Source organism: Pantherophis guttatus, chromosome 1 (genome assembly GCF_059756535.1).
Source record: "Pantherophis guttatus breed Tessera chromosome 1, ASM5975653v1, whole genome shotgun sequence".
Lineage (NCBI taxonomy): Eukaryota > Metazoa > Chordata > Lepidosauria > Squamata > Colubridae > Pantherophis > Pantherophis guttatus.
The window spans coordinates 293,310,700-293,551,979 of record NC_142063.1 but is presented as its reverse complement, the minus strand read 5'-3'; the positions used below and the strand labels follow the sequence as shown (position 1 = coordinate 293,551,979).

The 241,280-nt window shown below is 37.2% G+C and overlaps 2 protein-coding genes and 1 long non-coding RNA gene across 13 annotated transcripts; 1 reads left to right on the top strand and 2 right to left on the bottom strand.

Annotated features, from left to right (window-relative positions):
* Positions 1-20,401: 20,401 nt before the first annotated feature.
* LOC148116889 (uncharacterized) lies at positions 20,402-23,861 on the bottom strand. Its single transcript, XR_015731496.1, has 3 exons — positions 23,756-23,861; positions 22,861-22,945; positions 20,402-20,533 (listed from the first exon to the last, which is right to left on the bottom strand). It is a non-coding gene; the product is annotated as an uncharacterized LOC148116889 (long non-coding RNA).
* Positions 23,843-85,937, top strand: COQ8A (coenzyme Q8A). Of its 4 annotated transcripts, none has more exons than XM_087883127.1 (15): positions 23,843-24,065; positions 51,979-52,173; positions 52,994-53,404; positions 55,611-55,677; positions 61,466-61,540; positions 68,397-68,519; positions 72,656-72,741; positions 73,104-73,244; positions 76,024-76,105; positions 77,417-77,510; positions 77,767-77,908; positions 79,840-79,947; positions 81,673-81,738; positions 83,088-83,174; positions 84,612-85,937. In XM_087883127.1, exons 2-15 carry the CDS (start codon positions 51,997-51,999, stop codon positions 84,897-84,899), a joined length of 1,947 nt encoding a protein of 648 aa, XP_087739253.1. In that variant the 5' UTR covers positions 23,843-24,065; positions 51,979-51,996; the 3' UTR covers positions 84,900-85,937. The 4 variants fall into 4 exon arrangements, with proteins under 4 accessions (XP_087739253.1, XP_034283850.2, XP_087739255.1 ...); XM_034427959.2 differs by having other exon boundaries at positions 23,989-24,234; XM_087883129.1 differs by lacking the exon at positions 23,843-24,065 and adding an exon at positions 24,201-24,496.
* A 3,453-nt stretch (positions 85,938-89,390) lies between these two features.
* Positions 89,391-233,300, bottom strand: CDC42BPA (CDC42 binding protein kinase alpha). Of its 8 annotated transcripts, none has more exons than XM_034427949.3 (39): positions 231,752-233,300; positions 196,552-196,643; positions 187,717-187,800; positions 186,345-186,440; positions 185,293-185,441; positions 169,051-169,144; positions 165,606-165,806; positions 163,852-164,100; positions 163,207-163,286; positions 160,721-160,887; positions 158,853-158,975; positions 152,060-152,193; positions 149,515-149,757; positions 149,089-149,199; positions 148,300-148,547; positions 142,230-142,335; positions 140,915-141,039; positions 137,123-137,228; positions 135,660-135,808; positions 133,849-133,940; positions 130,583-130,659; positions 128,995-129,045; positions 125,163-125,201; positions 121,482-121,601; positions 115,830-115,910; positions 114,285-114,390; positions 112,981-113,117; positions 111,634-111,773; positions 108,341-108,422; positions 106,368-106,584; positions 104,273-104,335; positions 102,164-102,757; positions 100,942-101,039; positions 100,197-100,281; positions 98,243-98,366; positions 96,856-96,973; positions 96,071-96,188; positions 94,649-94,806; positions 89,391-93,598 (listed from the first exon to the last, which is right to left on the bottom strand). In XM_034427949.3, the coding sequence occupies exons 1-39, from the start codon at positions 231,927-231,929 to the stop codon at positions 93,467-93,469; spliced, it is 5,367 nt and encodes a 1,788-aa protein (XP_034283840.1). In that variant the 5' UTR covers positions 231,930-233,300; the 3' UTR covers positions 89,391-93,466. The 8 variants fall into 8 exon arrangements, with proteins under 8 accessions (XP_034283840.1, XP_034283841.1, XP_034283844.1 ...); XM_034427950.3 differs by having other exon boundaries at positions 148,300-148,544; XM_034427953.3 differs by lacking the exon at positions 121,482-121,601.
* Between the last annotated feature and the right edge of the window lie 7,980 nt (positions 233,301-241,280).

Genomic DNA, 241,280 nt, shown 5'->3' with positions numbered 1-241,280 from the left:
TGAAGATATAAAGTCAAAATTCCAAAGTCATTCCACTTTTTCCAGATGCTAACATTTTCCTCTACATTGGATTTTATATGTTATTTCCACAACCAAAGTTCAGGAAACTAAATAGCATTGTTCGTATAATATGCCAATTTTAACAATGGAGGCTAAATCAATTTCTGTACTTAGTGTTAACTTCCAAAATTGAATATTGTCTAAAAGAAACTACACTAAATTACTACACTAAATACACATTACTAAATTAAAGTACAATAAATTAGCCAATCTCTAGCCATCTGTTCTCAGCATATGATAATACGAAATGTTTCACGTGATACTATGGCCCCCAACCTTTTGGGTACCAGGGCCTGGTTCTGTAGAGAAAGATTTTTCTGTGGACCGGAGGGGGCGTGGTTTCTCATGCCTACATCCTATGGATGGCGCTTTGCTTGTTTTCACGGCCCGGTTTCTGGCATGCCATGGCCTAGTGCTGGTCCACAGACTGGCTGTTGGGGACCCCAGATGTAATGGATACCTCCACTTTAGGACACAGTGGCTACTTTCATATTTTTTTTTTAGAAATGCCCTTTGTTAGAAAAAAATCAACAAAATGAAGTATTGTGAAACATTGTGCATTTTGTCTGTTGTTGAGGGCTAGAGAATGCTAATTTAGTGCAGTTTTATTTTTAACAAATACATTTTTTAAAATTTATTTAGAACATTTATATGGCCACCCATCTTATAACCAACTATTTTTTCCTGCTCTTTAGAAAGTTCCATCTACCACTAGGGAGCAGTGTGGCAACAGAGTAACTTTTCTCTTTTAAGAAGATTCCAACTCTGTCTTCCCAGTTGTATGAGATCTCTAAAACCTTTACTTTTTTTAGTTAAGTTGCTATTGTTTTCATATCGGTAGCAAAATAAAGCATAGGAGTGATGGAAGATAACAGTTCAAACAGAATGATGGGGAAAAGTACTATTCATGTTCTGTTCAGGAAGCATTTTTAAGATAGACTGCTGAAAAAACATTCCAGCCTTGTGCATATGCTAACAAATGAAGCAGAACAGACGCAGCATTGTAAGAGGAAAGCACAACAAATAACAGCTCCTCTCATTATGTAGAAAGTGCAAGTTTTCACTGTTGATCAAGCACTGCCTAAACAAGCTGATTGCTCTTCCAGTCCATGTCTAGAGGACATGGTGTCCTTGAGATATGTTGGACTGTAACCCCATTATCCTCAGATTGGGAGGATTGTATTAAACCTGTAAAAAATAATAATGTCCTTCCCAAACACAAAGTGGTTTTAATATAGGCAGTTTCAAGTTACGGTCCGCTCTTAAGCAGTGAAACATGTCAAGCCCAGGAGGAGGGTGTGAAAAGAGCAAAATATGCTCCTGCAGTAGAAGCCTGCAGTTCCTTTTATAGAGCGACCATAGTATTTTGTTTATGACATTTCGGTTCTGTGCTCGGAACCTAATGCACAAAGCCATGCTCAGCCTCTGACCTAAGGTCATAAATGATCTCACTGGCTAATTATGGGTTCAGTTTCAGTGAACAAAGACTTGCAGCAAAGTTCTTGCCTATGTTTAAAAAGGTAACAAGCAGGATAAAAGTGGCGGATGACTGAAGACACTGACACACTTACTGAAAAGGGATTGTGCCTTATCAGCTGATACTGGCAGAAAGAAGGACTTTGGGTTAAAATAAGAAAAGACAATCTGGTGCCCTTTGGTTGTTTTGGGAAGATTGGCTTAAGGGGGTTTATATGGTAATTAATCCAATGTATCTCTGGCACCATGTTGCCTATCCCTGCATTAACAGATCAACAATAACTTTAGGAAAGTAACTATTGCGATGGGGAGAATAGTATTTAACATCTCCCCTAGCAAATGGCTTGCTCATTTACTTTATAATTTATCTATTTATTCATTTATCTGAAAAGCTATAGGATTCCTGCTTGAGCATGGAGTTGGACTGGAAGAACTCCAAGGTCCCTTTGTTATTCTGGTATTTACCAAGTTATTTTTATAATGCCTGTATATCTGATCTTTTTGCCGAGTCAGTTGAGAATTTCAAAACAAGATTCACAAGAGGGGAAGAAAAATCACACTTGTATTCTGTGTGGCCATATAATGTTCCCTTCAAGCATGTCTCTCTGAAAAGCCCCACCACCCAGAGAAGGTAAGTCCTTGTACATAATTTGACAAAAACCAGCCTCATATGAAAGCTGCTTTTCTTCCCCCCTCTCTCCAGTATGCACATAATTCTGGTTACCAAAGTTATTTGGGGTCATCTGTTGTATCTTTTCCCCAGAGTCGGGGAGGCAGCTGCAACTGAAATAACCCTCAGCACCACATCACTGGGTGGACTTATCTCCTACTACATACCAATCTTGCTGATAACAACAATTAAAGCTAGCACAAATGAGAGGCAGGGTGCCGACCTTTCCAGGAGTATCAATACCCTGCACTATTTCTGGAATTATGTAAAGAGAGATATAAATAACCAGAGGCTCTGAAGTGATGGCAACTGGGGACATTTGTATTCCAGCTTGGGAGGCAGTTGCGCTGGCATTTTCTTGGAGCTTATAGGTTTTAGAGTAAGGAACAAAATGGATCCTCTCATGAACAATTCAAGTTGAGAAGAAATCAGCCAGAAAATAAGTGAGTTCATAGGAAGTGCTCTGAGCTTCTATGTATGACAATAGGGGACCCACCACCAGGAGACAATACATACATTTGTCATTGTGACTCTTCAAATCCTCTACTGGGAACTGAATACAGACCATCACACTTTAGATTATTATATACAGTATATTAGCTTTTCTAGATGCCCCTTCCTGCGTTTGCTAAGCATCAGGGTATGTAAAGCTCTAAAAACTAACAGGCTATATAGCCTTGTACATTGCCTTGCCCAGAGTGCTAGGAATAAAAGGCGCAGCTTGGAAAGAATATGCAATTGGCAGTGCATCCCCACACTGAGAAATTACAATTTGGATAGCAATCCCCCAAAATTAACCATTTCCTATATACTCAGTGTATCCTTGCCAGGAACTTATCAACCGTAATGTTGACCTAATGGAAGCTCTTCCACAAGCTTGATATTCCTGAATAAGCACATAAAAAATAAACACTTGCTGGCCAACTTTCTGGTCTCTCCAGCAGCCAAACCAAAAATTACCATCCAAGACCCAGAGGCCAGCAGCTAGATGGAAAGGGATGGTTCTGCAACAGGCCAACGGGGCCCCTAAAGCTCAAAGATTCCACTTCCATGCACTTTAGAATGTTCATATAGGTTTTTTTCCTTTTTACCATAGAAAACACCCAATTTTCTGCCAGTATGTTTGGTCCAGTCTTTATCTGCATCAATCATATGCTAGTCAAAATGGATGGTCAGTTATGACGGTACATCCTCCTCAAATGTAAATGGAATGTCTTCAAGCCAGTGCAAGGAAGGTGTATGAATGCATCCACAAATAAGCTACACTAAAAAGCAGAAGAAAGTAATTACATTTTTTCACTCTGAGATATTTTTCTGCCTGGGGCGAAGAAGAATTAGATGCTACCCCACCTAACTCCACTCAACGCAGGTACCAATTGGATTTGTAATTGGCAGGGGAAGGCACTTCCATTTGTACTCAGCTTAGCTATAAATACACTACATAAAATTACTACAACTACTCTTTCTTTGTACTGCTCCAGAATTACCTCCAGATCTGTATTCTTATGCTGTCTGTCTTCAGCAGTTGAGTTGATTTATTTCTGAGCTACTTATGTTATATCTAAAAGGTCAATACAATTTTGCATAGCTTCTGGAGCCAGACTCCTGCTTCAGCCCATCTTGTGGCTCTAGGACTTCAGCAGATACTGCATTTAATTCACGTTATTGAAAATGACAGATGACTTGAGAGGTGTCCACACAGCTTGTACTAAGCTCATCATTGCGAATCTTAACTTATAACATTGTTTGTATTGAGCTGGATTGTATTACCACATCATAGATCCTTGCAATGGTTACCTGTATTGTACAGTAGCACAGTGCCAGAGAGCTGAGTGAAACTAACAAACACTTCTGCTTCCCTCTTTTCTTTACTGGGAGGAGCAAAAATGCAAAGCACCAGTGTGCGAGTTATTGTTTTTCCTTGTTTTGTGGAAGGGGAGGTGTGGTTGCAAAATAACTGCCATACTATTTTGCTAGCTGTTGCAATTTGTCACAGGAATATAACCCCCCCCCACCCCCACCCCCCAAAAAGAATGGCTATGCAGTTTGCTTTGCAATCCCTCCTTTACAGAAGTTGCATTGGGGGAGGGGGTTGTTGCAAACAACCTGGAAATCCATATTGAGGAATGAAAAACTTATTCCCTTGACAGGACTGGCAGAAGTCTGAGGCAAGGTATTGACTGAATTATATTTTTTGCACTCTGATCAGCTGGAGGGAGAGCACTGACTGGTTTGAGGTGTTCCCTGTCAAATCTATATTCCAAAGTCAAGAGAAATAAAAAGAACCATGTGGGCAGCTTCAAAACAGTTTGGAGGAACTGGGGAAAACCAATGCTACTGTATGGAAAAGCCATGAATCTTATTTCAATACTAGTGATGAGATGACATCTTCCACTGCACTAGAGGGCAGTGAAATAATTTATGGGGAATAAGGCAGTTTATCTGATACACATCACTTAGTCTTTCAACACTTCCCTACTGTGTGCTCACTGGTCTGCCTGGCACCTGCTTTCAACCCACTCAAAATGTTGCAATGCAGTAGTGACAGTTTTAATAGACATTACATGAACAGAATGAAGCAGGTACACAGCTTGTTTTTAGTGATTAGGTGCAGTTGCTTCTTCAGTCACTGGACTTTCCCAATGGATTGAAACAAGCAAAGGAATCTAGGTTGGTTGAGTCAAGTAAGCATCAAACAAATATTTTTGCTTGTTGCTGACTTGATTCAACCTGCAATAGAATGACCGGTGTTTATGGAGGGGTGGGGGAAGAGAAAGAAGATTGTCACCACAATTTCCCCCTTTCTATATTATCCACTTCCTGAAAGCTTTGGTAGATAAGACAGAGCCCAATTGTTATCTTTTTAGACAAAGAAAATGCCAGGCTAATGTCTCTGCAGACTGTTTTCTGTAGAGTGCTTCCGAAAAGTCCCATTTTTCCTGGTCATCATCCCCTTATCTAAGAGGACTTGTCTAAATAAGGATTTTATTTTTGGAGGCAGCAGATTTTTTTTTTTTTTACTCAGTCCTTGTATTGCAGACAAGATTTTCTTCTGGCACAAACTGTGTGATTCTCCCTAATTTGTTTGTGTCTGTACACGTGTGTGTATGCAGTGTAAATACCACTGTCCAAATATTAGAAATGAGTAAGCTTGGAACAAAGTCAGAATAAGAAGTAAGAAGCCGACACATTAATCAGCTTTTGGGTTATAACTCCCTCCTCCCAGGACAGCTAAACTTTCTTCCTTCTCAGAAAGTTGGTGGGTCAGACTCTCTGGGCTTAAGTCCACCTAGTATTTAGTTGATGTTGGGTAAAAGATCAGGCAAATCATTAACTTATCTATAAAACATACTGAGAAGGTACCTCCCTAGGAAAGTACCAAGTGCATCCTGCACAGGCTTTTTTTATTTATTTATTAAGAGGACCAGGCAGAGAGAAGGAGCTGTAAAAGAGATCCTGAAAACAGGTTGGAAGAGCATCTGCACTCAAAAGGGGTTAGCACATTCCAGAAAAATGGAATGTCTCTGTAGCTATTCTTCTCTTTTTTCATAACAATTGCTGGCACTTATTTTTCTCAACTAATGTCAACTGCCTTAATGTAATCCTTCTATGGGTTCTTATCTCTCTATCACATTATTATTGGCAAGGCAAAGAATCTTTAACTGCCCAAATATTTTCATCAGTAACTCTAGGTTTTTATAATGTTCAATGCTTGAAACCAAAATCCTCTTGCAGTAAAGGTTACATTATTTTTTCCTACATTCTCCCCCACCTCCGCAATTGAAATGGTGGCATACAGACATCCCGAAGCAAAAAGAAAGAGCAGATGCCATTGTACTGTTTGCTTTGATCTACTGAAATTTAGTTTATTATATGAATGGACTTCAGCACTTGCAACCTTCATAGCTGTATGAAAGAGAGATAGTACAGAGCAGATAGGAAACATTTTAAATGAAAGGTGACTGGAACATAATGTCAAATGGGACATGGGGAATTCTGGGAGTTGAAAGCCACATGGCTTAAAGTTCCAACACTGAGAAATACTGGTATAAAACAAGACTTATCTGAATGGATCAGTTTGTGGGGTTGATTGGCTTAAGTTGTCTACTGCAGCTTTCTTCAGTCTAGTACCCTTGTTGAAAATCTGAGCAAAATATTCTCCTGAAGTCACATTTCATGCACAACATAAGTGAACTGCCTGTAGGTAATAATTCAGGAAGCAGGGGTGAAGATGTGAGCATCAAAGTCATTTACTGTTTTTTTTCCCTTGTTCCTTCCTTTCTTCTTTTACATTTCATCTTCTCTTGCTGTGTATATTTAATTATTGTTTCTAGCTGAGGAAAAATTCTGATCACAGTCTGAAAGTTAGAGCTTCATTAACAAATACCTTCTTAGCTCCGGTCAAATGTTTTATTTTGTCATTTATGACAAAGCTATCTTCCAGTTTGAACAGGTGCATTGATTCAGCCTCAAGGCTACTTTTGTTTTGCACATAACTTACTATATACACAATGCCCCTCAATGTTTCTAAGGGAGGAGTAGCACCAGGCTTATCTGAGCTCTGCAGAACAATGTTGACTGCCTCCCTCAAACTTGTCAATATGCACAGTTAAGAGATGCTTGTAAGAATTCCCATGCACAAACTGGAAAAATACGAGTATTAATAAAGCCTCATCTTAGAATGTGGTGTTTTTTAAATCACAGGTTATAGTTGCCTAGAGCTTCTGCAAAGCAAATGAGGCAAGGAAAACATTTCAACTAGGAAGTAATAAATTTTCTTTGTTGTCTCCAGTTATTGTTATGAGATAAAGGAGAAGAGTTATTACTATATTTTTAAAAAACAGTCAGAGCTCTACAGCTCTCCCCAAAAAGTCTCCCAAAACAGAGTTGATTTGCAATCAATAATTGCAATCAATAACAAAAATAGTTTCTGATTTGCAATCAATAACAAAAATAGTTTCTGTCAGCAGGCTTCAAAACAAAATGAGATGCCATAGAATATTTACTTGAAATCCTGCCTGGCCTCCAAGAACCTTAAGTAGCTTTGAAGCACTACCCTTTCCCCCATGTTCACAATAACAACCCAGTGAGGTAGTTTAAGCTGAGAGAGAATGATTGGCCCAAAGGTCAGCAGCAAGCTCTATGGCTGACTGGAGATTTGAACAAATGCCATTAAAAAAAAAAAATCTCCAGCTTTCTTTATCCGTTCACTTTCATTTTGCTGAATAAAAAATTGTTTTCAGCTTTTTTTTTCCAGAAGGGAATGTTGATAAATGTTTGTAAGTGAAATGTGGTATTTTTATGCACAATTTAATTAGAAGATAACCAAAAGGATGCTCTATTTTTCATTTTGCAATCATTTCTCCAGCTTTCTGCAGCATATGTGGCTTCTCAGTTCTCCTCCTACAGGGGGGAATTCTTTCCATTGGATTTTTCAGATTGGGAAATGTAAACAGCCAGGAAGAATTTAGCATGATGGAAAGACTTAGCCCTTTTCACACAAACCTTAGCATTTAACAATGCTAACACATTCCAATATCTTCAGCACTGGGCTAATGTAAATGCATTGCCTTATTATTACCAACAATAGCCATTGGGTACAAAAGTAGGGATGCAGTGGCTCAGTGGCTAAGACGCTGAGCTTGTCGATTGAAAGGTTGGCAATTCAGCGGTTCGAATCCCTAGTGCTGCGTAATGGGGCGAGCTCCCATTACTTGTCCCAGTTTCTGCCAACCTAGCAGTTCGAAAGCACGTAAAAAATGCAAGTAGAAAAATAGGGACCATCTTTGGTGGGAAGGTAACAGCGTTCTGTGCGCATTTGGCATTTAATCCAGTGGTGGGTTGCTACCGGTTTGCAATGGTTCGTGTGTACTGTTGGCGGAAATTTAGCCAAGGTCACTGAACTGGTAGCGATGGCCAGCTGGCCACACCCCCAAACCAGTCCCCCAGTTGCCGCTCACTTGCCCCGGCTGCCATGTTTGCACACACGCATCTCATTGCCTTACAAGTCCAATGGGATGTGCATGCGCGAAGAACATGGCGATGAAGGGAGCAGTTTTTTCCGCTGGTACTTTTACTCTCGGCTTCTCAGCGCTCTTAAAGTCAATCTTGAAGAGCTGGAAGATGTTTCCTTAAATCGCCGCCAAACTCATTGTTGGAAGCATCAGGCTAGCCCATGAATATACGAGAAGTCTTGGGCAAAGTTCTTCCAAAGTTCAGCCAAGTCTTCTCCTTCTTCTTGGCCTTAACATGTGTGAGCAAACACGCACACCATGAGGTGTGCGCGCCATGAAGTGTGTGCAACTGTGCATGTTTGCTCTGTGATATGGGGCCGAGAAAGTTTTGCTCTTGGCTTCTTGGCGGTCTTAAAGTCGATCTTGAAGAGCTGGAAGACGTTTCCTTAGATTGCTGCCAAACTCATTGTTGGGAGCATCAGGCTAGCCCCTGAACATACGAGAAGTCTTGGGCAAAGCTCTTCCAAAGTTCAGCCAAGTCTTCTCCTCCTTCTCGGCCTTGTATCACAGAGCAAACATGCACAGTCACACACACTTCATGGTGTGCATGTTTGGTCACACACGTTAAACCGAGAAGGAGAAGAAGACTTGGCCAAACTTTGGAAGAACTTTGCCCAAGACTTCTTGTATATTCAGGGGCTAGCCTAATGCTCCCAACAATGAGTTTGGCTGTGATCTAAGGAATGTCTTCCAGCTCTTCAAGATCAACTTTAAGAGTGCCGAGAAGCCGAGAGCAAAAGTAGCGGCAGCGGGGGCGATGGGCATGTGTGTGTGTCCCTCCGCAAGGACTTGGAAGCAGACACCACACCTCTGAGGAAAAGAGGAGGCGGTGAAGCCCTGGGTGTCACCCAGGAGGGGACTGCGGAGGGACATGTCACATGCCCCTGTTGCCCTCACCGCCACTACTTTTGCTCTTGGCTTCTTGGCGTGATGTCTGCCTCCCTTCACACTCCTTGCGCACACTGAGAATGCTGAACCGGAGCGGGAAAGGACGCCCAGGAGCAAGAGCTCATGAAGTTGGCCACTGTGGGGTGAACGCCTTGGCTTCCCCTCTTGCTCCTCACAGTCGCCCTGAGCTGAGCCAGTGCGGTTCTTTACTTGAGCAGCCCCGACGACCACAGCAGCAACAAGCAGCGCCGCAACAGCAAGGTACAGTAAGATTTGGGAGCACAGAAATTGTTCAGTAAAAAATAGTGCATCTCCAAGGGGTTTCTGGCAAAAAACAAAAAAGCCACCCCAAAACAAAACCCAGGCTTGCAGCAACAGTTTGGAGCTTGTTAAACGTTCCTCCGCCCCAGCCATGCATTTTCCAGTCCAGGCTGCTCGGCAGGCAGGTTCAGCAGGCATCCTCGGCAGGCAGGCTTTTATTTTGTCAGGGGGGGAGGTACATAGGAAATCACCCTGTCTCTGCAGTATCAGTCATGGGACTGAGTGGACATGGCCAACTCAATGTTACTCACAGCAAAGTGCCGCCTCATCTTGCCGTGAGTGATGTTGACTTGGCCACGCCCACTCAGTCACATCACCACCAAGCTATTCCAACTCAGTCATATGACCACCAAGCCATGCCCACCAAAAAGGCATGTCCACAGAACCGGTAGTAACAAATTTTGGAACCCACCCCTGGTTTAGTCATGCCGGCCACATGACCACGGAGACGTCTTCGGACAGCGCTGGCTCTTCAGCTTTGAAATGGAGATGAGCACCATCCCTAGAGTCGGGAACGACTAGCATATATGTGCAAGGGAAACCTTTACCTTTACAAACTATGATTTCTTGAAAATTATTAATTGTGTGCCATGATATCATGATGCAAACTGCAGATTATCCTACTTGCATCCTAATGTCACATTCCAACATCTTTGTCCACATAAAGATTCAAGTTTAATTATTTGGACCCCATGTGTAGCACCTTAATGCTGATTGGTGGCTTCTCTTATTAAATGTGTTTAGTGAAAGTGGATCGACTGTTTTTTCTATTTAATAAGTGGAATTTTAAATCCTCTGTATTCACTGAATTTGAATTCTGATTAGTATTAACCAGAAACAGAAGTAATTTTCCATTCCTATATTACACTTAATTAAAGGAGTGACTGAATAGAAGAAGTCTGGAACAGGGAACCAAATATACCAGTATGTTCTCACATTAATTAGATTGAATGCTTTAAAGTGTTGTGTAAACAGACTCATAGAATATTACAAAATAATATATCATCATGGTGCGCACAGTACTACAATGAAGATCATATCATTAACATAGTAATTATGATTATCAAATATTTTTTCACAATCCTTTGTAAATAGTCTGTGTCTGCTCTGAACTTAATCTGCTATCATCTACAAGGGCTCCTAGTATTAACAACATAGGATGCACACACAATTAAAATGTTCATACCACACAAAATTAAAATATCCATTCATGTTATAAAATATGAATGTATTTAAATTGTGTGGTAATTTTTTAAAAATTAAAATCAATTAACAGATAAGTGAAACCATCGTACAATCATACAACAGCACCACTACATAAATATCCATGGGAAAGATGATAGAGTCTGGCTATTTATTTATTTTTTTCCTATCCTCTCTTTCAAATATCTCCAGAGCATCTTCTGAGAATTAGAACACTTTCCAGGTCCCCTTGCCTTTTTCAAATCTCTTTTAAACGTTAATTTTCAGTATGTCAGTTTATTACTATCTTTTTAGTGTTGTTTGCTTTTGGAAAACAAAATCTCATTGCATTGACCAAAAAACCCATATTTTCTTAGGTCTGGAGTATTTCTTTAAAAGCTTTCTAAGATTATACATTTTGGAGGGAAATGATGTGTACTGAGTCTTACCGTTATATTTATCACCTGTAGCCTTTTCTGGGCAAGACATGCCTTATTTCAGTGACTCTGGCAATGTTTTTATCTAGAATGGAATTTATTTATTTCTTAAATGTATTTGCCGCTTACTTTGCCATGGGGCTACTCTGGGAAGCTTACAACAATAAAAAGGAAGAAATTAAAAGAGTGTAAGCAAAACTGAAGTAAAGTGACAGAACAATAAACAATGAAAAAGAAAGCAAGAATACATCAGTATGATAAAATGGGTAACATGGATGTCTGTAATGTTCTCTCGGAACTACCTTTGAGGATACATGTAGACTGGAATAATATTAGTGCTTATAGGATTTTTACATATTACACCTAAACTATGCCTGTTGGGAGGGATGCGGTAGCTCAGTGGCTAAGACGCTGAACTTGTCAATCGAAAGGTCGGCAATTCAGCGTTTTGAATCCCTAGTGCTGCGTAACGGGGTGAGCTCCCATTACTCTTCCCAGCTTCTGCCAACCTAGCAGTTTGAAAGCATGTAAAAAATGCAAGTAGAAAAATAGGGACCACCTTTGGTTGGAAGGTAACAGCTTTCCTGCGCCTTTGGCGTTTAGTCATGCCGGCCATATGACCACGGAGATGTCTTCGGACAGCGCTGGATCTTCGGCTTTGAAACGGAGATGAGCACTGCCCCCTAGAGTTGGGAACGACTAGCATATTTGTGCGAGGGGAACCTTTATCTTTATGCCTGTTGTACAGAGTACACGATTAAACTTCCAAAGAAATGAAACCAAGAAAAAGGTACTGTTCAGTGGGCTTGCCCAGGCAAAAGAAAAAGAAACTGACAGTTTTAATAGCTAAATCAGCCCTCAGATCATCTGAAAAAAACTGATTCATTTCTGTCCTCACATGGCTGCTGGTTTTCAGCAGAAAGAGGAATATGTTGTGACTAAGCTCATGTTCTTCTCTCCTTCCAGGTCCATGCAACCTTATTTTCTGGAATATTTTTGTCACGTGTCTAGACTGCCTGCACTGGAGGGCAAAACTAGGAGATACTGTAAACCAAACTGGGGCCATTTCCTGCCTAATTTATATTGCTGATATTGGACTGGTCCCAAACCATTGTGGGTTTTGAAAACTGAAAACTCCACACTGGGAGCCATACTGCCCATGAATGACAGCCACCAGATGCGTACAAAGCTTGTGCTGCAATGGCCCTCCCTCTGTTGAATATTCTTCTCAGAGCAATTATCTGTGGGTTTATAAAATAATCCTGTATTTTTAAAAAATAAAATTCCTCTTAGCTTTTGAATGTGTTCTACGCACTGTATAGAGCACTTTTAGCTTCTGCTCTTGTTTTAATTTCTTGGTTTCGTTGATTTATTAAACACCATGGCAGAAGTCAGAGATACACTCTGGCACCAACTATGGTATGTATATCATAGAGCTTAAAATCCCAAATCAGAGAAGGACCTTTACCCAATTAGTAAAATTCTTCTTTCAGCATTTTTGGCTGGAACATAGAACTCCCCACCCCCAACTCATTACCAGTATATCCTTGCAACTCTGTAGATACTACAGAAACTATTACCAGTTTCTTACGGAACCTTGAAACACACTAATTATCCCATTCCAAAACAGGATACAGCAATCAACAATATAAGCAATTTCTACTTTCTGACATCAGCCCTGAGATAACACACACGGTTGCCAGGTTTTGTGTGGCAGCATGCAAAATCAGGTAAAGAATAATTAAGAGCAATTGAACCTGTCTGAGTAATGGATACAGTAGTCAGAAGTGGCTTAAGCTGAGCATTAACAATTGCCTTGGGGTATATGTGCCATGTTAGCTATTATACTATATTTTTCTTAGATATAACAGGGATCTGTAAGAAATTATAATTCTTAAATCCCTTTTGGATAATTTTAGTTTTTATTTTTGAATACATGTATTTGAAATGTATGTATGTATGTATGTATTTGTATTTTATACCATTTCAAAGTTTATATTAGCCAAATAGCTAATTTTAATTTGTTTCCTCCTTCCTGCATATAAGTAGCCTGAGCAAACCCTTTAGCATATTTTGATTTAATGTTCTCTTTTACCTAATTTTTTTAATTGTACTTTTCTTAACTATCCTGACACTATCAATTTACTTTTGGATATTATTTTGGATACCAATTCTCTTATGATGGTTAATGACTGCAATAAAGTTAAGTAATAAAGATTTATTAAATAATATTGCATCACTTTAATATAAGTTGATTAAAAAAAAACTACTAGCTATATCCCCATCTCTCTTTTGGGTGGTGAAGGTTGCATTCACATAACTCTTCTAATTTATCTCAATAACTTTCCTGTAATAAATAGGCTGAGAGATAGTATTACTTCCTGATCCTAATCCCAGAGTCACTTTAGTTGATCATGTTGTTATTTAGCTGTTTTATTAGTTAGCTTGCAGACCATATTGGAAGGATGAAAAGGTGAAACTTAAGTAAACAGAAATTATCATAATACATATTGGTAGTTGTTATATAATATCTCTCTTGCAAAATGGTCTTTACAACATATAGATCAGATCCAGCAGAAGGCAAGAACAAGTTTATTGCCTCTTGCTCTGTTTGAGTCAACAGACTCAGTGATGGGAGTGAGGTTGGGGGAAAGAACTGCAACTTTCTGTTTCTTTGATCATCTTTTGACTGGCTAATGCAGTATAAATCTACTTTGGTATTCTACTTATGAACTAGGTGCACAATCACACATAGGGACGTATGGCCCCCTATCATATAAAGAAATGGAGTTTAAAAATCTCTGTCTGTTTCTACAAACATGTTATGTCTGTATATGGCTACTTCTGTTCCAATCTTTGGGTGAGGGAGAGGGGACAGTACAGAGAGGTAATAGTCATCAGGCATTTGTGGCTAATTTCACATCAAATGTGTAACCACTCAAGGAAACAACTGCCAGTCACACAGCATGTTAAATGAGGTTTTAAGTCTTGCTTTTAGTACTAAACATAGACTATTTAGTTTATTTAGGCTTTAGGGCATTGTACAAACTAAAAAATGGATTGATTCAACAGTCATGTGCACGGCCGGATTTTCCTATAGGCTAACTAGGCTTCAGCCTAGGGCCTCAAGATCAAGAGGGGCCTACATTCAAATTGTTAGCAAAATTAAAATTACACTTTCACTATAGGTGAAAGGGCCTCATAAGTGGAATAGCCTAGGGCCTCTTTTCATCTAAATCCGGCCCTGGTCATGTGAATGCAGCCACAGTGTTCCTTACATCTAGGACATTACCCAACAGAATTTGAAGTATTCTCTTCTTGCTGATTCAGAATAGAAGCCTTTTCCAACTTAGTTTTTTGAAGATGTTTCATGTGACTGTCCTTTCTGTATACAAATATAAAAGCACAACTAGCCCAAGGCATAAACAATCCTGAGATATCAATGTATGTTTCTTAGAAGCAAGTCTTATTTAATTTTATGAGTCATAAAGCTTATTCATCTGTACCTCTAATTAGAACTTGAAGAATTGTTATTTAAAGATTGTACACGATTATATTTTCCCCCTTTCCCAGGATATAATTGAGGACCCCTAACTTTGTGTTCATTTGATCTGATGTTAAAATGATGTTTTCCAACTCCTCTTGACACAAGCTTTCTCTGGTGTGATTCTAGGGGCTTCATTAGTAGTATGGTGCGCAGGGGCTCCAATTTGCCCAGCTTCTATTGACTGCTTCTGGCTACAGTGTACACATGTTGGTTTAAGCTGCTGGACAGATGTACCACCAGGAATGGTGTAGCAGAAGCAAAATCCCTGGAGAGACTAATAAAGTAACAAATATAGAGATAGATAGATAGATAAATAGATAGATAGATAGTTGGGTGGATGGATGAATAGATGATTGATAGATAGATGATAGATAGCTAGATAGCTAGATAGAGAGATAGTTGGGTGGATGAATGGATGGATGGATGGATGAATAGATGATAGATAGATAGATAGATAGATAGATAGATAGATAGATAGATAGATAGAGGAAGCTCTTTAAAAATGGGAGAGATTCCTACAGTTACCTAAAAGGTGACAATTATGATGATCACGCAGTCAACATGAGATTCACTGGCAATGGAGAAAGAGTGCCAGGTCCGTGATTTGCAGTCTCCCATAATTCAGGACCAGCCCACCATACCATAAGGAGAGCAGTTGCTGGCTCTTTTTCTTGCCCCGATGGCAGAACTGCTCGTGGGAGGGTGATGCGTGCAATTACTGTTCCATAACTTGCCGCACATGCTCTGGCTTATTGTTGAAGCTAAATAGAAACTGACTATAGAGTGAGAGAACACTCTGTTGTTTTTATATTTGTGTATATCTCAGGGAAGGAAAACACATTCAACTGGTTGTCTGGATCAGCTCATAATCTCCCCCCAGCCTATGCTAAACTATTATTTAGTTTTTTATACAAGATTCTTATAGTATTCCCCACGTGATTAGTTTGACATAATAAAATCCCATTACTGTCAAGCGCTGAACATTATTTGCTATCATAAATTGTGAAGGCAGATTAAATGAAATAATTTGTGGGGTTAAAACAGGGTCGGCATAACTTGTGCCTCTCACTAGACCTCAGACGTAGCACCCAGAATACTTCCAAAATTGTTTCAAATTATAATTTCTTGCAAGTGAACAGAATATTAGGAAATAATTATATAAAAATGGTTGTAACTCTATTTGTATGTCAGCAGGATAATGTTCCAAAACTTGAAAGAACAGGATCAAGTTTGGTATCGGGAAATAAGCCAGAAAAAGAAAGGTTGAAAATGGCTCAGATCAAGGAAGTGCTGGAGAACATCATTTCAAGAAAATTCTCCCTGCAATGCTTCTCCATGCAAGAGCCAGCTGGGCAGCAGCTGAGAACAATACAGGCTGTTCCATTCCAAGCCTCTCCCTCTTGATCACATAACCCTTACTGAAGCATACTCAGCCCACCTTGTGTTCTTAGTGAACACATGCATACAAATATGCAACATGAGTTGTGGTGGCGCAGTGGTTAGAATGCAGTATTGCAGGCTACTTCTGCTAACTGCTGGCTGCCAGCAGTTTGGCAGTTTGGGTCTCACTGCCTCAAGGTTGACTCAGCCTTCCATCCTTCCGAGGTTGGTAAAATGAGGACCCAGATTGCTGGGGGCAATATGCTGACTCTGTAAACCGCTTAGAGAGGGCTGTAAAGCACTGTGAAGTGGTATATAAGTCTAAGTGCTATTGCTATGAGGCAAGAGCAGAAAGACACTCATGCAAATATGCAATCTGTTATATCATTCAATATACTCAACAATGAACTAAAGGGCCACCATCAGTGAGTTGTTGGACAGTATTACTTGGTCTGTTGTGTGGTCTGTTTGGGTGGTTTGGGGAATTGTGGCGGGTGGGAGTGTGTTTGGGGATTGTTATGTGTGTTGGACCTGGTCTTCGGGTGTTAAGTGAATTTTGTTGTATGGGTATACTGTGTATACATGTACAATGACAATAAAATTATTATTATTATCATTACAATATAAGCACCTTCTTTGTGGGGGTTTTGCAGCCCACGTGGTATCCTAGTCATCTTATTCTAAACTAGGGGTGCCAAACTCAATTTCATTGAGGGCTGCATCAGGATTGTGTTTGACCTTGGAGGGCCGGGGTGTTGGTGGGCGTGCCTGGGGGTGTGGGCATGGGCGTGGTTGGGGTAATGGCCAGGATGGGCATGATAGCACTTTGCCAGCCAAAACGGGGTGCGTTTACAAAATGAGGGCTTTGCTTTGTGACATCCAGATCCAGCAAGCAAGGGGTGTGAACTGCACAGAAAATACACTTTTGTTTGGTTATGAAGAAATATCCTCAAAGTCAGATGTAAACTAAATTCACAGCAAACAGCAAATGTATACAATGTATACAATGTATGCTCCAGGTAAAGACGATTTATTTTAGGATGAGTAACCACAGTTTGCATGTTGGAGGTTCCTAAAGGAGTGCTGGGAAACTCTGTATTTTAAATAACATTTGAGGAAGAGGTGCAGAATAGCTCTTCTCTGCCTGAGGCTGTAGAGACCCAGCACCAATCAAAACACTTTTTGTGAAGCAACTGATCAACACTGACAGGGTAAGCCACTAGTATAGAAAAATAAGAGCAAACTCCCCTCCCTTCAAGTACTGATGATGTTACCTAGTTTGGTAATGAAACATCTGCAAGAAAACCATCAAGCTCAGAGAGCACCAAGGACCCCACAGTTCAACCTTGACCTACAAATATTCTCTTCTATTGATAAACATTTTTGGTTAGAGGGACTCAGAGTCTGCCTTATATAAGATGGCTCCCACTTTTGATATATCTAAATTTTGATATGATTTCTGTAAATAAGGAATGTAGAATTATAATGGCTGAGTCTTTGATCCTTCATACATCAAAAAAATACAAAGCTAAGGGATAAACAAATAAAAACAGATTTGAAAAAAGAAAAGGCTCAGGAAAGAAGAAGAGTGAAAGTGTAAGAAAGAGGAAAAGAAGGAAAACTGAAAAAGAATGACTTCCAACTTTCTTTGGTATAGATATAAGTAAAAAAAATATCACTCTTATTCTAAGATTAACATTTGTCTACCTTATTTCCATAAACCCATATCCAATCATCAAAGCTCCAGATCAACTTTTAATTTCAGTTTCTCATAAAAAGTCCAGTAATGGTTCATATTGCTTTAATCACTATTTATTAAGGAAACCACAGCTGATTTTTTAAATTTATTTTGTCGAGTACATATTAGATAATATATATAAGCATGAATTGCATACATAAAATGAATACAATTAAAGGGAACATTAGGACAGGGACGGTAGGCACACTGGTGCTCTTATGCACGCCTGCCTTGCGGGCTGGAACTAAGCACCCCGCAGGATGGATATGGCCCACAGGCCTTGAGTTTGACACCTGTTCTAAACAGAATGAAAAACTTATTTTTGTTCAGAAATGATAATAATGGACTACATAATTTAGCTAGATTTTCTTCAGTCATTTTCTTCCATTGCCATTATTTATATTAACCAGTTGTCTTTTTATCTGGTGTACTTAGATTCATTCTCCCGATTTTTTTCTTGTGACCTGCTTTGGAACATTCCTAGTATTGAGTTCATGTTAGAAAATTGTTATTTTTTGTAAAAGCAAAAGCTTTGTGAAATGGTATGACTATTTTTCAAAAAATATGTATGAAGGCTGTATTTTTCAAAGTACATATTGTCGATTAACCATGAAAAAGAATGGTTTTACTTTAACAATCTCAAGTTCATGTATATTAGTAATATATGGCTATATTAAAAAGTCACTCTGTGTGAGTTGGGTGACTATATAAATCTGTTAATACCTTAATTAATTAAAAAGGAAGCTGCATCAAATGTTATTTATTCAGGGAGATTCTTTTCCACCTCTACCTACATCCTTTCAAAATCTGTGACAAAAAGCCTTCAAAAGTGCTAAGTTAAGTCTGGGAGAAAAGCACCAAAAAGAAAATAGAGAAATTGACAGTATGGTAATAGAGTTATTTTATTGGACAGAAGCCATTCAGTGTAGGCCAAAGATCCCATCATTAAAACATCATTGTCAGTGTAAATTATCTTAGGCCATACAAAGCTGAAGGCCAGTTCAAACAAATCAGAAGGCTAATAAAAATACTGATGTAAAAGAAGATATCTGAATAATATTTATTCCAAGGGGAGGAAAAGGAAACTTTGTTATAGAAAATACTGAAATCCACTTCAAATTAAAATTATATAAATTTACACATAATGTAACATAATGAAATTTAATATTTTTAATGACACTTTTTATTAGTGACCTTGTTATCTACAAATATGTTATACATATTGTGGTCTAGCAAGAATCCTAAAAAATTCCTTTTTAAATTCAAAACCTCTCTCTTTTTGTATGTGCATATAAATACAAAAGGGTAATATTTCTGCACTGTCCCCTCTATTGAGAGACTTTGACCCCTTCTTGTGGATGACCCCGACACTAAAGAGAGATAGCTCCTGGGACTGACATTATTTCTATACCAATTTATTACTTGGGATACTTTGCATGCTACAAACTCCAAGTTTAATCAGAACTTAGGAAATAATCTTAGCTCTCTCTTTCCCTTTCCCATCTTTATTTGTCTCCTGCCAGAGAATGGTCCAGTGTTTGCCAAGAGAAAAAAAAATCCCTCTACAGAATCAGCAAGTGTATGAGATTCTTAATTTGTACTAAAGTAAGGATCCCTCTTCAGAAATATCTTGCCTGAGATAAGAGGATGTATACAGCAGCTGTCAGTCTTGTAAATGCCAGGTGGCATCACAATACATGCATGTAACAGAGATAACTTTTACAGCTTCATAACTGAGGTTGTTTTATTTTAACACGACATCTCTAATTATGATTTATTGGACCACATCTAAAAATGATAGTTGTAAAACACACTTTTCAGAATGAGCTCTTTTAAAATAACAGGATTATATTATATGAGTATTTGGGAGTAAACATCCTTGAATCTCATATTATTGGTATAATTGCACATTATTTACAAGTTCCTAATATAATGACATTCCATTATTGATCTTTTCCAAATGAATTTTTAGATATATTTGATAATTTTCATTATTACCAGTTGCTTTTATCTCATATATTTGTAAAAAAATAAAATAAATTTGAACAAAAGATATTTGGAGAAGATGACGTGAATGAAATAAAGTTGTATTTAGATGTCATCTTATACCTTTCCAGTGCCACTATCACAATCATTTTACTTTCATTAGCTTGAAATCTTAATATTACAAACATTTCTCAACCAGAGAGGAAAGTACAGTAGTGATTTTCAAACTTTTTCAGTATATGGAACTTGTTAGTTAATAAAGGAAAAAATCCCAGAAGCCTTGATCAACAGGCTCCACAATAGAAAAGTTCCACAATAGAAATTTGATTTGTGTCTATGTGAAGAGGTGTGAGTGTGCATTGCTTTTAGTCTCTCATGGAATTCCATTAAGTTTTCATAATAGTTTGAAACACAATCCACTCAAGCAGTCATTTAGGAGAAGCACAGATTTTTATTTATGCTATGCAAATGAGACATACTGTTGTTTCTTTAGAAGAAACAGCTGAGTACCAGTAATTTTAATATATGCATAATAAGAAATAGTAAATGGTTCCTAACTATCACTAATCTATGGTATAAAAATTGCTTCTCGAGGACATTATCCATAAAAATATATACTATTTGGTTATGTATTCTTTATCTGACACTTTATTAGGCTAATGGCCCAACATACCCAAGGTATAATCTAAGAACATATAATCCCAGCAGAGTCATCCAAATATATAATCCCAGCAGGGTCATCCAAGGCATGAAGGTCATCCCAGCTGTCTAGCTAAAGCAAGCACACATCTATATTGGCAGCAGTGATATAGGAAGATGCTGGAGGTGAGAGATCTGTTTAATAACAACAGTAATGGATAATTTCATGTTCTGCAGGAAAAGTCAGTGGTAAACCAGTCTGTATTTTATCAAGAAAATCATATGGATGAACAATATACTGTAAAAATGGCACATAATTAATCAGTCAATTTAAGAAGGCAGTTGGATAAAAAGGACTGTATGTCATATCAAGTTTAAATTATTTGCATCCTCTTGGCACATAGGAACAGATGGGTTCCTTGACAACCAATTGTCATTCAAAACTCAGAGAATTTAATACAAACTATAACAATAGTAAGATAAAATCTAATTAACTGCAGTTAGGTTGTAAAACAGTTTTATTTTAATAATAGAATGTATGCAATCTACTGAAAAGACAAAAGATTATCAATATCAGAATTTGTTTTTTTTTTACTTCTGTTCTTGATGAGACTGGGACCCTAGGTGTGAGGTTGAGCACATACCCTAATTGTGCTAAATGTGCTGACTGGTTTTATTTCAGCTGCTTTATTTGTTATTTAGTGTTTTTGTTAATGGTGTTTTGGCTCGCAATCTGGGTGTCCTCCTGGATGCGCGGCTGTCTTTAGAAGAGCATATGACGGCTGTGGCCAGGGGGGCCTTTTATCAGGTTCGCCTGATTCGCCAGTTGCAGCCCTTTCTGGATCGGGACGCCCTGCGCACGGTCACTCATGCCCTTGTTACTTCCCGGTTGGACTATTGTAATGCTCTCTACATGGGGCTCCCCTTGAAGAGCACTCGGAGGCTCCAACTGGTCCAGAATGCGGCCGCGCGAGTGGTTATGGGCGCAACCCGTTGTGCCCATGTGACACCCCTCCTGCGCGAGCTGCACTGGCTCCCAGTGGTCTTCCGGGTGCGATTCAAGGTGTTGGTTACCACCTTTAAAGCGCTCCATGGCATAGGACCCGGGTACCTCTGAGACCGTCTCCTGCCACCAATAGCCTCCCACCGACCAGTTCGCTCCCACGGAGAGGGTCTCCTCAGGGTGCCATCGGCCAAGTTATGTCGGCTGGCGACACCCAGGGGGAGGGCCTTCTCTGTGGGAGCCCCAGCCCTGTGGAACGAACTGCCCCCGGAAATTCGTAAGATCTCCGACCTCCGGGTGTTTCGCTGCGCACTGAAGACCCTGTTGTTCCGCCAGGCCGGACTATCAACACAATAGTTTTAAATTGGGGTATTTAAATTTTTGGGGGTTTTAAATCTGAGCCAATTTATTTAATTATTTTAAATTTTACATTGTTGTTTTGTTTGTGTTTTTAAATAGGCTGTACACCGCCCTGAGTCCTTCGGGAGAAGGGCGGTATAGAAATAAAATTATTATTATTATTATTATTATTATTATTATTATTATTATTATTATTATTATCCATATATATGAGATGGATATAAACTGAATAAATAAATGCTGTCTACATAGCTCTGTCCTTGAAGAACATTTGGAAGCTAATTCAGAATATGGCAGCATGCTCAATATATTCAGCACACCACAGTATACCCACGTAATGCTGCAAGCCGTCCCTAGCCATTTCAAAAAGAAATGGATGGCAAGTAAATTTAATAAATAAATACAAATGACATTGCTCTACATGAGTGGACTTAGTGGGCTTCCAGAAGCAATTCAAGGCACTGGCAGTCATCCTGAAAGTCCTACATGGCACACGGGACTGCCTATCTTTGGTGTCTGTCCCACCAGATCTGACAGGATGAACATATTTGGGGTCTCCTCAATATAACAGCATCACCTGATGGGGCAGAGAAAGCATGCCTTCTCTATCATGGCGTCTGCCTTATGAAACAAACTCCAGCCCCAAGGCTTTTTGAAAGGCCTTGGTTTTCCCCTAGGGCTGAGATGTTAATGGAGACTGTTAATGTGGTTAGAATGACTTTTTTATTAGGGCCTCTACTAAATTCTGTTAACTGATTTAGTTCATTTATTGTGTTTTTATCTTTTGTTTACTCCCTAGAGTTTTCATTGACTGGATGGGCAGCTCTATAAATTTGGTTAATAATAAATAAACACAGTAACTTAAACCAAAGTTCATATCAAAAGTACATTAGTGTTCAAGATGATACAATTTTTTCTGCTACATTTTTTCCTCCTACAATTTAATTGCAGCTCAAAATAATTTAATCTGAACTATGACTGTATAAATTGGATGACTACAATCCTATACAACTTTACCTAAACTAATCACTGAGTTCAATGGGGCTAACTGTCAGGTAAATGGGTACAAGAGTACAGTCAACAGCAGCAATCTTATCAGAAATATATCTTGAATAGAGTATCAAATAAGTGCACATAGAACTGCATCTTAATTATATACCGTAGTCCATAGGACAAATTCCTGTCTTCCCCAATCTTGTCTCCTCCCGATATATTGGATCACAATATCAAATATTCCCAGCCACCTGAAAAGATATAAAAATGGAAAGGATGTTCATGCTAAAATTTAAAACAAAACAAAATTACTCTTTGTTCTCCAAGTTCCCTAGGAAAATTGTTACAATATAAATAAAAATTATTTACATTTTTACTTAAATGTTGCAATAGGAAGTCACATATTTTTGTTTTAAATATAGTTTCAAAGGCAGGAGTTTTTCAAGTACCAATGTTAAATATCTAGTTTAATTTATATTGGCTTTTCTTCAGATGTGGGTAAATAATCATGTTACAAGAGAACAGGGAATTCTAGGTCAAGGGAACAAGCCACAATAATGCAACGTGCTCAGTGACAACTGGCTGCTAGAGCTCGGAAATGTGAGGTTTTTAAAGTTGATATAACAGCAAGGCTGTTGAATGAAATGAAATATTTTATATAATTTATGTACTTCCAAGTGATTAGTGGTGACTTTTAGAAAAATCCCGTTTGAATTTCAAAAGGAACAAAGAGATCTGAAAAAAAAAATTGCACTATATAAATTGCGAATTGAATTTACAAGATTACAGTACTGCCCTCCATAACTTTCCTTCCCAGTTTAACCACCATTTTTTAATTCAATCAATAAGAAGGAAGGACGTGTTCATCGGAAAGAGTCTAAGCATCCCTGTTCCCCCTAGCAACATAAGCATCGCCCCTTATGCCCACCGAGTTGCTGCAGTATATGTGCAGGAAGGCACGTAGCTCAGATTCTGCAGCCCACCTTCTGGGAAGGCGGCCTTTGAAAGAGAAAATCCCAGCTTTGCCTAATCATCCAAAGGGAGGGCTGAGCGCAACCCACCGTAGAGCCCTCGGGCTTTGTGAGGAAGCCTGAACGTGCCCTCCCGCACATGCACCAGGCCTGCTGCTTTCCCCGCCCCCAAAGGCTAGTCTACGTCCATTTCCACCCAGGGGCCTCCTGTCACCATGCGAAAAAGCTCAGCAGCTAACAGCTCAACATGGACGGGTGAAGGCAACCCCGCCTTCTTATTGGCCGAAACTTTTTCCGCCTCGGCTTTTCATTGGACGGAACGCGAACTCCACGAGTCGAGCACGCTCTCCCCGGACTGACACCTCTGTTCTCGCTCTAATCTCTGGGCGACGGAAAAGAGGTGGCTTTTGAGGAGCCAATGAAAGCGGGAGGGGGCGGAGCCTGGGGCCGGGCTTCAAACCAAGAGGGCAGGGGCGAGTTGGTAAACAAGCTCCGCGCCTCGTGGTGCCACGGGGCGGGTGTCGGGGGAACTGGCAGTCGGGGTTGGGAGCGGCGCCGTGCGGGCCGAGGTGAGCTAAGCGTTGGAGACATACGGCGCGGCCTGGCACCCATATGGAGGAGCTGGGAAGGCCTCTAATCTCTGCCCGCCTCCCGTTAGCCTCTACAGCGCATCGGTCCTGTAGCGGCCTGAGGGATTCGGCCAAGGGGAAAATGGTGTCCCCATAAGCGGGGGAAGAGGGATTTTGGCCGCGGTCTCGCGCTGCGAAGACGTTGTGCCACGTGCCGGCACTCGCAAAGAGGGTCTTCAGCTGTTCCTTGCTGGGGAGGCGGGTGAGGGGAAAAACAACCGAATTGCTGCTCCTGTGGCGCTGTGCGTGAGAAGAGGGGAGTGGGGGTGGGTGGGTGGGTGTCTGGGAAATAAAAATCGGGCTGAGCGTGCTGAGACCATCGCTTGAAAGCAAGCTTAGGTTGGGGGCGAACCTTTTACGGCCCTTGAGATGCGTTGGATTCTTAAATTCCATCCGACTTGAGCCTGCTGGGAAAGTTCTAGCATAATCCGTCTGGGTGGGTAGGGCTCCACACTGGCCCGTAAGAGTTGCCTTAAGACGCAGTGTTAATCACAGGATCGGATTGACAAGCTTTCCACCTAGTCCACGTTTGAGTCAAGAACGTGATTATTCGTGGTTAATTACCACGAGACGGCACAGCCGGAGCTAGTTCTGCGTTGAGAAGCTACAGCAGGAGGGGGAGGCGTGATAAACGTTGTGTGTATTTGTGTTTGCCTGGGCGGCAATTGCGCCTCTGTTTTCGCTCCCTGCCTTATATTTCATTCATGCCCACTACCCCAAGCTCGCTTGCTCACTCCCTCTGCTGAATTTTAATGTGAAACGTTTGATATTGGTATATTTTGCTTCCTTAGGAAATAAAAAGGATTGGTAGGAAATCCTGATTCAGCATTTTATGGTTGATTCAGAATGTATCTTTTCTTTTATGTATACTGAGAGCGTATGCACCAAGGCTAATTCCTTGTGTGTCTAATCACACTTGGCCAGTAAAAAATTCTATTCTATTCTATTATGCTAATAAGTGAACTCTTTAAGTATTGGCAGAGGTTAAAAAAAAAAGCCAGAGTCTGAGCAGTTTTAAATTAGGTTGGTGAGAAATATTTACTGGGAAACTGTCTTGAAAATAAGATTTTTTAAGCCCCACACTATAGGGCAAATTATCTAAATGGAAAACAAAATGTGTCCCATATGTATGTGTATTTCCCATTTTCAGTTGATCTTTCCACATTTTATTTTTGATATTCAAATTAATTTTAATCTTTTTTTCCCCTTCTGATCCTGTGAACATTATTTAAAGACATTTTGCATGAAATGATTTTGTGTGGAATCTGCCTCGATGTGCTTAGAATAGTGTAAGATGTGCTGTTTGTGCCATTGTAATAATTCCCTTTTTGGTCTACCTCATTGGTCATGTTCTTCTGATGAGGCTATGTAGCTTCAAAAAGAGCAACATCCCAGAAAATTACTGGTCTGTCAAAAAAGTAAAATCAATTCTAAAAAAATGAAATAGCATTTAGATTTCTGCCATGAATTTAGTCTAAAAAAAAAAACTTTTTAAAAGAGATAAATTGTCATTTAAGATCAATGGGCGATATTTGAATTTAAAACTTTGTTTTGTGGCATGGAAGCACAAATGTGGCAGGGCACATGTCCAGTGGCTACTTTGCAGAGATTGATTTTCTATTTTGTAGAAGGTTGGAATTTTTACATTTAAAATAATTAATAATAATCTTATTGCTCAATTATTCACACCCAACTGCTGAATGATGGGTGAAATCAGTGCTCCAAATTCTTAATCTTTCCATTCAATGCTCATAAATTTAACTCTTTAACAGAAAAAGTGTTGCAATTCTGTTGTAGAATGTTGTTGCTTTGATCACAGAGGAGTTCTAGGATTGCAGGCTGGTCATTCCTGGATTAAATCACTGTATTGAATTGTATTCATAAAAGCTAGCAGTGAAAGATAAAATTAAATATTTTAAATGAGAGTTACTATAATTGGTTTAACACTGGGTGACTGTTTATTAGAAACAATTCCAGATTCCAGTTATGCAAAGAAACATAAATTATTAAAAGTTCCAGCATAGATTTAAATGCCTGAGTAACTTTGTTGGTCAGGCTAAAATATTGTAAGTGCTTCTTACATCCAAAATGGTAGCCTATAGAGACCTGCCTGGTTAGAGTCCTGGAAGATTTCTGTTTATTTATGCAATTTGAGATTTGGAATGAAGGTAACTCCTCCTCATCTTTATCAGTGGCTAACCCAGTTATTCACTTGCTTTGACTTAACAGTCTCTGGAACAAGATCTCTACTTTTAGTCAGGTGGGCAGATTTAGAATTGTAGGAGCATGCTGTGAATATTCTTTTAGAAAGGCCAATGGTATGCCCAAGTGTTTCATTCACAAAATGAATATCACAAAGAACATGACAAACTAGTTACAAAACACTCATTTACCAGAAGGACAGGCTGGTGAGGATGCTCTTTGGGATCCCTGTAGCCTTGTATGACATGTTCAGTCACCCAGCTTATATTTGCTTTTTCCCTTGAAGGTGGATAATTTACAAAATAAAGCACTGGGCCGTAGAACACCATCACTTTTATTTTCTAACAATATTTTTTGGAAGTAAATATGTTGAAGGTTTTATTTTTCTTGGTAGTGTGCTAGCTTTTGATTTAATATATTAGTGGAAAAAATAAAGTCACCTGGAAAAAGGAGATTGGTTACTGTTTTCTAGGAAGAGACACCTCCCTGACATAGGTACCAATTTTCAGAAATACATGGCATCCTTAATCTTAAATATAAGAGGCACACATACTCTTACGACTAGCTATGTAAGTTTTTAGTTTTCATTAAAACTAAAAAAAAGTTTTTTAGTCTTGTTGAACACTTAACAGCTGACCTTAAAAAATCAAATTCAAGGATTCAAACTTTTGTTGTTTCTTACTTAGATATTAATCCATTAGCTAAGATAGCCAAATAACACCCCTTATGTTCATCATAGACTTATATCTAAATACTACATGTTGGGACAAATGTTCATTTTGTATTGTTATTTTCCCCAGCAAGTTATTGGCTAGCTGCCATTGAAGATGGAACACTGATAGAAGTGTTTTAATACAGCAAAATAATTCAAAAAGTATAGGGGAATCAAAAATGTTTGTGTCAGTGCAAGAAAAAGATATAATGGCCTTGACATGCATGGCTTTAATGCCGAAATTTGTATTTATTTACAAATTAGCAAAGGATGAATGTAATGAAGACTTAATCGGTACAAACATGGACCATCTTCATTTGACTCACCAGCATTGAGAGCAATGATCCTTGTAACTTTGAAAACTAAAATAAATCATACCTGCCAAACTTTATCTTAACACTGATATTATACATGAATTAAGAAAAACATGACCTTGGAAAGCTCTTAAAAACAAAACTACTGGTATTTGGGGGAGGGAAGACTTCTCCTTTCCAAGAACAGTTGTATACATGCAGGTAGTGATGGAATATATTTTCATATATTGGTGGCACAACGGACTAAAGTGCTGTTAAGTAGCACTTAGCTGCCAGCTGCCTGCAATTACTGCGAGTTCAAATGTCACCAGGCTCAAGGTTGACTCAGCCTTCCATCCTTCCGAGGTAGGTAAAATGAGGACCCGGATTGTGGGGGCAATAAACTGACTTTGTATAAAAAAGAACACTGCTTGGGGGGGGGGGGGCGAAAGCCCTACTAAGCAGGTATATACAAAAGTATGAAGGCTATTGCTTAACACATTGTAAGCCGCCCTGAGTCTCCGGAGAAAGGCAGCATATAAATCGAACCAATAAATAAACAAATAAATAAATAAATAAATAAATAAATAAACAAATGAATAAATAAATAAATAAATAAATAATAAGACAGTATAAAGAGGTGGAATCTTCATTTTTTTAACTTTGTTAAGAATTTTAAAAAATAAAAATAGCAAAATATGGAAGTGTTTTTTAAAATAATTTCCTGTTCTCTTTCCTGAGTTTTGCTGACTAATAAACTTATTCTATAAATCTGTTTATGCTTTGACTAGCTGTAGAAAATAGCTAATAATAGCAATATGTAAGCACTTTCATGTTATCTCTTACCAGTGATTAACTGTAATTAATATGTTTATACTGATAAAAATCCCTATGTTAACTTTATTTGCAAAACTTTGAAGAGATCATTATTTATTTAAATCTTCATAGCCTTCCCAATATCAGTGTATCCAAGGCTGGGATGTTTCAGAAACAAAGCAATAATATAAATATTTAGGTAAACCAAAAATACAGACCAGACTACTTACACTGACATCCAGTAACTTGTCATCCTGAAACAAAGTTAATGTCACCCTTGCCTGTAATGTAAGGACATTCTGTAATCTGTGTGCCATAGCTGAGAAGGCTTTCTGTCACGTCTCACATAATCTACAGCTTTCAGTAGAGGGAGTGAAGCGCCCCCTTGGCATTTCCTCATATTTGGGGTAGATATATTTATAGAAAAGCTTTCCTTCAAATACTAAGTTTCAAAGTAGTTGAGAAGAACTTCACATAGAGAGAGAGAAAAGGATGTTTAGGTGCAGTTGAGAGAATATTATTTTAGTGGGCTCTAAGAATCCAATTTAACTTGCCTCCTTCTTCATGCAGTTATAACAGAAAAAAATAAATATCCCACTTTGGCTCTTGAACATAAAAGCGAGTAGAGGGACCTTGATAATTAAATCACAGAAGACAATTTAATGCGATTGATTCATGTGAAATTGGAATTAAGAGCATTCCAGTCCAGATTCTATATAACACACATGCATTTTCAATTATTTATCAGTTTTCCCGTGACACAACAATATGTTTGATAGAGTGGTTATAATGAAAGTTAAAGGGCAATTTATGTTGGTTAAACTTGTAGCTGGTTAAATTATGTATCTGTCTTAACTCTAGGAGAGTCCCTTGCTTCTGCCACCGAAATGCAGAGAAATTATTTGGGAGCTGATTATAAAGTTAGAAAAAGGATAGGCAGTTTTTGGGAGATATACAGAAGTTTACTAGTTCTCCAGAAGTCCCCTAATTCTTGCTTTTACACCTGGCCATTTATCTCCTGTTAATTTTCCTGATTCCCTGCTCCGACAATCCTACTCATGGGTTCTTCTCTTCTGATTGGTTCTTCTGAGTGCTCTTTATTTTTCTTTCTGCAGTCCTGGTCCCGCCCATTCTGCCTCAGACCGTCAGTCTTTTTCACTCAGTGGATTGGATCAGACCTGAGTGCTTTTTCGCCTAGCTAATTCTACGATTTCGTTGGTTATCTTGTCTAAAAAAATGGATTTCTGGCTTATTGACTTTAATTAGGTTATTTTTGCTATCGGAGAGCTGCGCAACGAGCTCCGGCTTCGAGCCGCTGAGCCGCCATTTTAAAGCTCCGACAGACAGCTGAGAGGCGCAATTGTTAATTTTCGCCCAGCTGAGAGGCGCGACCCCTCTGATCGCCTTTGTGGTGTTGCGGGTGGCGGAGCTGGTTTCCCGGCTTGCCAGTATAACCGCCCCCACCCTCGCAGCTTCTCTTGACAGTTTGCGGCTCCAGGGTCCCTGCCCATCAGAGGCATACCCTGACGTTGGGAGACGGCTTCGCAGCAGTTGAGGGTTCCCGCCATTTCAAAGTGACAGCCTTTTTAGGCTGCTGGTGAGCAAGCACAGCTTTTGATCCCTTCTTATTTGCCGGTTGCCTTTAGCATTAACTTTGACGGCCTTTTAACCGACGCCTGTGCTTCCTTTGAAGCGGTTGTGTGGCGCCGCCATTTTCTGCCGCCCTTTTGCTCTGGTCGCCATTTTGCTACGGAGGTTTCCACTGACAGCTCGAGAGTGCAGCGAAGCGTGGGGTGCTGACAGAGTTCTTGCAGCCATCTGTCTCCCTCTCTCCTATTGCCTGGCTGGTGGCTAACTAAGGGAAGTGTTTTACTATTTTCTACCTTTTGTTGCTATATATATATATATATTTAAAAAAGAGAGAGATTATATACCCTCAATATTCCCGGTTATGGCGGACTCTCCTCTGTCTTCTGATATTGAGCAGGATGTCTCCCCACTTAGGGCCCCATCACCCAAATCCGCTGGGAAGAGAAAGGCTAAGACCAGGGGCATAGTTAAGGCAGCTTCCAAATCCTCACATTGTGAAGGGACAATGGATAAAGAGGCTGTCAGATGCCATAACGCCTTGGAAAGGCAGTTTACAAGGTTAAGGCTGCTATGCAAAATGAGTGTCTCCCCGCCTTACTTTATTTTATTTTATTTTATTTCAAATTTATTTTGAACAACAAATTTACTTGTTGAGGATGATGCGGCCCTCCCGCCTGCTCCTGTTTCTAACCCTCAAGGGCCCAATATTGTGGCTTGGCCACAGGGCGATATTATACTTGTCCCTCAGGGCCACGATCTAGGCTGCATTCAAGGGACAACACACCTCAAGGTGCTGTACCTCCCCAGGCCTCAAATGTTGCTCCACAGCCTTTATTGGCTCCAGCTGTGATGGCCTTAAGAACGGGGGAGTTCTGGCTTCCAGTCAGACCCTGGATCTTCAATTCATTCTGTCCCAGGCCTTTACCAGTATTTTCCAGGCCGGGCTGCAACAACAGGCCCTCTTAAATGCTACAGGAGGTACATCCAGTACGCTTCCTGCTGCACCAAGGGTTCAATCTTCCTCCTCCGGTCACTCATACAACCTGTCTGAGGGTTCTCCTCAAGACGAGGATTATCTCGAGGACTTTGAACTGTCTGAAGATGAGGAGAATGTGCCAGACAAACCGGCCTTTCCTGGTCTCTTCAGACCTGCCCTCTTTAAATCTCTCCTGCACAAGGCGAAGGTGGCTACCAACATGGGCAAAATACTTGACCCTGCTTCGTCGTCACAGGAGCAGCCCAACCCCAATGAGTCCTTATTCAAGTTGCCTCAACCTGACATTGACTTTGTGTCGTGTCCAGATTTATTTTCGCAGGTGATTCAACGGCCATGGGAACGCCTGGGTCTCTTTCTGGACCGACCGGACATGACAAAAGGATGTATTGCGCTGCCCCAGAACTAGACACTTTTTTTACAATTGCCTCCTCTGGATAAGCCTGTCTCTGGTCTCATTTCCCCTTCTGTTCTTGCAGGGGATGTAGGAGATGGTCTTAAGATGGAGGATAAGAGAGCAGAGATGTCCTTTAGAAAAACTCACCAGGCAGCTGCTTGGGCCATCCGTGCCGCAACCTCTGCCTCGTTTTTTAATAGGGCGTCGCTTATCTGGCTTTGCCAGCTTCGAGACAGATTGCCTCCAGAAGAGGCTCGTATTCATCAGGATGTGACTAAGCTGATAGTAGCAGCCGAATACTCAGCCGATGCCTCGTTAGATGCTGCTAAGTTTGCATCCAGAGCCCTTGCTGCCACGGTGGTTTCTCGTCGCCTTCTATGGCTTCGTCATTGGAGGGCCGACTTGAAGTCTAAATGGCGACTTACTATGGCACCTTATAAAGGATCAGCTCTGTTTGGACTGGCCTTGGAGCCAGTTTTGGTGGAGGGTTGTGATTAAAGGAAAGTACTTTCTACATCATATAGATGACCGGATCGCCGATACACCCCTTATACCCGGCCGCCCTTTCGTGTTGACCCAGGACCCAGCGGGTCCTATTTTCAAAGATCTTCCACCCAGGGTCAGTACTCTTCATCGGACTGTTCCTCCTTCCGAGACCGAGGCAGATGCCAAACCGGTTTTAAGTGTCCATTCCGGGGCTCCAGATTCCACTCCTTCCGTCGGGGCAAGTGACTCACCGTCTCCTCTCTCTGTCGGCGGAAGGCTCCAGTTATTTTACCACCAGTGGGACACCGCTTCTACGGACGCCTGGCTTCTCCGCACTATCACCACAGGCCTTACACTGGAATTCACCTCCACCCCTCCGAACAGTTTCATTCAGTGCCCCTTGTCGGGCTCTCCTCAGAAGAGGCACCTCATGGATCTAGAGATCCAACACCTGTTGGACATAGAGGCCATCGAGCCGGTTCCGGAAGATCAAGTACGGACCGGCTTTTATTCAATATTGTTTCTTGTTCCCAAGAGTTCGGGGGGTTGGAGGGGAATTCTGAACCTCAAACAACTCAACCTGTATCGGCATTTCAAAATGCATTCGCTCCGCTCCATTCTCGGCTGCATCCGGTGTGGGGATCTTATGCAATCAATCGACATCAAAGAAGCCTATCTCCACGTACCGATACATCCATTTCACAGACGCTTCCTCCGCTTTGCTTACGACGGGCGGCATTTTCAATACAAGGCCATGCCGTTTGGACTATTGGCGCACGGACGTTCACAAAGCTTCCGGCGGGCTTGGTGGCTTCGTTGCGGGAGCCCTCTGTCCGCATAATTTGTTACCTGGAAGATATTCTGCTTCTATCGGCCTCCCTGCCCCAGGCACATCGGGACAGACAGACGGTACTTCACAGAGTACCGGTTTCGTTCTCAATCTAAACAAGAGCCATCTTTCTCCAACAACGAATATTCTGCACCTGGGGGTGATAATAGATTCGCTACACGGCCGTGTTTTTCTCTCTCTGGACCACCAATCCAGTATCAGGGACCTTGTAAACCAAGTGCTATCAAAGAACTTTGTACCGCTTCTACTGTTATCCCAACTCTTGGGGAAGTTCATACCTTGCATTCAGATCGTGCTGTGGGCACGCCGCCATTCCCGTCAACTGCAGTGGTTCTTGCTCCCTTTTCAACGGACAGGACAGGCAGAGGCAATTACCAAAGTTGTGGTTCCTCGTCGGGTGCGGGAGTCTCTTCGCTGGTGGGTCTCTCCCGCTCTTCAATCCGGAACTATTTTTCTCGAGCCTCAGCGGGTCACGATTATCATGGATGCCAGCCTATATGGCTGGGGCGCCCACCTGGATTTGCTTCTTGCGCAAGGAATTTGGTCCCCTCTGGAACGACAACACAGTATCAACTGGTTGGAGCTCCGTGCAGTGCGGTTGGCATTGACTCAGTTTCTGTCTCAGATACGGAACAAACACGTTCTCATTTTAACAGACAATATGGCCACAAAGGCTCATCTGAGTCGACAAGGGGGCACGCGGTCAAAGGAGATGATGACGGAGACGGAGAGACTGATGTCTTGGGCGGAACAGCATATCCTCTCCCTGAAAGCGGAATACATTTCAGGCAAGTCCAATCTCCAAGCAGACTACCTCAGCAGGGGTCGCTTGGATCTATCAGAGTGGTGCCTGAGCCCTCAACTGTTTCAAGAGATTTCAGTCAGATTTGGGATGCCAACCGTTGATCTGTTTGCGACATCTCAAAAGGCGCATTTTCCTCGGTACTTCACCCGTTTTCCTTCACCAGGCGCAGAAGGACACGACGCTGTCCGCTCACAGTGGCCCAAAGGTCTCCTCTACGCGTTTCCCCCGGTTCCGGTAATTCCGAGATTGATCAGGAAGCTGCTTCTGGAACAGGCAGACCTTCTACTAGTGGCGCCTCATTGGCCACAGAGAGCGTGGTTCGCCGATTTGATGGACCTATCTGTGGAAGCACCATGGCGCATTCCTCACGATCGCATGTCTCTGAGCCAAGGCGTTGTTCTCCATCTGGATCCAGGATGGCTCCAGTTAACCGTCTGGCGCTTGAAAGGATCATCTTAAGTAAGGATAACATCCCTTCTGAAGTCATCTCTACCATTCAAGCTGCCAGGCGGTCATCCACCATACACATTTACAACGGTCCTGGAGAATATTTGCACAGTGGTGTGCTTCCAACCTTGTGGACCCTACTTCGGCTTCCGTTTCAGACGTTCTCCAATTTCTACAGACTGGATTTGATAAAGGATTGGCTCTGTCTACTCTTCGACGGCAAGTGGCAGCATTAGCTACAGTCTTGACTGGTGAGGGTCAGCAGTTGCTCTCTCACGATCGGAGGATTCGATCCTTTCTACAAGGGGCTTCCAACTTACGTCCCACATTCATATACCATTATCCTACCTGGGATCTTCATCTGGTTTTACAAGCTCTCACTTCGGCTCCTTTTGAACTCCTGGGTTCGACTTCCTTACGTTATTTGTCCTTGAAGGTGACCTTCCTCCTGGCGGTAACATTGGCTCGCAGAATCTCTGAGATAGCAGCCTTTTCTATCCGTGAAAGATCTTTGTATCTTTTTTTCCAGATTGTGTGGTTCTTAGGCTAGACCAGCCTTTATGCCCAAAGTCAATTCTAGATTCCACCGGGCACAAGAAATTGTTTTCCCAAATTTTTGTCTGGATCCACGCCATCCACTTGAAAAGAAATGGCATACTTTAGACGTCCGCAGGGCTCTGCGGCGCTATATCCGACGTACCTCTTCGTTTCGGAAAACTGAGGCTTTGCTGGTGTCCTTTTTGCCTTCCTCAATGGGACAGAAGGTCTCCTCCGCTACTGTGGGGTGATGGCTTAAAGCCTGTATCTCCAAAGCTTATGAGTTGCAAGGGGCTCCCATACCGGGTGGGATCTTACCTCATTCAACACGAAGTCCTGCAACTTCTGCGGCCTGAGCTACTCAGGCCTCTATAGATGACATCTGTCGAGCGGCCACTTGGTCCTCCATTTCCTCCTTTGTTTGTCATTATTGTTTGGATGTTTTTGCTTCTGCCGACGCTTCCTTCGGCAGGCGTGTTTTACAATCCGTAATTTCCCCCCATATTCAGGGGATGGCTCCGAGTCCCTCCCAGGAGTCGTAAGCTTGGGCATGTCCCATGAGTAGGATTGTCGGAGCAGCGAGTCAGGAAAATGGACGTTGTCCTACCTGAACGTCCCTTTTATGCTCGCTGAGATGACAATCCGGCCCGTCCATCGGTCAGCCATCCCCTGCCATGGTTAGGGGTTTTTCTTTCTTTCCTTTGCAGTCTGTGTTGGAGTTTGGACGTGTTATTCACCTACTTCAGTTGGTCTTCGCCTGTTGGATACTTCGTGAAAAAGACTGACGGTCTGAGGCAGAGTGGGCGGGACCAGGACTGCAGAAAGAAAAATAAAGAGTATTCAGTAGAACCAATCAGAAGAGAAGAACCCATGAGTAGGATTGTCGTCGCAGCGAGCATAAAAGGGATGTTCAGGTAGGACAACGTCCATTTTGCTTTACTGACTTAGCTGTGATCACCGGAGCAGCCATCTCCTTTTATAAAACATCAGTTGAAATGGTTAAAATGAACATTGTTCATAGTACTAAATTCATAGAAATTCATAGTACTAAAACTATTTAAAAAGTACAGTTGAAGCAATGATTAATAATCCAATAATTTTTTTGTAGCAAAGATATAAAAATTCTAATTTATAATTTTAAATATAGCTTTAAGACTAATTGACAGCCCAAATTCTCACCATTCCATCTATTTCAGTGTCTAGTCTGGGCATTCCTATCATTTCACATTTTTCTCCATTTGTAAATTTTAGGTGAATTCACAAACTCAATTTGATTTTTCTGGAGGAGGAGGAGGACATCCTTATCTAGATGTAACTCTCCAGCCAGAGAAGCAGTTTCTTTACCTGTTTTGTCTCATCTGGATTATTTTACAGCTTGTTCCAGTCCCTCCCCTCATGTCTCCCTGAGCTCAAAAATTTCACATTCTCCCTGGGAAAAGTAAATGGATGGTAAAATTGAATGTCACAGGCATAACTAGAACATTTGTGCCCAAAGTTCTGAATTATTTCCATTAGCCTTTGCATGAAGACATTTACAGCCTGAAAGAGAAAACAAAACATTGTGATATATCTTGCTACTGAACATGAAGCACCTTTTCTGTTACTGGTTCCCTAGAAGGGACTGAAGCTGTGGTCACAAAGTTAACTTATGTGGCATATTTGGTGCAGGCTGCCTAAATTAGGAAGGAAGCAAAATACGCTCAGGGATTGAATACATAGCTTTGACAAAAGCTGCGAAAGGAGAAGAGTAGATGTAGCATTTTGCTTTATGACATATCAGTGGTAAATTAACATACATCCTTGAAGTATAAAATATATTAATGTATTTTTCTGTTAGATTGTGAAAAGATGCTGACTGTCCCTAAAGTTGACTATGTATCTCCTTAGCTGTTTAGGAAGAACAGTAATAAGTTCTGTATCTTCTGCCAGTTAATTGTGTTTAAATCAAGATTAAGTAGGATGCTGAATTAGTTCAGGAAATGTTCAAGTTCAGTTTGTCTTGTTCTCTGGCTTCTGTTTTGCTTTGTTTTCTGCAAATGTGGATTTATGTATTCAACCTGGAATACAGCAGAAAGTAAAATCTTTTCTTCCTAAGTGTTTAGTAGGAACTAACTCCTGCTTAACATCTAGATGACTTCTGTTGATGAGTTTAGATATATAGTGTTTTATGTCATCTCACAGTATTGCCATTAGACAAATGTAACAAATTCCACCGAGGGCTTATTCATTGTTTGTGTAGAAGCAGATAATTTTTCCTGATACGTATACATTAAAATAACCCATGTTTGAGGAGCCAGTGAGAAAATATAAAAGATATTGCTGAATATGGAATTGCTTTATCTGTAATCAAGCTTCAGCAAAAAACCCACCAAACCATCTTCTGGAATATACAGTACATTTCAGAGTAACAAATACTTAAGTAATGAAAATAGGCCTAAGTACTATGTTATTCCCACTTTCCTCATTCCTGTGGTATAATGATGTTATATAAATGTCATTTTAACTGGGCATTTATTCTTGTGTTTCTCATAGCCCAAAAGAGAAATACATATAGCCCCAATAGCACAGTTCCTCTTCTCCTAACAAAAATAGAATGTTACTTTTTTAAGAGATGCCAGTAGTCCCTGTCATAATGATAAAAGCAGCTGCCACAATGCTGTTGCATTACTTTAACCAGAAAATAGATCAGTGCTTTGGCAACTGCCCACATATACCTTCTTCAGTCATTAACGTCAGAAAAGTGGACAGAGGGAGCACATGAAAACAGCTGACATAGTATTGAATCATTTTCATGTCTTGAGATATGCCCATTGCACTATGGCAGGTGCACTTGTGATTTCCATCTGTCTTTCAAAGGATTGAAGTCATGACTTGATAAATGAAGTGACTCACACAAAGTAATTTGCTTAAAGTTTTGCAAAATGACCTTGAAATCTTGCAAAATGGCTGTTAATTATATAAGGGAGCAAACAATTTTTGAGAATGAAGCAGAATTTAAAGTATATCTGATTTTACAATCCTCTGTACATCTACAGTTATTACTGTGTTTCCCCCAAAATAAGACCCTGTCTTATATTTTTTTGAACCCTGAAATAAGTGCTTGGCCTTATTGCCATGTGCTCAAAAGCCCGATTGGGCTTATTATCAGGGGATGTCTTATTTTGGGGGAAACAGGGTAGCAGCCAAAAACTTTGGGATAGCTGAACATAAAGTATTGTTGGATTAGACTAAAAATTTCATAGAACCACTTCCTGCAGGCAGATAATTATTTTAGTCTATGGTAGCCAAATAGGAGTCTGGCAGGTTTTTTTTTCAGACTTACTTTTAATAAAAAGCATAAGGTTTCATAAATAGCAGCTCATTTCATCAGATGTATGGAATTTTGGTTGCTAATAACTGGATTTGACATGGTTTGTTTTGATGATTAAATATTTGGTGATATTGGTCTCAAGAGTTATACATTTTATTATTTGTCTAGAGATACTAGTGTATATGAGCAAATATTGTTATGTACCAGGTTTTAGAATATATTGTAATGGTTTCAGTTATGACATTGCCTGTGAGAACTTTAAAAAAATCCTAAAGCACCCACCCTCTCACAATATGAAACAATTGTGGAGTTTTAACGCATAGTTTGGCTGTGTTAAATATTCTCCCTGGGCTTTAACCCTATGGCCACAACCCTAACCATACTATAGTGAGAGTAGAAAAATGTATGTTGCCTATTTTTATAAAACTCTTGCGTTTCTAGTCTGTAAAAAATAAAATGCTCTGTAATGAGTGTTATCTACTGTATAGTGTGCACATTTTCTGCAAATAATTGAGCTTTATTTGATATTGAGGGAGAACTGAAATCTTACATGAATTAATTATTTGCAGATTTGTGGAACAAAATATATTAAAACTATTAAGCATTTGTGGTTTTGAAAGTAATTTGTTGTTAGTCTCCTATAATTTATTAGATGAATAACTTAAGCTTATCTTAAAATATATTTTAGTTACATATACCTAGTCTGTAGAAATGATTTTTTTCTTCAGCAATTGACAGATTATGATCTATGCAAACTGTAAACCTAGGTATTTATTTCTAACTCCAAATTTACAAAAACAGTTGGGTACCATAGAAAATAGATAAATAAACAGTAAAAGCTAAGTCCTTATTTAACCTTAAGTGATTGATAATAAGTAATTTAGATCAGTCTAGCTCAAGTTGCCATCCTTTAATGGGTTGGGGGTACAATTTATGGTATCTAGTTATCCTGAAGTTGCAGATCTAATTATCTGGACATCTCCCATGTAAATTTCCAACGTTTTAGATGTAACAGGAAGTGCAAGATAAAAGGGCTTTGAATCTAGATTACTATATGTAAAGCTGCTAACCTAGTCTATTTCCCCATTGGCTGCAGGATATTGCAACTCAGCACCAGTCCGATGAAAGGAGGAGTAACTGATTTATAGATCTGTTATCCTACACTCAATTTTTAGATTAAATTCTAACTGCCCATTCCTGTCTCCTAATAGTGTTCCAAAATGTCAGTTTTTGGACCACAAATGTTTTTATGTTAGTTTGCCATTCATATCAAAATACAACCAATGTTTTGGAGAAACACTGTATGGTGTAAGTAGCACATAATTAATACTTTTAACAGTTTTTTATAATAATGCATTTAATTGAATAAGTTCTAGTGAGATGGGCGGCATACAAGTTAAATAAATAAATATGAATTATTTTAAATCCTGACCATCATAAATAAAGGTTCATTAATTCCAGAGATGCAATTGATGGCTAGAATTTTTCATGTCCCCAGACTAGTCAGACAGACGTAAATAGAATTGTTAGGCTAAAACTTCTATAGTTAATTTGCTGCTATATCTTTGCTTAAAATAAAAGAGCTGTTAGACTTGATCAAAATTGGAATGTTACCCTTGATTTTTGCTTCTTGAAGTTTTTTTTAAGGTGCAAGTGGTGCAGCCCTTCTAGCCTGTCATTTTAGCAGTTGAAAAATATTTGTCATTTAAGCAGCTTCAATACGAAGTTACACTGTAGTATTTTATGTATGAAAGGATTGAAGTAGGGTATGGGATTCATCATTTTAGTTTGGAGTGATCTAGTCAAGCATTTACAGTTGTGATAACTTCCTTACTCCCTGGTGCAGAATTTCCCTGTGTTTCATTTAACAAATATGTTTCTCAGGCTTGCTTGACTTACTCATGGATTTTCTTGTATCCCAAAATACTGTACAGTATAATATCCCTCCACAACTTGATGCTGTATAAGTATATTGACTAAAACTCACATCATAATAATTAATTATAGTAGGAATAACACATATTTCCAGTTTTTTTCTGAAAGAGAAGGAAATATATGGTTCTCCTGAGTGATAGTGGGAGGGTCCAAGAATGGGTATTGACAATGTCCTTTCTGCCCAGAGACTGAGTCATTAAACTGAAGCCACGCCCTGCTTCCTCTCTTCTGGATCCAGTTTTCGATGCAGTCTAGCCCAATAGAGACGTTTAAACTTGCTGGTCAACAGATTGGACATTGTTAATCTTTCTTGGACTCTCCGGACAGGAAAAACATTGGATATCTTCAAAGCAGTATTTAAAGCGCTTCGGGAGATCGTGGCAGAATCCCGTGTTCCGGACTTCTTCTGACAGAATGTGCTGGCTAATCCAGGGCTCTGGCACAGCCACCGTCTGCCTTAGGGCTCCAGGCTACCCCGCCTTGGCTGGCACCCCTGGTTTCGTCCCAGCATTGCTGCCTGAGCCGCGACCTTCGGGCAGAACGTGCTGGCTAATACAGGGCTCTGGCACAGCCGCCGACTGCCTTAGGGCTCCAGGCTACCCCGCCTTGGCTGGCACCCCTGGGTTCACCCCAGCATTGTCGCCTGAGCCATGAGCTTCTTTGAAGCCGCCGGTGTATGCGCTGGCTCACCTGGCTCGCCGGCGCAGCTACCACTGCCTCCAGCCCTGATTGTCAGTAAAGCGGTGAGAGTCCCTGCCTTGGGGGTCCTAGGCATATTCCTGAAACTGCAGCAGCAGCAGCAGTATTTCCCTGAGAATCAAGCTGCCTGGGAGGGCTGCAACAAGGGAACAAAATGGACGAGTGTTCCAAGCCTCCTAATAAAAAAATCTGACAAGGCAAAAACGGCTAGAGCAGCTGCTGCCTGGAAATGAGGATCAAAAGCCCCTTCTACCAAAAAGCCTTTGAAGGCTGACGAAAAGGATGACAGAAGGCAAAAAGCCCTTGAAAAACAAATCTCCAGGGCTGAGGCAGAGCGAATGAAGCTATCAGATCACTCTTTGACAGCTCCTACAGCTTCCCGCCCTTTATTGCCTGCACCATTGGTGCACACTAGCGATGCAGTTCCCCGGGGTTGGTCACCAGAGGGCGCTGGTGAGTCATTCCCTCAAGCAAACCTGCCTAGCAACAAGGAGAAAATTGGTGATCCCTTTTCCTGTATGGCTTCAACAAGCTGTCAGCAGCCTACCATCAACTGGGAATCAGGTGCCTGAAGCCACAATTACACCTACGGCCGCTGGTTTAGGCCCTAGTAAGAGCCTGGAGGACAATTTACCAGAAAGCTTAAAGCTTATTATTGCCCAGACCATCTCTCAGGGCATTTCTGCTGGGTTACAGCAAAGGCAATATCCTGCTTCCTGGTCTTCTCACTCATCCATGCCTTTACATAGGCAGTCCCAGTTTCCTGCAGACCTAACATCGCTGTAGGATCAATGTTCTCACACTCAATCTTCTGGAAGTGATGAATCCTTCCTGGGAGAAGACACCCAGAGAGAGTTAGACTTCTCTGAGGATGAAGGCCTGGTTCCGGGCCCACCAGCCTTTACAGGCCTATTTCCTCCCATTTTGCTTAAGTCTCTGCTTCATAAAGCAAAGTCACGGCTCAGTTGGGAGCAGAGTCAACCCCACCTGAAGCTTCTTTGGTGCCTCTGGACCCGGACACAGGGCTCTTCTCTGAGCCACTGGCAGAGCAAGAGGAAATTTCAACTTCCAAGCCTTGGAACAGGTCCTTGTTGAAAGCAAGGACAGGAAGAAGGTTTTGCCTTACCCACTGCTGCCCATCGCCCTATTACCGAAAGCCTACCTTTCAGTCTCATGAATTGATTTTCCCAGCAGCAGAGGTACTTTCCTCAGAGATCTGACCACCAGCTGGACAGGCCCAGATTTCACAACCGGCCCAGGCAGCAGCTTCCCACCCGGCAGCCCTTTCGTGGAGCAGGAGGTCGGCCTTTCTGTAGAGCTGAATGACTGTCAGCCCAACCCTCTCATTGGTGGCTGATTGGCTCTCTTTGCAACCCAATGGGAGGAGACCACGAGGGACAATTGGGTACTCAGTACGGTAAGGCTGGGCCTCACTCTGGAGTTCCTCTCCACACCCCCGAACTACTTCGTTTGTTGCCCTGTCTCAAAAAACAATGAAACATTAAGCCTGATGGAAATGGCTATCTGACACTGGTTGGATATCCAGGCTATAGGGCCAGTCCCACAGGACCAAAGAAGACAGAAATTTTATTCCAAAGCTTTCGGGACAGTGGAGAGCAATGCTGGATCTAAAAAATCTCAACACCATTTAGTCTACCAGAAATTCAAAATGAACTCCCTTCAGTCCATCCTGGAGGGCATACGGGAGGGTGACTTCCTGGCCTCCATCGATCTAATGGAGGCATTCTTCCATGTGCCGATCCTGTCAGCCATTGCTGGTTCCTGAGGTTTATCTGCGAAAGGTCACAACCAATACGGGGCCATGCCCTTCGGTCTAGCCTCGGCACCCAGGTGTTTCACCAAGGTGCTTGTGGCACTGGCAGCTCACCTCAACACCGTCTCAGTGAGGCTCCAGTGCTACCTGGACGACCTCCTCATCCAGGCCTCTTCTCCATCTCCAGTGGCAGAGGATGTCCGAATGACAATTCGAGTTTTGCAGGATCATGGCTTTTCCGTGAACTTCAAAAAAAGCCACCTAGTGCCCACCATTCAAATTCTGCACTTGGGCCCAGTGATCGACACTCAGCTGAGTGAGGTATATCTGTCCCAGGACAGAAGATACCCATAGCTCTCCTGTCTCAGCTACTGGGAACGATGGCTTCATGCGTTTCCATAGTTCCCTGATCTTGGTTGCACGCCAGGCTCCTGCAATGGCTTCTGCTCCCAGTCCAGTGATCATGCAGCAGCAACTCTCAGGCCAAGGTTCGGGTCATCTCATCTGTCCACTACTATGGTGGACATCTCCGGCTCTGTCCAAAGGCCACCTATTCCAGGAGCCCAGCAGAATGGTAATTACAACAGATGCCAGCCTCTACGGCTGGGGCACCCACCTGTAGTCTCACATGACTCAGAGTCGTTGGACACAGGTGGAGCTTGCCAACTACATAGATTGGCTGGAGCTCAGGGCAGTGCACCTGGCCCTGGGCCAGGTTCAGGACATCACAAGAACATTGTGTCCTCATTTTGACTGACAATGTGGCCACCAAGGCCCACATCAATCATCAGGGGGGCACCCACTCACGGTCCCTTATGAGCGAAGTGAGAAACTTGGATACTGGGTGGAAGCACACCTCCTTTCTCTAAAGGCAGGGCATATCGCCGGGTCAGCCAATGCGCAGGCGGGCTCTTTAAGCACAATCGACCGCTCCGAATGGAAGTTTCATCCAGACATCTTCAGGGAGCTGACCCTGAGGTTCGGCCACCTGATTGTGGACCTGTTTGCCTCCCCGGCAAATGCTCAAGTGCCACGGTTTTTTCACCAGGTTTCCGACACTGGGAGTGGAAGGAACGAATGACCTTCACAGCCCTTGGCCTAGCGGCCTGTTGTATGCCTTTCCTCCTCTTCCCCTCATCCTGGGGGCTGTCCAGAAAGTGCTAGTAGAAAGGGCGGAGGTACTCCTGGTACTCTCCACTGGCCCAGGCATCCATGGTACGCGGACCTGGTGAGTCTGTTGGTCTCCCGGCCCTAGAGGATTCCTCGGGAGAGGATTTCTCTTAGCCGGGGGTCCTGGCCCATCTGGAGCCTCAATGGCTCCGTTGACCGTCTGGCACTTGAGAGGATTCTCTTGAGGGAGGACAAGTATTCCTCCAGGGTCATGTATGTATACATAGTCTGTATGACCAGACTATGGATAATGCCACCTGGAAGGCTTTTGCCACTTGGTGTTCGAAATGGCCCATTGACCCCATTGCGGCTTCGGTGCCAAAAGTCCTCAACTTCCTTCAGGACGGTCTGGATAGGGGTCTTTCACTCACCACCCGCAGGCAAGTAGCAGCCCTCTCCACAATATTGAATTGTGGGGAAGGGGACCTTCTCTCTCATTATCTGGTGATAAGACGATTTATCAGAGGTGCTGTTAACTTACATCTGTGGTCCATTGATATCCCAATTGGGATTTGTCCACAGTACTGCAGGCGCTTACGTCGGCACTGTTCGAGCCGCTGAGGACAACTACTCTCCACTATCTGACCTTTAAAATTGTATGTCTAGTGGCCATAACATTGGCCAGACGTATTTCGGAGTTGGCTGCTCTGTCGGTCAGGGAAGACTTCTGCACATTTCATTCGAATAGAGTAGTTCTCAGACTGGATCCCTCCTTCATTCCCAAAGTAAACTCCTGGTTCCATCGGGCCCAGGGGATTGTCCTGCCTAACTTCTGTCCAGGGCCTTCCCATGCTCTGGAGAGACAATGGCATAATTTAGATGTATAGAGGGCTCTCCGGATTTATATTAGGAGAACAGCGAAATCTAGAAAAACAGAGGCTCTTTTGCATCGTTCCAACCATCGAATCAATGGGCTCTAGAGTAACCCCATTAACAGTTGGCAGATGGTTGAGAACTTGTATGGCCAAGGCCTACCAATCTAAGGTCCTGCCATTACCTGGATGGGCAGCGGCTCACTCGACTAGGAGTGCAGCCACAACGGCAGTTTGGGCAACACAGCCTTCCATTGAAGAGAGTTGCAGGGCGGTGACCTGGGCTTCCCCATCGCCATTTATTAGGCACTATAAGTTAAGACTCCTTTGCATCAGCTGACGCGTCCTTCAGGAGGAGGTGCATTCCTCAGGGGGGACTCCGGACCAGATGGTTTCGCGCCCTTAGGGCAGTAGGCTTTGGTAAATCCAGGGGTGAAATCCAGCAGGTTTTAACAGGTTCTGGAGAACCGGTAGTGGAAATTTTGAGTAGTTCGGAGAACTCGCAATACCATCTCTGGCTGGCCCCAAAGTAGGGTGGGAATGATGATTTTGCAGTATCCTTCCCCTGGAGTGGGGAAGCCCAGGGGCAACTCATGGCACGTGGAGACTTTTATTCACAGCTACGCCATCGTCGAAAACTGGAGCCAGAAGAGAGGCAATGGGGTGTAGCTTCAGTTTGATGACTCAGTCTCTGGGCAGAAAGGACATTGTTAATACCCATTCTTGGACCCTCCCACTATTCATCAGAGAAGGAGCATATCAGGTAAGACCAACGCCCCTTTTAATGCAGTGCTATCATAGTCTTGTGTCAAATGATTACTTAATCACAGAAAACAATGAAAATCTGTAGTTAGAAAACATGCAGCTATGTATCTAACTCTTTTTTGGCTTGTATATCTTTTCATCTCAGTTTGTAGCTAAATGTATATATAATGAGTGTGAAGAAGTAGAACTTGATAAAACTGTACCGGAAAGGGTTTCTGCTCCTGAGCTCTTTAGTTTAGCTATAGGAATTTGCCTTTGCAGCTTGAACCTTTAGGTTTTTTGCTGAGGTTTTTAGACATTTTATGTTCAAACTTTTTTAAAGCAACCACTGTGCTTTTATTTTATAAAATAGTAGGAATTCCTTCTATAATTTATGTTCAGTGATTTTCCTCCCTTAGAGACTTGCATATTCAACCTTTTAAAAAAAATATGTTGAAGATCATGTTATCCTTACGATTCCCAGTCTGAATAATTCCTTCTTCCTCTGTCTCTTTGTGCTATGTCTTGCTTCTTTAGTGGGTCTTCATTCTGTTATCTTTATTGCTTTTGTGCATGATTTTTTATTTTTCATTCATTCCATTATTCTCATCCTTGGCATGTTTCTTGTGTAAAGCCTTTGGATACATACCGTATTTTTCCCTAGATTTTCTTACATTTCTTAATCTATCTTTGATGTACACTCCCTCTAAAGATCTGATTATTGGGAAAATAATGACTGAACATATCTATTTGTGCAGAAACTCTTCCCTTATTTTGTTTTTAATTAAATTATTTGTATTAAATACTTAGATATGAAAGTAAATTAAGAATGAAATAGTGATTCTCCAGTATGCTGAGCAGAGAATCCAAGGAATGGGTTAACTCTGCTCTTCTGCTCCGAGACTGAGTCAATCAATCTTTTGGTCATGCCTCCTTTGCCTGCGCATGCTCAGTTTTGACTCCGTCTTTGCTCAGAGGAGATGTGCAGAAGAGTGCTCTTAGAACAAAGAACAGAGTTATTCCTTGGATTCTGGAAATTTTACAGTAAGGTGTCAGCTCCACATAAGCCTTCGCAAGACAGCGAATGGCTACGCTGGCTCCCCCGGACTGTCCGGCATAGCTGCCTCACCCTTTCTAATTGGCTAACTCCCCCAGTCTGCCCGGCATAGTCACCCTCATCACGGCTAGCTTTCCCGGTCCGTCTGGCAGAGCCATTTTCATTCTGGCTGGCTCCCTGGTCTGTCCAGCATAGCTGCCGTTGTTCCCGCTCCAGGATAAAGCCGAGGCTCTATCCTGGACAGAGGTGGAACTTTGGTTTTGAAGCTACCAATACTTCGGGGATGAAAAAGCAGATAATCACCTTGGCTTTCAATAGAGTAAACTTAAAAGGTTGCAACATACTTCCCTGCTCAATGGCTTCTAGAGTCAAAGCCATTCCTTCTGTATTGCTTGATCTTGCCCACATTGGTTCAATCAGCCTTGAAATAGAAGATAGCTCTAGGAGGATAAAATTGCTGCTTCTCTGGTTTTAATATTTTTAAAACCAAAAATAAATGCTTTGTTCAGAACTTGGTGCCAGTTCAAATCTGCCCCTTGTAATCTCCATTCACTTAAACTGAGATAAGGGAAGCATTTTTAGAATTGCTTTAAAATGTGAAATGTACATTGCCCACATAAGTGTGGGCAGAGAAAAGGTCAGCCCTATGCTTGAAAAGAAAACCTGCTATTGAGTTCAAATGGGGCGGGAAGGGGCACAGTCTTCCCACTAGTATAAATATGATCAGTTGTCAGATTCAACAATATTAGTTATTTCCTATTCCTACCCACATAAAGATTGAATTACCAAAACAACTTTGTGAGCCAAGGGGATATTTTTAAAACTACTAGCTGCAGATTTAGTGTATATATTTCTTTTAAGGCATGCTGTCAAACTCGGATCGCGTCACGTGACGTATCGTGACTTTTTTGCCTTTGTGGAGCCAGGTGGGCGTGACCTGTGCGTGACGCATCTGGCTGTGACCCACTAGTTTGACACCCCTGCTTTAAGGAGTAAAATTCTAGTATATAGCATTTGTAGACTTGATCCCTATACAGTAGCAGGGAAAGGGATGGTATTCTAAGAATTCAGGTACATTGTTGCTGCTTTGAAGTTGAAGCTCTCATTGTACAATTTTTCACTGCAGCCTGAAAGTTTAGCTTTTCTTTAAAACAAATTTGAATTCTCATGTGTGCACACACACACAAACACATACATACCAATAGTAAAATCTTGTGACTGCTATAAATCTTGCCATTTAAAAAAAATGTTCTGTTGGCAGTCATTTAACACTGATTGCTAGTTTTCTCAGAAGGTATAAGATTGCCAGTTCATTTTACTGTATTTGTTTAGGCAAAGTTTTTAAAATGTCTTGCTTTAAAATATCTAAAAAATTCTTAGTGTGTTGGTTATACCTCCTTTTAGTATTTTAGTTTAGTACAGTTCTTTTATTTTTCAATATTACCATTTGTTCTTCTGATAATGAGAATCATATGTACACAAACTGACACACTTCCATAAGAAGAGAAGAATCTGGAAGAGTAGAAACAAAATGAATATTTTAAAAAAGTTAGGTGTCACCATCATTCATTGATTACAAGGTGCTGACTTCTGGACAGATCCAAATTGTTCTTCAACCTACACACAGCCATTTTGTATCATAAGCAATCAGTAACCATCAGAAAGCCATTCAACATTAGCTTATAAGACCCAGACCAAGTCCAATGCTTCCAAGGTGTGTTTAATGAAAAACTTTGCTGGCAAGATACCACCAGAGAGTTCTTCAGTGCCATAAAGCTAGTGTATGGTTCTTCTAAATCAGGGTGCTCCCCCTTGCTGTAATCTGATGGGTTGAGCTTGATCAGAGACCAAGAAGGACCGAAACCCGCTAGGCTGAACAATTCTCAAACCTACTCAATTGGCTCAATTGATCATGATGTCTTACAAAAGATTCCTCAGCTGCCAATCTTGGATGCCAGTTTGGTGTAATGGTTAAGATAGGCTAAAAACCAGGGGACTGCGAGATCTAGTTCTGCTTTAGGCACAAAGTCAGCTGGGTGATCTTTTGAAAAACTTGCCAACAAAACTGCAGGAACTTGTTCAGGCAACCTCTGAGAATCGGACACGATGAAGAAAATAAATAAATAGATCATCTAGTCTAAATTCACATATTAAAAGCTTGACTTACACTAACTTTTCTTTCATTCTAGTATTAAATGTTCTGATTGAACTGTCTCATAATGACAACATTTTGTAGTTAAGTCGATTTAAAACATGGCTGTGTTCATTGGCCTTTTCATTTGAAGCCAGTTTGAAGCATAAATAGATTGGGAGTTTCAGTGGAACACTGCTAATAACAAGTATGATCCAATTAATTTGCTTATTCATGTAAAACTAGCAAAAGGGAACTGCTCTTATTTCTTCATGCAATATGTTTAGCTTTTTTAAAACTTTGTGGATGTTGAGCAATATAAATGTGCCAGTAGTTTCCTTTATAGCTTACCGTTAACTTTATTTTGGAAAAATGTTGTAAAGAGGCTGTTCCACCATGACTGACTCTTTCCTTTTGCTGCTTGGCTCCTTAACTTGTTTTCTCTTTCCTGACTTTGTTATGCCGAACAGAGCATTCTGGCACAAGGTCTTGGATAAAGGAGCTTTAGAGTTTGTTAGATCATTCATCAACCTTCTCTAGTGTTTTCTGTTCTGAGCGTTGGCGCTCCCTGGTTTCAAGCAGAAAGAGCATTCCTAGCTCTGCTTCATGGCTAATTATTTAAAATATCTTTGTCCAGATCTTATAAGTAAAACAAAAAGCAGAGTAGCTTACGAATATCACTAGTCAGATGGTCCCTTTCAGTAGATTTACAATTTCAAAGATATAAAACACAACAAAGTTATGGGAAAGGTCAACAGTATAACCACTAGCGTTTAAAGTTACAGTTCTGTGATCAGCTTGAATGCAAACAATTCAAGTAGTATGTTGAAATGTTGCTAGATGATACTAAGTGTTGGCTATGGGAAAGTCTGCATGAATAATATATACTTTATCATTGTGTAGAGGCACGTTTCCAATATTCTTGGTATGCAGAGATGTGAAATCTGCTATTTATGTGTGTTATTCAGATTGAAGATATTTTTTTTTCCTCCTTTAGCATTTGAATATTGGAATGTGGACATTGGATTAGCACATTCTCCATTGTGTCGGGAAAGATCATCCAGGAATGGGTAGTACTCTGCTTCTCTGCTTGGAGCCCGAGTCAATTTTTCTTGGCCGTGCCTCCCCTTGCCTGGGAGCTCTGCAGTTCGACTCGACCTTCCATGAGTTGAGACTGAGAAAAGAGACTCACCCGTTCCTGGATTTCTTCACAATGTAAGACAAATGCAATTTGGATGGCCTTACTGAGCGAGGCTCGGCGATCTCTGGCAAGCGATCCGAGGGGTTACCAGTCCAAATATAATCTGCAAATCCAAACTATCTTTTAGGGGATGGTTAACTTCTTATGTCATACCTGTCATAATTACTAAGTTCTGTTGAGCAAAACATTTATTTATTTAATTGAGTGCTTTTGTACCGGAGACAAATTCCTTGTGTGTCTAATCACACTTGGCCAAATAGAGAATTCAATTCAATTTTGTGGCTGCCCATCTCAAACAAGTGATTCTGGGTGGCTTACAATAATCGTCCCCAACAAACTGAAGAAAAACAGTTATAAGTAAATAGTCAGCAGTTGAGATAAAACATCATCATAAATACAATACAAGTAATTTTGGTTTCAGTAGCCATTCTTCTACAGGTAGTCCTTGGCATATGACCATAGTCCTCTAAGACTATGTCTAGTCCTAAAATCAGACTAAGTCCTTAGTCTGCTGTTGGTTCACCCTATTGACCCATGACTGTTGTGCTAGGTTTACCACCAACCATATTGTGAAGTATGCGGACGATACAACAGTAGTGAGCCTTATTCAAGATGACAACAAGGATGCTTACCGCAAGTAGGTAGAGGATTTAGTGAACTGGTGTAACAAAAACAGCCTCATTTTAAATGTAGGCAAAACTAAAGTGATTATTTTCAATTTCAGAAAAGGTAAGCACAGCCACACACCTCTACGTAGTAATACCTGTGGAGGTGGTTAGCAGCATCAAGTTTCTGGGTGTGCAGCTAATGAGTAGGCTAGCTTGGTCGCTTAACAGTGAGACACTGGTGAAGCGGACCCAGCAGTGCCTACATTTTCTGTGTCGCATGAGAAAAGTTCATCTTTCTTCCCCTGTCCTTACCACTTTCTATAGAGGGACAATCGAGAGCATCCTGTCATATTGCATTACTGTCTAGTTTGGAAGCATTACTGCTTCAGACAGGAAGGCAGTGCAGAGAGTAGTGAGGATGGCAGAAATGATCATGGGTAGTTCACTTTCTTCTATCCAGGACAGCACATAAGCGATGCTTGAGCAGAGTCCGCGGGATTGTCTGGGACACTACATATCCCCTTCATGACCTGTTTTCCTTGTTATTTTCTGGGAGGAGGCTTTGTGATATCCAAAGCAGAACATCTAGATTTAGTCACAGTTTTATTCCATATAAGCATACACACACACACACAATTTCATTTTTAATGTGGGCCAGTGCTGTGCTCACAGTAAAAAAAAGAAAAAACAAAGTTATTTTTATCTTATCTTATATTTGGGACCAGTATTGCTGTTGCTAAACAAGGTGATTGTTAAGTGAGTCATGTCCATTATTTGACCTTTTTGCCACAGTTGCTGTGTTTAACTAGGTGAATCACTGCTTAACTTGACCTTAATGTACTTGTCTTTCCTTTTGAGGAAAGATCTCCTTTTCAGTGCATGGCATATGGGTTTACTGCTTTGAAAACAGAAGTCATTCAGAAGAAGAAATTTACTACATGTTTCTTCGACTGTTGGCCAGGATGTTGAGTGAAATAACTGCGGTATTTAAACAAAATATTAAGATAGAAATAGCAAATAAGCATTGTTTTGACAAAATTATTTATTTGTTAAACTTCTACACTACCCATCTCACCTATGTGACTCTGGCCAGTTTACAGTTAGGGATTTTATTGTAGTGTTTTTATGTGTTAGTTGTTAGTCAAAAGGAAAGGTTCCTCAGAATTAATTCGATTCTCAAATATAGTTAGATGACTTTGGTGCAGATGAAATTTATATTAACCCTTTTATAACATGTCGCTGAAGTCAAGAAAAAAGTGTGCTGAAGGTATGGCAGCAAGCAAGGCAGAAAAAAGTACTTATGGGACTATGTCATAGAAGGAGGTGAGATTAGAATCTTGTCCTTTTTGGGTTTATTTTTTGTAGTTTGAGAATGGCATTTTTAAAGTTAATAAATTTTTACAGTGTGTACTTTCCTTTCCCACCAAAATCATGCCTTTCTATAGTTATAATTTCTGCTGTATTTCAGCAATAACTCCTTAAGGAGCTCTAAAAACTTTTTAAAAAGCAGCTCAGGAGCTGAAAGTGTGCTGTGGGTTTCCCAGTGCTTAGAACATACAGGCAATAGACAAGGTTCAGAAGAATATTGCCACTAGTTTCTTTAGTTTCTTAGCCAAAAAATGTATAGCATCACTTTCAGCCCAGATATACATGTACGGATCTTGTATAGACAAATAGGATCATTAGCATGTGTAGATATAGCATAGGCAGGAATCCATGTACACCAATGATGAGTTTTTTGTTTACCTGAGAAGGGAACTTTTCCTTTAGCTCTGTAAATGTTTTAAGTAGGTAACTATCAGCCCTCCTGGGTAAATAAGATAGGAAGCAAAACTAGGTGAATTAAATCTACTTTATTGTAAAGCTACATTAACAGAATCTCATAAGTCTGAAAGTACAAAATTTCTCACCCCCACTTTTAACTGTTTGATCCATTAGGATGGGTTCTCTCTTTTCTGATTGTTTACTAGGCAACATCTTTTCCCTGATATTCCGAAGGTCATTCCCATGTTCCATTACAATCACCCTGCAATAAGCAATCAATAGAATGTGTGTGTGTATTCATGGACTCTCATAATTTGGGTTTTACCTGACTGTTATCTTATGTCTTCCAGTGCTGGAGGTGATCAGTCATGGCAAGTGATGCCATCATGATGGTGCGAGGGCTGACAAAGCTCAGTATGGCAGTCCTAGAGACACAGGCAGGACAGCTACGACAAGTACTCCTTGGTGGGGATACATTAACCATAGCTCGAAGCTTTCAGGCAGTTGCTGAGGAACAGTTCAGTGCTGCTATGGGGAAAATGCAGGTAAAAATATTGCTATGTGTTTGATTTCACTTGTCTCTTTCCCCTTTAATTGACAAATACTTGCTATTCTTCCCCCCCCCTTAATGTCTTGCATGTAAAAAGCATAAGAATTTTTTATTCAGTACTACTTGGGTTTTTTAATATATGCTGAATTTTTTTAAAAAAATGTATTTGAAAATAATATAGCTACATTGCACTAATCTGGGAATTATTATAATCTTGCATTGACAAATTTTCCACAAAGATAATAATATTCAGTGAAATATTTCACTTGATGAAATATTTTACTCTAAAATTTAAGGATATATTTTTGGTTTGGGGGAGAAGATGAACTTTGCCCATTAACTGAATGGCTGGAGTGGTTATGTAACCAGTGATAAAACAAAAGAAAAAGTCAGATGGGGCAGAAAACCTTAAGGGCATCAAGAGAAGTGACTTTGGGCACACTTATAAGAAAGTTCTAGCATGCTATTGGCAGAGTTCACTTGGGCTGAGACATTTCCTTAGGCAGTAAGTCTGAAGGCAGCATAAATATCAGAGACAGAAGTACAACTTTGCCTCTTTGAAAAAGCACTGATAACTCAGTATATTTGTTTTCATATTATTTTTGTGTTTTCAGTTGGTGTGAGGACTTGATTTTGTTGTTGTTCAGTGTTGTCCAACTCACTGTGATCCCATGGATCATAGCACACCAGGCCGCCATGTGCTCCACTGTCTCCCAGATTTGCCCATATTCATATTCATTGTATAATGTTTATTGTTTTCTTTTGATAGCCAACCATGTTTTCCTGGAGAATTAATTTCAATGCTTTGTTTGCAGGAACTGGGGAAACGACAGGAAAACTTGAAAGATATTGGTGAAGACTTTGGGAAAGAATATAACTTTTCAGAATCAGAGCTGGGAGGCATTACAAAGGACTTCTCTTCTCCTCAAGACCAGCCTCACAAGCACAGTGGTACCGAGGGCCCATCTTATTCTTATGATGTCAAAGGACCTGTTCAAAGTGGTGGGAGTGGAGATGCTACTGCAAGTCAAAATCCCATTTCTGCCAAAATAAATACAAAGCTATTTGAAGGCTTTAGGGACCCTGGGAATTCTTTTGCTCTTGTCTTTGGCCAAATCCGGCCTTTTCACCAAGACCATTCCCCTGTTGGTGGATTAACAGCTGAAGACATTGACAAAGCCAGGCAAGCTAAAGCAGATCCACAGCAAAAGCCTCACAAACAGATGGTAAGTATGCTATTTCATGGAAGTGGACAAGCTTCTGATACAGCAACCTTTATATGTGACCAGTGTCCTTGTTAAGCTCCTAGACACTTGGTGTCCAGGTTGTGTTGGGAGATATATGGTAGTTCCTATTGTTTTTAATTAACCAAACTTTTGGCCTATCTTATAGACCAGTACATACAGTGTGAAACATACTGAGGAAAGCTAACCCCTTTATTATATTCATGTAGTATAAGTAGGCAATCTTGCTATTTATTTAAGTCTTGCTATTAATAGCAATAGCACTTAGATTTATATACTGCTTCATAGTGCTTTACCAGCCCTCTAAGCGGTTTACAGAGTCAGCATATTGCCCCCAACAATCTGGGTCCTCATTTTACGGACCTTGGAAGGATAGAAGGCTGAGTCAAGCTTGAGCCTGGTGAGATTCGATCTGCCAAACTGCTGGCAGTTGGTGATCAGCAGAAGTAGCCTACAGTACTGCACTCTAACCACTGCGCCACCATGGCTCTTAACCTATTAGATCTTAATTAACCTATTAGATCTTGCTATTAACCTATTAGTTTATTTGACAAGTTCCTAGCTGGCTTACATCCTGGAACTCTAGTGTATCCTGCCCTTTTTAGGGAAATAACATAATGTGTGAATCTGCCTTTTGCTTATTTATATGAAGTTGTTTTCTTTCTGATTGCACGTTCCATTTCATGGCAGAGAGTTTTTATGTTCAGATAAATGTGCACAGATTTGTTCTCTTCTTAACTTTTTTACTTATGAATCATGCACATGTCTAAGCTTCTTCTTAATAATGTTTTTTTAATTAAAAAGCCCTCTAAAAAGCTAATTTTTTAATTTTTTAAAATTAAATTTAATAATTTTAAATTAAATTTAATGATTTTTAAATTAAGTTTAATGATTTTTTAAAACATATTTTTTCATTGATGTTTTTGTGGTATGCTATCTTTGAAGTCTTGGCAATCAAACCTCAGAATAGGGAGAACTTAAAATAATTTAGTATTTTATTTAGTTTTGCTTTTCTAAGATAGATGTACTGTATGTGGGTGTCTTCTCAAAATTAGTTCAACTTTCCTAACAACCAGACATTTGTTTAGAAAGGTCATGATATTCCCTAGAAATAGACTTCTTCTTTTTAACAGTTAACAGGTGTTCATCTTTCCTTTGCTGGACATTTGATATTTTGCTAAATTGTTGGAATGGTTAAGAAGCTAAGATTTGTTAGTTGTTTTTTCTTCTGTCCATGAAATTAAAAGTCAGACAGGTGCAGCAAAATTTGCTTATTATTCTTTTTTGCTTTGGATTTTTTTAAGAAGAGTCAATTATGTTTATTCTGTATCCCCAAATATATTGTGATTCAGTTCCTATAATTCTATTGGCCATCTGGGTTGGAATTATGGGAATTGAAGTCCAATAGTCCAAAGAAGGAGCAGATTAAGTTAAGGAATGCAATTTAGAAGGACATAGTGGAATAGAACATGTTATATCACTACAAAGAACTGAATAATTACAATGATTTAGGAAATGATCCCAAATATACATTTCTCTAAAACAAAAATACTATTCTACTGAATTTGAATATTGGAAAAAAAGTTTTTAAAAAGTATGAAGAACAGTTTTAGAGGAAATTCTCTCTTAAGTGTTAACTCTCCTGTCTTCCTAGAGCTTCTGGTAGTATTAATGCCCATCTGATGTTTCTTGAAATGAAGACTTTGGGGAAATCCAATTTTTTATCCCATAGAAATAAAACAAAAAAACAACGGACCTAACAGTACAGCAGGCCAAATTACAGCCAAGAATGGCCAAGTTCTGCCTAAAATTGGATACGCATTAAAATGGGATTTGAAGTTGTCAGCAGTGCTTATTCTGATTAAGTGAAGACAAATAAACATAATCCCTTGTTCATTTTGTTTTTTGCAGAACAAAATATGCATTAAACAAAGTACTCTAGGGTAGGGGAAACAATACTTGTATAAATGGCTGAGTTTCTAATAGTCTCATGAATTGTTGAACAGATGTAAAAATTGGGTAGATGAGAGTAGCTGTGTGTTTCTTTAAATAATTTTGAAATAATGTTATTTGTGTGCCAGAAGTTCCTAGCACTTGGTGGGAAAACTCTATTTTAGACCATCTGCTTGTGAATTATTATTTTTTGTTTATTAGTAGATCAAGCGTCTATTTATGCTTTTTTTTGCAGCTCAGTGAACGTGCCCGAGAGCGAAAAGTGCCTGTTACTCGAATTGGAAGGCTTGCTAACTTTGGAGGTGAGTCTCTTAATTTAGGGGGGGAAAATGACCTGAAGATGGAAAATTCTGAAAAGACTAAAAGTCTGCATGTTACATTCAGACAAAGACTTGCTCATCTGTTAATAAAGACAGATGGCCCTGTGTTCTGGCTCTCACAGTCTTTGATAAAACATAAGAGATGGGGGAATGAAGGGTAGAGAGAGCTGCTCCTCAAAGTCAGAAAAAAATGGCAAGTAACCATCAACAACAATAAAAATGTACTTTTTAAAATATAATGATAAAAACATGTACTGTATTAAAACTAATATATTGACAGTAGCCAGGTTCCAAACTTTTCATTCAGTAATTCAGCCTTCATGAAAAATATTTCTTTAATTTTTAATTTAATTTAATTATTTTATTTTTATTTTATTTATTTTTGTACAGCTGCCCATCTCATATAAAAGTGATACTATATATTTAATTAAGTATTGTACATCTCTCTCTCTCTCACACACACACACACAGCCCCAATTAAAAACAAGTATAAAAACACAGAAAACAGAAGAAAATATAATATAAACCACAATAAGGAAGCCATTGCAAGATCTCCCCAGTTTCCTGGGATCCCAAGCTCTGACAAAATGGCCTAGTTTTGACAGGCTTGCAAAATGCTGAGACGGATAGAGCTAATCTCACAAAATGGAAAGACTGGGAGGAGTTTCCATAAGATGGAAAGAGAAGACCAACCGTTTGAGACCCAACAGATGTAATTCCCTAGTGGGTATTTCTTTTAGTAATCAATTGAATATTTCATTTAGGAATCAATTTAATTTCAGGAAAAACTTCTCTGAAGACTATATAAAATAATTTAACAACTAAATAGTTAAACAAATCACATTCACATAGTACTAGCTACTTATTAAATTTTAGAACTGTTTAAAACAATTTCACAAATATTAAGGAAACTTTTTTATTAACATAATTGAATAGATCACTTCCGGCCACCTTTTTTCTACAATCCCCAATCTTTTGATGATTTTGAATTAGTTGTAATAATGTATTGGTAATACTTCAACTAATACTTTCTATATCAACTCATGTTTAGAGAGGAGACAAGGTTCTGAGATTTTTCGTCTATTAATTGAAATGTCTAATACCATGGAAGTTGGTAGGCTGGAGAAGCATGAGGTAGGAGGAGAAGGAATGTCACCTTTCACCAGACCTTTTTGGCAGCCAATGTGAAGTGAGCACATATTAATTAAAAAAGAAGCCTCTCTATTTTATGACCTTTCCTATTTATAGCCAGAGTTGGCATCTATCCTTTATTTTCATTTCTCCCAGATGAGATTTACTTCTATATACTTTTTGAACATTTCTGTTTCTATAACAGAGTGATAAGGAACTTGCCTTTTACTAGGTAAGTTACCACAGGCCTCTGTATGTACTATTATACTATCCCATAAAATAGAAAAGAGTAAACATTTCCTTGAGTCAGTAGTTGAAATGACTGCATGAGTGCCATTTTTGACTCTTACCACTTGTGCCTGTAGTATATACTTCCTGTTTGTTGAATATAATCAGTCCTCCAAAAAATTGTAGATGTTTGATATAGCATCAGAAATTATTTCTTTCTGTGGCCAATGGAGTCTTTTAGCACTTTAAAAAAGCTATTGTGTTTGGCACAACTTTTGTGTGACATACATGCATGTGCAAGAAGGTGGCCTATTCGGAACTGGGCCCTGTGAGTGGCAGGCTGGCATGCATGCATGCACGCACAGCTTGAGCGGTGGGCCGTGTGCACCACTTGCACAAGTTGAGCTACACTCGAGCGAGTGTGCATGTTCACTTCTCCTCCACTGCCGGGCCGCCAAGCCGCAATGGTGTGCCACGCTGCAAAGATGGTGACACTGGATGTTGTTAACAACTTTCCTCAGAAGACTGGCCATATTAACATAAATGTAACATTAATCCTTTTGTGCTTTGACATGCTGCTGCTTCTGAAATTGATGAAACACTCTTCATATGGAAGTATTTTTACTAATTCTAATAGTCATATTTCTGCCATATGAGATGATAGTGGGAGGATTTTATGGCTTTTACAATTTTGTATCGGAAGCTGGTTTGTGAGATAGAATAGGAAATGGTTTTGTTCATTGAACAAATACATTTATAGCTTTGCATTTGAAGCTATAAGCCAATATGTTTCTCAAGTTCTATAGCCACACTCTGCAGTGTTCTATTGCTGTCATAGTTCAAATGGAGAAAATCAGCTGTTGTGTTAAGATCTAGTTTCTGTATATACAACAGTTGATTGAAGGAGGGTTGGGAGCTATAGTGCTTTTAAGTGGGCCAAGAATGTGCTAGAATGGGAAGATCAGAAGGTGATGCTGAACAGGCCAGGCAAAGTTATTGACTTGAACAGAACATGCTTGACCGAGAATGGAAATGTGGGACAAAATGACCCTATATGTTACATGAGGGGTCCTCAACCCCTGGTCTGTGGACTGGCACTGGTTTGCGGCATGCCAGAAGCTGGTCCACGCAAACAAGCAAAGCCCCATCCACAGGGCCGCTGAGTTAGATCCATCATGGCAACAAAACTTAGTTAAACTTGGAGCTTACATTTGCTTATGTCTTAAAAATTTTTCCTTATGTTGTGAAGATCTACTTCCAAGATTGCCTTTTAAGAGAACTAGAGGATGTTTTAAAATCTTTCTTCCTCAGAATTTAAGTAGACTCATTTAGATGTTATAACAAACAGAATGATTTTATGGTATGAGGGAGTATCTTTAGGAATTTTAAGTTTACGCAGATTCCTTTTCCTGACTTTAGACAAAACATGCTGCTGTTTTGGCTGAATCAATACAAATTGGGGAGAGGAAATAGCCACACAAACAGTTTGGAATTATTATTTGACCAGATTTTTAGGACAGAATAAAACTTTAGTTTACCTGATTCAGAAATGTAGAAAATTGTGATATGTTTGTAATAAGCTTCAGATGAGAACTAGTTTAGCCCTGAAGTTACTTAGTCTGGAACTAAATATCTGCAAGCAAGCATCCAAGCTCATAGAGAACTAAAGACTTCATAATTCCTTTTCATGCATTTTCAAAAGATAGACTTTCCTTATTCTTTGTAATTACATTCTTTACAATGCTCCTTTCCTCTGTGTACACATTGAATGGACATATTGCACAAGGAAAGAGAAGAAGAGAATGGTCACCAGCAAGATAGATGGACTCTGTTACAGTGGGAATGTGAGTGTGTTATTGGAAGACCTGAAAGAATAGCTTAGGGACAGATCATCATGGAGAAAACCTATCTATGTGGTCATTAGGCATTGAAAACAACTTGATAGCTCATAATTCATCATCAATAATTATCACAGATTGCACAATGTGTGATAATTGTATTTTGAAACAATCATTCTTTTATGTGCATTCTCATCCATAACATCTTTTCTTTTCATTTTACTAAGCACCTTTACTTTCTACCATTGTGATTCCTCATGCCTTACTTTATCTAAGCAGTTTTCATATTCCCTTGCGCCCATTTTCCACTCATTCTATTTGGTGGTAATCTTCTAAAACATTTTCATAGAGTTCTATTTCTAAACTCACTCTGTTTTTACTCTGGTTTTTAAAATTTATCTCCCTCCCCCAATCAGTTTTTTCTGTAAGAGTCACTCTTTTTCTTGGAAAAAGGGGTCTGTGTTACACTGAGAATCCTTCATCATCCTTTTATTGACTGATTGTCTCAGTTTTTCATCAAAACATCCAAATTGGTCAGATTAATTCTTTTCTTTGTAGACATTAATAGACTTAACATTTAAACCATGCAGTCAAAACAGTTAGCTCTGTCTCTAAGCATCCTCTTTTTCTTTCATTCTTTGGTCTCCAAATAATTTGAGAGTTGCAGATATATGGCCATGTGGTGATGTCTTGCGTTAAGGAATTTGAGGGATTTAAGATGAGGTCATTTGTGCTTTTTTAGCAGAGTAGTGCCTGTAGCCTTTCCTCCTGAAGGATTACCCCAGGTAATAAGTAAGGAGTACCCCAAGAGTCCTGTGCAATCTTGTGGCCATCTGTGCTCCAGGAATGCCATGTTTTTTATTTTCTGGTATCTGAATTCTAGTTGGTCTTCCTTGGAGTACTGGGCTAATGCTCTCAATCCTCTTTTAAGGGCAATAAGTGTTGTTAATTTTAATGTTTAACTTTTAATACCTAATGGTTTAAATCTGTAAGCCTCCCTGAGTTTCTTGATAGTGAGATGGGCAGCATACATATTTAATAGAAATAATAAATAAATACAGGTAGCCCTCAACTTGCAACTCTTTTGTTTAACAATGGTTTGAATTAATGGCTTCCAAACAAGTCAGTTACAATTTAAATTAGAAGTTATGACTGTTGCCCTGCCCCTTTGGTCACATGATCATAATTTGGGTGCATTGCTTAAATTTACAACCATGCAGTGCCCTGCAACCCTGTGATTGCGGTTTGTGATATATTTTAGAACCTATAAGTTTCAGAATATTTCAGAAGTGTACTGAAAGTACAGAAAACATCCTGCAAGTATTATATATGCTTACCTCCCTGAAAAGTACTCTACTGAAATTATTCTTTGTGTGTATGTGTGTGGTGTCTGTGTATGTTTGTTTTTGAGTAAATTTTTTGACTCCTGATAACAGCCTGGACAAATCCCTGTAGTTTTCTTGGCAAGGTTTTTAAGATATGATTTGCCATTGCCTCCTTCCTGAGAAGGATTGACTGGCACAAGGTCACTCAGTTATTTTCATCTTTAAGGCAGGATTAGACTTCACAGTTTCCCAGTTTATAGCCTGCTGCACAGAGCTGTACAGATTACCAGAGTTGTAGGCCATCTAGTCCAACCCCCCGCCCAAGCAGGAGACCCTACGGCATTTCTGACAAATGGCAGTCCAATCTCTTCTTGAAAACCTCCAGTGATGAAGCTCCCACAACTTCCGAAGGCAAGCTGTTCCATTGATTGATAGTTCTCACTGTCAGAAAATTTCTCCTTACTTCTAAGTTGAATCTCTCCTTGATCAGCTTCTATCCATTATCCCTAGTCCGGCCTTCGGGTGCCTTGAAAAATAGCGTGACCCCCTCCTCTCTGTGGCAGCCCCTCAAATTCTGGAACACTCGCTATCATGTCTCCCCTGGTCCTTCTCTTCACTAGACTAGCCATACCGAGTACTTGCAATGGTACATTGTATGTTTTAGCCTCAACAACTATACCAAACTGACTCCGATGAAAAGGACATGGCGAGAGTTTATATTGAAACTGAGAAAATGAAGAACAAAGAAGAAGCAGTTCATCTAGTGTTCTACACAGAGATTTTCATGATGAAACTTGAAGGAAAAACAACAACCTGATAATTTTACTAAGGCATTGTCTGGCAACTGAGCATGCTCAGCTGGAATCTTTAGTATATACCTGCACAAATGCAGTTGAAATATGTAATGTAAATTTAAATAAAATGTGTGCCACCCAGGGTCTTTGTAGAATTGGGTGGCCTCATAAATAGAAATGAATATTCCTATAGTAAATGCTTAGAACAAAGTCTAATCTTGACTATAATTTTGTGTAAATGTTGCTTAGTAAACATGACATGATTGTATATCTCCTGCAGTTATAATAGTGAACACTGAAAAATGAGGAAAATTAATGTTTCAGATTTCAGTGATGTGTCCTAGAAAGAGTTTCAGAGTTGATACATATTAATACACATGAAGATGTAACTGTATGCCAGAGGCATTTTAACTTACTTCCTCTTCCTCCTTTTTTATTTCTTTGTTCATTTAAGGCTTAGCTGTTGGTCTTGGCATTGGAGCATTGGCAGAGGTTGCAAAGAAGAGTCTCAGATCTGAAGAGCGCAATGGTGAGTTTTTCTTTGTTTGCTATTAATAAGAGCTCCCAGTTTCTGAACGCTCCTTGTTTCTGACCATGGCGTGTTATGCAAGCACAGAGAATAACAACTCTTTGAAATAGTTGTATTAATGGATAAACATGTCAGCATACCTTTTGCTTTTAGCTTGTTTTTTCTCCAGAAGTTATCTGCATTTCCTACTTATTTGAATTAATATTTTAAGAATAAGGTCGTGATGATGCTGTTCGTTGAAGGAAGACAAAGACTGCCTCTTGTCCCCTAAGAAGGATTGGGGAAAAAACTGATCTATGAACTGAGAATGAGGCATGGAAAAGAAATCATCTGCGTCTTGAACTTGGTCAATGCAGATGTCTAACCTGTTTGCTTAATAAAACAATCATGCTGGATTGTCTTGTTTTACTCCGATCTTTGAACATTATTTTGAAAATTGACCTATTTTTTTCCTCTTAGATTTGTTTTTATGTTGATGCCCAATGTTCTCTGTGTATACACACACATATGTACACAGATTAAAAATATAGCTTTCTTTTTAAAAGCTCTCCTGTTTGTCTATGAACAGTCAGATGCTGAAGTAAAGGTTACATTAAAAGGAATCTAAGATAAAGGAACAGGATTATTTTACAAAAATATGTGGCAAAAGGATATTGTTTTACTCATATTGCTGTTTTACAACTGAACTTCCCCAATTAGAATTCATTAAGGTAAGAGGATGTGAAGCAGGTTAGACTTGATTCTGTCCAAGGCACTCATGCTTGACAGGTATAGATAAGATACCTTTACTTGTGTGAGAAGAAGAGTATCATGCAGACATTTTGTTGCCACATTTTGGGCTGCTTACACATGTTTTGGCACTCTCAATTACTTCAACAAAGAATACTTTAACATTGTTAGTGGCCAAGTGTCATTATGCCAAACATTGACAACAAGTTCAATATTGGTGTCTTAATCTACTAAATAATGAGCAGCTGTCATCTTTGCAACAGCTTCTTGAAGAATGTCTATAGGGGAGTAACATAAATAACATAATTAACTTGTAATTATACTTCAGCTTACCTAACTGTTAATTCCAACAAGAGTATGTTTTCTGCTGTTATCTGCCATTTAGCTTTGTAGGGGAAAAGATACATTTTCATAGCACTACTGACTACTAAGGCAGTCTTATGTGACCTTGACAAGACCTTGGTGTTTAGTATTTACAGACTAACCTTTACAGGTAGTTCTCGACTTACGATCACAATTGAGTCCAAAATTCTGTTGTTAAGTGAGACTTAAGTGAATTTCATGACCCATTTTATGACCTTTCTTGCCTTAGTTTTTAAGTGAATCACTGCAGTTGATAAGTGAGTAGCCCGGTTGTTAAGTGAATCTGGCTTCCCCATTGACTTTGCTTGTCAGAAGGTTGCAAAAGGTGATCACGTGACCTTAGGACACAGCAATGGTCATAAATATGAACCAGTTGCAAAGCATCTGAATTTTGATCACATGATCACGGGGATACTGGAAAGGTCGTAACTATGAAAAATGCTCATAACTTTCTTTAGTGCCGTTGTAACTTTGAATGATCACTAAATGAACTGTTGTAAGTCAAGGACTACTTGTATAGTCATTTTGCTACATATGGTAACAAGGTACTAGATATGTTTAATTTAAGGAAGAGGGTGATTAGGGGTGATATAGGTGTCTTTTAATACTTGAAAGACTGTGACGGGAAAGAGGAGGTCGATTTATTCTCCAAAGAACCTGAAGGCAAGTTAAGAAGCAATGGGTGGAAAATTGTTGGAGGGAGGTCCAACCTGGAGCTAACGAGAAATTTCCTGACAGTGAGAACAATTAGTCAGGGGATCAGGAAAAGCTGTATATAAATAGCTTTCAAATGTTGTATTTCCTTGTATGCTGCCAATATGCTATATAATTATCAAACAAAAACATACTGAATTAAAATGATAAAATGGCAATAAAATGGCATTTAAAACAATGGATGTCAACTTTTGTCCAAAATGCTGAGTTTGTAACTTGTACAATAGGACTTCTGGGGCAATAGTTATAAGCTAAGGGCAGAGTAAAGAGTATTTATTACTATCATAGTATCTGAAAGTGTCTTGAGAAGCAGGCATGCATATTAACTGTGCACTTCTATGCACATTCACTCTACGTAAATAAAATAGTAACTTCAGAAAATGATGCTTTATCTGAATATATGATTGAAAAAAAATGACAAAATTCATAAATACAGAATATGCTGTACTGTAAACTGCATGGATAGAAAGATGAGGCATTTGGTGTGAGTGCATTCACAACATTGGCAGAATCCTTGAAAGCATTTCTTTGCTGCAGTCTTGTTTCAGCAGACCTTTCCCAGGATGTTGGTTGTGCAATCGTTCTATTTACATTTTCCTGTTTTCAAACAGTACTTTGTTTAACTGGGCACTCCCCGATCTGAATGCAGGCAGAACAAAACTAATTACAAGAAGTTAAACTTGTGGCTGCTAACCAGTTTAAAGCTGGAGAAACGGGGACAGATTGATCTTATTTCCTGAGTTTAAGTAAAAAGAGAAACTAATTGTTAAGGGCTTTTGTTTTCTACTAATTTGAAGAGCTTTAACACAGAAGAGCCTTAGACATTTTTGTGCAGCTTTTAAGTTCAAAGACTACTTTTCCTATTGTTATGCATAGCTTATAGGTTTCCATAACACAGCATAATGAAAAAATGGTACATATCAGAGGGTCCATTTTGAGGCCTGTGCCTACTTGGCTCTGTGCTATTGAAATAACATATATATTTTTTGGTCTTCCCAGCTGGATTTTCCACCTGTTTGTTCTGTCATTCATTCCAGAGCTTGCAACTAGAGATGTGTGGCTCCCCCCCTCCCGCCCCCAGGGGTTGAGGTCACCTTGTCAACAAGAGCAACAGGCTTATTTTGTGCTTGTAGTTGGGTCAAGACATAGAAGCTTCAGGACTGTGACTAAAATAATGGATATGTTTTCCCCTCATTTGAATTCCTTAATAAACTTTTTCTTAGTATATAGTTAAAGAGCCACAAAGCAGTCTTCAAATGAGAAAATCCACTCATAGTGTAACTTTTACTGAAATGAGATGCTGAAAAAAGAGCGCAGAATTTGCTTCAGAGAAGGCCATGTTTTAGCCATCAGTTATGGCAACCTTCCTCAACCTGGTGGTTTTTTTTTTTTTTTAATGAATGTTGGTTTTCAAATAGTGCCTTATGGCACCGAATTGGAAAGTTGAGTGATAAAATTCTATATTCTTATGTTTATAGCACAGAAATCCACTTGTTAAGAGTTTTGCCAGACAGAAGAGGCACAGAACAAAAATGACAGCAAACAAATATCCAAAATAATGCAATATTAAATCAACAATTGCCTATTCTGGTGAACGTATTTTAGAAAAAACCAAATTAATTGGAAGAACACATAAATGTGTGTAATCTTGATGAAAATAATATTTCACATATTCAGATTCAGCATCTTTGTTTAAAATGACATTGCAACTAATAAGTGGTGCCAATTTTGATTGAATTTATCTTTTCAGTGAAGAGTTGTTTTGTTCTGTGTATTTTTATCTAAATAAATGTCTCTCATCCCCATTTTTAATCATCACTGATCCAGTGAAGCATGCCTGTCTCAGTCTGTGGGTGGTTTCTCTATTTTCTCCAGAAATATTTTTCACTACAGTTTATTGGCTTTACTCTAATGCCAAGTTGTGGTTTGCCATAGAATGAAAAGACACAGACTATAGGTTTGTGCAAGTATATGTATATATTTAAGTATTGGACCCTCTGGCTTAACGGCTATTACAGCCAAATTATTTTAAATAAAGTATATGTGGGCAAGAAAGTGCTTATTTCAAGCATGAATTGCAGATGAGACTTTCTGTATTACCAAACAAACAATGTTTAAAAAAGCTTTTTGATTAACCTTGCCTTTCAGAACCATTGTAGTGTTTTTGATGGGAGATATACAAGCCACATTAGGTGAAAGGACAGTGTTTCCAGGAATATAAAATGTAATTCAATCTTGATACGCCCTCTTGTGTTGGGGGATGAATGAACTTGAAGCTCAATTTTATTAAAAGTTCAGGAGCATGATTTAACTTTCAGTATTGCAAAAACAAATACATGGTTATTGAGCCAGAGAATGTAGACATTTGTGAAGTTTTTATGAATTGATAAAAAACATACTATGATGGATTATATTGCCTCAGAATACTTAGAAAAATTGCATAGATGAATGTGGTCCCAGATTATGCAGTTTTGTTACTATATGAAGCTATATGAATATCCTTAACCAAGAATAACCAAGAATAGTTTAGTTTTCTCCTTGGCCATGCTTCTTTGCACAGTTAAGGAGTGTCAGTATGAGGGTATATTCACACATGAACATGCACTCGTGCACAGAGAAAGAGAACAGAATACTTTGAAGAAGTATGCAATAGTTATTAGGCTAACAGTTTAGCCTTAGTAGGGAGGGACGGAGGAAAAAAATCAGAAGATTGTCCTGCCTTGATTCTATTTGGTATGAGTGAATATATAAGATGCTATCAAGGTTCTGTTGTTATACCCTGTAATAGTAAAGTAGAGTTCCAGTATTCTTTATGGATTCTCAAAGGAGTGACACACAGGACACACAAAATATTCTGCAGAAAATAACTGATCCATTATTCAGTGATCCTATCCCCAAGTTAATATCCTCTAAGTCAGTGGCCAAAATTATTGATGCTAACTGATATTGAAGGGCATAATTAGAGACAGTGAGATTGGGGAAGGTTGTTAAAAACTTTGCTTTTTGATGTTTAGGAGGAGAAAATGTACTACAAATCATTGAAGAAAAAATATACAATACAGGATTTATTAAGTAATGAGTTTTTCAATATGGTTGAAAACCAGAGTAGCCACAGGTCAGGTTATAGGTAATTAAAAATATATGTCTTCTAATCACAGTCCCTAAAGAACTGGCAGAATATTTCAACTGGTTGACTTTTCAATTTGTCCTGGAGTTACAGGAGAAACCTGTGTAGCCTTGCATATGTTTTGGCTGACCATATTTCAATTTAATAAGCTAAAATATTTTCAAATGTTTTGGCTGCATATAGAGCTATAGCATAGAAATAAATCAGTCTGTGCTTTATTTTTCATTAATTGTAATTTTCTGTTTATAACATTTAATTATGTAATTTCATAATTATTATATAATTATTTAATTTTCTAATTTGTAGACATTGCTAAAAATAATCTCAATAGGATTTTCAAATTGGCAAATTATGTTTAATAGCCAGCATTATATTCTGGCATTCCCATTTTTTCCTGCTGAATAAATACAAACTTGATCATCTAAATGGAATCAAAATATTTCTCTTCAGTTTTTGTAAAGATTATTGTGTATACGTATATGTAAAAAATAAAGTTTGCTGTCCCCTAGCACAGTGGTCCCCAATCATTCCGGCTTTTTGGACTGGCGGGGCAAGGGGGAAGAGATGGTTCTGTGCGAGTGGTGGCTGAGTGCACGTGTGCAGCTTCATTTGCGCCAACGGCAGGCACTGAACAGGCTGCGTCCTGGTAGTGGACTGCAGCCTGGAGGTTGGGATCCATGCCCTAACATATTGAAGAGTGGTGAAAACAAGTGATCATTTGACAAGTCACCATTGGAGTTTTAGTTACAAGTTGGTTCATTATTTATATTTTCCTGTTATGTTGGAAGAATTTTACCCCATTTGCGTCTCAAAATTTTCTAATGAATTTCTTCATTATTTGCTGATTGACCTGGAACATAGCTGCATTAGAAAATAATTTTTGAATGTTTCTCATCTTTAACAAAATGTAAATGCAACAAAACCTGTGCAAGGTAGGAAAAAATATTTAGCTCCCCTCCTATTATATTTTTGTGTAAATTGTTCCATTTCTACTGTTTATAGCATTAAATCCTTAGCCAAACTCGCATCTTCTCCAGATTAACATGTAGTTGAGAATTGCTTGTAGTTAAGAATTGTTTTAAACAGGATTTAAGGTATATATCTTGCTATATAGTGTGCATTTTGGCTTTTTGGCAATTGTGTAGAACTGTATGCTTGAGTTTTCTCATTTCTCATTTCTTTACGGATACACTTCTCTGTTTGTTTAGTATTTCAGAAAAGGACTCTTGACTTCCTTAATCATTAACTTTCTCCTTAATATGTTACTTGCTGGAGATCCATTTGTGACCAGAAAAGATAAATTCAAGGTGATGGGGGTAGGGAGGAGGAGTGTTGTATTCAGCTTGAGCTGTTACTTTCCCATGCTGTAAACAGCTTTATCTTTAGCTCCAAAGGGTATGTGAGCACATTATTTTTTTTTTTAAATAGGGAGTTATTGAGTTGTTTGTACAATGTATTAATGGTCCTGGTACAAAGGAAATTGTATACAGATAATCCTCGACAGTTCATTTAGTTCAAAGTTACAACGGCACTGAAAAAAGTAACTTATGACCATTTTTTCACACTTATGACCATTGTAACATCCCCAGGGTCATGTGATTTACATTTGGATGCTTGACAACTGACTCACATTTATGACGGTTGCAGTGTCCTGGAGTCATGTGATCCCCTTTTGTGATCTCCTGATAAACAAAGTCAATGGGGAAACCAGATTCATTTAACAACTGTGTTACTAATTTAAGAATTGCAGTGATTCACTTAACAAATGTGAGAAAAGTCATAAAATGGGGCAAAACTCACTTAACAAATTTCTCACTTAGCAAGATAAATTTTGGGCTCAATTGTGGCTGTAAATTGAGGACTACATGTATTAGCACCCATTCCTTTAATTTTTTAAATATCTTTTACTCTGCTGGTCCCCAGGAAAGAAGGCTGTTTTGGATTCCAGCCCATTTCTCTCTGAAGCAAATGCTGAAAGAATTGTGAGTACCCTGTGCAAGGTTCGAGGTGCTGCACTGAAGTTGGGACAGATGTTGAGCATTCAAGGTAAATATAATAACCCATCTAGGTTCCCCCCCCCTTCCTTTTTAACACTCTAAGTTTACTGGGATGAAGTACACATTGGGAAAAGCAAGGATAGATGAGCACATTGAACAGTACTGGATAATAATTTATTAAATATATTTGCCACCTGACTCCGTCATTCCAGAGGGCACATAACATGTAGTTTTAGAAGATGGTACATTACGAAAATGCCTTTCTCAGTAAATCTCAAAGGCTCTCCCCCTGTCTTAAAGGAACAAGTCTTGTTGAAGTTTCATCCTCCTAGAACCAACTAGAGGTTGATTTTGCTAAGATTGTATATCTCTACCTGGATCCTTGTTAGATTTGATAAGTAGTTATTAACCTCATTTTTTCAAAAAGTATGCTGGATCAATCTAATTCACTTTTAGCCTGTCCTGTGCTGAGAGGACTAGATTTCCAATTGCTGGAAGGATTTGTAAGAATATCTTGGTGAATATGGTTGCAAATTCGAATGTGATTAAAATTCTTTCTCAGACTTATCCCACAATGCAGGAAATTTGGAACTGGGATTTGTAGACAGTGTATAGATATTGAGTGTAGGATTGCATCCCATGTCTGTTTATAATAGCTGGGTACATACACCAAACTGAAACATGGATTGTTTGACTAAGAACTCTGAATAAGCTATAGTTGGTAAGGTTTACATATAGTGCTAAGTTATAAATCATGTTTGGGAACTACAATTGCAGAATTTATATGACATACTAAGCCATAACATGTTTTGAGTTTTGGATTTGCACGGTGTATGAATCCAATCAACATATCAACAATGAAGTAGATTTTTTGTAATTTTGATATCATACTAGCCCTTTTTCCTTCTCCTGTTTAACTCTAGGTGTTGCTAAACATCTAGCCTGATGCAGGCTTCTAAGAAACATGAACTCTTGGTCTTTGGTCATTCATCTTCTGATTAAAGTAACATGACTGAAACTTCATATTTAAAAAGAAGTTGCATTTTTAAAAAAATATGAGAAAAGAAAAAGCCTCAAAATAATTTAGATTTCAGAAAAAAAAAGAAAACATTTCATTTTTCAAAGCAATAAAATAAAGAGAGAATTGAGTGGCTTAGTGACCAAGGCAGCTGTCATACTTTCACGATCAGACAAAGGCAAACTTTTCTTAAAAACAGTGACAAGAAAGGGCTACTGCTCTGAAACCTGGTTTGGGGTACTTCCAAATACAGATAGTTGGTTTGTGAGAAGCAGGATATTGGACAAGTTAAATCTTCGTTCTCTTCAGGATTAATAATATGTCAAGAGATGCCACTACATCTTATCCCTGTAATTCTCCACTATAGTTGCTTATGTCTATTACGAAGATCTTGTAAATAAAGAATTTATTTGACACAGCTTGGTAGATAGGTAGATATATCCTTCACAGTCCTCACCCCTATACCACATTTTTTTAAATGTAGAGGATTGTCTCAGGTTGCTAATGGGTTATTTGTTAACCTTTAAGACATCCTAACATGTTGATATAATGGACTAACATTACTCCCTGTCTGGAAATTGGGCTAGAAAATGTTTCACTTATGTAACAAATATACCTAAATTATGCCATTTCAATCCAGCAGTTCATCAGGTTCACGAGGACAAATATGGAACTGAGTGTGTTGTAAAAGAAAATGGAATTTAGATATAAATCGTGCTGTGCAGACCCAGCGCATGCAAGTGGAATTGTTAATATTAATGTTATCAGAATTATGAAGCCAGGAGAAACAACTGGCAGCCCAGCCCTTCCTGTTTAAAATTAAACAATTTTTCTATTATTAACAAAGCATTGCAAATGTTTCTGGAGGGTTTCAAAGGGGTAAGCAAAATCTAAGCGAAAGCAATATTAACAGAATCGATGGACGTACAATTTGTATTCTTTCTCTAAATTCTGCCACTCTTTTGCCAAGTTTTGTGTTTTTCTTGCTCTGAAAAGAATCAGGCAATTGCGCTGCCCACATCAGACGTTTAGCTCAGTTTACCGTCAGTAATAATATTTGTTAATTTTTAAGTCAATGTTAGGATAAATATTGCTTTAATGTTTTACCTTCTTGCCTTTATTGGTTATAGGCTGCCTAGAATCATCTCTGGGTGAGATGGGCAGCATATACATTTAATCAATCAATCAATCAATCAATCAATCAATCAATCAATCAATGGGTTGCTGCAGCCTGCTTGTAGTTGTTTCATGCCCTAAAACTAACTGCTAACTCTATTTTATGACTAATATGGTTAATAACAACTCTCTGGGGAAAAGGAGCAAGCTGAATTTTATAGATTATCCATGTTTATAAAGGGATGGATATCAAGAAGAGAGCTCATTTTTCCCGTTTACTTCAGCTGGGTGCATCATTGCTTGGAGGTAGTTGCAAAAAAAAGTATTTCTAGGACATGTCTGATACACAGAAAAACTATGAAATGGATTGAATAGTATGCTATATAATGCAGGACAAATTTACCCAAAGTAGTGTCCTCCAGATATGTTTCACAAGAATTGCCATCAACCCCCAGCCAGAATAACTCAATATTTAATTCAGCATATCTGGAAGCCACCAAGTTGGGGAGGGCTGTGGTAGGGAATGCATAATGCTTTGTGGTAGCTCTGCTTCATTCTCTTAATCTATTCTCCTTCATTGCTCACTCTGTTTGCGTGACCTTACTTTCAACTGATTTCCTGATTTACCAACCCTAGCAGGTGAGTTCCCAGCTATATTTGCTCTCTGTTCTGTCTCCTGTCTTTTAAAATGGTTTCCTCACAACCTTCCACCACCTCTTATAAATTATAAATACGCAATGTAGAGACCTTTGTCATCGCCACATGATGTAGGTATGTTTTGGGTGCCTCTGCTAGATGGAAAGTATCAGACCTGTTAGTACATTGCAAGCAAGGCAGATATGTCCACAAAGAGAGATACCTGGTCACATTGTTAAGATTTACATTCTGCTTTTTGGATGGAGTGAAAGATAGGATTGAGACAGTTGATATATTGACAATTAAGAAGCAGCTGTTATCATGAGAATAATCTGCTTAATCGAGCTGTTTTAATACGATTCAGTGGGCACAGCTCTGGAATAAATGATTTCAGCACTGAGAATTTCAAACTTGTTTCTTAAGAGCAGATGAGAGAGTAATATTGTGGGAGAGTCCAAATTCTGTATGCTTCTAAAAATAGCAAACATGAAATCTAACACCCCAAATTTTGCTTTGACACACAGCTCTTTGGCCTGCATGTCCACTATCTTATTTGTGGCCTTCCTGCATGGAAGTGCCAAAATGCTTGAATTTTAGTCGTGCACATTGAGTCCACTTTTGGAATGTGGGTAGTTAAGGGTGGGTGACTGCCCACTCCCATTTTCATCCTTAATCCCTCCTGTGATTTTATTTAAAAAATTGACCACATCCCTTCTGAGGGATGTCATAACATCATCAGATTGCATTGCCTTCTGTGTTCCCCCAGAAGGTCATGAGTCTGAATTGCAGTCTCTTTTCCAAGAAACTTTACCTGATCCTTCTTTAGCAAAATGTTTGCGAACCTTTTGAGCTATAAGTATGAATGTAAAGATTTGGTATAAATAGTTAAGATGGTGACCTAGAAAAAAGGAAATTGAAAGGTCTCCTTTAAACCTGAAAGCCAACTTGGTAAATTTGGACCTGTTACTCAGCCCAGCCCACCTCACAGGCACACACAGAAAGACACACGGACGGCTTGATGAAAATACCTAGGGATAGCTCAGAAGTAAGGATCCTGTCACTACGACTAGCAGAATGAGTATAAATTGTGCAAAATATATACTTTTATAAACACTGTATTGGTCATCCTTCTTAATAACAAAATGGCTTCCTAACTGTTGCTCAGTATTTTGATTTAACACCTAGAATGTGCATGATCTTCTGTGGTGTTATTTGTGCTGAGGATAAGAAAACCATAATGTACATTATACATTATGTTCCTATCACACAATGAAGAAGTTATAATGTTTGGCTGTGACTTGGCTGAGACAATAATAGAGATTGGAAATAAAGCCTTTTATAATTGTGAACTGCATCATGTTTTTGTCACTATGACTGACCCTTGTTTGGGTTTTTGTTTCCATTCTTCTTGATAGACGACGCTTTTATCAACCCACAACTGCAAAAGATTTTTGAACGGGTTCGGCAGAGTGCAGACTTCATGCCTTTAAAGCAAATGATAGTAAGTCACTGGTTTAGGAACATGAGAGGTGAGAACTTGGGAACGGAAATAGAAATCAGACCTTATCATTTATACAATGTCTCCTTATTCAGACTCTGGTATTCTTAGGCAAATGGGTGAAACACAGGACCTATTCTTGCTATATTGTAGCCATAAAAGCTCAGCCTGCTATTTTTTTTTAAAGATTACCTCTCTACTTTGTAAGGAACAGTTTGGGGGACTATGGTGCAAGTAGATTGCTATGGGCTTTGAAACACATTGTTGATGTTTGTTTAAAATAGTCCATATCTTATAGCATATAAGAAAGCCTAATTTATATTTAGATAATGTATTTTGTTTGCTTGTTTTTATTTTGCTGCTAGAAAACCTTGAACAATGATCTTGGCCCTAACTGGCGTGATAAATTGGAGTCTTTTGAAGAGCGACCTTTTGCTGCAGCTTCTATTGGACAAGTTCACTTAGCTCGTTTGAAGAACGGCAAAGAAGTTGCCATGAAAATCCAGGTGAGGCTGGTAACTTCAGTGTTTATCCCAAATGTGTTTTCTGATAATGTATTTGGCAGTAATACTGCTGCTCGGGATAATGTTTCTAGCTTTTTGATGGGTCCGCTGGATGGACATTACCAGTGTTCCTGATCTCTGCCACTGTTTAGCCTTCTGATATTTAGGAAAAGTACAATACAAATTTCATGTTAGAAATAGAATTCAAAAAGACATGCACCTGTATACCTCCAATGAAATAAACTAAGGAGCTCAACTGAGGGAGCTCAACCAATCTCATTGTACATATGTTGTGCACTGACAATAAAGATTTGAAATTTGAAATTAAGCCAAAAATCCCAAAGGAGTAAAGGCAATGGGAAATTGAAAAAACATTCCAGATGAAGTTACCATATTTTTCGGAGTATAAGACGCACCTTTTTACCCCCCAAAAGGGAGTGAAAATTTAGGTGCGCCTTATACACCAAATGTATCCCTGCTCACCCACTGGCCCCCACCCTTTGGCCTGTGCCTCGCAGCAGTTACCTTCTTGCAAGCAAACAGCAAGAAAAAACAGCCCCTTTCAGCTTCAGCATAGGTTAATTAGCACACGTTGATTAGATCTGCCTCCCGACTCTCAGCTGATTTGCTCTCAGCTGTTTTGCGCAGGGCTCTCCTGCTTGCTCCAAAAGTGCTGGAGCAGATTTTTTTTCCTAGCTATGCTGAAAAAACAAAACTGAAAGTAAAGCAGGGTCTTTGCTGCAACGTGACAAAATGAGGCAGAGAGAGATTTTTTTCTTTTTTCTCACCAAAAAAGGTAGGTGCAAACAATGGGAAATTTAGGGCAAAAGAGGAGAGTTCAAGATTTTAAAACACAAAAGAAAAAAAGCTCTATTTAACTAGGGAATTGTAATAATTGAGATACTATTAATTGTATATTGTGTTGAAAGCAGAAATGGTTAAGTTGTGGTTTGGAGGAATATATGGGGGAAATTATTTGGTTTATTATTGGTAAATATAATTAATTGATTTGTAAGAAATTGGATTGCATGGAAATAATTGGAATATTCATGTTCATATTGATTAATATACAAAAAAGATAGTTATATAACTAATTGATTTATATTAAAATGTTGAATTTGTATTAAACAACTGTATTACATAATTACATAATTAACCAATGTGAGGATGGATATAAAAATAGATGACAATGGGAAGGGGGGTATAATATAGAATGGAAGAGAAAAATTGTATTTGATTAAGATTAGAGATAAGAATGAAGGGTAATATTGGTTTTTTTAAAAAAAATAGATGAGGAATAAATATGGCAAAAAGGAAATATAGAAATTGTAAATTTAATTGAAATGACTAAACACTGGTTAAATTTGTGAACTGGCCAAATACTCTGTTCAAAGAAAATACATTGTATGTTTGTATGTGTGTTTGTCTAAAAAAAAAAAACTTTAAAAAAAGACAACCAAAAAAGGTAGGTGCGTCTTATACTCCGGTGTGTCTTATACTCCGAAAAATATGGTAATAGGAAACCATTTTTGTCTTATTTGAAAGAAAAATAACACAAACATGCGCTGGTAATGATCAGAACCTGAGTACTACTTGATGATTATTTCATTTAAAACATTCTGAAAACTAAGAAAAAAATTAACCACTTTGTTAAAAAATGTCCCATATTTAATCTTAACTTTAGAATAAGCAATTGAGTTGAACATTCTTTGTATATAAGGCAATACTTACTTGTTGCCAGTTAAGCATAATAACTGCATTTGCCTTTTCCTTTTATGGTGAAATCAGAGTGGGTAAGGGGAAAATAAGCTTTATTGGGCAGCCTTGACTGCGTCAGGCTCATGCCTTCACAGTTTGAGATAAATTGAGATATGATCTTAGATTTATTCTTTGGCTATGACAATTTCAAGTGATTGGTTCATGTGTATTAACTTTCCATGCCTGTTGATCAAACTGAGTATCTGAATTTGCATCTGGTATCTAATTCTGAGAATGCAAAGCATTCTGTGTATGGAAATCCTGGCATTGTAGTTGGCATAATTCTTGATTGTCTTGGAGTTCATTTCTATCAGTGGCTACATTGCTACTTCTTTTTCAACAGTATTTTTTTAAAATCTAGAAATCTGGGCTAAGATAGGAGGAATTGAACTGTTCTTCAAACTGTTTGTGTCAGTCAGCCATCTGGAGCAAAAATATTGAAATGTGAAGGTGGCTTTTCACTCTTTAAAAAAAAGGAGGCAGCATAATAATGTATCTGCATTTTCTACCTCAGGGTTTTGCTAATTGATAACTAAATATGAAAGGCCATTCCCCCCACCCCCAGAAAACATAATTTATAAGCAAAGAACTTAATATCTTTCATATACCTCTCCAGAAAATAGTGGGAAAGACTTGCATTTGTAAGTCTGCTAGCAGTCAGTATAGATATTATAAAGCTAGATTGGCTAAAGATCAGAGTTGGTAGTAAGCAGCCTCTTAAGATCCTCTGTTCTTTTTTCTATGCCGAGCCCAAACCATTATTATATTCTTTAGACTTAAAGTGAAGAATGATATGTATTCTTCATTTATGTAGATGCATAATTGCTTTAAGTGGGCAGGAAAGCTGGAATGACCTTAGAAATATTTGGAAAAACATCTCTCTTTATTATTGACATATTACCTAGGACTGCTGGGTTCTGGCTCCGCACTATCAGGAACACTACAGATTTCCCACCACTAATTTAAAGGATATTAAGATTCAGAATCAATTTTCTGCTCATCATTGTCCTTTTCTGTCTTGCAGTATCCAGGAGTGGCCCATAGCATTAACAGTGATGTCAGCAACCTGATGACTGTCTTGAGTATGAGCAATGTTCTTCCAGAAGGTAAAATTGTTCAAGAGGGAGGGAATGTTAGGTTTCAGAGCAGGGTGGATTTGATTTATATCGAGTTGATTTAAATCACAATTTAAATCATGATTTAAATCACTAGTAAAAAGGCTTGATTTAAATCAACTCGATTTAAATCATAATTTTTAAAGAGCAACTGTCATCTTTGCTACTCCTTTGACCCACTGTTGACTCACCGATAGTCCCAGTGTTGCAGAATATACAGCCTCATGCTACATAACTAAGCTCCATTTCATGCTGAATAAACTAAATTATTTATGTATCTTAAATAGAAAACTATCTTACGATAGATTTTTACCCCAAAAGTTTTTTATTAAAATAAATTTGATAAAAATAAAAAAAATCTGATTTAAATAAAAAAAAAATCTGATTTTTTTGATTTTTTTAAAAAATCATTGATTTTTATCCACCCTGTTTCAGAGGTTTGTGTTGAAAGAGTTGATGGGAAGCTTCATATGTTTCCCTCTTCTAAGCGATACTCCTAAAACAGATTGTGCAATTGGGAAAGCCTCTACGTTTTTGAGAAGTGCTTCCCATGGTTAACTACAGCATAACAGAGTAGGGAGATTTGGATGGACCCCACACTGTTAGCCTTCTGTGAGACACTTAAAACCTGGTTGTTCCTGTAGGCATTTGGATAGGGATGTTAATGAACTCTGCTAGCTGGTTGTAGTAAATTGGGAAAACTTTTCTTTGACACTGAACTTTGGTCATGTGAATTATTATTTTATTGTTTGTACAAAATCTTTTTTGTATTGCCCAGAATAATCACGGTGAAATGGGTAGCCATATAAAATGTTCAAAAGACAATTTTAGCATAAAAATTAAGATGCACTGTTTATGGCTTTAGCCTCTGTGTACTTATGCTTTATATATCTGAAAAATGACCAGATCTGTAAAAGAACACAGCATTCATGCTTAGTTTTAAGTATACAGAGAGAGAAGATGAGAGAAAGATTAGCTTGTTGTGTAATATAGTATTCTTTGTCCTATTGGCAGTTTGTGGACTTTTTTTACTTGGCCACAAACTGCCAATAGAAAAAAGAATACTGAACACAATTTAGTATCTTTATTTTGTAGATTTCGTTAATTTTGATAACGAAAGGATGGGGTAAAATGACTTCCACCTTTTTTTGTGTGTTGTTTTCTCTAGTTTGGATATGGTGACCAATGGTTTCCCATACTTGCCCTATATATGCCATATCAAGGATGGCTTTAATCTCACAGTAGATATAAACCAAGATGCCAGTTTAAACCTACTTCTTTCCTCTTTTCTTTTGCATCTAGGTCTTTTCCCCGAACACCTGATTGAAGTTCTAAGTAGAGAACTGGCCCTGGAATGTGACTACAAGAGAGAAGCTGCCTGTGCCAAGAAGTTCAAGTGAGATCCTCTGCCTCTCTTTGTTACCGATCTTCCTCTTTTAGGAAACATTATTGGGGAGGTACAGTAAGATAGCATTTATGCTGTAAATGGTGAATGCAATTTTATTTTAATGTAACTCTTGGGAGTAGGAAGTATCTGAAGCTAAAAGAAAAGGCTGCAAAACAGAGTGAATGTCTTGGGTAAAACATTTTAATATTTGCTGATCAAATTGCGCAGAGGTTTTAAGATGTTTCATCAATTTGTTGCCACTCAGGGAACTGCTCAAGGACCATCCCTTCTTTTACGTCCCTGCTGTGGTGGATGAGCTGTGTGGTCAGCGTGTCCTTACAACAGAACTTGTGTCGGGGTTTCCACTGGATCAGGCTGAAGATCTAAGCCAGGAAATCCGTAATGAGGTACACTTTCATCTTCGGTGATGACAAAAGAAGACCTGTAAATGGCCACAGTCTGACTTCTTTCTCAGACATTTTGTAAGAGACACTTGTGAAGTCTGTAGGTTAGAGCTCTGGTAAGGGTTATAATCAAATTATGTGGTTGAGCATCTTTTGTTTCATTGGGAATGATATTACAGAGTCAGTTCTTTGCTTGGAACAGTTTTCAAGTAAAAAGATATGGAAGTCTTTTTGCAACTGTTGATTTAACTCTTTAAATCTGTGTCTCCAGTGAAAAGGTTTTCTGAGATACTTCAAGATTTTTCAAGCTATGCATTTCAAACACTGAATTTCATCTGGAAGGTTATCTGTAAACCGAAGGCTATTTTCTGTTGGATTTTACTGGTTAATCAAGAATGAATGTATATATTTTCAAAGTTTTCAAGAGATCTCTTTTCCAGCTATTAGAAAAGAGCTTACAAAACTCAAAAGATAATTCTGAATACGAGCAAATAATATTTTGGGTAGACAATTCTCTGCTGCTGAACATTCTCCCCCCCCCCCCCCCAAATGTCTGTTCCTGTTAAACAGCTTTGTGACCTTGTGAGTAGGACGACAAGCTTGCCAGAAAAGTTCACCTTCTATTTCCTTGGCCAAGTAATGAGAAATGCATCATCTTCTTATTGCATAAGCACCCAAATATAGGTTTCCAAGTTAGGGGCAATTCTAGCTGTCCAAGGCTGATGGAAAAGTACTGTCAGTAAACAAGAGACAGAGGAGAGGAGAGTTGAAGCATGTAAAAAGGAGGAATTGGAACTGAATATGGCAAGGATTAGAGAGAGAACATTAGGTCTGACAATCCCGCATTGGCAGACAGAGTTGTCCTGGTGTTTTAACATATCCTGTAGGAAGCTGTAAACATGTACCAATTATCAGCCTAGTGCGTATTTGCAGCAATATTAGTAATTGGGTAAGATTATCTGTATAGGCTTGCATTATTGTCTGAATAAATGTAATTACGTAGTACTACTAGAATTGTGTTGCGTGAGCACAGCTGCCCACAAAACGCACAACTTATTTGCTAGAAGCAACAGAATGAAAAAAATGTGTCTAAATTTTACCTTTTCTTAACTTAGCTTAGTGTGGTCTGTGGTAGTCTTCATTCCCTTGTTCATTTGCAACTCTTTTGGTCTTCTATTAGTTATTTTAGCTCCCTTTCCATGCCCTTTCATTCTTTCTATCCACCCCCGCCCCACCCCCAGGTAAAATAAAATGTTTATGTTCATGTTTCCTTTCTGCTACTTGTCTATGTCTTGTTTCAAGCAAATGTTTTTATAATAATTTGAGTATCTAAGGTGGTGTGCTTATTAGAAAACTATGTATAATATGGACTATTTTCTTGTATCATAGAATATTAAAATATCACTATTATACAATAATGATACCTCCCTTTAAAAAAACCCATAAATTCTAGAAAAACAAATGGTCAAATGGCAGTGCATTTTTTGACTTTTAGTAAAAGCTTCCTTTTTGAAAAAAAGATTTGGAATATTTTAATTTTCAAGCTGTAGAAGAATGCAAGTTCTCTGTAACTATTTGACAGCTGTAAAGCAATACTGCTGGTTTTTCCTCATCATGCAAGTTCTGCCTTAAAAGAGAAGAAATACTTCATATATCCAGTATTATAGTTATTGAGTTGTAATTTTGTATGGTTTATGTCCTTTAGGCTTACTGCTGAGGAAGCTGCTACAGATGTTTTGATCCTGCTCCATTATGGAGTAGTCAAATCTTTTATCGGATCAAATTGCTTTTGCATCTTGAATCATACATTGGAATCTAATCTTAGCACCTATCTTGAACTCTATCTTCAATGATTTGTTTACTCCTAGTATATATTGCTTTATTTATTTTTTTACTTATATTCCACTTTGTTTTGTTTGTGATTATATTTGCAGATCTGCCACAACATATTGGTTTTGTGCCTGAGGGAACTATTTGAGTTCAGGTACATGCAGACTGATCCAAACTGGTCGAACTTTTTCTATGACCCAGAATTGCACAAGGTAAACTCTCTGAAAGTTAAAATGCACACTCTAGGATTTATTTCCTTTTTGCCTCTTTACATTATTTTCAGTAGCTTTGCAGTAGGACAAGTGGACACCTATTTTTAAAGTATGTATCAGTTTTGGGGTGAGGGGGGCTGTATTAGTACTGGAGAAGATTCAGAGTCATTCCAGCCATTTTTTGGTTCTTATGAAGCACTGGTTAGACCAGACAATATTTGTCATCTTGCCATCCATAGGTCTGTGTTTCAGAAGAAGCTTTGTACCCTGTAGCATCAACATATTTCAGGAAAAGGATGGTGACATGTTACTTTTATGCCAAAATATACTGGTTTTCTAGCTAAAGAAACTATAAAAGGATTTGGGGGAAAAACTTGAGAGAATGAAAATTCTGGAGTATAGAAATTGAACAGTGTTTTTATGATGTTCTCTGTCTTCCTTTTACTCTCTGAAAGTGAACAGAAGAGAACAAAACAAAATTTAAATTATAGCCCAAGGCCTATGCAATGTAATTTAAAACAACTCTTGTTTAGTCCAAAGATATTGTATTGTAACAGTTTAATTTATGGTGGAATTCTGTTATTAGTCTGAATATGCTTCAGCCTTAGGGCTGACGTGCAAAAATTGGTAATTAAAAATATCATTTCCAGACAACTTTAACAAAATTTCTAGATACCATTGATTGGAGAGGCTGGGTAGTCTTTCCATCTAACAATGAATTAGTTAGGAGTAAAGTTCTTCTCTGAACTTACATTTTAGAAAAAAAAACATATTATTGGCTGCCTTTAAGTCCACTTAAGTACTGCAAGAATTTGTTTATATTTGCCATCCATAATTGCAGAAGGAAGGGGATTAAATCTGGAGAAAGCCTATTTGGTACTGGGTATAGGGTAACTTAGATAAATAACATGCATCTGATTGTCTTGATCACTGAGGAGGCACATTATGCTGAAGTTCAGTGTCTTCTGGTCATTGAAGAGTGTTTGATAGTATCATCAGGGAATACCTTTATCTGAAGTGGCAAACTGCAGCTTTCCACTGCAGAGACAAGAAGACAAAAGAGCCTGGTCTTTATATCCAATGTTAAAATATTGCTCTACCAGATGAAATAGCCTACTTGTACTACAGATACTCCTCGATTTACAACCACAATGGAGCCCAAAATTTACATTGCTAAGACAGTTAAGTGAGTTGTGCTGCATTTTACAACTGTTTTTGCCCCGGACTGGTTAAGCAAATCATTGCAATCGTGAATCATGTGGTTGAGTGAATCTGGCTTTCCCCAGCTGGAAGATTACAAATCACATGACACAGGGACAGTGTAACTGTCATAAATACATGCCAGTTGTCAAGTGCCCAGATTTTGATCATGTGACAGTCTGGATGCTGCAGCGGTTGTGTGAAAACTGATCATAAGTAACTTTGAACAATCTCTAAATGAATGGTTGTAAGTTGAGGACTACCTATATACGCCTCTTCAGCTGCTATCAAATATTTTACTGCTCTATTTATCCAAGTAGTATGCTTATTATAAGATGTGCTATTTAGTAAGGTAGTGTAATGGTATCATTTTAGGATTTTTTCAGCCATTCCAATGAAAAATAGATGAAGAATGTAGCTTCTGAGAAACTAGAATAAGCATTCTTTCAGACCATTCATTTAGAAATGAACCCTCTGGAATAGTTCTGCTTTCATTCAGAAAATTTTGTACATCTCTCTTTCTAGGTGGCACTTCTGGATTTTGGAGCAACACGTGGCTTTGATGAGAAGTTCACAGATACCTACATAGAAGTAAGGGCTCTAAATTGCTACAGAGCCTGTTGTGGGGCTTGCGACAAGTGGATGATAACAGCTTTTTGTTGCATACTTTTTGTGATTTTTAAGTTTTTTAATTCAGTTTATAGGTAGTCCTTGGGTTCAATGGGAATTGGAGCTGGATTGTCATTGCTAAGAGACATGGTCATAAAGCACATCAGGTGGCTGCATTGCTTAGCAACGGCAGTTCTAGCAGTCCTGGTTGACATTGTTAATCAAATATCACATAGATCATTAAGCAAGACCCTCACATGATCATAGCTTCCAACTTCCTGCCGGCTTCCCTGTTGACTTTGTTTGTGGGATGTTGGCAGAGAATGTCAGAAATAGTTATCACGTGACCATGGCTCACTGATGTCATAATCGTGAGCCAGACACCTGAATCCAATCACGTGTCTGCAGGGATGCTATGATGCCTAGAAGTCTGAGGACTGGTTGTAAGTACCATTTGCTCAGCTCAATTGTAATTGTAAGTACCATTCGCTCGGCTCAATTTTAACAGTTGCTGAATAAACAGTTGTAACCCAAGGTCTACATGTATATCTTCAAACTCTGAGAGTATGTTACTCCATATCTCAGGAAACATAACTTTACTTTTCTTGTCTTTGCCTCCTAAAAGAGAATCAAAAATATTTAATTATTAAGTCCAGACTTTTCTTTTGAGGAAGAATGTTTTCTTTTCTTTTCCTATTTATATGGGTTTCTCACCCCAGATGGATATTAATATTAAATATCAAACAGTTGTTCGTATTTAACTAAACATCATGATAGCCAGCCATCCTATATGGTAATTTGGTTGTAGTATAATGTATGTATTAGAGGGAAAATAGAAAATAGCTATCTGATCAGCTATATATGAACAATTGTTTGATATTTGTTCTACAGCAGGGGTGTCAAACCCCCGGCCCAGATGCGTGATGCACTGGCCACACCCACACCCGGTTTAGCGAAGGGGAAAAAAGTCACGATACATCATGTGACACCGCCGTGACAATGTGAGTTTGACAACCCTGTTCTACAGGATCCAGATGTGATAAATATCACATTATTATTTTTTAAGGTCTTTTTGTGTTCCTTTTGGAAATCTTACTTTAGTTTCCTGGTACTGACCTCTCAAGAGAAATATTCAGTTATTTCTCCTGAAACTTGGGTTCAAATTTCTGCCGTACATGTTTTGGGACACAGCAGAAGCTCTTGCTTTTTAAAGCCAATATCTTTTAGGAATTGCTAAGATAAGGGTGACTTGCTTCCTTGTGAAGTAAATGCTGTTCTTGACTGCAAAAAATGCCTAATTATATTTGTTTTTGATTTCTTGCCTCTTATAGTTAATCAAAGCAGCTGCTGACATGGACAGAGAGAGAGTGCTAAAGAAATCAGTAGAAATGAAATTTTTAACTGGCTACGAAAACAAGGTAGTTGCAGAACCAAATAGTCCCTACTTTGCCACTGCTATGAGTGGATTTTCTCAATAAAAGAGAATGCAACAAATATCCCTTCTCACACACAAAAAAATGTCTGGTGTTTTATAGGGTGTCAAATTTTTCAACTTTCCAAACATTAGGGGCTCTAAAGTTGTGACATGCCTTGGGGATTGTAAATATATTTTGGTTACTTTAATATAATTTAGATGTGCTTGATAAGTAATTACATAAATATCATAACTTTTTAACATTTTGTTCATTTCATAGCTACTCAATTGTTACATTGCAATCTAATAAACCAGGTTGCCAAAGTGTTTTCTGTTTTAATGTGTGATGAGCAGAAACCACTTCCATCTGCTTCTCTTCCTTTCGTATAAATAGCTAAAACTAATCTGGAAGCCTTAGTTGGCTTAAGCTGTGGTTCCAGTTTCTTGCTCACAAGCAGGCAAAATTCTAAGGTGGTAATACAAAAAAAAAAGTATATTTCCTAAACCTGAAAATCACTGCAACTGCTGAATCATAAGTCACCCTCTTTCTCTTCCCTCATATAATTTGGTATGTCATGTTATGAAATCTTGACAATCCAGAAACTCTACTTTAGCTGCTGATCTATGGCAGGACAAACATCTGTCCTGGTGATCTTGAAAAGAGTCTTCACTGTCAAGTGATCCTTTTTCAGATTTGGCTTGAGCCTTTTTATAGGAAACAATCTAAAATAGAAAAATGCAATCTGAGTTAAGCCATCACATACTTACAGAAGCAGGTGCTAACGTTCTACATAATATTGAAAACTCAAAATTTAGTTACAGGCAGCATTTCCCATTTTGTATAACGGAAAGGATTTCAGCGGAATATTTTTATAAATAAATGGATGAGGGACTGGTTTATAAACTAGGGAATTTTCTCTTTGCTGTTCTCCATAATTTGAGGTCTGTGTATTGATACTGCATTGAAAAAGCTGTAGTTATATAATCATATTCCCTATTCTAAGTATATGCTCCCTTCAAATTGACATGCTCGTGATACTGTTTTGATTAAATACGTTGAATTTGAATAAAAATATGTAGAATTGGATTGGAACTCTATGCTACCCTGGCTGTTCAAATTCCATCTAACCAGATTACGGTATAAGCATGTTATGTATCTGCCCTGTTTTAAGACTTGCACTGCAGTTATTTATTATTCTGCACTATATTGCCAGCCATAACACTCTTACCTGTGCTAAGAAGGCAGAGTCTATTTTGTATATTAAACCAAGAATCGCTGCTTGTGGGTTATTATTCCAGAGCTGGGTTTTGACTACTGCTGCTATTTGTCAGACCAATTTTGTCTGATTTATGTTGGTGATTATTGATTCTTTCATTTTCTTTTCAGTAGACCTGCTTGAAGTAGCCGATCACAATCACTTTCTGTTTTGTTTTTAATCAGGCTATGGAAGATGCCCACTTGGATGCTGTCCTTATTCTTGGAGAAGCTTTTGCATCCCATGAACCTTTTGATTTTGGCTCTCAAAAGACCACTGAAAAGATACATGGATTAATCCCAGTCATGCTGAAGCACAGGTTGGTCCCTCCACCAGAAGAGACCTATTCTCTTCATCGGAAAATGGGTGGCTCTTTTCTCATATGCTCCAAGCTGAAGGCCAAAATTTCATGCAAGAATATGTTTCAAGAAGCCTACAGTAAATACTGGAGTAAAAAGACCAAAAACGAGTAATGGCACAAAAGAACTATTAAATATTTTTGTCTTATAAATATGGCCCAATCATCAAGCTCTGGCATACCACAGTACTATTTCTTCTCTATCACGCCTCCAGAATTGCTTTAGCAATGCAACAGATGGTCTTCTGGAAGCAGAATAATTTTGAGTAAATTGTGCTTTTATTGGGTACAGTTCCTCTCAACATTCTCACCAGATTTTAGGTGTATCTCCTGTTTTATATAAAAAAAATAGTGGTTTGCTAGTTTAGAAGATGTGGAGGCAAAAATGAACTGCTGCATTTCATACTGTCCTAGATCTTGGCAATCTTTTTCATATTTTAACATCGGTAGCTGAGTTGACTTTTTTTTAAGAAAAAAAATACTGAGGAGCAACGTAAGTCAAAATGAGTTGGCGTGGAAATTTATTTGTACTTCTTTAAATGTTATTTTCCTCATCTTCAAGATTTTTTTCAGTTTCCTTCAAAGGTTGAAAGGCTTTTTTCTGCAGTTTCATACTGCAAAGAATAGAATGCCAACATAATTTACAACAAGACCTTATTTTTGTATGATACTTGGTGGGAGTCTGTAATGTCTGGGGTTTTCTTATAGAACAGTGTGAAATATATATATGTGGAGTCTCTGGTGCTCAACAAAACGGGATTTTAAAGAATCTGATACAAACAGTTCATTGGTGTATGTAGAACATCTTACCTTGAAATTTGGTTGCTTATCTTTGATTCTTTGAGCTATAAGTAGAAGGAATGTAATTAACGAGGTCTCAAAAATTGGGTTTACTCGTTAAATGGAGATTTAGAGAAACCAAAGCTCAGTGGCATTTATAGGAGCCCAGGAGCAAAACTCTAATTTCTCCGTCTTCATATTTGGTAGTGCAACTTTTGATGAAGACAGAAGATGTATAATCAGTATCAATTATGTTTCAGAATTGCATTGAAAAGCATGATCTACATTTAAATAGCTCAGTGCGCACACACACACACTTTTTGTAACTGTCCAACTTTGAACTTATTTGAAATAAAGAGGTGCTTGTGCAAAATATTGTGTTGGTGGAGTTAATTGTCTCGGTGATAAGAATCTTGTATTTTTTTTTTGTTTCGTTTCAGTCTTTAGATAGTTGGAGGAGCATGTTAGACATAATGCAATACAAATAAACTACAGCCACTATCCATTGAGTAGAAAGATTTTGATATTTACATGTGTTCATCTGAACCTGATTTTTCAGTTTATACACCTTTCTATCTTTATGTAAAATAATCGTTAATTTAACCCCAAAGTCAAACTCAGTTCCCAAAAAAGTTTTAATAACTTGAAAAGCCTCAGATGAGGATGTGCAATGCCCACTTAACAAAGAATAGATGAAATTGTTGCCAAAGATCTTGTGGTCCTGCTTTTCCTTTATATATTCTGAAAATGTGTTGAATGCATGTGCAGGCTTCATCTGGACTCTTTATTTTACTAAAAGCAATACTTTAAATGTAGGCAACCTGACACTCTGCAAATGTTTTGGGTTGTGCCTCCTATAGTCTTTTGCTATTGCTCCTGTTGCAATTGGAGCCGATAGTAGTTGTCCAAAACCTCTAGAAAACTAAGTACTTCCCTATAATGTGTGTCAAAAAATACTGCTATTATGCAAAGAATAAGATTTGTCTGAACCTAAGAATTGAAATAGCAAAAAAAGTTGGAAAGCTGAATTTTAAAAAAGCAGGCTAGGAAGAGTTTTGACGCCTTTGAACTTGGTTGTTGTTGAAGACTCCTAAGAATACCATGGGCAGCCAAGAAAACAAACTGATGGATCACTGAATAAATCCATCCAGAGTTCTCAGATGAGGCACAAATAGCCAGGTTCAAATTAAACTATTTTGGACATATTATGCAAAGACTCTGCTCTCTGGAAAAAAAGTCTAATGCTGAGAATGGTGGAAGGAAAGAGGAATAGGATGACCAGCAACAAGGTAGGTTGATTCAGTTATGTATAGTGATGAATGCCACTGTTGAGAGATTTGAAAGATGTTCGGGATAGATCATCCTGAAGAAAACCAATCATGTGGTTGCTAGGAGTCAAAAATGATGGCACATAATCAATTACAGCAAGTTACCCTGTGGCCTGGAATAATCAAAGTAAACACTTGCTTTGAAACCATGAACTGCGACATTCTTTAGCTGAATTCTGACCTACCGTAATGCCTTTAATACTTTCTGCTTAAGATGGTTAATTCTGTTGCTAAATGTGATAATAATAAATTAATTGAATTTATTTATGCTACACCAGAAACTATAAATCCTGCAGGAAGGAAGTAATAACAAATATTTCCCACTTTCTCTTGCCTAAATCAATTTTCCTACTAGAATTTAGGATAATGGGTGATGGAGAAAGAGTCTTGCTGTGGATACACCAGTAGTTAAAAATGTCTTTCTAATACTATGACAGAGCTTCAGAAGGTCTGCCATTATTTATTCCAATTTACATCAATTTTGGCTAATCTCCTAAGGCACCGAAGTGATTGTCAGAAAAGATTTAATGATAGCACGCAGGTTTTGTGGAGAGTTCTCTATGTGTGTGTGTGTATCAGTCACTTAAACACAAATTGCTTCTGAAGAGGATATGCATGTCATATTTTCTACCAGTCTATAGTATGAGTATTTTTTACTGATTCGCACTACTTGCTTTTCAATATGATAATTCATTGTCAAATTAGCAAGGATTTGGGAAGGGTGTCTACTTGTCATTTTATTATTTCATTGGTCCTAAACCTCTCTCTTGCTGCCTAAAATACCTTGCAGATTGCTTCTATACATTTAGATAAATTGATCTTATTTCTTTGGAGCGGTTTACTGTGTTAATTCACATAGTGCACAATTGATGGCATTGAAGCAATTATATTGAAAGGATATTATGGAATTCAAGTCCTAAGTTCATAGAAAAATGAATAGATGTTTGTAAATTATAAAATATTATTTATAATCTGGTGCATTGTTCCAATAGACCATTATAGTCTTCATTTCACCCAACAGGAAAGAAACATTTTAAAATTCTGTACTCTATGCCGCAATATCAGAGAGTTAAAGAGAGAGATGAAATGTGTGAAAAGATGGAATATGAGCATTACTAAGAGTATAAAAAGCTGACAAGGGGCTTGTTAAACCAAAAATATTAACTGCCAATAGGAATCTGCTTTTTGAGGAATTTTAACATTACTGTATAAAGTATCACTCTTCCAGATGTGATTATTCAAATACCTTTAATCAAAGAAATTTACAATCTCATTTACAAGGAATGTATTTGAAAAATTTAATGCCAAGAGAAGAAAACCACTTTCTTCCTGCTTGTCACAAAAAATTAAGCTCCCCTAGAATCCTTGAAGCCTCTATCTGACTGTTCCCAAGAAAATACAGTCAGTCTGGTGAGATTCTTGTAACGTGTGACTAGCAATAAAGCTTCTGTTTGCGACTATTCACAAGTGGTTCTGGTTGCTTTCACTTGACCTGACAGTGCTTCATGCATCATTTATGAAATGATTTTCCAAACAAGAGGAGCGATTCAGTGAAACACAGGTCTATGTCAAAGCGAATCAGAAATACACACTGTAGTGATGCGGTCACTAAATTCTCTGAACATCTCATGACTGAAGTTCTGCATGTCATTAAATCTTCACAGTCAAAGAAAATACCAATACTATAAGTTATGTGAATTCAAATTATTTTTAAGACAAAGCATGGTTGATTTGTCTAGAGTAATAAAAGTAGTCCAGCAGTTTGATGTTAGAACTATCAGGATATTTAACAATGTACTTGCCATAGAAAAAGGCATGGGCTTTTCTGTGGCGGGTTTTTAGAAATGGCAGGAATGCTTGTGTGCAGGAATAATGTGCATTACAACTATGATATTTAGCAACTGTATCAGACATCCTTCCTAATTGTTTCCTATAAAATAAACTACTGTAAATAGCACACTGGGCAAATAGTATTATGATGGAAGTGGGCTGGGGTGGAGATGGCAAGGTTTTAACAAAAAAAAATGCCCTCACAGCTTTTTCCTAACTAAAAAGCTGCATCTATAGGGTTGCACAATAAATTCCTGTTTTCTATTTGATTGTTGCAGTGTATCAGTAAACAAGAGCAAATTAATATTGACCTGACACTTTTAAGTTCAGTTTGTCCTTCAAATAGCCATTCATTAAGCTCTATTCACAAAACAGTATATTCAATATGCATCTGGATTCATTGCTTGCAAACCACATGCTGGAGAAAAAATACGATGAGCTTAAATGTTTTTATCCTCAGCAGCATTGAGCAAACAAGAACAGAATGTATGATTAGTCTATGGTTTAAATTAAGTAGATGCTTTGGAAGAGAGCAACCACTCCCTAACGTTTCCTGGCCCAGCAATTCTAATGTAAGAAATTTAAGATCTCAATAGCTGAATTTATGGGCCCATTCTTACCATAAAATTGATCTGAGGGAGAAGGGAAAAGAAGACAAACGATCTGAATTTCTAGTATTTCCCTGTTTTATTGCAATACAACAAAGTAGGTTAATATTAAGTGTTATCAATGTAAAATATTGGTGGTCTGCCACTTATTACACTTTTGACTTGATCCACCTTAAATATTTCTGTGCAATAGAATCTACATCATTGTTCTGGAGCAGAGAATCTCTTACAATGTCCTCTACAACACTGAGGACATGAATCAGAAAGACGAGTGAGAAGAGCCAAAGCAGAAACTTCCCCCTCCCACGCACACACTTGTCAGCTTTTATACTCTAAACCAAAACAAAAAAAGTGATTACATCTAGGCCATGCAAAACTGTACAACAATATTACAATGAAAAAAAATCCCTAAAAATATCTTTTTTTAAAAAATAAATGATATGAAATCGTACATAAAAAGGCAGGTATAATTCTGTTAAATACCATTTTTTGGTTGTGAATTGCTTCCTCATCAGTGTGACTGTTTTTTATGCAGAATGAGAAAGGAAAACAATGATTTTTTTTTTTTGTGGAATTGCTTTAACATGCAATGTGGTCCCCCAAAACTTAAAGTCCTCAGCTTCACTGATTCCTGAAGGCCCCTATAGATGAAGAATTGCAAACCTAGTTTCCCAGGAAAATGATAACACTTTGAAAGTGACAGGGTAGTGCCTTGATTAGTCTTGTTGCTCTGGGCTAAATTTTGCCAGGAGCCTTTCAGTAACCTTCCTCTGAAGGCACATGCATGTCCTGGGGTCTCCAAACTCTGCACCAGATAAAGGACCCCAGTTATAAAGAGGTAACTCTGTGGTATAATCCTAACAAGCCAATTTCTTTTCATTAAACAACAGACAAGGAAAGGAAAGAGGAATAATCTCTGCTGATGCTGCTACACATGTGTATGTTATCCCTGAAATCTGGTAGCTGAAAAATCACAAGTATTTTTAGCATCCACCATCCTTAATTCAATTTATCTCCCAAGTTTTTGACTTTGGAACAAAAGCTTTGTTTGCGACTTAAGATGTATATCTGGTGAATCACATACCCAAAAGTACATTATTGCATTAATATGTATCATATTAAAACATTAGTCTGTTTCCAAATACCTGAGTTTAACATAAATGTTATAGTGAATTCCCCCTCAACCCTGCTGTTCTAAGAAAAGAAAAAAGATAAATAGGAATACAAAATAACCTGTCAGTCAAATTTTAGACAAAGCCATTAATGAAAGATTGGTTTAGAAGACAAAACTATACAATAGGAATATATTCTGAAAAAAAACATGAATGTTGTGTATAGATTGTTTCTATTTTAAATACACAAGAGTCTCAAGAGGTGAACCATCTGAGGTTCAGTTATAATTATAATCCAATTTATTAAACCTCTTAAATATAACAGGGCAATGAATGACGTGCCTGAATCAATTCAAAGCAAGCTTCTCATTTAAGGGCCAGCATAGCTTCAAGCTGCATACAAAAGAGATCCTAATAAAATTAGTCAGGATTCAATCAGAGCACATGAAAGTGCCTGGAGAAACGGAATCATGTAGGAATGAAAACAGAAATGCACCGCAGGAAACCTCAACTTTACTAGCTAACTCTTCAGAGATATAAGAGTGTTTGTGATGGGTACAGTCGGAAAAAAGTACCCAATAATTTATCAATATTGGTATTGGAGGTTCACAAATCTTAATGAAGGGTAGTGCTTACATTTATTAAATAGTTTGATATTATGTAAAACTATTTCTAATCTGCATATTCCTTCCCCTTAGCTCTTGTTTGCATGTGTGACAACTATATCTTCAAGTGAAACAGCTTGATTGCCATAGGACTTGTTGAGGGCTTCCAAGATCATTTCTGAAGTCAATAATTCTGCAAGCTAGGTGCAGTTTAAAGCTAGAACCAGAAGCCTTTAAAAAAACACCAGCCAATTGGGGGTGGGGGGAATGCTAACCTTTTCGCCATGGTATGCAGCAATGGCAATGACAAGAGCATCACTATAGGAAAGACTGAAGGGGTTGAAACAGGATCTTGGAATAGTCACTGTCAAAGGAGTCGAGAGCTAATAGATTTTATATGCTGTTCTTGTCGCTGTGACTCAATTCCTTGGAAAAGTCTTGCAGGAAATTCCTTTAGTATGTTTAAGTGGTAGCTCTGAATTTCAAATCTTTTGTTTCTAACTCATGACAAAACACACTTCTGAGATTCTTAATAAAGTCAATTCAACAGACAAGTTTAGGATACAATGCTTAATAGCAAAATTTTAAGTTTGCTTCCTACTCCCAATTATTCCCCAGCATAAGAGAGCTAAATGCAAATCAAGACACAGATAACAGACTGAATACACCTAGATGATTAGAGACAGTGATCTCTATCTTCCAGTACTTAATCAGAATTTGGCGTGATTGTAGTTGATGACTTTTCAGAGGTGACCTAGGAAACTGTTAGATTTGTTGTTTTTCCACTGATGTTAACTCTAATTGTTCGACAATATCCATGATATATTACAAAACCTGTAGAAACTCTTTATCTTTTTTTAAAAAAATTACCACCTGAATTCTTTATCCACTTAAGCTTAAGTCTAGCCTAAAGAAGCAATGATTTTAAGAAGAAAAACAACATTTGTCTAGTGTGAAAATGCAAACTGTACTCATTTTATTCAATAGCACGGAAGAAAAAAGGGTTTGCCTTTCCCCTCCATCTGCATGTTGTCTTTGCCACTGCTTTTCTAGGTGACGATGGATCTCGACTATTCAGACAGAAATGCTGCGCGCTGATTAAGCTTTCTCTATTAGATTCAACCACTAGAATTCTACATCAAAGACAATGGGCATTCTGGACCAGGATGGGTGAGCAGATGACCGCAATGAAAATCTTTAGAAGTCTTGAATAATTTAGCAGAGTACAACTCTACAAGTGGCATGTTAACTTTCAGTGATCAAGAACAAACTACAAACTTCTATTTCGGACTGAATGATCCTTGAATTCAGTGAATGTAGTTAGTTAACTAAGAAAGTTACTTAAGAGCTTGTGGTGATTAAAAGGCAAAATGGGTTTGAAAGCCTAGCCCTAATCTTCCAAAAGCTCATTCATTTCTATTTGCTTACTTCAGCTGAGGAGATTCTATAATTGTTTGGACACCCTTCAGTTTACCATCATCTGTGTATTAGTAAACAATAGGTTTTGCTTGTAAAATAAAGAACAGGCAGAGATAATTTAAAATGATGCTTATGGCTTTCGTTTTTCTACTGATAAGGAGGAAATGTCACAGAGCAAAAATTGTGAGGATGGAATCTTCATCTAGGCTGTATGTTTTTTATCCAGTGCCATGTTCTAAATTCAGATCACACCCTCAATCCATAGATTATTTAGTATGAAAAAAGGAACACCACAAATTTTAAATTAAAGGATCTCTTAAATAGGAATCCATCTTCTGCTGCATTACAATGCTGCTTTTTCTTTTATTATATACATATGTACTAACTCTTAATTTTGTGTATTTACTTAAACTCTATTATAGTAAAATATGCATCATTTCCCCCCAAAATCAATAAGATTTACTGGTAGCAATCAGACTGACATTCAAAGTGTCTGAAAGCATGTTTATCTTCCTTAGCAGGGCAAATTTCACCCTATCATCAAACATGGAGGATGTTGCTGTATTTATTCCTGAAAAAATATAATATGGGTCTACATGTTCCAAAGCAAATCTGTCTGGTTTCCTGTTACATATTGTGTATATCAGCCTACACTACCATGTTTTGTTTGGAGTGTGGTGTATTGCATAATATGCCATACAATGGAATTTCATAATCCTATGAAATAAAATTGATAATAATAGAAATATACCAATATTTCTCATATAACAACAACTCCGTGCTGCCCTCCACCAAGGTTTTCTTTTGTTTGCTGGCTACTATTAGGAGGGGAAGAGAATTGCGCTACTGGTGCCAGTTATGGCACATACACTCTCTTCCTCCCCCTCCCACCCACAGTTTGATTCTTGTAGGGAAGCTGAGAGGAGATGAGAATGAGAGCAAATGGAGAATCATGGGGACCAAAAGCTGCTGAGATGTCAAATCTGAGTGCCGAAGCAGTTCATGAGTCCCAACTCACGTGGTCCGAGCTCTCCAGGGAGAGGCTCTTGGTCTTGTGAGGAGAAATGGGACTGGGAGGGCTGCTCAGGTTGGAACTGTTGGAAGCTGTAGAATGCCTTGGAGAGTCAGAGTCCTGTAGCCCAAAACACGTGAAGAGAACATATTAGTGAAGAATAGTACAGCAACAAATGGAAAGAGGGAGGCTTGGAAACCTATAGAGGGATTTCCTCTATAGGAAGGGACAACAAAGGAACGGAGTGCCAAGTGGTACCTCTCCTTTCTCTGCCTGGCCAGCAACCCTATCAAAAATAGGCAGTGAAGAATACCCATTCTACCTTATCAAGAGAATGTTCCTAATTTTGTTCACTAAGTGCATTGGTCTGAATTTTTGGAGGAATGAAAACAAACAGCACATTATACATTTATACAAGCAACTTTCTAGAAGGTCTTTTTTTGGGCTCTTGACATTTTGAGTCCACGCAATGCTGTCACTAATGCAGTAGAACATATATTTATATTTACAATCTGCCAAATATAAAAGCACACTTATTTTTCTAGAGTTGTTATAAACTTCAGAGGCAATTAATACATTTAGGGACCTTTGTTGATCTAATTTTTATTTTCCTGTATCTGCATCTATGCCTATAAATGCTATAATCACATTTACATAAAAGTTTATTTGCATAATTTCCTGAAGTGGCTTTGTTTGTACTGCACTGTATTACATACACCTAAACAATTGCTTAACAATAACAACAACAACAACAAAATCGTATGAACAAGAATCTCCCCAAATTGTTTCTTGGAAAAATTTTTGCTTGTTCAACAAAACATTTTTTAGCTGGTGGTTGTTTCCACAGGGGATTCAGCCCATTTGAGAAATTTACAATTTGGATTGATCCCCGGACCAAACAATTCAAAGATTTAAGGATTGGCCTTCTGTGATCAGATGACTTAACAGATACGTTGTATGCAATTTTCATAAATCAGGCTTGACATGATGGTGCTGAGATCTAAAACGTATGGAACCTATTTAGCTATTGATAACAAAATTATCAATGTAATACTGGAATTTTTATCATATTTTGCAGAATAATACTTTCCCTTTCAATTATTGACTAGTGAAGTAGTTATGTGTCTCTATTTTTGATTACTTTAAGCATAAACTGAAGCTTATACTCACCTCTCTCTCGTACTCCCTCACTGGTGCATCACTGCCTTGGTCCAAGCCACCAGAAGACAAAGAGCCATCTGAAGGGGATGCCATTGGCTGACGCTTTGCTCCATAGCTGCCTCCTGAGAATTCTCTCCGCAAAGCACTACCATTTTGTGCAGATGTTCCTAGAAATGCACCCAGGAATTTAAGTACATACCATGTAAAAGCATTAGAACTATAACCCATAGTATTCATTGTCACCCTTTACCATTATTTGGTCTACTGATGGTTGCCAGTTTTGTTTTTCCATCGTCATGCCTTTCTATCAAGGTTCCTCTCCCTCTTCCATCCCAGCCTCCATTTCACCAAGAATAAAAACAATTTTATATGCATTGTTGAATTAACATCTCTGTGTTGGTTAAGGAGAAAGTGCTAGGTGGGGTAAAGTATAGGAAGGGAGGTTTAACATCTTCCACTTGCATTGAATCTCAAATATTTTGCCAACATTTCTGGAAACGTTGCTCCTATAGCAGTTCATTGCAGATAAACAGCAGCTCTGATATATATCTGAAAGTATTATGCAAATGCCCCATTTCCTAGTGCCAATCCTGATTAGGCCTCCATCAGTACCCTGACTGCTATACACCAATAATGAAAACAGTACAGAACGTGAAACGGGATACGTGCATTGAAGTACATTTGTTTTCATAAGATATAAGCATACTTTCAATATTATTGATATTTTTGCAATTTAATCCCTGCATACAACGTTCCTCATACTTCTCTACAGCAATATGCACTTAGTAACAAGTGGTTGTACAGCTAACACTTCTTTACTGTTGCCAAGAAAAGTCTATGGGCCCTTTCATGTAATTATCAGGACTTGGGTTCAACTCATTTCTTTAAAAAGATTAAATTTCATTAGTACTCAGTTCTGCAGCTCTTTTTCATATTCAGATGAAATAATACTTTTTCATATGATTGTAAGGCTTTATTCTAGGTACTCTGTTGATATATTTCATAACAGTGAAATGTGACAAATAGGCAAAAACAAATATACTTTCCCTTTTTTAAAATATAGAATATGTGCCTGATCTCAGTTCATAAGCATGTGTCTTTTCAATATTAGGGAGTTCCAAAAGTTAACTAAGAAACGAACAAAAATATACTGTTTGTAAACAGCTCTTATATATACATAATATATACATAAATCCAGTGTTATTACCTTTGAAAATTATTAAGTCTGCATTGCTCTCATATCTCTCCAAAGAGAATCTTTTCTTGACTAAATTCCCTTTGCTCTTAAGGCCGTATATCCTTGACCATCAAAATGTCTGACCCTTTCATAATACATTCTTCAGGAAGCAGACAAATGCAGAGGTAACAGGTAACCCTTCTCAAGGAAAACAGAGAAAGAGGCTGACACCAAGGTAAGGCTCAGAAACTTACTTGCTGCCAAACCACTACTAGCACTCATGGAGCGTCCAGGCTCGGGCCGAGTTTTTGTGATTGAAGGGATGCTGACAGAACCACTAAACATTGCCCGACTTTCTTGAGGCCGAAGGTTCTGCAACACAAAGACAGGCAAGTCAGAAACAGCTAAGACATAAAGTCATACAAAATAGAAACAGCAAGTGGACCAGGTTTGAATTTAAAGACCTTGACTGACTGTCTCATTAATGAATAAGCACAGGAGTAGAATGGCATACGAAATGCCAGGGTTATCCATCCCATTGATTTGGATGTGCTAAATTACAAGCCTCCCCAGCCAGGTTACTGAAGAGTGATGATGAGAAATTGGGGGAAACACAACAGCAGGGTTAAGAGTGGGTTGGGGAAAGCTGTGATAAGCAAATGGCCATCAGTGACAGCAGTGATTGAAAAGAAGCAATTGAAAAAAAGAAACGAGAGGCTGGAGATTTTTGACCTGAAGTTCAAGGGATCACACAAAATGGCATTTTCTTCCTTCAAATATGAAAGGAAGAACATATGCCAGCGATGCTTCCCTTTTGTGCCATCCTTTTTTCCTTACTTTTGTCATTTTATTGCTATGTTGATCATTAATGTTATGATTTTGTTTATTTGTGTTGTTTTACTCATACTATGGATGTTTTAAAGTTTGCATGTATGTAAATTGCTGAGATTGTGAGAGGACAGAAAATCAATACATTTTATTTTTATTATATTTCAGACAAATTCATTTCGCTTTTGTTATGCATTATGTGTGTACTTACCATGGGCAGGTCTTTGAGGATCTGTATACCATCTCCTGGGCCCATGTGTGCTATATGGTTAAAGTTAGTTGGGTGAGAAATTAATTTATTTCTCATTTCTGGATCTCGCAGCATCTCTCTGCAAAAGAAAATATTCAGGTATTGTATGTTGAAGTGGCTATTCGTAAACACAAAGAGTAAATATATACTAGTCATATAAATTATTCCACAACAAAAAAATCAAATAGCCAAATATTTGGCTAAATTTTAAAAGGAAAGTACTTTAAATTCTGATACTGATTCTATCTCAGCTGTTAGCTTGATGGAAGGGAAAAGGTCAGGAAGAACAGAGGTTTGGCTTAAAAGCTTAACAGCCCATGTTCATAAAAAGTCCAAATGGTTACTGGGTCTCAGAGTGCACTACGAGAGGGAGTTGAGACAACATTCAAGAAAAGGTGTAGAAGTGGGCTCAGTGATGATCGGATGCTGCAAAGATGGAGGCAGAAATGAAGGGTAGAAGAAAAGAAAAGGATTAGAAGGATATAGCACTACTCTTTGCATTTTACTCTTACAATAATTTAAAGAGCTTTAGAGAAAGTTGCCAATGTGTTGTAGGATACAAAGGAAAATTTTTGAGTGTTTTTAGAAAACCTAACAGCATAAAATTGGTCCTAATCATAGATTATGTCATAAATAGGTCTAAAAAAGCCTCAACAGTAGTAAAAAAAAAAAAAAAAAGAGGCTGCCTTGAGAACAAGCAAGTTCAACTATTTCCCTGTTTTCCCATAATTATATACAAACTTTTATCAGCACAGCCTATACATGAGAAATGCTGAAACATTAACTCCATATTTTTTGAAAGTATTTTCTTAAAAATCAGAATCCTTTCTGAATATTTTCATATAGTCTGACTGCTATCTTGCAAGGTGACCCTTTTGCTGCCTGAAAACTACACAAAATTTGAAAAATAATTGTTATCGTGAGAGCACTGGGAAATATTACAGAGAATCAGATAGGAATTGTGTAAAAAAATAGAATATCAAAACTGGACAATATATGCATAATTAGCAATATAAATTTCTTTTGTAAAACTTTATTATCAGTCATATATACAGTATATACACACATGCACACACAAATGTACTTATGTACAGTAGTTGGAGACATGCATTCCAATTTACAATAGTTCTTTTGCATTGATATTTAAATTAAAATAAATTTAAGTATTGGATTATACATAATGTAAATAAAGCATACTATATAACAGAAAAGACAAATGTTTGAACGCATTGACCAGAAATCCATTTTTTTTCTAACAATCAAAGAAAAAAAAAATACAATGACGGGACACAACAGTCTTCACGGCCTACAAGCATGGACAGAAGACAAGTACAGGTTGAATACCGACCTCCTCTGCTGCATTCTCTCTTCCTCAGGCACTCGGAATGAGTAGCGCCGTTTATTATTAATATTTCGGACCATTTGCTTTCGACTGTTATCTGATGTCTCAGGAACTACCAACTCATCACCCTCTAAGAGAAACATAAAAATCCAAGCAGGATCACTTTTTTCTCACTGCAGAGGGTTAGCTATAGAAAACGTTTCTAAATTAGGTACAACTGCTAATGCTAAAACAATGGAAAAAATAGAAATACCTAGTATAGTGTTATGGCTCTAAGCTTATACTAAGTATATGTTAGCTGCAAACTTTCAGCTTGAAAAAAAAAAAAAAAAAACCAGAACAGAAAGCTGCAAACTTTCAGCTTGAAAAAAACCCAACAGAATCCTGACTTTGAAAGAAATGACTTTTTCTCAACTGACCATTTTTTCACCCCAAATAGTTACTACGTAACTTGTAAGATCTGTAAGTTCAGAGGCAAAATTATCTTGTTCTGAGACAAAGATGGGTGATGGTGGTGATGGGAATTATCATTGAAACAATATGTAAGGTAAAACTTTCCACTTCTGTGCTTAGTTCTACTTCTTGTCTGCATCTAATGTGGAGTTAAATCTTGCATTCAGAATTTCTTTTAGGAAAAACTATGTTTAAGGCAGATGTGATATACAAAAAATACTTGCATGTTATATAAAATAAATGGGTAATTTAAAAATGTTTATTTTTAGAAATTATAAAATAAAACACAAAGGAAAGTTTTTCTAGGAGACTGAGACAGAAAAGTTTACTCAAACAATATTTCTTGCATAGCCTTTAACTACCAGATTTGCCTGTTGAAACTTCTGTAGTGCTAACTGAAACATTGCCTATTGTTCACTTACTGGGAAGTGGCAAGAAAAAACAAGAATGAATTCACAATGCTGACTCAATGATTTAATTCTCTATCTGTAGTTAATTTTTAATCTGAAAGTACTTTTACAGATAAATACTATAAGGAAGAATTTGAAATAATTGTCCCCTTCTGTCAATGGAAGCATTCTGAGTGGAACTTTACAATGCTATAAACTTCCAAACAACTGCAGTTATAAAGGTTTTATTAATTTCAAAGATCTGGTTCTATAATTTTAGGAAGTATTAATATATCTTATATTTGAAGAAGTGGAAGTAATTGTTTAAAAAAATCTCAGTGGTAACAAAATCAGTACAAAATATACTGATAGTCCTTGACTTATGACCAGGTGCTTGTGCTCATTTGAAGTTATGATGGACTTGCCATAAGCTACTTATTACCTGGTTCCAGAGTTCAGACAGGTGCACAATCCCCTGCAGTTACATGATTGGATTTTGGGCTCTTGGCAAGTGGCTCACCTTTATGGCCAACTGTAACATGGTCATGTGACTGCAATTTGTTTTTGCCAGTTTCTGGCAAAACATTGTTAGGAATACATTGATTTGTTTAACAATAGTGATGTTTGCTTGACAACTACTGCAAAAAAATAATAATAAAATCATGTCCGGTCACTTGAGTGCTTGATTTATGACCATCATGATTTATGATGGAAATTCCAGACTCCATTACAGTCGTAAATCAAGGACTCCCTGTAATAGACTTAAAATTCAATTATGCTGAAGTGCTAGAAATATGGGACATCTAAATGGAGTAACTGGTTCCTACTTCAGATAGACTAAGATAGTCTATTTGAAAATATAGAAATATTTTGAAAATATTTTTATTCTATATTTCTATTGAAAAATTGAAATATTTTTAGCCTATCATGATTAGATAGCACAATTGTTTCTCCTCAATTATATTTAAAACCTTGGGAATTGCAGTATTTACAAATTTAATGTTGAAATGCTTCTGAGGAGAAAGCTACTTGGATTGCATTCAGTGTATCAGCATTCTATTAGTGTCTTGAATGAACAGTAATCAATATAGATAGCAGTCTTTCTTTTTTTTACTTACCTGCCATCTTATTTTTGAAATAGATTAATCTAACAGTTTCTAGTCCTAGGACATTTAGCGACCCTTCTGTGTTCAAAGGACGTACCTAAAAAGGTTAAAAAAAAAAAGGTAAAAAGATATGAAGAAAATGTGGAAGTATAAATTTTCATAAATCATACATATCACAGAGGCAAAAATTCAAGAGGACTCTGGTAGGTGGGTTTAAAAACAGTAGGGTTTTAAACATCACAGTTGTTAAGTGATAAAATAGTTGTAATCTGTCTCTAACCTGCATCTGCACAACCAACTTGTTTGCTCTTCCTTTTCTCACCTCCTCCTTTCTCCAACTGAAGTCCTACATCAGTTTAATCACTGATGAAGTGAGCTGCAGCTCACAAAAAATATTCTTTTAATAAAAAAATATTAGGCAAACAATGTACCAAACTCCTTCTGACGAAATGCTAAACACATTTAATAGGGATGTATGTATTGTATTGTTTAAAGTGTCTTTTCTCTAAAAATTCAAAGTGCTTGAAAGATCTCCCTTCTTTTTATTGCAACAAAGACAGCACTCTGACAACAGCTTCAGTGAGTAGTTGCTTCATGCCTAATTAGTTTCCATTGCAGACCTAAAGATGTGTGGGTGTCCTCCTTTCTAGTTTATCAGAAGAATATTTTAATTCAGACGGAACTCAATATGTGTTTTAATTTATATTATGAACAACCTATCCAAACTGTTTAATTTACTGTATAATTCATTAGTTACCTTCTTGAGGGGGATGGTCTGAATCCACTCCATTGAGTTCACATCAAATATATCAACTGCATTTTCACTGTAAACTGAGAGGTATGGTGCATTGTAACCTAGAAAGAAACACAGATACATGTCTGGATAATGCCTTATGAACATACGTTGGATTGGGTTGAAAACTGGAAGGTAAGGAAGTCACTTTTCAGTATATATTTTTTGGAGTTTATTTAGAAGTACATTTTCTACAGTTAAAAATAAGCCTAGTTTTTTATTGGTGTTTACCCATCTGTTTAATATTTCTTGAAAATAAGCAATGAGAACCCTACTATCACTCACTATGTTCACATTATATGAATAGCCACATTAAAGGTTAAAATGAAGCCTTTGGAAAAAATAAACCATTAACGAAGCTGAGAAATAAAACAGTATTAAATATTAATCATATATTTGCTAGTTCAATATTTCCTCAGTTACCAAGACGTTGAAATTATGTATAACCAGTAATCATTCAGAAATGAGCAGTTAACAAAACAAATCAAATTCTTCTGATGTAGACTGACATAATAGTAATGGAGTGTTTGTATGTACATGTGAAATATATACATACACATACATACACACACACATGCATGTGCACACATACAAACATACATATGTAAAGGGGTGTTTTTCTGAGGTTATGAATATTTTTTTAAGAATTGAGGAAATGCAGTATTACTTAATACCGCAACTTCTAGCAACTTCCTATTAGCAGAACACCCGTACTACTAATGGCTATTTATTAAGTATGCTCTTTTATCACTAACCATACTGAGAGCTTCAACTGTGGTAACTATAGTTAGTTATATCAATAGGACTTTCCTTCCATTAATTCTAGAAGCAATATATAATAGTTCCCATGTTGCCTCCAAACCAAAGACTTATTTCAAAATGTATGATTCTTCTTTAGAAGGAAAGTGATAATGGTTTGCCAAATAATATTAGTGCTAAAAAATAAATGAAGAGGAAATAATGGGTAAGAAGGAGAGAGGGGATAGAGCTATAACATCACAATATTATACCAAATGGATTATTATCATAGCACATAGTTAAAAAGTTATTTATGTTTCAGTATCACATCTCCTACAACTTGTTATTAACTGATTAATTATACAGTGTTATTCAAATTCTGTGAACATCCATCAAGCCACGAAGAAAAACAGCCCTTTACTTAATTAACGTAATGGCAGAAACTTACAAGAAGAAGAAGGAGTTGCAGGCCACATTAGTTCTTGTTGTCTAGATCTTCGACCCTGACAGTCCACATAAATCCCTACACTGCTAAAACACAGCAGGTATTCTTTATTTGAGATTTCAACAGCACAGATGGCATCAGTTGGCTGCTGTATAATGAACGACAGTGTGTGATCATCTGGATGAAGCAAACTCTGTGGATTTCCTTCTCCATACAAAGGGTACTTTACGAATCCTGATGGGTAGCCAACACAAAGCCGTTCACTAAAGATAGCCATCCACTGGACATTCGCAGCCACTTGGATTTCTTTTATTTTTTTATGGCGTGTTTTGCTATGATTCAACTCGTAACACAGCACCTGTCTTTTCATTGCTACACACAGGCAAGTAAGGGCTCCATGGCGCACTTGTCCAGAAACTATGGTCTGGCAACCTTTAGTTTCTGCCAGTTTATAAAAATCAATCTCTCGACCATCCAGAGCTGTCATAGGAAATAGTCGTACATGACGATTTCGTCCCGAAATTACTGCAATAAGTTGTTCATTTGGGATGAGCTCAATCTGATGAACTTTCTTATTGTCACCAACACGAATTATCTCTGCAAAAAATAAAAGGTTGCAAGAAATTGTCTTGAAATATAAAGAGGGTGCTCAAGGTTATAGTATTCATCTTGCTTATTAAATCTTGGTTTTTCTGGAATAAAAAGTATAAACTTGCTTTTCTAAACTGCTTTTTTCCACTAATAATTTCTTCTAAGAATCCTTGTATCCCATTTGCATTTTCAAAAGTTTGCCTGTGACTTTTTTTCTATCAGGGTAATTACCTTTGAATAGGAGTCTATTCAAGTGTCCTCAAAAAGAAGTTTGTACCTTCTTTTCCCAAAGTCAGTTCTACATTCTTTACACTGCCTCCCTTCCCTTCCTTGTGGATGCTGTGTTTCTATGTTCTATATCAGGAGTGTCAAACTCAAGGCCCGTGGGCCAGATCCGGCCCGCAGCGTGCTTAGATCCGGCCTACGAGGCCACCCTAGAAACAGCAAAGGACTGGCCCGCAGTGCCTCTGCCAGTGAAAACGGGCTCCCAAACTCCGTTTTCAGCTGAGATGGCCTCCTGCAACCCTGTACCAAGCCCCTCCTGAGATCTGTTTTCACTGGCAGAGGGTTGCAGGAGGCCATCCCAGCTGAAAACAGAGATTGGGAGCCCGTTTTCACTGACAGAGCACTCAGGCCACCACAGGTGCCCCTGATACAAGTGACGCCGAGCTGGCCACACACACCCGTTGTGAAACACAACCCTGATGCGCCTCTCAGTGAAATTGAGTTTGACACCCATGTTCTATATAGTACCTATTAATATTATGTCATCTATCCACTGCCAAACCAAACCATATTATATTTAGAGAGTGTGTGCCTGCTATTATAGAACTGAATATGTTACACTTGGTTTTATCTATGCATTTTGAATATTTCATTTCTAGTTGTGTTTAATTATTTTAGATGATATAATTAAACACAATTAGAAATGAAACATTCATATTAAGCACCATTCCATTCCTCATTAAAAAAAACAACAGCAATAATATTTGTCAGCTGCCCATATGCTTGAAAATGGGTCGCCATATATACTGAATAAATAAGGCAAAACTAATGTTCCAATCTTCTGACATACCACAGACTGAAGAGTTTTTAAGTATAGGTAGTCCTCAACTTATTACCATTTCCTTAATGACTGCTGGAAGTTATGACAGGTATCTTCAGAGTATTTATGCCTTGTTTTTGAAGTTACGATGGAATTACATTTGGAATGATTGGCAACTTTATGGCCATTTGCAGCATCCCATGGTCACATGACTGCAATTTGCAATGTTTTTTGTCAATTTCTGCAAAAATGCCTACTGAGGAAAATGGATTTGCTGAATGTCCACCACAAAAATATCAGTAATCAGAAATTACTTTCTCAAAGTCACCTAATAGGTTTCCTTTGCTGAGGATGGACTTGAATCTGAGCCTCCCTACTGTTAATCAAATAACTTAACTATTAGGCTACACTGAATGAAATAAAAAATATATCTTATTTGAATTTTCACTTTTCCAATATAAATCTAATATTCTTACCATCCTTTGTAACATGAACAACAAATAACCCTTCTTCATTGCCCAAAGCTATTCGTTCATGATCTGAAACAGTTAATAATGAAAAAAAAATTGAAATACACATTGTGTAAGGAAAAACAAGTATCAGATGCCAGAATAGTTGAAACCAATTTAATATTAAATGTAATGATATCATTATTGTTTCATTTTGCCTTTAAATGAAAAAAAAAAACCACTCTCTTGGGATTTTTGTAATAACTAAACAACATAAATGTTCAAAATTCAAAATAGGTGAAAGGTAAAAATGACTAACAGAAAATTAATGCACAATTTTAACTAATGTACACATTTACAGATCAAAGAAAAATACAATATCCAAACATTTTAGAATTCATTTGACTCAAATTATTTTCCATTTTGCTTTCCATTTTTTATCATATTAAACAGTTTTGTAATTCACAATACCTCTCATCATCTTTATTTTTATTCCAGTCCATAAACTACCAGTTTTCCAATAGGTGGTATGTTATCTTGGCCATTTAGTCTATATGGACTGGTAACCAGATACCTCCCCAATATTATAAGCTCGAATGCTTGTTTATTATTGGACACTTTGTTTAGGACTGACAGGAATTGAAATCTAATACATCAGGTTGCCCATTTACCTGGAAGCAAGCCTAATTTAATTCTAAAAGATATGCATAGATTTATTTATTAGTCTTATTCAGATAGTCCTCGACTTAAGACCATAATTGAGCCCAAAATTTATGTTACTGAGTGAGACATTTGTTAAGTGAGTTTTGCCCCATTTTACGACTTTTCTTGCCACAGTTGTTAAGTGAATCATTGCAGTTGTTACATTAATAACCTGATTGTTAAATGAATCTGGCTTCCCCATTAACTCTGCTCGTCAGAAGGTTGCAAAGATTGTTCACTTGATCCAGGGACAATGCAACTGTCATAAATATGAACCAATTGTTAACCATCCAAATTTTGGTCACATGACCAAATGAAGATGCTGGTGGGGAAATGATCATAAGTCACTTTTTGCAGTGATGTAACTAAGTCGAGGACTCTCTATTTTATTTCCTTTTTACAAAACATTTAATACAAAGGCTTGTGAGGTTATATTATCATACCTGTCTGACAAGAACACAAGATTTTTTTCTCTGAATATTTGTAAATGTGTGGAGGATATTTTTACATTTGCTGAGCAAAAAGGTCTCTGAAGATTACCAGGTGTTTTGGAGGGGATGCTGCTTGATGAATTTAAATATTTTTGAAAGTCCTAAAAAGAGCTTCTTTCTTTTCTTTCTTCATTAGTCAAATATTTCTTCCATGTTTTTCTTATCCATACAGTTATATTTTCCCTTATGCTTCCCTTCCTAATACTGTATATTTTGCTCAGTGCATCTCCATTCTTTTCCCCCCCCAGTACCTGCTGGAAGAAGGGAGGGCTGTGTGTCTGAATGCACAGAAAACATGGTTTATATACATAGATGGGAAATCATGTTTTAAAATGGGATATTATATTTTACAGGTAATCCATTTTAATACAGTGGTATCCTGGTACTCAGCTGCTTTGTTACTCAGCAGATTTGGTACTCAGCTCATTTTGATGTGAAAATTTTGTCCCAATACTCATTGCTTGTTTGGTACTCAATGCGCAAACTAGAACTTGTTGGTGTTGGCTGCCTTGTGACTCACTAGATTATTCCATACGGTAAAAATATGTTAGGTACTCATTGCGCCTTCTGGAACCAATTAATGATGAGTACCAAGGTACCATTGTATTTGTTATTAATTCAATTAATATGGATTTACTTTTTTGTCCTTGGCCTGTCCTTTTTAAAACTAAACTTGTGGAAGATCTATATGTGTGTGTGTGAGTGCATATTGAGCGTGTATCACATTTGTTAGGGGGAGGGGCAGATTTCACTGGATTTAGTACTTCTAGATTAACTTTATTTTTCTGTTTATAATTTTCTCCCTTTTCTTAAACTCAGAGCCAAATCCCTTCCAGGCAAATGGGGGTACATCGCTTCAAAATCCAAATATGAATTAAAATTTCATAGTTAAAGCAAGAAATTTATAAAATGTTTTTAAAAATACATACCTATAATTGCTGCTGCTTGGCTAGTTTTAATAAGGGGTAAAGTACTATCATATGCTTCTTTGGGAGCGTAGACTGAGCGATCTTTGAGCTTGTTCTTCTTTAAGATCCTGTGTAATTCATTTAAGACTCCTACCCATTTACTCTTTTCATTTTCACTGTCAGCTAGGATCAGGACTGAACACTTATTACTTGATGCTAATAGCTGAGAAGCTGAAACCTGGAAATGTTACAGATATGTGTAACTAAAAAATGAGATTCTTTGATAAATAACAACATTTATTCAAATAAATTTATTCCATGTATTCAAAAAATACCCTCAATGTAACTATCTATGTAGTAAATAAATGAAGAAATCACATCAAATATAAATTACAAAAGACCAATGAAAGCTATTGAGGCATTAAAAAAATGCATAGTGAATGACCCCAATTCAAATCATTATTCACCCAGTGAGGAAGCTATGAGTATCTCTCTCTGTAAAAGAATCGTAATGAAGACAAAATGGACAGGATAAAATTATGAATAAAATCTAATTTTAAAAATATAAGTATTAATTTGTATATAGGTAGTTCTTGAGATATGACGGTAATGGAGCCTGCCTGTTACAGTCGCATGTCGCAATAGTAGTTAGGCGAAACGTATCACCTAACCTCCCCATGCCTGCTCTTCCTAATAAGTCATTAAACAAACACCTGGGTCGTTAAGTGGAGAACAGGGTGCTCAGATCCTTGGAAGCATAGCACAGGGTGAGGCCTGCCTGCTTTGACCCACTCCCTCAGGTCTCTCCCACCTCCTGAGATGCCTGTGCTCTGCTTTCTACCCCCTGGGGCCCCAGAGACTTTTTCTATTTCCACAGGGTCCCCTTAGGCCTTTGGCATAATTCCCACCCCATCAGACCAAACACCCTCCTCCTTTGAAGAGCTCTGACGCCTTCCTTTGTGCAGCTGCATGGTGCAGTTCCAGAAGTGGCCACCATTTTGTCCTATCCATAAAATGGCAGTCATATCTGAGTTGCCGGCACATGGGCTGGGGACAAACTGCTTTGTTTTGTTGCCTTAAGATGGTCTGCAGTGCTGCGGAAGCTTTCTGCAGAATTCAGAAGCTTCTGCAGTGCTGTACAGACTTCATTAAGGCAGCAAAATGAAGCAGTTTCTCTGGCAGTTATCATTTTGTCCCTGTCCACAAGTGAGCAGGACAAAATAGCGGCCATATTCAGCCCTGCAGCCAGGGACAAACTACTTCATTATGCTAAACAGGGTCTGCATAGCACTACAGAAATTATATGCAGCATTCAGAAGCTTCTGCAGCACTGTGGAGACCTTGTTAACGCAGCAAAACAAAGCAGTTTGTCTGGTGGCTGCCATTTTGTCCCAGTCCACAAGCAAGACAAAACAACAGTTGCCTGCATGCAGCCCAGGGAAAGGTGGCCTGCCTTTCTTCACCAACATGAGGTCCAAAAAGCTTCAGAGAGTAAGTGTAATGGGTGATAGATAAGAGAGGAGCTGCGGAGTAATGGTGGAGTGGGATGGGGGTAGAGAGGTAGGGGTGCTGCAGTATGAAAAGGGTCTTATGCAATTTAGGAGTGTCTATCGTAACTGTGAACATTTGTTAAATGTACTGTCATATCTTGAGAACTACCTGTATAGCATTTTTTAGAACCCTGAAGGCTAATTGCACCATTTCTGGAGTATTAAAATCAGACTTTGTTGATATTCCTATATTTTATCATAGAAAGCTGAAATAAAAATATGAAATTTCAAAGGAATCCACAAAAACCACACTGAATAACAAATAACTGTTTATGTAATTCTGTGTCGTTTTTGTAAGCCGCCCTGAGTTCTACGGGAGAAGGGCGGCATATGAATTGCATAAATAAATAAATAGAGAAATTTTCATTAATTTTTAAAAAATGAATATAAGGAGAATAATTTATTTTCTACCCTGTGTTGCAACTGTAATAGAGTATTACTTACCCTAAAAATACAGGGGATATCTTTTCGGTTTGCATGGATGACATCAGAAGCCAGAACAGAACACACCGAGAATTCTTCATCCCTTTTATAAAGATATTAGTGAGAGATTATTACATTTGAACAGTAATTATTCACATTCTAGAGCCAAGTTTCTTAACCCCTCTGTAATGGACCTCTTTGAGAGTCAGGCTATGGACTTCTCAGAAAAATGTATCTAAATTATAAAATAAAAAACACGATATAATTTTTTTAATAAAAGAAATTGATTATGCTCAAATATAGTTATCAAAATATTCAAAATGATAAATATGTAACATAGATATATTCTTCTTTATTAATCCATTAACTCAGTAAGACAAGTTAGAAATTACTGAAAATAAAATTGTATTTTTTTTTCTGATCCAAGATCAGACTCCCCGAAATCAATCCACAGACCCCAAGCAATTCATGGACCTCAATTAAGAACCTCTATTCTGGAAGAAAATCATATCAGCACAACATAGAGCTGTATGTTTTATACTTAGTTCACCATAAAAGTACATTACATTCACTCAATATCAGTAGCAAATAATTTCTTCATATAAATGTTTGCTATCCATTTGTCAAATTGTTTTTCTATTGGTATAAAGGGGCAAAATGTAAGAGTGAAAGACAAATCAAGTAATAGCTCTACTCGAAGTGTCACAACAGAAAACTCGGATAAACTTTTATTTACATTTAAAAGAGATTTTCAAAATAATATTGCTATACGTATATCCCCATCACTGAAGACTACACAATCCATTTTATTATCTTGAAGGTATTTGAGCACTTACTCTGAAATTTTATTTGCAACAACTCTATAATTCCTTAAGTCTAAAATTTATTTAAGTCTTTAGAACTTTATTTCTTATTTATTTATTCATCATATTTCTATAGCTGCCCATGACCTAAAATATGATCTGTTCTCTACACACCAGCTAAAAATAGATGCAGAAAACCCAATTAAACAAAATTTATTCATTTATTGCAGAAAGAAAAATCCAAAAGTGATATTTTTGTTGCGGCAAAAGTATGTGAATCTTTAGGTTTTAGGATTATTAGTTCATTTGAAGAGGAAATTAGAATCAGGTGTTTCAGTCAATGGGATGACTGGAAAGGTTGCAAGGAGAAAGTCACTACTTTTTTGAAAGAATATTGCTGCCCCCTACACATTTGCAAAAGATCATGTGGATAAGCCAGAAAGATATTAGAAGTATGTTTTGTGGACAGATGAGATCAAAATAAAAATGTAAGGCTTGAAAGCATTACATTTGGTGAAAGACAAACTCTGCATTCCAGCATAAGAACCGTATCCTAGCTAAAAAATCACGATAGTGGCAATATCATGATTTGGGCCTGTTTTGCTGCCTCTGGACAGGATGACTTGTCATTATTGGACCTATGAGTTCTTAATTGTGCCAGGAAAATATCAGAATATCTGTCCATGAATTAAAGTTCAAGAGAAAGTGAGTCATGTAGCAAAATGATCTAAAACATACAAATCATACACACAAAGAATGATTAAAGCAGAAGAAATTTAATGTTTTGTAAGGGCCAAGTCCAACTCCTGACTTTAATTCTGTAGAAATGTTGTAGAAGGACCTCAGGAGGCAGTTATTGGCTAAAGTGTCTCCCAACCAGGGGTGAAATGCTCCTGGTTCAGACCGGATTGTCCGATCCAGTAGCGATGGAGGCGGGTGATTCGGAGAACGGGTAGCAAAAATCCCTGCCCCCCACCCCATGCCAGCTGAGCCACGCAATCATCAGAGGCTTATTTTTTTAATTTTTAAAAGCATTTTTTCTACAACCTCTTCGGCCAAAAAAAATGCTTTTAAAAGTAAAAAAAAAAGCCTCTGATGATCGTGGGACTCAGCTGGGATCGTCAAAGGCTTTTAAAAGCATTTTTCTACAACCTTTTCAGAGGTTTTAGAAAAAATGCTTTTAAAAGCCTCTGACGATCCAAGCTAAGTTGCCTGATCAGCAGACGCTTTTTTTCTTTTAAATGCCTCTGATGATTCAAGTTGAGTTGCCTGATCGGCAGAGGCTTTTTTTCTTTTAAAACCATTTTTTCTACAACCTCTTTGGCCTCTTTCTTTTTTAAAAGAAAAAAAGCGTCTGCCGATCAGGCAACTCAGCTGGAATCATCAGAAGAGGTTGTAGAAAAAATGGTTTTAAAAGTTAAAAAAAAAAATTGGCCATGCCCAGCCAGTCACATTACCCCCCCACCAAGCCACGCCCACAGAATTGGTAGTAACAAATTTTAGATTTCACCACTGCTCCAAACAAATACGCAGGGCTGATCAACACTTATGGGGTCTATGGTGCTCTCTGAGGTTGCTTGTTTGCTTCCAGATGTTAATGCACTAATAATGCACTGATTCAGTGCACACCAGTTAGCTAGCTGGGAAATAAACCATCTGAAAACAAACAACTAAGTTCAAAGAGCATTAACGATTCCACAGTTCAGCCCTGAGCTACATACAGTACATTCTCTTCTATTGATTAACAGTTATCAAAAATGTTTAGTTGCTGCCCAAGGCTTTCACATCAGTTACTAAAAGCAAAGGTTTACATTCTTCCCCAAACATAGATATGCAGTTTGGGATCATTTTCCACAATAATCCAATGAACAACTCTAATATTTTGTTTAATTGGCTTCTCTTTTTCTAGTTTTTGGATTTGTGTGGAGAATAGATCACAGTTTAGGTCATATTTATGTAGAGATACTGAAATTTCAAAAAAGTTCACAAACTTTTAAGCACCACTTTATCTAGGTGTAATTAGCAAATGTTTAAAAAGAAGTCCTACTGACCAATTGTGAATATACACTAATAATAAATCCATTTAAAGAGAGAGATGATTCTTTACCTGAAGCAACAGTTGCTATCATTTTAAAACTTCAGCTTCTAGTTCTATAGTTTTCCACCATATTTAAAGCTCAATAATATTTCTATACTATACCACAGCAGTGGTGGGTTGCTATCAGTTCACCCCGGATTGGGCAAACCAGTAGTGGCGGGAGGCTCCGTCCACCTGCTTCTGCCCATGTGTCATGTGTGTGAGTCCGCGCATGCGCATGAGTTAACTGGTAGCAAACTAAATTGAAACCCACTACTGTACCACAGCTATTGCTGATGTTCTTCAATGTACACCTGATCAGAAAGGGATAGGCTGTAGGAAAATGGTCAACTTTTATGTTATTCATACAAGCAGAGATTCAAAAGAGAAGCACTTGCTGCCTTGGGTATTAAATTAAAGCATGCCATTCCTACCTCATATCAAGAACCTGACTAACTACCACACTGGGTTGGGATGCTTTCCCTTCTGCTATATCATAAAGGAAGAGTTTGAAGTCACAAACAACAGCCAGGGCTCTCTGCCAGCCTTTCTTCACTCCAGCTGGCTTAGGGATCTAAAATAAATTTAACCACATTAATTTAATTAAATGCAAAAAATCAAAACAGGAAAACAATCTTAACATCTAAGCGTAATATGCAAAATGTACTTTCAACATTTATACAAGAAACCATTCACCAAGTCAATGAGATATACATTAATACTATAAAAATAAGTTGACTTAATGGTCATGTCTTCCTTCAAATAGAGCAGTGAAGAAGCTGATGCCTCTTCTACATGCAAAATTGCATTGATCTGAGATCAATGCTAGTTCCGACTTCCCACAAAGCAATAAGGAGAATCCAAGACCTCAGTGCCTTCCGCCGTGCCCTTAAAACCCACTTTTTCCAGCAAGCCGGGCTGGCTTAGGAAGAAATTTTTTAAAATTTTTAAATGTTTAATTGGTTTGTGGTTTTTTAAATTTTGGGCCAAATTTATATAGATTTTAATTGTTTTTAATATTTGTATTTCATGTTTTTAATTCTGGCTGTGCACCGCCCTGAGTCCTCAGGGAGAAGGGCGGTATATAAATTGAAAAATAAAATAAAATAAATAAAATAAAATAAATGGGTCTTGAATAAATGAACTACAACTCAGCTTGAATTCTAGCAGTATTGCTGCAGTGAAAATGTTGTAGCATTTCTTCTGGAAGTATAAGGCAGGTGGTTCCCACTGGCAAGAGTCCCTAGTTTGTCCCATTTCTTGGGATTTCTTATTCTGTTCTGCAGCTAAGGCACTTTGGAGTTGTGCCATAATTCATGTCCTCTCCAGTCACTCTGGAAGGCAACATCTTCAGTAACCACACAGTGTAATCTTTTTTATTTATTTCCTTTTCTCCCATGGAGTAAAGCAAATATAACAGGAGATTAATCCTTGGCCAGATGGAGGGAGCACTGGCCACCTTCATAGGATAACGGAGTACAACAGGATAGACATTAGCACAGTGGTACAAAATTGCAATACCAGTGACAGTATGGAAGTACCCTGAAAACTACCAATTCCTAGTTTTTTCTCTGAAACAGTAGGAGACATTTTGGGGTTAACTGTGTGTGTGTGTACACATACATATTGTATGTATACACACACACACATTCACACTACATACACGTTTGTTGTAAAAATGATAAGAAATTCTCATTTCAGATACACACACACACACACACACACACACAAAATGAATATCAATAGTAAACAAAAAACAGCACAGGTTTTCTTAGACTTACTCGGACATGCCCTTCATAAGCAGTTCCTATTCCTTTCTGTGGATCAATCCCTAGAGGACCTTTTGTCTGTTCAGGTGGGATGGGACATACTGCTGGTGCTTTGTCTGCACAGGTCACATGGCATGAAAATCCACAGACTGGGAGGAAAGACAGTATTTGTAATGAAAATGTATATCAATCCTTGTTGATTGTGCAATGATTATTTTAATAATATGAAAATCAGTTAATAAGAACAAACACCCTTGTCAATTTTTCTTGGCCAATGGAACTATGTGTCTACTATATGTTATGCAGTAAATGTATGTCACTGTAAACTTCCATTTCAGTTTTGCTATAGATAAACATGTATGTTCACTGCATTAATACCTTCTGGGCTATTAAAACCATAGTCCTATATAAACCAAAATGAGCCATTTCACAGAAATTCCAAATATATATGTTCTGATGAAGGTTTATACTTCTGCGACATTTAAATTGCTAATTTATAAAGGGCAATTTACAAATTTGGATAAGAAATGAATATAAAACTAATTGTTTAATTCATCTGAGATACTGAATTTTTGTTCAAAAAATTACTTTTTAACAGAATCAGATGTTGCTTCATATATATCTTCCATATGACATTTAGCTGTACTTTCTTGAGCTACAATGAACATCCATAAAGAAAAGTTCATTATAAAAATATTTTGTTCTGTTTGATAAAATGGATAGCCCACCATCTCACTTATGTTGTAGTAACTGAAATTTCTAGGAGTCCTAAGCAGGGTGATAAACATTATTGTCCTATAAACATATGCATCTTCATACATATAATCATATTCTCCAAGCTTATAATGGTTTCAGTAAAACTGAGATTGCTACACAGGGGAAGTTAAAGTCCTTTCTCCAATTTCATTTAATTTCTCTATGCTGACCCAGCTTTCATTTACTGAAAAGCCTTGTTTTAGACAAGGTTCTGAAACCATAAAACAGTCTCAATACTGAAGCCAACGAAACAGATGCTCAGATTTTTCATGGTACTTTAAAAAAATATTTCATTACCAGAACCAAGGACCATACAATGTGATCACTGGTTGTCTCAGCACCACCTATTGCTATCGCCAATCTAAAATAGCATTATGACATATTCAACTATAGTGTATTATATTAAGCTAGGGAAATTTGTCCCTGAATCTTCAAAAGGTAGTTAAAACAGTGAGCTGTTCACTTTTTTTTGCCACAAGTGGCAAAATGGCATTAACATGTAATTACTATCATATAATAAATATAATCCTTTGTAAAAACAAGCAGATGCCAGACCTTACCTTCACAGGTACAGCCCTGTCTTATTAACCCAACCATCAATGATGTGCACTGATTGCATTTGGTAGGGGTATTAAAGGATTTTACTACAAACTGATGGGCCTTAGGCTGTAAAACAAATAGAAATATGATTAGGTGACAAGCGCTTTGATAATAAAAAAATCATTGTTAAATTATATAGTTTAGTTAGAGTTTATTTTTCAGTTTCATAATTTTAAGCTATTCCTATACCTTATACTTTATTCATAATCAGTTCCATTCAGAGAACAGAATCATCATTCTCTATTAAGTTAGGTATGTAACTTTATAATAGTTTTACATCTTATGTATTTTATAGGAACAATCTAAAAAAATCGAATAAATGTTCAAAATCAGTGGATCACTATCCAAAAAAGGAACAGGTAAAACAGTTACCTTATGTTTTAAATTTCTTTTTTTCACAGCAAAGTACATTAATATCTAATGTACCAGAAAACTCATTGGTAGAATATTTATTATTAAACTATGCAGAAACAAGTGTGGGGGTTTTCCTTTAGCTTTCAAGAACATTTGATGATCAGTAAAGCATTTTGCTCCTTGTAATATTGACCTACTAGAGAATGATTACTATATTTCTGTAATGAAGTAGAAATCACGGACATGTGACAAAAGAAGTATATAATCTTTTTCCAGAAGTGGGCATCACATACTGTAACAATTGGTTCACCCGGAACCGAAAATGTGAGCATGAGCGCGGCATTGAACAACCGGCGATTATATAGGATGTGATAGCGCCAGGACGGGTGGGTGGGCCCAGCTGCTAATTGGAACTACCGGTTTGCCTGAACCTGTCCAAACTGGCAGCAGCTCACCATTGTCTGTTTCCTTTCATTACATTTAGTCCAGCACACAGCAAATCTTTTCAAATTTGGCATAAGGAAATAAATGTTGTCTAAATTGGATTTGACCTTTTTAAATATTTGAACACTTATAACATATAGAATTGTTTCTTTCAAAGCGGGTTTAGTTCTTACTGATACTAACAACAGCATCCTTATTCATAAGTAAATGATAGAGGATCAATAAAGTAGATACAGGTAGTCCTTGACTTATAACTGGTCACTTACTGAAAGTTCAAAATTATGACTGACTTGAAAAAGTTATGTCCTCAAAGTTATGACTGCCACAGCGCCTCCAAGGCCATCGAGTCATATTTTGAGTGCTTGGCAACTGGTTTGTTTTTACAACTGGTTGCAGCATCCTGTGTGTCACATGCTCATATTTTTACAATAGCTTTTGCTATTTTCTGGCAAAAAGTTCCGTTGGATAAGCTGGATTCGGAATTACAACCACACAATTCGCTTAATGATTTACTTAAAACTGTGCTGATTTGCTTAATGACTGTCGTAAAAATGGTTGAAACATCAAGTCCAGTCATATGGACTCAACTTACGACCGCAATGATTTATGACCAATATTCCAAGTTCAGCTGTGGTCATCAGTTAAGGACTACCTGTATAAGAATAGGCTAAGTTTTTAGCTTCTAATCATCATATTTGATTGAATACCTTTGGCACAGAGAGTCCTGAACCACTATATGGTGATCTCATGGTTGGTGTGTGAACTGGACGCAGAGGATGATCTGAAACCTGAGCACATATATGGTGAACATTAATTTACATTAATATTAACCGCCCCAACACCCTCCCCCCTGTTAAATGGTGTTGATATAAGCAAACTGGTGCAAAAAGTACACAAGAATTTGAAATACGCATATAGCTTTTTTTAAAAAAACAAGCATTTACTTTGGGTAACATATTCAGATTTTTCTCACTTGCAAAATACTTAAATGCTTTACAGCCTTTAACAAAACTAAACTGACTGCCTCAAAGTAAATGTATTTTAAGAAATTGGTTTACTGGAAAAGCTTCAAATACTCATAGACACATAAATACACAATTATTGGTAACAGTTATTATTATTACATTATTCATATACTTTTTTTAAATATTCAAGGTTGACTCAGCCTTCCATCCTTCCGAGGTCGGTAAAATGAGGAACCAGATTGCAATATGCTGACTCTGTAAACCGCTTAGAGAGGGCTGTAAAAGCACTATGAAGCGGTATATAAGTCTAAGTGCTATTGCTATTGCTAATATACAACTCAAGGTGAAGAACTCTTCCTTCCTCCTCTTTTCTCCACAATAACTACCCTGTGAAATGAGTTGGGCTGAGAGGGAGTGACTGGCCGAAAGTTACCCAGCATTTTTTCATGCCTAAGGCAGGACTAAAACCCAAAGTCTCTTGGTTTCTAAGCCAGCACCTTAACCACCACTGCAAACTGATTCTCTATGGAGGGGGAAATGGCATAAAGCATTCACATAGTGACTCTGAGGATTATTCTTTTGGATGTGCATATAATAAAAATGCTTTGTTAATCAAACAGCACTTGCCCTGGGGCTGCCAGCAAAGCAACACAGCTGTCCATGCAACATGCATGCGGAGACCCAAAAAAGCTTTTCAGGCAGTCATGCTGACCATTCCAACCATACAGTTGTTTTAATTTTTTGAGAAGAGATGTTTCATTTATAGTAATATGCACAGTGAAGTGCTTTTTCCAACATTTGCACAGTTTTGTTAATTATCTAACACACACACTCAGTTTAACTGTCCATTAAGCTGATGTTTAGCTGATTACCTCTGTACCAATACTGGATCATACATCTACTAGTTCAGGCAGTTATTAAATAAAGGTGTTTATATGGTAGAACTGTGTGATAAATGTTCTTATAAGTGTAGCCAAGGAGTTTAATAAAATTATATAGGTCAGTAGCATGTGCCAGTAACACTTTGGTAACGCTTCATTTTAATTTTATTAAATAAAAATATTGTCATAGGAACACAAACTTTTCTGAAGCACTATCGTTGTTATAAACTGCTTAATTTATCATGATGAAAAAATGAGTGTTAAGTAATTAAAATATTATAATGTAATATAGTATAGTACATATAATGTAATATAATATATACATGAAAAAAAAATATGCTTGAGTATCTGTTGACAAGCTCATGGTCAATATTAATGTGCCATGATGAAAAGTTACATTCTTTTGTAACTATCCTTCTCTTTTTAACAGGTAATTGTGATAGCATGTGGTTACCCGGCTAATTGATGTAAAATCATAAATCAGAATGATTTTTAATTTATTATTCATATTACACTGGATATTGTTTTTAATTATTGAATATTGACTTGACAAATAATGTTCTGAAGACTTAAATATGCAGCACTAATTTAAGTTAATAAAACTAATAAGAGTTTCATTTTTATTTAATCTTGCATGTAAATTTATTTTCTATTTTTTCATTTTTCTTACTTTTACTGCTTTTTTATTCTATTCTTTTAAAATATTTATTAAAATAAATAAATAGGAAAGAAACCAGCTATATAGCATGGTTGGTATACCAACCATGGGAGATGGCTATAAATGGACAATAACCTCTGGAACTATAGCATAGAATAGCTAAAGAGCTTAACATTGCAAACCCTGTCAACTGTGAAACAATAATTTAAAAACAATGATTTAGATTAACGTAAAAGCAATCATGCATATAATTTCAGTATAAAGATACAAGAAGTATTCCAGTTTTGAATACTTTGGTAACATTTGAACATCAAACCATGCAAGAAAGAAAGTAAGAGTATTTAATGTGACATGTGAACTATAAAATTAGGTTTTCTGTGAAAAGTCCAAGAAATATTCTGAAGATCAGCGCTTCCATCCAAAAAGTAACAAAACAATCCTCCATCAGGAGACAACTACATGGTGCTTCTAGTAAGCTAATGAAATAAATTGTTATTTTAATTAGAAATGTGGATATATATTCTACCATCTACGCCATATCATAAACTATTTTTGAAACTTTTGTCATTTTCACAAAAAAATTTGCTCCACAGTGAAGATGTTAGCATATATTTAAAATCTTGGCTTGATACAGCCTGACCGACAGGCTTCTAACACATCACAGAAGATGACACCGAATCTCAGAAGGAATTCCACAAGGAACATTACAAAGCTAAGTTCCTTGGCAAAGGACTAATGGAATCAGTAGCTTGCTGAAGAATAATAGAAGAAATACTGCTTCACTCTAGATACAAGTGATATCTGAAAGTAGCAGCAGCAATGTACTGTATTATTTTGTCCCTGTATTTGCTTTCTGTATGGGCAATTTGCTTTCTATAATGGACAATATAACTACAGAAATTATGTGTATGTGAATATGTTTTATCTTGCTCCCATACTCCAAGGGATAATTTACATATGATTTTATATACCGTATTTTTCAGAGTATAAGACACACTTTTTCCCCCCTAAAAGAGGGTGAAAATTTGGGTGCATATTATATGGCGAATGTAGTTTAACTCACCCACCGGTTCCCACCCTTTGGCCTCTGTCTCCCAGCAATTTACCTCCTTGCAGCAAGCAACAAACAGCAAAACAGCCCATTTCAGCTTCAGCACAAGCAGTTGATTGTCGTTGGATTGGCCTCCCGACCCTCAGCAGTTTCAGGCTGCAGGGATTGACATTCCCTATTGCCACGCAGGCCTTCGCTGCTTGCTGCAAGCAGGCAAATTGCTGGGAGGCAGATTTTTTTTTTCTTGATCTGAAAATGAAAATGAAACTAAAGCAGGCTGTTTGCTGCAACGAGGCAATCTGGGAGACAGAGGCAGTTATTATGAGTGTTTTATGGTCTTATTTTCTTCTTTGTGTCCTTTTGTTGTAAAATTTCTGTCTAGAATCAACAATTAGCTGGAATTTAAAAAGCATTTCACTAACTTAATTAAAATGTAACCTGAAGGAAAATAAAGAGGGGGGGGGGAAGCTTTACATCTAACAGATTGTGTGCTGAATAACTTACTGATTCTGATTACAATATCAATCTATGCAAAGAAAAAAACTTAAAACAGTTCCAAACTGGTAAAATTCCATATTATTTCCCATATCCATGCACAGGGGGGCAGAGGTCGACCTCGAGGCCTCTTATATGTGGAGTGCCTCAGGGGTCGGTCCTCTCGCCCCTCCTGTTCAACATTTATGTGAAGCTGCTGGGTGAGATCATCCGTGGCTTTGGGGTGAAGTACCACCAGTACGCTGATGACACCCAGCTGTACATCTCCACCCCAGGCCACCCCAACGATGCCCTTGAAGTGATGTCCTCATCACCTCTTGCCTGGACTACTGCAACGCTCTCTACATGGGGCTCCCCTTGAAGGGCACCTGGAGGCTCCAACTGGTCCAGAATGCCGCCGCGCGGGTAGTCACGGGAGCTGCATGGCGCTCCCATATAACACCACTCCTGCGTGAGCTGCACTGGCTCCCAGTGGTCTTCCGGGTGCGCTTCAAGGTGGGTTATCACCTTTAAAGCGCTCCATGGCATAGGACCTAGTTATCTTCGAGACCGTCTGCTGCTACCGACGGCCTCCCATCGACCTGTGCGCTCCCACAGAGAGGGCCTCCTCGGGGTGCCATCAGCCAAACAATGTAGACTGGTGACCCCCAGGGGGAGGGCCTTCTCTGTGGGGGCACCTACCCTCTGGAATCAGCTGCCCCCAGAGATAAGGAGAATCCAAGACCTCGGTGCCTTCCTCCGTGCCCTTAAAACCTTCTTTTTCCAGCAAGCCGGGCTGGCCTAATTTTTTAAGTGTTTTTAATTGTTTATCGTTTTTAATTAATGGGGCCAAATTTATATTTATCTTTTTAATTGTATTTTAATATTTGTACTTGACGTTTTTACTTGGCTGTTCACCGCCCTGAGTCCTCAGGGAGAAGGGCGGTATACAAATTCAAACTAAACTAAACTAAACTAAACTACTGTATATCTTGTTTCCTCCCAAAAAAGGAAGTGTGTCTTATAGTCCAGAGCGTCTTATACACTGAAAAATACAGTATTTATTTATTACTTTTATGTCTCACTTTTCTGTTTATTCAGTACTATTTAAAGTATGTCACTGAGTGTGAGTTTGTCTGTGCATATACATATAGTATGCTTGAGTCCTATGTATGTAAAATACCTCTCTCATATGAACTAGTGCTCAGACATAGAACTGTTTTCAGGAACCACTGAATTCCATTAATATAGGTATTCAGATGCAAAGCAAACAGCAAAACACTGTTATATCTATCTTTGGCCATCTGTTTTCCATATGAAACAGAAATAAATCTTCCAAAAACACAGCATGTTTATGTGCTTGACTGACTTGAAAAACTCGTAAAATCATTGGAATAATCTTCTTTTAATAGATATACTATGTAAAGACAGTGAGACTTTAGGCCTCTGTTTACCCAATATGCTTAATTGGCTCATTGGGTTAATCGGATGTCATGTGAACAACTACGGTAAATCTAGTTAAATGTCCAAACCAATTCATCCTCAGGTTAATTCCCATAGTCAACTAACTTTCCACATGATATCTGAACTACTTACCTGAATGCCCTTTTTGATTTCCATGATCATTATGAAATCCTAGAAAAGCTACAAAAAATTAATAATCTCTGGGCATTATAATTTTAACTCTTTTTCTAGCTATGTGAAGGAGTGTGCGAAACAGGCAGAAACAGGTGAGAGTGGGTAAGTTCTCTCTGCTCTCTCCATAATGGCCACAGTTTCTGTATATGCTAATAAAAAAAGAATCATAAAGAAAAAATTTCTTTGCTCTAAAGGAGTGACTGACCAAAATATTCTAATTCATGTATTAAAAGTGATAGAAATGGCAAGCTCTTTTCTAAGATTCTGGAAAACTCTTGAGATCTGGGTTTTGGTCCCAGACCTGAGCTTAATGGGCTTGTTATGATGTTATTATTGTTGGTTTCTTCTTCTTATTATTATTAATATTTAGTCCAGGCAGGATGTATTTAAGTTTTGGGAGTTTTTCTTTTCTTTTCTTTTTGTAAGTCACCCAAAGTCTGCTGGATTGTATGGCCATAACAAATAAATAATATAATATGTGACCAACCATTATTTTAATAATATCCATTGGGATGAGTTAAATCACCAGGATAAAATATTATGGTCACCATATTATGAATATATAAACTTTATTTGTTAATATAATTCCCACTTAATTCAACTGAGCTTACTCCACAGTACATTTGCACAGTTGCTTTGACACTGAGCTATGGGACAGACAATTCTTAAACAAATGTTCTAAGAGAGAGTACCTCAATTGGTTCAATGTCACTAGCTGTGGAAGGGGACCTAGATCTTGAATGAAGATGATACTTGATATCTTCATCCCGCGAAGGCGTATTAGATAAGGTAAAATTTTCAACTGAATCAATCTAGAGAAACAACCAAGGGAAAGAAACAAGCAAAAGAAAAGAAATGGAAAATGAAAGGAAAAGAAAAAAAAGGGGGGAAGAATATTAAGAAGCCACATTCGATAAGTACCAGTTTTCAAAAATATAGAAATGCAAATAACATAAATGTAGTCTCCTTTAATAAAGTTTGGCTCCTGATTTACAGAGATTGTGGGAAACAATATAGAATCCTTTACCATTCCCTTTTTCAAGATGATTCCACACATTGCCATCTACCCTACAAACTTGAGATTTCCTAGTGATTCAAATATTATGTTGAGTAGATGTCTCTACTTGCTGTGACACAGAAATGTAGAAGAATTACACTACAATTTTTTTAAACAAGGAAGGTAATCATTATTAGTTTATCCCACCTTTTATTATATATAAATATTTGGTCAACTTAAAGTGGTGAACATAGCTGTAGTTTGGAAAATTTGAATAACTGTGATATCAATATCAGCATAACAACAATTCCTCTTATATTGCATTGATGTAAAGCTCAATGAAATCTACTCTCAGCATTTATTTCTCAACAGTTATAATGAAATCAATTTATATAAAATTAAAGCTATGGTTACACTTGTAGGCCTCTGGTGTTCTTTTATATAGCAATTATAAGAAATAAGCTTGATAGATTTTGATTTGTTGGGGAATAATGAAACATCTGGAAACAAACAACTACTAAGGACTCCACAATTTTGATTCTTTTATAATCTGAAACAACATTTTAGAAGCTTCTTTTGTATGGTAATTGTAATTTCATACAATAAGACATATTAGAAAGATTAATAATAAATAGTCACAATACACAGCAGTATCATGATACTAATTAATTAGCAAATAAATCATTTTAAACATAGTTTAAAAAATGATCTTAGCCCAATTTATCAATATAAAATAACACTGATCAGGTTTGTTCTAATAAAGGATAAATTTCTAAAGATGACAGTGACATCTTAGTCTATGTTTTCAAATGTATTCTTATCAGTATGTAAAAAGTAATATTTAAATCACAGATACAAATTTTCTTTTGTTTCTTTTAACAGAACCAAGCAGAATGGTGTACAGGATATATTTTCATTATTTTCCTACACTGCCAAAACACTGTAATTTTGGTTTAATTAAAATATCTTTTAAGAAAAAACAATCTTTTTGGAAGATCTCTGTTTGGTAAATTGTTGGTTTCCAGCTAGCTAATCTCCCTTTTTTTCTCTCTAGTTTAGTGTCATTATTTAGGATTGTCAGTCAAAAATTCTATTTTTCAACATAAAATAGTCGAGTAATGTACTTTGATTTAAACCTACATTATCTATGCATATTATTTTGTACTGAATAGGATTCATAAAATGATATTGTAGAAAGCAGGCTACTTTTAAGTTTAAGAAAAATGTTAGAGCATGATTTGTTGTTCTGAAAACACAAAAAGAGCAGATAAAATATATCTAAGAATCTTCCTTATATGCATGTACATATAAATCTTTGTGTACATTTGCGTATGTGTAAGGTATATGTATGTTTGTGTGTGCCACTTGAATAAACCATAAGTAGAGAACAGATTGAGTGATCAATTTGTGTTCTTTTATTTTGTTGAACATAATGCTTGACTGTTCACTTATTTATTGCAAATCCTAACATAAAGCAAACAGTAACTGAAATTCAGAATGCAGCTCAGCACTTCTTTTAAAATATAGACGTAGCATTATTTAACTGACATCTTTATTTATAAAATGTTCATACCATTTCAACCTGCAGAGACTATAATCAATGACATATGATCGTCAATATAATTATTTGCTACTTGCATATAAACTATTTCAAGCACTGCAGAAATTATTAGCAGAAATTCTTTTCTATACTTTGATTCCACCGTTATTAAATATAAAATTATCTCTCTCTGAACATCAGGGACAATTTTATTTCTTTTACTTATTGAAAACCTCACTTGGGATCAATAATCTTTTCCATCTGTCCTGGGTATTATTATATCAGACAAAGAATGTAGGAAATAAAATATTATGAGACACACACAGAGGTAGCAGAGGTAACACCCCCTTTTTGCTATTTTTATTTCTTCCATTAAAAAAAAAAACCCAAACCAGAAGGGAAATAGAAATGACTAGAAGAATACATAGTTTGTGTTTGTCATGTAAGTTAATTGCAAACTTCTGTTCTTCGCACAGGTGAAGGTAGGTTTTAGGAAAGTCTGTCCACAAAATCTAGTCTGAAACACATATTCCATCTTTCCATGATATAGATAATTAGTATAACTCAGTCTGAGAACACCGAATAGCCGGTGCTTGCTCAATATGGGACACAGCATAAGGGCGTCCATGTATGTGCGTGTACGCAGCTAATTTGTAGCATGTATTTGAAAGAATTTGTTGTGGTGGGAAAAATACGAGGCAGGAGTATTAGGTATGTTTGCCATGTTGAATCACAAAGCATTATAACCTAAGCAAAGCAACCTTCCTTGAAACATTAAAGCAACCATGCCCTTTAGAGAGCTTGGTGCAACTTCTTTAAGGAATGTCAGTTGTATGCAAGCACAGCCAATATTAAAAACAGGACCCACCACCAAGATGAAGTGGTTGTGCATGCATAGATAAGCATAGAGAACAAAGATAGCCTTCAAGGCAGCTGTGCAAGCCTTCTAAAATACTTTTTGTGGCTGTTTTAATATTATGACGTTATTTTCCTTGCATTAACATGTTTTGCAACAAGAATACTTTGCATAGCCTAATACATACATGCATTTAAACACAGACATATCTCTGAATGCTTAGAAGCTAATTTGCAGATTGTTCTCCCTCTCTCTCTCTCTTTCTGTGTGCATGTCTGTTGTGTGTGTCCGTGTCCATGCGTGTGTGTGTGTGTGAGGGGGGGGGAGAAGAAAAGAGAGAGAATATTCAGTGCATTAGACTAAGCATAAATTGCCAAACCAATAACCATACTATAAAACCATACTATGAAATGTTCTCAGACTGATAATACTAATCACATTAAACAAATGGGTTCTTGCCAAGACTTTGGTATTCTTTTTAATGTCAACCAAACTAACTTGACAGAATTGATAATCCTGCTCATAATTTGATGATGACATGGATTAGGAAGGCAGATTTCTGTTTTGCTAAATCTTTGTACTCTAATAAGTTTAAGATTGAAGCATAGTATTGTAATTGTATATGAAACGTATTTATCTCATTTGTAAAAAAAAATCTGTAAAAAACATTATTTAAAAATTGCTCCCCATCACCTTAACAAACAGGTGGATTTTACACTAATTTTGCTTTGTTTTTGTGACATCCTAAAGCCAAGAGCATAAAACAGAATAAAACCACACACACATTCTCAAAGCTTTGCACTTAATAAACAGTATTAAACAGAAGGAAAATATAAGAAAAGCAGTAGCACAAGACAAGCAGCAGGGTAAATATGCAAGCCGTAAAAATATCAAGGAAAATGGTCTACATTAAACGAAGGCAAAGCCATGTCCATGATATGACAAACTAAAAGCCAACACACAACAAGACATCCTCTTACACGTCTGCCTTTGTGGGCTGGAATACAGGAGGGAGAGCGCTTTAACAGAGAAAGGAGGAGACTGTTAACATGGGAAAGATACATTCCTTCAATCCACATTTCTGTACAGAGACTGATAGCATTTTGCATTGTAAAGACAGGGATTTGTGTATCATGAAAACATAAATCAGAAGAAACATCAAGACACAAGAAACAACTACTTTCAAATATCATTTTTAAAACATCACGTGTCTAAACAAAATTCTATTTTAGATGAAATAATTTCTTATTAAATGCTCTTCTGCTTTTTAAAAAAATGCAAATATTATCAGGAATACAGGTTGATCGTTACTGTACTGGGATTGCAGCAGACTTTCCGTACTGCATCCCATGATGAATGTCTGTTCACGGCTGCCAATGGAGATTTCTCAAAGGAAAATGGCAGCTTCTTTAAGGACTGCAGTGGGGGAAAATATTTTTTTTTCTTTTTTGTTTGCTACAGTCTCAGTCATATGTCTATGGAGATTCTCAGTCATGGTTGTCCCAAAGGTGCTTTTTCAAAGGGCAACTGGACTGTCTGTTTTTTCTTTGAAGATGGTTCACTTCTCATCCAAGAAGCTTCTTCAGCTCTGAGTGGATGGTGGGGAGATGGTGGGGGGATGGTCAGAGCTAAAGAAACTTCTTGGATGAGAAGTGAAACACCTTCAAAGAAAAACCAGAAAGTCTAGTTACCGCTTGAAAAAGGACCTTTGGGAGTCTGAATCATAATTTCTTATCTTTGCTAATACTACTTTACACTTAAAAAAAAAATTAAATACAGCAATGCATTAAGAGTCACATTAGATCTTAAAAGTTTTATTACAAGTGCAAGAAACAATGTTTATTTATTATCTGGTCTTTCAGACCTTATGTAAGGTAATATAACTTTACACAGAATTATTATTATTAGCCCTTTAATAGAGGTGATACAGGTAGTCCTCAAGTTACTATTACATTTCGGACCACAATTGCCAATGCTAAGCAAGGGGATTGTTGAGTCATGCCTGATTTTACTACTATTTTTGCCATGTTTGTAAAATGATTCATGCAATTACAGTATTAAATGAATCATATGGCGGTTAAATTAATCTGGCTTTCAATATTAACTATGTTTGTCAGAACCTGGCTGGACAAGTTGCAAAATGGCAATCATTTGACTCTGGGACACTGCAACAATCATAAATACATGTCAAGTGCCCAAATTTTGATCATTTGACTATAGAGATGCTGCGATGGATGTAAATATGAGGACTGCTTGTAAATAACTTTTTTCAGTGTAACTTCAAACGGTCACTAAATAAATGGTTGTAAGTCGAGGACTACCTGTATTAGCATTTTGGCATGGCATCTGTACCTCTTTTTGAAGTTTAAGAAACCATGTTATTTCTTTAAGCCAAAGCAATTTCCTTTGATGTGCAAAAAGATATTCTGAAGTCGCTGAGGTGTTGCAAGTATTGAAGAAACAAAACAGGTGGAAAAGAAGGTGATACGACATATTTTAAGGGGATCAGTCCTTTTTTACATCTTACCAATGGGTTTTGTTTAATCTGTTGCTTTCTGATGCATCACATATATTGAATGTATGTACCATTTGTTTCTGAACCTTATATAAAGATTTGATACCCCCGCCTTAATAAAATGTTTTTTGCTTTGCCTAAAGTACTCCAGGTTTTTTTTGGGGTGGTGGTGGCAAAAAAGGTTTTTCTGTCAATATCAAGAACCAGGTTCTTTCCAGTTCCATGCCAATTCAGGTGCCTGGGCAATATAGTTTTATAGGCAACATAACCATGAATCTCAATAAACCTGGAAGTCCTAAATAGCCATTCAACTCTGACTATGGTAAACAAATAAGGAATCTTTAGAGCAGGATTGAAGCCATATAACAGCCTTTTAACAGAAGTATTTTGACTTGCTAAGCAATCAACAATGTCCAGGTGATCAGTAAAACTTGAAAATTTAGTCCTGTTCTGTGGACAACAACACATAGATAATAAACTACACTGAGTTGTGGGACACAAGTTGCTTAGACTTAGAATTTAGCTACCAAGGAAGTTTATTTTGACAAAGCTATTTCTATTTTACAGAAATAGGGGAGACATGATCTAATATTAGAAGAAATTATTTTAAAAACAGAAGATAAGTTAGCTATCAGCATTCAAATTTGTTAAGCATGTTGGGACTTCTAATGCTATAAACAAGACAATATTAAGACAATACTCTGTTACTGTCTTTCACAAGGCCCACAGGCTGGGTAAAAATTTCAAAGGAGCATAAGGATCTCAGTAAGCCTTAGATCCTTTCTGCTTCTTTCTTCCATTTTTACTTGCCTAAATAGGGAAAAAAGATGGTTGGTGTATTAAGTGTGCAGATCTTCCAATTACTGGCCCAAAAGCTTAGAAGGAAAGGCAACAATTTTTTCCAAGAAAATCTGACCATTTAACATAAATATTTAACATTCCCATAGATTAATTATTTAAAAAAACCCACAAAATATATCCTATTTTTGTTCCAGTATTGCTTTGCTTTTGATAAGCAGGCTAAGAGTTTTTAAAGTGGGAATGAGACCCAAGTTCAATTTCTATTCAGCAATGTGATTCATTGAGTGGCATTAGATCACTTTTAAGCTTTCAGACTAAATACTATACAAAGGTCACCATTAGATATATTATATAAAAGTTTATAAACATGACTGTATGACTAGGAATAAATATATTAATCACAGCTATTATCAATTAAAGACACAGGCTATTTGAAAAAAAGACACTTGTAGGTTATGATGTCAGTTTTGTAATCTGAATACTTTGACAAATGTGCTTATAAATTTTTAAACCCGTATTTATATACCACAAAAGCTATTTTAAATCTGAAATATATTCTTTTGTGGTAAGCTATTGCTGCAAACTGAAGGCTAGCATTACTATTATTACACAAAGCCATTGATTTATTCATACAAAGCACCTATGCTTCTTAAGGATGCATACTATTTTCCAGCTACTGAAAGCAACCTATTTTAGAATTAAAGGTTTTCAGAAGCATTAATATGAAAGAACCTAATCATTATTCAGTCAATTCCATCAGAAACTTGTCTTGTTTAAACCAATCCTACAATCTCCTGAAAATCTGGATTGTATGACCTTTGTTTTGAGAATGTGATAGCATATTTGTTAAATTATTTTGAATATATTGGAACATTTTCTGTATGATGCAGAAATTGTAATCCAAGCTCAAAAATGGTGAACAGTATCCTCCAGTGTCTTTACAGTGAGGACAGTCATATTGAAAAATGTTACTGTAAATAGGAGCACTACAGCACTACATTTTGTACTTATCTACAATAAAACTGACATAATTATTCCACATATACTTGCTAAAAAAAATGTCACTGGTGTATGAGTTTAAACTGACCAGGAAAAAAAAATCTCAAGAAAGTGACATGCATGTGAATGAAACATATATTCACACTCATCCCAAGCTAAAGTAAAAACAGAATTGTAGAAGCCAATTTTAATGGTATAGTTTTGACCAAGCAATATCAATAATAGGCCAGAATGAGTGTGAAAGGTCCCTTGAAACAAGTCATGTCTTGCATCTCAGTTCCTTCAAATAGCAAATGAAAAGACACATATGCAAAACTTTTAGCCCATGCCATGAAAACTTATACTGAAAACTATACAGCACGGACACATCAGGAGCACAGAACCTGCTGAATTTCATGCTCTTGATGGTTTAAGATGACTGCATTACCATCTGAAGTTGCCAAATCAAATCTGTTTTATTACTGAATAATTTGTGGATTTGGAGATGAAAGACTTACGTCATCCATAAAATCAATCAATGAAGAAGAAGATGAAGAAGAAAAGGAATCCTATTTTAATGCATACAGCAGTAAAGAAACAGAAATAGATAGATGAAAATGTCTGTTTTGTGAAAACAACCGCATCACCATACTATTGAGAAATCAAATAAAGAAAAACTGGAAATGACTAACATATTATTTTGTTTAGCATAACTTCTGCATAGTTTTGTTAACTAACTGTAATCCACAAATAATGAATATTCTTTCACCCACACTAAAAATAGATCAAGGGGCCATGCATTTACCAGATAACAAAATAAGCATTATAGGTAGTCCTCGACTTACAATCACAACTGGGACTGGAAATCTGCTTGTAAGTCATGGCAGTCAGGTGACTGGACCCATATTTTTGCCATTTCTGTGATGGTCATTAAGTGAACTTAACTGTGGTCATTAAGTGAACTGCAGTTTTTGCTAGAAACTGGTGGCAAAGTCAAGGTGGCTGCCAAGTGCCCCAAACGCAGTCATATAACTATGGGGGCCCGTGACACTTTATGACAACTGGAAGTGCTTTACAGGTTGTAAAACATCTGTTCCAAGACCATCATAACTCTGAATAATCCTTAAATGACCAGTTGTAAATTGAGGATTACCTGTAATGGGAATGTAAAATTTATTGTCACGATTTTGTCATACCATGTTTTAATATCAAAACTAATGACTGTCAAACAGTAAATATATTGATAGATAATACATTAATATCAACTTGCTTCATCAGTGAATTCATGCTTCCAAGTACCTTTTCCTTAGGCCTCACCTTCCTACCATCATCATCTTTCTCCCCCTTGAAGGCTACAATCCATCTCTGTCCTAGTTCCATAATATGCGACTCATTCTATTCTCTACTTCAGAAATATTTAATAACTTTGTTATATTATGTCCATGAATGAAACTGTATCCAGAGATAAGTAAGGATAGGTGGGAAAGGGCATCCCAGGGTGCACAATGGCCTGGTGTGGCTTGGTGCAAGCACCGCAAGGCTTCAGGTGACTACTGTCAGGTGTGGGAGACTTATCGAAGCAACTTGTGACCTTCCATGTCAACTTCCCTATTGACTTTGTTTGTGAGAAACCACAAAGAAGGTCACAAATGGGAATCAGATGACCATGGAACTTAGTAACTGTCATGAGTGTGAGCCAGTTGCCAAGTGTCCATTTCATACTACTCATTCAACCTCAGTCATTGAAAGAATGGTTGTTAGCAGAGGACTAATTCTAGTTCTGAAAATATTACGGATTTTTCATTATAGGGTTAAGTTTCAAGACTTTAAAAAAATGGCAAAAAAAAAGAAAGCTCTTCTGTCATAATATTTGAAATACATCTTAGGAAATCTGCATTAAAAGCATCATACTAATACTTTTAACATTCTCCTTCTCCTTTTTACAACTAGAAAATGATAAAAGAAGTAAATAATATTCCTTATGAATCAAAATATTTTGATTTTTTGGCAACATAATAACTATAGTTATGATTTCAAAGCAGTAGTGACCATAAACTTCATCCTTTTGTAACATCAAAATATTAAGAAATAAATCGAATTACTTACTTCAAACTGATCCAGAGCAGAGGTAGGTGCATTCAAAAATGCCAAGAAAGAATTTTGTGAGTCTTGATGCTTCACTCCTAGAAAACAACAGCATGATTTTAATCAACAGAAAACAATCATCCACGTACTGATCTACCTGTTCCTGTTCTTGAGTTGTTGCTTTCTGCTTAAATCAAATTGTTCCCAAAAGATGTTATGGAATTTTTTTTCTGGGAGGACTTGGATTCAAGTCTGTAGAATCAGTCTTGTTAACCCATATATTTCTAGCTCTTTAATCTTTAAGATTGTTACATAAGATCTCTCCAATTAAAACATGAGAAACTGGACTTATAATATTATGTCACAATTGATTTGATTGTACGTCATCCAGAGTCCTTCTTTGAGGGAGATGGGCGGTTCAGAAATGTCATAAACTAACAAACAAATAAATAAATGCATAAATACGTAAATAACACATACTTTCTTTACATTCTACGACACGTAAGTAATACCCATGATCTAAGGCAATTTTTCCTTTCAGTTTTTACTGAGAAGTTCCCTGTTCCCCAGTCTGTATAGGTTCCATTAGTGTGTTCCCTCATGCCCAGTGTTCAAAATAGAAAGGAAAGAGATTAAAAAACTTGCTTGTTGCTGAAAAAATGAGTGCCTCTATAAAAACTTCAGCAAAAATCCTGCTATTATTCAATATAACCCAGCTGACCTTGTTTGATATTAGAAGCTAAACAAGGACAAGCCTGATTAGCATTTGAATAGCACACTATCAGGAAATCTCTAAACTACAGATTAGATTGAGAGTTAAAAAACTTCTCAGAAAAAAAGAAATGGAAAACTACTTTTGTATTGTTACCAAAAAAAAATGGCATCAGTATTCCCTAAAGCTATCAGGAGTCAACCTTAATCTGGAGACTTTTATCTACTGTATAGAAGGAAATTAGAGAGACTATTGAATTATTATTTTCTGCTTAAAACTAATCTGATCCTTCTTGCAGCAACTGGAATTCAATCCCAAAGCATTTATTCTGCCCCAATGAGATTTTTTTTTTAACAAATAAGCTTCTACCATGTATTGATTTTTTCTGGTTGATACACCTAAAACAGTCAAGTATTTGTGTATGATAAATGTGTCCAACAAGATACACATTAGTATAAGATTTGTAAGCCTCATAAACCATCTGGTGTCACCAACTTGAGTTTGTGGCTACCAGTTCTGGGCTTCACAAATCTGGAAGACTACTTAATAGCAGCAACTCCAATTTTGGTGGCTCACATTTGGCAACTTTACATCAAGTATTCAACACAGAAGGTTCAAAGCAAACTTGACATTTGTCTCTTTTATGTAGAATAAGCATCCTGTAGGATTGGTTGCTATAAACCAAATAAAATCACCCTGATGTATAGAAGAACAGCAAGCATGCTTTGAGTAATGCTGAAATATTAAAGTAAAAAGGTTTAGGCAGTAAGGCAATTGTTTAATGTGATTTGGGGGGAAGGGTGTCTCCTGGCTTTAATTACAAATGTAAGATCCATATGCCAAATCAAGTATAAAATAATAAAAAGGTGGAATTAGGCATCAAAAGGGATGATTTTTCACGTTTAAATTAGAGATGGAAAATACTGTTGAAACGGGTGTTATTTATTATAATACATGAGCTGAAGAATTGACTTTCCTACACATCTGACTTACAAATGTGGAATTCTATGGTTGTTCTAAAATTGTATGTTGAACTGGCTAAAGATACTTACTAAATAAGAAAGGAATCTGAATGAATGTCAGAAAATTCTTCTGATTTTTTAACATGCAGTTTATTAAATTATTGGAAATCAGAAATACCGGTAAATGCTAATCTATTTCTATCTATCTATTTCTGTCTCCCATCTCCTGGAGGGCCAGGTTCAGGAGATAGAGAGAAACACTGCATGGATTAAAATGAAGCAGCGAATAGTATATGCAAAAGAGAAATTAAAATTCAACTGCATATGGCTCTGAACTAAAACTTTTTGATATAAGACTCCTTGAATGCAAGCATATAAGATCTCTGAAGAAACAACTACTGTAAACAGGGATATGTACATTGTTTTGCAATAACCAAACAAACTAGTAACATCCGTTTTGTCCAGCAATGATCACCCAATACAAAAAAACCCAACAACAACTGAATCCGATCCTCAGTATGCATCCTATCCTTTGCATTTGGCCGAGATCTACTCTTTCACCTTGCCATATCAGTGCTAATATAACACTATAGTACTTTTAAATCTTCATCCCTGATACTATATTGCTCCTGAATTGTGATGAGTGAATTTGTTTTACAATAAGATCATTTGAATAAGGTACACTTAAGTGTCCATTCACAAACTGAAATGTATGATTTTTATAAACAGATAGAGGTCCATTTCCAGGCCTTCTCACATTCTAAGATACTGCTCTATAGTTGCTTTCTTAGCTGTTTCTTCCCAAGAGACATCATATGAAGAAAATACTGGTGTGTGTGTGTATATGTGAAGTTCTCTTCCTTAGAATAATTAGTAAAATCAACCAACATTTTCAATTATATTAATGCAATTATCAATAGATTAAACTTCCTGTAAAAGGTTTACTTTAGAGAACTCATAAGTCTTAATTGAGCACATGGCTTATAATGATCAAAGATCAAAAGACTATGCATTTTATATATATTGCTCAAAAAAATAAAGGGAACACAAGCAGAAGACATCTGAGATCTGAATGAATGAAATACCTTATTAAATACTTTGTTCTTTACATACAGTAGTTTATACACTGCTCAAACAACTAAAGGGAACACAAAACTACTGTATGTAACGAACAAAGTATTTAATAAGGCTATTTCATTCATTCAGATCTCGGATATCTTCTGCTTGTGTTCCCTTTATTTTTTGAGCAGTGTATATTCTTTTCTATTCTATATACATGATGTCTGAGTAGTACTTGACAACTGAAGAATAAATTAAGAATCACCTTCTCTTAAGAAGATAAAACAATGCATGTTCTTAATACAGTGACTATAAATGCACAAACAAAAACATGATCTGAAAAAAATGTATTTCAAGTATGCCAAGAGTACATAAGATAATTTTAATTTTGTAACAGCTGTGTGGGTACATCTTATCATGCCAGGGCTATGATGACACTTCAAGAGTCAGAATCTTCAAAATACAGATTCTGTCAGCACTCTGTAAGTGGACATTCTGATTTGATAAGATGTACCCACTACCAGTCAGCTTTATTTGGATGTCAGCGCCCATACCCTTTTCTGACTGAAGTTCTTCTGCCTCTTTTTTCAATCTGTCTATTTCTGATAACAGGTCAGAGTTCTTCTTTTCAGATTCCTGTAATTTGCTTTACACAAACAAAAAGAAGAAAGAGACACCAAGTTAGTAAGGACCATGATGAGGTTATATTTGAAAATTGATTGCAGCGTCCTTCAATTAGGAAAACCCCACTTAAGTCTCGTTATTAAACAAAAGATAACATAAAAATGGACAAAAGCATTTGATTTCAATAAGTAAGCTTGAAAAGAAAATAATGACTTCTGTTTGATTCATGATTTTGTTTTATAAGCAAGATGGAACAAGATGATTTTATGATTAGTTTAAAATTATCAATTTGGATTGTGATAGTTCCATAATTCCTAACAAACAGGCAGAATAGAGGGAAGATATATGTGCTGTGATGATTATAGTATGATTTCAATGATTTCAAGTGCACACCTCCAGTTGTCCAGATGCCCAGTCTCTAACCCACCAACTGACCCTAGCAATTTTTTTTCCTTTGCACTTTTATATGAAAAACAAAGTGGCAAAAACTCATACTTTTATCTTCTTAGGATATCTTTGGGGCCCCAGAACCATATTTGTAAATTATTAATCTACTTAATATAAAGCACATGGCTGGCAACCTTGCAAAAGCCAAGGTGGTACACTGGTATCAAAGTCATTATATGCCTGCCAGTGGGTTGCACAAGACCAAAAGACAAAATGTGACTTATGTATTTTTGTTTTGTCAGGACACATATACAAAAGACTGGGATTTGAATTATTACACTGTGAAATAAGTTTTGCCTTTTTTTCTAAGTATGGGTTGCACTGGACACTTACATACCTATTCTTGAACTTCATGCTTACTTTAACATTTTTTAACATATATAAATATCATTCTAATGAATCAAGATTTTAAACTATGTTCTGTATAATGATTTACTCTATGTAGAAATTTTTCATCATATAAAAGCAGTATTATCAAACTGCATTCTAACATCAAAGAATATTTATTTATTAGCATAATTTATTGTAGAAAAAACTATGTAGAACTCTTATCATTACAACTGCTTTCTAATACAACTAATATTTCTTTTGTTTTAAATGGTAGGGGTTCATTAGGTTTTACATGTGATATTTTACTTCTATAAATTCCTGAAATATCACTGTGTTGGATGGCCATATAATTTACTTACTTACTTACTTACCTACCTACCTACCTACTTACTTACCTACCTACTTACTTACTAAATAAATAAATAAATAAATAAATAAATAAATAAATAAATAAATGGATGAATGAATGAAAGGAAGGAAGGAAAGGAAGGAAAGAAGGAAGGAAGGAAGGAAGGAAGGAAGGAAGGAAGGAAGGAAGGAAGGAAGGAAGGAAGGAAGGAGAAAGATTTTATATTGTTTCCTAGTAACTACTTCTAAACAGGAATTCTGAATAAAGAATTTCCTAATTCAGTACAAGAGACGGAAAGACCACAATTGGGAAGCAATTCTTAGAATTCATCAGGTATTCTAATAGGATGTCAAAAGAATATTGTATGTTAATCTTATTAAGGTTGTAAAAGATGACAGGTATTTATTTTCAGCTGAAGTCTTTCAATTGTCTTCAGGAAACAATTTTCAAATAGATCGCAAATTATACACAGAAAATTGGGGTTTTTATGGCAGGCCATCAAACTATTATATTCAGTTTCTAAAACCAAAAACAATGTCAAATTTATCAGGATGAATCTCAACAGAAAGTATTACAAGCTGCCTTACAATCTTAAAAGGAATAATTAAATCTTACCATTCTGTTGCAATGTTACAAGCTTTAACTTTATTTAACTCTTCCTGAATGGCTTGCTTGGCTCGTATTTCTGCATCAAGGGCTGACTGTAGCTCTAACCTTGCAGACATATCTAGTTTTGCAAAGCGACGCATCTTCCAAGGCATGTCCTTCAAAGACAATGTTTTTAAATATTATTAGCTAATATGTCTCCTAATGAAACCTTAATATTTAAAACTCTTAACAAACATTATAATATCACTTTTAGACAGTGGGGTGGATCTAGAGCTGTCCTTTTTTGATATGATACTTATTGTTTATTATGGGCCAAAATCCAGTGGAAGGAAAGGGAGGTTGAAGTTTGTTTGCTTTGCTATTTGGCCACTTCTCCTTCATGACTCTGGAGGATTTTTGAGCTTTTTGGAGCTTTCCAAGAAGGGTATAAGGGAAAGGAGCCAACAATCTCCCACTCCACTTTAATCATTGAAAGCATGGTCTTGTTTAGTCTAAGTAATAAAAGTATGGCTCCACTGGCAAGATACTTAGGCTATTATAGTCTCCCTATTGGGGAGACGGGTGGCATGTAAATGTAATAAATAAAGAGTAAATATTAAACATTTCTGCCAAAGACTACAGTGAGTATTAAAAGACTAGTTTACAGAGAGAAGAAAAATCGATTTCTGAGAAAAATATTATTCTGTCACTCTTATCCTCTCACACAAATTTATTTAATAATTATTTATTTAATAATTATTCTCTAGTACAGTGGCCCCCAACCTTTTGGGCCTTGTGGAGAGAATTTTTTCCACAGACTGGAGGGGCGTGGTTTTGTGTGCTGCCTGCATCCTGTGAATGGCTCTTTGCTTATTTCCGCAGCCTGGCTTCTGGCATGCCATGGGCCAGTGTCAGGCCACGGACCAGGAGTTGGGGACCCTTGATCTAGTGGATTTTTTAAAAAAATTAATTAATTATGTACTTGTTCTACAGAGGCTGCTAAGGGCATATTACAGTTTCATGGATTAAAAAAAGTACCAAAGAGGACACCTAACAGAACTGTAATGGTAGTTTACATATTTTCTCCATGTTGTTTTCCATGTATAGTTCCTATGAAGTTTACAAATAACAGTTTTTGGTAGGGATACAATTTTAATAACAACAACAACACAAACAGTGGCACAAGCAAGATGGAGTTCTCTTATAGGTGCAGTTGTTTAAAAAAAAATTGGGAGAAAGAATTTAAAGAAAACTCTAAACCTTGTGTTTACAAATATTTTCAAGCTATACTTTGCCATAATTTACAATGATATAGACAGTCAGTGATTTTTCTGAATTAGAAAACTACATGGTGAATAAGAAGTTAAGTGCCTGGATGTAAGTGTCTGGTTCTAAACTAGTACAACAGTTGATACAGCTTACAGTAAGCATTTATTTAATGGCTTAGCAAATTATTAGGACCAGAATCATGTAGAAAATGCAAAGCTTACTGTTGCCCTTGCACCCAAGCTGGAGCTCTTCAATGCTTCTAGTTCTTCGGTCATTTTGGAAGCTAACGCTTGAAGATAACCTCGGGCATCTTTTTCATCACTCACCCTGAACAAACAATGACCAGATTAAAAACTTTAGAAAAGCTAAGGGCTGTATTTGAACATAATTACATTGGAAAATAAAATAAAAACGTTGAGTAAAGCAGCAGTGAAATTTTAACACAATTAACATGTTTATGAAATTATTCTGTTAGCTGAATCTCAAGGTATGACATTACTTTGGGAGTAGAAAAGTAGCAATTCCATCAGGTTGAGATCAATGCCTGTTCACCACACACCAGTAATAAGAAAGTCTATAAAGGCTGGACTGAGTAAGGAACTGGGGCTAGACAGGAAGAGGAAGTGTGTTTAAACAAATTCTTACTCAGTCTCTGGCCAATCACATGAGGATTATCCCATTCAATGGACTCTCTAAGCAGCGCAAGGGAGAACAATTGCTACTACATGGTTCTTACTGCCACAATATACGCCTGAACCTGGTCTAGTAAACCAAGAATGGTTTGGCATTCTGACAGAGGTCATTTGGGAGCAATCCTATCAAGCAGCTAATTTGGTTTTCTAGATCGTAACCACTTTCTCCACAGAATTGCCAAACAGCCTGCTAGGAAACTCTCCAAACACCTGTTGGAAACAATGAAATCCATAAAGCAGCTAGGGCAGACCACTATAGTGGATGTGCCCATATTATGGAGCTAAGGAGTGGCTGCAAGATTCAGAATAATCAGATAGAAATCTCACCATCATAAAGGATTGTTGTTAATGTCTTACACTCTCAAATTATATATCAATTACTCCAACACAAAAATAGATCCAATGTGTGGCCCTCAATGTAGGCTGATTCAAAGTTGGCTTGCAACCAGTCAATGAATATAATGTGAATTAGAAATGGAATTATCCTAACTTGCAATATGGTAATTTTATATAGAATCTGATCATCAATAAAATTCCATATGGAGTTTTGCAAACAGATGTCTAGAATTACGGTCAAGATAATAAATACATTCCCTTGAACAGATGTAACTGCACCATCTTACATATGTACATCTTTATCTTAATCAAGGACACATTTTTCTCTTCATAAATTCATTCTTCATTTTTCAGTTCAATTCTGAAGCAGTCTTTGTCAGATGCATAATTGTGATTTTATTCCATATTACAACTAAATCGATTTTCAGAATTATTGTATGATGGCCAATTAATGCTCATCCTTATGCAAGATATGCACATATTTAGTAACTGTTGGTAAGAAATCACAACTTTTTAAAATTGTGATTAAATTGTGAAATAACATAAAATTGTTTTATGTAAAGCCCTTTGAATTCAGAAATCTTGGCTCAATATAACTATTGGATTGTTTCTACTAGTTTTCAGTAATTGATCTCATTATTTCTAAATAAAGACAGATAAATTCAAAAATATATGTAAATATATGTGACATAATTTTTGACATTAGGGGAAAATGTGCATCTTTATAATTATAGTTTTTCACTATTTTATAACAGAATTGCATCAACTTGATTCTAACTATTTATAGCATAAGGCAAAATCTATTATGACTTTACTATGACATATATTTTTAATATGAAAGGTTTTTTGTCTTGTCTTATCTGTATTTTACTTATTTTATGACTACCGCATTGGAAGAAAATTTCATTTAATTGAATGAAAAAGTCAAAGCAACACTAGAGTTGTGAACATACTGAAGTTACCAACTTGGAGGGAAATCATTATAACAACAACAGTGATTGACAATAAGGGTCCATAGAATGTAGATTTGTCCGGAATCGGAGTGTGGCATAGTAGAATTAAAATGAGATTTTGTTTTGGAAGAGACAAAAATATTATGAATTAAATATGCAAATGTTCTTAGTAGCAGAGCAGACCATGCTCCCCGCCCCCCTATTTCTGGGTATTTGCAATAGTAAAATATATTAAAAAGAGGAGAAGGATCAGGAAAGCTATTAGTAAGGCTGAACATAGGAGAAAAATAAGGTTGCTCAAACTGAATGAAGATTATAGAAGTAAATTTAAGGTTTAAGAATAAGGCAGAATCACCAGAGAAAATTAAAGCTTAATGGTTTATTTGAAGAATCCAAAAGAACCATATCATATGCAGGAATGCTATTAAAAGCAGATAACAAGTAAATGCATCTTTCCCCTCCAATCCAAAGCAATGTTTGTATTAACCCTAGAACAACTAATATAAATTGGCATATAAAAAGAATAATTAAAAATGGTTGTAGCATGTAGTTGTCTTTTTAGGGAAATATATGATCATGAAGGCAATATTGCTATTTACTACTGTTACTAGTAAAAGAAAGGAACAATCAGATCCCTGGGTTTAATATACCAATGCCTCTCCTCTCAGAGCCTGCTGCTAACATGTAACCATTCTTTGCTGCATAGTTAATGGCTGATTAATTAGCTGGGGAAGAATTAATGTTGGGACTCTCTGAGAGTATGAATCTACTGAATAGTTGGGTCCCCTGGGCTCAAAGAAAAATCCACATGTGAGAAATGGAACATTCCAAAATCCAAGTCTGTCTCCTCCATTCTGGAATGCCTGTTGTTTTGAGGAAACAATTTTATGTTCTGAGTTCTGAAATCCCATTATCCTTTTCTTCTGAATAGTTTTAATAATCAAGGTGTATCTATTATATTTCAATTTTCTTTTTTATAAAGCAGATGTATCTTTACCAATAAGATTATGTTTCCAATGATTGAATGAGACTGAGTAAAATATAGTTTTTCTGCCAATGTTATAGATCAATGTTTTATTTTTTTTTCTTGTAACCAAAACTTATAGCAAAGGACAAAAAAAAATATATCAAATTATGTAGCTTTGATTTTTTTTTTTTTTACTTATAAATCAGGCTGTAAAAATAAACATGGATCATGGTCTTAGATTTAAATTATGTCAGTTCACCAATGCAAGTAACCTACTTGGACCAATCCAAGTTTTTCAGAATGATACAAATTGTCCTGCCATATAAAAGAGAGAGAGAGAGAGAACTATTTCTATATAAGGATAGCAAAGTTACATTACAAATAAAAATGCAGATGAGCTAAATGCTTCTCTAAAAGACCTCTGTTTATCTATTTTTAATAAAAAATAAATTACACAGCTGCTATGAAAGCAAGCAAGATGAAAATATGTTAGGCTGATAGAACATGTTAACATTAATCAATGTTAAATGGCTTGTGGAAAAGATTGTTAAAATTAGACCTAAATATAAAACAATGGGACAACAGATTACAGCAAAAGTATTTTTCCATGAACAATTCTGAATTCATCCCTGTTTTTCACTCTTAGCTTTGTCACTCAGAAAGATGTCTTTTTGATATAAGCATTTTTAGTGGAAAATCAGTTTGTATTCAATCCTATTAGTTTCTGTTTAACGAAAGTACCAAGTGTCTCTATCATGTTTCATCCACTTAAAATATTTTAGTATTAGGGACAATAACAGGTCAAGGTTTTTAACTACTCTTTTGTTCTATTATATATTCATTCATGAAACTAATACAGGTAATGAAATATATGCAAGTGTGATTAATTCTCTTAGGTATGGCTTATTGAAAGGTCAAGAACTTTGTCAGACATGATTTGCTCTTTTAAATAGAGTTGGGATTATCAGAAGGCTCAAAATAGATGACAAAACTGCAAAATTATTTTTTGTTATGCAAAAATAATGTACCTTACTGCATGAGTCACGAACAGAAAAATGTCCTTACCACTGGATGATCTCAGTAATCTGGGCTTCCCAGTGTGCTACAGATTCTTTTTTGTCAGCAAGATCTCTCATCTCTTCTTCAAGTTGTCGGTTACTCATACTTAGTCTTTCATACATTGCTGTAAGCTAAATATATATTTAAAATATTATAATCACAGTTATGATTCTGCAATAGTGATCGGAAAGTGTTTTCTTCTGAGCTTATCATGCATAGAAAAAAATCTAAATGAGGCACTAATTACATTCACATATGTATTCCCCCAGGAGGTTTCTTACATGTTACATATATTTATGATGTACTCTTATTTTTCAGTTGTCTTTCTGCAAAAACAGTTGTAGTCTCTGAAATTTTGCAAAGTGTCACTGCTGATATACTGTCTGTAAAAATAACACCGTAACAATAAAAACATTTAGGCAAATGCTGAATATATTTTTATTTACTTCAGCAAGAACAGGCTTAAACTCATTCAGTAAGACTAAGTGATTTGGGATTTTAGGGCTACCTGGAACTGGCAACTTTCCATCTTTAATTTTGGATAGGTAGGGAAAACTACTACACCACTTGCTCCTATTTGAGGATCAGGTGGCAGATGTGCCTAGGAGGGCATTTGTATAACCTTCTGCTGTGCACCGTTTGTGACCTTTCTTGGAGCAAGAGGCACTGCATACCATAACTCCTGTTTTGGTTATCTCTTAAGTTGATTACTGAAATATGTTCTACATGCTGCTGTCCTTGAAGAACATGTGGAAATTACAAAAGGTTCAGAATGTGGTAGCTCATCCTGCTACATTATTTCTTTGCTTCACTGACCTCCAGTTTACTTCTGCTTAGAATTAAAGGTGTTGTTTGTTATTTATAAAGCCTTTTCTCCAACTGACTCTACTAATTTCATCAAATCTGGCAGGAGGTCCCATTGAGTAGAAAATGTCATCCAGTGGGACCCCAAAAGTGTGCTTTTTTGTCACAGTATCTGTCCCTTAGAACACCATATTATCCAAGTTTAGATCAACCCAAACTTGCTGTCTGATTATGCTGGCCTTTTGGTAAACTCTTAAGAGCTGTTTGTTTTTCTTGGCATATGTATCCAGAGACTAGTTGAGTCTATATTTCTTGGTGGCATTGTTTCTTTGGCAACTATTTTATATTTTTTTGATTTATTTGTAGCATTTTTTAAAATTTTTGTTAGCTACCCAGATTTATGCTTAGCAAGATTGATGACAATATACATTAATCTAAACAAATATATATGTTCTATTATCAACTTTACCTAATTCTGTTCAATACATTAATGCATGTTAAACAATATAACACTCACCTTGTCAAGCTCATTGGAAAGCTTCTTGTTCTCTTCAGTCAGCAGAATCTTCTCCCGTTCATATTTATGTTTGAATTCTGTTTCAAACTCCTCCCTTTCATTTTGGCTATGGTAAAATGTGCAACACAGTTATCATATATAAAGTATGATTTCCTCATATATGTTTTATCACAACTTAAAATATACATAAAAATATTAAGATCCCACAGAAACCAAGACCAAAAAGAATATAGTACTCCATACAATATGCTCTATATTAGCACCATATAATATTAGAATTTAAGTTAGCAGATGTTTGTGGTTCCAATTTATAAATGCCTTAAACCTATGGACTGTTTGAAATATGCATCATTATAACCAAAGTATATCTAGGTTTCACTGAATAAAGCCCTTTAATTTCAGAGCGAATATATGCATGGATATTCTGGATGACATTCCTTCAGCTTCATTATTATAATATATAGTCTATGAATTCAAACGGTCACAGTTCAGAGTAAGTGTTCTGATTCAATATGCTTACTCATTTTTATAACACTGCATTTTCAAAATCCCAGTCAGTACAAAAGAAACAATTGCCATATATGGTTTCAAAATCTGAAAAGCTTGATGCATAGAGATTCCCATTAGGTTTTTAAAGTTGGTCTAGTTATAACAAAATTTCTCAAACATCCAAATGCTCAGTTATCATTAAGAAATCTTCTTTAATATGAACATTCCTAATTTTCAGCATAAGTAACATTTTATAGGCCATGAACAAACTTAAAAATGAGAGGGACAGAAACTTTTCTAAGAAATGTGAACATATCTCCTTACATTCCTGTTTCAGCTGAACAATAACTGTATGTTGAAGGAGAAGCAACATATCTCGTAAAATCTTGTAAAACAGTCTCCAAACTGTTTTGTATTAAACAACCTGCATAAATAATGTTAATTTTGAGATTTATAAAATGGAATGAGAACTGTCTGTCCCCTGCTTCTAAATTTTTTTACTGGATGATTGGAAGATCTTTTTGAAAAGAGAAAAATCAGTGAGGTAGAATACAGTGGGAAGACAGTGGGATACAAGTCACTTTTCTTTTTAATGCACTTCAACTATATTGTTGGTAATATACACAAATGAAAAATTACAGAAGCTATTTCACTTAGGGGAAAATTGTCCTTTTTGCATTTTTCACATCATAACGTGATATTTGGAAAGGTTACCTATACTGTAGATTGCATTTCCTTATCACAAAAACAGCTTCAGATCACTACTTGTTTTCAACTTTTACCTGACAGAATTTGCTTTGTTTTATTGTGGAAAAATGAATCACATATATCAAATGTTTATGAATAAAAAGTGTCCATATACATTTCAAGCTGAACTGACAACTTCCCCTACAATCCAGAAAGTGATTCCATTTGGCATCTGAACTTGAGATACAATAATAGTTATAACTGATATCAAGCCATAACTGTGTTTTTCAGGCTGATTTTTTTATGGAATAAAATTTATTAGATTGTTTAGTCTGAACTTGTTTTGTGGTTCTACTCCATAAAACAAGGTAAAAAAATGTCATAGTTTCTATGGATGAACACAACCCAAAAAATTACTAAACTCGTTTTATGGCAAATTCTGGAATAAAGTAGACATCATTTTGTTGCACCTGCAATTTTGGGTATCCATCTAGTATAATTTTATTTGAAGATGAAGCATATTAGAGTTTTATAATGACAACCATGAATCCTTAAAAAACCTTCATAAGTATTACATTAAAATAAAACAAGCAGAATGAAATTCTGCTATAATAAATAGTCCTCAGTTATGTACATGAAACAAAGATGAAATGTTGTGGATTTCCCTTCCCACTCCATTGTTAAATGAGACAAAAAAGCCCCTGCCTCTAGTCCCTGCCTATTATATAGCTATTTACTAGCTATAACTCTGCTATATTAGTTTTAATTTTTATATACCTTTACTCAGCAAGAACTGAAGGCAACAGGGAAAGATAGCTGAGAAAATAAGATTGTTCAATCTATCACAATCCCTATAATTATGCTGGTCTCTAGGACAGAATTTATAACTGTTCTCCAAAGATACTCCGAAATGTTTATCAGCTTAACTATGAGAATAAAATGTAGAGAAAGGGAACAAAATACCCTGCCTTCAAATTATTTTTTTTCAACCAGTCTCTGAAATACAACGCAACATATCTGAACCAGTTCTGAATTGGCATGTTGCTAGGCATCATTTGAAACACAACACTTCATTCCAACAGTGTTGCATATTAATAACTGCTGTTCAAACTCTGAATCTGTAATCCAACACCATCCACTCCTCTCTTCAACTAACAGATTCCATGCATATGATGAACATTCTGGGGGAAAGCCAACAAAGATTAAAGCATTAACTCTCAGGGGGATGGATAATGGGTCACACAGCTATGCCTCAGACTGGGGTTTAAGGCTAACTTCTCAGACAACAGTTCAACATTCTTTAAATTAAGCATATGATTACATCTTTATTTTGATATATGTGTTTAGCACAGATTTTCTAGAAGTATTTTTTAAAAAAATTCTTTTATTTTGCAATATGCAAAAGATGTGATGCGGAACTTCATGTAAACTCTGATGATAGATTTAGAGATCTGATGTTGAATGCTACAGCTGACGCTACAGTACAAGCTTTCTACACTACAGTAGAAAGAAATGGAACTGGTTCAGAATAGTACAAGGGAAAATCTGAATTCAAAATTATTTGGTGGTTCAAATGTAACAGAAGAAAATTAATTTTAGGTACCACATAGATATGCTTTCAAGCTTCAACCCTGATACAATTTTCTTCTATATTTCAGCACCTTTGGTCTAGGAAATAGCAGAAGATACAAATAAAAGAGCAGAGCAGTGGAATGACATGTTGCTGTACTGTGCACAATTAGTTTAGAATAGTTCTGCTAAATAAGGGTTCCCACAATGAGACTCTCAGTATCACAAACTTGGAATTAAGTATATACTCCTGATATTTTACCAAAATGCAACAAAGCAATGTGGTAAATATCTTTTTGAGTTGTCATTTTTAAAAAACAGTTTTTACAATAGAATGTTGTCTTGGTCATTTCTTTAATAGCCATTAAATATTTCATTTTGCCTATTTTCTAAAAAACTAAACAGTTTTCTCCTTACAGCATTTTTGCTAGATATTTTAAGAATATCTCTCAAAGCAAGTCCTTCTTTGGTACATGTCTTGATATCAGTATAAACTACAGAAAAACAACTGAAGAAAGATAAAGCTAAAATAACATGCATTGCAAGAACATTATCAAGATCGAGATATAAACTTTACTTGCTTTTATTTATATTTAATGTTTAAAAATAGAAAAATAAATTCCAATACTATTCATTTCAATTAATCTGTACTGTCAGAAGTAATACTTGATGCTTATTTCTCACAAATTATCTGTTTTGGTCACTTTATCAAGTGTGTTTCCTGACTATTTTAATGTAACATCCTTTTTACTCTTTACAGAAGCCAAGGCATTTCTTTTCTAAATAAAAATATCAGTTATAAAATTATAACTTTGATAAACAGAACATGAAATATTCACAAGGGACAGAATTTGGTTGGAGCCAACCATTCCAGTATTCAATGCTTAATGAAGTGATTTATTAAGCACCAGGTACTATATAATATAATTATCCTGCACAGCTGAAATCCAGGACAACTGATATCCGAAAATTAGCAGTCATGATCCAATAGCATCCCATGTGGTACAATAGCAACTTATAAATAGATCCAGTTTAGCTCTACTACAGCTGGGTGTAAAACCTCTCTACAGGTCAAATTTTGTTGCGAAGAACCCCACCTTAAATTCTGTGTCCAAAAATGTGCAATACATTCTAGGAAAGATTCAGAAAAACTAGAGCAGTTATTGAGAATTATAATGAGTGCTATTTCATCTTGAATAAAGACTATTAAAATTGGATTCAATTTATTTCAAAGAATGTTGCACAGAAAATCAAAACCATGTCTCTATTCTACAAGATATAAATTAATTATAGGAGCAGAGATTCTAGTTCAAATAGTAGGAAATTATATTCTGTCAAGAAGAGTAATTCAGCAGTGGAATCAAATGCTACCTTTCTGGATGTGTTTAAGTGAAGGCCAGACAGTTAGGAATTATTTAATACAGGTTTGTCCGTGGAGTAGGTGTCCTAAACGTTCCCTTCTAATTCAATAATCTAAATGTGCTTTAAATAATAAAGTACATTTTGTAGCCCAAGTCCTGTTTCTTTGAATAGATACCATCAATCAAAAATATATTTACTCATGTCAATTTTTAATAAAATCTACTACAAAAGAAACTGCTAGCAATATTTACATGTATAAAGACTACATTCATATAATTGGAACAAATTTTGTTTTTGCTAGAAAAATAATTATCAGAATGGACTTCTGCTCAGAATCTTCCAGTTGAGCAAAAAAGAGGAGAATATGATAAAGCCCTATATGTGATATGGGTCCAGGGTATCGGAGGAGCTGTCTCACCCCAATGGGACTAGTTCACCTCACTTGCTCTAGCAGAAGTGCCCTGCTACAGACCCTCTCTCAGGAAATCCAGCGGAGGACAAGGAGAGGAGCCTTTTCCACTGTGGCCCTGGCCCTATGGATTATTCTACTACCAGAGGTGAGAACTGCTTCCCCCTCTTGGTCTTCTGGAAGTGTATAAACAATTGCTTTTGCAAATTGGCTTGGGACTCTGAGGGGGGCACATACCACTGGAGGTGGTTGATGGGGTAAGTGGAAGTTCTCATCCCTGTGCCATCCATCTCCTTGGTTCTAGGTTTTTATATAGTTTTTAAAATTTTGTTTTTGTATTTATTTTTCTACTGTTCGTTAGCTGCCCAGAGTTGACTTATCAATGATATGGATAAATAAATAAACATAGTTGCCCACTCTATTCTGCCAATACCATCTGCTCACATCACCACTTTCACTCAGAGAGTTGCCCTATTGACTGGAGCATGCAAGTGTGCAGGAGAATCTTTAAACAAAAAAAAGGGATTATCTCCTTCATTCAGCCAACACAGTTTCTCCATTTTACCATAACCTACTAAGGAAAGAGACAGACCTTTATTTATAAAAAACACACACTCTGAATTCAACCAAAATCAGAGGTAGATACATACAAACTATATAGGACAGCGAATGAAGTGCATATGTAAACCCCTCTTTCAAAGTAATTTACCGTCATTGTGCATTATTATTCTTCATCTTCATCTTTTAAGTAAAACAGTTTGAAAGAGCTACCGTATTTTTCAGAGTATAAAACGCACTGGAGTATAAGACGCGCCTACCTTTTTTGGTGAGAAAAAGAAGAAAAAGAAATCTCCCTCTGCCTTTGATTCTGAGAAATTCTGCCTCGTTGCAGCAAACAGCAAACAGCAAACAGCCTGCTTTACTTTCATTTTCGTTTTCAGCATAGCTTGATTAGCACAAGGAAAAAAAAAATCTGCTCCAGCAATTTATCTCTTTGCAGCAAATAGCAGAGCCCTGCGCAAAACAGCTGAGAGCAAATCTGCTGAGAGTCGGGAGGTTGATCCAATCAACTTGTGCTAATTAGGCTGTGCTGAAGCTGAAAGGAGCTGTTTTTTCTTGCTGTTGCTTGCAAGGAGGTAACTGCTGCAAGGCAGAGGCCAAAGGGTGGGGGCCAATGGATGGGCAGGACTACATTCGGTGTATAAGACGCACCCAAATTTTCATCCCTTTTAGGGGAGGAAAAGGTGTATCTTATACTCCGAAAAATACGGTATGTAAAGACATACTTATTGTATAAATATAGTTGCAAAGATCCAACACATTTAAGATACAATCTTTACATATCTCCTGCCAGGTCATACTGAATCTAACGAATCTTTTTATTCATTTCCTAATAATTTTAGGAAATTGTTACAAAGGCTAAAACACATTAATTTGTTACTTTAGGATAGAATATTATTTGGGTATCCAAATGTAAATATCTGCAGCTGTATCAACTTTTTTAAAATCATAAAAATATCCAAGAACAGAGGAATTGTACATGAATAGTCATACCTTTCTCTCCTTGTCTTTTCTAATTTGTCTTTCAATATCAGAATTTCTTTTTTGAGAGCAAGTTGTTGGATCTCTGCATCGCGAAATTCCTTCTTCAGATTTTTTAATTCATTAGAATGTATTACTTCTCGTTTAGACAGTTCTTCTTCATAAAAAACAATTTTCTTTTCCAAGTCAGCTTTTAATTTTGTTATTTCCTGCTGATGTTCTGTGCTGCTCACCCCTGGAGACCAACCAATTTGTTTCTGCTACAAAAAAGGGACATTTCAGAATTAGCTTTTATGATCTGGAAAATTCTGGCATACAGTATAAAATAGGAATAATTCATCCTAGGAGGTGAAAAAAAGGAAAATGAAATTGGTTGACACTGATTTTAAAATAAAATTTAATAAATTGCATTTCACTGGATTGCTTTTGTTCCTCAACTGAGCTTCCTCTTTGATAAATGCTTAACAAATTATGAACTTAATTATCTATTCTTCCAACATTAACAATAGAAAATAGACCACTGCAAAGTAGATGGATGCACAGAAATACTTTACAAACCAGATCATTATCATTCTGCTGGGAGGGGGGGGTTTCATGACTCCTTGGATCATTGTTTCAGAATTATTTCCTTACCAGAGTCCTCATTCCTCAATGATTGATTTATATACATTTTAGTATGCCTTCCATTTAAAGTCATTCAAAATAAGCTGTTGTAAATGATAATAACTTGCAAGTCTCCTACCCCTACATCAGACAAAGGCACTCACACGCTTTAAAATGGTGAAATCAATAAAGACTAACCTTTAGTCCTTCTAATTCATTTTCCAGCTGCTTAGAATATTGCTCACTTCTCTCACGCAGCTTCCTGTCCTTGGATGCCTCAGCAGCTGCAGCTTCAGCATGAACTTCCAGCTACAAATATAATTTTAAAATCATAAACATTCATTTTAGCATTGCTTTTCCTTACTAATGCACCAGAAACCTCTGGATTCATCTGCATATATAATTCTATCATAAAGATGATATCAATAAGTATATTTAGAAGATTAAAATGAATTGCAGAGTCTGTTATTTATCAATTACCATTGTTTAATTAACTAAAAGACAAACACACGAATTTAAATTTACGTGAACTTTCTTGTGTAACACTATCCCTAAAGTAAATCTGGGGTGATTTTTGGTGCTTTAAAAATTAGATAGATGGATGGATGGACAGATTAAACTTACTTCTTTCTTTATTCTGTCTGTTCTACGTAATTCTTGTCTCAAGCTTTCTGCCTTTTGCATTACCACTTCCATTTCTTCTTCTTTATCTCTAACATGGCGGGTAAGCTTCTGTTTTTGTGAATGCAATTCCGTAAGTCGTTCATTCATCTCAGAGAATTCCTGCATGGCCAATTTCCGTTGGCTATGTGCATCTTTCAGTTCTTTGGTTTGTGCCTTTAACCTCTCACTGGAATCAAGCAGTTCCTGCAATCAGAAACAAAATATGACATATCCTTAAATATTAGCTTTCTATCACTAAATGGGGTTAAAACAAGTAAGACATACAGTTTGCAGAACATAAAAAGATAAGTATAAAAGAAGTTAAAAATCTAAAGCTATGTCCATTAAAACTTTAAAGCTAAGCAAAAAACAGAACCAAGGGCATGGATGGCAAAAAACTTGGATAAGGTCTTTTTACCTCATAAACCACCTCCAGTGCTGACTATTCCCCTGGCAAAACCAAGTTTCTATACCATTCTAAGAAGGCCAAAAGGGATGGGAACAATTCTCACATCTGGTGATAGAGTGTTCCACAGAGTTGGGATCACAGTGGAATAGGCCTTTCTTGACCCCACCCACCAAAATTCCTTAGCAGATGAGGTCTGCAGCAGGCCTCTTCTGCTGCTGCGAGCAGAGCAGACTAATCTAAATTGAGGTGAGATGGCTCCTCAGATACCCTGGATCCATACCCTATAGGGCTTTAAAGGTAATAACCGACAGCTTGAACTGGACCCAGAAACAAAATGGCATCCAATGCTGTTCGTAAAACAGCCGTGTTATTATGTGACACTATAGGGGCCCAGAACTGTGTGTGCCCTTCATTCTGTATCACCTGTAGCTTCCAGATACACTTCAAGGGTAGCCCATATATAGTGCATTGCAGTAATCCAACCAAGAGATGACTAGGGCATGAGTGATCATGTGCAAGACCTCACGATCCAGATAAGGGCACAACATGAAACTGTGCAAAGGCCCTCCTAGCCACGACCACCATTTGCTCTTTGAGCAGGAATCGCGAGTCCAGGAGTACCCCAGATTGTGTACTGGGTACGTCTGGGGTAGTGCATCCCCATCCAGAACTAAAGATGATAAATAACCAGATCCTGAGGACCCCAGCACCCCCATCCACGTCATCTTGCCAGAATTCAGTTAAAGCCTGTTATCCCTCATCTAGATCCCTACAGTCACCAGGCACTGAGAAAGGACAGCCACAGCATTGCTTGGATCACTGTTTTAATAAAGAATAAACTAACATAGCAATTTTTATGAAAACACAATCAATATTATATGGTCATAAGAAATTCCATTAGCAACATGCCTCTATTTAATCCCTAACATTCCATATATTATATAAAGTTCAGATACATCTTTTCCTCAAGAAAAAGGCAGCAAAGGATGTAGGTTTATTTTTTACTATCTATTATTATATTGATACAGAAAAAAAGCAATTCTATTTTTTATTCTGTAATAAGGAGTGAGATGCTACAAATCAAAGAACTGCTTTCTTATTTAGTCACATATACATGTTGCTACTTGTTAGTGAGAAAGCTTTTGTGTGACTTACCTATCACCAAACAACATTCAGCATCTAATATACCTTTAGTTAATATAAATATGGACATTAACATAGGTGATTGCTTCTTTCTATTATCTTAGAACACCTAACCAATTTAAGTATTTATTATAATTAATCATATACAATAATGGATTGTAGATTAATTTAAATTACTTTAAAATGTTTTATCACAGATTTCATAGTGGTTTTTAGTAGATAATTTAACGTCCAAGGTTAATTTTCAAATTAATTCAAATATCCTCCTTTCTCTCTGTGCAATATAACACATTCACACAAATACAGAATGTCTGAATGTTATTTATATCACTATTCTCAAACTTTGTATCTGTTTCTTTGGTATAGTTCTTCCATGATCTACCCCATAATAAACAATATTACCTGAGTTTAAGAAAGCTTTCTATATAAATATAGCAGTAAGCTCCCAAATGTCGACAGTCACGTCAACTTGACACATCTGAGGATAGGAAATTGTTGGGGCATCAGAGATGACAGCCATGGGACTGCAGGGGCGTCGGTGATGACAGCCATGGGAATGATGCACAGATATAGTTGACGGCTGGATCGGGTGGGGTTTGGGCTGCATGTTGGTGGTGGTTGGTGCTGTGTTAGGCTAGGTGGTCAGTCACCCTGCGGCCAGGTTAGGCATTCGTGGTGGGATTCCCTTTGCCTCAGTGGGAAGGGCAAAGCGGGGAGCAGATGACGCTGCTGTTAATTGATATAGAGACCCAGAAGTATGGCCGATTGACTGCTCGGGTGTCGCGGGGTATTTAAAGGGCGTTGGGAGGCAGCAGCTCCCAATGCCGACTTTATGTTTGTTTAAACCTGGTTTAAAATGTGATTGCTGTGTGGCTATGTTAAGATGATTGAATATAGAAGTGAAGTATTCTAAAACTAAAATAGAAATAAAAATGTTAATCAGATTGTTTATACCTTATTAAGATCATCCCGCTCTTGCTTTAGTGCTTTCATTTGCTTCTCGTAAGTTTTGATGTGTCTGGTAGCATCTTCTAAAGCTCTTTGTGCAGAACTGGCTTCTTCAAGTTGCTGCTCTAATCGCCCAGAATCTATAAGAGAAAATTACTGAGAAATATAAAACACTAAAATAGAAGCCTTACTGTTCACTTTGGGCAATAAAAAGGACCCATCATTCATTCCAATGTCCCAGAAGAGTTGAATGTTTAGGTACTATTTGTCAGTTTGTATGTGTGAAGTGCTGACTATAGTAGCAGGACTTTCTACCAGTTAAAATGAGAGGTAAGTGATCCTGTCTCAATTTCTTCTTCAAATTGTGTCTTCTGTAAAATGAGCTCCAGACTAAGGCTAGAGATTAGTGTGGGCTCTGTGGTCAATTTTGCTAATTTTAGATTTTCTCTTCCTAGATCTGAGAATTCCTTCCAAAGTCATGGTGGAAATTTCACCATTTTATAGAAATGGGATACTGTTCCCCAGGGAGCTTGGCACTTAAAAATGGTTAAAAATGATTATAAAGTTTTAATTTAAAAACTCCAGGTTGATCACAATTTTTTTTCTTCATAGATCAATTAAAAACAAAATAGTAATTTCAATAAAGGCCTTTTTAAATGGGAATGTCCAAATTTTATGGAAGGTCATTAATCGCCCGTTGCGGCCCTTTCTTGATCGGGATTCCCTGTGCACAGTCACTCACGCCCTCGTCACCTCTCGCCTTGACTACTGCAATGCTCTCTACATGGGCTCCCCTTGAGGGGCACCTGGAGGCTCCAGCTGGTCCAGAACACAGCAGCACGGGTAGTGATGGGAGCAGCATGGTGCTCCCATGTAACACTGCTCCTGCGCGAACTGCACTGGCTCCCGGTGGTCTTCCGGGTGCGCTTCAAGGTGTTGGTTATCACCTTTAAAGTGCTCCATGGCATAGGGCCTAGCTATCTTCGAGACCGCCTGCTGCTACCGACGACCTCCCAGCGACCCGTGTGCTTCCACAGAGAGGGCCTCCTCAGGGTGCCATCAGCCAAACAATGTAGGCTGGTGACCCCCAGGGGGAGAGCCTTCTCTGTGGGGGAACCTACCCTCTGGAATCAGTTGCCCCCAGAGATAAGGAGAATCCAAGACCTCAGTGCCTTCCGCCATGCCCTTAAAACCCACTTTTTCCAGCAAGCCGGGCTGGTTTAGGAAGAAATTTTTTAAATGTTTAATTGGTTTGTGGTTTTTTAAATTTTTGGGTGAAATTTATATAGATTTTAATTGTTTTTAATATTTGTATTTCATGTTTTTAATTCTGGCTGTGCACCGCCCTGAGTCCTCAGGGAGAAGGGCGGTATATAAATTGAATATAAAATAAAATTAAAAAAAATAATACAAGGTATGAAATGACCTTCCCTAGATAAGGGATTACAGATCCTAGGTGTACAAAGCCTCTAAAGATAAAATATAAACATATCCTAGTTAGCCCATGGTAATTCTAGTGGGAGACATATTTCTCTGATATATTTTGGGTGCATAGTAACATGAATAATCTGAATTAAAAAAACAAAAGGGATTTATAGAAAAGCACTGTATTAGTTGTCAAAGGCCCACAGACTGAACAGGAAACAATATCATTATATCCTGAATCCACTTGGTTATAAAATGAGACATTAACTGTGACAAATATCCAGCAGAATGAGAAATTCATTTTTCATTCTGAAATATCTATTCTATACTGATGAGAAATAAAACTGAACAGAAAAAAATAAAGAATTTCTACCTAGAAGAAACCATATTGGGGTCCTTACGCTTTCTTAACATTTTCTTTATTATTTTTGATACAATATCAACCCATGGTTGTTGTTTTTAGAAAAAAACATACAAAATCAAGTTAATATCTGAATGTTTTGGTTGGTTGTTCAATTTTGCCTCCATCTTACTTATTTCTGTTACTTCAGAATATCGGAATAGAGGACAGATGACAGAGATATGAAAATATGAGCATGTTGAATATGCAGAGATAATAATTGGGCCTAACATAGAAAATAACATAACCAGGAATAAATATGCTCTTTGCATGTTGAAACAATAGAACCCACAATATTTAATCTTAATGCTGGTAAGCTTAATTCTAAATAAGGAAAAACATTCAAATCTCTACAAATAAACTTTGAATTCAGATTTTAAGTACCCTTGACTAAGTAAACTTGAAATTCTTATCTGCAACTGTTAATTTCATGATATTCATCTTCATGAAATTAAGAATCACAAGTTGTAATGCAGGTTATGCTATTATTTTCTCTTAAGAAAAATGTAATAAGACATATTGCATAACATTTACACATAGCAGTTAGGTGAGATACTGTCTAAGCCAAAAACTTTGGTATATAATTTAGCAAATTAAATTGAAGGGTGCTTAGTATTTTGTGTGCATGTTCTTAAAATCAGCAGAAGTGTTGCCTTACTCAAGACAAAATTTTGTAGTTCACATCTTATTATACATAGTTGACTTTAATTACCCCTAATTAAAGGAAGATAAATTAAATAATTAAAGCTCTAATTCAATGTAATATTTATTATATTTATTTTATTATTTCTGAAACTGCAAAAGGAATCTACACCCCAAGCTTTTATTTTTAAAACAAATTAGTAGTCACTTAAAAGAAATAAACAAAGCATACAGAATGTTACACCATTCATTTTCATTATGCATAATACCTTGAGCCTAATTTATCCTAAAGTGTCCATTTGTTTTTGCATCAGACAAATTGCTAAGATGCTGACAGATCATTTTCTTGGGAACAAGGAATAAGATAGAAGAAGCTATTTGAAATTTCAAATAGAAAAAATCTATTTTTTTTAACTGTGCTTTTTCATTAAAATATGGGAATATTTCAACTGCATTTCAAAATGCTTAGTATTACAGTCTACAGACAGCAGAGTGCAGAGCAGCAGAGGTCTTAGAGTACAGGCAGGCAAGGGTGACTGCGGCTGGGACTGGACTCAGGCAGCTGCTGCTTTCCAGAGTGTGGCAAGCAGCCCTAGAGCCACGTAGTTCTAGGGATGCTTGCTACCCCACAAGACAGGGAGAAATGTGGGGGAAGATAGGCGAGTGGGGTAAATTGGAGAGTTTCTTACCTTACTCAGGGCATAAAGGGATCAAGCCTGGAATGACTTGAATTGGGACAAGTACTTGCTTAACAATCCACAATTCTCAGTTAATAAATGACAACAGATATTTCCTTAAAATTTAAGGGAATTTCCCCTTCCCTTAAAAATATAGATCTGTAGTCTGGAAGTCCTCCTTGATGCCACAGTTGTTACAGTGTATCTACAGTGCATCTACTGTAACAACTGTAATTTTTCTATAGCTATTTGGATCTGGCAATGAATACCAAAGCCTTGGCTAAATCACTGTTAGACTATACAGTCTTTATGTAAGACTACTCTTGAAAAATGCTTGGAAGCTCTGTCATGCAAAATGGAGCAGCTAAGGTGATGACAACAAGACAGATTGATTTAATGCCTTCCAGTCAGACTGGATTCTTGGCAACTTCATGGACAATGCACTTTTCTTGGCAACATTTTTTGGAAGTGGTTTGCCATTGCCTTCTTCACAGAGCTAAGAGAAAGTGATTGATTCAAAATTACCTAGCTGGCTTTGTGCCTAGGCCAAGAACTCACAATTTATAGGCTAGTATCTTTAATCACTATACCAAACTGGCTCTGTCATTAGCAACACCTGAAAAATGAAAATAGTTCTGGGCACTACTACAGATACTAAGTAATCAGAAATCTGTAGAACCTTTTCCAACTAGCAACTTAGTAAAAGGTTCACTCTTATTCCTTTTAATAAAATCTATTGGTCAATAAAGGTACTATCATATTCCTGAGTACTAATACTATCTTCCACAAAACTACTAAAATCATATTATGTTAATGTTGATAAATTAATATAGGAACAATTCCATAGTTTTTAATTTTCAAATCCCTTAAAAAGCTCAGGGCCTGAATATCTGAGTGACAGCTATGAAACTATCTCAAAGATGCTTGTGATATTAGAAGTTCACTTGTCAAGAGAGGACTTTTTCTCGTACCATGACCAAATTATAAAATGCATTCCCTTAGAAGGTATACTTAACCTTCATTTTTTTCTGTGTTAAAAAGGAAGTCTTAATCTTTCTTTTCATCCAAGTCTTTTAAATTAATTTGATTGTTTTAAATATTATTTTTGAGTTTTGAAATCCAAACTTTAAAGGTTTGAATCTAAACTTTAGATGATGTTGATTAAAAGATAATGGAAGAATGTGCAGAGGCAGCTCCTTTACTTCTTGCCTGTACAGATTTGGGTGAGCCTTTCACCCAAAATGTTAGGCTTGAAACATTCTAGATATGTTATTATGAAAATGCAAAACTCCATATATGGAAATCACAGAGAACAAAATTAAGAATTAGAAACTCTACTTTGTAATTGTGACTACGATTTATTGATGGATTTATAAAATCTCCCTTTAAAGCTAGTAATTATTACATGCTTTATTATAGTGACTTGTGTAATAGGATTTCTCATCTATCTTTTTGCCCTTAGTGAATTCCAATGTGACCAAGAATCCTTACTTTTATAATAGCAGAAAATAAAAGAATAAACAAAACACCATGCTTTTATTCAGGACAGCAAATTAACTATGCCCCCTTGTTATCATCTTATTTGCTAACCTGGACATACTCTAGTAATAATGGCACTCTCATTTCTTCATTTTGGTTATCCCTTTCTCTACCATTTTTGAGATAGGAGTACTAGTCTGAACACAGAATCTAAATGAAATGCAAATGGTATTACATTAATTCAGCAAAGAAGTCACCAATACCATGCTCAAATATAAAAAATAAGCCCCACAATTCCTGCAGTGATATATTATTGTGATAAAGGGGCTATCCTTGTAGGGACAGTAAAGAATGCTGGAGGGTATGCCAAAAATATCCAAGCAGAACAACCCAAGGCATTAAATTTATCCCAGATACCCATAAGCACCTATATCGGACAGCAGCTATTTAGCAATAGACTTATATACTACTTCACAGTGCTTTACAGCCTCTCTAAGCTGTTTACAGAGTCCGCATATTGTCCCCAACAATCTGGGTCCTCATTTTATCAACTTCAGAAAAATGGAAGGCTGAGTCCACCTTGGGCTGGTCAGAATCAAACTCCTGGCAGTTGGCAGAATTAGCCTGCAATACTGCATTCTAACCACTGTGCCACCATGGCTCATATATAGAAAGATGCTAGAGACACATGATCATTTTACTGTCAATTTATTTACTATATCTATATGCCACCCATCTTGCCATCAAAAGACTCTGGCAAAAATGGCAAAGGCATCATTTCATATTGCGTGGGAGAAAGGTAATGTAAATCACTCCTGTATTTTATCAAGCAAATCACATTGAGAGACAAGATAAAATGACTTGCAATGTAGTGCTGATGATGGGCCCCTTTATGCTGAGAAGCTCTTAACATGCTACTGAGGAATAATCAAGGGGTTTTTTTTGGAGCAACAATGGGGTTTATGATACAACTAAGTTAAAACTTTTTGGATACTGCCATGCAGGGAAAGAAAATCGGGAGTTGCCAATACTGAAATACAGTGGGAACATGGAATGTGAAAGATGAACTGGAAAAGCTTAACATCGAGACAGATGAAACAATGGCTGCACATTGATATCTTACGTATCACTGAATTGAAAAGAACTAAAACTGGATATTTTCAGTCAGAAGATCATACTGCTTACTACTCAGGCCGCAACAAACGAAAAAGATAGTGTTTTCATTATCAGGAAGGCAAAGACAGTATTTAGGTAAATGCAGTCAATTGACCAAATCAAGGGCAGGACAGCATGCACAGTTATCAGTGTTTATGCTCCAACCACTAATGTAGAAGAAAATGAAGTTGACTAATTTAATGGTCAAATTCAATATAAAATCAACAGAACATGTAAGTAAGACATGCTACTTGGTGGTTGGAGAATAGAATGCCAAAGTTAGAAATAGTAAGGTAGAAAATGCAGTTTGATTGTATGACCTTATAAGCAGAAATGAAGCAAGAAAACACTTTAGTAAGTTTCAATGATTTCTTCACTGATAGAGAACCAGAGGAACAGGAATGAAAGCAAAGAAATTGTTAAGAATGAATGTGAAAAAGTTTCCACAGCCTATAGAATGCTCACCTCAGTATTAGGATAATTGGCAAAAAGGGAGTTAACTAATTAACCTTAGGCTATCTGGTTGGTAAATAGTCAGCATTACTGCATGCCTTTTAATGTGTATTCCCCATTATGTGCCTATTTACTCCCTTGTAATCCCTTTCTCTCCAATTTCTTTATTCTTTAGAGAGGAGGGAGGAAAAAAAGAGATGAGACAGGAAAGATTACCTAAAGAGGTCACCTTTTTAGGCAATCTCTCTGCTCTGTGAAGAAGAAAAAAAGAAAAAAGGGTCAAAGATCAATGCATACTAACTGACTGTAATGGCAAACACCTGACTGAGAGAGAGTTGCTATGAAAGTCATGTGCACCTTGGTTGCAATTATTTTTTCAGCACTATTTTAACTTCAAACATTCACTGCATGAAGCAGTTGATAAGTAAGGTTTATCTGTTGACATTTTACATTGGATGATAAATATAATAGTTGAAATATTTGTGAAGGAACTTGTTGTTTGCTTGAGCAGAACACAAAAACTAGAAAAGAATTTATAATGTTTTCAATATTAAATATTGGTACTTACCAGTGACTTGTTTTCTCAATGTTTCAATTTCATCCTTCAGGCTTTTAATTTCTAAATCTTTGCTTGCTGTTAATGGACCATCTACAGTTGAATAATGTAGGGCCTGGACTGTTTGTGTGGATTCTTTAAAAAAGCAAGGAAGATGTAAGACTGCATTCAAAATTTTCAATCTATAGATTTTGGCATTTCAAAATCCTAATATGGTACCCAACAAGTATCTATGGCCTGACAATTTTTGGACCCCAATCTAAAGATTCTATAAAACTTTCTGTCATACCAAACTTTTTGAACTTCTATAAGGAACTGACCTTCACTTTCTTCTAGTGATCAAGAACAGTATGAAAATGAATCTTATACAATTACATTGATCCTATTTTTTAAAAAACAGTATGTTAACTAATTTACCAAGTGATGGCATTTGTGCTAAGTGTAGTTGCTTTTCTATAACTACTGTCCAATAGATAGGTAAATTGTAGAAAAACAACCAACTGCAGCCACATACTGCTCACTGGTGGTGGTGGTGGCAAATCTTCCTGAATGGATATCCCCATTTGCCCAATCATAGGGGAAAAACTCACTGCTCACCAGCATTTACCACAGTGGTACTGGGTACTGAGGTGGTGCAGTGATTAGGGTGCAGGCTACTTCTGCTGACTGCCGGCTGACTGCAATTTGGCAGTTCAAATCTCACTAGGCTCAAGGTTGACTCAGCCTTTCATCCTTCTGAGATGGGTAAAATGAGAACCCAAATTTTGGGATGCAATATGCTGATTCTGTAAACAGCTTAGAGAAGGCTGTAAAGCACTGAAAAGCTGCACATAAGTCTAAGTACTATTGCTATTTCAACATAGAAAACCAATGCTGTAAATCAATCTTAAAAGATGATTTGCTGGCAAGAGAAAGAGAAACTGAAAAAGTTGAAGCCTCCTATACTGTATCCCTTTGGGAAGCAATGGAAACTAAAATATTATGTTGTTACATTCTTAAGTGTCTAAAAAAAGATCAAATTGCATTAAGGGAATAAATGAACAGAACTTCATGGAAGTTATGTAAGCTAGATTTTTTCTACAAATCGTAAGCCAAGCTAAGCAAGTATTCAGTACAAACCTCTCCATAATGGTAAAGAAATCTAGACTACAGGTTTTTTTGTTCAATCCAACATTTAAACTTTTTGTGTAACCTATAATGTAAAACTCCTTATGCACATTTTTTTACCTTGCATAGAAATCCCACCCTCTATAAATTTCAGTTCTTAAACTATTTTTATGTCCTCAATTTCATATTCAGTCTAACCATCATCACTCAGCAGTTTTCTCTTTTAATTGTCTCATTTGGTTTTTGTTTCTGAATTATTTTTAAATCTTTAATTTCAACATTAAAATACTATCATTTGTATGTTTCTTCAAGCTCTTCCATACTGTATTCTCCGATCCTCCAGAAAAATACCCTAATAAAGCCCTAGAGGTCACTTGTTCTCCAACAACAATTTTCCACATATTCTAAAGTTGTAAACCATGGATTGGGCCCGACTTGGTTTTAATTTTTCTCAATACATTGTCATTTTTTACTTTACTTCTTTTCTTTCTGCAAATATCTTAATACTTAGGCTATATGTGCAACTGTCTTTGCAATATCAAAAATTAATAATTTATTGTAATTTCTACTTGTAAAATATGTTCTTTTCATCCAAATTATTACTAAGCTATGACACTGACTATACCACAGTAAATTAATGTCCAGTTATATGCGAAATGTTTTCAAATACTGTTTCTACTGAAAATGTAGTAGTATAAGTTTTTCTACCACGTAAATCATGGAATCCAAAATTGACTTAAATAGATAATCATGTATGCTTTATATAGGAATACCTTGAAGTTTTCTGCTAAGTTCCAGCTTTTCTTGCTCTAAACGTCTTATTCGTCTCTCATACGCTTCTGTAGCTAAGGTATCTTCTAGTGTTCTTTGAACATTGGCATCAAGTTCCATTACACGTTGCCCAGCTGCAAATCTTAGAGTACTACGATCCGAAAGCACACTGAAAAGATAGTTATCAGGTTTAGAACAATTTAACATGATCTTTATGACTTTCATATTAGGATAATTAAAAGTTCATATATACATTCCAACAGAAAACGAGGCAGTTAGGTCTCTTTATTGTACAGTTTTTTGAAAATGTATTCATGAAGCCATCATAAATGGCTTGAAATCCAATATAATTCAAGTAGGAATCCACTTGAACATTCTAATGAAATCCACTCACAAAGATTGTCTCTCTTCCCTCTTATTACCTCCCAAATTGACTTCTGATGATCTTCCAAATATCCAGAGTCAATTTTAAATGGTGACAGTCATAAAGAGGGAAGAGAATAGTTTGTCACCTCTTCCCATTCCAGCAATGAAATAGCTCTGTCAGTAGAAAAAAATAACTAAAAATTACCCAGATACTTAGGTGTACTCTTAAAATATCTCCAATTATGCAGTGATGCTAAAAGGTTTGTGAAGCCTTTTGAATTTTCAATATTTCTGCAAAAATATGACCTAAAACACATTCTCCATACAAGTCCTCCATACTAAAACTAGATAAACAGAACTGAATTAAACAAATGAGTCAAACATATTGTATTTGTTCATTGTTTTATTGTGGGAAATGATTCAAATGATGTGAATCTTTGCTTTCAGTTGATCAATTCTGCACATCAGGCTGGAGGAATTCCTTGCAGAAAAGCTTCAACTCAGGAATGTTAATATGTTTCCTCTCATGAACTGCCTACCTCAGGTCCTTCAACAATATTTCTATAGGATTAAGGTCAGGATTTGGACTTGGCCATTTCATTTCTTTAGTTCCTAAGGCCTTTAGTTCCTTAGACATCACTCCTTTTAAAATTCTTTGAGACTTCCCAAAGTATTATATGCCTTGCTCTTAGTGTGATCTTGGTTGGTCGACTACTTCTATGGAGGGTAACAATGGTGTTGAACTGCCTTCAGTTGTACAAAATCTGCTGAGAGTGGACTGGAGGAGTCCAAATTCTTTGGAAATAGTTTTATAATATTTTCTAGCCTGATAAATATCACTTTTCGGAGAACTGTAGAAATCTTTTTTTTTCCAAATCATGACACACTTCCACATACCTGCATTATGAAGATCAGACTTTGATAGTGAATATTCAGAATTAAATTCTTTAAACAAAGCAGGACTTCTGCACTCAAACCTGATTATTAGATTTCCATTGATTGAAATACCTGACTCTAATTTTTCCTTCAAATGAACTGATAATCCTAAATGTTCACATAATTTTGCTACACATTCAATAAATCAATTAAGATTTTGACTCATTTGGTTAATTGGGCTTTCTTTATATAGTTTTAGTTTTTGTATAGAGAACAGATCAAGTTTTAAGTGATATTTATGCAGAAATTTTAAAAAAATCAAAAAAGATTCACAAACTCTTAAGCAGCATTGTATATACTTAGATAAAGCAGGTAAGGAAATGATCTACAATATAAACTTGCCCAACTGTGTAAATCCTGTATTCTATCAGTCAGAAGCTCTTTTAATAGCCAATTACATATTGAATAAGTATTCTGCAGTGCCACTGCAGAACAACTATTATATTTGTCTCTATCCATTAAAAAATCCCTTTCAGTTTTGGCCTTTTAATATTTTGCATTCACCTTCTAGGTGGGTTGGCATGGTGGCTCAGTGGTTAAGACACTGGGCTTATCAGCTGGAAAGCCAGCAGCCCAGGTTTGAGACTTGAGCACCACATGATCGAATGAGCTCCCATCCTAGCCCCAGGTCCTGCCAATCTAAGCAGTTTGAAAGCATACAAATGTAAGTAGATAAATAGGTACTACTTTGGCAGGAAGGTAACGATCTATGATGTCATGCTGGCCCCATGACTGAGGAAATGTTTTCAGACAGAGCTGGCTCAATGGCCTTGAAACGGAGATGAGCACTGCCCCCTCAGTTGGCAATGACTACTAGAGTAAAATCTGCAAGGACTCCTCTACCTTTTTTATTATTATTCTAGATAGAGGAAACAACCAACAAGAACTATATATTGGATATAACTGGATATAAGCAATATATTGGACTAACATTAGGGATTTTGTCTGGTATGCAGTTTTATTATATAATCTGTACTTTCTATGAAGATGGAAACAATGTGCCATTCAATGTATGAATTTTATACTACAACTGGTTCGAAATTTTCATGTAAAATACACACATTACAGAAACAAATATTAACAAATAATGCAAGGAAATACTTGCACTTAATTCTATTTTATTTTTAAATCACAAAATAATTGAGCTATTCTAGTATTATTTAGTATAAACAAACTGGTCACTCACCAGCTACTTGTATATGTGAATCCTATAAATGGCAGATGATGGCCAGAAAATGCAGTATGTGTTGGCGGTGGCATTGTCTCCTGAAGTTTAAAGGAACAAGAAGAGTTTACTAATTTAGAAAAGGTTAATCCATTTGTATTAATTTCAGGTAAAATTAGCACAATGGGTATTCTGGTTCAGAAAAAGTAGCAGATTTAAAAAGACCATCACAGAAACACTACCGCTGGTTTCCTTGGTCATTTATGGTAGTGTAAAAGTAATTTTGGTTCAATGTTTCTTATTTCCAGCAATGTTTACATCACCAAAAGTACAGAACAAAAAGCTGAGAAAACAATAAAAACCATGAAAAAGAAAATCTGTCTTTTTTCGAGTGTCTGATTGCCATTTTTGCTTATTTTAGAAATTAATGAAAGCTTCTTGTTTGGTTACTTTCCATTTTTTGTGACCTAATGGACATAAATTTTGATAGTAGTGTCAATCAGTAATTTTTATTTATTTGTTTGTTTGTTTGTTTGTTACGTATTTCATTTGCTGCCTATTTTAAATAATGATTGGGGTATTAGTAAAATGTAAGATATAAATTTTATACATAAATACACAAATATCAATGTAACGTATTAAAAGACACTCTCCTCTATTACTTACAGAATTTTTTAAACAGTCATCATCTACATCAAAATTCGAAGTATCTGTTGGACTGCTGACTTCAGGAATATAAGGTGCTTCACAGTTCTGAATGTTATCCCAGTCAATCCCTGAAAAAAATGGGTGGCTTTTAAAGTCTTCTATTCCATTCTGCCCAAGTCTATGTTCTCTGCTGCAGATAAGCCTTCGAATTAGGTCCTTGGCATTTTCAGACACGTCTGTCATTTGGGCAGGAAACTGAAATCTTTCCTTAAAAGAAAAAAAAATGCTAATTAATAAACTAATGCTAACTACTTTACAAAAAAACATACACTAATCACTCCAACCCAAGAAGCAGAACCCCATAGGTTCTGTATGGGTACATTTATATCTTCCATCAGAAATTTATCAAGTACAAATATATTGCCACATAATGTGAGTTACCACTTTCTCCAAGGAAGTGTCTTCAGTAATAAATTTATTCAGAAGTATAAGCACAAATTGGTAAGAAATTTTCAACACTTGTATGTTGAAATCTAGACTTTTTAGAATTTTGTTATGCACTTAGGAATTCATAAAATATGTGTTTTGGGGTAGTATGCACAGAATATTTTATATCAGAGATACAGTACCTGTCTTGAAAAAAGATACACATACTAAGAAATGCACCATAAAAAATAAGGAGTAAATGAAATGAAATTTGCAGGAAGATGTGTAAAAATATGAGCTCATACTATTCTTGTAAACTAATTGACGAGGCGGAAACAAACGAAGAAAAACCAAAATTGACAGATTCAGTCTAGTTGCAACAATGACTGAACTTCTTTTAACAAGAAGACATTCTTGTTTCTGCTCAGTGGACATATCTATCTTTTGGTTGGCAGAGAAAGGACAAAATAGTGCATATTAAATTAACTCAGTACAATTAATATGAATACTGCCTGAGAATGTTATTTATTCTTTTGTCACATGAAATGAAGCATTTCTATCTGTTGCAATTTTGGAGGCTGCACTCAAAAACAGAATTCAGAAGGTGAAATTCAACCTCACAACAATATTTGTTTGCACTAATGATCTTTTCCTAATTTTTTCACTCTTCCGGACACATGGAAACTTATATAGGGGCAGGAGGAGACACTATTCCCTCCATCTGATCCATTTTCAGAAGCAGTTTCACTAGAAAATCCGTTTCATTAGATTTCACCCAAAATCCATTCATTAACCAACAAGAATATCAATAAAAATGTTAGGGTGATTAAAGTCAAGTAAATCAATAAGTAAATCAAATATGCAAAACTATTAATATATTAGCAATAGCAATAGCACTTAGACTTATATACCACTTCACAATGCTTTACAGCCCTCTCTAAGTGGTTTACAGAGTCAGTATATTGCCCCCAACAATCTGGGTCCTCATTTTACCGATCTTGGAACGATGGAAGGCTGAGTCAACCTTGAGCCTGGTGAGATTTGATTTGCCAAACTCCTGGCAGACAGTGATCAACAGAAGTAGCCTGTAGTACTGCATTCTCACCACTGTACCACCACGGCTCTTTGATTAATTCAAAGACATATCTTAACTGAATTAATTTACAAGTTTCATAATCTGGTGTGCCTTTTACTATTTTCTATCATGAGCTGACATGAGAAATGCATTTTGAAAGGAAATATATTAAATACAGGCAGAAATAAATATAAATGAATCACTAAGCAAAACAATTCTAGATTCCTTGGATGCTGTCATTCATTTCTACAGACAAGGATAGCTCACTCACTTTGTGGTTCATTATCTTTCCATATGTCTCCACCAGAGATTCAGCATAAAAAGGTGTTTCTCCATAAAGCATTTCATACATGCAAACACCAAGGGACCACCAATCACATTCGGGACCATATTTTCCTTTCCCATCTTCCATGGCTTGCAGAATTTCTGGAGAGATATAATCTGGTGTTCCAACTGCCACCGAAGACTGAACCTGTAGGGATTATTATTTCACAATGAAACATTACCCATAACACTACTTCTGTTTCTATATGTATAGAAACAGATCCATTTATATTTAAAGTAGTGATAGGTGTGAGTAGATTGAATTAAAGAAGAATGTTTTCCACCATGACAGATTAAAAATCCTACTAGCAATCTGGCATTTATTAGTTATAGCTGTTATGCTGTACCTGAACTTGCAGTGAAGAAAAATTCCACTTCAATATACAATCTTGTATTTCTTCCAATTGTATCAAATACTGAAAGAGTGTATTAACAAACTTTGCACATTTTTAATTTTTTCAAAAATCTATAATATTTTGCCAGGACTTGGGAGTGATGTAAACAAAAAGTAATAATAATAGCAAGTGATATAGAACTAGATATTTAACTTAATTATGAGTTATGGCTAGGAAATACTAGCACACACAAAATAGCTGCAAATAGGCAGTAGCGGGCTCTGGATTTTATCACAGATTTGGCAGAAACCAAGTAGCTGTATTTTTAGAATGCAAACAGGATTTGTGAAATTTATCACATGTTTTGACACTTTAAAAAAAAAGAAGAAGAAGAAGATCTAGATTCAATATTCAAAGTTAGGGACCAGGAGAGAATATACAAATAACATTCAAACATAGTGAGACAACACAAATCACAGAGAAGACCATTACATGAGATAGACTGCAAGAAAAATTACAGGTTTGAGTCAGTAAGAAGGAGTAAGTAGGACTAGAAAGTTTTTATATTTTAAAATGCTAAAATATTCAAAAGACATGCTTGGAAGTATCTTAATAGATATATTTGGTCATTATTACTAAATAAAATTCTTTAATAATAAAATCAAGTTCTATTAATTAACAGCAAAAAAAAAGTAAAACTGGCTGCAGGTATTTTTCAATATCTAACTGTTGATTAAGGACACAAAATCTATAGAAAGGAGTACAGAGCTTCATGTTACTCTGCAATCCATGCTACACTAAAATATTGGAAAGGTACATAAGAAACTGAAGGAAAGTTCTCCAGGATGGTATGGTATATTTGTATTCTGTGATATAATTCTAAATGGCTGTAATCAAAACAACAGAGCTTTAAAGTACACATTTTTGTAAAACTGTCCAGTCATAGTGCTACATTATAAAGTACTTTTTAAAAAATCACTACACAAATGAAGAAAGGAAATATCTACATATTCATCCTCCACATTTATTTCAGTGAGAGAAATGCAGTCAAAATATCATGGTTATAATAGTGGCTATAGAACAGGAGAATACAAATTAAATTATTCTGTTATACTTGGCATATTGACATTAATGTTGTACCTGATACACCAATTCTCATGTGATTAATTTCCAGCTATAACGGACCCTTCACAGCTTGAATAATATGTCAGGCAATTGACACCAAAAAGGATACTTTGTCTTCCGTTCTGCGAATCTCAATTCCTCATTCCAAGACACTTAACTGTTATAATCCACATACTGTATCCTCCTTCATTACCAATTATTATATCTGTTTTGTTAGTTCTACAATAAAAGCATCTAAATTATGCACTCAGAACCCAAATTATATGGTGAAATAGATCACTGACAGAACAAATAAAGATATTACTCAAAACCTTTGGTAGGTATAACGATATAGAACTATATAAATACAATAAAAAATGGAAGAGTCACAGGATAATGGGAATTATTAAATATTTATGGACAATGATGGTAAAATAAAATATTTGGTGAAGGAACATAAAAGGAGTGCAAAGTGAATGAATCTTATAATATATCTGTCGAGACATCCCATGCTCGACACACCGGGGATAAGAGCAAAGCAAAGAGCTCACCATGCAATACTGGAAAGGTATTGAGCTCACCATGCAATACTGGAAGGATGGTGGGCTGCAATGGGGGGAAGGGCATATTCACGGTGATGGGGGTGCTAGAGGCTTGGTAGGCGGATGGTCACCCTGCAGCTGGGATAGGGGCCGTTCAGGTGTTTGTTACCGCCTGTTGACGCATCCAGGTGACGTGGCAGCTTGCGCAAGTGCGGAGCTGGAAACCCGGAAGCATAGCCTATTGGATGACTGAGTGGCGCAGCTATTTAAACGGTGTTGGGTTGCGGTAGATCCCAACGCCGACTTTGTGTTATCGTATATTGAACTCAGCATTGTCTGCGGCAAACGTGGAGAACAAATAAACCTGTTTCCTGCTTAAGGCTTCATTCGGCTGCAGCGTGGTTTGTTAAAGTGCCCAGGTTTTGCTGAGCGGTCTGAGAATATCCAGCCAAAAGAATTAAAATGGATTTCTATTATAGCTCCAACACAATTGCTCAAAAAGGATAATTTAGCAACCAACAACTTTTCTTTATATCAAATATAATCCCAAAACTGAATTGGTTAACAAGGTGTTGTGGCCCGCCGGTGGCCAGCAGAGCTGGCAGCAGAGTTGGACAGTGAGGAGGATGGGGAGGAATTTGGGCCAGTCCTGGGGGCTGGGGAAAGCTCTGACAAGGGCTCTGTGTCAGAGGCAGATAGACAGCAGCGAGGCAGAGATAGCTGGAGCCCATTCCCAGTGTTTGCATGTGCAGAGCTGCAAGAAGACAAGAACAATTAAGAAAGCAGGGTCAACTCGGGAGTAAGGCCACACCTTGGAGATAATTGGCCCCTCCCATAGGAAATAAAAGAGGAGCAAATGGAGTGGGCTTTCGCAGGAAACCATTTGTTCATTTCGTGACTCTGAGGGACTCTGTTCCAAGTTTTGTCTTGTACTGCGGTTGGAGACAATTTACGTAGCAGCTTGCCAAACAAAATAAGGTATGTTGAGAAATATTTATTTATTTATTTATTTATTTATTAGTCCAATTTATATGCCGCCCTTCTCCGTAGATTCCGTAGACTCAGGGCGGCTTACAATGCATTATAGCAATAGCCTGCATACTTTTTTGTATATACCTGCTTATTAGGGCTTTCACCCCCCACCCCAAGCAGTGTTGTTCTATACAAAGTTGGTTTATTGCCCCCACAATCCAGGTCCTCAATCTTTCAAAATATTACTTTGAAAAACTGTTTGGACAAACCTTGCTGACTGTGAATGAACGTAATTCACAGTCGTGTAAATAAAAGAGGTTTTGCCAGTAATTCCTGCCTCCTGCTTGTTAAGGGAGCCTAGGTCAGAACACAAGGATCAAATATTAAAGATGTCTGAAGTTACATTTTAACTGAGTTTATTTAAAAAAACCTAATTTACCGTTCCATCTTCCATCAGCTTCAGACAAGAACCAAAATCCGCTAACCGAATATGTCCATTCACATCCATCAGGATATTGTCAGGTTTGATATCCCTGTGAACAAAATTCATTTGGGTCATTCCATGTTAAGTCTCATTTTATCAGTTTAAGTCTAATAAAATATTTTGCATTTCAAACACTTTGGGGACAACTGAAATTAAAATGCATATTGCAAAGTAATCATGATTTGATGAAATCTGAATCACATGTATTTCTATCAATTAATGTGCATCAATTAAAATCCATATACATTTACATATTACTGATATAATAGTAGAGAACTGCAATAATTGTACTTTTAGGTAAGGCATGTAAGTGCTGCATCAAAAATAATATTACAAAATATACGCCCTATGTCGGTGAGGACTTCATAAATGTCTTCTAAGATTGACATGCGATTTCATAAAGTACTTTCTAAAAATAACTTTATATTCCATTGTAAATTTTAAAAAATATTTATTGAAGTATGGCAGAAAAATATATAATGCTTCAAAATAAGATACACTGAGTATGATAGATAAGTGTAAGTGCGTTCAAATATAATTGTTGTACATTGTTTTCTTCTTTCCTTGTAAATTTTATTCCTTCAATGATGTTGTTGATTATTTAATGTGTCTTCTCTAGTTTCTTTTTATTATTATTATTGATGATGATAAAGTGTTCCCTACATACTGGATTCATAATTTTGGTTGTAAATATAGAGGTGTTATAGCTTCTAAATGCTGCTTCACAGTACCTTTCCTGGATATCTTTATTAGCAGAGGAAGCAACAGCAAACTAGAAATCCAAATCTAGGGGTAAGATTTATAAAATAAGTACGCATTATGAGTCATATTTTACATTAATTTGTTCACTTTGATTTATTTATTTATTTATTTTTCATATTTCTATGCCGCCCACTCTCTGAGGACTCTGGGTGGCTTACACCAAAGACAGTATACTAAATAGGATATTGCCCCCAACAATCTGGGTCCTGGATTTCTTATCAATAACATAGAGTACAGGAGAGGAAGCAGCATGCAATCCTTCAGTTATTGTTTAATTTTCCATTGACCTGAGCGCAGGTAAAGAGAACTATAGCCTATCATATCTGGGTAATGACACATCTTTTACTTTGAAAACAAATGCAATAACCAAATGAAAAGATCTATGTACAGAACAATCACATCAACCTCAACCTTAGAAAAGAACATCCCACCTCACCTATTAGCCATTAAACCTATGCTCTGGGCTGCTAGAATACCCTCCATTTTCCATGAGCACAACATATTCCTCTTGAATCTTTTTCCACCTCAGAAACGAGTACTCTGGGCATTCTTCCCTGTTGCTGATTTTTATCCTGCTGCTTCCAAGCTTAATTTAGGCCATATTAATAGTGTGAAGTATAGTTGGTATGTGACTGATGATATATATTGAAGGCGATTTATTATTGTTGCTAAACAAGACTGAGTTTTGCAAAGTACAAATAGTCCTCAACTTACGATCACAATTTATGTTGTTAAGTGAGAAATGGGGAGTTTTGCCCCATTTTATGACTTTTCCCACCACATTTGTTAAGCGAATCATTGCAGTTGTTAGGTTAGTAACGTGGTTGTTAAGTGAATGTAGTTTCCCCATTGACTTTACATGTCAGAAGGTCGCAAAAGGGGATCTCATGACTCGGGGACTCTGCAAAGGCATAAATGTGAGTCAGTTATGAAGTATCCCAATGTAAATCACATAACCATGGGCATGTTGCAACGGTTGTAAGTGTGAAAAATGGTCATAAGTAACTTTTTTAAGTGCTATTGTAACTTTGAATGGTCACTAAATGAACTTTTGTAAGTCGATGACTACCTGTACAGGAAGCTCTTTTTGACCACAATTGGGACCAGCAACTTGGTCATTAAGTGGAAGCGGTCACTAAATGAAATTGCTACCATGCTTATGATCTTACTTCAGCTTTCCTTTGCTTTACAGACCTGCAAAGGTCATAAATGCAAGGAATGATCATAAACATTACTTTTTCATCACCATTGTAATTCTGAAAAGTCACTAAACCAGGCAGCTGCTAATGAGAACTATCTGTATTTCCTTAGTGTAAAAATTAGGTAAGCCTTATTTATGGGCCAGGAAGGAAGGCTTTTTATAACATAAACCAAGGGTTCTAAACTAGCTACTTTGTATTTAGAAAGCTGAAAAATAAAATCTATTGTATAATTTTTACAGAAATTACATCACATTAACAATATAAGCATTTATTCTTGGTCTGACTATAGCCTCAAAAGTAAAAATTAGAGCAAGAAAGACAGAGAAGAAAAGGAACAGAGATAACCATATTTTATGAAGTTTAGTTGATTACATAGCTATGTTTTGAATGAATATTTAGCTACCAAAAATATAAGTGATATTTTTGCTAATATCAATACCATAAGTCTTCACCATGGTCTAAAGATTAAGTACAATCTATTAATTAAGGCATGCAGGAGCTTCTGAACTTGTGTTGTACAAGAAGTTGTTGGTCAATAAATAAATAGAAAAATCTGAGAATTCCATCTGTCAAATGAATCCTGAAAGGAGAAACTATAGAGGAATACAAAATATGTTTAGCTGCTATGATACAAATTGTTGATACTAATGATTGATATAAATTGTTGATATGATACTGATCAGGAGTGAAATGCTACCGGTTCAGACCGGTTCAGCTGAACCGGTAGCGATAGTAGCGGGTGGTTCGGAGAACCAGTAGCGATGGCGGCACGAGGCTCCGCCCACACATCATTACTTCCTGGTTTTACCCAGGAAGTAACCTGTTTTTTATCCTCTGCGCATGTGGAGAAGGGTTTGCACATGTGCAGAGAGTCCAAGGGTGTATGTGATGCGCGGCGCGTGCACTTCTGAATCGGTAGGGAAGGTAAGTAGATTTCACCCCATTACTGATACTGTAATACCTCTGCCACTATTCTATTTTGCCACAACTGGTAAATCTTTTCTGAATTATAAATAGAAGAACACTGGGAATGACAGATGAACTGATTGTTGCTATCTGTAGAAGTGAAGAACTTTACAAATCATACCAGAATAAATTTCTGTTAATCATTATTATTTGTTTTTATGATGGTGGTCAACCATTTATACATGGATTGGATGGGGAATGCAGAATGCATGTACAATATGAATTTGAAGGACATGAATAAATTGACTTGAGGTCTAATCCCAGACATAGTTACATGAGATTAAGTAATACTGAAATCAAGGGAACTTTTGAATAAGTATGTATAGAACTATGCTACATATTCAGAATAAAAAGAAAGGAGATGGAAATAAACTTTAGCTCAATTATCTGCAGATGGAACATATTAATTTTAAAATATTTCACAGGTTGTGTCAATGCAAAGTGCTTGTGACTTCACCTTTTTAGTCATTTTGGTCGTTTCCACCAATGGCAAGAAGGAAATCAGTAGGGTACCAAGTAGCCACACAAGTTGAGAGAAAGCAAGGTGAGGGATCAATGGAAAGAAGCCCCAAAGGATTAAAAAAAAAACAGCCCAAAGAGAGAAAAAAGAAAAGAAATAGAAACAAAGTGGAACAACCCACTGGATGGAAGATTTCTCTCAATCTTGTGGGAACAGTGAACAGAGTTAAACAGACATAAAAAGCCGTGGTGGCGCAGTTAGAATGGACATTGTCTTACCTGAACGTCCGTTTTCTGGGCGCTGCGAACACTATCCATGAATGGGTTAAATCCTTCAGCCTTTGGCAAACAACTGAGAGCAATTTAAAACTAAACTTCCCTTTCCCGGCTCCTTAGCCACACCTCCTATTCCCATGATACCCCAGTCTGAACGAAGGCAAAGTAAATGACAAACTTGGTCTGGTACAAAAAATCATAACTTTATTAAACAACAACCATAACTAGTGAAGGCTAAACACGCCTTGGCAGTCAGCCATGTTCTAGGGGGGGGTATGGAAAGTGTTTGCAGTGCCCAGAAAACGGACGTTCAGGTAAGACAACGTCCATTTTCCTGTGCGCTGCTCCCACTATCCATGAATGGGATATACCCAAGCTTAAACTCCATGGGCGGGAAGCTGACTGCCTCCTCTGTCCTCCGTAGCCAGGACCCGTTGGAGTACTCTGCGACCAAAGGACGCCTCAGCGGAATTATAGGCATCTATCCGGTAGTGGCGAATGAATGGTAACAGCGAAGACCAGGTGGCTGCTCTGCAAATGTCTGCTACTGACGCCTGTGTGGCCCAGGCTTCCGTAGTAGCCGCGCTACGTGTAGAGTGGGGCAGGATCCTGCCCGGTCGCGGTCTGGCGTCCAAATCATATGCCAGGGCGATGCAGGCCTTAATCCATCTGCTGACCGTCAAGGCCGAGATCTTCTGGCCCATGGACGCCAGGATGAACGACACCAGGAGCGCTTCTGTGCGGCGGAAGGATGCTGTCCTGCGAATGTACTGGCGTAGGGCACGACGTACATTGAGGGTGTGCCAACGCTTCTCCCTATTATCACGAGGTGATGGGCAGAAATCCGGGAGGATCAACTCTTGAGCCCGATGAAATCACGAATTCACCTTCGGTATGAAGGCCGGATCGAGATGCAGTATCACCGTGGAGTCTCTGAAGACGCACAGGTCCTTACGGACGGACAGGGCCGCTAATTCGGAGACCCTCCTGGCCGAAGTAATGGCTAGGAGAAAGGTAACCTTGAAAGACAGATGTTTGAGGGCCAGTGACTCCAATGGCTCAAACGGAGGCCAGGTCAACGCTCGCAGAACAAGCGGCAAGTCCCAAGAGGGGTATCGGTGCACCATGGGAGGATGCAGATTCTTGGCCCCATGTAGAAACCCTTTGATAAGTGGGTGATGTGCCAGGGACTGGTATGGGGCGCAAGTGATGACTGTAGACAAGGCAGCTGTCTGCCGTCTCAGGGTGGCTGGAGCCAGTCCTTAATCTAGCCCCTCCTGTAGAAACCCCAGGATGTCCTGTATAGTGGCTGTCGTGGGGTCAACATGATGGCGAGACCCCCAGTGGCAGAACGCCCTCCACGATGCTTCGTAGATGCGCGAGGTCGATGGCTGTCTAGCCGCCTGGATGGTATTGATGACTGCGTGCGGTAAATTGTCTTTCATTAGGACTACCCTCTCAAGTGCCAGACGGCTAATTGTAGCCACTGTGGCTCTGGGTGAATGACCGCCCCCTGGCGCAGATCAACCCGGTGCGGTGGGATGATCCATGGCCGGTCTGCTGATAGGGCCACCAGGTCTGCGTACCACGACCTTCTGGGCCAGTTTGGAGCCACTAGCAGGAGGTTGGCCTTTTCCAATAACAGCTTCCTGATGAGTCGCAGCAGCGGGATCGGTGGAAAGGCGTACAGGAGGCCCTCTGGCCATTTGCAGCGAAGGGCGTCGTGATCCTCCGCCTGAGGAGTTGGGTAGCGAGACACAAAACGAGGTAACTGTGAGTTGCTGGGAGTCGCAAACAGGTCCACTTCCGGTTTCCCGAATCGGGTAGTGATTTCCTGGAACAGGCTGGGGTGGAGTTGCCATTCCGCCTGGTCTATTGTTTCTCGACTGAGCCAGTCTGCCCTGACATTGGTCGACCCCGAGATGTGGTCTGCCTTGATTGATGAGAGGTGTTGTTCCACCCAATCGAACAGGGCTTCGGATTCTAGCATGAGAAGCCGTGACCTTGTCCCTCCCTCTCTGTTCACGTGTGCCTTGGCTGACATGTTGTCCGTCAGAATCAACATGTGCTGGCCTTGAACTGTGGCTTGAAAGTGGCGAAGAGCTAGTCTGATTGCCCGTAACTCCAGTAGGTGGATGCTGTTGAGCTGTTCGTGAGGGGACCATTGGCCGTGTGCCACCAGATTGAGAAGGTGTGCTCCCCACCCTCGGAGGCTTGTGTCCGTAGTTAGAACCAGCCTGTTTGGTTCCAGGAAGTCGGAACTCCTGAGCAGTGCTCGGGTTGTCCACCACTTGAGAGATCGATGGACCTGGACGATGAGGTTCACTTCTCGCTTTGCGTTGGCTTTTCCCGCCCATTGAAATGGTAGGAGAAACCACTGGAGCGGCCTCAAATGTCTGCGTGCCCATGGTATGATGCCAAAGCAGGAGACCATCTTCCCTAGGAGACACGACAGCTGAAGTAGTGGTACCTTCTTTCTTGCTGTTATCTGCTGGACCAGGTCTTGGATGCTCCGAACTCTGTCTGGGGACAGAAAAACCTGTCCTCTGGCCGAGTCTATCACTGTCCCCAAGTGGAGAATTTGGGTGGAGGGATGGAGGTGGCTCTTCTCGAGATTGATTGTGAAACCGTGGTCTTGGAAGGCCTCCAGGACCAGTTTCCTGTCCCTGGTCACCTGGACCTGTGAGGACGAGAGGATTAGAATGTCATCCAGGTAACAGAGGACTCTCACCAGGAGCGCCCGGAGTTTGGCCGCCACCACCACTACTAGTTTTGTGAAGGTGCGGGGTGCCGATGAGAGGCCGAAGGGCATTGCACGGTATTGGAAATGGTGCCCCGTGTACTCGAACCTCAGGAACTGTCAGTGCTCTGGGTGGATAGGCACATGCAGGTAGGCTTCTCGTAGGTCCACTGACTGAAGAAAGTCTCCTTTTCGCACTCTGGCTAGAATGGACCAGAGGGAATGCATCTTGAACCTGCAGTATTGCACCGACTGGTTCAGTCGCTTCAGATTCAGGATTCCCCTCCATCCTCTGGAGTTCTTGGGGACCAGGAAAAGGCTTGAATAAAAACCCCCACCGTGTTGGTCCGGTGGCACTGGTTCTATGGCCTTGATCTCCAAGAGATGGGCACTCTCCTGTGACATTAGGTCCTGGAGTTCCTGGGACTGTGGGATTGTGCCCCGGAGAAAGCGACGGGGCGAGGGACTGGAAAATTCGATGTATAAGCCTGATGAAGTCGTGCGCCTTACCCACAAGTCCGATGTTGAGCGGGCCCATTGTTGGTGGAAGCGGAGGAGTCTTCCCCCTATAGGGCCCGCGGGTCTGAAGTCACTTTCCCCTCCTGGTGGCTTTGGGGCCGGCTCCACGGAAAGGACGCTTGGACTGCTGGTTTCGGCCTCTGTCTCTGAACTGCTGTCTGTCCTGTGTTCTATTGCCCCCTTGGAACTGGGACCGGTGAAAGGAGGCCCCTCTTGCCCCCGTGTTGTGACGAAAGCGCTGTTGGTATGAGTAGGGGGAGTATCTGCGCTCATGTCGACAGAGGGATGACGGAAGCACCTTCCTTTTGTCCTTGTCCTTGACCAGGACGGGCTCTAAAGCTGCCCCAAAGAGGTCTGGAGCCTTGTATGGGGCTGCAGCTAGCTTCCACTTCACTTTGAGGTCTGCCTTCCAGGGCCGTAACCAGAAAAGCCTCCTGGCTGTGACAGTGGAGGCTAAGGATCTTGATGCGAACTTTGCTGAGTTTAGCGAGGCGTCTGCGGCATATTCAGTGGCTGCAATTATCTTATTTACGTCCTGATGAAGTCTGGTGTCCTCAGCAGGGAGTCTTTCTTGCATTTGTTTAACCCAAATGAGGGCCGCTCTGTTGAAGAAAGATGTCGCTGTTGCTGAGCAAATCGCCCAGGCCACTGCCTGGTGGGCCTTGCAAAAGACCCCCTCCATTCTCTTGTCCTCTGCCTTGAGACCATCCAAGGCCTCTGTGGAGATCATCGAGGCCGAAGAGAGGAATACCACCGGTTGGTCTACTGTTGGGAGAGCCAGCAATTCCTCCAGCTCAAGGGTTGAGCAATACAGCTTCTTATCCAGGGTACTGGGTGTTGTCAACGAGGCCGGCTGTCCCCAGGGTTCTGGATTACGTCTGCGAACAATTGTGGGCAGGGAACACAGTCCTTTTGTGGAATGGAAGATTTGAAGAGGGCGTCGTGGGGCCCAGATGATGATGGCGCCGCTGACGCGGTTTCACCTGGAACTCCTAGGTTAGTCGTGAGACTGGCCTTGTGGAGCAGTGACTTGAATAGCGCCGGTTGAAAGAGCCCGGTGAAGGCTGGAGTGTCTGGCATGAGACCCTCATCTTCTGAGAACTCGATATCCTCTGCCCCCCCCCTCTGCCTGATCAGACTCTTCCGACGAGGATGAGGGGTCCTGATGATGGTGGTTGCGAAATTGAGTCTGTTGCAGCGACCCCTGGGCCGCCAGAGGATGCAACTGTGGCTGAGACGCCTGCTGCCAACTGGCCGCCAAGAAGGATGACAGCGCCGAGGAAAACATGGCCTGAAAATCCGGTTGGTTGATTGGCCCTGAGCCCCCTTGTGGCCTAAGCCCCGCTGCCATCGGAGTGAAGGTCACCTCCGGCTGGTGAAGCCGTTGCGGTGTGACCGTGACTTCTGGAAATTGACCCGACCTGGGGGTCGCTGAGGTCTGGTCCAGCCGAACAGGGCTTGAAATAGCCAACTCCGGTTCTCTGGATGGTGTGGGGGGCACATCCCCGGTGTGCAGTTCCGCACTGGAGGCTGCAGCTGCCGCCTTCTGCGCCTTGGCACATTGGCGCTCTAGTGCCTGGTGGCGCCTCAGGGCGTCCCTGTCCAGGGTAGGAGGCGCCTTGGCAGACTTGGATTTGCGGCTGGAGCTCCCAGACCGCCTCCCCGAGCTTTTCTTAGACTGTTGAGCCCCCTTGCGAGGTGGGCTTGTCTCCAATTCCGGATCTGAGGAGAATTGTGAGTCAGCCATGACTGCCCATGTGTCCTGGCGCTGAATCAGCTCCCCAAGAACCTCTCTCTAAGGCAGACCGCCCCGAGGGGACTGGTCCTGCTGGCTCCTTAACACCCGGCCAAGGGTGGTGCAGTTGGGCCCCCTGGTGGTTCAGGGAAAACCGTCTGCCAAATCAACCAAAATGGCGGCCCGGAGGTCCGTCAAAATGGCAGCCGCACGTGACTAGTGTCCCACGAGGCGGCTAGAGCAGCGGACTTGCACTGGCGGCCCGAGGGTCCGACCAGATACCGCGCTAAACAGGGAGCTAGAGAGAGTTCTTTCTGTAGCGTAGGGGAGAGAAGGGCAGGCTCAGCAGGCTTCCTGGCTGAACGCCACTGCCGCGCACCGCTCCGCTAACTCTTTGAAACTCCAAGGCTTGAAGCAGGCGCGCTGCGGCTTCTGGCGGCTAGCTGAGCTTGAAAACACAATCACCGGCTGGATTGAGCGCTAGCGGAGCGAGCGTGGGCGGCCCGATTCAATCCGTAAAGAAACACAAAAGAAACAGCATGCGGAGGCAAAGTAATCAAAAATAACAGAAAGCCTAAACGCCCTTAGGAAAGGGAAGAAAAATAACTCAAAACAAGAAAGGAAACCAAATTAAAGGAAAGGGAATACCTGTGCTACTCAGGAGCTCCCAAAAAACTCTTCAGCGTTTGCCAGCAACTGAGAGAAGACTGGGGTATCATGGGAATAGGGGGTGTGGCTAAGGAGCCGGGAAAGGGAAGTTTAGTTTTAAATTGCTCTCAGTTGTTTGCCAAAGGCTGAAGGATTTAACCCATTCATGGATAGTGGGAGCAGCGCACAGGAAAATGGATACTGCAGGCTACTTCTGCTCACTGCCTGCTGCCAGCAGTTTAGCAGTTTGATTTTCACTGGTTCAAGGTTGACTCAGCCTTCCATCCTTCCGAGGTTGCTAAAATGAGGATGCAGATTGTTGGGGGCAATATGCTGACTCTAAAACTGCTTAGAGAGGGCTGAAAAGCACCATGAAGCGGTATATAAGTCTAAGTGCTTTTGCTATAAAAAGAAACAGACAACTGAAGCTACAATGAAAAGAGACAGTTGGGGGATGGTAGGGGAAACTGAGATTTGGAACCTTGTCCCCCCTTCTTTCTTTCAACAGAAAGAGGAGCCTTCCTGATCACTACAACTGACAAGTGGTAATATGAATGGCCACCATAATGCCAGTGACTTTGCAACTGGCTACAGAAAACCTGCAGCACAGACGTGGATCGTGCAGAAATGCAGGCAGAAGGTACAGGAAACCCAAAATTTCTAAGAATACAAGTTGTCAAGGTAAAGAATTGGACAAAAGATGTCTTGAGGACATCACAGTCATAAACAGTCAAGAAAACTAAATATTCAGCAGTAGTTACAGCATTTTTTAAAAAATTGAAGAAGCAAACAACACTAGTCTACTGGGGCCACATGTGACCATAGGATAGAATAGTGGGAAGAATGGGTGATGATGGGAGTTATTTATTATCATGAGGACCCTGATTGTTGGGGAGAAATATGCTGACTCTGTAAACTGCTTGGAGAGTGCTATGAAGTGGTATATAAGTTTAAGTGCTTTTTTTATTAAACAAAGTTATATGGCTGTTCACGCATACATAGGTGACTCTGGATGTCTTACAACATTAAAAAAAAAACACAACATAAAACCAAAGTCTTCCGTCTGCCCCCATAGCAGAAATAACACTGTCAGATCAACCACTTGATCAGCTCCAGCTCATCCGGGGTCCCTAAACTCACTAACAAAATCAGGTCTTCTGGACCTTTTGGAAAAACAACAACTGCCTTGGTCCCAATTATGGTAATAACTCAAAGATTACTTCTAAACTCCAACTAAATAATACTGGTTGTTGCAGCTGGATGATTAACGAAGCATTCTGCAGAATAAAAAACAGCCTGGATTAGATATGTTTAAATAGGGAAGTGAAATTAAAACTATGAGCAAAATAGATATAAAATGTTAATATGCATTTCTTCTGTTTTGATTGTGCACCATAGTAATTCTGCTAAATGGCTAAAATAGATGTCCACATAGTATGCTAACATTTCTCTATAGGAATTAGTTTTGGGGCCTAATAAATGCTATAAACTACAATATATACCAAAGGAATAACTCAACCTCCTACAAGAGAAGCTGTGTAATAGCACTATTTAGACAAGCAAAAACATACCAGAGCAACCCTGAACATCAGAAAAAGAAAACTGGTCATCTATACTACATTTTCCAAAAAAAATGCAACTTCATCAAAAAGTGCCCTACCACTCAAACCAAAGAGCACAATCAGGCTGTAAAAAAGATAAGGGTACAAATATATAAAAACATTTCAGAAACCACCAACAGACTATTACAATCACATGGCATCAGTATAGCACAAAAACCAATTAAAGCCCTCCAAAACATTTTATGTAAACTAAAAGACCCAGCAGACCGGGACAAAAAACAGGAGTCATCTATAAAATACAGCGTAAGGACTGCAAAAGCAAAAAAACATCTCCCCACCAGCAATCAACACCTAGATGAGCAGAGATTAACACCAAGATTAACATCAGACTATCAATCAAGAAGTAAACAATACCCCAATGAAGGAAATGTTAAACAAGCTAACAATAAACAATCCAACCAAAGAACCACTAAGACCACTCCCACCAACACTGATAGGGCAAGCCACTAGATTATAAATTGAGAGCAAACCCCATTCCCTAACAGTACTGATGATGCTACCTAGTTTGGGTAATACGGAGAAGGGCGGCATATAAATTGGACTAATAAATAAATAAATAATGAAATAATGAAATATCTGCAATAAAACAACCAGCCTTAGAGAGTACCAAGGAACCCTCTATCAGTACTATAATATATCGAAAGTTATTCACACAATTATTATATCTATATTCTTTTATCTGCATATTCCCTTTCAACTAAAGATTTTACTATTCTGGGCCTTCTGTGCTGTGGTATCCATATTATGGAAAATTCTCCCCAACCCCAAATGAAATCAAAATAATTTCTTCATAATAATGTGATCATGACTTTCTTTAAAGAAGCCAGATCTATCCAACTCACAAAGAAATATTATCTTTGGAGCCCAGACAGTTAGCCTATTTCTGCTTTTTACAATAATATGAAAAGGACAACGATCAAGTGAACAAGAAAGTTCTTTAAGAAGGAGTTGACTTGTTTTTCCTTTTAATTCATCCTCCCAATATCCCAGCAAAGGGAAAGTCTAGTTTATGTAAATCAGTCCCTTTGAAAGAGATAAGTGGCTGTGGAGTGGAATAACTGTTACTGTAAGAATTTATATTTTATTTTCTCCACTTCTTAGATATTCTCTGTTTGGAAATATTTCAGATGCAGCTGTCCATTTAGTCATTACTTATAATAATTTACTATACCTTTTCTGTCAATTGATTCTTACTTTTGTCTTATTTTCATTAATAATTGCTAGATTAACAACATACACAAAAAGTAATTATAATTTGACTAATTTTTAAACAATAACCATATTCTTCCTTATACATTGCATCACTGCATTTTCACCCTTATCCATCCACTAATAACCAACCAGCAATCCTTTATCTAGTAATCCACTTCTTGAAGGGCAGGGATGAGCATTAGGAGCATCTAACGAGTCTCTGAAAAATATTCTAGCTATCTAGGAAATAAAGTTACTCAGATTTACCTGGAGTAGAATGATAACATCATTCTACTCCAATGATGATAACATCATTCTATTTACTTGAAGTAGAATGGTAATGATAAGTTAAGCCTACTTTAAGAAAAAAAATCTCAGTGCTCTGTTTAAAATTGAATACACAGTTCCCTTTGTTAAATTGATGATTTTCTAATGACAAGTCTTAAATCCATTATTGCAGGACTTTAGAAATGTCTTAAAAGCCAATTTAATTAGTTGCTTTATTATTATGATTTGGAGTTTTATTGATCATTATTTTAAAACTAGACACTCTTTTTTTAGTTTTGATACATTTTTATTACCTTGAATTTAGTAGTATTTTCATTGTTATCTTGAATGTGGCTTAAACCTTAATATGTGGCTTAAAATGTGTGGTTACAAAACAGAGGCTGAAAATTAGAAAGCTAACTATTTAGCAATTCCTTTTATACTATGTCCAACATGAACTTGATTTATATTAAAGATCAGCAGAAACCACCCTGGAAGCTGTCAGAACACTATAGCTGCAGTTCAGTTAATAATTCTGCAAATGTTTCCTTTTTGGTAAGTGGGCAGCTGCCAGTTTGTTTCTCTAGAAAACAGCACAGCTGGCAATATGTTTTTTCATCTCTTTCTACTAGCACAGCTTTATTAAATAAAATAAACTGGAAATAAGTCATGTATCTCGGAAAAGGGGGGGGATGCAGATTTAAATCTTTGAGGGGGGAAAACCTTGCTTTATTGACATGATTTTTGTTAACTGAAATCCAAGTGATAAAAACTGTCATTTTGGATATAAAGAGATTTGTGAAACAGGAAAATACAGTGTATTGGCAAAGTTGCAAAAAAAATAGAAAAGCACAGGCAGTCTTATGAAAAAAATATAAGCAAAATAAGAAGCATGCCTGCAAAGACCTAATCTAACTAGTTGTTATTCTAATTGTGGAATACTTAACTATCTGAATATGGAAAATATTACACTGGCATGTACTTGTAGCAGTGAAATAATTGCTTAAAAAGGAAAACTCCTGTGGTAACAAAATTTCTCTGTTCCAATATACAGACAAATTGGAAGGCAGTTTCCCCCCCTTACATTAACTCTCTTTTCAGTTTCATTCTCTTCCATACAATATAATAATTAGTTCTTAATATTCATGGATTCCCTTGTTTATATTGTTTTTACAATAGTTTCTTGCCAGATTTTAAAAACTCTGGCTCTAAAAAGTCACAATCTTCACATCATTCTGCTGAAGAAATGACTAAAAATATCTGTCATTCAGTTATAATATTTTTTTTCTTTCCCTCAGTTAAAAGACATTGTGGAGTTACTCTCTTTCAATTCTCTACTCAATGCGGAAATTACAATATTGGATGCAAATAGCAGCCTGGCTGCATTTAAATATCTCCAGACAAAGAAAAAGGCTAATATCTACCAATATCTACCAATAAAGGAACAGACAGTCAAGGAATATGCACAGACCAACACTTGGTAGAGTAGCCATGAAGGCCTTGGAAAAAGTATTCAGATGCTACAATAAAGGAACAGACAGTCAAGGAATATGCACAGACCAATACTTGGTAGAGTAGTCATGAAGGCCTTGGAAAAAGTATTCAGATGCTACAATGTGCTTATACCTACAAAAGGTCAGAACCAGTGGTGGGATTCAATTTTTTTTACTACTGGTTCTGTGGGCGTAGCTAGGTGGGCATGACATGGCTTGATGGGCGTGGCTTGGTGGCTTGGTGGGTGTGGCAGGGGAAGGATACTAAAATCTCCATTCCCTCCCCATTCCAGGAGAAGGATACTGCAAAATCCCCATTTCCTCCTGATCAGCTGGGACTCGGGAGGCAGAGAATAGATGGGGGCGGGGCCAGTCAGAGGTGGTATTTACAAGTTCTCCGAACTACTCAAAATTTCTGCTATCAGTTCTCCAGAATACCACCTCTGATCAGAACCAGTGGTGGGTTGCCCCCGGTTTGGACCAGTTCGCAAGAACCGGTAGTAAAACCGGCAGGAGGCTCTGCCCACCGACCCCGACGTCATCAGGAAGCTTCTGTGAATGCGCAGAAGCATGCGTGCAGCCGCGTTGCAAACGGTGTAGTAAAGGTAAATAGAACCCACCCCTGGTCAGAACCCTATGGAAGTGAAAGTTAGACTTTGAAGAAGCAACATATGAAGAGTATTGATATTGTTGAAATTATGTGTCCAAGAAGACTGCAGAGAATACCCTTGACAGCTAAGAAAACAAACAAATTGATCATTGAACAAGTCAAAAGTTCTGAGGCACAAATGATCCAGCTCCTACTTCAGACACATTATGTGAAGAGCCAGTTCTCAGAAGAAAGCTCTAATGCTGGGAAAGGTGGAAGGGGAGAAGAAGACAACCAACAGGACTGTGTTGATGGGTATATCATTGTAAGACATGAAGGGCAAGATTAGAGAGATCATCATACCAAAAAAAATCTATGTGACTGCTAAATATTGACGCCAATATGATGGCACATAATCTATTTCCCTATTCTTCTTATGGAGTTTCTTCTGAAGTTTTTCTGGGACGTGCTTTTCTGAAGTTCTAGTTCTTATTTTCCTCTTTGCTTTTCTTTTAAGCCACCGTGTCTTTCTTTAGTTTTCCTTGTTCAAACTAAGTCCAGGATTTTCATTTCTTTCTCCTAAGACTGGGTTCTAGATCCTTTAACATTTTGTACAACCGAGTAAACAAGGAAAAAAACATTGAGGTGTATGCAAGTCTGAACCAAAACATTCTGAAAAGTATATGCAAAATTATTTGTAAGCATGTTCAGCTAAATGTATGTATATATTTCCAGTTAGGAGCTCTGTAGCAAAACACATAAATCAAAGTATTAAATAAAATAAGATAATAGCAACATCAGATGCTTGAGAATTTTAGTCGTTTGTTTTTTACTTGACAAAACAAAAAGAATTTACAGGAAAATGTATTATGCCTTATCATCAATCATGTACAAATAAAAGGGGCAAAGGAGCAGAAAATATGATTCAGGAGAATTTTAAAGATATGAACCTGAATACAACTTATCCAGAACAAGGTGACACTTTAAAACAAAGAAACAAACAAAGAAACAAGTAAAATAAAAAATTATACATAATAAAGTATAAAAAGTAGGGCAAGAGATATATAGAGTTGTGCATTTTGTATATAACTAGACTTCTAATATATCTTGAATCTTTCAGGTTATCAATTCCTTCTGGTCTATAATCAGCATGATAAATTAGATTATCATAATCCACTCTCTTGAAAATAAGAAAAAAAATTATTCTCCTAAATTTAGTTGCAGAAATTCATATCAAAACTTCATTTTTTGGCTGTTTATTGTACATATCCAAATTAATTATTATATAAGGAATCCAAGAAAATATTTAAAAATTATATTTGTATATATTGTGCTGAGCAATACAAATACACTAGAATATTGTTAGAATGTTTAAGACTATTTATAATTGCATATTTATCTCACAAAACTACCAATCCACTTGTTTGAAACATATATGCAAACTAATGTATTCATTCTAGAGTAATGAAGCTAATGAAATATGAATGAAAATCTTGTATATATGGCTGTAGCTATAAATGACTTGCAATCTGACTTGACAAAGGCTCATATGTTAAAAATCTTCAACAAAATTGTTCATCAATTTCTGTCAAAAGCACTATATATTAATAGATAATACTATCCTCATTAAGCTAATGTTTAAAGATTTAATTCTTTATAAACACCACTTTAATTAAAACAGCAGAGACTAATTCACAATGGGAAGTATGATCTATTGATAATAATTACCTGTGGACATAATGTAGCTGATGTACAGAATCAATTGCTACCACCATTTCAGCTAAATAAAAGCGAGCCATTTCTTCAGGTAACCGATCCTCAAACTTACTGAGCAAGGTAAGCAGATCTCCACCAACATAATAATCCATAACGAGGTACTAGGAGTATAGAAAACAATTTTGAAAGAAAAACAAATATGCACTAAATATAACAAACAGGATAAGACCAAGAGCTGCTTTCTCAGTATGATTAGGGCAAGGTAAATCTTCTGGAAATAATTTCTTTGTATATCCTCCATTATATAACACCTCTTTCAAAATCTTTGCTCATCCCCATATTTTTCTTTTCTAGAGAAAGACTATATTAGAAGTGCAATAATGCTGGAGCAAAACACTATAGAAATGCCTTGCTATTAACAAAACATATTCTATGGCTTATTGTTCTATATCTATCTGTCACCTGCCACAAAATAAAAAAAATAAAGCATAGCAATATCTAATCACTTGGGAGACTGGAGTGAGACATAAATGTCATGCTTCTGTTCAAAAATATACAAAAAGGCAACTTTAAAAGTATAGTTAATTTACATATAGTTGATTTATAAAAAATCCACTCTCATCATTTCTTGTGATCATATATTACTAAGGTTTGATATATTTTGACTGCAGCATTTTTTTAAAAAAAGGAATAAGACGGGCAGATGTTTGAAACTGTCATTACATTCATACATAATATTCAAACATAACCTTTTAAAAAATAATTGGGTCACACTACTCTAGCACTTCACAAGTGACTAACTTCTTGTGCCATGAGAAGCTGGCCACTTGTGGCTTTTAAATCCTGCTAGAAGTAATGTGATGTGCTTTGATGTGCTTTCTCCATCGTGAAATTGTGTGCAGATAATACAGAAGATATACCTCTTTGTCTATTCATAGGAATGATTAACAACTGCTTATAGGTGGCACGGCAGCATATTTGCCACTTAACTATTTTAGTTATCAGTAAACAGGTAAATTAAAATTAGACATTATGTTCTAAGATTACTTTTAAGTAATACTCACTAAATAATTTTCATCCTGGAAGGCGTAGTGCAATGTTGTAATCCACTGATTATCCCCATTCACCAAAACATCCCTCTCTTCTCGAAAACAAGCTGTCTAAAGGATAAATATAATTATTATAAGCAAAATATAGAGTCATTTAGAGTTCTTTTTATTTAAACAATAATACTGAAGATAGAGGAAAAAGGATTGCCATATAAAAATTAATTTTTCATTGCAACTATGATAATCCAAAGCAAGGATAAAATGTGGCTAAAATAATAAAATTACTTTTAAGTCATAAAAGTGTATCATTAGTTCTTGGAAAGCTACAGCTGCTTATTAAAAACCAGAATGGCAAGAACCATGAAACACAGCTACTATACACAGTTTCAGTTAAAAGTCTAAGTAAATAATTATTTACTAATGTCTCAAGTCGGGGTACTAATATCAAAAACACCCTATCCTGGGTTGCCACATAGTAAATTCATAGTAAAAACACCATCAGAATGGTATTTTTCCTCTCTCTTAATTAATTTGATATAAGAGAAAAGACAATTATTATGGTAGGAGACTATGTATTCTGAATTTACCAACAGTTGGATTCATTGAATGATCTGTATTGTACTGTTATAATGGAATTAATATTTGTGACAATCAGAACCCACAATTAAGAATCCCACCAGAACTAAAAAGAAATGTAAAAAAAATGTAAAAAAAACTCAAAGAAGAAATGTAACAGGTTTTTTCCTATTAAAATTAAATAAATTTAGGCAGAAGTACTTTTTTGGTGTATCAAAAATCTTTATTTAATATGATTTTCCATCTTGATTTAAACCACTACAAGGGGCAAAGGTCAATAAGTAAGTGATGGCTGTCTTCCCAAACAGATTTGGCAGCATCAAAAAAGTACGTAGGAATACAGTAAGCATTTAATTTCTTGTTAAAAAGCTGACTTTGTCAATCATCTATTGGACACTGTGCAGATGATTCTAATCCAACAGCATGAACCAAACAGATGCCGCAACCCCCCTGTGCCCTGTTTTGGCCTGGAAAGTCTCCTGCACCAACCTGGAAGTCAAAACGGGGCATGGGGGGCCGGGGTACATTTGCGGGGTGTGTGTGTGTGCTCGCATTGCATTTTGGGGGTTTGGGCACGTACGCTTTAGGCACTCAGCACTAAAAAGGTTAATCACTGATATAGACCATTCAACAGAAATAAATTATGAAAATGAAAACTATTTCAGCAACATATTGTAATATTTCATACTCTTTTAAGATATATTGCATTTAGAAATAATCTGGTTTTTTTCTTTCAAGCTTTTCAGATTCTAATTAAAAGAGAAAAAAAATCACAAACGTAATAGCCACTTGACCATTCCTTGAGTCTTACCTCCGCTCTTTTCAGCATTTCCCATTTATTTAATATTTTCATGGCAAATACTTTATCTGCATTTCTTAATTTCACAACAGCAACCTGCAAAAATTAAATTATGTTTTTAAAAAAGTGGGCATAAAATATTAATGTCTCAGAATGCCACTGCTGATGCATTTATAATTCCACAAGTTATTTTAGTTATAAAGAAATACAGGTAGTCCTCACTTAATGACTAGTTGTTTAGCAACCATTTGAAGCTATGACGGACCTCCCCAGAACTACTTACAACCCATTTTTGAAGTTCTGATGGCCACACATCTTCACCTCAATCAGATTATCACATTTTGGGTACTTGACAACCATTTTGCATTTACAGCTGTGTGCAGCATTCTGCAATCAAATGACCATGATTTTTGGTGGCTTTTGCCAGTTTCCAGTATTTACTTCTGATTTCTAGCAAAAAAGCCCACTGGAAAAAATGGACCAGTTTAACAACCTTTGTGCTAACTTAAAAACCACAGTCTTCACTTAATGACCACTGCAAAAAAGGTCATAATATTGTGTGCAATCACATGATGATCTATTTAATGTCCGCCATGACTTATGAGTACAATTCTGACTCAATTACAGTCATACGTTAAGGACTATCTGTATATCAACATGGAGCAATACTCGTGTTTCACCAAAACAGACAGAATATATTACAATTTTTAACATTTTTCCTATATAGTGGAGCTTAAACGTTTGTGAACCCTCTTGACCTTTCTGCACAAATATGACTGAAAAATTCATTTGTTCCCCACAAAAATCCTATAATTAGATAAAAAGAACACAATTAAGCAAATGCCTCCATTATTGGCATGCTTTAAGTGTCCTTCAGCAATGTTAACCAGCCGCAAATGCCCAGTCCTCCATGCCAAGGCCCTCCAACCAGCCTTCTAATACAGCTGCCAGCAAACTCTACAAAGGAAAAAAATCCATTGGAGGAGAAATGCCAACAGCAGAGAGAATACACTACACAGAGTGGCCACAGAAACAGTAAGCGCAGTCGGCACCAGGCCCAAAGGCATGGCAAACATGGTTAGCACAGCCAGGGTAACAAGCATGGCCCATCATCTGGCCCATTACTTCAGCCTCTAAGACAGCCCGAGCAGGTTCAAATCTAGGCCCAAGCCAAACCAAATCCGACCTTGATCCAGGTAACTGCCAATTGAAACTTGTTGTACAGCTATACAATTTAAGAGGACAATCCGTCTGTGGCTCCTGCTGTCTCCATTATACATAAACCTTTTGAAAAGGCTCTTAATTCCTTTGCCCATCTGGATTTCTGTACAGAAAATTATATGTGTGGAAGCAAAAGACACATGGTGACATTGCTATGTAGGGAGATTTTTAGTGAAAGCATTGCCACAGGCATGTCCTTTCAATAATTACCTTTCAATAAATATAATATAAAGTCTTAAAATAAGTGACCGGGGGGGAGGTGGGGGAGACATGGGGAACCTTTATTCTAAATACAACATTGATCATTTTTCTTGTTTTAGTAAAATTCAGTTCTGAGGATAATAAACCTAGTCATTCCAAAGAACTATATAATATATTATCTTCTAGTCCAAGCTTGAGCTCAAATAACAAGTTCATACTTTGATCATAAATTGTCTTTGACATGACTCTGACATGTCAAAGACACATACAAAACAGAACACAGTACCCACACAGAGAGATGTAACTGCGAAAGTGAGCTTATTTTATTTTTATTCCATATAAAAAAGAGAAAAAGGAAAAATGGTGGGAAGCTTCAAAAGTACACATTTTTCATAAGCAAAACAGATTATGTTACATTACATTTTATGTATTCATGTAATTAATTCACATTTAACTAAGATTTCTTAACGGGGATATTAAAGTATATTTATAACTAATATATTTAGTTATTTAAAAGATTTACATTTTGTTCTATGAAAGCGGTCATTTTATTTATTTTTCTAGAAATGTGCATACAGAAAATAAAATAATGTTTAAATTTAAAAGAAACTGTTTAAAAATTAGAAAAGACAATCTCAAACAAGCTTTTTAAAAAAGGAGGGGGAAATGAGAGTCTAGTTATGCAGAGCTATACATAGAGGGTCTTTATGTCCTAAGAATTTTGTGTCTGACAGTTTTGCTACACTTTACTCAACTTTCTGATAAGATGCCCAAACACAAGAATAATAGTATCATTTTTAGCTCTTTCCTTTTTCTTATTTACTAAACTTCAATCTCTAAATCAACATGGTACAATTATTTGAAAACAAACACATGCAAAAATCAACAGGAGACAAGTAATTATAATCAGGATTAGAAAAATAAAGCTGAAAATATAGTGCTTCTACTTTACAATAAATAGAGAAAATACCATCAAAGCCTTCAGCTGCCGAAATAATTATGGATAATATAAATCAGTTACTCACATCCTCACCTGACGTCTCCCCTCCAAAGGATTAATTAAGGCCATGTACTGAGCACAGTTCAAAGATTCTAATTTATAGTCTAATATACATTATTTGATAAAGCTTGATTGAACAGCAATTTTATCTTGATTCAATCCTACCAAATAGACTGTTATTTTTTTTCAGGCTTTCTTCCCTTAACTAATGCAGCTCCAGTAATATAACTTATATAAGTACAACTGGGATATTTCTTCTTTGTCTTTATCCAAGAAGGGCCAATATTATCTGATGTAAGAATTTTCCGCCCCTTCTGTTTCCTCCTAAAAAGATATGTCTAAAAACTATATAGTAGATTCCAAAATGATTGACACTGATGTCTTATTTTCTTGTACATCTAATTTAGTGCATTCTAATAAGCAGTTTATAAACAGTTACTATAGTCTTATGATTTTATAAAATGCACATCTAATATTCTAATATTTCAGGAAGTTTTAAACACTTTGAGCTGCCAACTCATATCTATACACTATTTCTGCATTTCAGGACAAGTGACATTCTTGATATTGCTCAACAAACAATAAAAAATAAGTATCATTTAATGCTATTATTTGATCTATAAGAATCACCAGAGGCTGGTCAGCATGATCAGTGATGCAGTTGCCAAAAAAGTCAACGCAATCCTGATTTAAGAAACAGCACTGATCCATGATCCTTTGTTCCTGCCTGATCTCTGGCTCTTGTGTTATGATTATGTGGATACTGCTTATGGAATTCTGACATCTGGACTGATATCCTTGACCTGACTACTGGAACCTTGAACTGAATTTTTACTATCCTTCTGTGTGCTCATGTTAAAAGCAAAACTAATTAGGAAAAACATCTTTCAGAGACTCTGTTTGGTTTGCATTCCTTGTCTGCTATTTTCTCCTGAGCTGTTGCACAAACTGGGAATCCTCCTGGACTTGTGACTCCTGCTCAAAGAGCAGGTGGCAGTCGTGACTAGGTGTCCTTCCCACAGTTTCATACTGTAAATCAGTTGCGCCCATTCCTGGATCAGGAGGTTCTGCAATCATCCCCTAGTCACCTCCTGATTGTTCTACTGTCACCTCTTGAATGGATGATTGCAATGTGCTCTACATGGGGCAGCCCTTGAAGAATATTTGGAAGAACACTTTTCTGACATGGGATTTGCCCTAAGACTCCATCCTTGACATCCTTCCAGAATTCCCCAAAACATAGTTGTGTCAACAGATTTGGGAATCTCAGGGAAATGGTGAGTTAGTGAGATGATCATACTGATATATGATATATTTCTTTTTCTTTATTTTATTGTTCTATTTCTTTACTTCCTTTTTTCCCCCCATTTTTTTATTGTTGTAAGCTGCCTGGTGTAACCCTATGGCGAGATAGGCGGCAAATAAATTTAACAATAATTATATCCTGCGACAATACTTTGAAACACCATAAACATCAACATCTGCCTACCCCAGATCCTTGGGAAAGACTAGATAGATGGAAAAAAATGCCAAATCCAGTCTGAATATCTGGCTGACTGCGTGAGGAACTATAATGGCTGCATTGCCCACAACAATAATTCTGTTACTACTCTGTCATTAATAGTACTGATCCATGTTTTTAATTACAGAATTGTTTCTTTTGCCTTTAACTGTACTCCTCCCACCCAATGAGACAGCAACTATATACATTAGACAGACAGATAAAATTCTATCATCTATCTATCTATCTATCTATCTATCTATCTATCTATCTATCTATCTATCTATCTATCGGTATCTCCTCAAACAAATGAATTGTTTTGCTATTTTCAAATTTTCATTACTCCATGTTAATTAAGAATAAGATAAAAATCCAACAAGAGTTGAAATGTCATTGCATCAAATACTACCCTAAGAGCTAATACAGCTGATGGTGGAATTCCATACTGCAAAAGGTATGTGGACAAGGTATTTGGAGCCTATCATTCTTCAATCTATAAGGGGTTTCAGTAAGCGAAACCTGCAACTCATGAATAAAATGCGGGAAAAGATGTTTCATTTTCACAAGGATCTAAAACTTTATGGTACTCTGATTCCCCTTAAATCATGAATTTGTGTGAAATGATAATAAAAATAAAAATAATTGATAAAACAACAGAAGTTTCCTCAGTCATGCGTGGCTGAACTGGGCAATTCTGTATTCAGGTCATCAGGACTTCAAAAGGAAACCGGAGCCTGTCACTTGTTCATGGCTTTGCTTTGTTGTTAATTCCAGGACCAATTGTTTTTGGTTGTCACAGCAGCAGCGTATGAATGATGGCTCATAGCATCCTTGTATTTTTGAATGGGAAGCACATAACTGGCATTTATAAATTATTCAAATCTTGAAGATAGTAGGTGGTAGACAACATAGAAAAGTATTTAATCAACATAAAAAGTAGAATCACTCAACAATATTGTAAAATAACTAAGGTAATCAAAATAACCAAGATGGTTAAAATGACTAAAAAGACATCTAAAATTGCCTTTTGAAATTCCTTTTCTTCTCCCCATTGGTACTATCCATGCTTTTGTTGCTTAGACTACTGGCATAGAGCAAAACAGCATTGTGAATCAACATTAACTCAGTCTTGGCATCATGAGCACTTTCACACTGAGCATGACAAATACTCAATTACAGAGATGCAATAAACTGTAAAAAATAGAAATGATTTCTACACCTCAAACTTGTGAAATCATAGCTTATATGACCAAATCCAAAACTAGAAGGTAGGAATGCCTCTTAACCGTAACCATTATAACTGGAGAACAACAAATTTTAATTTATATAGTGATTATTAATTTAGAATTATAATAATTTAATTTAGTAGCCCCTACACTGATATTTGTTCCTATACATCATTAGAAACTAATGGTCATACTACTGACATAAGCACAACTTTGAAACTGTAATTAAGACGTATGAATAAGTTTTTTTAACTGTATTGTTCATGAAATTTCATCCATAATTGTGCGTGCTCCAATCAATATATATCACGCACATAGAACAAAGCTAACTATCATGCTTGCAATCTTCTCCTCCCCCCAATGTACAGAAACCTTATGTCTTGTGAGATTTCTTATTAGCTTAAATACCTACTGTAATTCTTAGTAGCTACTAATCTTATTAGCTTAAAGCTTTGATCTAGAATTAGTAATCAATTAATCCTAACCTTTCTTTGGGTCTTTTTCCCACAATTTTAACATATACTATTAAACACTGCAAGAAAAAAAGTATTTTTGAGTTTCCATTATTAAACTATCAAATTAAACAGATCTCAGCCATGTAGTTTTCAGCTTCTTCGCCCAAATGGTAGTACTGGCTTTTATGGAATATAAAATGCTATAATAATAGCATCCATCTCTAAGAAGCTGAAAGAAACATAAATATCACTATTAAACACACACACACACACATATGCACACGATAGCTGAAACAGCAAATAGAATAGAAATATAAAGTGATAACCACATACTTTCCCTGGCCTCTCAAAAAAGTCTGCCACTGTGATTTATTAAAACTGAATATTTAATGTTTTTAGAAGTGTATTTTCCTCCATGAATAGCATGCTAAAAATCTGTGGTATGTGCTGATATAAACATTTTGGTTTTAGTTTGAAGGAAAGGGAAAAGGCAAAATTCTTCTTCCATATTTCCCACAAATAGTTATTGCCATCTGGCTTGCTGTCAAATGATTTCTCCTTTACTAAGTTAGGTCTCTTGTGTATTTATACATCAACATACTTGCCTTTCCTTCTTCAAATATTTTAATGGATGAAGATATCTGAGGGGGAAAGAAATCTAATAGATTCCTATAGCTTCTTGTGTAGGATTTTTTTAAAAAAATGCAGGAAGTAACCAGAGTATTAGCCATTTTGCATTTATTTGGCATGAACAGTAGCAGATATGCATTGTCTATCCAGACTAGCACAAACTGTCCTTGCCTTGAACTAAAGTGATGAAAAACTGGACAGCTGTATTCTAAATTAAGAAAAGGTTCCGTTCTTGTACAGTAGACTTACTTTCCCTGTAAACTATATCCATATATGCAGAATGAAAGTTACAAGAATAATCTTTAAAAATCAGAATTCATTCCCTCACAAACCATTTATACATATATCTCCAAAGCAAACTTTATTTTATATTGGAATCAGCTTGAAAGCAATACTTTAAGGTTTTTCAGTTGAAGTTTGTGCTGCTGTTAGATTATAGATTATTTTAGGGAGGCACATAATTATAGAGGGAGTGTAGCAAAGTTTTACTAACTTTTTTTTTTGTAATCTGACTGCCGTTTCTTTCCTTCGGAGAAAGTAGGGACAATTATATTGTTAACTGAATTTTTGCCAAACCTGAGTATGTAGTTTTAGAAATCAAGGCTTGTATCAAGAGGAAAATAAACAGAATGCTGATCTTAAAAACAGAGATTTTATGTGGTAATTAAGAATTCAAGTACATGTTCTCAGAAGGAAAGCTAGGCCTAGGCAGATGCTATCAGCATATTTTATCGAAGTAAATTTTGTTGGATTATATCCTGTCTTTTCCCACACAGCAATAGGCAATCAGAAAAATAGATTTATGAGTTACTCTGAGGTGAGAAATAATAACTGAATATATGTCATCCAGTTAGCTTCAATGGATAGGTATAAACCTAGGTTTCTCTAATCTTAATCCAGCAATTCAACTAATACATATTAGTTATTTAAATTGATTAAATAATTACTGATATATATGTAGAGATAAAATCAAGATAAAAATCGATGATTTTTTTTTAAAAAAATGGATTTTTAAAATTTAAATTGAATTTTTTAAATTTAAATTGGATTTTTTTTTATTTTTATCAAATTTATTTTAATAAAATGCTTTTGGAGTAAAAATCTATCTAAAGATAATTTTCTATTTAAGATATATTAATAATTTAGTTTATTCAGCATGAAATGGAGCTTAGTTATGTAGCATGAGGCTGTATATTCTGCAATATTGGACTGTTGGTGAGTCAACAACAGGTCAGAGGAGGAGCCGCTGCGGGACAGAGATGACAGTAGCTCTTTAAAAATTATGTTTTAAATCGAGTTGATTTAAATCAAACCGTTTTTATTAGTGATTTAAATCATGATTTAAATCAAATCCACCCTGGATAAAATACAGTCATCTAACATGATTTACTAGTAAGTTAAAATTACTTGTATTTCATAAAAAGCTGAGGATACCATGCTAAACAATATAGATATTGTACAGACAGTAAGAAATTAGTGATAACCTTGCCCTGATCCAGACTGACCAGGCCTGGAAATCAACTCTACAGGTAGGCTAAAACTATTTCTATTGAGATTAGCTATAACAACAGAATTTTGCAAGCCTGATTGTGCTGGACCTCCTCGTTCTTCTTATATTTCAGTGACTCAGAAATGCATATACCTCAGCTGCTTCTCAAAATTATCTCATTATTCTGGACTTTAAAAAAAGTGCTTCAGCCCCTTTGGCCTAGTGGGCTGGTTTCTGTACATCTCCATCAAGGTCATATTCCTTACTTTCTACATAATGTCACTCAATCTATGACTGCACCTCAAATAACAGATATCTTGTAACATCAAGGAAGCCATTTACAACAACTCTGGCCAATGTATTACTTCAGCAGACAGACATCAAGGAGCCAAAGTAGTGCTAATATCAGAATCCAGAAAGTATCACGCTAGGAGGCAAGGAGCATATGCTCTTTCACTGACTGATGTAAAATTGACAATGGTTAGCTTTGGAAGGAAGATGCAAACTGAATGGAGAAATCCTCTCCATTCTGACCTCTAAGGGAAAAGAGGAAAGGTTAAAGAGGAAGGTGAATGGGCAGCTCACCTATCAAGTGAGAACTCTGGATATTAAGGAAGTAATTTTCAGCTCATTCTTGCGGTCCAAAATATCATCCATTAATTGACACTTTGTGTTCATTGTGTTCAGTAACTTTTCTGACAGATATTTGAGAGATGGTAATGCCTTTTTACTTCCTTTATAAAATCACAACCTACTAAACAGATACAAACTGAAAAACTCTTTGTAAGGTGGAACTTTCTGAATAATACAATCTCATAGTATATGATCTTCTCAATCATATAATGTATAGTTGGTTACCTTCACATATGATTTTTGACCTATCAATCCCTTAAAAATTAACAAATTATACCAGACCAAATGGCATTGGTATAATGCAAAAGACTTATAAACTATAGCATGAAAAGGCAAATGTATCATTAAATCTAATGACACTACGTACTGTATAGTGTATATCAGAAACCTCAAAGATGTCTTTTGCAATTTAATTATATGTATTATGTTTCTACAGTATTAGTAAATTTTTATTACAGATGGTGCAAAAACATACAGTTTCTAATTCTTACCTCCCCAAAGGCACCTCGGCCAATCACCTTCAATATTTCAAAGTCATCTTTATGCAATCGCATCTGCTTCACCTTAGATGTGAAAGGCTTGCCTGAAAAACAGAAAAATATTGATCACTTTACATAATATAACTAATTAAAAATCTATACAATTTCAGAAATTGTTGGTATAACAAACTAAGATCTATTATCCACTGACCATAAATGGATTTGTTGACATGGCCATGATAGAACATTCCAAATGCATGCTTAAAATATTTTTAATTTTAACATTGTTTTTTACTAATGTTTGCAAGAAAAGTTTTAACATTTTACAGACCTAGAAGACTTGCTTCAGCAATTTCACATAGCGGAAGTCCTAATAATCACTTGGCTAAAAGTTGTATTCCTTCCCAGTATCACATATAAATAGCAAAAAGGCACTGTGTTAAAATATTCCCTTTTTAGCACTGCTAGTCTGAAAAACAAAAGCCTTCCACAGTTCTATTTTAAAGTTAAAAACAAAATAAAATTTGGACGCAATATAATGCCAAAAACAAGGGAATGATTCACAAGATAGCACATAACACAACTTGTTGGGAACTGCAACACAAATTGCTTCAACAGCAAATTTTCTTTTCTAGTCCATCTCATCTGTCATTTTGGAAATGTCATACAACTAGAAAATTTAAAAAATACAAAAATTCACCCTCTTAAAGTAAAGCATTAAGACTACTGAAAATTGCCTTTAGATTCTTTTCAAGAGATAAAAAAATATTAAAAAGCTTGATTTCTGCTGATTACACAGACATTACCATTCAACAATAGAGCCAGTCTAGTAGTTAAACATCAGGTTAGAAGCTAGGAGACTGTGAGTTCTAGTCTCACTTGAGACATGAAAGGCAGCTGGGTGATTTTGGGTCAAGTTATTCTCTCTCAGACAAATTCACTTCACAGGGTTGTTGTTGTGGGGAAAATAGGAGAAGGAAAGTGTATTAGTAATGCTCACCGCCTTGAGTTATTTATAAAATAATAAGGGTGGGATAATAAATAAATAAATAAAATTATTTTGGCAAGAATATGGAACTGGTTTGCCATTGACAGCTTCTGTCAATACCATGGTGGCACAGTGATTAGAATGCAGTACTGCAGGCTAACTCACTTCTCACTCTAGAAGTTTGATTCTGAATGGCTCAAGGTTGACTCAGCCTTCCATCCTTCTGAGGTCAGTAAAATGAAGACTCAGATTGTAGGGGACAATATGCTGACCTGTAAACTACTTAGAAAGGGTTTACAACTTGAAAAGGATAGGTGAGAGAGTAGAATCTTAGACCACCCAAACAAAAAAGATCTAGGGAGGAAGTTCTCTTCCCCCAAACCAACACCCTCAAACTAGTCAACTGCTGGTCATCAGTATGCTGATGTTACCAATTATATTCTTTGACCCTGAGCCAAGTGAGGCTGCCAAGGTTCTGTTTTAGTGCCTAGAGGCTTTGTGGGTTTGGATGAGGAGGAACTGTCTACAACTCAATCCCACCAACATTGAGTAGCCACCCAAATCTTTGAATGGATATTTCATCTTGGATCTTGGATTTCATAGCACTTCCCCCTTCAAGTTTGGCATGCAATTTGCAGCTCCTGCTTGAAAAGCAAGTGTTAACTGTGGCTGGAAGCCCTTTTCATAATTTGATCTGGTGTACCAGTTCCACCCTTTTCTAGATTGAGGAACTCTTTAGGCAGTCACTAATATCCACAAGTGCAATGCACTCTACATGGGGCTGCCCAGAAGATTTTAGTGGTTCAGAATGCAGTGGCACAAACAATAATGTTTCAGTATGCTTATGTAACACATTCTACTTCATGAGCTGCACTAGCTGCCAGATTCCTTCTGTGTGTGATTCAAGCTGCTGCTGTTACCTATAAAGCTCTAGATAGCATCCATAACATCTGCTCAGCCAATTCAATTCTGAGGGGTTGGTAAACTCCCAGACTCCTTTGATTAAACAATGTATAGGTAGTCTTCCATTTACAACCACAGTTGGGTCCAGAATCTTGGCTGTTAAGCAGAGCAGTTGTTAAGCAAATGCCATGTGATTGCTTCACTCAACGAAAGCAATCCTGGATTTTGTTCTTAAGTGGAGTGCTAGGGAGAGGACTTAGGTCTTTCAGAATAATGGTGTTTGTTAGCATTTTTTCCTCCAGAGGAGAAAATACTAGTGAACCCAAGTGTTCTAAACGTCCCAGAACTATGGCATTCACTAGCATTTTTTGTCAGTTTTGAGCTCTGTTCCTTCGGTCCGCAAGAGGATTTCCTTTGCCTGAACAGAGGGGAAGAAAAATCTCTCAGCATGCTGGGGAAATGGACTTCAAATCCAATACTCCCTCGGCTTGCAACCTTCCCTGCCGGCATCCTCATTGACTTTCCGCAGATACTGGCAGAGAATATTGCAAATGGTGATCACCTGATTGCAAGACACTTGGCAATCAATCATAAATGTGAGCAGGTTTCCAGTGCCCCAAATGCAGTCATGTGACTGGGACTGCAGTGCAATATTTTATGATAGCTGGAAGTACTTTATGGTCCATAAAGCACCTGTTCTGAGGCCATCATGATTGTGAAACAGTTGTTTCAAGAGGCAATTGGACTTTCGGAACCTGGATGACTGAGAATCTCCATAGACATTGTGAACAGATGTTAAATGACTAGTCATAAATTGAGAATTACCTGTAATCTATAGAAACACTGGAAGTGCACCTTTACTGTAGCAGCATCTGCATTCTGGAATGAGGTTCTCCCCAAGATCCAGATAGTCACCATTCTGCTAAAGTTTAGAAGAGCTGTAAAAGTCCTGGCTCTTTATAGATGCCTTTAGTGTGTGAGAGAGATCTCTCCCATTTCATTGCACTCACATGTTTTATCTATCTTTTACTGATTTTATTGCAATTTCTTTGCTTCATCATTGTGTGCTGTCCAGAATCCTTGAGAAGTGGTTCTCAATTGCTGCTCTGGCTTTCTGGAATACCCTCTCTTATAATATGCTCCATTCCTTCTAACATTGCAGAAGCTATTGAAGACAGAATTTTCTAAAGAATGAATTTTCTTACTACCTTGAATTTAGTTGACTTTGAATTAACTGATTTATGGAAATTGTTTTGATTTTTTTTAATGATATAGCTATTCCTTATTATCATTATTATAATTTATGCACGTGTTGTAATTTTCATTCAGCTGCTTTAATTTATTTAGGTTTACTGTAAACATTTTTAACTGTTATGAATATTTTGGTTGATTGTCCTGTAAATTGGCATGAGTCTATATGGATTTGGCAATAAACAAGTAGAATAAATAAATGTAGGAAAATAGATTGTATGTCTGTTTTTATATTTTGATTAAGGGAGCATGAACATAATTCTTATCCATAAATCCTTAAGCAGAGTCATAATTCCCTTAGAGCATACAGAAATTAGGAAGGGCAGTCATGCCCTACCAGGAAAGGAGTTTAAGGAGTTGCGCAGAGTTGCGGACAGTATACATGCCCCTCTCATACTTCTAAGCATTTTTCCCTCCAAATACAAAGGTCCTACTGAATAAAGGCCTATATTTTACTGTGCTATCCAGAGAATGCTGGGCAGAAATGAATATTTTACTATTCTATCCACAGAATGCTGGGCAGAGAATTTTTAGAATATAAAAATACTTCCCCAAAGCAGTCACACATCCAAAAATATGACCAAGAAAAAAATTAACGTATATTCTTTGTAGGGCCAATTCAAACTAAAAGTAAACCAACAGCTTTTTGAAAATCTGTATATACCAGAATTTCCACAGAATACTAAAAATAATAGCATTATTTATATATTTACATTACATACTATCTCTAAGTCCTTAATATTTATTTTATTATAGTATATGGTCAAAGACCTGAAAAGAGTTTTCGATCTTATTTGGGTTATTTTCCATAAGTCCAAAAAGTTCACGACATCATGATACACAAAGGTCTTATAAAGATAAAAACAATACAAGAGTACCAATTTATCCACATAATTTATTTTTGAACCGAGTCAGTTTGCTGTATCAATAAAATAATAATTTCTCAGTCAGAGCTACAGTAAAGTATTTTTTCTGAAAAATCACTGAAAAGAAACAAAACACTGAACGCACTGATCATATATAATCTATGAACTTTCTGCCATTTATTACACCTCATTGTTCATTAGCAAGCTGTTAAATCATCTCCATTCGACTTCTCATGCAAAGGTAAACCTGCTAAGTTCACAAGAAAGCATGTTATGTACAAAACAACAATGACTCCCTAACAATCTTCACACAGCTTTAGATTCTGGTTTATTAGCAATGATGATAAAACAGGAGCCTGTTTAGATGTAATGACATTGTTTGCTTCTTCTCAGCTTGTTTAGTTTAGCCACTCTTGCAGCCTTCTCAGGAGTAGTGGGCCAGCAAATTTCATTACTCATTAGTAGCAGAGTAGTTATTGTTTACTGATCATAAGTCTACACAAGGAATTCTGCAGAATCACACCAATGATATATTTAATACAATAATCAATTTCAAATGATATATTTAATATAATAATCAATTTCCTACAGTAGCTAAGCAACAGAGTTCATGTAGTTAGGCTTCTCTTGCAGAAAATCTCAGGATCAATCTCTGGCACCTGAAGTTATGATCTGTTAACAGGTTCTTGGACAACACTAAGAAAGCTGCAGTTAATAATCATAGTGGCCAACACCAGAAGAAATAATACACTATGTTGATAATGGTTTGTTATGTTCTGGTGTCAAGCTGTCTGTACCATGACTTAACTGCTTTACAAGTGACTTCTATTTATGTATGTTTTCTGATACTATTCTTACATTATACTCTTCAATTTTACATTACACTTTCTTTTATTCCATTTGTTAGTATAAATTAAGGTGACCAGACGTCCCGCTTTTGGCGGGACAGTCCCGCTTTTGAGCAATTTGTCCCGCGTCCCGCGGCATTTTAAAAAAGTCCCGATTTTTCATTCTGCCTCCTGAGTCCCAGCTGATGGCTAGAGGGAAAAAAACTGTTTAAACTCTTGCCGAGGAGCTTCAAAGGGCCGCCCTACGTTGATTAGCTGGGCTTCCCCACTCTCAGCCTCTCAGCTGATTTGCGCAGGGCTCTGCTCTTGCTAAATTGCTCCAGCAGTTTTTTTTTTCTCTTTGTGCAAACCAAGCTCAAAACGAAACTGAAAGTAAAACAGGCTGTTGGCTTTGCTGTTTGCTTGCAACGTTGGAAAATTAGGCAGCAGATTTATTTTCCTTTTCCTCACCAAAAAAGGTAGGTGTAAACAATGGGAAATTATTTAGGGCAAAAGAGGAGAGTTCAAGATTTTAAAACACAAAAGAAAAAAAAGCTCTTTTTAACTAGGGAATTGTAATAATTGAGATACTATTAATTGTATACTGTGTTGAAAGCAGAAATGGTTAAGTTGTGGTTTGGAGGAATATATGGGGGAAATTATTTGGTTTATTATTATTGGTAAATATAATTAATTGATTTGTAAGAAATTGGATTGCATGGAAATAATTGGAATATTCATGTTCATATTGATTAATATACAAAAAAGATAGTTATATAACTAATTGATTTATATTAAAATGTTGAATTTGTATTAAACAACTGTATTACATAATTACATAATTAACCAATGTGAGGATGGATATAAAAATAGATGACAATGGGAAGGGGTATAATATAGAATAGAAGGGAAAAATTGAATTTGATTAAGATTAGAGATGAGGATGAAAGGTAATATTGGTTTTTTACAAAAATAGATGAGGAGTAAATATGGCAAAAAGGAAATATAGAAATTGTAAATTAAATTGAAATGACTAAACACTGTTTAAATTTGTGAACCAGCCAAATATTCTGTTCAAAGAAAATACATTGTATGTTTGTATGTGTGTTTCTAATTATTGCTATTTATTCATATTTGTTCTCTTTTATTCTTTAAAGTTTAACAATTCATTCTTTATCTTAATATCTTTATATTTGTTTGGGGTTGGCTTTCTTCCCTTTCATCTTTTTTATTGTACAGCAATCTTTCTCCTCAAACCTACCACCTCTCTTTTCTTTCCTTCTTACTTTCTCTTCCCCCCACCCTCTTCTTCTCCTCCCTATTTCCTCTTCCTTTCTCCTTCTCATCCTCTCTTCCTCCCTCTCTTACCGTCACTCCTACTCTAATTTCCCTTCCCTTCCTTCATCCCTCTCTATTACTGTATCCTTTTATGCATATGGACTACTCAGAGGGCTGAAAAAGTTATTTTTGACTGGTCCTCACACTTTTGACCAGTCCTCGAACTTACGACTGTCCTCACATTTTACATTTTTGCCCTATCTTGTCATCATGGTGAAGAGAAGCAGTTGTGAAATGAGTGACATGGTTGTTAAGAATGCTGCATGGGCATAAATGTGAGGATGGTCATAAGTGTGAGGACCAGTCAAAAGTGCGAGGACCTGTCAGAAATGACTTTTTTCAGCCCTCTGGTTAGTCCTTTTGTGCATATGGACTACTCGGAGGGCTGAAAAAGTTATTTTTGACTGGTCCCCGCACTTTTGACCAGTCCTCGAACTTACGACTGTCCTCACATTTTACGTTTTTGCCCTATCTTGTCACCATGGTGAAGAGAAGCAGTTGTGAAATGAGTGACATGGTTGTTAAGAATGCTGCACGGGTATAAATGTGAGGATGGTCATAAGTGTGAGGACCAGTCAAAGGTGTGAGGACCTGTCAGAAATGACTTTTCAGCCCTCTGAGTAGTCCCTATACACATAGCCATGGCCACCCGGTCACATGACCAGCTAGCCATGCCCACCCAGTCACATGGCCTCCAAGCCACGCCCACACAATAAGCCACGCCCACAATGGTGTCCTTCTTACCAATGTTAAAATCTGTTCACCTTACCCTATACACATAGCCATGGCCACCCGGTCACATGACCAGCTAGCCACGCCCACCCAGTCACATGACCAGCTAGCCATGCCCACAGAATAAGCCACGCCCACAATGTCCCTCTTTACCAATGTTAAAATCTGGTCACCTTATATAAATACATAAAAATATACCTGAAGTTAAATATATAAATATACAGTGAAGCTGTAAATACTTCCTGAATCTGAAAAAATGGACTGGAATCTTTAAAAGCATATTTGTACATTTTTATGTGCCCTAACAAAAGTTATTGATTTTCCAAAACAGAATAGTGTATTTTATTAGATTTTTTTGCAAATTATCCCCAAATGTCCTTATTGCCGGTCAAAAAGTTTATCCGTTAGTAAGAAGAATGGCATGGAGAATGATTTCTGTTATACAGCTGAATTAATCATGAGTTCCATAAATAACAGAGATGAAGATCTTTAATGAACAAAGGACATGCAACCGTCTATTTATAATAAAAGTAGCCAAATAAAAGTGGTCGTAAGCACTTGGGGAATATTTGAAACAATGATACACAATGAAATCTATAGAAATACCATTGCACAGGAAACCAGTAAAATACTGCTGCAGAAAAATGATAGTACAAAATGAGGAAGAAGAGGGAAGCAAGATTTCACATATTCCAAAGGCACTTTAAAATTGGCTGCCAAATTTCTATCCAGCAAGTGAGAAAAAAAAATGGTTTGCAAGCAATGGAAGATGGATAACAGAATGTTATTTAAACCAACACTAAATAAATAAATAAAGCCACAATGTCCTTCTCAATTTTATAGCTACTATTCTGTTTTTACTTCTTAGATACATTCTTCACATATTTTTTCAGTCAAAGAAGAAAGTGACAGCATCTGTATCTGAGTCTTAAAAAGATCTGGTATTTCCTGAAAATATGAAGAGTAATCGCAGATTCCTATTTTACAATGTTATAGAGACAAAAACTATATTCCTAATTATATACAAAATAGTATGATTCTAGCTAGGAGAAATTTGGAAATCACTTATTTCTAAATTTTAAAAAGGAATTCAAGATTTGTATTTAGCATCACAAAAGCCCCAGGGCTATACCCAGTGGTAGGCTGCTGCCATTTCGGACCGGTTCAGGTGAGCCGGTAGTTCCAACGATCAGCTAGCCCCACCCACATGCCCCCACCCTATCCTGTCCTATATTTCCTTTTTTTCTGGCTAAGCTGATTCGCACGGCAATTCGCACGACTCAGCTGATTCACAAGGCTGATTTCCGCACCTCCACTGTTCTACTTTACTGGGCTGCCTTAGAAGGTAAGCAGCTGAGCTTCAAATTGCTGTATTTTGAATGCTGCGGGCAAGCACAGCGTTCCACACAGAACCGGTTGTTAAACTATTTGCAGCCCACCACTGGCTATACTCCAAGCTAGCACTAACAAGGAGGTCTGAATAAAAACCTACCCCATAAAATGATATTTAAAAACTAGATAAAGCTAAATATTTCCCCAAAATCCAAGATGGCATTAAAGCAACAGGACAGCACACTCTCTTATATAGTTGTCTATCTTTTAAAAAGTGATGTCACATTTTCAGAATATAGCACCTTCTTTTTCTTGCTATCTTCGCACACATATGCACATGTGTAAAGTAATATTCAAACCTTGTCACCAAATAGGAAAATAAAGAAATGCAATTTAAAATGCTAAATATAATCCACTTTATATGAAATTTTATAAACCAAGTTTAGCTTACAAAATGTTTACTTATAAAAGACGTTTCGTCTTCACTTTTTTTCAAACTTTAACTTATTGCTAAAAATGTTTTCAAGCAACCTACAACACATATTAACTTTAGAGAGTACATTTTTTAAAATTTGGGGCCACATGGATCACACATTGTTCTTTATAACTTCATTGGATAGGAACTGGCTAGGCAAATTGAATGCTCCAAAATATAGCAGTTTTAAGGATATTATATTACAAAATTGGATCTTAAAAAATCATGCCCAAAGTTTGAAGAAAGCCAATGTAAAGTTCTATAAGAGACAACTGATCATAAATTAAATTAAATTATAAGATTCAATTAAGAAAAAAAATCCAATATACTTGGTGAGATAGAAAACAGTGAATTGGCATACTTCCAAAGTCTACTACTTGATGAAATTTTTGCAAAGAATATTAGACTGATTAATTGTTAGTCTAGATTAGCCAAGTTGGGCTAGATCCAACAAGGCACTTACATTCATAAGCAAAAATGTACACTTGGGATGACTTAACAAATGAGTCAAGCCTTAATATTTAAGAAATCTACCTGTAGTTTTGCTTTATAAATATAATGCACATGATAATCAGAATCCTTATTTAAATTCTGACTGACATTAAAATTTTGACTGACATGCTCAGTTTGAACAATATTGATGAAATGTATGATGAACAGAGCAGGAAACACATTTCAAATTCCTATGCTCCTATAAATATTTTCAGAAACCAGGAAGTAACAATTTTTTAAAAAATCTGTGAAGAAAAACATTGGCGGAATGCTTATGAAGTGAAAACTGTGTAAGCTGTATAATACAGGGAACTAACAAAACATTTACTTGAAATAAGCATACCATCTTGACATTTCCTTAGAAAAAGCTGGAAAAAACTTGGTAAATTATGCATTGTCCTATGTTTCCAGCCAAAGATGAGAAGGGTATGTGAGTGAGTGACATAACCTGCCCAACAGTTAGAAAAACCAATTGTAGGAGAAAGTGGAGAGTCCCCACCAGTTTGTAGTTATAGATAATAGTGATTTTTCTATGCTGAAGCACAGTGATTCATAGTCTACACTGAGATTACAATACTGTACATATTCAGTTTTATATGTAAATTAATAAAAATGTATCATGGCATTACAAATCATGATCAATTTGCCAGAAGCAGTTTTGCATACAATGAAGATTGTGTTCTATGAAGTCTATATAAAGGAAAGGGAAATAATTTCTTTATAAATCTTTTTTTCTTTTTTTTTCTTTGCACCTTTTCTTTTTTTACTTTTTATATTATTTTATATTATCCTTAGTTTGATTAGTTTTTTTTATCTTTTTATCTTTGTATTTGTAAATTTAAATACAAATTATTACATGAAATTATCCAAAAAAGAGAAGGAATCCATGAAACCTAAGACAACTGGAACACTTAGCTCAAGAAGAGTGAGACAAAAATACCAGTTGAGAATGTTGTCTTTTTCAGAGATACAAAAGATACAGTCATTGCCTCAAAACTGTGTACTACAAAACTGTGTAACTTATGTTACCTTAACCCTAACTGGTGAACTGGTGAGACCCAAGACAATGAGGAGATCAAATTTGTGGAAATCTACAGATTAACCTGGACATTTGTTTTCAGTCTCATGATAAGGTGAGGACAAAACTAATTATTTGTTCATTTTTGGCTGGAGGAACACATGAGCTGAACTGCTACAGCATGTAGGAACAGCTGTCTGTGAGAACAAACAGCAGAAAGGCACTGTACAATTAGGATGGCTTAAGAATGCTTTGAAGACAGGATAGTTGGCTCTTTTACCACAGAGTAAAAGAATCGTATTAGTATAACTTACAATCATTTACTATTTTTACTTAAAGGAAAAGAATTAATATTAATAACAGTTTCATTATTCATGACTATTAAGTATAAAATCGAGTCAAAACTACACTGAGGAAAGCCCCACTGAATTTGATTATATTTGCTACCAGGCAGTACCAGTATAAAACTGTCATGAGATATCTAGAACTTTTCCACTGCAATAAGAGGCTTTAAAGCTTTTCTATTTGATCAATTTTTGCTAACAGCACTTAATTATTATTTCGTAAACCAAAGTTACGGTTTAATTTTAAAATAATGTTTAAAAATGTAATTCAATAATAAAAGCAAAAAATAACAAATATATTGTTATATTAAATATATTAACAATATTAAACACTCATGAAATGAATTGAGATGCCATTATTTATGGTAATAGAATTACGGTATTTCGATGACAAGAACTCTAAAGAATCTTGAGAATTATCCAGGTTAAAATGACATGATCCCTACATGTTTCTAGTAACAATTGGATTTAGGGTAATTCCCATCAACTTTTGGCCTTCTAGATGGAGACTTCAATGTCCATGCTATTTACTGGCATGTGATGACCTCAGAAGCTTTTCTATTAATAAAGAGGAAAAGAAATTCTATTCACAGATGACAGGGTGCTAGACAGACATTTTATACAATTCAGGAAAGTGTATTTACCAGAATTTTTAAATGTACGTAAAAAAGTAAATATTCATTTTATTTCATTGCTCCAGATAAAAAGTATTAATTGAAATGTGTAAATTCCAGCTCTAGAGCCACCCCAAACCCCACAGCCCACAAGCGGGGTGGAAGAAAGGAAAAGGCCCTCTCTTTTCAGTTCCCCATCGGGCTGGCTCTGCCAAAGGCCGCCTCCCGGTCTCGCAGCCAGTTCCCTCCTGAAGTTTCAAGGGCCGCCACATGATTTCCATGAACTTGAGCTGAGCAGATCTGCAGTGCTGGGCAGGGCGAAAGCCGCAGCGGCTCCTGGTTTTCCTGGCCGCTGAGCGCTCACTTAGAGAAGAGCAGGCAAGGAAGCAGGGCAAGGCAAGGTGGTGGTGGCTGCAGGCAAGTGTTGGGGAAGCGCTGAGGGCAGCACGCGCGTCCAGGATCCTCCTCTTTGGGCTTTCCACTTAGGTGGCAGCGGGTGCAGCCAGTCCCTGTCGCCACCTGCTTGGCCTGCAGCTCCCAGTGGTAAGGAGCCCAGGCATGTCGCATGTTCAGAGCTTCCCTGGCAGGGCCAAAAGTGTGGCCATCAGCCAGGGAATGGTGGCTCACAGCAGGAAGGAGCCCAGGCAAGTCGTGCATTCGGAGCTTCTCCGGCGGGTGCATGGCAGGGCTGAGAGCACTACCGCCAACCGGGGAATCGTGGCTCCCAGCAGGGAGAAGACCAGGCCGCAGGGTCATCTGCGCAGGCAGCCCACCATCACCACCCCACCCTCACCAGCTGCTGGTCCAGACAACCTGGGTCCGTGCAAGAAGCCCGCACGGGCAGGGAGGGAGGGATGCCCTGGCTTACCTTACTATCTGCTCTCTTAGTAGCGACTGCCAGGATCCCCTCTCCATGTCTTTTGGCACACGCGCCGGTTGCTGGTCTTAGCGCGCGCATGTGCACCAGAAACCAGACCAGATGGCTAGAAACAGGAAGATCATTTTCCTGGAGTGCCCATGAGCAATGGGCAGCTGCTCTTCCAGTTTCCAGCCTGCCGGTGCGCATGAAATCCAGCTGGCCGGCGCACCGGAACCCGGAAGAGCAACGGGTGACGGCTCTGCGTGCCCGGAGAAATGGCTCTGCGTACCACTTCCGGCATGCGTGCCATAGGTTCGCCATCACAGCCTTAGGGATCTACAGTGGGACAATACGTTAAAGAGATGATAGACATAAGGTGCTATGGGAGCCAGAGGGCAGGCTGTTACAGAGGAAGACACCCCCCCCGATGTTTAATATCAGCCCCCTGAACTCACTCCCAGCCATTGGTCAGCATATACCCGGAGGTCCAGGGATTTGGCTGCTGCAGGTTAATGCCAGGTCAGTCAATAATAAGGCCCTGCCTTATCCAAGACTTCATTAAGAAGTAAGCCATCCTGGAATGCTTCACTGAGATTTGGCTGAAAGAAGGATTCCCCTCTGAGATGTGCCCAGCTAGGTTTAGGATTTGGTACTAGTTGAGACCCAAAGGCAGGGGAAGTGGAGTGGCAGTGGTCATCTGAGAACAGGTTTCTGATTGTGAAACCCTATTTCTGAAGCTGGATTCACAGGATGAGTTTGGATTGCTGCTACTGTACCAGCCTCCCTTCTATGTGGCAACCTTCCTGCCTGAGCTTCTGGAGATCTCAGGGTTGGCACTAGAATCCCCCAAATTTATGGTCCTATACGACTTGAAATTGCCACCACTGGGTTGGCCTCAGAATTGACCAGGAATTCATGGTCACTGTAGGGGTGTGATGGCTCAGTGGTTAAAAATGCTGAGCTTGTCAGGTGGAGAGATGACAGCCCGGGTTTGAGACTCAATTTCCACACAATGGGATGAGCTTCGATTACTTGCCCTTCCTCCTGCCCACCTAGCAGTTTCAAAGCATGAAAATGCAAGTAGATTAATAGGTACTACTATGATGGGAAGGTAATAGTGTTCCATGTGCCTTTGCCATATAGCGTTGCAGGCCACATGACCATGAAAATTGTCTTTGGACAACACTGGCTCCCTTAGCCAAGAAACAGAGATGAACACCGTACTCTAGAGCCAGAGATGATTGACAGGGAAACCTTTATTTTTTTTCATGATCACTATGGTGGCCATAGGCCTGCCCCAGATCATCTCAGGTCCAACCAGGGATGGTGGTCACATATCAAATACGATATTCTTGTTGGAGCAATGACAATGTGGTCTGGTGGAGTATCTACCCTCATCATGGTCAGATTGTGCCCTGATGTCCTTGAGATTCTATTATGCAACCCCCAGACCCATTTGAGTAGTCCAAGAGACTACTCCCAAGAGACTGATGGACCTGAATGAGTTCCAGAGGGAAATGGGGGATATCCCATGGGCTTTGCTGCATGGTTCTCCCAAAGCTCTAGTTACAACCTGGAACCAAAGGGCAGCCATGGCTTTGGATAGAATCGTGCCTGGGCAGCCTCTTTTTACCGATTGCTCCCAAGTTCATGGTTCACAGAGGTGCTGCAGGTTCTGAAAAGGAACACTTAGAGCACTGCCTGAGGAAAATGAGGGATAAATCTGATCAAAAACAATTTGGAGTCTTATTAATGTCTATCTTGTGGTAGAAGGAGTGGATAGAGTTATCTCTGGCAAGAGGGGCGGCATACAAGTTCAATAAATAAATAAAAATAAATGTTTGTTTATAGCAGCTTTTTTCCAAGTGTGGATTATCACCCATGAGGCAACATGAGGCAATGAACGAACAATTGCCAGAATTACTTTCCTCAAACTTCTAAGCAGGGTTACCAACTTTTTAGTTATGTCTTTGTCATTTTAATTTCTACACCCACTCATTTGCACATAATTCCAAACAGTTTACAAGAGGTTAAAAAAAATACAGTACAATCAATTTGCCATATAATCAATATGATACAAAAGTATGCAGAATGTAAAACTGTAAGAGTTTCAGAGCTCTGTATGATACATAAGTGCTCTTTTGTTGGTTTGCTTTTAACACATTATGTTTGCCTTTGGAAGATGGAGTAATCATCCTTGGGAAAAACTCTGCAGAAGGCATTAACACAAAGGGAATGGTCTCAGATGAGGGATGTGATTGTTATCTCAGTGTAGTAAACCCGAGAGAGATAAAGTGTCAAAAACAATTTTACAACTTGACTTGTTGCTGAGCTTTGGCATTTTCAGTTTAAGAATTGATTTTAAGGCAAAGAAATAACCTTTATTTTTCATTCTTCCTTGGCCTTGTTGAATGATAGTGGCTGGTTTCAAAATGACATCTAGATGTCAGGAATTATGTAAAAGCAAGCCAATTCATGTTTTCCATCAAAAGTACAATTATTTACAATTAAACAACTTTATTTTATAAAGTTGCAATTTATTTATTTATTTATTTATTTGTTTAAATTTCTATACCGCCCTTCTCCAAATAGGACTCAGGGTGGTGCACAGCCTAAGTAAAAACAAAGCATACAAAATTTAAAAAACAGTATTAAAATAATTAGATATTCTGGCCGTAAATTAAAACAACCCAATTTAAAACCAATTTAAAATTTAGCTCAAGCCAGCCCAGCTAGTTGAAATAAATAAGTTTTCAGGGCCCGACGAAAAATCCGGAGGTCTGTTATTATACGTAACTCCGGGGGAAGGTTATTCCAGAGGGTGGGCGCCGTCACAGAGAAGGCTCTCCCCCTGGGGGTCGCCAGCCGACATTGTCTGGCGGACGGCACCCTGAGGAGGCCCACTCTGTGCGAGCGTACTGGCTGGTGGGAGGCTATTGGTGGCAGTAGGCGGTCTCGTAAGTACCCCGGCCCTAAGCCATGGAGCGCTTTAAAGGTGGTCACCAACACCTTGAAGCGCACCCGGAAGACTACCGGGAGCCAGTGCAGCTCGCGCAGGAGAGGTGTCACATGGGAGCGCCTCGTCGCCCCCATAATCCCCCGCGCGGCCGCATTCTGGACCAGCTGGAGCCTCCGGGTGCACCCCAGGGGGAGCCCCATGTAGAGATGTTTCATCATGCAAAACGTTTTGCTAGAATCATGCAAAACAGTATCGTCAGATTTTGCAAAACATTGCTTGCCTAAAGCAGGAGCCAGCTGGGAAAAAAAACAAAAAAACAATCAACCCAATTTTCATTTTCAGGGAAATAACAACAGATGAAAATAAACAGTTAGAAATTCAATAAAAGCAACAAATGTTACTGCTCAATTAAAAAAACCGATTTGGAATTAAACTTGCTCTGGAAGGGACTGTATTCCTACTATCAGGTTCACAATTTAGGATTGTCTTTTGATTCATTGCTACCTCTGGATTTGCAGGCAGAAGACTTGGTACAGGTGGCACAATTATATGCACTCAAAATTACAATATCCATTGTGAGGTTTCATTATATTTAGATAACTGAATTTGCACCAGATTTTAAAATAATCTGGAAATTTCTATCAGTGCATCTACAGTATATCATAATAAACAGTACAAGAGGAAGCCTGAAATAATCTTATGCCTTCATAAAATAAGATCATATTGGGTTTATTTTCTTCAAGTACTAACCATCTTACATGGCGAAAGCTTTTGTATACCCTCCTTACTATAGTACTGGAATTCTCAAGTCTGAATTTAAAGAAAATAATTTTTCCTTTCTATGTATCTGAGTACACACTGTTGTCACTTCAAGCAGTATATAGTTTACCCAACACAAGAGATACTGTGAGGATAATGTGTGAAGAAATTAAGAAGTGCTGAAAAACCTAGACGACTAAATTGTTGCTCCTTATTTTGAAAAGCAGATCAATCTTTCTATCATGTATACTTATGTACCAACAAGATGACTCCTTATTCACTGAAACAAGTGATTCTTTAGGAAATATAGACATTGCTAAGTATTTACAAATAATAGCAAATATTATTTTAAAAACTGTGCAGAAGACTTTCACGTGCATAGCATATAAGCTTTTCCATGGATAATGCTGCATGTATATTCAAATTGAGAAGATGTTTTCTAAAAAAGGAAGACTTCAAACTATCATTAGACCCTATAGTATTCATTTAAGGGAATCCAGGAAGACTTTGATGCACCAGAAACAATAGCTAATGCAGTAACACTGCAAAAGAGGCAATAAGCAAATAAGCACATGCAAAAAATGCTCTGAAGAAAACAGAGGGACAAAATTAACTTTACTATTAATGTTTAATGGCATAAATTAATGGACTGTTTGGAGTACCATATCAAGAATTGCCCTACTTTGATGGCAATTTCTCTGGGGTAAAAACTGTGAAGAAATTAATGGATTTGTCAAGGCCTACATTCTGAATATGGGTTAAAAAAGGTTGACAACTATTTTTTCTAAGCTCTTTTATTTCTGATGCTGTTGAAATTTGGAAGGAACAGCAAATCGAAAGCCTTGAAAATAAAAATGGGCAATGACAAGAGTTAAACAAGCCAATGGTCTCTCACTCATTTTCTAAACAACATATTCAGTAACAAGATCAATCCTTCATTGCTAAAGAAAAGTTGGCTGTTATGTAACATGAACTTCGCACAATTATTATTGTTCTGATAATGCTTTAAAGAAAAGTTACTTGTTGGAAATCCCTTAAATATTTGGATTCAAAGACTACTAAATCAGAGATTACTGAACATTTCAGTTCAAAGATTACTGCCTTTTTAGAAGTTGCAGTTTCTCTTCTGGTACAGAAAGAATTTTTCTTTCTTTGAACTAGCTTATTCAAAATTGAGAAACAGCATGAGAATTTGAAAAGCAAAAAAGCATGTCATCTTTTCCCAAAGTCTGCATAAAAAGAAAAGACACAAATGAATTCACAACCTAATTGTGTTCAAGTTCCTTCTACTGGCTTGATTACTTGATTTTTGTTAAAATAATATTCTTTTTTTTTTTCATCAAATACTACTAGTAAAGTTTTAAAGTTTATGGGAAGTGATCCAGAAGTATTTTAGGACAAAGTATCTTTGAAGGCACATAACAATTAACGTATCCATAACTGATTCAGTTCCTAATAACTCTGGATATATTTAACAGCTTGCCTAGCTTCTTCATTGTCTATTACTTTTGTCTATTTTGTGGTCCCACAAAATGTTGTCCCAGTTCTTGCTTTCGGAGTATGGTATTTCTTGCAGGTATTCCAATGCACCATTGTTGCTACTTTGGGTTGTTTGAACTTAGTCTAGGTGATCTTGCCATGGTGACGCAGTAGTTAGAATGCACTCTTGCAGACTAATTCTGCTGACTGCCAGACGTTTGATCCTTACCAGCTCAAGGTTAACTCAGCCTTCCATCCTTCTGAGGTTGGTAAAATGAGGACCCAGATTGTTGGGGGCAATAAGCTGACTCTGTAAACCGCTTAGAGAGGGCTGTAAAGCACTGTGAAGCGGTATATAAGTCCAATATAGCTATTGCTATCTTCTTGCAGCAGTTAACTAAGCGGTCCACTATTTCTTCAGCTTCTTTGCAGAGTTGGCATTTGCTGTCTATTGCTGTCTTCTTAACTTTGGCTTTATATAATTTGTTCTTTAGACTTGGGCTTGTGGAATCAAAATTAGCTTTTCTGTTTCTTTCTTCAACTTTCCTGCTCTTAACCATTTCCATATCCTGCTAGTTTTTAACATACTGGTCATGTAATACTTTGCTTTTCCATGTTTCTTTTCTATTCTTCATTTGGTCTTTCTTGTAGGCCAGTTTGGTTTCTCTAGTATTCAGTAAGCTTTCATGGGCTACTAAATCCAGCGCATCTTCTTCACTGTCCTTCAGATACTCTTTCAATGCCCCCCCCCATTTTCAACTGTATGATGCACTTGCAACATTTCACAGTCACCTATGTTCCTTGGTAATCATGAAGGGCATGATTGTCATTATTTTTCTGGCCTTTCTATCCAGGGTTTTTGTTCCACTTGCTTCCAGTCCACTATTCCAGCTATGTATCTAATGACTGGAATTGCCCAGATGTTAATTACCTTGATGGCATTTTCTCCACTGAGTTTGGATTGAATGATTCGTCTCTTGATATTAATGCCTCCCAGTCTATCACCATTGACCATCTACTGTGGCTTCCATTGTGCTATCAATCTTTGCACAATGCTTCTGATGTTTCTACTGACTCCTGTTATTTCTAAGGACTTGATTATTCAGTCATGTGGCAGGGAATTGAATGCCTTTTGGTAATCAATCCAACCTATATTCAAGTTGGTCTTCCTTGTCTTCCAGCTTTCCAAAATCATCTTGTCAATTAGGAACTAATTTGTTGTTCCTTTCAATTTGAGCAATTCCATTTCTACTCAGGAGGAGCTTGTTTTCAACTAGATCAGGGGTGTCAAACTCGTGTTGTCACGTTGTTGTCACATGACGTATTGCAACTTTCTCCCCCTTTGCTAAACTGGGGATAGGCGTGGCCAGTGCATGATGCATCTGACCTGCAGGCTGCGAGTTTGACACTGCTGAACTAGATGCTGTTAGATATTCTTTTACCTATTTCATCTTGGAAACAGACCCTGATTTTTACTTTTATTTTCTTTGATATGCTTGTAAGACTAATCAATCGATCTAGATTTCTAGGTCAAAAACTAATAAACATGCTGTCTGTCTTGACTGAAAACCATAGTGATTTTATAGCAACATAGGTAGTTCACATTTATAAATTCAGAATTGGACTCTGGCCCAGGTACTTTTTCTTATGCTTCCACTGCTGTGTCTTTGAATCATTTCCCCTTTCAAATTCTTTGCATAATAAGATATAGAAAATGCTATAGATCAGAAAATTTCCCTCTTTGCAGCGTTTGGTTAGTGTTTCACATGCATTATCATTTTATTATTCTCCTTATAAACATTTTGAAAATTAACAATGGAAGGATAGTATAGTAATAAGGATATTAAGTGGCTTACACAGCTTTCGACACTGAAGTATTATAAAGACTATTATTTTTCAAATATGTAACACAAGTATATGTAATTAAAAACTCCAAGTATGTATTTTCTTGACTTTTTATCCTCTTGTACTTCAGAAATCTTGCTGAAAAAGATAAATAAATAATGACGTGCTCTCTAATAAACCTTGCTAGCTTTGGAAAAGGCGAATGTATAATAATAATGTCGTAATGACAGGAAATAGTCAAACATTATTTGTGAGCTCCTTCTATGCATTACAGGCTTCTTAACGGTTTTTCAATGTAACTGAATTATTAAGAGGGCAAAAGGTTCCCCAAAAGTTTAGTTGGGGCTGGGTGCTAGCCATTACTCGTCTTGCTCTTTATTCACTTAGTATGTGAATAGGGTGTTTTGTATTCCCCAGCTGTAAGTACTATTATACTATTAGAAGTATAATTGGCTTCAACCCTTTCTGCACATCATTTTAATTTGGCCTTATAAATTGTTTTAATAATTTATTATAGAAATCATTTTCTGATATGTAACAGCAGTAGCAATAACACTTAGCCTTATATACCACTAAATAGTGCCTTACAGCACTCCCTTAACAATCTGGGTCCTCATTTTACCAACCTCTTAAGGATAGAAGGCTGTGTCAACCTTGAGCTGATCAGGATTGAACTGCTGGCAGTAAGCAGAGTCAGCCTGCAATACTGCATTCTAACCTCTACACCATCACAGCTCTTGTAACCACCAATTTATAGTATATTAATCAATTTGTAGGCAAACCGTAATTGATATACTTGTTTTATTATTTGCTCTAAGTATTATTGATTGCATAATGACGAAGCCAATAAAACTATACATAAATATAGCCATGGACCCATCATTACTTTTTAGACTTTCCTATCTCACATGGTTGCTGTGAGATTAAAGAAAAAGAGTCATGAATGACAATCTAAATTTATGGGGAAACTATATAAATTATAGTCTAAGAGCATAAACACTAGAGAATCTATTTACCCCAGAATATTCAGAGGTTGCCAATAAATTGACTTTACAGCAGTATTAATTTAACCCTCTTTTTGCATGTTTTACATCTACATACATACAGAATGTATTACCTGGATACTGTAAAATATAAAAAGATGGAGGGAGGGTACAGAAAGACAGTAAAAGAAAGAAATAGTAGTAAAAGATAATCAAAGAAAAAAAATCAGGAAAAATGAGCAATTTCTAACATTCATTTGAACAATATAAACATATTTAATATGTATTTATTTTAAAAAGTAATTTAATACTGAATATTTAAGTATTCAACTCCTTATTCAATCCTTTTTCAATAATCAATTCCAGAAATAATCATTTTTCTTTCTTTCCATTTTCACCAATTGCATAAAGAGTTTCCAGGGTTTTTTACAAAAATAAAATTACCATATTTTTCAGACTATAGATGCACCTGACTATAAGACACACCTAAATTTAGAAGAGAAAAACAACAAAAGAAAGTTTTTGACCTACCTTCGGGCCCTTTTTGGGCCCATTTTCAAGGCTTTTTTCATCTCATTGAAACAGCCCATTTTGGTGGGGAGGGGGGTTGGCCCGTTTTTGAGGCTTTTTTTGGCCCATTTTTGGGACTTTTTTGACCCGTTTTCTAGGCTTTTGGGGGGGCATTTTCTAGGCTTTTTGGGGGCTGTTTTTGAGGCTTTTTTGGGGGGAAAAATAGGCCGAGAGAAGCCTCAAAAACAGGCTAAAAACCCCCTGAAAATGGGCAGAAAAAGCCCCCAAAACAGGCCAAAAAAAGACCTGAAAAAGGCCAAAAAAGGCCTGAAAACAGGGTGTGTGGAAGCCAAAAAATGGCTGGCAGGTAGGCAACAGCTGCAATAGTTGTTAGGTGTGAAAACCAGTCATAAGTCACTTCTTTCAGTGTCATTATAACTTTGAATAGACACTAAGCAAATGGTCGTAAGTCAAAAACTATCTAAAATCTTACAATAAATTATTTATGATTGCTAAGACATACTATGGCAGCCATATTTCTGAATGAGAATTAATTTTTCAAGTCAGACTCCAGTCAAAGTAAGTGGCAGACTTATCCAACTATAACTGATCTCAAAAATGCTATGCTGGAATTAACTAATATTTGGACAGGAAACCACCATGAATACCGAGGGCTTTCAAACTGAGAATTCTGTCTATCTGCCCACTCATCAATCCATTCAATTAATTCTGCAGGAAGGCAGTGATGCATTTCCTACAGGACAATAATTAGCCAAGAAAATAATAAATGAAATATCCAAGACCAACTAAATATTACTTACTTTAAGTCTTATGAGAGTCCTTGTGAAATTATTTTAAAAATTATAATCTGTCCTAAAAATTTGGGGGAGCCTGATTTAGAGGACTTCAGTGATTGTGGAGAAAATCCATTTTAAGAAGTTCAAACATGAAAATCAAATCCCAAGAAAATCAAACACTGAGGAGCTAAGTGATCAGGTTTTTATTCAAGTGAAGAATAGTCTCAATTTTGCTTTGTTTTCTGAGTGCCTGAATGAATTGTCTCAGAAGATGACTGAAAGCCAGATAAGAGAGGAAGCTTCAGCAGGCAAAAACAAAGCTTGAACTGGACAGCAACCTAGGATCAGTGAATATAACTATTGCAGGTTTTATTTTCTGGATGTGTTAGACCTGGACTGTGTTTGGTATGTGTACACATGTAACATGGTGATGCTGAGCAACTGATTGAGATCAATCTTTTCAGAAAGCAATAGTTCATTTCCTTCTCAACTTTCTGATAGGTCTCTGATCTATATACATGCTATATATATAATACAGATTTAACATTCTTAGTGATACAATGGAACTTATTCCGAGAAGCAAATCTGTCCTTTAACATATGCTTTCCCCATCTGGATAGGCTACAAAAGGAAGGAGGGAGGGAGGTTCAGGGGCAGACGGTATTCCAGTTTTCTGGAGTAAAATGGCTGCTGACATTTTCATTATTTTATTTTTCTTTTATTAAGAATGTTATTAAAATTATAATATAAAATACAAATGAAAACAAAGATAGGAAAATGGGAAGGGGGAGGAAAGGAGAGAGAAAAGTGTAAATACTTGGGGAGGAGTTTGGAGACTTCTTGTGGAAATCAGAGGGTTTGTCTAAGCCACCACATTCCATCTATATACATGCACACAGTCCCATCACAAAGATAAATTGTGACATGTAACAGATGGCATTTTAAACAGGAAATGATTAAAAACACTAAAAAAATATGTCCCAAGCAGTCTCTGTAGTGATATGTTGGAATGACCTTGGAAAAGGTGGAGGAAGAGAGAGAGAGAGAGAGAGAGAGAGATGGTGCCTAGAACTATCAGATAAGAGAGGGCATAGCTGGTAACTGCTAATGGGTAGAGAAAGAAACTCAGAAAAGAATCTTCATAACTTCCCGGGCTGTGAAAGAGATGGAATGAGATGTGTAGAGAAGCTTTGTGAGATTCTTGTTAATGTACCTTTACAATAAAGTAGAAGTGTACACAACTGCTCATGTAGTTGTGTTTCTTGTCTACTCTACCTGGGAAGGCTGACATTAACCTTGCAAGTCTCACAGTGCAAATTTCCATCTTTTTACAGTTTGAGAGGTTAAGGAGGTTCCTTTCTTTCTCTGCCTGTTAAGCAGCTGTGGGCCATGCCCTCTCTTATCTGATTGTTCCCTAGGCAGCATCTCCCCCCCCCCCAAAAAAAAAGATCATTCCCAAATGTCATTACAGTTTCTTAGCTACAGGATTTCCTGAGGTTTTGTTCTTTACTATACAGTCACATAATAGACTATATTCAGCTGCCTAATTCAAAGCAACAGAAACTGACTAATTGTACAAGGACTGATGAGGAAAAGTTAGTCAAATGCTGATGGCAATGTAAATTTTCAGCAGCCAGTCAGATGAATCTTGTTCCAAAGGAATAACTAGCAGAAAATTTAACCAGGTTAAATTTTTTTAACCATAAAAATTTAGAAGAAGAAAAACATTTCTGTGTATTTAATTACTCAAAGTAGTCTAAATCTGAACAATGCAATAATATCATAGACATATATAATCTTATAATGGTACCAGAGGCTAACACTGACAATTTTTGCCTTGTTATTGCTTGAAGACAATGGTACATATTTTGGTAAAAATTACATCAATTGTCAACACTTGAATATCAATTTTACCAACAAGAATAAAACAACTGGGTGGTTATTTCTGTTTCCTCTTCATTTAATAACAACTACCGGTAAGAACAAAAGAAGTAATTAAAATATTGTTGAAATTCACATCCCTAGACCTCATATGACCCTTTTTCCATTTAATAAATTTCAAATTCAGTGAAATTCACATCCCTTTTTTCTTTCTTTTTTTCACTTTTCACTTTCTCCTTTGAATTCTCTCTCCCTGTTTATTTTAATTCAAATATCTATTAAAGAAAGAAAAGTTTCTCTTCAATAAAATGGTGTGCAATCTGAGGGTCCTCCTGGATTCTTAAGGCTCCTAAGTAGTAGCAGACAGAAGCTGTGGCCAGGAGCTTCTAAACTTTAGAGTGCAACCCTTTTTCTAAAACAGGAGATGCTAACAATGGCTGCCCATGCCTTTGCCAGCTCATATACTGATTACTGCAATCTATATAAAAATACACTTGAAGATCATTTGGAAACTGCAACTGATACAAAATGTGGTGGACCACAAATTAAAAGCAATGACATAGTATTCAATATAACACCAATACTGTGAGAGCTGCTCTGGGTGCTGTTTCTAGGTGCAATTAAAAGTTGATTATTATCTTTATCTTTAAAAGTGTGGTTATTATCTATTATATTTAAAGTCCTTGAGGGGATTCACTATCAATGAGATCAGTTGCTTCACTTAGAGCCGGAACAACTAAAACATAAAAATCAATTACAGGTAGTCCATGTCTTATGACTGTTTGCCTAGCAACCATATGAAGTTATAATGGACCTTTCTGGTGGTACTTATGACCCAAATTCAAAGTTCTGACAGTTGTCCACCCCCCCTGGACACATGACTTCACTTCATGTGCTCAACAACAGAGCTGCATTAAAGGCCATCTGAAGTATCCTGTGGTCATATGAATACATTTTACAACGTTTTTGCTGAAAACTGGCATTTACTTTCAGATTTTGGAAAACTGTGTCCATAATGAACCACTAGTCACAGCATGTATTTAATGACCACAGATCTGATTAACAACTACAATGAATCACTGAATGACAACCACAAAAAAAATAATAAAATTGGGTCAGTCACACAAGTGATCCAATTTGCAACTGTCACAAGTTACAACTGGGATGAGCCGATTACATTAGTCATTACTCAAGAACTACCAGTAATCAGTGGATAACCTTAAGTTTATACAGTAGCTTTTCAGGAAAAATTTCAAATGTACCAACAAATAAATTCTGCTGAATTGAATTTGCCACAGTCCTATTGTATATTAATTGTATTGTACTGTATATTAATTGTATTGTATACAGTATTGTATACTGTAAAACTGACAGTTTCAACTTTCTTGAAAAGTTAAAATGATATTTTTCTTCTTCAGCTGAACAATATTGCAATGGAATCTTAGATATTTTCACCAACCAGCATGGGACTTACTCTAAATAACTGGAAGTAGAAATAGAATATTAGATTTGAAATGTCATAATATTTCACTAGCCAAAGAAGTTTTATAAATGACTGCAGGAGGAAAATATAAGATAACAGAATTCAAAAAGATCATAAATTTCTCCAAAAGCTTGTCTGGGAAAAAAAAACCTTTCTAAAACCAAGTAATGAAAAGAAAACAAATGTTTACTTTATATTAGTCAATGTAAGAATCTCAAGAAATTCTTTTTTAAATTAGACCCAAAAAGAATATTTAATGTAGAGCTTTGCAAGGGATGGATGAAATGGCACAGCATTTCTATGTATATTAAGAATCCTTGTCTTTCAATATAAATAAATACAAAGCAAACAGGGTAAAAATGCTCTAATTTCTGAATTGCCCTGTGGCATTTTCTGTCTGAAATTGCAAGCCCCAATTTGGGTGTGTTGAAACTATTAAAAGGAATTGCCCAGCAGCTATACAACCCATTCATGAATACAGACTTATTATATAAGAATCTAAGAGTACTATGTATCATTCTTGTAATCTACCATGAAGTAACAATTCGACTGATGTAAAAAACAAAATATTATCAGTGTTAGGGCTAGTCAAGAGTATGAAGCAGGAATGCATACTGCCTACTATAGTTAAAATTATGACTAAGCATGTATAATATCTGTGAGCTAGAAGCGTTTCTACCTGTGTCCTATGTTCCTCTATAAAAACACAAAAAAGCAATTTAGCAAAAAGATCAAATTTGACTACATAAGACAGTATTTTAGAAGATAATTCAGAAAATACTCCTCTTGAGGCCACATAATTGGATTTATCTGTTTATTTATTTAGCCTATGGCAGTGGTACAATTAGCCAGGAGACTACATAGGTAGTACAAAGTAGTTATTTGGCTGCCAAAGAGCATTAGTCTGTTTAGTTTGCATTCGCACGCTATCCAGGGTACACCACAGGGGTGAACTAGCTCCACATCCGAAAGACGAGTGGCATCCTGCAGTGTCATTTGGGGCCTTCTCTCACCCCCGATGTCCCTCATAATTGGGTGCTGGCATCTGGACATGTCCAGCACCAGCAGGGGTCCCACTGTCTGCACAAAATGCCACCAAGTTTCCAAAGTGGTGCCTATTTATCTACTCACATGTAGCATGATTTGAACTGCTAGGTGGGCAGAAGTGATGGGAGCTTACTCTGCCACGCAGTGCTAGGACTTGAGCCACCAGAGCAAAGACCAGCATCTTTAAGTCGCAGTGCCACCGCACCTCTTATACATTTGGAGATTGGTTTTGATTTATATTGGGACACTCCCACCTTCTTATATTAGTAATACCACAGTTTGAATTGACTTCTTTAAAAATTCATAAGTTATAAAAATAGTTTAGATTTAAAAAATAATAATCAAAAATTTGGGGGTAGGATTTAATAAGGACAAATGCAACTGCAAATTAGAACGTATTTTTCTCTTCTGTCTCAATTTACACTACTTTCCTACTCACCAAACCTACTGTGAAAAATCTCCCAAACCATTTAATGAGATGATTTTGTCAGTTCACAAGGAGCAGCAGGAGAGCTTGCCTCATCTCATTGCTGCTGCTGAGGTAGATCATCAGTAGAAACACAGCACTGGATATCAAAATTGTACTATATTTTAATGACGGCAAGGAATGAAAAAAATCCCATTACTTGCAGAAAGTCTTACCAAATATACTTTATCTTTCCCACTAAGGTTTATCAAAAATTATTAGGCATCAATCAATTTGCAGTTATTAATTGATTCACTAGATATAGTTAAGGACAGAAAAAGGTTTTGATTTGGTTCAGATTAAATTATTAAAGAAATTGATGATTAGATATGGGTTTCTACGGGGGTTTGTTCAGTGGATTGAGATTTATTACTTGCAACACATCCACTAAATTATCACAAATCAAATTATTTCAGACTCTCTTAGGTAACAATGTAACATTTCTCAGAGCTACCCACTTTTTCCCTTGTTAATTTGTTCCCGGTCCTTTGTCCACTGTGGTAAGTGAGTCTTTAGTCATTAAGGATATTATATTCCTCTTTCAATGAATCAGGGAGTCATCTGCCTGAACTACTTCTAAATGTTATCTCACAATTCTGAACTTTAAAAATATTTCGTCCTCTTTTACCTAGGTTACAGTTTTGTATTTCTATCAAGTTAATTTTCTTTATTTTCTCAGGCCTAAGTCACCACAAGCATTGTACTACAATGACCTTTTAATGAGACTACCTCTGAAGATAATTTGGAAACCAGAACTAGAACAGAAAGAATATTTCTCTATATTCTATATTTTGTATAACGTGTTATTACTGAATGAGATTTGCTCTAATTATCTACCACATAGCAGCTGAACCTGAGGTAGTTCATTAATTAAATTGATATGTTCATCCACCTCAAATTCATGACTCTAACAATACAGATAGTCCTTACTTAATGACCAACTCTGCCACTAAGTGAAGAGATTGCTAAATGGGAAGTCGCATAAGGACAATTGTTCTTTCCTGCTGGAAAGAAATAAGACTAATCAGTTTCCCACTTTTGGCTATTCTTTGCCTCCTAACCAGTCCCTTGTCCCCTTAGGATGCTCCTGTCTTGTATATCTCAAAAACACTGCAATCAAACTGCAATTCAAGGGTGGGAGTCATAGGAAAGCTATGCAAAGAGTTTATAGTACTCTCCAGAAATCTTTCCCCCTCCATTCTCTCTGCTCTGGGAGTGGGAGGGTCAAGGAAAAGAGGGATTGCTATAGAAAGAGAGGAGAGTAGAGAAGCTCGGAAGGGTAGCAGAGTCAGTGGGTGTTAGGCATATAAATATAAATGGCAGTGAGCCCACCTACTCAGGGGCAACGATATTCCAAAGTATGGGTGTTGTGACAGAAAAGCTCTTGCCAATGGGTTCTGCAATTCAAAGGGCTGACTTTAAACTATAATGCCTGCATCAGTTGGTTCTCAGGCATTTGTTTGCTTGACTGCCTTCTCCAACTGATACATCCAATATATTCTTTTTGATCTACTACTGTTAGGAGTTTAGGAGAATCATGAGCAGGTTTTCACTGGCGGTCCCATGTTTCATGAAATAGCTTGCCTCTCAAAAATAGATTAGTATCCATTCTGATAATCTTCCAAAAGCTGGTAAAAACAGGTTTTCAGAGAAAGTTTTAAGTGTAAGGCTGGTACCATTAGGGATTATCAGCATTATGGTATTTGAGATATATTTTAATGTTTTATTCAAGATATCTGCTAGGTTTCTCTGATGTTTATAGTGGGATATAAACTTTTGGAAAATGTATTTCCCACTCAGGCCTGTTTTAATTCCTAGAATTTAATGCTGTTCCTATTCAGATCTAAATATAGTTATCTGATTCAAATAGCATGGGTATAAAAAGGCAGTTTTAAGATACGCATTAAGTTTCACTCCATGAAAAATTTATCCACAGTAACTTTTAGTTATAAAGGTTTCTTAGGTGGCAGTACAAACAAGGAACAAAACTGCTCTGACTGAACAGAAATATTTTTCCCCTTTCTTAACACGGCATAAAACAACAAGAAACAAAATCTTGAAATTATCAAGAGATTGCATATGGCTGACTTTATTGAATCATAATTAGGAAGTGCTATATTAGAAGTATTTCCTCCAATTGGATACTTTAAAACAGGGAGTCCCCAACCCCTGGGCTGCTGTTCGTTTGGAACTGGGTTGTGCAAGTGGCGGGTAAGTGCAGCTGCAATTGAGCGAGTGGTGGGCATGTACGCAAGCACATGAAACACGAGCCCACCCTCCCACTGCTTGTGTGAAAACATCCCCTCTCCTGCCCCACAAAGCCGGAACCGTTAGGGACTGCTGCTTTAAATAGTGAGACAATTATATAGACATAAAAAAACCCCTACACTTTTGGTATAAATTTAACAGTATTTCTAAAAGTCACTTGCGAACTCTTTCGTATCTTCCTATGAGTAAAACACAGAACTGAATATAGTAAACTAATCTTTCTGCAGGCTAGGTGATAAAAACAAAAGGTATGGCAACAATGTAATGTAATACAATGACATAACCAGTTGAAAAATAGGTCTATTAGCAATAGCAGATGATGAAGTTAATAAAAACATTGACACATCAAATGGCAGTCATGGGCATGGCCAGATGTAAGACATGCATTTCAACAGAAAGCCTCTTCTTCTCCTAGATGCTGTACTAATTTATTTATTTATTTTTTTTGGAGTAGAAGACAACAGAGAAACAAATCACTGAGTTTTCTATGGCTGCACATCTCAATCAGGTGATTCTGTGTGGCTTACAATTCTTTGAGCTGTAGCCATCCATTCTTGTAAAAAAAGATGCTGCTGAAGGCAAATCCCAATGAAAAAACCTATAAGCATATTGATGTCCACCAAACATCATAGATATGTTTGTATATGCTTGTATGAGTGTGTATACATGCACACCTATACACAACACTGACTGAGCTGTAATACATTTCTTATAAAAATAACAAATAAACATTTTGTAGTTTGTATTTACGTGACAGAATACAATTAAAACAAATTAATGAAAAAAAGTTATTGACACTATTGTACAAAGAACACCATCCTTACAAGTAGCCCTCGATTTACGATGATTCATTTAACCACAAAGTTATGGCAGCATTAAAAAAAGTGACTTAAGGCCCATCCTTGAAGGTAGTCCTTCATACTACCCCTCTGGTCACATGATTGCGATTCAGGCCCTCGCATTTACAATGGTGGCAACACCCTGTGGTCACAACTTCCCAAGACAACTTCTGACAAGCAAAGTCAATGGGGAAGCTGGCAGGGGGAGTTGCAAATCACAATCACATGATATCTCACTCACTGATTCGAGAGATCTCACTAAACTATTGCTCTGTTTAGCAATTTTTTGTTCCTAATTGGGGCCCTAAATTAAGGAATACCTATACTGTAATATAATATAGAGCCGTGGTAGCACGGCAGCTAGAATGCAGTACTGCAAACTAACTCTGCCCACAGCCAAGAGTTTGATCCTGACTGGCTCAAGATTGACTCAGCCTTCCATCCTTCTGAGATTGGTAAAATGAGGACCCAGATTGTTGGGAACGATACGCTGACTCTGTAAACCACTTAGAGAGGGCTGTAAAACACTATGAAGCGATATATAAGTCTAAGTGCTATTGCTATTATAGAGTTATAAATTAAGATGTTTCAGTTATCTATTTTCTATGTTAAGATAAATGTGAAGAACTCTACATGGCAAGCCCAAATAAAACTTTTTATACCTTTTGTAACATTACAGATAAGCAGAAGCTGTAAAAATATCTGTCAGGTTTACTTTAATTTGGATTTCACATTGAGCAAAACACAGGATTCACTGTCCCCCTTCAGTTTTGTGACATTATGTAGATAATATATCATTCAGCAATGGTATAATTCATACAATTCAGCATAAAGTATCTTAAATAAAACTTCAGGTTCCACATGTAAATTCAAAATAAGGAAATGTTCTAGTCATTTTAATACATTAAAAGCATAAACATCCTTATAACCGATACCAATAAGGAGGCCTAAGAGCTTAAAAAAATAGAGCTACTGATAATGTTTGGTTACAATGTTCACATCCTTTGTATCTCTTTCAAGGACCATGAAGTAAACCCTTAGCTAAAGCTGAATGGGCTTTTCATACCTTTTTCATTTATTCTGTTTTAACAAACTATATTGCTTCTTTCTCCTTCTCATCCCTTCCTTTTAATTCCTTCTCATTATTGAAACAGTTCATAAACTTTAAATTACTTTTCACTAGACCGATGAGATTTCAAAGCCCATATTCCTGATCTCTAAACTCTCTTCCATTCGAAATTAAACTATGACATAAAAAGAGAAAATGATTCCCAGATTCCCACTGATTCCTAGAAGATATATGCAGATTTAAAATTTAAAATCAATGTATAGCCCTGGAGCACAGATCCAGGGCTATATTGCTATAAAGTCTTTCAATACTGGTCACCTTGCAGTGAAAGTAATGTTCAGAATGGATAACTTTGTATATGTATGGATTAGGACATTCATAATGGTAGGCACATAGATATTTTCAAGGCATTTTGTACTATAACTAACTCTGATAAAATTAATCATAGTTGCATAGCTGATAGAAATTGCTACCTCCAGTGCAATCCTATGTACATTCTTTTTGAAATAAATCCGGAAGAAATATGCAGAGGATTACAGCCTGAGGATCTGAAAAAGGTTCATCATGGAACAGCAGGAGTTTTCTTCAAATCAAAACTCAATTATGAAACTAGAAAGTAGTACCGTAGAGGCAATTCAGAATATACAGAAGTAGGTACAAAACACTACTTTTCAAATTTTTAAAGTTGCCACATCTTTTCACAGCTTGCTGGCTTTTTCAGAAGCTGCTCCCAGCTGTCTCTGTATGCATGTGCGTACACAGTCACAGAGACAGCCAAGTCAGACACCCAGGACTCTGGAAGACCTTCCAACACTAAATAGAATTTAGCAAACCCTATGAAGACAAATCCAAAATAAAGCTGTAGGTGTGTTGCACACTAGGCCAAAAAACACTGGAAAATAATATGCTGAAGCTAGCACAGTAATATTCCTAATTGCATGTTTGCTCTGCTAGTTGTTATTCTTACTTAAAATTGTAACTTTACAATTAAAGTTCACATATGGGATACTCCCATGCTTTCCATCAATTACAATTTAATGCTAAATATTTACAGTACAAGGCAAACCAGATCTTTATTAAATCATATTTATGAATGAGCAAAAATTTAATTAATATGTGCATTAAATGTACTAATGTAAATTGATGGAATCTCAAATTAGTTATGTTGTAAATATGTATAACCAACCATATAAAAATTATATATCATCCTCCAATCCTGACGAAACTATGTGTGTAATCATATGAAATACATGCTGAAAACCATCTCTTTATATACTATATTTAAATTTAATTTTTGTGTACTTTGATAAAGTCATCTATTACCAGTTTAATTCCAATTAAATCCATAATTTTATTACATTTAAGAAATGGACACAAAATATAATTTCCAGTTAATATTATTCAAAAGCTACCAAATCTCTACAAAAGACTGAAGTAAAAAATGTTCAGAATTAGATGAGTAATTGAGTTACTGAGTTGCCAGTAAAACAATGACATAATAATGAAGATACAGTATCATTTTCTTACATTCTAGTTTATAAAATTCAACAAAATTATTAATCATCTTGGTTATTGTATTATACATACTACATAAAATTTAAACTTTGAATGAAGTGCTCTAAATATATTACAATACATAAATGCTAAGTAGTAGGATTATTTAATACATTTGGAACAACTCCTTTTGATGTGAATGTGACTAACAAATGCAATAAGATTAGAGCTGCAGCCTTTAAAGTTTTCTAACTATAGTTTTCAATCAAAATCAAGATATCCTGCTGATACCTTATCTTCCATTTTAAAAAGTGTTCTGCATTAAGTATTAACATACTTTTAACATCTCTTCTCTGCTCTAGTTTTTCATTTTATCTTCTACATCCTGTCCTATATTTCCTTATCCAGAGTCACCAGTGACAAGGTAGAAATAAAGGACAACATATTTAGTCCTTTCAAATTTTTCCAGGCTCCATTTATTACAAGAAAGAACTTATTTTTTTCCACTAAATAATAGTGAAGCACAAACTAATCCTACATAAATGGAATATATTAAGTAACTAGTAGTTTAACACCAAAATTGTTATATATTTTCAAGATTGTTCCTCAGAAGATAAGGCAAATTACAAAAATTGAACTTTTGTCACTTATAGTTCCACATCAAAAACAGTAAGCATTTTTGAATGTGTTGTTTTCCATAAAAATATCTACATATAAAGTACATGTATAATCAAAAGCAGATTATAAAAATAATTACATTGGTTAAAAAATAAATTGTCGGTTCAGTTTTCCCTTCAACTTTGCCATAATAAATACTTACAAATCTGAAGTAATGGAGAATTATATCTGTTAAACTGTATAATTTTCAATGACCAAGCTATGCTGAATGCAACTCCTGAAAGAATTCAAACCTGCATAGGAAATTTATATGGCTATACTTAACATTTCAAAAGTAAATTCTAACATTTGGATTAATTCTAACATTTACTTTAATACATCAATTGATAAAAATATGTTTGAAGATCTCTCCACAGTGAATTGATTTAGTATGTATTATGAATCCTGAACTGAAAGGGGATCATACCACAAAGTTAATTCTAAATTAAATATAAACATATTGTTACCTAAATATGTTGTCCAAAATACTGTTTTATATGAACATCTCTATGCACTTTGCAGATATATTACAGCATTTACAAAAGTTTTATATTCTTACTACTGAGGATAACATGTGTCTTATGATGTATGATGATTGTATTTTGATTATGATCATAATTTATCACTTGTTGCTTGAACGTACACTGAGAGTTTATGCACCGGAGACAAATTCCTTGTGTCCAAATCACACTTGGCCAATAAAGAATTCTAGTCTAGTCTAGTCTATTCTCTAAATGAAGGGGCTGCTGCAGAGAGTGAGAAAGGGCCATTTCATAGGTTTTGTGGAGAGTCCAGTTGTGTTTGGTACTGTCTTTCAACTGGCAATCAGCAACAAACATTCTATTAGGCTACCTCAGAGGGAAAGATGGAAAGCAGAGCTACTTCCATTTGCTCTACTAAGTGAGACCATCTTATCAGACACCACCTGTCCCCAAAATGTTTCTGTTCAAGCCTGTCATGAAAATGTTGTAATGCCCAAATAAGTACCTAAGTTTCCTTATTTTTCTTTTCATTGTTAGCTCTTGCTTATAGGCAAACTACCTTGGAGGTTTTGTGGCAGAAATGTTGTAAGAGTGAACAAAAGTTATGCCAAGCCTATGTTATTATCTAACTCACTGTTTTTTTTTTCATCCTGTGTGTATGGATCTACAATGCATGTCTGGCACCAAAAAACATGGGTAAAGAAAATAATTTAGAAACTGCAGAAAAACATGAATTACTATTAACAACATATGTTAATATTTTATTTTTCAGCAGTATCCACCCTTAGTGCCTGGTTAGTGTAATAATTCTGAAAAAAGAAGTTTTGTGTTTTCCATATGCATTGGCACTTGGAAAAGTATATACAAACATATTAAATAAAATAATAAAAGTTATTTCACTATGCTGGAACAACACATTTACTTCCCAAAGTATAATAGAAATTACAGTCAACATATGTGGTTATTACATTAATATTGATATAACTGGTATCAAATTCAATGTTTACAATATAATTATATCCTGTACAGTGTCTATTATATATATGCTTATGTATGGGCATGTATAGAGTGGGCAGTATATTAAAAATATAAATGAAAAGACATACATACAAGTTTTAATAACAACTATACTGCAATTTTATCAAGCAAAAAATGTTCTCAAAGATTACAAAAAGGTTCAGGGATAATGTCTAAGCAACTGTTAGGTTTGTCATTCTAAAACACACTACATTACACCACGTTACACTATATTACACACTAGATCTAGATAACTTCATGATATTGAATAAACCTGTTTAAAAGTGCACTGATAATTCTGTAGCTGCTCTGAGTATTTTTAAATGAAATATGCATGAAAATTCAGTCTGCTTTACTTCTTTTGATTGTAAGATATTAACACAATAGTTTTCTTCCAGATATTTTCATATAAGGATCTTAGAAAACCACTGTATGTTCTCTAACTTCAAATAGCTTGTTGTAAAAATCCTAGATCATCATACAGACCTTTTTTGAATCATTTCAAATATATACAGTACGTTTTTAATGCTTGGAGGTCACACAATAACTATTCTCATGTGACTTCAACTTCTGTACTCTTAACTATTATGCACTAAGAAGGAAATAAATAACCACCCTTGTCATCATGCCAATATTATCTAGCTACCAATTGTTTGACATTTCAGTTTTCTAAAGCCTGTTTTATTGCTGTATGGATGGTGAGCAAAAACAAACTTAGGTCCTTTGTTTTCTACCACAGCCAAATCAACAGTAGTTTGGAATATATATAACTTCCACCTTCATTATTTTTACATAATATACATAAAATAGTGATTTCATTATTTTCCCCCAACATACACACATCTCAGCTCAAACAGTATTTTCCATCATCTTTCTATATTAGGCCTTAAAAAGTCATGTTTACAGAGGATGACAGGACCAAGACCAGTTAAAACTCCTTAGTCCTTGAAATCAGATATTCCCAATATAAAATTATGGTTACTGATGAATTAAAAACTACAAAACAGATGAATACCTAATGTATTTATCAACAGCAATACCAATTAATATAAATCATTAGCATAAATATAAGTCACACAAATACATGAACAAATTGTGGAGAAATATGCAATTGTTAAGAGTATATGGTCAAACTTACCCCATTCTAGAAACTCCAGAATATTCTTCTCTCTTCTCAAGGGTGAATTATTACATTCATCATAAAGGCAGATGAGTATATCCAACAAGGTTTCCACGCTAAAGCATTGCCCATTGGTCTGAGTTGGCCCATCCAAAATAAACTGTTCCAACTGTCTCAAGCGCACCTCTCCAGACATGGCTGCTTCAGTTTTAAACAGACTTTCCTTCTTTATTTTTCTGTGCTTTCTTTGACAAATCTAGCACATTAGAATATATTACAGTTTATAAAAAGAATTTTGAAAAGTCAGTGCTTTAAAGATGGTGCTGAAGGTATAATCCATCTCAGAATTGCCATTCTGAGAACTGTAACTTGGTCAGGCACACATACATCTACAATATATACAGAGTATTACAGAAAAATAATTACCCTAAAATCTCTTTTAATAACATTTAAAAGAGAAAATATATACTTTATACATTTAAATAATAATAATTAAAATTTAATTCCAAGACTGAATCCACTCTTCTGTCATCCATATACATTTTTAAAGGATCTTTTCCTTCATTCGAAATTCAGATCATGAAACCCAATCCCGAAATGAATCCTTCTGCATCATTAAAGTGTAAAGTCCTCCTTCCATTTGCATCAACAATTCACTTTCAAGGAAAGAGCAGCAGGAAGAAAGCTATTTGAAGGTGGGAGGGCACAAAATAAAAAGCACAGGATTCTGAAGATCTAGTGCTGGAGAATATCCACCACCTCCACCACCTTCTTCTCCACCTTCTCCACCACCTCCACCTCCACCTCCACCACCTCTTAGAAAATGCATTAGTGGCAACTCTTCAGAAAGTGGGGAGTGGGAAGAAGAGAAGAAGAGGCAGAAAAGTCCTCAGAAACAGAATCCTTCCTTAGGGCAATCAGTGCCACTCTTCCATTAAGGCTCTTCACCATGCCAAAAAATAATGTATAGTCCGAATTTCCTTAACCTCCCTCCCCAATATACTGGGGAGGGGGAGCATGTGGAAGGGGAAAGTCACACCCCTCTTTAAATATCGGGGAAAGTAATAATTGTCCTCTCTTAAATAGGGTATCAGCACATCCAGTCAAGGGAAGAAAGGTAGGCTGGGCTGGTAATAATCCTAGCAAATCCTCTCCATATCGCTGCACGTCCTCTAGCTCCTTGTTTCTCTTGACAGGGCGACAGGATATTGCCTTTTTCAATCCACACACATCTTCTCCCACTCCGTTTGCGCGCTTCCTCCAAAAGATGCTATGCTGCTGCTGCTGCTGCTGCTGTTTTCTAGTGCAAGAGATGAAAAGATGCTGCCCGCCTTTGGGTCCACCATGCTTAGGGCATCTTCTTCGAGCGGCGAACAGGGATAGCCTGCACTCCCCCCGACTCCTTCCTCCGTTTCCTCTTCCTCGTCGCGGTTGTTTTCCTCCTCTTCTTTCACCGTCCGCCCTCCTTGACTCCACACAGCCTCATGCATAAGCTCCGGCTGCTACCACTGAAGTCACCGGATCCAACATGGCGGCCTCTTCACCCTCCTCCCTCCTAAAGCTCTGGAGCGAGCGAAGCTGCAGAGAGGCAAACGAGGCTGCAAGCTGTCGGGAATGGGAGGGAGGGAGGGAGGGAGCGGAGAGCGCTGGAGAGATGCTTATACGGCAGCACGGAATGCAGGGATACAGGCGGACCTGAGGGGAGGGAACAGCAGCCGCACGGAAACGCCCTGCGGGCTACTGCAGGACCAGGTTGCTAAGCTAAGTTTGGGGCTCTTCTGGCTGCGTCAAGGGCTCTCGCCCAACCCGCAAGAAACATACCTGTGCTCTGAAACCCCATCTCGCCCTTGGGACTTTTAAAACTCTGTGGCTACTTTGCATTTGATCCAGCCGACCGCTTAAAAGCGCTTCTCCCACAATTTCTTAACAGTCGCGGTTTGTTCCCTCCCCACCCACCCACCCACTCCCACGTCTTTTCTGCGTTTTTAAAGGGAAAGTATTTGACGATGGGAAACTGGAAAGAACGCCCATTTTTTTTTCTTCCAAAACTGTAAAGCTGCCTGTGATACCTATTGATTGATTTGACACTTAGATAGGTAATAATAACAGAAAAGGAACATCTGATCTTATCAACCCTTTGCATCCCGTTTTAAGGGCATGGCTGTTGAAAACGTAGGATTGGTACAGTTGGTGACTAACCCTACCTCCTAGTTTTAACATTCCCAGGCTCCCCACTTACTGAACCTTTTGCTGATGTTCTCTAGGGCATTTTCCACTTTCCACTTGTTATCTTTTAAAAAACCCATGTGCTTAGATAGGAGTGAAGGATAGGATTAAGGGGTCCAAGTCGTGAAACTCAGTGGGTAACTTTGGATCAGTCGTTCCTAATTTAGGATCACTACTTCCTCATTGCCTTCGGCATCACACAAGTTTGCGGTGACAACAAAAACAGAGGCAATATAATTTACATATATAGGTGCCATATCAACCTAACAAATAACTACAAATTCTGGCTGAATAACCCCCCCTCTTTTGGGGGGGGCTTCTCTCAGTAGTTTGTGTTCCTGAACTGTCTTACAATTTTGTGACAGATATTCACATGTTGTTCCATAATGCAAAGATTTGGTAAATCCATATATGTAAAGTGTGTATAGTATTTCAATTTTCAAAAAAGATCGTTTTTTATATAGTGTTATGTAGGTTATGTGGTATGTCATGCAGAATTCTGTACTCAAAACATAGTAACTTTTGCTTCTCAATCTGTACATTAAATTATTTAATCAGTTATAGTCCATCCTATGATTACTACCACCATAGCTAACTCAGTCTGAAACAATGTTTCAAAATCAAAAGTATCTAGGAATGAAAGCAAGGCTTAGGGTATGAAATAACCAATTATCATTGTTAGTGAAATCAAAGATCTATGTCATTTAAATCAGTATTCAATAATTTTCTCTTAATCACTTTCTTTTAACAAGTTTTTTACTCCAGCAAAATAACAATTTAATCAAAAGCTCTAAACTATTCAGAGTCAGACAATAACTTCTGGGTCTTTGTGGCTAAAAATATCATTTTTTATATGGCTACTGGCCTGTCCCCTCTTCTTCAACAGCCAGTCAGGAGGCAGAATAAGGGAGACATCTTTCCCAGAGATTACATTTACATTTGGGAATTGTTCTCCCACTTTTTCTTCGTACTGCAGATCACTGATCCTGCTCCATTCTCAAACATTAGTGATTTTTTTTGGGGGGGGGGCTGCTTCTGGGTATGATGGAAATGGTATGAAAATGGGAAGTATCCAAAAAAATCAGGAGCTATGTATCTCTACATGGTGGTTATTCATATGTATTCCATAATATCGTTCCATTTTCAACATGCTAAGAAAATAACAAGCTAACCAATATGAATAGAATGGCATGGAAGATGAATTCTATGTCCAATTGAGTTTAGTTTTAGATTAGGGCTGCAGTTTAAAGCTGGATTTCCTTGTTTTTAATGCTGTCTATATTATTATGATGAAGCAATCAACTTGAAAAGTCAACTGATTTGGAGATTCGATGAAAAGATTGCTTGAAAGATGAATTCTATATTTTAAATGGAGAAATTGCAAAGACAATCTAAGTGTCTCTTCCCAGGAAACAAAAATGATACCAACAGAAAATATTTGTAGCTCAGGGTTGAATTGTGGAGTCCTTGGTACTCTTTGAGTTTGGTTGTTTTCTTGCAAACGTTTTATTATCCAGCTAGGTAACATCTTTCATGCTACAAGAAAGTGAGGTTTGCATTCTATTTGTATAGCAGTCAAATGATGTGATGAAGATTCTTTAATTGCATGACATAGGGACAAACTTAACTTTAGTTATGTAGTTCAGAAGCAGCTTTGGACCAGTGCAATATGAAAGCATAAAATGAACTTCATTATTCTGGTTCCATTCTGACTTGTCAAAAACTAGAATAATATTTTTCTTTTGTCGTGCTGCAAAAAAGTTTGTAAACACTGACAGAAACCCTTGCCTTGTCTTGCCTTCCAATTTCTGAATTTATTCACAAGCTATCAATTCAATGGTCTTCCAGGGTAAAAAACTGATTTGCTGGTTTTGAGGCTACCCCTCAGAGTTCTTTTTCATATACGATCAGATAGATTCACACAATATAAACCAAAATCATTAGATAAGGAAGCATGCTAGCAATTTTATTTTTTTCCATGTTTGGATGGAATAAAAAAGGGGGGTATATGTTCCCTTTGTTTTTCCATGACAAACAGTAAATCAGGCAGAGTTCAGATAGAATTGCTTTCTTTATGAGATGAACCTTCATTTTGGAAAATTTGAAGACAGATGAATTGGCTTTAACAATATTTTTCAGGGGTTCTGAAGAAGAAATTGCAGCTATTTAGAAGTGTAGGCATTTAATTTTCTTTTAATGCCCTATTCTATATTTTGTAGAAGAATAATCCACTCAGTAGGGTTATTACCTAATTCCACTTGAAATATTTACCTGTTTGAATTAAATTGTATTTCAATCAGTTTACATATTATAATTTCATACATTTGCGTATTAGAGAAATATGCATACTGGAAAACTATGCACGTTGGAAAACAATGCAAAGTTCTAATAAAAATAATCCTCATATATTGAAGAAGTTTTAAACAAAACAACAGTTTTAGTAGACGACCATTTTGAAAAGAATTCCAGAAGTATTGAAAGAAAACATGTACTGAAAACATGTAGTGCTCCAGGCCTTATTGGATTAATATCTATCCATGTTCAGTGGGATCTCAATAGATCTCAACAGCTTGTTAGGCCAATAGGTTGGTTTTCTGATCCCTCTTAGTAGGGAGACTCCAATCACTACCACATGGGTGTAGGCAGGAATCTTTCCTTTTCTCAGCCCCTTAAAACTTATGGCAGCTGCTCTTCATCCAAGAGTCCATAAACCTTTTCTCTGGGAATCTATTCTGAAGCTCCAGAGAAAAGGAGCCCTTCTTGCAAGCAAGCCCTTTATGTTGATTTGTTCATCTCTATATTGCCTCTGTTTGTTTTTCTTTTAAGTTCTGTGATACGTCTTGATATTCTTCTCCTGCAAGCATTTCCTATGACAGATCTAAATTTTTTTCCCCCGATGATAGGCTGGAAGGTTAATAGGAATGCCTCTAGCTCCTTCCCTTCTCTTTCAGGAGGGCAATCAGCATGCAGCATGTGTAGTTGTCATCATCTTCAGCGAGGAAAACAAACATGGCTCATCCCCAGAAAAACATGAGAGTAGTTCTCTCTGTTTCATGTTCCTCCGATGAACAAAAGAAGACGAAAAACCTTTCCCACCAAATTCCTATTTGCTCTTCCTCTTTACTCACGCAGTGACCTTGTTTGAACCCAGTCATTTACAGATAATTTGATAAATCATGGTTAAACAAACCATTGCATGCTGTGACATATAAGCCCAATCACTACATCTGAGCCTCAGTTCCTTAATCCATAAAAATTTAATAACACTTGCTACAATCTTGCTATGAGTTAGAAATGACTAAACATAAAAAGTAAGTTTGAAAAATGTTCCATATAAATTAATAATAAAAAAAAAAACCCTACAAAATGACAAGAAAGAGCAAATATTGAATTTTTCTTCTTTTGATTAAATTGTGCTGGAGAAAACTACTAGCTGGCAGGAAAGAAAATCATCATAAAATAGGTATTCAGAAAAATCAGATATAGTACTTTATACCAGTGGTCCCCAACCCCTGGGCTGTGGCCCACTACTAGGCTGTGGCATATTCAGAATTGGGCCACGCAACTGGCTGGCTGGAACGTGCGCATGTACAACTCAATTTGCATGAGCAGTGGGCCAGTGGACACTTGCGCACAGGCTTGCTGCGCACACAAGGGCTGCATGTACATGTGTGCATGCGTGCATGCAGGCCCACTGTTCACGCAACCCAGTTTCCCTCTCCCCCCAGGTAGGCCACTAAGCCGTAAAGGACCACTGCTTTATACAACTTCCCTTTAAAATACTACGTTTTTTTAAATCTTATATTTTATTGAGAAGTATTCACATTCATCATTCAATTTATAGATAATGTAAAGATTATTTCTAGATCAGAAAATGAAGCTGACTTGAATCTCTATTAAGAATAGCATCCTTGTATATAAGATACTCAGTCACAGCTGCACCTCTAATGTATCAATCTATCCATTATATGTGTATCTGATATATGTAAATGAATATGTACTCATATTACAGCTATTTGTGGATATATACAGAGATAAAATGGCAATATATGCATACTTAGGCATGATATAAGCACATTTTAATGCAGTGATTTAAATATAGTTAAAGTGATAGGCAGAAAAAATGTGTGCCATCTGCTTTCAATAAAAATAGCCTATTTTATATCTGTGATGATTAAACTGGGGGACCTCTGGATTCTTTGATTCCATTCCTGTTTCTGCCAGAGAACTAGTTTCCTTTTGGGGAATGCAAAAATCTCTGATTGCATTTAATTATGGAAAAGTTAAAAAGGGAGTGCTGAACATGGAAACCATACAGCAGATAATATATCAGACAATGCTTTTGCAATGCAATATAATGCCTCCAAGTATTTTTTATTGCTCTTACTATAATAAAGGAATAATGTGCTCCTATAGGCATAAGCCAACACTGTCTATCTGTCTGTCCTCTTAACATACGTTAATATTTTCATTTCAGTGCAAGTGGTGGAATTGTCATAGGTAATTGCAATATCATCTCTCTTACCAAACGAATGCAAGATAAAACCTAATTCTGCCTGCATAATGCCTGATTGGTATATTTGTCAGAAATGACAAGATAGGAAGTGCAAGTGACTCATAACTCATTTCTTCACATGCAATAAGGGCATAACATCTAAAGTGAAAGAGAGAGAGATGTGTTCTTCATAACGGAAGAATATTTCTCTCCTCATTTTAAATATGATTTGAAGCATGAAGAAATGGGATGGCTTTGGGAAAGTTAGGAGAACATTAGTGGTGTTCGGTTCTCAGTAAACCCTCTGAATATTGTGTATCATGTGAGATACAAGAGGGAAGCCCCGTTTCATCAGAAAATTTGCCTTGATTTGGTTTGCTATAAGATGGGATAGAGGGAGCCTCTAATAAGCTTTAAAAATTCTGTTATTCTGCCTTACAACAAGAAAGAGAATTCCTGCAACTTCAGCTGCTGCTTCTTCCTTAACTTTGCCAATTCTGAAGGACTGACAAACTCCTGGCAGGAACACACTCTCCTTCCAGAGTCTAGAAACTATGGCCATTTTGGCTTGAGTTGCAGGCAATGCCAGGCATCTGGCTTGTACAGAGGTATCTGCCTGCATAATACTTGACTGGATTTCCAAAATGCCTTTTGCCTTTCTAAAATGCTTGACAGGTTTTATGTAGGGTTTTTATAAACATTGGTTCAGCACCATTTTTAAAGTTCTAGACCTTGTTATGTTTCCAAACATACTGTAGGTATAGAGATGTTTCAGACACTGTGCAATAGTCCTGGGCTGCACAGAATTTAGTTTAAATCTAATCCATGTTTTACGAGCCACAAATTGCCAGTTTTATCATCTTTGGGTTCCTTATAATTTTTTTGCTGCTTTGGTTGACAACGTTTTTTTTACTTAGCTGTATTTTTACTGTTGCTATTACCCAGAGAAGGTACCATTTTACCTATTCTGTCCTAATTTTTGTACAGCTAGGTGTCATGGTAATACCTGTTGTTATTATGAATTGGCCAGTCATAATGGCATGTTCTTACTGGCTGGCTACTTCCAGAAGCTACTGAGCATGAAATTATAACTGGACTACTTGGTCACTAGCTATCAGTATTACTATCCCCTTGCAATACAAAGGAACATTGTTATGCTCCTGCTTGATACAGTTGCTCCTCTTCTATACATGCTACTTGTCAGCAGGGTTATTTTTTTAAAGATGGATTTAGTGCTCATTCAGAAAAATGGTAGATCTATGTTCAGAAATAACTTGATTGACAAGTTACAAGGGCAACTTTCTGCATGTTCCTTTGGCTTCATGATTTTCTGTGCCTTTGACCTGTTAGGCAACTTGAGAGGTGATTAAAGCTACTGTTTTAACCATTTTCACTCATCCAACCCTATCCCACCATCCATATTAGGAAGAATGGTGGTTATTTTCCTGCAAGAGATAGAAGAGAAAATAAAACCAGGGAAAATAGCCAATCCTTTTCCTTAATTTGTTTTGTAGTAGGCATACTGTACAAACATCTTTCACCAAGCTTACTACTATTGCAGAATAGGTACCATCAAAGGGGACAGCACAATTGATAGTATGCCAGGACAGTTTTCTGCCAGCAACAGAAGTACCAAATAACGTGGCCATCTAGAATATATTTTAATTCGAATATTACTGGGGTGGATTATTAACCTATATTAAATGTTCTCATTCTTGACTGATTTCTATGAAGGTATGATGGAATGTGGATTTGACTCAAGAAAAGTGGAAGAGATATCTAAGTCCAGGAGAGTAGAAAGAGCGAGAAAATAACTCAGATATAGATTGAAGTGAAGGGGGGGGGCTTTGAGATACTGTTTAAGATTGTGTAGCTAGGTGGTGTCAAATTCATGGCGTCACGTCATCATGTGATGTATGATGACTTTTCCCCCCTTCGCTAAACCAGGGATGGGCGTGACCAGTGTGTGACACATCCAGCCCACGGGCCACAAGTTTGACACCCCTGCCCCAGCTGTACATTCCAAAAGTTTCAAAGGGCGGACAGAATGTTAGTATAAGAAGGCAGCTATTAGTTATCAAGTCAACATCTTTCTAATGTCATATAGCTCAAGATTTCTGAAATTAATTTCTGAAGGCTGGGAATTAGAGCTTGAAGTGCAAAAGACAGATACTGCTATTCGGTATAGCTTTAGGTTTTAGGGAATGCCTAGCAAGGCAGGGCTCACTATACATTATAAAGTTGCAACTGCCATTTATTTTTTTATGAAATGCAGTGCTCTGTTAAAGTCTTATGGTATTATAGGGAATAATTTCCTAGCTTTGGTTCTAACAGAATGTCAGAGCTCTAGCAGATGTCCAAGAATATTAAGTCCTAAGAAATCTGTTGACAAGGCAATGAGGAACATAAAGTAATCAAAATTGCTGTCTGAACTAGATCCTAGCCTTATGCTATGAATTTCCTGGTTCACAGACTGGGCATCCTGAAAACACCAGACAGCAGTTTTCTGTTATTATAAATCAGTGTATGTTTAAATGTCTGCATATTCCAAACCACAGTCTTCCTAACATTTTTATTGTTCCAAGTCAAGAGGTTTGAAATGCCAAGGAAAAGAAAGAAAGAAAGGAAGAAAGGAAGGAAGGAAGGAAGGAAGGAAGGAAGGAAGGAAGGAAGGAAGGAAGGAAGGAAAGGAAGAAGGAAGGAAGAAAGGAAGGAGATGGGAGAGGAGGGGAAGGGAGGGGAAGGAAAGGAAAGGAAATTCTCTCAACTTTTTCTAAAGAAGATTTAAAGGGTCAGCTTATCCATGGATGGGCTTGGTATTGGGTA

What these genes read in the sequence shown, in the direction of transcription:
- CDC42BPA (XM_034427949.3), bottom strand. Translation starts at nt 231,929, where the DNA reads ATGTCTGGAGAGGTGCGCTTGAGACAGTTGGAACAGTTTATTTTGGAT. An exon ending in CCAAGCAGCAGCAATTATAG is followed by an intron (nt 104,336 to 106,367) that starts GTATGTATTTTT and finishes TAACTGTTTCAG; the next exon opens with ATCATGAACGAATAGCTTTG. An exon ending in TCCTCAAAGACCTGCCCATG is followed by an intron (nt 96,189 to 96,855) that starts GTAAGTACACAC and finishes TTTGTGTTGCAG; the next exon opens with AACCTTCGGCCTCAAGAAAG.
- COQ8A (XM_087883127.1), top strand. Translation starts at nt 51,997, where the DNA reads ATGGCAAGTGATGCCATCATGATGGTGCGAGGGCTGACAAAGCTCAGT. An exon ending in GAGCAATGTTCTTCCAGAAG is followed by an intron (nt 76,106 to 77,416) that starts GTAAAATTGTTC and finishes TTTTGCATCTAG; the next exon opens with GTCTTTTCCCCGAACACCTG. An exon ending in GCCTGTGCCAAGAAGTTCAA is followed by an intron (nt 77,511 to 77,766) that starts GTGAGATCCTCT and finishes GTTGCCACTCAG; the next exon opens with GGAACTGCTCAAGGACCATC.